This window comes from Mesoplodon densirostris, chromosome 13 (genome assembly GCF_025265405.1).
Source record: "Mesoplodon densirostris isolate mMesDen1 chromosome 13, mMesDen1 primary haplotype, whole genome shotgun sequence".
NCBI lineage: Eukaryota > Metazoa > Chordata > Mammalia > Artiodactyla > Ziphiidae > Mesoplodon > Mesoplodon densirostris.
This window is the reverse complement of record NC_082673.1, coordinates 38306938-38595295: the sequence shown is the minus strand read 5'-3', so window position 1 is coordinate 38595295 and position 288358 is coordinate 38306938.

Genomic DNA, 288358 nt, shown 5'->3' with positions numbered 1-288358 from the left:
ACTGTTGTCTCTAAGAATTTCCTCTCTGAAAACACGGCACTTTTACCCGAAGAACTCTGCTTTAGTTGCAGGTGGAACACAAGCTGCATTTGTCCCACACTTTATACAAAGGGCCCTTCCCCGAAGGAGTCTTCAATATTCAGGGTGTCCCACGTGAGGTGAACTGCCTCAACGAAGGCAGGCTCTCATAAGGACTGTTAGCATTTCCTCTCCCAATACCCGCAGTTTTACCCGAAGAATTCTGCTTTAGTTGCAGGTGGAACACAAGCAGCTTTTCTCCCACAGTGTACCCAATGAGCCTTTGACCGAAACAATATCTATACTCAAGGGGTCCCGCGTGGAGTGAAATGCCTAAAGCAAGCAGGCTCTAGTGAGGCCTCTAAGCATTTCCTCTCCAAAAACACGGCAGTTTTACCCAAGGAACTCTGTGTTAGTTGCAGGTGGAACACAAGCAGCATTACTCCTAGTGTGTAATCTTTGGGCTCTTTCACGAATGAAATTCTTTATGCAGGGATTCCCACGTGGATCGAACTGTCTCAACCGTGGCAGGCTGTAGCGAGGACTGTAAGCATATCCTATCTCAAAACACGCAGTTTTAACGGTAGAACTCTGCTTTAGTTGCAGATGTAACACAAGCAGGTTTTCTCCCACAGTGTACTCGATGGGCACTTCCCCTAATGAACTTGTTCTATAAGAATGGTTTCCCGGGCCTCCCTGGTGGCGCAGTGGTTGAGAGTCCGCCTGCCGATGCAGGGGATACGGGTTCGTGCCCCGGTCTGGGAGGATCCCATATGCCGCGGAGCGGCTGGGCCCGTGAGCCATGGCCGCTGAGCCTGCGCATCCGCAGCCTGTGCTCCGCAACGGGAGAGGCCACAACAGTGAGAGGCCCACATAACGCAAAAAGGAAAAAAAAAAAAAAAAAAAAAAAGAATGGTTTCCCGCGTGGAGCGAACTGCCTCAGCCATGGCAGGCACTACTGTTGTCTCTAAGGATTTCCTCTCTGAAAACAAGGCACTTTTACCCGAAGAACTCTGCTTTAGTTGCAGGTGGAACACAAGCTGCATTTGTCCCACACTTTATACAAAGGGCCCTTCCCCGAATGAATCTTCAATATGCAGGGTGCCCCACGTGCAGCGAACTGCCTCAATGAAGGCAGGCTCTCGTAAGGACTGTAAGCATTTCCTCTCCCATAACACGCAGTTTTACCCGAAGAACTCTGCTTTAGTTGCAGGTGGAACACAAGCAGCATTTCTCCCACTGTGTACTCTTTGGGATCTTACACGAATGAACTTCTTTATGCAGGGATTCCCACGAAGAGCGAACTGCCTCCACCATGGCAGGCTGTAGCGAGGACTGTAAGCATATCCTCTACCAAATCACGCAGGTTTACCCGAAGAACTCTGCTTTAGTTGCAGGGGGAACACAAGCATCTTTTCTCCCACAGTGTACTCGATGGGCACTTCCCTTAATGAACTTGTTCTATAAGAATGGTTTCCCGCGTGGAGCGAACTGCCTCAGCCATGGCAGACACTACTGTGGTCTCTAAGAATTTCCTCTCTGAAAACACGGCACTTTTACCTTAAGAACTCTGCTTTGGTTGCAGGTGGAACACAAGCTGCATTTGTACCACAGTTTATACAAAGGGCCATTCCCCGAATGAATGTTCAATATGCAGGTTGTCCCACGAGCAGCGAACTGCCTCAATGAAGGCAGGCTGTCGTAAGGACTGTAAGCATTTCCTCTCCCAAAACACACAGTTTTACCCGAAGAACTCTGCTTTAGTTGCAAGTGGAACACAAGCAGCATTTCTCCCACTGTGTACTCTTTGGTCTCCTCACGAATGAACTTGTATATGCAGGATTTCCCACGTGGAGCGAACTGCCTCAACCATGGCAGGCTGTAGTGAGGACTGTAAGCATATCCTCTCCCAAACCACGCAGTTTTAACGCTAGAACTCTGCTTTAGTTGCAGGGGTAACACAAGCAGCTTTTCTCCCACTGTGTACTCTTTGGGCTCTTCCATGAATGAACTTCTATATGCAGGGTTTCCGACGTGGAGCGAACTGCCTCAACCAAGGCAGGCTGTAGCGAGGACTGTAAGCATTTCCTCTTCCAAAACACGGCAGTTTTACCAAAGAATTCTGCTTTAGTTGCAGGTGGAACACAAGCAGCATTTCTCCCACTGTGTACTCTTTGGGATCTTCCACGAATGAAGTTCTTTATGCAGGGATTCCCACGTGGAGCGAACTGCCTCAACCAAGGCAGGCTGTAGCGAATACTGTAAGCATTTCCTCTCCCAAAACACGCAGTTTTACACGAAGAACTCTGCTTTAGTTGCAGGGGGAACACCATCAGCTTTCCTCCCACAGTGTACACAATGGGCACTTCCCCTAATGAACTTGTACTATAAGAATGGTTTCCGCATGGAGCAAACTGCCTCAGCCATGGCAGGCACTACTGTGGTCTCTAAGGATTTCCTCTCTGAAAACACGGCACTTTAACCCGAAGAACTCTGCTGTAGTTGCAGGTGGAACACAAAATGCATTTGTCCGACACTTTATACAAAGGGCCCTTCCCCGAATGAATCTTCAATATGCAGGGTGTCCCACGTACAGCGAACTGCCTCAATGAAGGCAGACTCTCGTATGGACTGTAAGCATTTCCTCTCCCAAAACACACAGTTTTACCCGAAGAACACTGCTTTAGTTGCAGGTGGAACACAAGCAGCATTTCTCCCACTGTGTACTCTTTGGGCTCTTACACGAATGAACTACTTTATGCAGGGATACCCACGAAGAGCGAACTGCCTCCACCATGGCAGGCTGTAGCGAGGACTGTAAGCATATCCTCTACCAAATCACGCAGGTTTACCCGAAGAACTCTGCTTTAGTTGCAGGGGGAACACAAGCATCTTTTCTCCCACAGTGTACTCGATGGGCACTTCCCTTAATGAACTTGTTCTATAAGAATGGATTCCCGCGTGGAGCGAACTGCCTCAGCCATGGCAGGCACTACTGTGGTCTCTAAGAATTTCCTCTCTGAAAACACGGCACTTTTACCTTAAGAACTCTGCTTTAGTTGCAGGTGGAACACAAGCTGCATTTGTCCCACAGTTTATACAAAGGGCCATTCCCCGAATGAATGTTCAATATGCAGGTTGTCCCACGAGCAGCGAACTGCCTCAATGAAGGCAGGCTCTCGTAAGGACTGTAAGCATTTCCTCTCTCAAAACACACAGTTTTACCCGAAGAACTCTGCTTTAGTTGCAAGTGGAACACAAGCAGCATTTTCCCACTGTGTACTCTTTGGTCTCTTAACGAATGAACTTGTATATGCAGGGTTTCCCACGTGGAGCGAACTGCCTCAACCAAGGCAGGCTGAACTGCCTCAACCATGGCAGGCTGTAGCGAGGACTGTAAGCATATCCTCTCCCAAACCACACAGTTTTAACGCTAGAACTCTGCTTTAGTTGCAGGGGTAACACAAGCAGCTTTTCTCCCACTGTGTACTCTTTGGGCTCTTCCATGAATGAACTTCTCTATGCAGGGTTTCCGACGTGGAGCGAACTGCCTCAACCAAGGCAGGCTGTAGCGAGGACTGTAAGCATTTCCTCTTCCAAAACACGGCAGTTTTACCAAAGAATTCTGCTTTAGTTGCAGGTGGAACACAAGCAGCATTTCTCCCACTGTGTACTCTTTGAGATCTTCCACGAATGAATTTCTTTATGCAGGGATTCCCACGTGGAGCGAACTGCCTCAACCAAGGCAGGCTGTTTCGAATACTGTAAGCATTTCATCTCCCAAAACACACAGTTTTACACGAAGAACTCTGCTTTAGTTGCAGGGGGAACACCATCAGCTTTCCTCCCACAGTGTACACAATGGGCACTTCCCCTAATGAACTTGTTCTATAAGAATGGTTTCCCGCGTGGAGCAAACTGCCTCAGCCATGGCTGACACTACTGTGGTCTCTAAGAATTTCCTCTCTGAAAACACGGCACTTTTACCCGAAGAACTCTGCTTTAGTTGCAGGTGGAACACAAGCTGCATTTGTCCCACAGTTTATACAAAAGGCCCTTCCCCGAAGGAGTCTTCAATATGCAGGGTGTCCCACGTGCAGTGAACTGCCTCAATGAAGGCAGGCTCTCGTAAGGACTGTAAGCATTTCCTCTCCCAATACACGCAGTTTTACCCGAAGAATTCTGCTTTAGTTGCAGGTGGAACACAAGCAGCTTTTCTCCCACAGTGTACCCAATGAGCCTTTGCCCGAAAGAATATCTATACTCAAGGGGTCCCGCGTGGAGTGAAATTCCTAAAGCAAGCAGGCTCTAGTGAGGCCTCTAAGCATTTCCTCTCCGAAAACACGGCAGTTTTACCCAAGGAACTCTGTGTTAGTTGCAGGTGGAACACAAGCAGCATTACTCCTAGTGTGTAATCTTTGGGCTCTTCCACGAATGAAATTCTTTATGCAGGGATTCCCACGTGGATCGAACTGCCTCAACCGTGGAAGGCTGTAGCGAGGACTGTAAGCATATCCTATCTCAAAACACACAGTTTTAACGGTAGAATTGTGCTTTAGTTGCAGAGGTAACACAAGCAGCTTTTCTCCCACAGTGTACACAATGGGCACTTTCCCAAATGAACTTGTTCTATAAGAATGGTTTCCCGCGTGGAGCGAACTGCCTCAGCCATGGCAGGCACTACTGTTGTCTCTAAGAATTTCCTCTCTGAAAACACGGCACTTTTACCCGAAGAACTCTGCTTTAGTTGCAGGTGGAACACAAGCTGCATTTGTCCCACACTTTATACAAAGGGCCCTTCCCCGAAGGAGTCTTCAATATTCAGGGTGTCCCACGTGAGGTGAACTGCCTCAACGAAGGCAGGCTCTCATAAGGACTGTTAGCATTTCCTCTCCCAATACCCGCAGTTTTACCCGAAGAATTCTGCTTTAGTTGCAGGTGGAACACAAGCAGCTTTTCTCCCACAGTGTACCCAATGAGCCTTTGACCGAAACAATATCTATACTCAAGGGGTCCCGCGTGGAGTGAAATGCCTAAAGCAAGCAGGCTCTAGTGAGGCCTCTAAGCATTTCCTCTCCGAAAACACGGCAGTTTTACCCAAGGAACTCTGTGTTAGTTGCAGGTGGAACACAAGCAGCATTACTCCTAGTGTGTAATCTTTGGGCTCTTTCACGAATGAAATTCTTTATGCAGGGATTCCCACGTGGATCGAACTGTCTCAACCGTGGCAGGCTGTAGCGAGGACTGTAAGCATATCCTATCTCAAAACACGCAGTTTTAACGGTAGAACTCTGCTTTAGTTGCAGATGTAACACAAGCAGGTTTTCTCCCACAGTGTACTCGATGGGCACTTCCCCTAATGAACTTGTTCTATAAGAATGGTTTCCCGGGCCTCCCTGGTGGCGCAGTGGTTGAGAGTCCGCCTGCCGATGCAGGGGATACGGGTTCGTGCCCCGGTCTGGGAGGATCCCATATGCCGCGGAGCGGCTGGGCCCGTGAGCCATGGCCGCTGAGCCTGCGCATCCGCAGCCTGTGCTCCGCAACGGGAGAGGCCACAACAGTGAGAGGCCCACATAACGCAAAAAGGAAAAAAAAAAAAAAGAATGGTTTCCCGCGTGGAGCGAACTGCCTCAGCCATGGCAGGCACTACTGTTGTCTCTAAGGATTTCCTCTCTGAAAACAAGGCACTTTTACCCGAAGAACTCTGCTTTAGTTGCAGGTGGAACACAAGCTGCATTTGTCCCACACTTTATACAAAGGGCCCTTCCCCGAATGAATCTTCAATATGCAGGGTGCCCCACGTGCAGCGAACTGCCTCAATGAAGGCAGGCTCTCGTAAGGACTGTAAGCATTTCCTCTCCCATAACACGCAGTTTTACCCGAAGAACTCTGCTTTAGTTGCAGGTGGAACACAAGCAGCATTTCTCCCACTGTGTACTCTTTGGGATCTTACACGAATGAACTTCTTTATGCAGGGATTCCCACGAGGAGCGAACTGCCTCCACCATGGCAGGCTGTAGCGAGGACTGTAAGCATATCCTCTACCAAATCACGCAGGTTTACCCGAAGAACTCTGCTTTAGTTGCAGGGGGAACACAAGCATCTTTTCTCCCACAGTGTACTCGATGGGCACTTCCCCTAATGAACTTGTTCTATAAGAATGGTTTCCAGTGTGGAGCGAACTGCCTCAGCCATGGCAGGCACTACTGTGGTCTCTAAGAATTTCCTCTCTGAAAACAGGGCACTTTTACCTGAAGAACTCTGCTTTAGTTGCAGGTGGAACACAAGCTGCATTTGTCCCACACTTTATACAAAGGACCTTTCCCCGAATGAATGTTCAATATGCAGGTTGTCCCACGAGCAGCGAACTGCCTCAATGAAGGCAGGCTCTCGTAAGGACTGTAAGCATTTCCTCTCCCAAAACACACAGTTTTACCCGAAGAACTCTGCTTTAGTTGCAAGTGGAACACAAGCAGCATTTTCCCACTGTGTACTCTTTGGTCTCTTAACGAATGAACTTGTATATGCAGGGTTTCCCACGTGGAGCGAACAGCCTCAACCATGGCAGGCTGTAGCGAGGACTGTAAGCATATCCTCTCCCAAACCACACAGTTTTAACGCTAGAAGTCTGCTTTAGTTGCAGGGGTAACACAAGCAGCTTTTCTCCCACTGTGTACTCTTTGGGCTCTTCCATGAATGAACTTCTCTATGCAGGGTTTCCGACGTGGAGCGAACTGCCTCAACCAAGGCAGGCTGTAGCGAGGACTGTAAGCATTTCCTCTTCCAAAACACGGCAGTTTTACCAAAGAATTCTGCTTTAGTTGCAGGTGGAACACAAGCAGCATTTCTCCCACTGTGTACTCTTTGGGATCTTCCACGAATGAACTTCTTTATGCAGGGATTCCCACGTAGAGCGAACTGCCTCAACCAAGGCAGGCTGTAGCGAATACTGTAAGCATTTCCTCTCCCAAAACATGCAGTTTTACACGAAGAACTCTGCTTTAGTTGCAGGGGGAACACCATCAGCTTTCCTCCCACAGTGTACACAATGGGCACTTCCCCTAATGAACTTGTTCTATAAGAATGGTTTCCCGCGTGGAGCGAACTGCCTCAGCCATGGCTGACACTACTGTGGTCTCTAAGAATTTCCTCTCTGAAAACACGGCACTTTTACCCGAAGAACTCTGCTTTAGTTGCAGATGGAACACAAGCTGCATTTGTCCCACAGTTTATACAAAGGGCCCTTCCCCGAAGGAGTCTTCAATATTCAGGGTGTCCCACGTGAGGTGAACTGCCTCAACGAAGGCAGGCTCTCGTAAGGACTGTAAGCATTTCCTCTCCCAATACACGCAGTTTTACCCGAAGAATTCTGCTTTAGTTGCAGGTGGAACACAAGCAGCTTTTCTCCCACATTGTACCCAATGAGCCTTTGCCCGAAAGAATATCTATACTCAAGGGGTCCCGCGTGGAGTGAAATGCCTAAAGCAAGCAGGCTCTAGTGAGGCCTCTAAGCATTTCCTCTCCGAAAACACGGCAGTTTTACCCAAGGAACTCTGTGTTAGTTGCAGGTGGAACACAAGCAGCATTACTCCTAGTGTGTAATCTTTGGGCTCTTCCACGAATGAAATTCTTTATGCAGGGATTCCCACGTGGATCGAACTGCCTCAACCGTGGAAGGCTGTAGCGAGGACTGTAAGCATATCCTATCTCAAAACACACAGTTTTAACGGTAGAATTGTGCTTTAGTTGCAGAGGTAACACAAGCAGCTTTTCTCCCACAGTGTACTCGATGGGCACTTTCCCAAATGAACTTGTTTTATAAGAATGGTTTCCCGCGTGGAGCGAACTGCCTCAGCCATGGCAGGCACTACTGTTGTCTCTAAGAATTTCCTCTCTGAAAACACGGCACTTTTACCCGAAGAACTCTGCTTTAGTTGCAGGTGGAACACAAGCTGCATTTGTCCCACACTTTATACAAAGGGCCCTTCCCCGAAGGAGTCTTCAATATTCAGGGTGTCCCACGTGAGGTGAACTGCCTCAACGAAGGCAGGCTCTCATAAGGACTGTTAGCATTTCCTCTCCCAATACCCGCAGTTTTACCCGAAGAATTCTGCTTTAGTTGCAGGTGGAACACAAGCAGCTTTTCTCCCACAGTGTACCCAATGAGCCTTTGACCGAAACAATATCTATACTCAAGGGGTCCCGCGTGGAGTGAAATGCCTAAAGCAAGCAGGCTCTAGTGAGGCCTCTAAGCATTTCCTCTCCGAAAACACGGCAGTTTTACCCAAGGAACTCTGTGTTAGTTGCAGGTGGAACACAAGCAGCATTACTCCTAGTGTGTAATCTTTGGGCTCTTTCACGAATGAAATTCTTTATGCAGGGATTCCCACGTGGATCGAACTGCCTCAACCGTGGCAGGCTGTAGCGAGGACTGTAAGCATATCCTATCTCAAAACACGCAGTTTTAACGGTAGAACTCTGCTTTAGTTGCAGAGGTAACACAAGCAGGTTTTCTCCCACAGTGTACTCGATGGGCACTTCCCCTAATGAACTTGTTCTATAAGAATGGTTTCCCGGGCCTCCCTGGTGGCGCAGTGGTTGAGAGTCCGCCTGCCGATGCAGGGGATACGGGTTCGTGCCCCGGTCTGGGAGGATCCCATATGCCGCGGAGCGGCTGGGCCCGTGAGCCATGGCCGCTGAGCCTGCGCATCCGCAGCCTGTGCTCCGCAACGGGAGAGGCCACAACAGTGAGAGGCCCACATAACGCAAAAAGGAAAAAAAAAAAAAAAAAAAAAGAATGGTTTCCCGCGTGGAGCGAACTGCCTCAGCCATGGCAGGCACTACTGTTGTCTCTAAGGATTTCCTCTCTGAAAACAAGGCACTTTTACCCGAAGAACTCTGCTTTAGTTGCAGGTGGAACACAAGCTGCATTTGTCCCACACTTTATACAAAGGGCCCTTCCCCGAATGAATCTTCAATATGCAGGGTGCCCCACGTGCAGCGAACTGCCTCAATGAAGGCAGGCTCTCGTAAGGACTGTAAGCATTTCCTCTCCCATAACACGCAGTTTTACCCGAAGAACTCTGCTTTAGTTGCAGGTGGAACACAAGCAGCATTTCTCCCACTGTGTACTCTTTGGGATCTTACACGAATGAACTTCTTTATGCAGGGATTCCCACGAGGAGCGAACTGCCTCCACCATGGCAGGCTGTAGCGAGGACTGTAAGCATATCCTCTACCAAATCACGCAGGTTTACCCGAAGAACTCTGCTTTAGTTGCAGGGGGAACACAAGCATCTTTTCTCCCACAGTGTACTCGATGGGCACTTCCCCTAATGAACTTGTTCTATAAGAATGGTTTCCAGTGTGGAGCGAACTGCCTCAGCCATGGCAGGCACTACTGTGGTCTCTAAGAATTTCCTCTCTGAAAACAGGGCACTTTTACCTGAAGAACTCTGCTTTAGTTGCAGGTGGAACACAAGCTGCATTTGTCCCACACTTTATACAAAGGGCCTTTCCCCGAATGAATGTTCAATATGCAGGTTGTCCCACGAGCAGCGAACTGCCTCAATGAAGGCAGGCTCTCGTAAGGACTGTAAGCATTTCCTCTCCCAAAACACACAGTTTTACCCGAAGAACTCTGCTTTAGTTGCAAGTGGAACACAAGCAGCATTTTCCCACTGTGTACTCTTTGGTCTCTTAACGAATGAACTTGTATATGCAGGGTTTCCCACGTGGAGCGAACAGCCTCAACCATGGCAGGCTGTAGCGAGGACTGTAAGCATATCCTCTCCCAAACCACACAGTTTTAACGCTAGAAGTCTGCTTTAGTTGCAGGGGTAACACAAGCAGCTTTTCTCCCACTGTGTACTCTTTGGGCTCTTCCATGAATGAACTTCTCTATGCAGGGTTTCCGACGTGGAGCGAACTGCCTCAACCAAGGCAGGCTGTAGCGAGGACTGTAAGCATTTCCTCTTCCAAAACACGGCAGTTTTACCAAAGAATTCTGCTTTAGTTGCAGGTGGAACACAAGCAGCATTTCTCCCACTGTGTACTCTTTGGGATCTTCCACGAATGAACTTCTTTATGCAGGGATTCCCACGTAGAGCGAACTGCATCAACCAAGGCAGGCTGTAGCGAATACTGTAAGCATTTCCTCTCCCAAAACATGCAGTTTTACACGAAGAACTCTGCTTTAGTTGCAGGGGGAACACCATCAGCTTTCCTCCCACAGTGTACACAATGGGCACTTCCCCTAATGAACTTGTTCTATAAGAATGGTTTCCCGCGTGGAGCGAACTGCCTCAGCCATGGCTGACACTACTGTGGTCTCTAAGAATTTCCTCTCTGAAAACACGGCACTTTTACCCGAAGAACTCTGCTTTAGTTGCAGATGGAACACAAGCTGCATTTGTCCCACAGTTTATACAAAGGGCCCTTCCCCGAAGGAGTCTTCAATATTCAGGGTGTCCAACGTGAGGTGAACTGCCTCAACGAAGGCAGGCTCTCGTAAGGACTGTAAGCATTTCCTCTCCCAATACACGCAGTTTTACCCGAAGAATTCTGCTTTAGTTGCAGGTGGAACACAAGCAGCTTTTCTCCCACATTGTACCCAATGAGCCTTTGCCCGAAAGAATATCTATACTCAAGGGGTCCCGCGTGGAGTGAAATGCCTAAAGCAAGCAGGCTCTAGTGAGGCCTCTAAGCATTTCCTCTCCGAAAACACGGCAGTTTTACCCAAGGAACTCTGTGTTAGTTGCAGGTGGAACACAAGCAGCATTACTCCTAGTGTGTAATCTTTGGGCTCTTCCACGAATGAAATTCTTTATGCAGGGATTCCCACGTGGATCGAACTGCCTCAACCGTGGCAGGCTGTAGCGAGGACTGTAAGCATATCCTATCTCAAAACACACAGTTTTAACGGTAGAATTGTGCTTTAGTTGCAGAGGTAACACAAGCAGCTTTTCTCCCACAGTGTACTCGATGGGCAATTCCCCAAATGAACTTTTTCTATAAGAATGGTTTCCCGCGTGGAGCGAACTGCCTCAGCCATGGCAGGCACTACTGTTGTCTCTAAGGATTTCCTCTCTGAAAACACGGCACTTTTACCCGAAGAACTCTGCTTTAGTTGCAGGTGGAACACAAGCTGCATTTGTCCCACACTTTATACAAAGGGCCCTTCCCCGAATGAATCTTCAATATGCAGGGTGTCTCACGTGCAGCGAACTGCGTCAATGAAGGCAGGCTCTCGTAAGGACTGTAAGCATTTCCTCTCCCATAACACGCAGTTTTACCCGAAGAACGGTGGTTTAGTTGCAGGTGGAACACAAGCAGCATTTCTCCCACTGTGTACTCTTTGGGATCTTCCACGAATGAACTTCTTTATGCAGGGATACCCACGTGGAGCGAACTGCCTCAACCAAGGCAGGCTGTAGCGAATAATGTAAGCATTTTCTCTCACAAAACACGCAGTTTTACACGAAGAACTCTGCTTTAGTTGCAGGGGGAACACCATCAGCTTTCCTCCCACAGTGTACACAATGGGCACTTCCCCTAATGAACTTGTTCTATAAGAATGGTTTCCCGCGTGGAGCGAACTGCCTCAGCCATGGCAGACACTACTGTGGTCTCTAAGAATTTCCTCTCTGAAAACACAGCACTTTTCCCTGAAGAACTCTGCTTTAGTTGCAGGTGGAACACAAGCTGCATTTGTCCCACAGTTTATACAAAGGGCCCTTCCCCGAAGGAGTCTTCAATATGCAGGGTGTCCCACGTGCAGTGAACTGCCTCAATGAAGGCAGGCTCTCGTAAGGACTGTAAGCATTTCCTCTCCCAATACACGCAGTTTTACCCGAAGAATTCTGCTTTAGTTGCAGGTGGAACACAAGCAGCTTTTCTCCCACAGTGTACCCAATGAGCCTTTGCCCGAAAGAATATCTATACTCAAGGGGTCCTGCGTGGAGTGAAATGCCTAAAGCAAGCAGGCTCTAGTGAGGCCTCTAAGCATTTCCTCTCCGAAAACACGGCAGTTTTACCCAAGGAACTCTGTGTTAGTTGCAGGTGGAACACAAGCAGCATTACTCCTAGTGTGTAATCTTTGGGCTCTTTCACGAATGAAATTCTTTATGCAGGGATTCCCACGTGGATCGAACTGCCTCAACCGTGGCAGGCTGTAGCGAGGACTGTAAGCATATCCTATTTCAAAACACGCAGTTTTAACGGTAGAACTCTGCTTTAGTTGCAGAGTTAACACAAGCAGCTTTTCTCCCACAGTGTACTCGATGGGCACTTCCCCACATGAACTTGTTCTATAAGAATGGTTTCCCGCGTGGAGCGTACTGCCTCAGCCATGGCAGGCACTACTGTTGTCTCTAAGGATTTCCTCTCTGAAAACAAGGCACTTTTACCCGAAGAACTCTGCTTTAGTTGCAGGTGGAACACAAGCTGCATTTGTCCCACACTTTATACAAAGGGCCCTTCCCCGAATGAATCTTCAATATGCAGGGTGCCCCACGTGCAGCGAACTGCCTCAATGAAGGCAGGCTCTCGTAAGGACTGTAAGCATTTCCTCTCCCATAACACGCAGTTTTACCCGAAGAACTCTGCTTTAGTTGCAGGTGGAACACAAGCAGCATTTCTCCCACTGTGTACTCTTTGGGATCTTACACGAATGAACTTCTTTATGCAGGGATTCCCACGAAGAGCGAACTGCCTCCACCATGGCAGGCTGTAGCGAGGACTGTAAGCATATCCTCTACCAAATCACGCAGGTTTACCCGAAGAACTCTGCTTTAGTTGCAGGGGGAACACAAGCATCTTTTCTCCCACAGTGTACTCGATGGGCACTTCCCTTAATGAACTTGTTCTATAAGAATGGTTTCCCGCGTGGAGCGAACTGCCTCAGCCATGGCAGACACTACTGTGGTCTCTAAGAATTTCCTCTCTGAAAACACGGCACTTTTACCTTAAGAACTCTGCTTTGGTTGCAGGTGGAACACAAGCTGCATTTGTACCACAGTTTATACAAAGGGCCATTCCCCGAATGAATGTTCAATATGCAGGTTGTCCCACGAGCAGCGAACTGCCTCAATGAAGGCAGGCTCTCGTAAGGACTGTAAGCATTTCCTCTCCCAAAACACACAGTTTTACCCGAAGAACTCTGCTTTAGTTGCAAGTGGAACACAAGCAGCATTTCTCCCACTGTGTACTCTTTGGTCTCCTCACGAATGAACTTGTATATGCAGGATTTCCCACGTGGAGCGAACTGCCTCAACCATGGCAGGCTGTAGTGAGGACTGTAAGCATATCCTCTCCCAAACCACGCAGTTTTAACGCTAGAACTCTGCTTTAGTTGCAGGGGTAACACAAGCAGCTTTTCTCCCACTGTGTACTCTTTGGGCTCTTCCATGAATGAACTTCTATATGCAGGGTTTCCGACGTGGAGCGAACTGCCTCAACCAAGGCAGGCTGTAGCGAGGACTGTAAGCATTTCCTCTTCCAAAACACGGCAGTTTTACCAAAGAATTCTGCTTTAGTTGCAGGTGGAACACAAGCAGCATTTCTCCCACTGTGTACTCTTTGGGATCTTCCACGAATGAAGTTCTTTATGCAGGGATTCCCACGTGGAGCGAACTGCCTCAACCAAGGCAGGCTGTAGCGAATACTGTAAGCATTTCCTCTCCCAAAACACGCAGTTTTACACGAAGAACTCTGCTTTAGTTGCAGGGGGAACACCATCAGCTTTCCTCCCACAGTGTACACAATGGGCACTTCCCCTAATGAACTTGTACTATAAGAATGGTTTCCGCATGGAGCAAACTGCCTCAGCCATGGCAGGCACTACTGTGGTCTCTAAGGATTTCCTCTCTGAAAACACGGCACTTTAACCCGAAGAACTCTGCTGTAGTTGCAGGTGGAACACAAAATGCATTTGTCCGACACTTTATACAAAGGGCCCTTCCCCGAATGAATCTTCAATATGCAGGGTGTCCCACGTACAGCGAACTGCCTCAATGAAGGCAGGCTCTCGTATGGACTGTAAGCATTTCCTCTCCCAAAACACACAGTTTTACCCGAAGAACACTGCTTTAGTTGCAGGTGGAACACAAGCAGCATTTCTCCCACTGTGTACTCTTTGGGCTCTTACACGAATGAACTACTTTATGCAGGGATACCCACGAAGAGCGAACTGCCTCCACCATGGCAGGCTGTAGCGAGGACTGTAAGCATATCCTCTACCAAATCATGCAGGTTTACCCGAAGAACTCTGCTTTAGTTGCAGGGGGAACACAAGCATCTTTTCTCCCACAGTGTACTCGATGGGCACTTCCCTTAATGACCTTGTTCTATAAGAATGGATTCCCGCGTGGAGCGAACTGCCTCAGCCATGGCAGGCACTACTGTGGTCTCTAAGAATTTCCTCTCTGAAAACACGGCACTTTTACCTTAAGAACTCTGCTTTAGTTGCAGGTGGAACACAAGCTGCATTTGTCCCACAGTTTATACAAAGGGCCATTCCCCGAATGAATGTTCAATATGCAGGTTGTCCCACGAGCAGCGAACTGCCTCAATGAAGGCAGGCTCTCGTAAGGACTGTAAGCATTTCCTCTCTCAAAACACACAGTTTTACCCGAAGAACTCTGCTTTAGTTGCAAGTGGAACACAAGCAGCATTTTCCCACTGTGTACTCTTTGGTCTCTTAACGAATGAACTTGTATATGCAGGGTTTCCCACGTGGAGCGAACTGCCTCAACCAAGGCAGGCTGAACTGCCTCAACCATGGCAGGCTGTAGCGAGGACTGTAAGCATATCCTCTCCCAAACCACACAGTTTTAACGCTAGAACTCTGCTTTAGTTGCAGGGGTAACACAAGCAGCTTTTCTCCCACTGTGTACTCTTTGGGCTCTTCCATGAATGAACTTCTCTATGCAGGGTTTCCGACGTGGAGCGAACTGCCTCAACCAAGGCAGGCTGTAGCGAGGACTGTAAGCATTTCCTCTTCCAAAACACGGCAGTTTTACCAAAGAATTCTGCTTTAGTTGCAGGTGGAACACAAGCAGCATTTCTCCCACTGTGTACTCTTTGGGATCTTCCACGAATGAACTTCTTTATGCAGGGATTCCCACGTGGAGCGATCTGCCTCAACCAAGGCAGGCTGTTTCGAATACTGTAAGCATTTCATCTCCCAAAACACACAGTTTTACACGAAGAACTCTGCTTTAGTTGCAGGGGGAACACCATCAGCTTTCCTCCCACAGTGTACACAATGGGCACTTCCCCTAATGAACTTGTTCTATAAGAATGGTTTCCCGCGTGGAGCAAACTGCCTCAGCCATGGCTGACACTACTGTGGTCTCTAAGAATTTCCTCTCTGAAAACACGGCACTTTTACCCGAAGAACTCTGCTTTAGTTGCAGGTGGAACACAAGCTGCATTTGTCCCACAGTTTATACAAAAGGCCCTTCCCCGAAGGAGTCTTCAATATGCAGGGTGTCCCACGTGCAGTGAACTGCCTCAATGAAGGCAGGCTCTCGTAAGGACTGTAAGCATTTCCTCTCCCAATACACGCAGTTTTACCCGAAGAATTCTGCTTTAGTTGCAGGTGGAACACAAGCAGCTTTTCTCCCACAGTGTACCCAATGAGCCTTTGCCCGAAAGAATATCTATACTCAAGCGGTCCCGCGTGGAGTGAAATTCCTAAAGCAAGCAGGCTCTAGTGAGGCCTCTAAGCATTTCCTCTCCGAAAACACGGCAGTTTTACCCAAGGAACTCTGTGTTAGTTGCAGGTGGAACACAAGCAGCATTACTCCTAGTGTGTAATCTTTGGGCTCTTCCACGAATGAAATTCTTTATGCAGGGATTCCCACGTGGATCGAACTGCCTCAACCGTGGAAGGCTGTAGCGAGGACTGTAAGCATATCCTATCTCAAAACACACAGTTTTAACGGTAGAATTGTGCTTTAGTTGCAGAGGTAACACAAGCAGCTTTTCTCCCACAGTGTACACAATGGGCACTTTCCCAAATGAACTTGTTCTATAAGAATGGTTTCCCGCGTGGAGCGAACTGCCTCAGCCATGGCAGGCACTACTGTTGTCTCTAAGAATTTCCTCTCTGAAAACACGGCACTTTTACCCGAAGAACTCTGCTTTAGTTGCAGGTGGAACACAAGCTGCATTTGTCCCACACTTTATACAAAGGGCCCTTCCCCGAAGGAGTCTTCAATATTCAGGGTGTCCCACGTGAGGTGAACTGCCTCAACGAAGGCAGGCTCTCATAAGGACTGTTAGCATTTCCTCTCCCAATACCCGCAGTTTTACCCGAAGAATTCTGCTTTAGTTGCAGGTGGAACACAAGCAGCTTTTCTCCCACAGTGTACCCAATGAGCCTTTGACCGAAACAATATCTATACTCAAGGGGTCCCGCGTGGAGTGAAATGCCTAAAGCAAGCAGGCTCTAGTGAGGCCTCTAAGCATTTCCTCTCCGAAAACACGGCAGTTTTACCCAAGGAACTCTGTGTTAGTTGCAGGTGGAACACAAGCAGCATTACTCCTAGTGTGTAATCTTTGGGCTCTTTCACGAATGAAATTCTTTATGCAGGGATTCCCACGTGGATCGAACTGTCTCAACCGTGGCAGGCTGTAGCGAGGACTGTAAGCATATCCTATCTCAAAACACGCAGTTTTAACGGTAGAACTCTGCTTTAGTTGCAGATGTAACACAAGCAGGTTTTCTCCCACAGTGTACTCGATGGGCACTTCCCCTAATGAACTTGTTCTATAAGAATGGTTTCCCGGGCCTCCCTGGTGGCGCAGTGGTTGAGAGTCCGCCTGCCGATGCAGGGGATACGGGTTCGTGCCCCGGTCTGGGAGGATCCCATATGCCGCGGAGCGGCTGGGCCCGTGAGCCATGGCCGCTGAGCCTGCGCATCCGCAGCCTGTGCTCCGCAACGGGAGAGGCCACAACAGTGAGAGGCCCACATAACGCAAAAAGGAAAAAAAAAAAAAAGAATGGTTTCCCGCGTGGAGCGAACTGCCTCAGCCATGGCAGGCACTACTGTTGTCTCTAAGGATTTCCTCTCTGAAAACAAGGCACTTTTACCCGAAGAACTCTGCTTTAGTTGCAGGTGGAACACAAGCTGCATTTGTCCCACACTTTATACAAAGGGCCCTTCCCCGAATGAATCTTCAATATGCAGGGTGCCCCACGTGCAGCGAACTGCCTCAATGAAGGCAGGCTCTCGTAAGGACTGTAAGCATTTCCTCTCCCATAACACGCAGTTTTACCCGAAGAACTCTGCTTTAGTTGCAGGTGGAACACAAGCAGCATTTCTCCCACTGTGTACTCTTTGGGATCTTACACGAATGAACTTCTTTATGCAGGGATTCCCACGAGGAGCGAACTGCCTCCACCATGGCAGGCTGTAGCGAGGACTGTAAGCATATCCTCTACCAAATCACGCAGGTTTACCCGAAGAACTCTGCTTTAGTTGCAGGGGGAACACAAGCATCTTTTCTCCCACAGTGTACTCGATGGGCACTTCCCCTAATGAACTTGTTCTATAAGAATGGTTTCCAGTGTGGAGCGAACTGCCTCAGCCATGGCAGGCACTACTGTGGTCTCTAAGAATTTCCTCTCTGAAAACAGGGCACTTTTACCTGAAGAACTCTGCTTTAGTTGCAGGTGGAACACAAGCTGCATTTGTCCCACACTTTATACAAAGGACCTTTCCCCGAATGAATGTTCAATATGCAGGTTGTCCCACGAGCAGCGAACTGCCTCAATGAAGGCAGGCTCTCGTAAGGACTGTAAGCATTTCCTCTCCCAAAACACACAGTTTTACCCGAAGAACTCTGCTTTAGTTGCAAGTGGAACACAAGCAGCATTTTCCCACTGTGTACTCTTTGGTCTCTTAACGAATGAACTTGTATATGCAGGGTTTCCCACGTGGAGCGAACAGCCTCAACCATGGCAGGCTGTAGCGAGGACTGTAAGCATATCCTCTCCCAAACCACACAGTTTTAACGCTAGAAGTCTGCTTTAGTTGCAGGGGTAACACAAGCAGCTTTTCTCCCACTGTGTACTCTTTGGGCTCTTCCATGAATGAACTTCTCTATGCAGGGTTTCCGACGTGGAGCGAACTGCCTCAACCAAGGCAGGCTGTAGCGAGGACTGTAAGCATTTCCTCTTCCAAAACACGGCAGTTTTACCAAAGAATTCTGCTTTAGTTGCAGGTGGAACACAAGCAGCATTTCTCCCACTGTGTACTCTTTGGGATCTTCCACGAATGAACTTCTTTATGCAGGGATTCCCACGTAGAGCGAACTGCCTCAACCAAGGCAGGCTGTAGCGAATACTGTAAGCATTTCCTCTCCCAAAACATGCAGTTTTACACGAAGAACTCTGCTTTAGTTGCAGGGGGAACACCATCAGCTTTCCTCCCACAGTGTACACAATGGGCACTTCCCCTAATGAACTTGTTCTATAAGAATGGTTTCCCGCGTGGAGCGAACTGCCTCAGCCATGGCTGACACTACTGTGGTCTCTAAGAATTTCCTCTCTGAAAACACGGCACTTTTACCCGAAGAACTCTGCTTTAGTTGCAGATGGAACACAAGCTGCATTTGTCCCACAGTTTATACAAAGGGCCCTTCCCCGAAGGAGTCTTCAATATTCAGGGTGTCCCACGTGAGGTGAACTGCCTCAACGAAGGCAGGCTCTCGTAAGGACTGTAAGCATTTCCTCTCCCAATACACGCAGTTTTACCCGAAGAATTCTGCTTTAGTTGCAGGTGGAACACAAGCAGCTTTTCTCCCACATTGTACCCAATGAGCCTTTGCCCGAAAGAATATCTATACTCAAGGGGTCCCGCGTGGAGTGAAATGCCTAAAGCAAGCAGGCTCTAGTGAGGCCTCTAAGCATTTCCTCTCCGAAAACACGGCAGTTTTACCCAAGGAACTCTGTGTTAGTTGCAGGTGGAACACAAGCAGCATTACTCCTAGTGTGTAATCTTTGGGCTCTTCCACGAATGAAATTCTTTATGCAGGGATTCCCACGTGGATCGAACTGCCTCAACCGTGGAAGGCTGTAGCGAGGACTGTAAGCATATCCTATCTCAAAACACACAGTTTTAACGGTAGAATTGTGCTTTAGTTGCAGAGGTAACACAAGCAGCTTTTCTCCCACAGTGTACTCGATGGGCACTTTCCCAAATGAACTTGTTTTATAAGAATGGTTTCCCGCGTGGAGCGAACTGCCTCAGCCATGGCAGGCACTACTGTTGTCTCTAAGAATTTCCTCTCTGAAAACACGGCACTTTTACCCGAAGAACTCTGCTTTAGTTGCAGGTGGAACACAAGCTGCATTTGTCCCACACTTTATACAAAGGGCCCTTCCCCGAAGGAGTCTTCAATATTCAGGGTGTCCCACGTGAGGTGAACTGCCTCAACGAAGGCAGGCTCTCATAAGGACTGTTAGCATTTCCTCTCCCAATACCCGCAGTTTTACCCGAAGAATTCTGCTTTAGTTGCAGGTGGAACACAAGCAGCTTTTCTCCCACAGTGTACCCAATGAGCCTTTGACCGAAACAATATCTATACTCAAGGGGTCCCGCGTGGAGTGAAATGCCTAAAGCAAGCAGGCTCTAGTGAGGCCTCTAAGCATTTCCTCTCCGAAAACACGGCAGTTTTACCCAAGGAACTCTGTGTTAGTTGCAGGTGGAACACAAGCAGCATTACTCCTAGTGTGTAATCTTTGGGCTCTTTCACGAATGAAATTCTTTATGCAGGGATTCCCACGTGGATCGAACTGCCTCAACCGTGGCAGGCTGTAGCGAGGACTGTAAGCATATCCTATCTCAAAACACGCAGTTTTAACGGTAGAACTCTGCTTTAGTTGCAGAGGTAACACAAGCAGGTTTTCTCCCACAGTGTACTCGATGGGCACTTCCCCTAATGAACTTGTTCTATAAGAATGGTTTCCCGGGCCTCCCTGGTGGCGCAGTGGTTGAGAGTCCGCCTGCCGATGCAGGGGATACGGGTTCGTGCCCCGGTCTGGGAGGATCCCATATGCCGCGGAGCGGCTGGGCCCGTGAGCCATGGCCGCTGAGCCTGCGCATCCGCAGCCTGTGCTCCGCAACGGGAGAGGCCACAACAGTGAGAGGCCCACATAACGCAAAAAGGAAAAAAAAAAAAAAAAAAAAAAGAATGGTTTCCCGCGTGGAGCGAACTGCCTCAGCCATGGCAGGCACTACTGTTGTCTCTAAGGATTTCCTCTCTGAAAACAAGGCACTTTTACCCGAAGAACTCTGCTTTAGTTGCAGGTGGAACACAAGCTGCATTTGTCCCACACTTTATACAAAGGGCCCTTCCCCGAATGAATCTTCAATATGCAGGGTGCCCCACGTGCAGCGAACTGCCTCAATGAAGGCAGGCTCTCGTAAGGACTGTAAGCATTTCCTCTCCCATAACACGCAGTTTTACCCGAAGAACTCTGCTTTAGTTGCAGGTGGAACACAAGCAGCATTTCTCCCACTGTGTACTCTTTGGGATCTTACACGAATGAACTTCTTTATGCAGGGATTCCCACGAGGAGCGAACTGCCTCCACCATGGCAGGCTGTAGCGAGGACTGTAAGCATATCCTCTACCAAATCACGCAGGTTTACCCGAAGAACTCTGCTTTAGTTGCAGGGGGAACACAAGCATCTTTTCTCCCACAGTGTACTCGATGGGCACTTCCCCTAATGAACTTGTTCTATAAGAATGGTTTCCAGTGTGGAGCGAACTGCCTCAGCCATGGCAGGCACTACTGTGGTCTCTAAGAATTTCCTCTCTGAAAACAGGGCACTTTTACCTGAAGAACTCTGCTTTAGTTGCAGGTGGAACACAAGCTGCATTTGTCCCACACTTTATACAAAGGGCCTTTCCCCGAATGAATGTTCAATATGCAGGTTGTCCCACGAGCAGCGAACTGCCTCAATGAAGGCAGGCTCTCGTAAGGACTGTAAGCATTTCCTCTCCCAAAACACACAGTTTTACCCGAAGAACTCTGCTTTAGTTGCAAGTGGAACACAAGCAGCATTTTCCCACTGTGTACTCTTTGGTCTCTTAACGAATGAACTTGTATATGCAGGGTTTCCCACGTGGAGCGAACAGCCTCAACCATGGCAGGCTGTAGCGAGGACTGTAAGCATATCCTCTCCCAAACCACACAGTTTTAACGCTAGAAGTCTGCTTTAGTTGCAGGGGTAACACAAGCAGCTTTTCTCCCACTGTGTACTCTTTGGGCTCTTCCATGAATGAACTTCTCTATGCAGGGTTTCCGACGTGGAGCGAACTGCCTCAACCAAGGCAGGCTGTAGCGAGGACTGTAAGCATTTCCTCTTCCAAAACACGGCAGTTTTACCAAAGAATTCTGCTTTAGTTGCAGGTGGAACACAAGCAGCATTTCTCCCACTGTGTACTCTTTGGGATCTTCCACGAATGAACTTCTTTATGCAGGGATTCCCACGTAGAGCGAACTGCATCAACCAAGGCAGGCTGTAGCGAATACTGTAAGCATTTCCTCTCCCAAAACATGCAGTTTTACACGAAGAACTCTGCTTTAGTTGCAGGGGGAACACCATCAGCTTTCCTCCCACAGTGTACACAATGGGCACTTCCCCTAATGAACTTGTTCTATAAGAATGGTTTCCCGCGTGGAGCGAACTGCCTCAGCCATGGCTGACACTACTGTGGTCTCTAAGAATTTCCTCTCTGAAAACACGGCACTTTTACCCGAAGAACTCTGCTTTAGTTGCAGATGGAACACAAGCTGCATTTGTCCCACAGTTTATACAAAGGGCCCTTCCCCGAAGGAGTCTTCAATATTCAGGATGTCCCACGTGAGGTGAACTGCCTCAACGAAGGCAGGCTCTCGTAAGGACTGTAAGCATTTCCTCTCCCAATACACGCAGTTTTACCCGAAGAATTCTGCTTTAGTTGCAGGTGGAACACAAGCAGCTTTTCTCCCACATTGTACCCAATGAGCCTTTGCCCGAAAGAATATCTATACTCAAGGGGTCCCGCGTGGAGTGAAATGCCTAAAGCAAGCAGGCTCTAGTGAGGCCTCTAAGCATTTCCTCTCCGAAAACACGGCAGTTTTACCCAAGGAACTCTGTGTTAGTTGCAGGTGGAACACAAGCAGCATTACTCCTAGTGTGTAATCTTTGGGCTCTTCCACGAATGAAATTCTTTATGCAGGGATTCCCACGTGGATCGAACTGCCTCAACCGTGGCAGGCTGTAGCGAGGACTGTAAGCATATCCTATCTCAAAACACACAGTTTTAACGGTAGAATTGTGCTTTAGTTGCAGAGGTAACACAAGCAGCTTTTCTCCCACAGTGTACTCGATGGGCAATTCCCCAAATGAACTTTTTCTATAAGAATGGTTTCCCGCGTGGAGCGAACTGCCTCAGCCATGGCAGGCACTACTGTTGTCTCTAAGGATTTCCTCTCTGAAAACACGGCACTTTTACCCGAAGAACTCTGCTTTAGTTGCAGGTGGAACACAAGCTGCATTTGTCCCACACTTTATACAAAGGGCCCTTCCCCGAATGAATCTTCAATATGCAGGGTGTCTCACGTGCAGCGAACTGCGTCAATGAAGGCAGGCTCTCGTAAGGACTGTAAGCATTTCCTCTCCCATAACACGCAGTTTTACCCGAAGAACGGTGGTTTAGTTGCAGGTGGAACACAAGCAGCATTTCTCCCACTGTGTACTCTTTGGGATCTTCCACGAATGAACTTCTTTATGCAGGGATACCCACGTGGAGCGAACTGCCTCAACCAAGGCAGGCTGTAGCGAATAATGTAAGCATTTTCTCTCACAAAACACGCAGTTTTACACGAAGAACTCTGCTTTAGTTGCAGGGGGAACACCATCAGCTTTCCTCCCACAGTGTACACAATGGGCACTTCCCCTAATGAACTTGTTCTATAAGAATGGTTTCCCGCGTGGAGCGAACTGCCTCAGCCATGGCAGACACTACTGTGGTCTCTAAGAATTTCCTCTCTGAAAACACAGCACTTTTCCCTGAAGAACTCTGCTTTAGTTGCAGGTGGAACACAAGCTGCATTTGTCCCACAGTTTATACAAAGGGCCCTTCCCCGAAGGAGTCTTCAATATGCAGGGTGTCCCACGTGCAGTGAACTGCCTCAATGAAGGCAGGCTCTCGTAAGGACTGTAAGCATTTCCTCTCCCAATACACGCAGTTTTACCCGAAGAATTCTGCTTTAGTTGCAGGTGGAACACAAGCAGCTTTTCTCCCACAGTGTACCCAATGAGCCTTTGCCCGAAAGAATATCTATACTCAAGGGGTCCTGCGTGGAGTGAAATGCCTAAAGCAAGCAGGCTCTAGTGAGGCCTCTAAGCATTTCCTCTCCGAAAACACGGCAGTTTTACCCAAGGAACTCTGTGTTAGTTGCAGGTGGAACACAAGCAGCATTACTCCTAGTGTGTAATCTTTGGGCTCTTTCACGAATGAAATTCTTTATGCAGGGATTCCCACGTGGATCGAACTGCCTCAACCGTGGCAGGCTGTAGCGAGGACTGTAAGCATATCCTATTTCAAAACACGCAGTTTTAACGGTAGAACTCTGCTTTAGTTGCAGAGTTAACACAAGCAGCTTTTCTCCCACAGTGTACTCGATGGGCACTTCCCCACATGAACTTGTTCTATAAGAATGGTTTCCCGCGTGGAGCGTACTGCCTCAGCCATGGCAGGCACTACTGTTGTCTCTAAGGATTTCCTCTCTGAAAACAAGGCACTTTTACCCGAAGAACTCTGCTTTAGTTGCAGGTGGAACACAAGCTGCATTTGTCCCACACTTTATACAAAGGGCCCTTCCCCGAATGAATCTTCAATATGCAGGGTGCCCCACGTGCAGCGAACTGCCTCAATGAAGGCAGGCTCTCGTAAGGACTGTAAGCATTTCCTCTCCCATAACACGCAGTTTTACCCGAAGAACTCTGCTTTAGTTGCAGGTGGAACACAAGCAGCATTTCTCCCACTGTGTACTCTTTGGGATCTTACACGAATGAACTTCTTTATGCAGGGATTCCCACGAAGAGCGAACTGCCTCCACCATGGCAGGCTGTAGCGAGGACTGTAAGCATATCCTCTACCAAATCACGCAGGTTTACCCGAAGAACTCTGCTTTAGTTGCAGGGGGAACACAAGCATCTTTTCTCCCACAGTGTACTCGATGGGCACTTCCCTTAATGAACTTGTTCTATAAGAATGGTTTCCCGCGTGGAGCGAACTGCCTCAGCCATGGCAGACACTACTGTGGTCTCTAAGAATTTCCTCTCTGAAAACACGGCACTTTTACCTTAAGAACTCTGCTTTGGTTGCAGGTGGAACACAAGCTGCATTTGTACCACAGTTTATACAAAGGGCCATTCCCCGAATGAATGTTCAATATGCAGGTTGTCCCACGAGCAGCGAACTGCCTCAATGAAGGCAGGCTCTCGTAAGGACTGTAAGCATTTCCTCTCCCAAAACACACAGTTTTACCCGAAGAACTCTGCTTTAGTTGCAAGTGGAACACAAGCAGCATTTCTCCCACTGTGTACTCTTTGGTCTCCTCACGAATGAACTTGTATATGCAGGGTTTCCCACGTGGAGCGAACTGCCTCAACCATGGCAGGCTGTAGTGAGGACTGTAAGCATATCCTCTCCCAAACCACGCAGTTTTAACGCTAGAACTCTGCTTTAGTTGCAGGGGTAACACAAGCAGCTTTTCTCCCACTGTGTACTCTTTGGGCTCTTCCATGAATGAACTTCTATATGCAGGGTTTCCGACGTGGAGCGAACTGCCTCAACCAAGGCAGGCTGTAGCGAGGACTGTAAGCATTTCCTCTTCCAAAACACGGCAGTTTTACCAAAGAATTCTGCTTTAGTTGCAGGTGGAACACAAGCAGCATTTCTCCCACTGTGTACTCTTTGGGATCTTCCACGAATGAAGTTCTTTATGCAGGGATTCCCACGTGGAGCGAACTGCCTCAACCAAGGCAGGCTGTAGCGAATACTGTAAGCATTTCCTCTCCCAAAACACGCAGTTTTACACGAAGAACTCTGCTTTAGTTGCAGGGGGAACACCATCAGCTTTCCTCCCACAGTGTACACAATGGGCACTTCCCCTAATGAACTTGTACTATAAGAATGGTTTCCGCATGGAGCAAACTGCCTCAGCCATGGCAGGCACTACTGTGGTCTCTAAGGATTTCCTCTCTGAAAACACGGCACTTTAACCCGAAGAACTCTGCTTTAGTTGCAGGTGGAACACAAAATGCATTTGTCCGACACTTTATACAAAGGGCCCTTCCCCGAATGAATCTTCAATATGCAGGGTGTCCCACGTACAGCGAACTGCCTCAATGAAGGCAGACTCTCGTATGGACTGTAAGCATTTCCTCTCCCAAAACACGCAGTTTTACCCGAAGAACACTGCTTTAGTTGCAGGTGGAACACAAGCAGCATTTCTCCCACTGTGTACTCTTTGGGCTCTTACACGAATGAACTACTTTATGCAGGGATACCCACGAAGAGCGAACTGCCTCCACCATGGCAGGCTGTAGCGAGGACTGTAAGCATATCCTCTACCAAATCACGCAGGTTTACCCGAAGAACTCTGCTTTAGTTGCAGGGGGAACACAAGCATCTTTTCTCCCACAGTGTACTCGATGGGCACTTCCCTTAATGAACTTGTTCTATAAGAATGGATTCCCGCGTGGAGCGAACTGCCTCAGCCATGGCAGGCACTACTGTGGTCTCTAAGAATTTCCTCTCTGAAAACACGGCACTTTTACCTTAAGAACTCTGCTTTAGTTGCAGGTGGAACACAAGCTGCATTTGTCCCACAGTTTATACAAAGGGCCATTCCCCGAATGAATGTTCAATATGCAGGTTGTCCCACGAGCAGCGAACTGCCTCAATGAAGGCAGGCTCTCGTAAGGACTGTAAGCATTTCCTCTCTCAAAACACACAGTTTTACCGGAAGAACTCTGCTTTAGTTGCAAGTGGAACACAAGCAGCATTTTCCCACTGTGTACTCTTTGGTCTCTTAACGAATGAACTTGTATATGCAGGGTTTCCCACGTGGAGCGAACTGCCTCAACCAAGGCAGGCTGAACTGCCTCAACCATGGCAGGCTGTAGCGAGGACTGTAAGCATATCCTCTCCCAAACCACACAGTTTTAACGCTAGAACTCTGCTTTAGTTGCAGGGGTAACACAAGCAGCTTTTCTCCCACTGTGTACTCTTTGGGCTCTTCCATGAATGAACTTCTATATGCAGGGTTTCCGACGTGGAGCGAACTGCCTCAACCAAGGCAGGCTGTAGCGAGGACTGTAAGCATTTCCTCTTCCAAAACACGGCAGTTTTACCAAAGAATTCTGCTTTAGTTGCAGGTGGAACACAAGCAGCATTTCTCCCACTGTGTACTCTTTGGGATCTTCCACGAATGAACTTCTTTATGCAGGGATTCCCACGTGGAGCGAACTGCCTCAACCAAGGCAGGCTGTTTCGAATACTGTAAGCATTTCCTCTCCCAAAACACACAGTTTTACACGAAGAACTCTGCTTTAGTTGCAGGGGGAACACCATCAGCTTTCCTCCCACAGTGTACACAATGGGCACTTCCCCTAATGAACTTGTTCTATAAGAATGGTTTCCCGCGTGGAGCAAACTGCCTCAGCCATGGCTGACACTACTGTGGTCTCTAAGAATTTCCTCTCTGAAAACACGGCACTTTTACCCGAAGAACTCTGCTTTAGTTGCAGGTGGAACACAAGCTGCATTTGTCCCACAGTTTATACAAAAGGCCCTTCCCCGAAGGAGTCTTCAATATGCAGGGTGTCCCACGTGCAGTGAACTGCCTCAACGAAGGCAGGCTCTCGTAAGGACTGTAAGCATTTCCTCTCCCAATACACGCAGTTTTACCCGAAGAATTCTGCTTTAGTTGCAGGTGGAACACAAGCAGCTTTTCTCCCACAGTGTACCCAATGAGCCTTTGCCCGAAAGAATATCTATACTCAAGGGGTCCCGCGTGGAGTGAAATTCCTAAAGCAAGCAGGCTCTAGTGAGGCCTCTAAGCATTTCCTCTCCGAAAACACGGCAGTTTTACCCAAGGAACTCTGTGTTAGTTGCAGGTGGAACACAAGCAGCATTACTCCTAGTGTGTAATCTTTGGGCTCTTCCACGAATGAAATTCTTTATGCAGGGATTCCCACGTGGATCGAACTGCCTCAACCGTGGAAGGCTGTAGCGAGGACTGTAAGCATATCCTATCTCAAAACACACAGTTTTAACGGTAGAATTGTGCTTTAGTTGCAGAGGTAACACAAGCAGCTTTTCTCCCACAGTGTACTCGATGGGCACTTTCCCAAATGAACTTGTTCTATAAGAATGGTTTCCCGCGTGGAGCGAACTGCCTCAGCCATGGCAGGCACTACTGTTGTCTCTAAGAATTTCCTCTCTGAAAACACGGCACTTTTACCCGAAGAACTCTGCTTTAGTTGCAGGTGGAACACAAGCTGCATTTGTCCCACACTTTATACAAAGGGCCCTTCCCCGAAGGAGTCTTCAATATTCAGGGTGTCCCACGTGAGGTGAACTGCCTCAACGAAGGCAGGCTCTCATAAGGACTGTTAGCATTTCCTCTCCCAATACCCGCAGTTTTACCCGAAGAATTCTGCTTTAGTTGCAGGTGGAACACAAGCAGCTTTTCTCCCACAGTGTACCCAATGAGCCTTTGACCGAAACAATATCTATACTCAAGGGGTCCCGCGTGGAGTGAAATGCCTAAAGCAAGCAGGCTCTAGTGAGGCCTCTAAGCATTTCCTCTCCGAAAACACGGCAGTTTTACCCAAGGAACTCTGTGTTAGTTGCAGGTGGAACACAAGCAGCATTACTCCTAGTGTGTAATCTTTGGGCTCTTTCACGAATGAAATTCTTTATGCAGGGATTCCCACGTGGATCGAACTGTCTCAACCGTGGCAGGCTGTAGCGAGGACTGTAAGCATATCCTATCTCAAAACACGCAGTTTTAACGGTAGAACTCTGCTTTAGTTGCAGATGTAACACAAGCAGGTTTTCTCCCACAGTGTACTCGATGGGCACTTCCCCTAATGAACTTGTTCTATAAGAATGGTTTCCCGGGCCTCCCTGGTGGCGCAGTGGTTGAGAGTCCGCCTGCCGATGCAGGGGATACGGGTTCGTGCCCCGGTCTGGGAGGATCCCATATGCCGCGGAGCGGCTGGGCCCGTGAGCCATGGCCGCTGAGCCTGCGCATCCGCAGCCTGTGCTCCGCAACGGGAGAGGCCACAACAGTGAGAGGCCCACATAACGCAAAAAGGAAAAAAAAAAAAAAAAAAAAAAAGAATGGTTTCCCGCGTGGAGCGAACTGCCTCAGCCATGGCAGGCACTACTGTTGTCTCTAAGGATTTCCTCTCTGAAAACAAGGCACTTTTACCCGAAGAACTCTGCTTTAGTTGCAGGTGGAACACAAGCTGCATTTGTCCCACACTTTATACAAAGGGCCCTTCCCCGAATGAATCTTCAATATGCAGGGTGCCCCACGTGCAGCGAACTGCCTCAATGAAGGCAGGCTCTCGTAAGGACTGTAAGCATTTCCTCTCCCATAACACGCAGTTTTACCCGAAGAACTCTGCTTTAGTTGCAGGTGGAACACAAGCAGCATTTCTCCCACTGTGTACTCTTTGGGATCTTACACGAATGAACTTCTTTATGCAGGGATTCCCACGAAGAGCGAACTGCCTCCACCATGGCAGGCTGTAGCGAGGACTGTAAGCATATCCTCTACCAAATCACGCAGGTTTACCCGAAGAACTCTGCTTTAGTTGCAGGGGGAACACAAGCATCTTTTCTCCCACAGTGTACTCGATGGGCACTTCCCTTAATGAACTTGTTCTATAAGAATGGTTTCCCGCGTGGAGCGAACTGCCTCAGCCATGGCAGACACTACTGTGGTCTCTAAGAATTTCCTCTCTGAAAACACGGCACTTTTACCTTAAGAACTCTGCTTTGGTTGCAGGTGGAACACAAGCTGCATTTGTACCACAGTTTATACAAAGGGCCATTCCCCGAATGAATGTTCAATATGCAGGTTGTCCCACGAGCAGCGAACTGCCTCAATGAAGGCAGGCTCTCGTAAGGACTGTAAGCATTTCCTCTCCCAAAACACACAGTTTTAACCGAAGAACTCTGCTTTAGTTGCAAGTGGAACACAAGCAGCATTTCTCCCACTGTGTACTCTTTGGTCTCCTCACGAATGAACTTGTATATGCAGGATTTCCCACGTGGAGCGAACTGCCTCAATCATGGCAGGCTGTAGTGAGGACTGTAAGCATATCCTCTCCCAAACCACGCAGTTTTAACGCTAGAACTCTGCTTTAGTTGCAGGGGTAACACAAGCAGCTTTTCTCCCACTGTGTACTCTTTGGGCTCTTCCATGAATGAACTTCTATATGCAGGGTTTCCGACGTGGAGCGAACTGCCTCAACCAAGGCAGGCTGTAGCGAGGACTGTAAGCATTTCCTCTTCCAAAACACGGCAGTTTTACCAAAGAATTCTGCTTTAGTTGCAGGTGGAACACAAGCAGCATTTCTCCCACTGTGTACTCTTTGGGATCTTCCACGAATGAAGTTCTTTATGCAGGGATTCCCACGTGGAGCGAACTGCCTCAACCAAGGCAGGCTGTAGCGAATAGTGTAAGCATTTCCTCTCCCAAAACACGCAGTTTTACACGAAGAACTCTGCTTTAGTTGCAGGGGGAACACCATCAGCTTTCCTCCCACAGTGTACACAATGGGCACTTCCCCTAATGAACTTGTACTATAAGAATGGTTTCCGCATGGAGCAAACTGCCTCAGCCATGGCAGGCACTACTGTGGTCTCTAAGGATTTCCTCTCTGAAAACACGGCACTTTAACCCGAAGAACTCTGCTTTAGTTGCAGGTGGAACACAAAATGCATTTGTCCGACACTTTATACAAAGGGCCCTTCCCCGAATGAATCTTCAATATGCAGGGTGTCCCACGTACAGCGAACTGCCTCAATGAAGGCAGACTCTCGTATGGACTGTAAGCATTTCCTCTCCCAAAACACGCAGTTTTACCCGAAGAACACTGCTTTAGTTGCAGGTGGAACACAAGCAGCATTTCTCCCACTGTGTACTCTTTGGGCTCTTACACGAATGAACTACTTTATGCAGGGATACCCACGAAGAGCGAACTGCCTCCACCATGGCAGGCTGTAGCGAGGACTGTAAGCATATCCTCTACCAAATCACGCAGGTTTACCCGAAGAACTCTGCTTTAGTTGCAGGGGGACCACAAGCATCTTTTCTCCCACAGTGTACTCGATGGGCACTTCCCTTAATGAACTTGTTCTATAAGAATGGATTCCCGCGTGGAGCGAACTGCCTCAGCCATGGCAGGCACTACTGTGGTCTCTAAGAATTTCCTCTCTGAAAACACGGCACTTTTACCTTAAGAACTCTGCTTTAGTTGCAGGTGGAACACAAGCTGCATTTGTCCCACAGTTTATACAAAGGGCCATTCCCCGAATGAATGTTCAATATGCAGGTTGTCCCACGAGCAGCGAACTGCCTCAATGAAGGCAGGCTCTCGTAAGGACTGTAAGCATTTCCTCTCTCAAAACACACAGTTTTACCCGAAGAACTCTGCTTTAGTTGCAAGTGGAACACAAGCAGCATTTTCCCACTGTGTACTCTTTGGTCTCTTAACGAATGAACTTGAATATGCAGGGTTTCCCACGTGGAGCGAACTGCCTCAACCAAGGCAGGCTGAACTGCCTCAACCATGGCAGGCTGTAGCGAGGACTGTAAGCATATCCTCTCCCAAACCACACAGTTTTAACGCTAGAACTCTGCTTTAGTTGCAGGGGTAACACAAGCAGCTTTTCTCCCACTGTGTACTCTTTGGGCTCTTCCATGAATGAACTTCTATATGCAGGGTTTCCGACGTGGAGCGAACTGCCTCAACCAAGGCAGGCTGTAGCGAGGACTGTAAGCATTTCCTCTTCCAAAACACGGCAGTTTTACCAAAGAATTCTGCTTTAGTTGCAGGTGGAACACAAGCAGCATTTCTCCCACTGTGTACTCTTTGAGATCTTCCACGAATGAACTTCTTTATGCAGGGATTCCCACGTGGAGCGAACTGCCTCAACCAAGGCAGGCTGTTTCGAATACTGTAAGCATTTCATCTCCCAAAACACACAGTTTTACACGAAGAACTCTGCTTTAGTTGCAGGGGGAACACCATCAGCTTTCCTCCCACAGTGTACACAATGGGCACTTCCCCTAATGAACTTGTTCTATAAGAATGGTTTCCCGCGTGGAGCGAACTGCCTCAGCCATGGCTGACACTACTGTGGTCTCTAAGAATTTCCTCTCTGAAAACACGGCACTTTTACCCGAAGAACTCTGCTTTAGTTGCAGGTGGAACACAAGCTGCATTTGTCCCACAGTTTATACAAAAGGCCCTTCCCCGAAGGAGTCTTCAATATGCAGGGTGTCCCACGTGCAGTGAACTGCCTCAACGAAGGCAGGCTCTCGTAAGGACTGTAAGCATTTCCTCTCCCAATACACGCAGTTTTACCCGAAGAATTCTGCTTTAGTTGCAGGTGGAACACAAGCAGCTTTTCTCCCACAGTGTACCCAATGAGCCTTTGCCCGAAAGAATATCTATACTCAAGGGGTCCCGCGTGGAGTGAAATTCCTAAAGCAAGCAGGCTCTAGTGAGGCCTCTAAGCATTTCCTCTCCGAAAACACGGCAGTTTTACCCAAGGAACTCTGTGTTAGTTGCAGGTGGAACACAAGCAGCATTACTCCTAGTGTGTAATCTTTGGGCTCTTCCACGAATGAAATTCTTTATGCAGGGATTCCCACGTGGATCGAACTGCCTCAACCGTGGAAGGCTGTAGCGAGGACTGTAAGCATATCCTATCTCAAAACACACAGTTTTAACGGTAGAATTGTGCTTTAGTTGCAGAGGTAACACAAGCAGCTTTTCTCCCACAGTGTACACAATGGGCACTTTCCCAAATGAACTTGTTCTATAAGAATGGTTTCCCGCGTGGAGCGAACTGCCTCAGCCATGGCAGGCACTACTGTTGTCTCTAAGAATTTCCTCTCTGAAAACACGGCACTTTTACCCGAAGAACTCTGCTTTAGTTGCAGGTGGAACACAAGCTGCATTTGTCCCACACTTTATACAAAGGGCCCTTCCCCGAAGGAGTCTTCAATATTCAGGGTGTCCCACGTGAGGTGAACTGCCTCAATGAAGGCAGGCTCTCATAAGGACTGTTAGCATTTCCTCTCCCAATACCCGCAGTTTTACCCGAAGAATTCTGCTTTAGTTGCAGGTGGAACACAAGCAGCTTTTCTCCCACAGTGTACCCAATGAGCCTTTGACCGAAACAATATCTATACTCAAGGGGTCCCGCGTGGAGTGAAATGCCTAAAGCAAGCAGGCTCTAGTGAGGCCTCTAAGCATTTCCTCTCCGAAAACACGGCAGTTTTACCCAAGGAACTCTGTGTTAGTTGCAGGTGGAACACAAGCAGCATTACTCCTAGTGTGTAATCTTTGGGCTCTTTCATGAATGAAATTCTTTATGCAGGGATTCCCACGTGGATCGAACTGTCTCAACCGTGGCAGGCTGTAGCGAGGACTGTAAGCATATCCTATCTCAAAACACGCAGTTTTAACGGTAGAACTCTGCTTTAGTTGCAGATGTAACACAAGCAGGTTTTCTCCCACAGTGTACTCGATGGGCACTTCCCCTAATGAACTTGTTCTATAAGAATGGTTTCCCGGGCCTCCCTGGTGGCGCAGTGGTTGAGAGTCCGCCTGCCGATGCAGGGGATACGGGTTCGTGCCCCGGTCTGGGAGGATCCCATATGCCGCGGAGCGGCTGGGCCCGTGAGCCATGGCCGCTGAGCCTGCGCATCCGCAGCCTGTGCTCCGCAACGGGAGAGGCCACAACAGTGAGAGGCCCACATAACGCAAAAAGGAAAAAAAAAAAAAAAAAAAAAAAAGAATGGTTTCCCGCGTGGAGCGAACTGCCTCAGCCATGGCAGGCACTACTGTTGTCTCTAAGGATTTCCTCTCTGAAAACAAGGCACTTTTACCCGAAGAACTCTGCTTTAGTTGCAGGTGGAACACAAGCTGCATTTGTCCCACACTTTATACAAAGGGCCCTTCCCCGAATGAATCTTCAATATGCAGGGTGCCCCACGTGCAGCGAACTGCCTCAATGAAGGCAGGCTCTCGTAAGGACTGTAAGCATTTCCTCTCCCATAACACGCAGTTTTACCCGAAGAACTCTGCTTTAGTTGCAGGTGGAACACAAGCAGCATTTCTCCCACTGTGTACTCTTTGGGATCTTACACGAATGAACTTCTTTATGCAGGGATTCCCACGAGGAGCGAACTGCCTCCACCATGGCAGGCTGTAGCGAGGACTGTAAGCATATCCTCTACCAAATCACGCAGGTTTACCCGAAGAACTCTGCTTTAGTTGCAGGGGGAACACAAGCATCTTTTCTCCCACAGTGTACTCGATGGGCACTTCCCCTAATGAACTTGTTCTATAAGAATGGTTTCCAGTGTGGAGCGAACTGCCTCAGCCATGGCAGGCACTACTGTGGTCTCTAAGAATTTCCTCTCTGAAAACAGGGCACTTTTACCTGAAGAACTCTGCTTTAGTTGCAGGTGGAACACAAGCTGCATTTGTCCCACACTTTATACAAAGGGCCTTTCCCCGAATGAATGTTCAATATGCAGGTTGTCCCACGAGCAGCGAACTGCCTCAATGAAGGCAGGCTCTCGTAAGGACTGTAAGCATTTCCTCTCCCAAAACACACAGTTTTACCCGAAGAACTCTGCTTTAGTTGCAAGTGGAACACAAGCAGCATTTTCCCACTGTGTACTCTTTGGTCTCTTAACGAATGAACTTGTATATGCAGGGTTTCCCACGTGGAGCGAACAGCCTCAACCATGGCAGGCTGTAGCGAGGACTGTAAGCATATCCTCTCCCAAACCACACAGTTTTAACGCTAGAAGTCTGCTTTAGTTGCAGGGGTAACACAAGCAGCTTTTCTCCCACTGTGTACTCTTTGGGCTCTTCCATGAATGAACTTCTCTATGCACGGTTTCCGACGTGGAGCGAACTGCCTCAACCAAGGCAGGCTGTAGCGAGGACTGTAAGCATTTCCTCTTCCAAAACACGGCAGTTTTACCAAAGAATTCTGCTTTAGTTGCAGGTGGAACACAAGCAGCATTTCTCCCACTGTGTACTCTTTGGGATCTTCCACGAATGAACTTCTTTATGCAGGGATTCCCACGTATAGCGAACTGCCTCAACCAAGGCAGGCTGTAGCGAATACTGTAAGCATTTCCTCTCCCAAAACATGCAGTTTTACACGAAGAACTCTGCTTTAGTTGCAGGGGGAACACCATCAGCTTTCCTCCCACAGTGTACACAATGGGCACTTCCCCTAATGAACTTGTTCTATAAGAATGGTTTCCCGCGTGGAGCGAACTGCCTCAGCCATGGCTGACACTACTGTGGTCTCTAAGAATTTCCTCTCTGAAAACACGGCACTTTTACCCGAAGAACTCTGCTTTAGTTGCAGATGGAACACAAGCTGCATTTGTCCCACAGTTTATACAAAGGGCCCTTCCCCGAAGGAGTCTTCAATATTCAGGGTGTCCCACGTGAGGTGAACTGCCTCAACGAAGGCAGGCTCTCGTAAGGACTGTAAGCATTTCCTCTCCCAATACACGCAGTTTTACCCGAAGAATTCTGCTTTAGTTGCAGGTGGAACACAAGCAGCTTTTCTCCCACATTGTACCCAATGAGCCTTTGCCCGAAAGAATATCTATACTCAAGGGGTCCCGCGTGGAGTGAAATGCCTAAAGCAAGCAGGCTCTAGTGAGGCCTCTAAGCATTTCCTCTCCGAAAACACGGCAGTTTTACCCAAGGAACTCTGTGTTAGTTGCAGGTGGAACACAAGCAGCATTACTCCTAGTGTGTAATCTTTGGGCTCTTCCACGAATGAAATTCTTTATGCAGGGATTCCCACGTGGATTGAACTGCCTCAACCGTGGAAGGCTGTAGCGAGGACTGTAAGCATATCCTATCTCAAAACACACAGTTTTAACGGTAGAATTGTGCTTTAGTTGCAGAGGTAACACAAGCAGCTTTTCTCCCACAGTGTACTCGATGGGCACTTTCCCAAATGAACTTGTTTTATAAGAATGGTTTCCCGCGTGGAGCGAACTGCCTCAGCCATGGCAGGCACTACTGTTGTCTCTAAGAATTTCCTCTCTGAAAACACGGCACTTTTACCCGAAGAACTCTGCTTTAGTTGCAGGTGGAACACAAGCTGCATTTGTCCCACACTTTATACAAAGGGCCCTTCCCCGAAGGAGTCTTCAATATTCAGGGTGTCCCACGTGAGGTGAACTGCCTCAACGAAGGCAGGCTCTCATAAGGACTGTTAGCATTTCCTCTCCCAATACCCGCAGTTTTACCCGAAGAATTCTGCTTTAGTTGCAGGTGGAACACAAGCAGCTTTTCTCCCACAGTGTACCCAATGAGCCTTTGACCGAAACAATATCTATACTCAAGGGGTCCCGCGTGGAGTGAAATGCCTAAAGCAAGCAGGCTCTAGTGAGGCCTCTAAGCATTTCCTCTCCGAAAACACGGCAGTTTTACCCAAGGAACTCTGTGTTAGTTGCAGGTGGAACACAAGCAGCATTACTCCTAGTGTGTAATCTTTGGGCTCTTTCATGAATGAAATTCTTTATGCAGGGATTCCCACGTGGATCGAACTGCCTCAACCGTGGCAGGCTGTAGCGAGGACTGTAAGCATATCCTATCTCAAAACACGCAGTTTTAACGGTAGAACTCTGCTTTAGTTGCAGAGGTAACACAAGCAGGTTTTCTCCCACAGTGTACTCGATGGGCACTTCCCCTAATGAACTTGTTCTATAAGAATGGTTTCCCGGGCCTCCCTGGTGGCGCAGTGGTTGAGAGTCCGCCTGCCGATGCAGGGGATACGGGTTCGTGCCCCGGTCTGGGAGGATCCCATATGCCGCGGAGCGGCTGGGCCCGTGAGCCATGGCCGCTGAGCCTGCGCATCCGCAGCCTGTGCTCCGCAACGGGAGAGGCCACAACAGTGAGAGGCCCACATAACGCAAAAAGGAAAAAAAAAAAAAAAAAAAAAAAGAATGGTTTCCCGCGTGGAGCGAACTGCCTCAGCCATGGCAGGCACTACTGTTGTCTCTAAGGATTTCCTCTCTGAAAACAAGGCACTTTTACCCGAAGAACTCTGCTTTAGTTGCAGGTGGAACACAAGCTGCATTTGTCCCACACTTTATACAAAGGGCCCTTCCCCGAATGAATCTTCAATATGCAGGGTGCCCCACGTGCAGCGAACTGCCTCAATGAAGGCAGGCTCTCGTAAGGACTGTAAGCATTTCCTCTCCCATAACACGCAGTTTTACCCGAAGAACTCTGCTTTAGTTGCAGGTGGAACACAAGCAGCATTTCTCCCACTGTGTACTCTTTGGGATCTTACACGAATGAACTTCTTTATGCAGGGATTCCCACGAGGAGCGAACTGCCTCCACCATGGCAGGCTGTAGCGAGGACTGTAAGCATATCCTCTACCAAATCACGCAGGTTTACCCGAAGAACTCTGCTTTAGTTGCAGGGGGAACACAAGCAACTTTTCTCCCACAGTGTACTCGATGGGCACTTCCCCTAATGAACTTGTTCTATAAGAATGGTTTCCAGTGTGGAGCGAACTGCCTCAGCCATGGCAGGCACTACTGTGGTCTCTAAGAATTTCCTCTCTGAAAACAGGGCACTTTTACCTGAAGAACTCTGCTTTAGTTGCAGGTGGAACACAAGCTGCATTTGTCCCACACTTTATACAAAGGGCCTTTCCCCGAATGAATGTTCAATATGCAGGTTGTCCCACGAGCAGCGAACTGCCTCAATGAAGGCAGGCTCTCGTAAGGACTGTAAGCATTTCCTCTCCCAAAACACACAGTTTTACCCGAAGAACTCTGCTTTAGTTGCAAGTGGAACACAAGCAGCATTTTCCCACTGTGTACTCTTTGGTCTCTTAACGAATGAACTTGTATATGCAGGGTTTCCCACGTGGAGCGAACAGCCTCAACCATGGCAGGCTGTAGCGAGGACTGTAAGCATATCCTCTCCCAAACCACACAGTTTTAACGCTAGAAGTCTGCTTTAGTTGCAGGGGTAACACAAGCAGCTTTTCTCCCACTGTGTACTCTTTGGGCTCTTCCATGAATGAACTTCTCTATGCAGGGTTTCCGACGTGGAGCGAACTGCCTCAACCAAGGCAGGCTGTAGCGAGGACTGTAAGCATTTCCTCTTCCAAAACACGGCAGTTTTACCAAAGAATTCTGCTTTAGTTGCAGGTGGAACACAAGCAGCATTTCTCCCACTGTGTACTCTTTGGGATCTTCCACGAATGAACTTCTTTATGCAGGGATTCCCACGTAGAGCGAACTGCATCAACCAAGGCAGGCTGTAGCGAATACTGTAAGCATTTCCTCTCCCAAAACATGCAGTTTTACACGAAGAACTCTGCTTTAGTTGCAGGGGGAACACCATCAGCTTTCCTCCCACAGTGTACACAATGGGCACTTCCCCTAATGAACTTGTTCTATAAGAATGGTTTCCCGCGTGGAGCGAACTGCCTCAGCCATGGCTGACACTACTGTGGTCTCTAAGAATTTCCTCTCTGAAAACACGGCACTTTTACCCGAAGAACTCTGCTTTAGTTGCAGATGGAACACAAGCTGCATTTGTCCCACAGTTTATACAAAGGGCCCTTCCCCGAAGGAGTCTTCAATATTCAGGGTGTCCCACGTGAGGTGAACTGCCTCAACGAAGGCAGGCTCTCGTAAGGACTGTAAGCATTTCCTCTCCCAATACACGCAGTTTTACCCGAAGAATTCTGCTTTAGTTGCAGGTGGAACACAAGCAGCTTTTCTCCCACATTGTACCCAATGAGCCTTTGCCCGAAAGAATATCTATACTCAAGGGGTCCCGCGTGGAGTGAAATGCCTAAAGCAAGCAGGCTCTAGTGAGGCCTCTAAGCATTTCCTCTCCGAAAACACGGCAGTTTTACCCAAGGAACTCTGTGTTAGTTGCAGGTGGAACACAAGCAGCATTACTCCTAGTGTGTAATCTTTGGGCTCTTCCACGAATGAAATTCTTTATGCAGGGATTCCCACGTGGATCGAACTGCCTCAACCGTGGAAGGCTGTAGCGAGGACTGTAAGCATATCCTATCTCAAAACACACAGTTTTAATGGTAGAATTGTGCTTTAGTTGCAGAGGTAACACAAGCAGCTTTTCTCCCACAGTGTACTCGATGGGCACTTTCCCAAATGAACTTGTTTTATAAGAATGGTTTCCCGCGTGGAGCGAACTGCCTCAGCCATGGCAGGCACTACTGTTGTCTCTAAGAATTTCCTCTCTGAAAACACGGCACTTTTACCCGAAGAACTCTGCTTTAGTTGCAGGTGGAACACAAGCTGCATTTGTCCCACACTTTATACAAAGGGCCCTTCCCCGAAGGAGTCTTCAATATTCAGGGTGTCCCACGTGAGGTGAACTGCCTCAACGAAGGCAGGCTCTCATAAGGACTGTTAGCATTTCCTCTCCCAATACCCGCAGTTTTACCCGAAGAATTCTGCTTTAGTTGCAGGTGGAACACAAGCAGCTTTTCTCCCACAGTGTACCCAATGAGCCTTTGACCGAAAGAATATCTATACTCAAGGGGTCCCGCGTGGAGTGAAATGCCTAAAGCAAGCAGGCTCTAGTGAGGCCTCTAAGCATTTCCTCTCCGAAAACACGGCAGTTTTACCCAAGGAACTCTGTGTTAGTTGCAGGTGGAACACAAGCAGCATTACTCCTAGTGTGTAATCTTTGGGCTCTTTCACGAATGAAATTCTTTATGCAGGGATTCCCACGTGGATCGAACTGCCTCAACCGTGGCAGGCTGTAGCGAGGACTGTAAGCATATCCTATCTCAAAACACGCAGTTTTAACGGTAGAACTCTGCTTTAGTTGCAGATGTAACACAAGCAGGTTTTCTCCCACAGTGTACTCGATGGGCACTTCCCCTAATGAACTTGTTCTATAAGAATGGTTTCCCGGGCCTCCCTGGTGGCGCAGTGGTTGAGAGTCCGCCTGCCGATGCAGGGGATACGGGTTCGTGCCCCGGTCTGGGAGGATCCCATATGCCGCAGAGCGGCTGGGCCCGTGAGCCATGGCCGCTGAGCCTGCGCATCCGCAGCCTGTGCTCCGCAACGGGAGAGGCCACAACAGTGAGAGGCCCACATAACGCAAAAAGGAAAAAAAAAAAAAAAAAAAAAAAAGAATGGTTTCCCGCGTGGAGCGAACTGCCTCAGCCATGGCAGGCACTACTGTTGTCTCTAAGGATTTCCTCTCTGAAAACAAGGCACTTTTACCCGAAGAACTCTGCTTTAGTTGCAGGTGGAACACAAGCTGCATTTGTCCCACACTTTATACAAAGGGCCCTTCCCCGAATGAATCTTCAATATGCAGGGTGCCCCACGTGCAGCGAACTGCCTCAATGAAGGCAGGCTCTCGTAAGGACTGTAAGCATTTCCTCTCCCATAACACGCAGTTTTACCCGAAGAACTCTGCTTTAGTTGCAGGTGGAACACAAGCAGCATTTCTCCCACTGTGTACTCTTTGGGATCTTACACGAATGAACTTCTTTATGCAGGGATTCCCACGAGGAGCGAACTGCCTCCACCATGGCAGGCTGTAGCGAGGACTGTAAGCATATCCTCTACCAAATCACGCAGGTTTACCCGAAGAACTCTGCTTTAGTTGCAGGGGGAACACAAGCATCTTTTCTCCCACAGTGTACTCGATGGGCACTTCCCCTAATGAACTTGTTCTATAAGAATGGTTTCCAGTGTGGAGCGAACTGCCTCAGCCATGGCAGGCACTACTGTGGTCTCTAAGAATTTCCTCTCTGAAAACAGGGCACTTTTACCTGAAGAACTCTGCTTTAGTTGCAGGTGGAACACAAGCTGCATTTGTCCCACACTTTATACAAAGGGCCTTTCCCCGAATGAATGTTCAATATGCAGGTTGTCCCACGAGCAGCGAACTGCCTCAATGAAGGCAGGCTCTCGTAAGGACTGTAAGCATTTCCTCTCCCAAAACACACAGTTTTACCCGAAGAACTCTGCTTTAGTTGCAAGTGGAACACAAGCAGCATTTTCCCACTGTGTACTCTTTGGTCTCTTAACGAATGAACTTGTATATGCAGGGTTTCCCACGTGGAGCGAACAGCCTCAACCATGGCAGGCTGTAGCGAGGACTGTAAGCATATCCTCTCCCAAACCACACAGTTTTAACGCTAGAAGTCTGCTTTAGTTGCAGGGGTAACACAAGCAGCTTTTCTCCCACTGTGTACTCTTTGGGCTCTTCCATGAATGAACTTCTCTATGCAGGGTTTCCGACGTGGAGCGAACTGCCTCAACCAAGGCAGGCTGTAGCGAGGACTGTAAGCATTTCCTCTTCCAAAACACGGCAGTTTTACCAAAGAATTCTGCTTTAGTTGCAGGTGGAACACAAGCAGCATTTCTCCCACTGTGTACTCTTTGGGATCTTCCACGAATGAACTTCTTTATGCAGGGATTCCCACGTAGAGCGAACTGCCTCAACCAAGGCAGGCTGTAGCGAATACTGTAAGCATTTCCTCTCCCAAAACATGCAGTTTTACACGAAGAACTCTGCTTTAGTTGCAGGGGGAACACCATCAGCTTTCCTCCCACAGTGTACACAATGGGCACTTCCCCTAATGAACTTGTTCTATAAGAATGGTTTCCCGCGTGGAGCGAACTGCCTCAGCCATGGCTGACACTACTGTGGTCTCTAAGAATTTCCTCTCTGAAAACACGGCACTTTTACCCGAAGAACTCTGCTTTAGTTGCAGATGGAACACAAGCTGCATTTGTCCCACAGTTTATACAAAGGGCCCTTCCCCGAAGGAGTCTTCAATATTCAGGGTGTCCCACGTGAGGTGAACTGCCTCAACGAAGGCAGGCTCTCGTAAGGACTGTAAGCATTTCCTCTCCCAATACACGCAGTTTTACCCGAAGAATTCTGCTTTAGTTGCAGGTGGAACACAAGCAGCTTTTCTCCCACATTGTACCCAATGAGCCTTTGCCCGAAAGAATATCTATACTCAAGGGGTCCCGCGTGGAGTGAAATGCCTAAAGCAAGCAGGCTCTAGTGAGGCCTCTAAGCATTTCCTCTCCGAAAACACGGCAGTTTTACCCAAGGAACTCTGTGTTAGTTGCAGGTGGAACACAAGCAGCATTACTCCTAGTGTGTAATCTTTGGGCTCTTCCACGAATGAAATTCTTTATGCAGGGATTCCCACGTGGATCGAACTGCCTCAACCGTGGAAGGCTGTAGCGAGGACTGTAAGCATATCCTATCTCAAAACACACAGTTTTAACGGTAGAATTGTGCTTTAGTTGCAGAGGTAACACAAGCAGCTTTTCTCCCACAGTGTACTCGATGGGCACTTTCCCAAATGAACTTGTTTTATAAGAATGGTTTCCCGCGTGGAGCGAACTGCCTCAGCCATGGCAGGCACTACTGTTGTCTCTAAGAATTTCCTCTCTGAAAACACGGCACTTTTACCCGAAGAACTCTGCTTTAGTTGCAGGTGGAACACAAGCTGCATTTGTCCCACACTTTATACAAAGGGCCCTTCCCCGAAGGAGTCTTCAATATTCAGGGTGTCCCACGTGAGGTGAACTGCCTCAACGAAGGCAGGCTCTCATAAGGACTGTTAGCATTTCCTCTCCCAATACCCGCAGTTTTACCCGAAGAATTCTGCTTTAGTTGCAGGTGGAACACAAGCAGCTTTTCTCCCACAGTGTACCCAATGAGCCTTTGACCGAAACAATATCTATACTCAAGGGGTCCCGCGTGGAGTGAAATGCCTAAAGCAAGCAGGCTCTAGTGAGGCCTCTAAGCATTTCCTCTCCGAAAACACGGCAGTTTTACCCAAGGAACTCTGTGTTAGTTGCAGGTGGAACACAAGCAGCATTACTCCTAGTGTGTAATCTTTGGGCTCTTTCACGAATGAAATTCTTTATGCAGGGATTCCCACGTGGATCGAACTGCCTCAACCGTGGCAGGCTGTAGCGAGGACTGTAAGCATATCCTATCTCAAAACACGCAGTTTTAACGGTAGAACTCTGCTTTAGTTGCAGAGGTAACACAAGCAGGTTTTCTCCCACAGTGTACTCGATGGGCACTTCCCCTAATGAACTTGTTCTATAAGAATGGTTTCCCGGGCCTCCCTGGTGGCGCAGTGGTTGAGAGTCCGCCTGCCGATGCAGGGGATACGGGTTCGTGCCCCGGTCTGGGAGGATCCCATATGCCGCGGAGCGGCTGGGCCCGTGAGCCATGGCCGCTGAGCCTGCGCATCCGCAGCCTGTGCTCCGCAACGGGAGAGGCCACAACAGTGAGAGGCCCACATAACGCAAAAAGGAAAAAAAAAAAAAAAAAAAAAAAAAAGAATGGATTCCCGCGTGGAGCGAACTGCCTCAGCCATGGCAGGCACTACTGTTGTCTCTAAGGATTTCCTCTCTGAAAACAAGGCACTTTTACCCGAAGAACTCTGCTTTAGTTGCAGGTGGAACACAAGCTGCATTTGTCCCACACTTTATACAAACGGCCCTTCCCCGAATGAATCTTCAATATGCAGGGTGCCCCACGTGCAGCGAACTGCCTCAATGAAGGCAGGCTCTCGTAAGGACTGTAAGCATTTCCTCTCCCATAACACGCAGTTTTACCCGAAGAACTCTGCTTTAGTTGCAGGTGGAACACAAGCAGCATTTCTCCCACTGTGTACTCTTTGGTCTCCTCACGAATGAACTTGTATATGCAGGGTTTCCCACGTGGAGCGAACTGCCTCAACCATGGCAGGCTGTAGTGAGGACTGTAAGCATATCCTCTCCCAAACCACGCAGTTTTAACGCTAGAACTCTGCTTTAGTTGCAGGGGTAACACAAGCAGCTTTTCTCCCACTGTGTACTCTTTGGGCTCTTCCATGAATGAACTTCTCTATGCAGGGTTTCCGACGTGGAGCGAACTGCCTCAACCAAGGCAGGCTGTAGCGAGGACTGTAAGCATTTCCTCTTCCAAAACACGGCAGTTTTACCAAAGAATTCTGCTTTAGTTGCAGGTGGAACACAAGCAGCATTTCTCCCACTGTGTACTCTTTGGGATCTTCCACGAATGAAGTTCTTTATGCAGGGATTCCCACGTGGAGTGAACTGCCTCAACCAAGGCAGGCTGTAGCGAATACTGTAAGCATTTCCTCTCCCAAAACACGCAGTTTTACACGAAGAACTCTGCTTTAGTTGCAGGGGGAACACCATCAGCTTTCCTCCCACAGTGTACACAATGGGCACTTCCCCTAATGAACTTGTTCTATAAGAATGGTTTCCACGTGGAGCAAACTGCCTCAGCCATGGCAGGCACTACTGTGGTCTCTAAGGATTTCCTCTCTGAAAACACGGCACTTTAACCCGAAGAACTCTGCTTTAGTTGCAGGTGGAACACAAAATGCATTTGTTCGACACTTTATACAAAGGGCCCTTCCCCGAATGAGTCTTCAATATGCAGGGTGTTCCACGTGCAGCGAACTGCCTCAATGAAGGCAGACTCTCGTATGGACTGTAAGCATTTCCTCTCCCAAAACACGCAGTTTTACCCGAAGAACACTGCTTTAGTTGCAGGTGGAACACAAGCAGCATTTCTCCCACTGTGTACTCTTTGGGCTCTTACACGAATGAACTACTTTATGCAGGGATATCCACGAAGAGCGAACTGCCTCCACCATGGCAGGCTGTAGCGAGGACTGTAAGCATATCCTCTACCAAATCACGCAGGTTTACCCGAAGAACTCTGCTTTAGTTGCAGGGGGAACACAAGCATCTTTTCTCCCACAGTGTACTCGATGGGCACTTCCCCTAATGAACTTGTTCTATAAGAATGGTTTCCAGTGTGGAGCGAACTGCCTCAGCCATGGCAGGCACTACTGTGGTCTCTAAGAATTTCCTCTCTGAAAACAGGGCACTTTTACCTGAAGAACTCTGCTTTAGTTGCAGGTGGAACACAAGCTGCATTTGTCCCACACTTTATACAAAGGGCCTTTCCCCGAATGAATGTTCAATATGCAGGTTGTCCCACGAGGAGCGAACTGCCTCAATGAAGGCAGGCTCTCGTAAGGACTGTAAGCATTTCCTCTCCCAAAACACACAGTTTTACCCGAAGAACTCTGCTTTAGTTGCAAGTGGAACACAAGCAGCATTTTCCCACTGTGTACTCTTTGGTCTCTTAACGAATGAACTTGTATATGCAGGGTTTCCCACGTGGAGCGAACAGCCTCAACCATGGCAGGCTGTAGCGAGGACTGTAAGCATATCCTCTCCCAAACCACACAGTTTTAACGCTAGAAGTCTGCTTTAGTTGCAGGGGTAACACAAGCAGCTTTTCTCCCACTGTGTACTCTTTGGGCTCTTCCATGAATGAACTTCTCTATGCAGGGTTTCCGACGTGGAGCGAACTGCCTCAACCAAGGCAGGCTGTAGCGAGGACTGTAAGCATTTCCTCTTCCAAAACACGGCAGTTTTACCAAAGAATTCTGCTTTAGTTGCAGGTGGAACACAAGCAGCATTTCTCCCACTGTGTACTCTTTGGGATCTTCCACGAATGAAATTCTTTATGCAGGGATTCCCACGTGGAGCGAACTGCCTCAACCAAGGCAGGCTGTAGCGAATACTGTAAGCATTTCCTCTCCCAAAACACGCAGTTTTACACGAAGTACTGTGCTTTAGTTGCAGGGGGAACACCATCAGCTTTCCTCCCACAGTGTACACAATGGGCACTTCCCCTAATGAACTTGTTCTATAAGAATGGTTTCCCGCGTGGAGCGAACTGCCTCAGCCATGGCAGACACTACTGTGGTCTCTAAGAATTTCCTCTCTGAAAACACGGCACTTTTACCCGAAGAACTCTGCTTTAGTTGCAGGTGGAACACAAGCTGCATTTGTCCCACAGTTTATACAAAGGGCCCTTCCCCGAAGGAGTCTTCAATATGCAGGGTGTCCCACGTGCAGTGAACTGCCTCAACGAAGGCAGGCTCTCGTAAGGACTGTAAGCATTTCCTCTCCCAATACACGCAGTTTTACCCGAAGAATTCTGCTTTAGTTGCAGGTGGAACACAAGCAGCTTTTCTCCCACAGTGTACCCAATGAGCCTTTGACCGAAAGAATATCTATACTCAAGGGGTCCCGCGTGGAGTGAAATGCCTAAAGCAAGCAGGCTCTAGTGAGGCCTCTAAGCATTTCCTCTCCGAAAACACGGCAGTTTTACCCAAGGAACTCTGTGTTAGTTGCAGGTGGAACACAAGCAGCATTACTCCTAGTGTGTAATCTTTGGGCTCTTCCACGAATGAAATTCTTTATGCAGGGATTCCCACGTGGATCGAACTGCCTCAACCGTGGAAGGCTGTAGCGAGGACTGTAAGCATATCCTATCTCAAAACATACAGTTTTAACGGTAGAATTGTGCTTTAGTTGCAGAGGTAACACAAGCAGCTTTTCTCCCACAGTGTACTCGATGGGCACTTTCCCAAATGAACTTGTTCTATAAGAATGGTTTCCCGCGTGGAGCGAACTGCCTCAGCCATGGCAGGCACTACTGTTGTCTCTAAGGATTTCCTCTCTGAAAACACGGCACTTTTACCCGAAGAACTCTGCTTTAGTTGCAGGTGGAACACAAGCTGCATTTGTCCCACAGTTTATACAAAGGGCCCTTCCCCGAAGGAGTCTTCAATATGCAGGGTGTCCCACGTGCAGTGAACTGCCTCAACGAAGGCAGGCTCTCATAAGGACTGTTAGCATTTCCTCTCCCAATACCCGCAGTTTTACCCGAAGAATTCTGCTTTAGTTGCAGGTGGAACACAAGCAGCTTTTCTCCCACAGTGTACCCAATGAGCCTTTGACCGAAACAATATCTATACTCAAGGGGTCCCGCGTGGAGTGAAATGCCTAAAGCAAGCAGGCTCTAGTGAGGCCTCTAAGCATTTTCTCTCCGAAAACACGGCAGTTTTACCCAAGGAACTCTGTGTTAGTTGCAGGTGGAACACAAGCAGCATTACTCCTAGTGTGTAATCTTTGGGCTCTTTCACGAATGAAATTCTTTATGCAGGGATTCCCACGTGGATCGAACTGCCTCAACCGTGGCAGGCTGTAGCGAGGACTGTAAGCATATCCTATCTCAAAACACGCAGTTTTAACGGTAGAACTCTGCTTTAGTTGCAGAGGTAACACAAGCAGGTTTTCTCCCACAGTGTACTCGATGGGCACTTCCCCTAATGAACTTGTTCTATAAGAATGGTTTCCCGGGCCTCCCTGGTGGCGCAGTGGTTGAGAGTCCGCCTGCCGATGCAGGGGATACGGGTTCGTGCCCCGGTCTGGGAGGATCCCATATGCCGCGGAGCGGCTGGGCCCGTGAGCCATGGCCGCTGAGCCTGTGCATCCGCAGCCTGTGCTCCGCAACGGGAGAGGCCACAACAGTGAGAGGCCCACATAACGCAAAAAGGAAAAAAAAAAAAAAAAAAAAAAGAATGGTTTCCCGCGTGGAGCGAACTGCCTCAGCCATGGCAGGCACTACTGTTGTCTCTAAGGATTTCCTCTCTGAAAACACGGCACTTTTACCCGAAGAACTCTGCTTTAGTTGCAGGTGGAACACAAGCTGCATTTGTCCCACACTTTATACAAAGGGCCCTTCCCCGAATGAATCTTCAATATGCAGGGTGCCCCACGTGCAGCGAACTGCCTCAATGAAGGCAGGCTCTCGTAAGGACTGTAAGCATTTCCTCTCCCATAACATGCAGTTTTACCCGAAGAACTCTGCTTTAGTTGCAGGTGGAACACAAGCAGCATTTCTCCCACTGTGTACTCTTTGGGATCTTACACGAATGAACTTCTTTATGCAGGGATTCCCACGAGGAGCGAACTGCCTCCACCATGGCAGGCTGTAGCGAGGACTGTAAGCATATCCTCTACCAAATCACGCAGGTTTACCCGAAGAACTCTGCTTTAGTTGCAGGGGGAACACAAGCATCTTTTCTCCCACAGTGTACTCGATGGGCACTTCCCCTAATGAACTTGTTCTATAAGAATGGATTCCCGCGTGGAGCGAACTGCCTCAGCCATGGCAGGCACTACTGTGGTCTCTAAGAATTTCCTCTCTGAAAACACGGCACTTTTACCTTAAGAACTCTGCTTTAGTTGCAGGTGGAACACAAGCTGCATTTGTCCCACAGTTTATACAAAGGGCCATTCCCCGAATGAATGTTCAATATGCAGGTTGTCCCACGAGCAGCGAACTGCCTCAATGAAGGCAGGCTCTCGTTAGGACTGTAAGCATTTCCTCTCCCATAACACGCAGTTTTACCCGAAGAACTCTGCTTTAGTTGCAGGTGGAACACAAGCAGCATTTCTCCCACTGTGTACTCTTTGGGATCTTACACGAATGAACTTCTTTATGCAGGGATTCCCACGAGGAGCGAACTGCCTCCACCATGGCAGGCTGTAGCGAGGACTGTAAGCATATCCTCTACCAAATCACGCAGGTTTACCCGAAGAACTCTGCTTTAGTTGCAGGGGGAACACAAGCATCTTTTCTCCCACAGTGTACTCGATGGGCACTTCCCTTAATGAACTTGTTCTATAAGAATGGTTTCCCGCGTGGAGCGAACTGCCTCAGCCATGGCAGACACTACTGTGGTCTCTAAGAATTTCCTCTCTGAAAACACGGCACGTTTACCTTAAGAACTCTGCTTTGGTTGCAGGTGGAACACAAGCTGCATTTGTACCACAGTTTATACAAAGGGCCATTCCCCGAATGAATGTTCAATATGCAGGTTGTCCCACGAGCAGCGAACTGCCTCAATGAAGGCAGGCTCTCGTAAGGACTGTAAGCATTTCCTCTCCCAAAACACACAGTTTTACCCGAAGAACTCTGCTTTAGTTGCAAGTGGAACACAAGCAGCATTTCTCCCACTGTGTACTCTTTGGTCTCCTCACGAATGAACTTGTATATGCAGGGTTTCCCACGTGGAGCGAACTGCCTCAACCATGGCAGGCTGTAGTGAGGACTGTAAGCATATCCTCTCCCAAACCACGCAGTTTTAACGCTAGAACTCTGCTTTAGTTGCAGGAGTAACACAAGCAGCTTTTCTCCCACTGTGTACTCTTTGGGCTCTTCCATGAATGAACTTCTATATGCAGGGTTTCCGACGTGGAGCGAACTGCCTCAACCAAGGCAGGCTGTAGCGAGGACTGTAAGCATTTCCTCTTCCAAAACACGGCAGTTTTACCAAAGAATTCTGCTTTAGTTGCAGGTGGAACACAAGCAGCATTTCTCCCACTGTGTACTCTTTGGGATCTTCCACGAATGAAGTTCTTTATGCAGGGATTCCCACGTGGAGCGAACTGCATCAACCAAGGCAGGCTGTAGCGAATACTGTAAGCATTTCCTCTCCCAAAACACGCAGTTTTACACGAAGAACTCTGCTTTAGTTGCAGGGGGAACACCATCAGCTTTCCTCCCACAGTGTACACAATGGGCACTTCCCCTAATGAACTTGTTCTATAAGAATGGTTTCCACGTGGAGCAAACTGCCTCAGCCATGGCAGGCACTACTGTGGTCTCTAAGGATTTCCTCTCTGAAAACACGGCACTTTAACCCGAAGAACTCTGCTTTAGTTGCAGGTGGAACACAAAATGCATTTGTTCGACACTTTATACAAAGGGCCCTTCCCCGAATGAGTCTTCAATATGCAGGGTGTCCCACGTGCAGCGAACTGCCTCAATGAAGGCAGACTCTCGTATGGACTGTAAGCATTTCCTCTCCCAAAACACGCAGTTTTACCCGAAGAACACTGCTTTAGTTGCAGGTGGAACACAAGCAGCATTTCTCCCACTGTGTACTCTTTGGGCTCTTACACGAATGAACTTCTTTATGCAGGGATTCCCACGAGGAGCGAACTGCCTCCACCATGGCAGGCTGTAGCGAGGACTGTAAGCATATCCTCTACCAAATCACGCAGGTTTACCCGAAGAACTCTGCTTTAGTTGCAGGGGGAACACAAGCATCTTTTCTCCCACAGTGTACTCGATGGGCACTTCCCTTAATGAACTTGTTCTATAAGAATGGTTTCCCGCGTGGAGCGAACTGCCTCAGCCATGGCAGACACTACTGTGGTCTCTAAGAATTTCCTCTCTGAAAACACGGCACGTTTACCTTAAGAACTCTGCTTTGGTTGCAGGTGGAACACAAGCTGCATTTGTACCACAGTTTATACAAAGGGCCATTCCCCGAATGAATGTTCAATATGCAGGTTGTCCCACGAGCAGCGAACTGCCTCAATGAAGGCAGGCTCTCGTAAGGACTGTAAGCATTTCCTCTCCCAAAACACACAGTTTTACCCGAAGAACTCTGCTTTAGTTGCAAGTGGAACACAAGCAGCATTTTCCCACTGTGTACTCTTTGGTCTCTTAACGAATGAACTTGTATATGCAGGGTTTCCCACGTGGAGCGAACAGCCTCAACCATGGCAGGCTGTAGCGAGGACTGTAAGCATATCCTCTCCCAAACCACACAGTTTTAACGCTAGAAGTCTGCTTTAGTTGCAGGGGTAACACAAGCAGCTTTTCTCCCACTGTGTACTCTTTGGGCTCTTCCATGAATGAACTTCTCTATGCAGGGTTTCCGACGTGGAGCGAACTGCCTCAACCAAGGCAGGCTGTAGCGAGGACTGTAAGCATTTCCTCTTCCAAAACACGGCAGTTTTACCAAAGAATTCTGCTTTAGTTGCAGGTGGAACACAAGCAGCATTTCTCCCACTGTGTACTCTTTGGGATCTTCCACGAATGAACTTCTTTATGCAGGGATTCCCACGTAGAGCGAACTGCCTCAACCAAGGCAGGCTGTAGCGAATACTGTAAGCATTTCCTCTCCCAAAACATGCAGTTTTACACGAAGAACTCTGCTTTAGTTGCAGGGGGAACACCATCAGCTTTCCTCCCACAGTGTACACAATGGGCACTTCCCCTAATGAACTTGTTCTATAAGAATGGTTTCCCGCGTGGAGCGAACTGCCTCAGCCATGGCAGACACTACTGTGGTCTCTAAGAATTTCCTCTCTGAAAACACGGCACTTTTACCCGAAGAACTCTGCTTTAGTTGCAGGTGGAACACAAGCTGCATTTGTCCCACAGTTTATACAAAGGGCCCTTCCCCGAAGGAGTCTTCAATATGCAGGGTGTCCCACGTGCAGTGAACTGCCTCAACGAAGGCAGGCTCTCATAAGGACTGTAAGCATTTCCTCTCCCAATACACGCAGTTTTACCCGAAGAATTCTGCTTTAGTTGCAGGTGGAACACAAGCAGCTTTTCTCCCACAGTGTACCCAATGAGCCTTTGACCGAAAGAATATCTATACTCAAGGGGTCCCGCGTGGAGTGAAATGCCTAAAGCAAGCAGGCTCTAGTGAGGCCTCTAAGCATTTCCTCTCCGAAAACACGGCAGTTTTACCCAAGGAACTCTGTGTTAGTTGCAGGTGGAACACAAGCAGCATTACTCCTAGTGTGTAATCTTTGGGCTCTTCCACGAATGAAATTCTTTATGCAGGGATTCCCACGTGGATAGAACTGCCTCAACCGTGGCAGGCTGTAGCGAGGACTGTAAGCATATCCTATCTCAAAACACACAGTTTTAACGGTAGAATTGTGCTTTAGTTGCAGAGGTAACACAAGCAGCTTTTCTCCCACAGTGTACTCGATGGGCACTTTCCCAAATGAACTTGTTCTATAAGAATGGTTTCCCGCGTGGAGCGAACTGCCTCAGCCATGGCAGGCACTACTGTTGTCTCTAAGGATTTCCTCTCTGAAAACACGGCACTTTTACCCGAAGAACTCTGCTTTAGTTGCAGGTGGAACACAAGCTGCATTTGTCCCACAGTTTATACAAAGGGCCCTTCCCCGAAGGAGTCTTCAATATGCAGGGTGTCCCACGTGCAGTGAACTGCCTCAACGAAAGCAGGCTCTCATAAGGACTGTTAGCATTTCCTCTCCCAATACCCGCAGTTTTACCCGAAGAATTCTGCTTTAGTTGCAGGTGGAACACAAGCAGCTTTTCTCCCACAGTGTACCCAATGAGCCTTTGACCGAAACAATATCTATACTCAAGGGGTCCCGCGTGGAGTGAAATGCCTAAAGCAAGCAGGCTCTAGTGAGGCCTCTAAGCATTTCCTCTCCGAAAACACGGCAGTTTTACCCAAGGAACTCTGTGTTAGTTGCAGGTGGAACACAAGCAGCATTACTCCTAGTGTGTAATCTTTGGGCTCTTTCACGAATGAAATTCTTTATGCAGGGATTCCCACGTGGATCGAACTGCCTCAACCGTGGCAGGCTGTAGCGAGGACTGTAAGCATATCCTATCTCAAAACACGCAGTTTTAACGGTAGAACTCTGCTTTAGTTGCAGAGGTAACACAAGCAGGTTTTCTCCCACAGTGTACTCGATGGGCACTTCCCCTAATGAACTTGTTCTATAAGAATGGTTTCCCGGGCCTCCCTGGTGGCGCAGTGGTTGAGAGTCCGCCTGCCGATGCAGGGGATACGGGTTCGTGCCCCGGTCTGGGAGGATCCCATATGCCGCGGAGCGGCTGGGCCCGTGAGCCATGGCCGCTGAGCCTGCGCATCCGCAGCCTGTGCTCCGCAACGGGAGAGGCCACAACAGTGAGAGGCCCACATAACGCAAAAAGGAAAAAAAAAAAAAAAAAAAAAGAATGGTTTCCCGCGTGGAGCGAACTGCCTCAGCCATGGCAGGCACTACTGTTGTCTCTAAGGATTTCCTCTCTGAAAACAAGGCACTTTTACCCGAAGAACTCTGCTTTAGTTGCAGGTGGAACACAAGCTGCATTTGTCCCACACTTTATACAAACGGCCCTTCCCCGAATGAATCTTCAATATGCAGGGTGCGCCACGTGCAGCGAACTGCCTCAATGAAGGCAGGCTCTCGTAAGGACTGTAAGCATTTCCTCTCCCATAACACGCAGTTTTACCCGAAGAACTCTGCTTTAGTTGCAGGTGGAACACAAGCAGCATTTCTCCCACTGTGTACTCTTTGGGATCTTACACGAATGAACTTCTTTATGCAGGGATATCCACGAAGAGCGAACTGCCTCCACCATGGCAGGCTGTAGCGAGGACTGTAAGCATATCCTCTACCAAATCACGCAGGTTTACCCGAAGAACTCTGCTTTAGTTGCAGGGGGAACACAAGCATCTTTTCTCCCACAGTGTACTCGATGGGCACTTCCCCTAATGAACTTGTTCTATAAGAATGGTTTCCAGTGTGGAGCGAACTGCCTCAGCCATGGCAGGCACTACTGTGGTCTCTAAGAATTTCCTCTCTGAAAACACGGCACTTTTACCTGAAGAACTCTGCTTTAGTTGCAGGTGGAACACAAGCTGCATTTGTCCCACACTTTATACAAAGGGCCTTTCCCCGAATGAATGTTCAATATGCAGGTTGTCCCACGAGCAGCGAACTGCCTCAATGAAGGCAGGCTCTCGTAAGGACTGTAAGCATTTCCTCTCCCAAAACACACAGTTTTACCCGAAGAACTCTGCTTTAGTTGCAAGTGGAACACAAGCAGCATTTTCCCACTGTGTACTCTTTGGTCTCTTAACGAATGAACTTGTATATGCAGGGTTTCCCACGTGGAGCGAACAGCCTCAACCATGGCAGGCTGTAGCGAGGACTGTAAGCATATCCTCTCCCAAACCACACAGTTTTAACGCTAGAAGTCTGCTTTAGTTGCAGGGGTAACACAAGCAGCTTTTCTCCCACTGTGTACTCTTTGGGCTCTTCCATGAATGAACTTCTCTATGCAGGGTTTCCGACGTGGAGCGAACTGCCTCAACCAAGGCAGGCTGTAGCGAGGACTGTAAGCATTTCCTCTTCCAAAACACGGCAGTTTTACCAAAGAATTCTGCTTTAGTTGCAGGTGGAACACAAGCAGCATTTCTCCCACTGTGTACTCTTTGGGATCTTCCACGAATGAAATTCTTTATGCAGGGATTCCCACGTGGAGCGAACTGCCTCAACCAAGGCAGGCTGTAGCGAATACTGTAAGCATTTCCTCTCCCAAAACACGCAGTTTTACACGAAGTACTGTGCTTTAGTTGCAGGGGGAACACCATCAGCTTTCCTCCCACAGTGTACACAATGGGCACTTCCCCTAATGAACTTGTTCTATAAGAATGGTTTCCCGCGTGGAGCGAACTGCCTCAGCCATGGCAGACACTACTGTGGTCTCTAAGAATTTCCTCTCTGAAAACACGGCACTTTTACCCGAAGAACTCTGCTTTAGTTGCAGGTGGAACACAAGCTGCATTTGTCCCACAGTTTATACAAAGGGCCCTTCCCCGAAGGAGTCTTCAATATGCAGGGTGTCCCACGTGCAGTGAACTGCCTCAACGAAGGCAGGCTCTCGTAAGGACTGTAAGCATTTCCTCTCCCAATACACGCAGTTTTACCCGAAGAATTCTGCTTTAGTTGCAGGTGGAACACAAGCAGCTTTTCTCCCACAGTGTACCCAATGAGCCTTTGCCCGAAAGAATATCTATACTCAAGGGGTCCCGCGTGGAGTGAAATGCCTAAAGCAAGCAGGCTCTAGTGAGGCCTCTAAGCATTTCCTCTCCGAAAACACGGCAGTTTTACCCAAGGAACTCTGTGTTAGTTGCAGGTGGAACACAAGCAGCATTACTCCTAGTGTGTAATCTTTGGGCTCTTCCACGAATGAAATTCTTTATGCAGGGATTCCCACGTGGATCGAACTGCCTCAACCGTGGAAGGCTGTAGCGAGGACTGTAAGCATATCCTATCTCAAAACATACAGTTTTAACGGTAGAATTGTGCTTTAGTTGCAGAGGTAACACAAGCAGCTTTTCTCCCACAGTGTACTCGATGGGCACTTTCCCAAATGAACTTGTTCTATAAGAATGGTTTCCCGCGTGGAGCGAACTGCCTCAGCCATGGCAGGCACTACTGTTGTCTCTAAGGATTTCCTCTCTGAAAACACGGCACTTTTACCCGAAGAACTCTGCTTTAGTTGCAGGTGGAACACAAGCTGCATTTGTCCCACAGTTTATACAAAGGGCCCTTCCCCGAAGGAGTCTTCAATATGCAGGGTGTCCCACGTGCAGTGAACTGCCTCAACGAAGGCAGGCTCTCATAAGGACTGTTAGCATTTCCTCTCCCAATACCCGCAGTTTTACCCGAAGAATTCTGCTTTAGTTGCAGGTGGAACACAAGCAGCTTTTCTCCCACAGTGTACCCAATGAGCCTTTGACCGAAACAATATCTATACTCAAGGGGTCCCGCGTGGAGTGAAATGCCTAAAGCAAGCAGGCTCTAGTGAGGCCTCTAAGCATTTCCTCTCCGAAAACACGGCAGTTTTACCCAAGGAACTCTGTGTTAGTTGCAGGTGGAACACAAGCAGCATTACTCCTAGTGTGTAATCTTTGGGCTCTTTCACGAATGAAATTCTTTATGCAGGGATTCCCACGTGGATCGAACTGCCTCAACCGTGGCAGGCTGTAGCGAGGACTGTAAGCATATCCTATCTCAAAACACGCAGTTTTAACGGTAGAACTCTGCTTTAGTTGCAGAGGTAACACAAGCAGGTTTTCTCCCACAGTGTACTCGATGGGCACTTCCCCTAATGAACTTGTTCTATAAGAATGGTTTCCCGGGCCTCCCTGGTGGCGCAGTGGTTGAGAGTCCGCCTGCCGATGCAGGGGATACGGGTTCGTGCCCCGGTCTGGGAGGATCCCATATGCCGCGGAGCGGCTGGGCCCGTGAGCCATGGCCGCTGAGCCTGTGCATCCGCAGCCTGTGCTCCGCAACGGGAGAGGCCACAACAGTGAGAGGCCCACATAACGCAAAAAGGAAAAAAAAAAAAAAAAAAAAAAGAATGGTTTCCCGCGTGGAGCGAACTGCCTCAGCCATGGCAGGCACTACTGTTGTCTCTAAGGATTTCCTCTCTGAAAACACGGCACTTTTACCCGAAGAACTCTGCTTTAGTTGCAGGTGGAACACAAGCTGCATTTGTCCCACACTTTATACAAAGGGCCCTTCCCCGAATGAATCTTCAATATGCAGGGTGCCCCACGTGCAGCGAACTGCCTCAATGAAGGCAGGCTCTCGTAAGGACTGTAAGCATTTCCTCTCCCATAACATGCAGTTTTACCCGAAGAACTCTGCTTTAGTTGCAGGTGGAACACAAGCAGCATTTCTCCCACTGTGTACTCTTTGGGATCTTACACGAATGAACTTCTTTATGCAGGGATTCCCACGAGGAGCGAACTGCCTCCACCATGGCAGGCTGTAGCGAGGACTGTAAGCATATCCTCTACCAAATCACGCAGGTTTACCCGAAGAACTCTGCTTTAGTTGCAGGGGGAACACAAGCATCTTTTCTCCCACAGTGTACTCGATGGGCACTTCCCCTAATGAACTTGTTCTATAAGAATGGATTCCCGCGTGGAGCGAACTGCCTCAGCCATGGCAGGCACTACTGTGGTCTCTAAGAATTTCCTCTCTGAAAACACGGCACTTTTACCTTAAGAACTCTGCTTTAGTTGCAGGTGGAACACAAGCTGCATTTGTCCCACAGTTTATACAAAGGGCCATTCCCCGAATGAATGTTCAATATGCAGGTTGTCCCACGAGCAGCGAACTGCCTCAATGAAGGCAGGCTCTCGTTAGGACTGTAAGCATTTCCTCTCCCATAACACGCAGTTTTACCCGAAGAACTCTGCTTTAGTTGCAGGTGGAACACAAGCAGCATTTCTCCCACTGTGTACTCTTTGGGATCTTACACGAATGAACTTCTTTATGCAGGGATTCCCACGAGGAGCGAACTGCCTCCACCATGGCAGGCTGTAGCGAGGACTGTAAGCATATCCTCTACCAAATCACGCAGGTTTACCCGAAGAACTCTGCTTTAGTTGCAGGGGGAACACAAGCATCTTTTCTCCCACAGTGTACTCGATGGGCACTTCCCTTAATGAACTTGTTCTATAAGAATGGTTTCCCGCGTGGAGCGAACTGCCTCAGCCATGGCAGACACTACTGTGGTCTCTAAGAATTTCCTCTCTGAAAACACGGCACGTTTACCTTAAGAACTCTGCTTTGGTTGCAGGTGGAACACAAGCTGCATTTGTACCACAGTTTATACAAAGGGCCATTCCCCGAATGAATGTTCAATATGCAGGTTGTCCCACGAGCAGCGAACTGCCTCAATGAAGGCAGGCTCTCGTAAGGACTGTAAGCATTTCCTCTCCCAAAACACACAGTTTTACCCGAAGAACTCTGCTTTAGTTGCAAGTGGAACACAAGCAGCATTTCTCCCACTGTGTACTCTTTGGTCTCCTCACGAATGAACTTGTATATGCAGGGTTTCCCACGTGGAGCGAACTGCCTCAACCATGGCAGGCTGTAGTGAGGACTGTAAGCATATCCTCTCCCAAACCACGCAGTTTTAACGCTAGAACTCTGCTTTAGTTGCAGGAGTAACACAAGCAGCTTTTCTCCCACTGTGTACTCTTTGGGCTCTTCCATGAATGAACTTCTATATGCAGGGTTTCCGACGTGGAGCGAACTGCCTCAACCAAGGCAGGCTGTAGCGAGGACTGTAAGCATTTCCTCTTCCAAAACACGGCAGTTTTACCAAAGAATTCTGCTTTAGTTGCAGGTGGAACACAAGCAGCATTTCTCCCACTGTGTACTCTTTGGGATCTTCCACGAATGAAGTTCTTTATGCAGGGATTCCCACGTGGAGCGAACTGCATCAACCAAGGCAGGCTGTAGCGAATACTGTAAGCATTTCCTCTCCCAAAACACGCAGTTTTACACGAAGAACTCTGCTTTAGTTGCAGGGGGAACACCATCAGCTTTCCTCCCACAGTGTACACAATGGGCACTTCCCCTAATGAACTTGTTCTATAAGAATGGTTTCCACGTGGAGCAAACTGCCTCAGCCATGGCAGGCACTACTGTGGTCTCTAAGGATTTCCTCTCTGAAAACACGGCACTTTAACCCGAAGAACTCTGCTTTAGTTGCAGGTGGAACACAAAATGCATTTGTTCGACACTTTATACAAAGGGCCCTTCCCCGAATGAGTCTTCAATATGCAGGGTGTCCCACGTGCAGCGAACTGCCTCAATGAAGGCAGACTCTCGTATGGACTGTAAGCATTTCCTCTCCCAAAACACGCAGTTTTACCCGAAGAACACTGCTTTAGTTGCAGGTGGAACACAAGCAGCATTTCTCCCACTGTGTACTCTTTGGGCTCTTACACGAATGAACTTCTTTATGCAGGGATTCCCACGAGGAGCGAACTGCCTCCACCATGGCAGGCTGTAGCGAGGACTGTAAGCATATCCTCTACCAAATCACGCAGGTTTACCCGAAGAACTCTGCTTTAGTTGCAGGGGGAACACAAGCATCTTTTCTCCCACAGTGTACTCGATGGGCACTTCCCTTAATGAACTTGTTCTATAAGAATGGTTTCCCGCGTGGAGCGAACTGCCTCAGCCATGGCAGACACTACTGTGGTCTCTAAGAATTTCCTCTCTGAAAACACGGCACGTTTACCTTAAGAACTCTGCTTTGGTTGCAGGTGGAACACAAGCTGCATTTGTACCACAGTTTATACAAAGGGCCATTCCCCGAATGAATGTTCAATATGCAGGTTGTCCCACGAGCAGCGAACTGCCTCAATGAAGGCAGGCTCTCGTAAGGACTGTAAGCATTTCCTCTCCCAAAACACACAGTTTTACCCGAAGAACTCTGCTTTAGTTGCAAGTGGAACACAAGCAGCATTTTCCCACTGTGTACTCTTTGGTCTCTTAACGAATGAACTTGTATATGCAGGGTTTCCCACGTGGAGCGAACAGCCTCAACCATGGCAGGCTGTAGCGAGGACTGTAAGCATATCCTCTCCCAAACCACACAGTTTTAACGCTAGAAGTCTGCTTTAGTTGCAGGGGTAACACAAGCAGCTTTTCTCCCACTGTGTACTCTTTGGGCTCTTCCATGAATGAACTTCTCTATGCAGGGTTTCCGACGTGGAGCGAACTGCCTCAACCAAGGCAGGCTGTAGCGAGGACTGTAAGCATTTCCTCTTCCAAAACACGGCAGTTTTACCAAAGAATTCTGCTTTAGTTGCAGGTGGAACACAAGCAGCATTTCTCCCACTGTGTACTCTTTGGGATCTTCCACGAATGAACTTCTTTATGCAGGGATTCCCACGTAGAGCGAACTGCCTCAACCAAGGCAGGCTGTAGCGAATACTGTAAGCATTTCCTCTCCCAAAACATGCAGTTTTACACGAAGAACTCTGCTTTAGTTGCAGGGGGAACACCATCAGCTTTCTTCCCACAGTGTACACAATGGGCACTTCCCCTAATGAACTTGTTCTATAAGAATGGTTTCCCGCGTGGAGCGAACTGCCTCAGCCATGGCAGACACTACTGTGGTCTCTAAGAATTTCCTCTCTGAAAACACGGCACTTTTACCCGAAGAACTCTGCTTTAGTTGCAGGTGGAACACAAGCTGCATTTGTCCCACAGTTTATACAAAGGGCCCTTCCCCGAAGGAGTCTTCAATATGCAGGGTGTCCCACGTGCAGTGAACTGCCTCAACGAAGGCAGGCTCTCATAAGGACTGTAAGCATTTCCTCTCCCAATACACGCAGTTTTACCCGAAGAATTCTGCTTTAGTTGCAGGTGGAACACAAGCAGCTTTTCTCCCACAGTGTACCCAATGAGCCTTTGACCGAAAGAATATCTATACTCAAGGGGTCCCGCGTGGAGTGAAATGCCTAAAGCAAGCAGGCTCTAGTGAGGCCTCTAAGCATTTCCTCTCCGAAAACACGGCAGTTTTACCCAAGGAACTCTGTGTTAGTTGCAGGTGGAACACAAGCAGCATTACTCCTAGTGTGTAATCTTTGGGCTCTTCCACGAATGAAATTCTTTATGCAGGGATTCCCACGTGGATAGAACTGCCTCAACCGTGGCAGGCTGTAGCGAGGACTGTAAGCATATCCTATCTCAAAACACACAGTTTTAACGGTAGAATTGTGCTTTAGTTGCAGAGGTAACACAAGCAGCTTTTCTCCCACAGTGTACTCGATGGGCACTTTCCCAAATGAACTTGTTCTATAAGAATGGTTTCCCGCGTGTAGCGAACTGCCTCAGCCATGGCAGGCACTACTGTTGTCTCTAAGGATTTCCTCTCTGAAAACACGGCACTTTTACCCGAAGAACTCTGCTTTAGTTGCAGGTGGAACACAAGCTGCATTTGTCCCACAGTTTATACAAAGGGCCCTTCCCCGAAGGAGTCTTCAATATGCAGGGTGTCCCACGTGCAGTGAACTGCCTCAACGAAAGCAGGCTCTCATAAGGACTGTTAGCATTTCCTCTCCCAATACCCGCAGTTTTACCCGAAGAATTCTGCTTTAGTTGCAGGTGGAACACAAGCAGCTTTTCTCCCACAGTGTACCCAATGAGCCTTTGACCGAAACAATATCTATACTCAAGGGGTCCCGCGTGGAGTGAAATGCCTAAAGCAAGCAGGCTCTAGTGAGGCCTCTAAGCATTTCCTCTCCGAAAACACGGCAGTTTTACCCAAGGAACTCTGTGTTAGTTGCAGGTGGAACACAAGCAGCATTACTCCTAGTGTGTAATCTTTGGGCTCTTTCACGAATGAAATTCTTTATGCAGGGATTCCCACGTGGATCGAACTGCCTCAACCGTGGCAGGCTGTAGCGAGGACTGTAAGCATATCCTATCTCAAAACACGCAGTTTTAACGGTAGAACTCTGCTTTAGTTGCAGAGGTAACACAAGCAGGTTTTCTCCCACAGTGTACTCGATGGGCACTTCCCCTAATGAACTTGTTCTATAAGAATGGTTTCCCGGGCCTCCCTGGTGGCGCAGTGGTTGAGAGTCCGCCTGCCGATGCAGGGGATACGGGTTCGTGCCCCGGTCTGGGAGGATCCCATATGCCGCGGAGCGGCTGGGCCCGTGAGCCATGGCCGCTGAGCCTGCGCATCCGCAGCCTGTGCTCCGCAACGGGAGAGGCCACAACAGTGAGAGGCCCACATAACGCAAAAAGGAAAAAAAAAAAAAAAAAAAAAGAATGGTTTCCCGCGTGGAGCGAACTGCCTCAGCCATGGCAGGCACTACTGTTGTCTCTAAGGATTTCCTCTCTGAAAACAAGGCACTTTTACCCGAAGAACTCTGCTTTAGTTGCAGGTGGAACACAAGCTGCATTTGTCCCACACTTTATACAAACGGCCCTTCCCCGAATGAATCTTCAATATGCAGGGTGCGCCACGTGCAGCGAACTGCCTCAATGAAGGCAGGCTCTCGTAAGGACTGTAAGCATTTCCTCTCCCATAACACGCAGTTTTACCCGAAGAACTCTGCTTTAGTTGCAGGTGGAACACAAGCAGCATTTCTCCCACTGTGTACTCTTTGGGATCTTACACGAATGAACTTCTTTATGCAGGGATATCCACGAAGAGCGAACTGCCTCCACCATGGCAGGCTGTAGCGAGGACTGTAAGCATATCCTCTACCAAATCACGCAGGTTTACCCGAAGAACTCTGCTTTAGTTGCAGGGGGAACACAAGCATCTTTTCTCCCACAGTGTACTCGATGGGCACTTCCCCTAATGAACTTGTTCTATAAGAATGGTTTCCAGTGTGGAGCGAACTGCCTCAGCCATGGCAGGCACTACTGTGGTCTCTAAGAATTTCCTCTCTGAAAACACGGCACTTTTACCTGAAGAACTCTGCTTTAGTTGCAGGTGGAACACAAGCTGCATTTGTCCCACACTTTATACAAAGGGCCTTTCCCCGAATGAATGTTCAATATGCAGGTTGTCCCACGAGCAGCGAACTGCCTCAATGAAGGCAGGCTCTCGTAAGGACTGTAAGCATTTCCTCTCCCAAAACACACAGTTTTACCCGAAGAACTCTGCTTTAGTTGCAAGTGGAACACAAGCAGCATTTTCCCACTGTGTACTCTTTGGTCTCTTAACGAATGAACTTGTATATGCAGGGTTTCCCACGTGGAGCGAACAGCCTCAACCATGGCAGGCTGTAGCGAGGACTGTAAGCATATCCTCTCCCAAACCACACAGTTTTAACGCTAGAAGTCTGCTTTAGTTGCAGGGGTAACACAAGCAGCTTTTCTCCCACTGTGTACTCTTTGGGCTCTTCCATGAATGAACTTCTCTATGCAGGGTTTCCGACGTGGAGCGAACTGCCTCAACCAAGGCAGGCTGTAGCGAGGACTGTAAGCATTTCCTCTTCCAAAACACGGCAGTTTTACCAAAGAATTCTGCTTTAGTTGCAGGTGGAACACAAGCAGCATTTCTCCCACTGTGTACTCTTTGGGATCTTCCACGAATGAACTTCTTTATGCAGGGATTCCCACGTAGAGCGAACTGCCTCAACCAAGGCAGGCTGTAGCGAATACTGTAAGCATTTCCTCTCCCAAAACATGCAGTTTTACACGAAGAACTCTGCTTTAGTTGCAGGGGGAACACCATCAGCTTTCCTCCCACAGTGTACACAATGGGCACTTCCCCTAATGAACTTGTTCTATAAGAATGGTTTCCCGCGTGGAGCGAACTGCCTCAGCCATGGCAGACACTACTGTGGTCTCTAAGAATTTCCTCTCTGAAAACACGGCACTTTTACCCGAAGAACTCTGCTTTAGTTGCAGGTGGAACACAAGCTGCATTTGTCCCACAGTTTATACAAAGGGCCCTTCCCCGAAGGAGTCTTCAATATGCAGGGTGTCCCACGTGCAGTGAACTGCCTCAACGAAGGCAGGCTCTCGTAAGGACTGTAAGCATTTCCTCTCCCAATACACGCAGTTTTACCCGAAGAATTCTGCTTTACTTGCAGGTGGAACACAAGCAGCTTTTCTCCCACAGTGTACCCAATGAGCCTTTGCCCGAAAGAATATCTATACTCAAGGGGTCCCGCGTGGAGTGAAATGCCTAAAGCAAGCAGGCTCTAGTGAGGCCTCTAAGCATTTCCTCTCCGAAAACACGGCAGTTTTACCCAAGGAACTCTGTGTTAGTTGCAGGTGGAACACAAGCAGCATTACTCCTAGTGTGTAATCTTTGGGCTCTTTCACGAATGAAATTCTTTATGCAGGGATTCCCACGTGGATCGAACTGCCTCAACCGTGGCAGGCTGTAGCGAGGACTGTAAGCATATCCTATCTCAAAACACGCAGTTTTAACGGTAGAACTCTGCTTTAGTTGCAGAGGTAACACAAGCAGCTTTTCTCCCACAGTGTACTCGATGGGCACTTCCCCTAATGAACTTGTTCTATAAGAATGGTTTCCCGCGTGGAGCGTACTGCCTCAGCCATGGCAGGCACTACTGTTGTCTCTAAGGATTTCCTCTCTGAAAACAAGGCACTTTTACCCGAAGAACTCTGCTTTAGTTGCAGGTGGAACACAAGCTGCATTTGTCCCACACTTTATACAAAGGGCCCTTCCCCGAATGAATCTTCAATATGCAGGGTGCCCCACGTGCAGCGAACTGCCTCAATGAAGGCAGGCTCTCGTAAGGACTGTAAGCATTTCCTCTCCCATAACATGCAGTTTTACCCGAAGAACTCTGCTTTAGTTGCAGGTGGAACACAAGCAGCATTTCTCCCACTGTGTACTCTTTGGGATCTTACACGAATGAACTTCTTTATGCAGGGATTCCCACGAGGAGCGAACTGCCTCCACCATGGCAGGCTGTAGCGAGGACTGTAAGCATATCCTCTACCAAATCACGCAGGTTTACCCGAAGAACTCTGCTTTAGTTGCAGGGGGAACACAAGCATCTTTTCTCCCACAGTGTACTCGATGGGCACTTCCCCTAATGAACTTGTTCTATAAGAATGGATTCCCGCGTGGAGCGAACTGCCTCAGCCATGGCAGGCACTACTGTGGTCTCTAAGAATTTCCTCTCTGAAAACACGGCACTTTTACCTTAAGAACTCTGCTTTAGTTGCAGGTGGAACACAAGCTGCATTTGTCCCACAGTTTATACAAAGGGCCATTCCCCGAATGAATGTTCAATATGCAGGTTGTCCCACGAGCAGCGAACTGCCTCAATGAAGGCAGGCTCTCGTAAGGACTGTAAGCATTTCCTCTCTCAAAACACACAGTTTTACCCGAAGAACTCTGCTTTAGTTGCAAGTGGAACACAAGCAGCATTTTCCCACTGTGTACTCTTTGGTCTCTTAACGAATGAACTTGTATATGCAGGGTTTCCCACGTGGAGCGAACTGCCTCAACCATGGCAGGCTGTAGCGAGGACTGTAAGCATATCCTCTCCCAAACCAAACAGTTTTAACGCTAGAACTCTGCTTTAGTTGCAGGGGTAACACAAGCAGCTTTTCTCCCACTGTGTACTCTTTGGGCTCTTCCATGAATGAACTTCTATATGCAGAGTTTCCGACGTGGAGCGAACTGCCTCAACCAAGGCAGGCTGTAGCGAGGACTGTAAGCATTTCCTCTTCCAAAACACGGCAGTTTTACCAAAGAATTCTGCTTTAGTTGCAGGTGGAACACAAGCAGCATTTCTCCCACTGTGTACTCTTTGGGATCTTCCACGAATGAACTTCTTTATGCAGGGATTCCCACGTGGAGCGAACTGCCTCAACCAAGGCAGGCTGTTTCGAATACTGTAAGCATTTCCTCTCCCAAAACACACAGTTTTACACGAAGAACTCTGCTTTAGTTGCAGGGGGAACACCATCAGCTTTCCTCCCACAGTGTACACAATGGGCACTTCCCCTAATGAACTTGTTCTATAAGAATGGTTTACCGCGTGGAGCAAACTGCCTCAGCCATGGCTGACACTACTGTGGTCTCTAAGAATTTCCTCTCTGAAAACACGGCACTTTTACCCGAAGAACTCTGCTTTAGTTGCAGGTGGAACACAAGCTGCATTTGTCCCACAGTTTATACAAAGGGCCCTTCCCCGAAGGAGTCTTCAATATGCAGGGTGTCCCACATGCAGTGAACTGCCTCAACGATGACAGGCTCTCGTAAGGACTGTAAGCATTTCCTCTCCCAATACACGCAGTTTTACCCGAAGAATTCTGCTTTAGTTGCAGGTGGAACACAAGCAGCTCTTCTCCCACAGTGTACCCAATGAGCTTTTGCCCAAAAGAATATCTATACTCAAGGGGTCCCGCGTGAAGTGAAATGCCTAAAGCAAGCAGGCTCTAGTGAGGCCTCTAAGCATTTCCTCTCCTAAAACACGGCAGTTTTACCCAAGGAACTCTGTGTTAGTTGCAGGTGGAACACAAGCAGCATTACTCCTAGTGTGTAATCTTTGGGCTCTTCCACGAATGAAATTCTTTATGCAGGGATTCCCACGTGGATCGAACTGCCTCAACCGTGGAAGGCTGTAGCGAGGACTGTAAGCATATCCTATCTCAAAACACACAGTTTTAACGGTAGAATTGTGCTTTAGTTGCAGAGGTAACACAAGCAGCTTTTCTCCCACAGTGTACTCGATGGGCACTTTCCCAAATGAACTTGTTCTATAAGAATGGTTTCCCGCGTGGAGCGAACTGCCTCAGCCATGGCAGGCACTACTGTTGTCTCTAAGAATTTCCTCTCTGAAAACACGGCACTTTTACCCGAAGAACTCTGCTTTAGTTGCAGGTGGAACACAAGCTGCATTTGTCCCACACTTTATACAAAGGGCCCTTCCCCGAAGGAGTCTTCAATATTCAGGGTGTCCCACGTGAGGTGAACTGCCTCAACGAAGGCAGGCTCTCATAAGGACTGTTAGCATTTCCTCTCCCAATACCCGCAGTTTTACCCGAAGAATTCTGCTTTAGTTGCAGGTGGAACACAAGCAGCTTTTCTCCCACAGTGTACCCAATGAGCCTTTGACCGAAAGAATATCTATACTCAAGGGGTCCCGCGTGGAGTGAAATGCCTAAAGCAAGCAGGCTCTAGTGAGGCCTCTAAGCATTTCCTCTCCGAAAACACGGCAGTTTTACCCAAGGAACTCTGTGTTAGTTGCAGGTGGAACACAAGCAGCATTACTCCTAGTGTGTAATCTTTGGGCTCTTTCACGAATGAAATTCTTTATGCAGGGATTCCCACGTGGATCGAACTGTCTCAACCGTGGCAGGCTGTAGCGAGGACTGTAAGCATATCCTATCTCAAAACACGCAGTTTTAACGGTAGAACTCTGCTTTAGTTGCAGAGGTAACACAAGCAGGTTTTCTCCCACAGTGTACTCGATGGGCACTTCCCCTAATGAACTTGTTCTATAAGAATGGTTTCCCGGGCCTCCCTGGTGGCGCAGTGGTTGAGAGTCCGCCTGCCGATGCAGGGGATACGGGTTCGTGCCCCGGTCTGGGAGGATCCCATATGCCGCGGAGCGGCTGGGCCGGTGAGCCATGGCCGCTGAGCCTGTGCATCCGCAGCCTGTGCTCCGCAACGGGAGAGGCCACAACAGTGAGAGGCCCACATAACGCAAAAAGGAAAAAAAAAAAAAAAAAAAAAAAAGAATGGTTTCCCGCGTGGAGCGAACTGCCTCAGCCATGGCAGGCACTACTGTTGTCTCTAAGGATTTCCTCTCTGAAAACAAGGCACTTTTACCCGAAGAACTCTGCTTTAGTTGCAGGTGGAACACAAGCTGCATTTGTCCCACACTTTATACAAAGGGCCCTTCCCCGAATGAATCTTCAATATGCAGGGTGCCCCACGTGCAGCGAACTGCCTCAATGAAGGCAGGCTCTCGTAAGGACTGTAAGCATTTCCTCTCCCATAACACGCAGTTTTACCCGAAGAACTCTGCTTTAGTTGCAGGTAGAACACAAGCAGCATTTCTCCCACTGTGTACTCTTTGGGATCTTACACGAATGAACTTCTTTATGCAGGGATATCCACGAAGAGCGAACTGCCTCCACCATGGCAGGCTGTAGCGAGGACTGTAAGCATATCCTCTACCAAATCACGCAGGTTTACCCGAAGAACTCTGCTTTAGTTGCAGGGGGAACACAAGCATCTTTTCTCCCACAGTGTACTCGATGGGCACTTCCCCTAATGAACTTGTTCTATAAGAATGGTTTCCAGTGTGGAGCGAACTGCCTCAGCCATGGCAGGCACTACTGTGGTCTCTAAGAATTTCCTCTCTGAAAACACGGCACTTTTACCTGAAGAACTCTGCTTTAGTTGCAGGTGGAACACAAGCTGCATTTGTCCCACACTTTATACAAAGGGCCTTTCCCCGAATGAATGTTCAATATGCAGGTTGTCCCACGAGCAGCGAACTGCCTCAATGAAGGCAGGCTCTCGTAAGGACTGTAAGCATTTCCTCTCCCAAAACACACAGTTTTACCCGAAGAACTCTGCTTTAGTTGCAAGTGGAACACAAGCAGCATTTTCCCACTGTGTACTCTTTGGTCTCTTAACGAATGAACTTGTATATGCAGGGTTTCCCACGTGGAGCGAACAGCCTCAACCATGGCAGGCTGTAGCGAGGACTGTAAGCATATCCTCTCCCAAACCACACAGTTTTAACGCTAGAAGTCTGCTTTAGTTGCAGGGGTAACACAAGCAGCTTTTCTCCCACTGTGTACTCTTTGGGCTCTTCCATGAATGAACTTCTCTATGCAGGGTTTCCGACGTGGAGCGAACTGCCTCAACCAAGGCAGGCTGTAGCGAGGACTGTAAGCATTTCCTCTTCCAAAACACGGCAGTTTTACCAAAGAATTCTGCTTTAGTTGCAGGTGGAACACAAGCAGCATTTCTCCCACTGTGTACTCTTTGGGATCTTCCACGAATGAACTTCTTTATGCAGGGATTCCCACGTAGAGCGAACTGCCTCAACCAAGGCAGGCTGTAGCGAATACTGTAAGCATTTCCTCTCCCAAAACATGCAGTTTTACACGAAGAACTCTGCTTTAGTTGCAGGGGGAACACCATCAGCTTTCCTCCCACAGTGTACACAATGGGCACTTCCCCTAATGAACTTGTTCTATAAGAATGGTTTCCCGCGTGGAGCGAACTGCCTCAGCCATGGCAGACACTACTGTGGTCTCTAAGAATTTCCTCTCTGAAAACACGGCACTTTTACCCGAAGAACTCTGCTTTAGTTGCAGGTGGAACACAAGCTGCATTTGTCCCACAGTTTATACAAAGGGCCCTTCCCCGAAGGAGTCTTCAATATGCAGGGTGTCCCACGTGCAGTGAACTGCCTCAACGAAGGCAGGCTCTCGTAAGGACTGTAAGCATTTCCTCTCCCAATACACGCAGTTTTACCCGAAGAATTCTGCTTTACTTGCAGGTGGAACACAAGCAGCTTTTCTCCCACAGTGTACCCAATGAGCCTTTGCCCGAAAGAATATCTATACTCAAGGGGTCCCGCGTGGAGTGAAATGCCTAAAGCAAGCAGGCTCTAGTGAGGCCTCTAAGCATTTCCTCTCCGAAAACACGGCAGTTTTACCCAAGGAACTCTGTGTTAGTTGCAGGTGGAACACAAGCAGCATTACTCCTAGTGTGTAATCTTTGGGCTCTTTCACGAATGAAATTCTTTATGCAGGGATTCCCACGTGGATCGAACTGCCTCAACCGTGGCAGGCTGTAGCGAGGACTGTAAGCATATCCTATCTCAAAACACGCAGTTTTAACGGTAGAACTCTGCTTTAGTTGCAGAGGTAACACAAGCAGCTTTTCTCCCACAGTGTACTCGATGGGCACTTCCCCTAATGAACTTGTTCTATAAGAATGGTTTCCCGCGTGGAGCGTACTGCCTCAGCCATGGCAGGCACTACTGTTGTCTCTAAGGATTTCCTCTCTGAAAACAAGGCACTTTTACCCGAAGAACTCTGCTTTAGTTGCAGGTGGAACACAAGCTGCATTTGTCCCACACTTTATACAAAGGGCCCTTCCCCGAATGAATCTTCAATATGCAGGGTGCCCCACGTGCAGCGAACTGCCTCAATGAAGGCAGGCTCTCGTAAGGACTGTAAGCATTTCCTCTCCCATAACATGCAGTTTTACCCGAAGAACTCTGCTTTAGTTGCAGGTGGAACACAAGCAGCATTTCTCCCACTGTGTACTCTTTGGGATCTTACACGAATGAACTTCTTTATGCAGGGATTCCCACGAGGAGCGAACTGCCTCCACCATGGCAGGCTGTAGCGAGGACTGTAAGCATATCCTCTACCAAATCACGCAGGTTTACCCGAAGAACTCTGCTTTAGTTGCAGGGGGAACACAAGCATCTTTTCTCCCACAGTGTACTCGATGGGCACTTCCCCTAATGAACTTGTTCTATAAGAATGGATTCCCGCGTGGAGCGAACTGCCTCAGCCATGGCAGGCACTACTGTGGTCTCTAAGAATTTCCTCTCTGAAAACACGGCACTTTTACCTTAAGAACTCTGCTTTAGTTGCAGGTGGAACACAAGCTGCATTTGTCCCACAGTTTATACAAAGGGCCATTCCCCGAATGAATGTTCAATATGCAGGTTGTCCCACGAGCAGCGAACTGCCTCAATGAAGGCAGGCTCTCGTAAGGACTGTAAGCATTTCCTCTCTCAAAACACACAGTTTTACCCGAAGAACTCTGCTTTAGTTGCAAGTGGAACACAAGCAGCATTTTCCCACTGTGTACTCTTTGGTCTCTTAACGAATGAACTTGTATATGCAGGGTTTCCCACGTGGAGCGAACTGCCTCCACCATGGAAGGCTGTAACGAGGACTGTAAGCATATCCTCTACCAAATCACGCAGGTTTACCCGAAGAATTCTGCTTTAGTTGCAGGTGGAACACAAGCAGCTTTTCTCCCACAGTGTACCCAATGAGCCTTTGCCCGAAAGAATATCTATACTCAAGGGGTCCCGCGTGGAGTGAAATGCCTAAAGCAAGCAGGCTCTAGTGAGGCCTCTAAGCATTTCCTCTTCGAAAACACGGCAGTTTTACCCAAGGAACTCTGTGTTAGTTGCAGGTGGAACACAAGCAGCATTACTCCTAGTGTGTAATCTTTGGGCTCTTCCACGAATGAAATTCTTTATGCAGGGATTCCCACGTGGATCGAACTGCCTCAACCGTGGAAGGCTGTAGCGAGGACTGTAAGCATATCCTATCTCAAAACACACAGTTTTAACGGTAGAATTGTGCTTTAGTTGCAGAGGTAACACAAGCAGCTTTTCTCCCACAGTGTACTCGATGGGCACTTTCCCAAATGAACTTGTTCTATAAGAATGGTTTCCCGCGTGGAGCGAACTGCCTCAGCCATGGCAGGCACTACTGTTGTCTCTAAGAATTTCCTCTCTGAAAACACGGCACTTTTACCCGAAGAACTCTGCTTTAGTTGCAGGTGGAACACAAGCTGCATTTGTCCCACACTTTATACAAAGGCCCTTCCCCAAAGGAGTCTTCAATATTCAGGGTGTCCCACGTGAGGTGAACTGCCTCAACGAAGGCAGGCTCTCATAAGGACTGTTAGCATTTCCTCTCCCAATACCCGCAGTTTTACCCGAAGAATTCTGCTTTAGTTGCAGGTGGAACACAAGCAGATTTTCTCCCACAGTGTACCCAATGAGCCTTTGACCGAAACAATATCTATACTCAAGGGGTCCCGCGTGGAGTGAAATGCCTAAAGCAAGCAGGCTCTAGTGAGGCCTCTAAGCATTTCCTCTCCGAAAACACGGCAGTTTTACCCAAGGAACTCTGTGTTAGTTGCAGGTGGAACACAAGCAGCATTACTCCTAGTGTGTAATCTTTGGGCTCTTTCACGAATGAAATTCTTTATGCAGGGATTCCCACGTGGATCGAACTGCCTCAACCGTGGCAGGCTGTAGCGAGGACTGTAAGCATATCCTATCTCAAAACACGCAGTTTTAACGGTAGAACTCTGCTTTAGTTGCAGAGGTAACACAAGCAGGTTTTCTCCCACAGTGTACTCGATGGGCACTTCCCCTAATGAACTTGTTCTATAAGAATGGTTTCCCGGGCCTCCCTGGTGGCGCAGTGGTTGAGAGTCTGCCTGCCGATGCAGGGGATACGGGTTCGTGCCCCGGTCTGGGAGGATCCCATATGCCGCAGAGCGGCTGGGCCCGTGAGCCATGGCCGCTGAGCCTGTGCATCCGCAGCCTGTGCTCCGCAACGGGAGAGGCCACAACAGTGAGAGGCCCACATAACGCAAAAAGGAAAAAAAAAAAAAAAAAAAAAAGAATGGTTTCCCGCGTGGAGCGAACTGCCTCAGCCATGGCAGGCACTACTGTTGTCTCTAAGGATTTCCTCTCTGAAAACAAGGCACTTTTACCCGAAGAACTCTGCTTTAGTTGCAGGTGGAACACAAGCTGCATTTGTCCCACACTTTATACAAACGGCCCTTCCCCGAATGAATCTTCAATATGCAGGGTGCCCCACGTGCAGCGAACTGCCTCAATGAAGGCAGGCTCTCGTAAGGACTGTAAGCATTTCCTCTCCCATAACACGCAGTTTTACCCGAAGAACTCTGCTTTAGTTGCAGGTGGAACACAAGCAGCATTTCTCCCACTGTGTACTCTTTGGGATCTTACACGAATGAACTTCTTTATGCAGGGATTCCCACGAGGAGCGAACTGCCTCCACCATGGCAGGCTGTAGCGAGGACTGTAAGCATATCCTCTACCAAATCACGCAGGTTTACCCGAAGAACTCTGCTTTAGTTGCAGGGGGAACACAAGCATCTTTTCTCCCACAGTGTACTCGATGGGCACTTCCCCTAATGAACTTGTTCTATAAGAATGGTTTCCAGTGTGGAGCGAACTGCCTCAGCCATGGCAGGCACTACTGTGGTCTCTAAGAATTTCCTCTCTGAAAACACGGCACTTTTACCTGAAGAACTCTGCTTTAGTTGCAGGTGGAACACAAGCTGCATTTGTCCCACACTTTATACAAAGGGCCTTTCCCCGAATGAATGTTCAATATGCAGGTTGTCCCACGAGCAGCGAACTGCCTCAATGAAGGCAGGCTCTCGTAAGGACTGTAAGCATTTCCTCTCCCAAAACACACAGTTTTACCCGAAGAACTCTGCTTTAGTTGCAAGTGGAACACAAGCAGCATTTTCCCACTGTGTACTCTTTGGTCTCTTAACGAATGAACTTGTATATGCAGGGTTTCCCACGTGGAGCGAACAGCCTCAACCATGGCAGGCTGTAGCGAGGACTGTAAGCATATCCTCTCCCAAACCACACAGTTTTAACGCTAGAAGTCTGCTTTAGTTGCAGGGGTAACACAAGCAGCTTTTCTCCCACTGTGTACTCTTTGGGCTCTTCCATGAATGAACTTCTCTATGCAGGGTTTCCGACGTGGAGCGAACTGCCTCAACCAAGGCAGGCTGTAGCGAGGACTGTAAGCATTTCCTCTTCCAAAACACGGCAGTTTTACCAAAGAATTCTGCTTTAGTTGCAGGTGGAACACAAGCAGCATTTCTCCCACTGTGTACTCTTTGGGATCTTCCACGAATGAACTTCTTTATGCAGGGATTCCCACGTAGAGCGAACTGCCTCAACCAAGGCAGGCTGTAGCGAATACTGTAAGCATTTCCTCTCCCAAAACATGCAGTTTTACACGAAGAACTCTGCTTTAGTTGCAGGGGGAACACCATCAGCTTTCCTCCCACAGTGTACACAATGGGCACTTCCCCTAATGAACTTGTTCTATAAGAATGGTTTCCCGCGTGGAGCGAACTGCCTCAGCCATGGCAGACACTACTGTGGTCTCTAAGAATTTCCTCTCTGAAAACACAGCACTTTTACCCGAAGAACTCTGCTTTAGTTGCAGGTGGAACACAAGCTGCATTTGTCCCACAGTTTATACAAAGGGCCCTTCCCCGAAGGAGTCTTCAATATGCAGGGTGTCCCACGTGCAGTGAACTGCCTCAACGAAGGCAGGCTCTCGTAAGGACTGTAAGCATTTCCTCTCCCAATACACGCAGTTTTACCCGAAGAATTCTGCTTTAGTTGCAGGTGGAACACAAGCAGCTTTTCTCCCACAGTGTACCCAATGAGCCTTTGCCCGAAAGAATATCTATACTCAAGGGGTCCCGCGTGGAGTGAAATGCCTAAAGCAAGCAGGCTCTAGTGAGGCCTCTAAGCATTTCCTCTCCGAAAACACGGCAGTTTTACCCAAGGAACTCTGTGTTAGTTGCAGGTGGAACACAAGCAGCATTACTCCTAGTGTGTAATCTTTGGGCTCTTCCACGAATGAAATTCTTTATGCAGGGATTCCCACGTGGATTGAACTGCCTCAACCGTGGCAGGCTGTAGCGAGGACTGTAAGCATATCCTATCTCAAAACACACAGTTTTAACGGTAGAATTGTGCTTTAGTTGCAGAGGTAACACAAGCAGCTTTTCTCCCACAGTGTACTCGATGGGCACTTCCCCAAATGAACTTTTTCTATAAGAATGGTTTCCCGCGTGGAGCGAACTGCCTCAGCCATGGCAGGCACTACTGTTGTCTCTAAGGATTTCCTCTCTGAAAACACGGCACTTTTACCCGAAGAACTCTGCTTTAGTTGCAGGTGGAACACAAGCTGCATTTGTCCCACACTTTATACAAAGGGCCCTTCCCCGAATGAATCTTCAATATGCAGGGTGTCTCACGTGCAGCGAACTGCGTCAATGAAGGCAGGCTCTCGTAAGGACTGTCAGCATTTCCTCTCCCATAACACGCAGTTTTACCCGAAGAACGGTGGTTTAGTTGCAGGTGGAACACAAGCAGCATTTCTCCCACTGTGTACTCTTTGGGATCTTCCACGAATGAACTTCTTTATGCAGGGATTCCCACGTGGAGCGAACTGCCTCAACCAAGGCAGGCTGTAGCGAATACTGTAAGCATTTCCTCTCACAAAACACGCAGTTTTACACGAAGAACTCTGCTTTAGTTGCAGGGGGAACACCATCAGCTTTCCTCCCACAGTGTACACAATGGGCACTTCCCCTAATGAACTTGTTCTATAAGAATGGTTTCCCGCGTGGAGCGAACTGCCTCAGCCATGGCAGACACTACTGTGGTCTCTAAGAATTTCCTCTCTGAAAACACAGCACTTTTCCCTGAAGAACTCTGCTTTAGTTGCAGGTGGAACACAAGCTGCATTTGTCCCACAGTTTATACAAAGGGCCCTTCCCCGAAGGAGTCTTCAATATGCAGGGTGTCCCACGTGAGGTGAACTGCCTCAACGAAGGCAGGCTCTCATAAGGACTGTTAGCATTTCCTCTCCCAATACACGCAGTTTTACCCGAAGAATTCTGCTTTAGTTGCAGGTGGAACACAAGCAGCTTTTCTCCCACAGTGTACCAAATGAGCCTTTGACCGAAACAATATCTATACTCAAGGGGTCCTGCGTGGAGTGAAATGCCTAAAGCAAGCAGGCTCTAGTGAGGCCTCTAAGCATTTCCTCTCCGAAAACACGGCAGTTTTACCCAAGGAACTCTGTGTTAGTTGCAGGTGGAACACAAACAGCATTACTCCTAGTGTGTAATCTTTGGGCTCTTTCACGAATGAAATTCTTTATGCAGGGATTCCCACGTGGATCGAACTGCCTCAACCGTGGCAGGCTGTAGCGAGGACTGTAAGCATATCCTATCTCAAAACACGCAGTTTTAACGGTAGAACTCTGCTTTAGTTGCAGAGGTAACACAAGCAGCTTTTCTCCCACAGTGTACTCGATGGGCACTTCCCCTAATGAACTTGTTCTATAAGAATGGTTTCCCGCGTGGAGCGAACTGCCTCAGCCATGGCAGGCACTACTGTTGTCTCTAAGGATTTCCTCTCTGAAAACAAGGCACTTTTACCCGAAGAACTCTGCTTTAGTTGCAGGTGGAACACAAGCTGCATTTGTCCCACACTTTATACAAAGGGCCCTTCCCCGAATGAATCTTCAATATGCAGGGTGCCCCACGTGCAGCGAACTGCCTCAATGAAGGCAGGCTCTCGTAAGGACTGTAAGCATTTCCTCTCCCATAACACGCAGTTTTACCCGAAGAACTCTGCTTTTTTTGCAGGTGGAACACAAACAGCATTTCTCCCACTGTGTACTCTTTGGGGTCTTACACGAATGAACTTCTTTATGCAGGGATTCCCACGAGGAGCGAACTGCCTCCACCATGGCAGGCTGTATCGAGGACTGTAAGCATATCCTCTACCAAATCACGCAGGTTTACCCGAAGAACTCTGCTTTAGTTGCAGGGGGAACACAAGCATCTTTTCTCCCACAGTGTACTCGATGGGCACTTCCGCTAATGAACTTGTTCTATAAGAATGGTTTCCAGTGTGGAGCGAACAGCCTCAGCCATGGCAGGCACTACTGTGGTCTCTAAGAATTTCCTCTCTGAAAACACGGCACTTTTACCTGAAGAACTCTGCTTTAGTGGCAGGTGGAACACAAGCTGCATTTGTCCCACACTTTATACAAAGGGCCTTTCCCCGAATGAATGTTCAATATGCAGGTTGTCCCACGAGCAGTGAACTGCCTCAATGAAGGCAGGCTCTCGTAAGGACTGTAAGCATTTCCTCTCCCAAAACACACAGTTTTACCCGAAGAACTCTGCTTTAGTTGCAAGTGGAACACAAGCAGCATTTTCCCACTGTGTACTCTTTGGTCTCTTAACGAATGAACTTGTATATGCAGGGTTTCCCACGTGGAGCGAACAGCCTCAACCATGGCAGGCTGTAGCGAGGACTGTAAGCATATCCTCTCCCAAACCACACAGTTTTAACGCTAGAAGTCTGCTTTAGTTGCAGGGGTAACACAAGCAGCTTTTCTCCCACTGTGTACTCTTTGGGCTCTTCCATGAATGAACTTCTCTATGCAGGGTTTCCGACGTGGAGCGAACTGCCTCAACCAAGGCAGGCTGTAGCGAGGACTGTAAGCATTTCCTCTTCCAAAACACGGCAGTTTTACCAAAGAATTCTGCTTTAGTTGCAGGTGGAACACAAGCAGCATTTCTCCCACTGTGTACTCTTTGGGATCTTCCACGAATGAAATTCTTTATGCAGGGATTCCCACGTGGAGCGAACTGCCTCAACCAAGGCAGGCTGTAGCGAATACTGTAAGCATTTCCTCTCCCAAAACACGCAGTTTTACACGAGGAACTCTGCTTTAGTTGCAGGGGGAACACCATCAGCTTTCCTCCCACAGTGTACACAATGGGCACTTCCCCTAATGAACTTGTTCTATAAGAATGGTTTCCCGCGTGGAGCGAACTGCCTCAGCCATGGCAGACACTACTGTGGTTTCTAAGAATTTCCTCTCTGAAAACACGGCACTTTTACCCGAAGAACTCTGCTTTAGTTGCAGGTGGAACACAAGCTGCATTTGTCCCACACTTTATACAAAGGGCCCTTCCCCGAAGGAGTCTTCAATATTCAGGGTGTCCCACGTGCAGTGAACTGCCTCAACGAAGGCAGGCTCTCGTAAGGGCTGTAAGCATTTCCTCTCCCAATACACGCAGTTTTACCCGAAGAATTCTGCTTTAGTTGCAGGTGGAACACAAGCAGCTTTTCTCCCACAGTGTACCTAATGAGCCTTTGCCCGAAAGAATATCTATACTCAAGGGGTCCCGCGTGGAGTGAAATGCCTAAAGCAAGCAGGCTCTAGTGAGGCCTCTAAGCATTTCCTCTCCGAAAACACGGCATTTTTACCCAAGGAACTCTGTGTTAGTTGCAGGTGGAACACAAGCAGCATTACTCCTAGTGTGTAATCTTTGGGCTCTTCCAAGAATGAAAATCTTTATGCAGGGATTCCCACGTGGATCGAACTGCCTCAACCGTGGCAGGCTGTAGCGAGGACTGTAAGCATATCCTATCTCAAAACACGCAGTTTTAACGGTAGAACTCTGCTTTAGTTGCAGAGGTAACACAAGCAGCTTTTCTCCCACAGTGTACTCGATGGGCACTTCCCCTAATGAACTTGTTCTATAAGAATGGTTTCCAGCGTGGAGCGAACTGCCTCAGCCATGGCAGGCACTACTGTGGTCTCTAAGAATTTCCTCTCTGAAAACACAGCACTTTTACCTGAAGAACTCTGCTTTAGTGGCAGGTGGAACACAAGCTGCATTTGTCCCACACTTTATACAAAGGGCCTTTCCCCGAATGAATGTTCAATATGCAGGTTGTCCCACGAGCAGCGAACTGCCTCAATGAAGGCAGGCTCTCGTAAGGAATGTAAGCATTTCCTCTCCCAAAACACACAGTTTTAACCGAAGATCTCTGCTTTAGTTGCAAGTGGAACACAAGCAGCATTTTCCCACTGTGTACTCTTTGGTCTCTTAACGAATGAATTGTATATGCAGGATTTCCCACGTGGAGCGAACTGCCTCAACCATGGCAGGTTATAGCGAGGACTGTAAGCATATCCTCTCCTAAACCACACAGTTTTAACGCTAGAACTCTGCTTTAGTTGCAGGGGTAACACAAGCAGCTTTTCTCCCACTGTGTACTCTTTGGGCTCTTCCATGAATGAACTTCTATATGCAGGGTTTCCGACGTGGAGCGAACTGCCTCAACCAAGGCAGGCTGTAGCAAGGACTGTAAGCATATCCTATCTCAAAACACACAGTTTTAACGGTAGAATTCTGCTTTAGTTGCAGAGGTAACCCAAGCAGCTTTTCTCCCACAGTGTACTCGATGGGCACTTCCCCAAATGAACTTGTTCTATAAGAATGGTTTCCCGCGTGGAGCGAACTGCCTAAGCCATGGCAGGCACTACTGTTGTCTCTAAGAATTTCCTCTCTGAAAACACGGCACTTTTACGTGAAGAACTCTGCTTTAGTTGCAGGTGGAACACAAGCTGCATTTGTCCCACACTTTATACAAAGGGCCCTTCCCCGAAGGAGTCTTCAATATGCAGGGTGTCCCACGTGAGGTGAACTGCCTCAACGAAGGCAGGCTCTCGTAAGGACTGTTAGCATTTCCTCTCCCAATACACGCAGTTTTACCCGAAGAATTCTGCTTTAGTTGCAGGTGGAACACAAGCAGCTTTTCTCCCACAGTGTACCAAATGAGCCTTTGACCGAAACATTATCTATACTCAAGGGGTCCCGCGTGGAGTGAAATGCCTAAAGCAAGCAGGCTCTAGTGAGGCCTCTAAGCATTTCCTCTCCGAAAACACGGCAGTTTTACCCAAGGAACTCTGTGTTAGTTGCAGGTGGAACACAAGCAGCATTACTCCTAGTGTGTAATCTTTGGGCTCTTCCTCGAATGAAATTCTTTATGCAGGGATTCCCACGTGGATCGAACTGCCTCAACCGTGGCAGGCTGTAGCGAGGACTGTAAGCATATCGTATCTCAAAACACGCAGTTTTAACGGTAGAACTCTGCTTTAGTTGCAGAGGTAACACAAGCAGCTTTTCTCCCACAGTGTACTCGATGGGCACTTCCCCTAATGAACTTGTTCTATAAGAATGGTTTCCCGCGTGGAGCGAACTGCCTCAGCCATGGCAGGCACTACTGTTGTCTCTAAGGATTTCCTCTCTGAAAACAAGGCACTTTTACCTGAAGAACTCTGCTTTAGTTGCAGGTGGAACACAAGCTGCATTTGTCCCACACTTTATACAAAGGGCCCTTCCCCGAATGAATCTTCAATATGCAGGGTGCCCCACGTGCAGCGAACTGCCTCAATGAAGGCAGGCTCTCGTAAGGACTGTAAGCATTTCCTCTCCCATAACACGCAGTTTTACCCGAAGAACTCTGCTTTTTTTGCAGGTGGAACACAAACAGCATTTCTCCCACTGTGTACTCTTTGGGATCTTACACGAATGAACTTCTTTATGCAGGGATTCCCACGAGGAGCGAACTGCCTCCACCATGGCAGGCTGTAGCGAGGACTGTAAGCATATCCTCTACCAAATCACGCAGGTTTACCCGAAGAACTCTGCTTTAGTTGCAGGGGGAACACAAGCATCTTTTCTCCCACAGTGTACTCGATGGGCACTTCCCCTAATGAACTTGTTCTATAAGAATGGTTTCCAGTGTGGAGCGAACGGCCTCAGCCATGGCAGGCACTACTGTGGTCTCTAAGAATTTCCTCTCTGAAAACACGGCACTTTTACCTGAAGAACTCTGCTTTAGTGGCAGGTGGAACAAAAGCTGCATTTGTCCCACACTTTATACAAAGGGCCTTTCCCCGAATGAATGTTCAATATGCAGGTTGTCCCACGAGCAGCGAACTGCCTCAATGAAGGCAGGCTCTCGTAAGGACTGTAAGCATTTCCTCTCCCAAAACACAGAGTTTTACCCGAAGAACTCTGCTTTAGTTGCAAGTGGAACACAAGCAGCATTTTCCCACTGTGTACTCTTTGGTCTCTTAACGAATGAACTTGTATATGCAGGGTTTCCCACGTGGAGCGAACTGCCTCAACCATGGCAGGCTGTAGCGAGGACTGTAAGCATATCCTCTCCCAAACCACACAGTTTTAATGCTAGAACTCTGCTTTAGTTGCAGGGGTAACACAAGCAGCTTTTTTCCCACTGTGTACTCTTTGGGCTCTTCCATGAATGAACTTCTATATGCAGGGTTTCCGACGTGGAGTGAACTGCCTCAACCAAGGCAGGCTGTAGCGAGGACTGTAAGCATTTCCTCTTCCAAAACACGGCAGTTTTACCAAAGAATTCTGCTTTAGTTGCAGGTGGAACACAAGCAGCATTTCTCCCACTGTGTACTCTTTGGGATCTTCCACGAATGAAATTCTTTATGCAGGGATTCCCACGTGGAGCGAACTGCCTCAACCAAGGCAGGCTGTAGCGAATACTGTAAGCATTTCCTCTCCCAAAACACGCAGTTTTACACGAGGAACTCTGCTTTAGTTGCAGGGGGAACACCATCAGCTTTCCTCCCACAGTGTACACAATGGGCACTTCCCCTAATGAACTTGTTCTATAAGAATGGTTTCCCGCGTGGAGCGAACTGCCTCAGCCATGGCAGACACTACTGTGGTCTCTAAGAATTTCCTCTCTGAAAACACGGCACTTTTACCCGAAGAACTCTGCTTTAGTTGCAGGTGGAACACAAGCTGCATTTGTCCCACAGTTTATACAAAGGGCCCTTCCCCGAAGGAGTCTTCAATATGCAGGGTGTCCCACGTGCAGTGAACTGCCTCAACGAAGGCAGGCTCTCGTAAGGACTGTAAGCATTTCCTCTCCCAATACACGCAGTTTTACCCGAAGAATTCTGCTTTAGTTGCAGGTGGAACACAAGCAGTTTTTCTCCCACAGTGTACCTAATGAGCCTTTGACCGAAAGAATATCTATACTCAAGGGGTCCCGCGTGGAGTGAAATGCCTAAAGCAAGCAGGCTCTAGTGAGGCCTCTAAGCATTTCCTCTCCGAAAACACGGCAGTTTTACCCAAGGAACTCTGTGTTAGTTGCAGGTGGAACACAAGCAGCATTACTCCTACTGTGTAATCTTTGGGCTCTTCCACGAATGAAATTCTTTATGCAGGGATTCCCACGTGGATAGAACTGCCTCAACCGTGGCAGGCTGTAGCGAGGACTGTAAGCATATCCTATCTCAAAACACACAGTTTTAACGGTAGAATTGTGCTTTAGTTGCAGAGGTAAAACAAGCAGCTTTTCTCTCACAGTGTACTCGATGGGCACTTCCCCAAATGAACTTGTTCTATAAGAATGGTTTCCCGCGTGGAGCGAACTGCCTCAGCCATGGCAGGCACTACTGTTGTCTCTAAGGATTTCCTCTCTGAAAACACGGCACTTTTACCCGAAGAACTCTGCTTTAGTTGCAGGTGGAACACAAGCTGCATTTGTCCAACACTTTATACAAAGGGCCCTTCCCCGAATGAATCTTCAATATGCAGGGTGTCCCACGTGCAGCGAACTGCCTCAATGAAGGCAGGCTGTAGCGAGGACTGTAAGCATTTCCTCTCCCATAACACGCAGTTTTACCCGAAGAACGGTGGTTTAGTTGCAGGTGGAACACAAGCAGCATTTCTCCCACTGTGTACTCTTTGGGATCTTCCACGAATGAACTTCTTTATGCAGGGATTCCCACGTGGAGCGAACTGCCTCAACCAAGGCAGGCTGTAGCGAATACTGTAAGCATTTCCTCTCCCAAAACACGCAGTTTTACACGAAGAACTCTGCTTTAGTTGCAGGGGGAACACCATCAGCTTTCCTCCCACAGTGTACACAATGGGCACTTCCCCTAATGAACTTGTTCTATAAGAATGGTTTCCCGCGTGGAGCGAACTGCCTCAGCCATGGCAGACACTACTGTGGTCTCTAAGAATTTCCTCTCTGAAAACACAGCACTTTTACCCGAAGAACTCTGCTTTAGTTGCAGGTGGAACACAAGCTGCATTTGTCCCACACTTTATACAAAGGGCCCTTCCCCGAAGGAGTCTTCAATATGCAGGGTGTCCCACATGCAGTGAACTGCCTCAACGAAGGCAGTCTCTCGTAAGGACTGTAAGCATTTCCTCTCCCAATACACGCAGTTTTACCCGAAGAATTCTGCTTTAGTTGCAGGTGGAACACAAGCAGCTTTTCTCCCACAGTGTACCCAATGAGCCTTTGCCCGAAAGAATATCTATACTCAAGGGGTCCCGCGTGGAGTGAAATGCCTAAAGCAAGCAGGCTCTAGTGAGGCCTCTAAGCATTTCCTCTCCGAAAACACGGCAGTTTTACCCAAGGAATTCTGTGTTAGTTGCAGGTGGAACACAAGCAGCATTACTCCTAGTGTGTAATCTTTGGGCTCTTCCACGAATGAAATTCTTATGCAGGGATTCCCACGTGGATCGATCTGCCTCAACCGTGGCAGGCTGTAGCAAGGACTTTAAGCATATCCTATCTCAAAACACACAGTTTTAACGGTAGAATTGTGCTTTAGTTGCAGAGGTAACACAAGCAGCTTTTCTCCCACAGTGTACTCGATGGGCACTTCCCCAAATGAACTTGTTCTATAAGAATGGTTTCCCGCGTGAAGCGAACTGCCTCAGCCATGGCAGGCACTACTGTTGTCTCTAAGGATTTCCTCTCTGAAAACACGGCACTTTTACCCGAAGAACTCTGCTTTAGTTGCAGGTGGAACACAAGCTGCATTTGTCCCACACTTTATACAAAGGGCCCTTCCCCGAATGAATCTTCAATATGCAGGGTGTCCCACGTGCAGCGAACTGCCTCAATGAAGGCAGGCTCTCGTAAAGAGTGTAAGCCTTTCCTCTCCCATAACACGCAGTTTTACCCGAAGAACGGTGGTTTAGTTGCAGGTGGAACACAAGCAGCATTTCTCCCACTGTGTACTCTTTGGGATCGTACACGAATGAACTTCTTTATGCAGGGATTCCCACGAGGAGCGAACTGCCTCCACCATGGCAGGCTGTAGCGAGGACTGTAAGCATATCCTCTACCAAATCACGCATGTTTACCCGAAGAATTCTGCTTTAGTTGCAGGGGGAACACAAGCATCTTTTCTCCCACAGTGTACTCGATGGGCACTTCCCTTAATGAACTTGTTCTATAAGAATGGTTTCCCTCGTGGAGCGAACTGCCTCAGCCATGGCAGGCACTACTGTGGTCTCTAAGAATTTCCTCTCTGAAAACATGGCACTTTTACCTGAAGAACTCTGCTTTAGTGGCAGGTGGAACACAAGCTGCATTTGTCCCACACTTTATACAAAGGGCCTTTCCCCGAATGAATGTTCAATATGCAGGTTGTCCCACGAGCAGTGAACTGGCTCAATGAAGGCAGGCTCTCGTAAGGACTGTAAGCATTTCCTCTCCCAAAACACACAGTTTTACCCCAAGAACTCTGCTTTAGTTGCAAGTGGAACACAAGCAGCATTTCTCCCACTGTGTACTCTTTGGTCTCCTCACGAATGAACTTGTATATGCAGGGTTTCCCACGTGGAGCGAACTGCCTCAACCATGGCAGGCTGTAGCGAGGACTCTAAGCATATCCTCTCCCAAACCACGCAGTTTTAACGCTAGAACTCTGCTTTAGTTGCAGGGGTAACACAAGCAGCTTTTCTCCCACTGTGTACTCTTTGGGCTCTTCCATGAATGAACTTCTATATGCAGGGTTTCCGACGTGGAGCGAACTGCCTCAACCAAGGCAGGCTGTAGCGGGGAATGTAAGCATTTCCTCTTCCAAAACACGGCAGTTTTACCAAAGAATTCTGCTTTAGTTGCAGGTGGAACACAAGCAGCATTTCTCCCACTGTGTACTCTTTGGGATTTTCCACGAATGAACTTCTTTATGCAGGGATTCCCACGTGGAGCGAACTGCCTCAACCAAGGCAGGCTGTAGCGAATACTGTAAGCATTTCCTCTCCCAAAACACGCAGTTTTACACGAAGAACTCTGCTTTAGTTGCAGGGGGAACACCATCAGCTTTCCTCCCACAGTGTACACAATGGGCACTTCCCCTAATGAACTTGTACTATAAGAATGATTTCCGCATGGAGCAAACTGCCTCAGCCATGGCAGGCACTACTGTGGTCTCTAAGGATTTCCTCTCTGAAAACACGGCACTTTAACCCGAAGAACTCTGCTTTAGTTGCAGGTGGAACACAAAATGCATTTGTCCGACACTTTATACAAAGGGCCCTTCCCCGAATGAATCTTCAATATGCAGGGTGTCACACGTGCAGCGAACTGCCTCAATGAAGGCAGACTCTCGTATGGACTGTAAGCATTTCCTCTCCCAAAACACGCAGTTTTACCCGAAGAACACTGCTTTAGTTGCAGGTGGAACACAAGCAGCATTTCTCCCACTGTGTACTCTTTGGGCTCTTACACGAATGAACTACTTTATGCAGGGATACCCACGAAGAGCGAACTGCCTCCACCATGGCAGGCTGTAGCGAGGACTGTAAGCATATCCTCTACCAAATCACGCAGGTTTACCCGAAGAACTCTGCTTTAGTTGCATGGGGAACACAAGCATCTTTTCTCCCACAGTGTACTAGATGGGCACTTCCCTTAATGAACTTGTTCTATAAGAATGGTTTCCCGCGTGGAGCGAACTGCCTCAGCCATGGCAGGCAGTACTGTGGTCTCTAAGAATTTCCTCTCTGAAAACACGGCACTTTTACCTTAAGAACTCTGCTTTAGTGGCAGGTGGAACACAAGCTGCATTTGTCCCACAGTTTATACAAAGGGCCATTCCCTGAATGAATGTTCAATATGCAGGTTGTCCCACGAGCAGCGAACTGCCTCAATGAAGGCAGGCTCTCGTAAGGACTGTAAGCATTTCCTCTCTCAAAACACACAGTTTTACCCGAAGAATTCTGCTTTAGTTGCAAGTGGAACACAAGCAGCATTTTCCCACTGTGTACTCTTTGGTCTCTTAACGAATGAACTTGTATATGCAGGGTTTCCCACGTGGAGCGAACTGCCTCAACCATGGCAGGCTGTAGCGAGGACTGTAAGCATATCCTCTCCCAAACCAAACAGTTTTAACGCTAGAACTCTGCTTTAGTTGCAGGGGTAACACAAGCAGCTTTTCTCCCACTGTGTACTCTTTGGGCTCTTCCATGAATGAACTTCTATATGCAGGGTTTCCGACGTGGAGCGAACTGCCTCAACCAAGGCAGGCTGTAGCGAGGACTGTAAGCATTTCCTCTTCCAAAACACGGCAGTTTTACCAAAGAATTCTGCTTTAGTTGCAGGTGGAACACAAGCAGCATTTCTCCCACTGTGTACTCTTTGGGATCTTCCACGAATGAACTTCTTTATGCAGGGATTCCCACGTGGAGCGAACTGCCTCAACCAAGGCAGGCTGTTTCGAATACTGTAAGCATTTCCTCTCCCAAAACACGCAGTTTTACACGAAGAACTCTGCTTTAGTTGCAGGGGGAACACCATCAGCTTTCCTCCCACAGTGTACACAATGGGCACTTCCCCTAATGAACTTGTTCTATAAGAATGGTTTCCCGCGTGGAGCAAACTGCCTCAGCCATGGCTGACACTACTGTGGTCTCTAAGAATTTCCTCTCTGAAAACACGGCACTTTTACCCGAAGAACTCTGCTTTAGTTGCAGGTGGAACACAAGCTGCATTTGTCCCACACTTTATACAAAGGGCCCTTCCCCGAAGGAGTCTTCAATATGCAGGGTGTCCCACGTGCAGTGAACTGCCTCAACGAAGGCAGGCTCTCGTAAGGACTGTAAGCATTTCCTCTCCCAATACACGCAGTTTTACCCGAAGAATTCTGCTTTAGTTGCAGGTGGAACACAAGCAGCTTTTCTCCCACAGTGTACCCAATGAGCCTTTGCCCGAAAGAATATCTATACTCAAGGGGTCCCGCGTGGAGTGAAATGCCTAAAGCAAGCAGGCTCTAGTGAGGCCTCTAAGCATTTCCTCTCCGAAAACACGGCAGTTTTACCCAAGGAACTCTGTGTTAGTTGCAGGTGGAACACAAGCAGCATTACTCCTAGTGTGTAATCTTTGGGCTCTTCCACGAATGAAATTCTTTATGCAGGGATTCCCACGTGGACCGAACTGCCTCAACCGTGGCAGGCTGTAGCGAGGACTGTAAGCATATCCTATCTCAAAACACGCAGTTTTAACGGTAGAACTCTGCTTTAGTTGCAGAGGTAACACAAGCAGCTTTTCTCCCACAGTGTACTCGATGGGCACTTCCCCTAATGAACTTGTTCTATAAGAATGGTTTCCAGCGTGGGGCGAACTGCCTCAGCCATGGCAGGCACTACTGTGGTCTCTAAGAATTTCCTCTCTGAAAACACGGCACTTTTACCTGAAGAACTCTGCTTTAGTGGCAGGTGGAACACAAGCTGCATTTGTCCCACACTTTATACAAAGGGCCTTTCCCCGAATGAATGTTCAATATGCAGGTTGTCCCACGAGCAGCGAACTGCCTCAATGAAGGCAGGCTCTCGTAAGGAATGTAAGCATTTCCTCTCCCAAAACACACAGTTTTAACCGAAGATCTCTGCTTTAGTTGCAAGTGGAACACAAGCAGCATTTTCCCACTGTGTACTCTTTGGTCTCTTAACGAATGAATTGTATATGCAGGATTTCCCACGTGGAGCGAACTGCCTCAACCATGGCAGGTTATAGCGAGGACTGTAAGCATATCCTCTCCTAAACCACACAGTTTTAACGCTAGAACTCTGCTTTAGTTGCAGGGGTAACACAAGCAGCTTTTCTCCCACTGTGTACACTTTGGGCTCTTCCATGAATGAACTTCTATATGCAGGGTTTCCGACGTGGAGCGAACTGCCTCAACCAAGGCAGGCTGTAGCAAAGACTGTAAGCATATCCTATCTCAAAACACACAGTTTTAACGGTAGAATTCTGCTTTAGTTGCAGAGGTAACCCAAGCAGCTTTTCTCCCACAGTGTACTCGATGGGCACTTCCCCAAATGAACTTGTTCTATAAGAATGGTTTCCCGCGTGGAGCGAACTGCCTAAGCCATGGCAGGCACTACTGTTGTCTCTAAGAATTTCCTCTCTGAAAACACGGCACTTTTACGTGAAGAACTCTGCTTTAGTTGCAGGTGGAACACAAGCTGCATTTGTCCCACACTTTATACAAAGGGCCCTTCCCCGAAGGAGTCTTCAATATGCAGGGTGTCCCACGTGAGGTGAACTGCCTCAACGAAGGCAGGCTCTCATAAGGACTGTTAGCATTTCCTCTCCCAATACACGCAGTTTTACCTGAAGAATTCTGCTTTAGTTGCAGGTGGAACACAAGCAGCTTTTCTCCCACAGTGTACCAAATGAGCCTTTGACCGAAACAATATCTATACTCAAGGGGTCCCGCGTGGAGTGAAATGCCTAAAGCAAGCAGGCTCTAGTGAGGCCTCTAAGCATTTCCTCTCCGAAAACACGGCTGTTTTACCCAAGGAACTCTGTGTTAGTTGCAGGTGGAACACAAGCAGCGTTACTCCTAGTGTGTAATCTTTGGGCTCTTCCACGAATGAAATTCTTTATGCAGGGATTCCCACGTGGATCGAACTGCCTCAACCGTGGCAGGCTGTAGCGAGGACTGTAAGCATATCGTATCTCAAAACACGCAGTTTTAACGGTAGAACTCTGCTTTAGTTGCAGAGGTAACACAAGCAGCTTTTCTCCCACAGTGTACTCGATGGGCACTTCCCCTAATGAACTTGTTCTATAAGAATGGTTTCCCGCGTGGAGCGAACTGCCTCAGCCATGGCAGGCACTACTGTTGTCTCTAAGGATTTCCTCTCTGAAAACAAGGCACTTTTACCCGAAGAACTCTGCTTTAGTTGCAGGTGGAACACAAGCTGCATTTGTCCCACACTTTATACAAAGGGCCCTTCCCCGAATGAATCTTCAATATGCAGGGTGCCCCACGTGCAGCGAACTGCCTCAATGAAGGCAGGCTCTCGTAAGGACTGTAAGCATTTCCTCTCCCATAACACGCAGTTTTACCCGAAGAACTCTGCTTTTTTTGCAGGTGGAACACAAACAGCATTTCTCCCACTGTGTACTCTTTGGGATCTTACACGAATGAACTTCTTTATGCAGGGATTCCCACGAGGAGCGAACTGCCTCCACCATGGCAGGCTGTAGCGAGGACTGTAAGCATATCCTCTACCAAATCACGCAGGTTTACCCGAAGAACTCTGCTTTATTTGCAGGGGGAACACAAGCATCTTTTCTCCCACAGTGTACTCGATGGGCACTTCCCCTAATGAACTTGTTCTATAAGAATGGTTTCCAGTGTGGAGCGAACGGCCTCAGCCATGGCAGGCACTACTGTGGTCTCTAAGAATTTCCTCTCTGAAAACACGGCACTTTTACCTGAAGAACTCTGCTTTAGTGGCAGGTGGAACACAAGCTGCATTTGTCCCACACTTTATACAAAGGGCCTTTCCCCGAATGAATGTTCAATATGCAGGTTGTCCCACGAGCAGCGAACTGCCTCAATGAAGGCAGGCTCTCGTAAGGACTGTAAGCATTTCCTCTCCCAAAACACAGAGTTTTACCCGAAGAACTCTGCTTTAGTTGCAAGTGGAAAACAAGCAGCATTTTCCCACTGTGTACTCTTTGGTCTCTTAACGAATGAACTTGTATATGCAGGGTTTCCCACGTGGAGCGAACTGCCTCAACCATGGCAGGCTGTAGCGAGGACTGTAAGCATATCCTCTCCCAAACCACACAGTTTTAACGCTAGAACTCTGCTTTAGTTGCAGGGGTAACACAAGCAGCTTTTTTCCCACTGTGTACTCTTTGGGCTCATCCATGAATGAACTTCTATATGCAGGGTTTCCGACGTGGAGTGAACTGCGTCAACCAAGGCAGGCTGTAGCGAGGACTGTAAGCATTTCCTCTTCCAAAACACGGCAGTTTTACCAAAGAATTCTGCTTTAGTTGCAGGTGGAACACAAGCAGCATTTCTCCCACTGTGTACTCTTTGGGATCTTCCACGAATGAAATTCTTTATGCAGGGATTCCCACGTGGAGCGAACTGCCTCAACCAAGGCAGGCTGTAGCGAATACTGTAAGCATTTCCTCTCCCAAAACACGCAGTTTTACACGAGGAACTCTGCTTTAGTTGCAGGGGGAACACCATCAGCTTTCCTCCCACAGTGTACACAATGGGCACTTCCCCTAATGAACTTGTTCTATAAGAATGGTTTCCCACGTGGAGCGAACTGCCTCAGCCATGGCAGACACTACTGTGGTCTCTAAGAATTTCCTCTCTGAAAACACGGCACTTTTACCCGAAGAACTCTGCTTTAGTTGCAGGTGGAACACAAGCTGCATTTGTCCCACAGTTTATACAAAGGGCCCTTCCCAGAAGGAGTCTTCAATATGCAGGGTGTCCCACGTGCAGTGAACTGCCTCAACGAAGGCAGGCTCTCGTAAGGACTGTAAGCATTTCCTCTCCCAATTCACGCAGTTTTACCCGAAGAATTCTGCTTTAGTTGCAGGTGGAACACAAGCAGCTTTTCTCCCACAGTGTACCTAATGAGCCTTTGCCCGAAAGAATATCTATACTCAAGGGGTCCCGCGTGGAGTGAAATGCCTAAAGCAAGCAGGCTCTAGTGAGGCCTCTAAGCATTTCCTCTCCGAAAACACGGCAGTTTTACCCAAGGAACTCTGTGTTAGTTGCAGGTGGAACACAAGCAGCATTACTCCTACTGTGTAATCTTTGGGCTCTTCCACGAATGAAATTCTTTATGCAGGGATTCCCACGTGGATAGAACTGCCTCAACCGTGGAAGGCTGTAGCGAGGACTGTAAGCATATCCTATCTCAAAACACACAGTTTTAACGGTAGAATTGTGCTTTAGTTGCAGAGGTAAAACAAGCAGCTTTTCTCCCACAGTGTACTCGATGGGCACTTCCCCAAATGAACTTGTTCTATAAGAATGGTTTCCCGCGTGGAGCGAACTGCCTCAGCCATGGCAGGCACTACTGTTGTCTCTAAGGATTTCCTCTCTGAAAACACGGCACTTTTACCCGAAGAACTCTGCTTTAGTTGCAGGTGGAACACAAGCTGCATTTGTCCCACACTTTATACAAAGGGCCCTTCCCCGAATGAATCTTCAATATGCAGGGTGTCCCACGTGCAGCGAACTGCCTCAATGAAGGCAGGCTGTAGCGAGGACTGTAAGCATTTCCTCTCCCATAACACGCAGTTTTACCCGAAGAACGGTGGTTTAGTTGCAGGTGGAACACAAGCAGCATTTCTCCCACTGTGTACTCTTTGGGATCTTCCACGAATGAACTTCTTTATGCAGGGATTCCCACGTGGAGCGAACTGCCTCAACCAAGACAGGCTGTAGCGAATACTGTAAGCATTTCCTCTCCCAAAACACGCAGTTTTACACGAAGAACTCTGCTTTAGTTGCAGGGGGAACACCATCAGCTTTCCTCCCACAGTGTACACAATGGGCACTTCCCCTAATGAACTTGTTCTATAAGAATTGTTTCCCGCGTGGAGCGAACTGCCTCAGCCATGGCAGACACTACTGTGGTCTCTAAGAATTTCCTCTCTGAAAACACAGCACTTTTACCCGAAGAACTCTGCTTTAGTTGCAGGTGGAACACAAGCTGCATTTGTCCCACACTTTATACAAAGGGCCCTTCCCCGAAGGAGTCTTCAATATGCAGGGTGTCCCACATGCAGTGAACTGCCTCAACGAAGGCAGTCTCTCGTAAGGACTGTAAGCATTTCCTCTCCCAATACACGCAGTTTTACCCGAAGAATTCTGCTTTAGTTGCAGGTGGAACACAAGCAGCTTTTCTCCCACAGTGTACCCAATGAGCCTTTGCCCGAAAGAATATCTATACTCAAGGGGTCCCGCGTGGAGTGAAATGCCTAAAGCAAGCAGGCTCTAGTGAGGCCTCTAAGCATTTCCTCTCCGAAAACACGGCAGTTTTACCCAAGGAATTCTGTGTTAGTTGCAGGTGGAACACAAGCAGCATTACTCCTAGTGTGTAATCTTTGGGCTCTTCCACGAATGAAATTCTTTATGCAGGGATTCCCACGTGGATCGAACTGCCTCAACCGTGGCAGGCTGTAGCGAGGACTGTAAGCATATCCTATCTCAAAACACACAGTTTTAACGGTAGAATTGTGCTTTAGTTGCAGAGGTAACACAAGCAGCTTTTCTCCCACAGTGTACTCGATGGGCACTTCCCCAAATGAACTTGTTCTATAAGAATGGTTTCCCGCGTGGAGCGAACTGCCTCAGCCATGGCAGGCACTACTGTTGTCTCTAAGGATTTCCTCTCTGAAAACACGGCACTTTTACCCGAAGAACTCTGCTTTAGTTGCAGGTGGAACACAAGCTGCATTTGTCCCACACTTTATACAAAGGGCCCTTCCCCGAATGAATCTTCAATATGCAGGGTGTCCCACGTGCAGCGAACTGCCTCAATGAAGGCAGGCTCTCGTAAAGAGTGTAAGCCTTTCCTCTCCCATAACACGCAGTTTTACCCGAAGAACGGTGGTTTAGTTGCAGGTGGAACACAAGCAGCATTTCTCCCACTGTGTACTCTTTGGGATCGTACACGAATGAACTTCTTTATGCAGGGATTCCCACGAGGAGCGAACTGCCTCCACCATGGCAGGCTGTAGCGAGGACTGTAAGCATATCCTCTACCAAATCACGCATGTTTACCCGAAGAACTCTGCTTTAGTTGCAGGGGGAACACAAGCATCTTTTCTCCCACAGTGTACTCGATGGGCACTTCCCTTAATGAACTTGTTCTATAAGAATGGTTTCCCTCGTGGAACGAACTGCCTCAGCCATGGCAGGCACTACTGTGGTCTCTAAGAATTTCCTCTCTGAAAACACGGCACTTTTACCCGAAGAACTCTGCTTTAGTTGCAGGTGGAACACAAGCTGCATTTGTCCCACACTTTATACAAAGGGCCCTTCCCCGAATGAATCTTCAATATGCAGGGTGCCCCACGTGCAGCGAACTGCCTCAATGAAGGCAGGCTCTCGTAAGGACTGTAAGCATTTCCTCTCCCATAACACGCAGTTTTACCCGAAGAACTCTGCTTTAGTTGCAGGTGGAACACAAGCAGCATTTCTCCCACTGTGTACTCTTTGGGATCTTACACGAATGAACTTCTTTATGCAGGGATTCCCACGAGGAGCGAACTGCCTCCACCATGGCAGGCTGTAGCGAGGACTGTAAGCATATCCTCTACCAAATCACGCAGGTTTACCCGAAGAACTCTGCTTTAGGTGCAGGGGGAACACAAGCATCTTTTCTCCCACAGTGTACTCGATGGGCACTTCCCCTAATGAACTTGTTCTATAAGAATGGTTTCCAGTGTGGAGCGAAATGCCTCAGCCATGGCAGGCACTACTGTGGTCTCTAAGAATTTCCTCTCTGAAAACACGGCACTTTTACCTGAAGAACTCTGCTTTACTTGCAGGTGGAACACAAGCTGCATTTGTCCCACACTTTATACAAAGGGCCTTTCCCCGAATGAATGTTCAATATGCAGGTTGTCCCACGAGCAGCGAACTGCCTCAATGAAGGCAGGCTCTCGTAAGGACTGTAAGCATTTCCTCTCCCAAAACACACAGTTTTACCCGAAGAACTCTGCTTTAGTTGCAAGTGGAACACAAGCAGCATTTTCCCACTGTGTACTCTTTGGTCTCTTAACGAATGAACTTGTATATGCAGGGTTTCCCACGTGGAGCGAACAGCCTCAACCATGGCAGGCTGTAGCGACGATTGTAAGCATATCCTCTCCCAAACCACACAGTTTTAACGCTAGAACTCTGCTTTAGTTGCAGGGGTAACACAAGCAGCTTTTCTCCCACTGTGTACTCTTTGGGCTCTTCCATGAATGAACTTCTCTATGCAGGGTTTCCGACGTGGAGCGAACTGCCTCAACCAAGGCAGGCTGTAGCGAGGATTGTAAGCATTTCCTCTTCCAAAACACGGCAGTTTTACCAAAGAATTCTGCTTTAGTTGCAGGTGGAACACAAGCAGCATTTCTCCCACTGTGTACTCTTTGGGATCTTCCACGAATGAACTTCTTTATGCAGGGATTCCCACGTAGAGCGAACTGCCTCAACCAAGGCAGGCTGTAGCGAATACTGTAAGCATTTCCTCTCCCAAAACACGCAGTTTTACACGAAGAACTCTGCTTTAGTTGCAGGGGGAACACCATCAGCTTTCCTCCCACAGTGTACCCAATGAGCCTTTGACCGAAACAATATCTATACTCAAGGGGTCCCGCGTGGAGTGAAATGCCTAAAGCAAGCAGGCTCTAGTGAGGCCTCTAAGCATTTCCTCTCCGAAAACACGGCAGTTTTACCCAAGGAACTCTGTGTTAGTTGCAGGTGGAACACAAGCAGCATTACTCCTAGTGTGTAATCTTTGGGCTCTTTCACGAATGAAATTCTTTATGCAGGGATTCCCACGTGGATCGAACTGCCTCAACCGTGGCAGGCTGTAGCGAGGACTGTAAGCATATCCTATCTCAAAACACGCAGTTTTAACGGTAGAACTCTGCTTTAGTTGCAGAGGTAACACAAGCAGCTTTTCTCCCACAGTGTACTCGATGGGCACTTCCCCTAATGAACTTGTTCTATAAGAATGGTTTCCCGGGCCTCCCTGGTGGCGCAGTGGTTGAGAGTCCGCCTGCCGATGCAGGGGATACGGGTTCGTGCCCCGGTCTGGGAGGATCCCATATGCCGCGGAGCGGCTGGCCCAGTGATCCATGGCCGCTGGGCCTGCGCATCTGGAGCCTGTGCTCCGCAATGGGAGAGGCCACAACAGTGAGAGGCCCACATAACGCAAAAAGGAAAAAAAAAAAAAAAAAAAAAGAATGGTTTCCCGCGTGGAGCGAACTGCCTCATCCATGGCAGGCACTACTGTTGTCTCTAAGGATTTCCTCTCTGAAAACAAGGCACTTTTACCCGAAGAACTCTGCTTTAGTTGCAGGTGGAACAGAAGCTGCATTTGTCCCACACTTTATACAAAGGGCCCTTCCCCGAATGAATCTTCAATATGCAGGGTGCCCCACGTGCAGCGAACTGCCTCAATGAAGGCAGGCTCTCGTAAGGACTGTAAGCATTTCCTCTCCCATAACACGCAGTTTTACCCGAAGAACTCTGCTTTAGTTGCAGGTGGAACACAAGCAGCATTTCTCCCACTGTGTACTCTTTGGGATCTTACACGAATGAACTTCTTTATGCAGGGATTCCCACGAGGAGCGAACTGCCTCCACCATGGCAGGCTGTAGCGAGGACTGTAAGCATATCCTCTACCAAATCACGCAGGTTTACCCGAAGAACTCTGCTTTAGTTGCAGGGGGAACACAAGCATCTTTTCTCCCACAGTGTACTCGATGGGCACTTCCCCTAATGAACTTGTTCTATAAGAATGGTTTCCAGTGTGGAGCGAAATGCCTCAGCCATGGCAGGCACTACTGTGGTCTCTAAGAATTTCCTCTCTGAAAACACGGCACTTTTACCTGAAGAACTCTGCTTTAGTTGCAGGTGGAACACAAGCTGCATTTGTCCCACACTTTATACAAAAGGCCTTTCCCCGAATGAATGTTCAATATGCAGGTTGTCCCACGAGCAGCGAACTGCCTCAATGAAGGCAGGCTCTCGTAAGGACTGTAAGCATTTCCTCTCCCAAAACACACAGTTTTACCCGAAGAACTCTGCTTTAGTTGCAAGTGGAACACAAGCAGCATTTTCCCACTGTGTACTCTTTGGTCTCTTAACGAATGAACTTGTATATGGAGGGTTTCCCACGTGGAGCGAACAGCCTCAAACATGGCAGGCTGTAGCGAGGACTGTAAGCATATCCTCTCCCAAACCACACAGTTTTAACGCTAGAACTCTGCTTTAGTTGCAGGGGTAACACAAGCAGCTTTTCTCCCACTGTGTACTCTTTGGGCTCTTCCATGAATGAACTTCTCTATGCAGGGTTTCCGACGTGGAGCTAACTGCCTCAACCAAGGCAGGCTGTAGCGAGGACTGTAAGCATTTCCTCTTCCAAAACACGGCAGTTTTACCAAAGAATTCTGCTTTAGTTGCAGGTGGAACACAAGCAGCATTTCTCCCACTGTGTACTCTTTGGGATCTTCCACGAATGAACTTCTTTATGCAGGGATTCCCACGTAGAGCGAACTGCCTCAACCAAGGCAGGCTGTAGCGAATACTGTAAGCATTTCCTCTCCCAAAACACGCAGTTTTACACGAAGAACTCTGCTTTAGTTGCAGGGGGAACACCATCAGCTTTCCTCCCACAGTGTACACAATGGGCACTTCCCCTAATGAACTTGTTCTATAAGAATGGTTTCCCGCGTGGAGCGAACTGCCTCAGCCATGGCAGACACTACTGTGGTCTCTAAGAATTTCCTCTCTGAAAACACAGCACTTTTACCCGAAGAACTCTGCTTTAGTTGCAGGTGGAACACAAGCTGCATTTGTCCCACAGTTTATACAAAGGGCCCTTCCCCGAAGGAGTCTTCAATATGCAGGGTGTCCCACGTGCAGTGAACTGCCTCAACGAAGGCAGGCTCTCATAAGGACTGTAAGCATTTCCTCTCCCAATACACGCAGTTTTACCCGAAGAATTCTGCTTTAGTTGCAGGTGGAACACAAGCAGCTTTTCTCCCACAGTGTACCCAATGAGCCTTTGCCCGAAAGAATATCTATACTCAAGGGGTCCCGCGTGGAGTGAAATGCCTAAAGCAAGCAGGCTCTAGTGAGGCCTCTAAGCATTTCCTCTCCGAAAACACGGCAGTTTTACCCAAGGAACTCTGTGTTAGTTGCAGGTGGAACACAAGCAGCATTACTCCTAGTGTGTAATCTTTGGGCTCTTCCACGAATGAAATTCTTTATGCAGGGATTCCCACGTGGATAGAACTGCCTCAACCGTGGCAGGCTGTAGCGAGGACTGTAAGCATATCCTATCTCAAAACACACAGTTTTAACGGTAGAATTGTGCTTTAGTTGCAGAGGTAACACAAGCAGCTTTTCTCCCACAGTGTACTCGATGGGCACTTCCCCAAATGAACTTTTTCTATAAGAATGGTTTCCCGCGTGGAGCGAACTGCCTCAGCCATGGCAGGCACTACTGTTGTCTCTAAGGATTTCCTCTCTGAAAACACGGCACTTTTACCCGAAGAACTCTGCTTTAGTTGCAGGTGGAACACAAGCTGCATTTGTCCCACACTTTATACAAAGGGCCCTTCCCCGAATGAATCTTCAATATGCAGGGTGTCTCATGTGCAGCGAACTGCGTCAATGAAGGCAGGCTCTCGTAAGGACTGTAAGCATTTCCTCTCCCATAACACGCAGTTTTACCCGAAGAACGGTGGTTTAGTTGCAGGTGGAACACAAGCAGCATTTCTCCCACTGTGTACTCTTTGGGATCTTCCACGAATGAACTTCTTTATGCAGGGATTCCCACGTGGAGCGAACTGCCTCAACCAAGGCAGGCTGTAGCGAATACTGTAAGCATTTCCTCTCCCAAAACCCGCAGTTTTACACGAAGAACTCTGCTTTAGTTGCAGGGGGAACACCATCAGCTTTCCTCCCACAGTGTACACAATGGGCACTTCCCCTAATGAACTTGTTCTATAAGAATGGTTTCCCGCGTGGAGCGAACTGCCTCAGCCATGGCAGACACTACTGTGGTCTCTAAGAATTTCCTCTCTGAAAACACAGCACTTTTACCCGAAGAACTCTGCTTTAGTTGCAGGTGGAACACAAGCTGCATTTGTCCCACACTTTATACAAAGGGCCCTTCCCCGAAGGAGTCTTCAATATGCAGGGTGTCCCACGTGCAGTGAACTGCCTCAACGAAGGCAGTCTCTCGTAAGGACTGTAAGCATTTCCTCTCCCAATACACGCAGTTTTACCCGAAGAATTCTGCTTTAGTTGCAGGTGGAACACAAGCAGCTTTTCTCCCACAGTGTACCCAATGAGCCTTTGCCCGAAAGAATGTCTATACTCAAGGGGTCCCGCGTGGAGTGAAATGCCTAAAGCAAGCAGGCTCTAGTGAGGCCTCTAAGCATTTCCTCTCCGAAAACACGGCAGTTTTACCCAAGGAACTCTGTTTTAGTTGCAGGTGGAACACAAGCAGCATTACTCCTAGTGTGTAATCTTTGGGCTCTTCCACGAATGAAATTCTTTATGCAGGGATTCCCACGTGGATCGAACTGCCTCAACCGTGGCAGGCTGTAGCGAGGACTGTAAGCATATCCTATCTCAAAACACACAGTTTTAACGGTAGAATTGTGCTTTAGTTGCAGAGGTAACACAAGCAGCTTTTCTCCCACAGTGTACTCGATGGGCACTTCCCCAAATGAACTTGTTCTATAAGAATGGTTTCCCGCGTGGAGCGAACTGCCTCAGCCATGGCAGGCACTACTGTTGTCTCTAAGGATTTCCTCTCTGAAAACACGGCACTTTTACCCGAAGAACTCTGCTTTAGTTGCAGGTGGAACACAAGCTGCATTTGTCCCACACTTTATACAAAGGGCCCTTCCCCGAATGAATCTTCAATATGCAGGGTGTCCCACGTGCAGCGAACTGCCTCAATGAAGGCAGGCTCTCGTAAAGAGTGTAAGCCTTTCCTCTCCCATAACACGCAGTTTTACCCGAAGAACGGTGGTTTAGTTGCAGGTGGAACACAAGCAGCATTTCTCCCACTGTGTACTCTTTGGGATCGTACACGAATGAACTTCTTTATGCAGGGATTCCCACGAGGAGCGAACTGCCTCCACCATGGCAGGCTGTAGCGAGGACTGTAAGCATATCCTCTACCAAATCACGCATGTTTACCCGAAGAACTCTGCTTTAGTTGCAGGGGGAACACAAGCATCTTTTCTCCCACAGTGTACTCGATGGGCACTTCCCTTAATGAACTTGTTCTATAAGAATGGTTTCCCTCGTGGAGCGAACTGCCTCAGCCATGGCAGGCACTACTGTGGTCTCTAAGAATTTCCTCTCTGAAAACACGGCACTTTTACCTGAAGAACTCTGCTTTAGTGGCAGGTGGAACACAAGCTGCATTTGTCCCACACTTTATACAAAGGGCCTTTCCCCGAATGAATGTTCAATATGCAGGTTGTCCCACGAGCAGTGAACTGCCTCAATGAAGGCAGGCTCTCGTAAGGACTGTAAGCATTTCCTCTCCCAAAACACACAGTTTTACCCGAAGAACTCTGCTATAGTTGCAAGTGGAACACAAGCAGCATTTCTCCCACTGTGTACTCTTTGGTCTCCTCACGAATGAACTTGTATATGCAGGGTTTCCCACGTGGAGCGAACTGCCTCAACCATGGCAGGCTGTAGTGAGGACTGTAAGCATATCCTCTCCCAAACCACGCAGTTTTAACGCTAGAACTCTGCTTTAGTTGCAGGGGTAACACAAGCAGCTTTTCTCCCACTGTGTACTCTTTGGGCTCTTCCATGAATGAACTTCTATATGCAGGGTTTCCGACGTGGAGCGAACTGCCTCAACCAAGGCAGGCTGTAGCGGGGAATGTAAGCATTTCCTCTTCCAAAACACGGCAGTTTTACCAAAGAATTCTGCTTTAGTTGCAGGTGGAACACAAGCAGCATTTCTCCCACTGTGTACTCTTTGGGATTTTCCACGAATGAACTTCTTTGTGCAGGGATTCCCACGTGGAGCGAACTGCCTCAACCAAGGCAGGCTGTAGCGAATACTGTAAGCATTTCCTCTCCCAAAACACGCAGTTTTACACGAAGAACTCTGCTTTAGTTGCAGGGGGAACACCATCAGCTTTCCTCCCACAGTGTACACAATGGCCACTTCCATTAATGAACTTGTACTATAAGAATGGTTTCCACATGGAGCAAACTGCCTCAGCCATGGCAGGCACTACTGTGGTCTCTAAGGATTTCCTCTCTGAAAACACGGCACTTTAACCCGAAGAACTCTGCTTTAGTTGCAGGTGGAACACAAAATGCATTTGTCCGACACTTTATACAAAGGGCCCTTCCCCGAATGAATCTTCAATATGCAGGGTGTCCCACGTGCAGCGAACTGCCTCAATGAAGGCAGACTCTCGTATGGACTGTAAGCATTTCCTCTCCCAAAACACGCAGTTTTACCCGAAGAACACTGCTTTAGTTGCAGGTGGAACACAAGCAGCATTTCTCCCACTGTGTACTCTTTGGGCTCTTACACGAATGAACTACTTTATGCAGGGATACCCACGAAGAGCGAACTGCCTCCACCATGGCAGGCTGTAGCGAGGACTGTAAGCATATCCTCTACCAAATCACGCAGGTTTACCCGAAGAACTCTGCTTTAGTTGCATGGGGAACACAAGCATCTTTTCTCCCACAGTGTACTCGATGGGCACTTCCCTTAATGAACTTGTTCTATAAGAATGGTTTCCCGCGTGGAGCGAACTGCCTCAGCCATGGCAGGCAGTACTGTGGTCTCTAAGAATTTCCTCTCTGAAAACACGGCACTTTTACCTTAAGAACTCTGCTTTAGTGGCAGGTGGAACACAAGCTGCATTTGTCCCACAGTTTATACAAAGGGCCATTCCCCGAATGAATGTTCAATATGCAGGTTGTCCCACGAGCAGCGAACTGCCTCAATGAAGGCAGGCTCTCGTAAGGACTGTAAGCATTTCCTCTCTCAAAACACACAGTTTTACCCGAAGAACTCTGCTTTAGTTGCAAGTGGAACACAAGCAGCATTTTCCCACTGTGTACTCTTTGGTCTCTTAACGAATGAACTTGTATATGCAGGGTTTCCCACGTGGAGCGAACTGCCTCAACCATGGCAGGCTGTAGCGAGGACTGTAAGCATATCCTCTCCCAAACCAAACAGTTTTAACGCTAGAACTCTGCTTTAGTTGCAGGGGTAACACAAGCAGCTTTTCTCCCACTGTGTACTCTTTGGGCTCTTCCATGAATGAACTTCTATATGCAGGGTTTCCAACGTGGAGCGAACTGCCTCAACCAAGGCAGGCTGTAGCGAGGACTGTAAGCATTTCCTCTTCCAAAACACGGCAGTTTTACCAAAGAATTCTGCTTTAGTTGCAGGTGGAACACAAGCAGCATTTCTCCCACTGTGTACTCTTTGGGATCTTCCACGAATGAACTTCTTTATGCAGGGATTCCCACGTGGAGCGAACTGCCTCAACCAAGGCAGGCTGTTTCGAATACTGTAAGCATTTCCTCTCCCAAAACACGCAGTTTTACACGAAGAACTCTGCTTTAGTTGCAGGGGGAACACCATCAGCTTTCCTCCCACAGTGTACACAATGGGCACTTCCCCTAATGAACTTGTTCTATAAGAATGGTTTCCCGCGTGGAGCAAACTGCCTCAGCCATGGCTGACACTACTGTGGTCTCTAAGAATTTCCTCTCTGAAAACACGGCACTTTTACCCGAAGAACTCTGCTTTAGTTGCAGGTGGAACACAAGCTGCATTTGTCCCACACTTTATACAAAGGGCCCTTCCCCGAAGGAGTCTTCAATATGCAGGGTGTCCCACGTGCAGTGAACTGCCTCAACGAAGGCAGGCTCTCGTAAGGACTGTAAGCATTTCCTCTCCCAATACACGCAGTTTTACCCGAAGAATTCTGCTTTAGTTGCAGGTGGAACACAAGCAGCTTTTCTCCCACAGTGTACCCAATGAGCCTTTGCCCGAAAGAATATCTATACTCAAGGGGTCCCGCGTGGAGTTAAATGCCTAAAGCAAGCAGGCTCTAGTGAGGCCTCTAAGCATTTCCTCTCCGAAAACACGGCAGTTTTACCCAAGGAACTCTGTGTTAGTTGCAGGTGGAACACAAGCAGCATTACTCCTAGTGTGTAATCTTTGGGCTCTTCCACGAATGAAATTCTTTATGCAGGGATTCCCACGTGGATCGAACTGCCTCAACCGTGGAAGGCTGTAGCGAGGACTGTAAGCATATCCTATCTCAAAACACACAGTTTTAACGGTAGAATTGTGCTTTAGTTGCAGAGGTAACACAAGCAGCATTTCTCCCACAGTGTACTCGATGGGCTCTTTCCCAAATGAACTTGTTCTATAAGAATGGTTTCCCGCGTGGAGCGAACTGCCTCAGCCATGGCAGGCACTACTGTTGTCTCTAAGAATTTCCTCTCTGAAAACACGGCACTTTTCCCCGAAGAACTCTGCTTTAGTTGCAGGTGGAACACAAGCTGCATTTGTCCCACACTTTATACAAAGGGCCCTTCCCCGAAGGAGTCTTCAATATGCAGGGTGTCCCACGTGAGGTGAACTGCCTCAACGAAGGCAGGCTCTCATAAGGACTGTTAGCATTTCCTCTCCCAATACCCGCAGTTTTACCCGAAGAATTCTGCTTTAGTTGCAGGTGGAACACAAGCAGCTTTTCTCCCACAGTGTACCCAATGAGCCTTTGACCGAAACAATATCTATACTCAAGGGGTCCCACGTGGAGTGAAATGCCTAAAGCAAGCAGGCTCTAGTGAGGCCTCTAAGCATTTCCTCTCCGAAAACACGGCAGTTTTACCCAAGGAACTTTGTGTTAGTTGCAGGTGGAACACAAGCAACATTACTCCTAGTGTGTAATCTTTGGGCTCTTTCACGAATGAAATTCTTTATGCAGGGATTCCCACGTGGATCGAACTGCCTGAACCGTGGCAGGCTGTAGCGAGGACTGTAAGCATATCCTATCTCAAAACACGCAGTTTTAACGGTAGAACTCTGCTTTAGTTGCAGAGGTAACACAAGCAGCTTTTCTCCCACAGTGTACTCGATGGGCACTTCCCCTAATGAACTTGTTCTATAAGAATGGTTTCCCGGGCCTCCCTGGTGGCGCAGTGGTTGAGAGTCCGCCTGCCGATGCAGGGGATACGGGTTCGTGCCCCGGTCTGGGAGGATCCCATATGCCGTGGAGCGGCTGGGCCCGTGAGCCATGGCCGCTGGGCCTGCGCATCTGGAGCCTGTGCTCCGCAACGGGAGAGGCCACAACAGTGAGAGGCCCACATAACGCAAAAAGGAAAAAAAAAAAAAAAAAAAAAAGAATGGTTTCCCGCGTGGAGCGAACTGCCTCAGCCATGGCAGGCACTACTGTTGTCTCTAAGGATTTCCTCTCTGAAAACAAGGCACTTTTACCCGAAGAACTCTGCTTTAGTTGCAGGTGGAACACAAGCTGCATTTGTCCCACACTTTATACAAAGGGCCCTTCCCCGAATGAATCTTCAATATGCAGGGTGCCCCACGTGCAGCGAACTGCCTCAATGAAGGCAGGCTCTCGTAAGGACTGTAAGCATTTCCTCTCCCATAACACGCAGTTTTACCCGAAGAACTCTGCTTTAGTTGCAGGTGGAACACAAGCAGCATTTCTCCCACTGTGTACTCTTTGGGATCTTACACGAATGAACTTCTTTATGCAGGGATTCCCACGAGGAGCGAACTGCCTCCACCATGGCAGGCTGTAGCGAGGACTGTAAGCATATCCTCTACCAAATCACGCAGGTTTACCCGAAGAACTCTGCTTTAGTTGCAGGGGGAACACAAGCATCTTTTCTCCCACAGTGTACTCGATGGGCACTTCCCCTAATGAACTTGTTCTATAAGAATGGTTTCCAGTGTGGAGCGAAATGCCTCAGCCATGGCAGGCACTACTGTGGTCTCTAAGAATTTCCTCTCTGAAAACACGGCACTTTTACCTGAAGAACTCTGCTTTAGTGGCAGGTGGAACACAAGCTGCATTTGTCCCACACTTTATACAAAGGGCCTTTCCCCGAATGAATGTTCAATATGCAGGTTGTCCCACGAGCAGCGAACTGCCTCAATGAAGGCAGGCTCTCGTAAGGACTGTAAGCATTTCCTCTCCCAAAACACACAGTTTTACCCGAAGAACTCTGCTTTAGTTGCAAGTGGAACACAAGCAGCATTTTCCCACTGTGTACTCTTTGGTCTCTTAACGAATGAACTTGTATATGCAGGGTTTCCCACGTGGAGCGAACAGCCTCAAACATGGCAGGCTGTAGCGAGGACTGTAAGCATATCCTCTCCCAAACCACACAGTTTTAACGCTAGAACTCTGCTTTAGTTGCAGGGGTAACACAAGCAGCTTTTCTCCCACTGTGTACTCTTTGGGCTCTTCCATGAATGAACTTCTCTATGCAGGGTTTCCGACGTGGAGCGAACTGCCTCAACCAAGGCAGGCTGTAGCGAGGACTGTAAGCATTTCCTCTTCCAAAACACGGCAGTTTTACCAAAGAATTCTGCTTTAGTTGCAGGTGGAACACAAGCAGCATTTCTCCCACTGTGTACTCTTTGGGATCTTCCACGAATGAACTTCTTTATGCAGGGATTCCCACGTAGAGCGAACTGCCTCAACCAAGGCAGGCTGTAGCGAATACTGTAAGCATTTCCTCTCCCAAAACACGCAGTTTTACACGAAGAACTCTGCTTTAGTTGCAGGGGGAACACCATCAGCTTTCCTCCCACAGTGTACACAATGGGCACTTCCCCTAATGAACTTGTTCTATAAGAATGGTTTCCCGCGTGGAGCGAACTGCCTCAGCCATGGCAGACACTACTGTGGTCTCTAAGAATTTCCTCTCTGAAAACACAGCACTTTTACCTGAAGAACTCTGCTTTAGTTGCAGGTGGAACACAAGCTGCATTTGTCCCACAGTTTATACAAAGGGCCCTTCCCCGAAGGAGTCTTCAATATGCAGGGTGTCCCACGTGCAGTGAACTGCCTCAACGAAGGCATGCTCTCGTAAGGACTGTAAGCATTTCCTCTCCCAATACACGCAGTTTTACCCGAAGAATTCTGCTTTAGTTGCAGGTGGAACACAAGCAGCTTTTCTCCCACAGTGTACCCAATGAGCCTTTGCCCGAAAGAATATCTATACTCAAGGGGTCCCGCGTGGAGTGAAATGCCTAAAGCAAGCAGGCTCTAGTGAGGCCTCTAAGCATTTCCTCTCCGAAAACACGGCAGTTTTACCCAAGGAACTCTGTGTTAGTTGCAGGTGGAACACAAGCAGCATTACTCCTAGTGTGTAATCTTTGGGCTCTTCCACGAATGAAATTCTTTATGCAGGGATTCCCACGTGGATCGAACTGCCTCAACCGTGGCAGGCTGTAGCGAGGACTGTAAGCATATCCTATCTCAAAACACACAGTTTTAACGGTAGAATTGTGCTTTAGTTGCAGAGGTAACACAAGCAGCTTTTCTCCCACAGTGTACTCGATGGGCAGTTCCCCAAATGAACTTTTTCTATAAGAATGGTTTCCCGCGTGGAGCGAACTGCCTCAGCCATGGCAGGCACTACTGTTGTCTCTAAGGATTTCCTCTCTGAAAACACGGCACTTTTACCCGAAGAACTCTGCTTTAGTTGCAGGTGGAACACAAGCTGCATTTGTCCCACACTTTATACAAAGGGCCCTTCCCCGAAGGAGTCTTCAATATGCAGGGTGTCCCACGTGAGGTGAACTGCCTCAATGAAGGCAGGCTCTCATAAGGACTGTTAGCATTTCCTCTGCCAATACCCGCAGTTTTGCCCGAAGAATTCTGCTTTAGTTGCAGGTGGAACACAAGCAGCTTTTCTCCCACAGTGTACCCAATGAGCCTTTGAACGAAACAATATCTATACTCAATGGGTCCCGCGTGGAATGAAATGCCTAAAGCAAGCAGGCTGTAGTGAGGCCTCTAAGCATTTCCTCTCCGAAAACACGGCAGTTTTACCCAAGGAACTCTGTGTTAGTTGCAGGTGGAACACAAGCAGCATTACTCCTAGTGTGTAATCTTTGGGCTCTTCCACGAATGAAATTCTTTATGCAGGGATTCCCACGTGGATCGAACTGCCTCAACCGTGGCAGGTTGTAGCGAGGACTGTAAGCATATCCTATCTCAAAACACACAGTTTTAACGGTAGAATTGTGCTTTAGTTGCAGAGGTAACACAAGCAGCTTTTCTCCCACAGTGTACTCGATGGGCACTTCCCATAATGAACTTGTTCTATAAGAATGGTTTCCCGCGTGGTGCGAACTGCCTCAGCCATGGCAGGCACTACTGTTGTCTCTAAGGATTTCCTCTCTGAAAACAAGGCACTTTTACCCGAAGAACTCTGCTTTAGTTGCAGGTGGAACACAAGCTGCATTTGTCCCACACTTTATAAAAAGGGCCCTTCCCCGAATGAATCTTCAATATGCAGGGTGCCCCACGTGCAGCGAGCTGCCTCAATGAAGGCAGGCTCTCGTAAGGACTGTAAGCATTTCCTCTCCCATAACACGCAGTTTTACCCGAAGAACTCTGCTTTAGTTGCAGGTGGAACACAAGCAGCATTTCTCCCACTGTGTACTCTTTGGGATTTTCCACGAATGAACTTCTTTGTGCAGGGATTCCCACGTGGAGCGAACTGCCTCAACCAAGGCAGGCTGTAGCGAATACTGTAAGCATTTCCTCTCCCAAAACACGCAGTTTTACACGACGAACTCTGCTTTAGTTGCAGGGGGAACACCATCAGCTTTCCTCCCACAGTGTACACAATGGCCACTTCCCCTAATGAACTTGTACTATAAGAATGGTTTCCGCATGGAGCAAACTGCCTCAGCCATGGCAGGCACTACTGTGGTCTCTAAGGATTTCCTCTCTGAAAACACGGCACTTTAACCCGAAGAACTCTGCTTTAGTTGCAGGTGGAACACAAAATGCATTTGTCCGACACTTTATACAAAGGGCCCTTCCCCGAATGAATCTTCAATATGCAGGGTGTCCCACGTGCAGCGAACTGCCTCAATGAAGGCAGACTCTCGTATGGACTGTAAGCATTTCCTCTCCCAAAACACGCAGTTTTACCCGAAGAACACTGCTTTAGTTGCAGGTGGAACACAAGCAGCATTTCTCCCACTGTGTACTCTTTGGGCTCTTACACGAATGAACTACTTTATGCAGGGATACCCACGAAGAGCGAACTGCCTCCACCATGGCAGGCTGTAGCGAGGACTGTAAGCATATCCTCTACCAAATCACGCAGGTTTACCCGAAGAACTCTGCTTTAGTTGCATGGGGAACACAAGCATCTTTTCTCCCACAGTGTACTCGATGGGCACTTCCCTTAATGAACTTGTTCTATAAGAATGGTTTCCCGCGTGGAGCGAACTGCCTCAGCCATGGCAGGCAGTACTGTGGTCTCTAAGAATTTCCTCTCTGAAAACACGGCACTTTTACCTTAAGAACTCTGCTTTAGTGGAAGGTGGAACACAAGCTGCATTTGTCCCACAGTTTATACAAAGGGCCATTCCCCGAATGAATGTTCAATATGCAGGTTGTCCCACGAGCAGCGAACTGCCTCAATGAAGGCAGGCTCTCGTAAGGACTGTAAGCATTTCCTCTCTCAAAACACACAGTTTTACCCGAAGAACTCTGCTTTAGTTGCAAGTGGAACACAAGCAGCATTTTCCCACTGTGTACTCTTTGGTCTCTTAACGAATGAACTTGTATATGCAGGGTTTCCCACGTGGAGCGAACTGCCTCAACCATGGCAGGCTGTAGCGAGGACTGTAAGCATATCCTCTCCCAAACCAAACAGTTTTAACGCTAGAACTCTGCTTTAGTTGCAGGGGTAACACAAGCAGCTTTTCTCCCACTGTGTACTCTTTGGGCTCTTCCATGAATGAACTTCTATATGCAGGGTTTCCAACGTGGAGCGAACTGCCTCAACCAAGGCAGGCTGTAGCGAGGACTGTAAGCATTTCCTCTTCCAAAACACGGCAGTTTTACCAAAGAATTCTGCTTTAGTTGCAGGTGGAACACAAGCAGCATTTCTCCCACTGTGTACTCTTTGGGATCTTCCACGAATGAACTTCTTTATGCAGGGATTCCCACGTGGAGCGAACTGCCTCAACCAAGGCAGGCTGTTTCGAATACTGTAAGCATTTCCTCTCCCAAAACACGCAGTTTTACACGAAGAACTCTGCTTTAGTTGCAGGGGGAACACCATCAGCTTTCCTCCCACAGTGTACACAATGGGCACTTCCCCTAATGAACTTGTTCTATAAGAATGGTTTCCCGCGTGGAGCAAACTGCCTCAGCCATGGCTGACACTACTGTGGTCTCTAAGAATTTCCTCTCTGAAAACACGGCACTTTTACCCGAAGAACTCTGCTTTAGTTGCAGGTGGAACACAAGCTGCATTTGTCCCACACTTTATACAAAGGGCCCTTCCCCGAAGGAGTCTTCAATATGCAGGGTGTCCCACGTGCAGTGAACTGCCTCAACGAAGGCAGGCTCTCGTAAGGACTGTAAGCATTTCCTCTCCCAATACACGCAGTTTTACCCGAAGAATTCTGCTTTAGTTGCAGGTGGAACACAAGCAGCTTTTCTCCCACAGTGTACCCAATGAGCCTTTGCCCGAAAGAATATCTATACTCAAGGGGTCCCGCGTGGAGTGAAATGCCTAAAGCAAGCAGGCTCTAGTGAGGCCTCTAAGCATTTCCTCTCCGAAAACACGGCAGTTTTACCCAAGGAACTCTGTGTTAGTTGCAGGTGGAACACAAGCAGCATTACTCCTAGTGTGTAATCTTTGGGCTCTTCCACGAATGAAATTCTTTATGCAGGGATTCCCACGTGGATCGAACTGCCTCAACCGTGGAAGGCTGTAGCGAGGACTGTAAGCATATCCTATCTCAAAACACACAGTTTTAACGGTAGAATTGTGCTTTAGTTGCAGAGGTAACACAAGCAGCATTTCTCCCACAGTGTACTCGATGGGCTCTTTCCCAAATGAACTTGTTCTATAAGAATGGTTTCCCGCGTGGAGCGAACTGCCTCAGCCATGGCAGGCACTACTGTTGTCTCTAAGAATTTCCTCTCTGAAAACACGGCACTTTTCACCGAAGAACTCTGCTTTAGTTGCAGGTGGAACACAAGCTGCATTTGTCCCACACTTTATACAAAGGGCCCTTCCCCGAAGGAGTCTTCAATATGCAGGGTGTCCCACGTGCAGTGAACTGCCTCAACGAAGGCAGTCTCTCGTAAGGACTGTAAGCATTTCCTCTCCCAATACACGCAGTTTTACCCGAAGAATTCTGCTTTAGTTGCAGGTGGAACACAAGCAGCTTTTCTCCCACAGTGTACCCAATGAGCCTTTGCCCGAAAGAATGTCTATACTCAAGGGGTCCCGCGTGGAGTGAAATGCCTAAAGCAAGCAGGCTCTAGTGAGGCCTCTAAGCATTTCCTCTCCGAAAACACGGCAGTTTTACCCAAGGAACTCTGTTTTAGTTGCAGGTGGAACACAAGCAGCATTACTCCTAGTGTGTAATCTTTGGGCTCTTCCACGAATGAAATTCTTTATGCAGGGATTCCCACGTGGATCGAACTGCCTCAACCGTGGCAGGCTGTAGCGAGGACTGTAAGCATATCCTATCTCAAAACACACAGTTTTAACGGTAGAATTGTGCTTTAGTTGCAGAGGTAACACAAGCAGCTTTTCTCCCACAGTGTACTCGATGGGCACTTCCCCAAATGAACTTGTTCTATAAGAATGGTTTCCCGCGTGGAGCGAACTGCCTCAGCCATGGCAGGCACTACTGTTGTCTCTAAGGATTTCCTCTCTGAAAACACGGCACTTTTACCCGAAGAACTCTGCTTTAGTTGCAGGTGGAACACAAGCTGCATTTGTCCCACACTTTATACAAAGGGCCCTTCCCCGAATGAATCTTCAATATGCAGGGTGTCCCACGTGCAGCGAACTGCCTCAATGAAGGCAGGCTCTCGTAAAGAGTGTAAGCCTTTCCTCTCCCATAACACGCAGTTTTACCCGAAGAACGGTGGTTTAGTTGCAGGTGGAACACAAGCAGCATTTCTCCCACTGTGTACTCTTTGGGATCGTACACGAATGAACTTCTTTATGCAGGGATTCCCACGAGGAGCGAACTGCCTCCACCATGGCAGGCTGTAGCGAGGACTGTAAGCATATCCTCTACCAAATCACGCATGTTTACCCGAAGAACTCTGCTTTAGTTGCAGGGGGAACACAAGCATCTTTTCTCCCACAGTGTACTCGATGGGCACTTCCCTTAATGAACTTGTTCTATAAGAATGGTTTCCCTCGTGGAGCGAACTGCCTCAGCCATGGCAGGCACTACTGTGGTCTCTAAGAATTTCCTCTCTGAAAACACGGCACTTTTACCTGAAGAACTCTGCTTTAGTGGCAGGTGGAACACAAGCTGCATTTGTCCCACACTTTATACAAAGGGCCTTTCCCCGAATGAATGTTCAATATGCAGGTTGTCCCACGAGCAGTGAACTGCCTCAATGAAGGCAGGCTCTCGTAAGGACTGTAAGCATTTCCTCTCCCAAAACACACAGTTTTACCCGAAGAACTCTGCTTTAGTTGCAAGTGGAACACAAGCAGCATTTCTCCCACTGTGTACTCTTTGGTCTCCTCCCGAATGAACTTGTATATGCAGGGTTTCCCACGTGGAGCGAACTGCCTCAACCATGGCAGGCTGTAGTGAGGACTGTAAGCATATCCTCTCCCAAACCACGCAGTTTTAACGCTAGAACTCTGCTTTAGTTGCAGGGGTAACACAAGCAGCTTTTCTCCCACTGTGTACTCTTTGGGCTCTTCCATGAATGAACTTCTATATGCAGGGTTTCCGACGTGGAGCGAACTGCCTCAACCAAGGCAGGCTGTAGCGGGGAATGTAAGCATTTCCTCTTCCAAAACACGGCAGTTTTACCAAAGAATTCTGCTTTAGTTGCAGGTGGAACACAAGCAGCATTTCTCCCACTGTGTACTCTTTGGGATTTTCCACGAATGAACTTCTTTGTGCAGGGATTCCCACGTGGAGCGAACTGCCTCAACCAAGGCAGGCTGTAGCGAATACTGTAAGCATTTCCTCTCCCAAAACACGCAGTTTTACACGAAGAACTCTGCTTTAGTTGCAGGGGGAACACCATCAGCTTTCCTCCCACAGTGTACACAATGGCCACTTCCATTAATGAACTTGTACTATAAGAATGGTTTCCGCATGGAGCAAACTGCCTCAGCCATGGCAGGCACTACTGTGGTCTCTAAGGATTTCCTCTCTGAAAACACGGCACTTTAACCCGAAGAACTCTGCTTTAGTTGCAGGTGGAACACAAAATGCATTTGTCCGACACTTTATACAAAGGGCCCTTCCCCGAATGAATCTTCAATATGCAGGGTGTCCCACGTGCAGCGAACTGCCTCAATGAAGGCAGACTCTCGTATGGACTGTAAGCATTTCCTCTCCCAAAACACGCAGTTTTACCCGAAGAACACTGCTTTAGTTGCAGGTGGAACACAAGCAGCATTTCTCCCACTGTGTACTCTTTGGGCTCTTACACGAATGAACTACTTTATGCAGGGATACCCACGAAGAGCGAACTGCCTCCACCATGGCAGGCTGTAGCGAGGACTGTAAGCATATCCTCTACCAAATCACGCAGGTTTACCCGAAGAACTCTGCTTTAGTTGCATGGGGAACACAAGCATCTTTTCTCCCACAGTGTACTCGATGGGCACTTCCCTTAATGAACTTGTTCTATAAGAATGGTTTCCCGCGTGGAGCGAACTGCCTCAGCCATGGCAGGCAGTACTGTGGTCTCTAAGAATTTCCTCTCTGAAAACACGGCACTTTTACCTTAAGAACTCTGCTTTAGTGGCAGGTGGAACACAAGCTGCATTTGTCCCACAGTTTATACAAAGGGCCATTCCCCGAATGAATGTTCAATATGCAGGTTGTCCCACGAGCAGCGAACTGCCTCAATGAAGGCAGGCTCTCGTAAGGACTGTAAGCATTTCCTCTCTCAAAACACACAGTTTTACCCGAAGAACTCTGCTTTAGTTGCAAGTGGAACACAAGCAGCATTTTCCCACTGTGTACTCTTTGGTCTCTTAACGAATGAACTTGTATATGCAGGGTTTCCCACGTGGAGCGAACTGCCTCAACCATGGCAGGCTGTAGCGAGGACTGTAAGCATGTCCTCTCCCAAACCAAACAGTTTTAACGCTAGAACTCTGCTTTAGTTGCAGGGGTAACACAAGCAGCTTTTCTCCCACTGTGTACTCTTTGGGCTCTTCCATGAATGAACTTCTATATGCAGGGTTTCCAACGTGGAGCGAACTGCCTCAACCAAGGCAGGCTGTAGCGAGGACTGTAAGCATTTCCTCTTCCAAAACACGGCAGTTTTACCAAAGAATTCTGCTTTAGTTGCAGGTGGAACACAAGCAGCATTTCTCCCACTGTGTACTCTTTGGGATCTTCCACGAATGAACTTCTTTATGCAGGGATTCCCACGTGGAGCGAACTGCCTCAACCAAGGCAGGCTGTTTCGAATACTGTAAGCATTTCCTCTCCCAAAACACGCAGTTTTACACGAAGAACTCTGCTTTAGTTGCAGGGGGAACACCATCAGCTTTCCTCCCACAGTGTACACAATGGGCACTTCCCCTAATGAACTTGTTCTATAAGAATGGTTTCCCGCGTGGAGCAAACTGCCTCAGCCATGGCTGACACTACTGTGGTCTCTAAGAATTTCCTCTCTGAAAACACGGCACTTTTACCCGAAGAACTCTGCTTTAGTTGCAGGTGGAACACAAGCTGCATTTGTCCCACACTTTATACAAAGGGCCCTTCCCCGAAGGAGTCTTCAATATGCAGGGTGTCCCACGTGCAGTGAACTGCCTCAACGAAGGCAGGCTCTCGTAAGGACTGTAAGCATTTCCTCTCCCAATACACGCAGTTTTACCCGAAGAATTCTGCTTTAGTTGCAGGTGGAACACAAGCAGCTTTTCTCCCACAGTGTACCCAATGAGCCTTTGCCCGAAAGAATATCTATACTCAAGGGGTCCCGCGTGGAGTTAAATGCCTAAAGCAAGCAGGCTCTAGTGAGGCCTCTAAGCATTTCCTCTCCGAAAACACGGCAGTTTTACCCAAGGAACTCTGTGTTAGTTGCAGGTGGAACACAAGCAGCATTACTCCTAGTGTGTAATCTTTGGGCTCTTCCACGAATGAAATTCTTTATGCAGGGATTCCCACGTGGATCGAACTGCCTCAACCGTGGAAGGCTGTAGCGAGGACTGTAAGCATATCCTATCTCAAAACACACAGTTTTAACGGTAGAATTGTGCTTTAGTTGCAGAGGTAACACAAGCAGCATTTCTCCCACAGTGTACTCGATGGGCTCTTTCCCAAATGAACTTGTTCTATAAGAATGGTTTCCCGCGTGGAGCGAACTGCCTCAGCCATGGCAGGCACTACTGTTGTCTCTAAGAATTTCCTCTCTGAAAACACGGCACTTTTCCCCGAAGAACTCTGCTTTAGTTGCAGGTGGAACACAAGCTGCATTTGTCCCACACTTTATACAAAGGGCCCTTCCCCGAAGGAGTCTTCAATATGCAGGGTGTCCCACGTGAGGTGAACTGCCTCAACGAAGGCAGGCTCTCATAAGGACTGTTAGCATTTCCTCTCCCAATACCCGCAGTTTTACCCGAAGAATTCTGCTTTAGTTGCAGGTGGAACACAAGCAGCTTTTCTCCCACAGTGTACCCAATGAGCCTTTGACCGAAACAATATCTATACTCAAGGGGTCCCACGTGGAGTGAAATGCCTAAAGCAAGCAGGCTCTAGTGAGGCCTCTAAGCATTTCCTCTCCGAAAACACGGCAGTTTTACCCAAGGAACTTTGTGTTAGTTGCAGGTGGAACACAAGCAACATTACTCCTAGTGTGTAATCTTTGGGCTCTTTCACGAATGAAATTCTTTATGCAGGGATTCCCACGTGGATCGAACTGCCTGAACCGTGGCAGGCTGTACCGAGGACTGTAAGCATATCCTATCTCAAAACACGCAGTTTTAACGGTAGAACTCTGCTTTAGTTGCAGAGGTAACACAAGCAGCTTTTCTCCCACAGTGTACTCGATGGGCACTTCCCCTAATGAACTTGTTCTATAAGAATGGTTTCCCGGGCCTCCCTGGTGGCGCAGTGGTTGAGAGTCCGCCTGCCGATGCAGGGGATACGGGTTCGTGCCCCGGTCTGGGAGGATCCCATATGCCGTGGAGCGGCTGGGCCCGTGAGCCATGGCCGCTGGGCCTGCGCATCTGGAGCCTGTGCTCCGCAACGGGAGAGGCCACAACAGTGAGAGGCCCACATAACGCAAAAAGGAAAAAAAAAAAAAAAAAAAAGAATGGTTTCCCGCGTGGAGCGAACTGCCTCAGCCATGGCAGGCACTACTGTTGTCTCTAAGGATTTCCTCTCTGAAAACAAGGCACTTTTACCCGAAGAACTCTGCTTTAGTTGCAGGTGGAACACAAGCTGCATTTGTCCCACACTTTATACAAAGGGCCCTTCCCCGAATGAATCTTCAATATGCAGGGTGCCCCACGTGCAGCGAACTGCCTCAATGAAGGCAGGCTCTCGTAAGGACTGTAAGCATTTCCTCTCCCATAACACGCAGTTTTACCCGAAGAACTCTGCTTTAGTTGCAGGTGGAACACAAGCAGCATTTCTCCCACTGTGTACTCTTTGGGATCTTACACGAATGAACTTCTTTATGCAGGGATTCCCACGAGGAGCGAACTGCCTCCACCATGGCAGGCTGTAGCGAGGACTGTAAGCATATCCTCTACCAAATCACGCAGGTTTACCCGAAGAACTCTGCTTTAGTTGCAGGGGGAACACAAGCATCTTTTCTCCCACAGTGTACTCGATGGGCACTTCCCCTAATGAACTTGTTCTATAAGAATGGTTTCCAGTGTGGAGCGAAATGCCTCAGCCATGGCAGGCACTACTGTGGTCTCTAAGAATTTCCTCTCTGAAAACACGGCACTTTTACCTGAAGAACTCTGCTTTAGTGGCAGGTGGAACACAAGCTGCATTTGTCCCACACTTTATACAAAGGGCCTTTCCCCGAATGAATGTTCAATATGCAGGTTGTCCCACGAGCAGCGAACTGCCTCAATGAAGGCAGGCTCTCGTAAGGACTGTAAGCATTTCCTCTCCCAAAACACACAGTTTTACCCGAAGAACTCTGCTTTAGTTGCAAGTGGAACACAAGCAGCATTTTCCCACTGTGTACTCTTTGGTCTCTTAACGAATGAACTTGTATATGCAGGGTTTCCCACGTGGAGCGAACAGCCTCAACCATGGCAGGCTGTAGCGAGGACTGTAAGCATATCCTCTCCCAAACCACACAGTTTTAACGCTAGAACTCTGCTTTAGTTGCAGGGGTAACACAAGCAGCTTTTCTCCCACTGTGTACTCTTTGGGCTCTTCCATGAATGAACTTCTCTATGCAGGGTTTCCGACGTGGAGCGAACTGCCTCAACCAAGGCAGGCTGTAGCGAGGACTGTAAGCATTTCCTCTTCCAAAACACGGCAGTTTTACCAAAGAATTCTGCTTTAGTTGCAGGTGGAACACAAGCAGCATTTCTCCCACTGTGTACTCTTTGGGATCTTCCACGAATGAACTTCTTTATGCAGGGATTCCCACGTAGAGCGAACTGCCTCAACCAAGGCAGGCTGTAGCGAATACTGTAAGCATTTCCTCTCCCAAAACACGCAGTTTTACACGAAGAACTCTGCTTTAGTTGCAGTGGGAACACCATCAGCTTTCCTCCCACAGTGTACACAATGGGCACTTCCCCTAATGAACTTGTTCTATAAGAATGGTTTCCCGCGTGGAGCGAACTGCCTCAGCCATGGCAGACACTACTGTGGTCTCTAAGAATTTCCTCTCTGAAAACACAGCACTTTTACCCGAAGAACTCTGCTTTAGTTGCAGGTGGAACACAAGCTGCATTTGTCCCACAGTTTATACAAAGGGCCCTTCCCCGAAGGAGTCTTCAATATGCAGGGTGTCCCACGTGCAGTGAACTGCCTCAACGAAGGCAGGCTCTCGTAAGGACTGTAAGCATTTCCTCTCCCAATACACGCAGTTTTACCCGAAGAATTCTGCTTTAGTTGCAGGTGGAACACAAGCAGCTTTTCTCCCACAGTGTACCCAATGAGCCTTTGCCCGAAAGCATATCTATACTCAAGGGGTCCCGCGTGGAGTGAAATGCCTAAAGCAAGCAGGCTCTAGTGAGGCCTCTAAGCATTTCCTCTCCGAAAACACGGCAGTTTTACCCAAGGAACTCTGTGTTAGTTGCAGGTGGAACACAAGCAGCATTACTCCTAGTGTGTAATCTTTGGGCTCTTCCACGAATGAAATTCTTTATGCAGGGATTCCCACGTGGATCGAACTGCCTCAACCGTGGCAGGCTGTAGCGAGGACTGTAAGCATATCCTATCTCAAAACACACAGTTTTAACGGTAGAATTGTGCTTTAGTTGCAGAGGTAACACAAGCAGCTTTTCTCCCACAGTGTACTCGATGGGCACTTCCCCAAATGAACTTTTTCTATAAGAATGGTTTCCCGCGTGGAGCGAACTGCCTCAGCCATGGCAGGCACTACTGTTGTCTCTAAGGATTTCCTCTCTGAAAACACGGCACTTTTACCCGAAGAACTCTGCTTTAGTTGCAGGTGGAACACAAGCTGCATTTGTCCCACACTTTATACAAAGGGCCCTTCCCCGAAGGAGTCTTCAATATGCAGGGTGTCCCACGTGAGGTGAACTGCCTCAATGAAGGCAGGCTCTCATAAGGACTGTTAGCATTTCCTCTGCCAATACACGCAGTTTTGCCCGAAGAATTCTGCTTTAGTTGCAGGTGGAACACAAGCAGCTTTTCTCCCACAGTGTACCCAATGAGCCTTTGAACGAAACAATATCTATACTCAATGGGTCCCGCGTGGAATGAAATGCCTAAAGCAAGCAGGCTGTAGTGAGGCCTCTAAGCATTTCCTCTCCGAAAACACGGCAGTTTTACCCAAGGAACTCTGTGTTAGTTGCAGGTGGAACACAAGCAGCATTACTCCTAGTGTGTAATCTTTGGGCTCTTCCACGAATGAAATTCTTTATGCAGGGATTCCCACGTGGATCGAACTGCCTCAACCGTGGCAGGTTGTAGCGAGGACTGTAAGCATATCCTATCTCAAAACACACAGTTTTAACGGTAGAATTGTGCTTTAGTTGCAGAGGTAACACAAGCAGCTATTCTCCCACAGTGTACTCGATGGGCACTTCCCATAATGAACTTGTTCTATAAGAATGGTTTCCCGCGTGGTGCGAACTGCCTCAGCCATGGCAGGCACTACTGTTGTCTCTAAGGATTTCCTCTCTGAAAACAAGGCACTTTTACCCGAAGAACTCTGCTTTAGTTGCAGGTGGAACACAAGCTGCATTTGTCCCACACTTTATACAAAGGGCCCTTCCCCGAATGAATCTTCAATATGCAGGGTGCCCCACGTGCAGCGAGCTGCCTCAATGAAGGCAGGCTCTCGTAAGGACTGTAAGCATTTCCTCTCCCATAACACGCAGTTTTACCCGAAGAACTCTGCTTTAGTTGCAGGTGGAACACAAGCAGCATTTCTCCCACTGTGTACTCTTTGGGATTTTCCACGAATGAACTTCTTTGTGCAGGGATTCCCACGTGGAGCGAACTGCCTCAACCAAGGCAGGCTGTAGCGAATACTGTAAGCATTTCCTCTCCCAAAACACGCAGTTTTACACGAAGAACTCTGCTTTAGTTGCAGGGGGAACACCATCAGCTTTCCTCCCACAGTGTACACAATGGCCACTTCCCCTAATGAACTTGTACTATAAGAATGGTTTCCGCATGGAGCAAACTGCCTCAGCCATGGCAGGCACTACTGTGGTCTCTAAGGATTTCCTCTCTGAAAACACGGCACTTTAACCCGAAGAACTCTGCTTTAGTTGCAGGTGGAACACAAAATGCATTTGTCCGACACTTTATACAAAGGGCCCTTCCCCGAATGAATCTTCAATATGCAGGGTGTCCCACGTGCAGCGAACTGCCTCAATGAAGGCAGACTCTCGTATGGACTGTAAGCATTTCCTCTCCCAAAACACGCAGTTTTACCCGAAGAACACTGCTTTAGTTGCAGGTGGAACACAAGCAGCATTTCTCCCACTGTGTACTCTTTGGGCTCTTACACGAATGAACTACTTTATGCAGGGATACCCACGAAGAGCGAACTGCCTCCACCATGGCAGGCTGTAGCGAGGACTGTAAGCATATCCTCTACCAAATCACGCAGGTTTACCCGAAGAACTCTGCTTTAGTTGCATGGGGAACACAAGCATCTTTTCTCCCACAGTGTACTCGATGGGCACTTCCCTTAATGAACTTGTTCTATAAGAATGGTTTCCCGCGTGGAGCGAACTGCCTCAGCCATGGCAGGCAGTACTGTGGTCTCTAAGAATTTCCTCTCTGAAAACACGGCACTTTTACCTTAAGAACTCTGCTTTAGTGGCAGGTGGAACACAAGCTGCATTTGTCCCACAGTTTATACAAAGGGCCATTCCCCGAATGAATGTTCAATATGCAGGTTGTCCCACGAGCAGCGAACTGCCTCAATGAAGGCAGGCTCTCGTAAGGACTGTAAGCATTTCCTCTCTCAAAACACACAGTTTTACCCGAAGAACTCTGCTTTAGTTGCAAGTGGAACACAAGCAGCATTTTCCCACTGTGTACTCTTTGGTCTCTTAACGAATGAACTTGTATATGCAGGGTTTCCCACGTGGAGCGAACTGCCTCAACCATGGCAGGCTGTAGCGAGGACTGTAAGCATATCCTCTCCCAAACCAAACAGTTTTAACGCTAGAACTCTGCTTTAGTTGCAGGGGTAACACAAGCAGCTTTTCTCCCACTGTGTACTCTTTGGGCTCTTCCATGAATGAACTTCTATATGCAGGGTTTCCAACGTGGAGCGAACTGCCTCAACCAAGGCAGGCTGTAGCGAGGACTGTAAGCATTTCCTCTTCCAAAACACGGCAGTTTTACCAAAGAATTCTGCTTTAGTTGCAGGTGGAACACAAGCAGCATTTCTCCCACTGTGTACTCTTTGGGATCTTCCACGAATGAACTTCTTTATGCAGGGATTCCCACGTGGAGCGAACTGCCTCAACCAAGGCAGGCTGTTTCGAATAATGTAAGCATTTCCTCTCCCAAAACACGCAGTTTTACACGAAGAACTCTGCTTTAGTTGCAGGGGGAACACCATCAGCTTTCCTCCCACAGTGTACACAATGGGCACTTCCCCTAATGAACTTGTTCTATAAGAATGGTTTCCCGCGTGGAGCAAACTGCCTCAGCCATGGCTGACACTACTGTGGTCTCTAAGAATTTCCTCTCTGAAAACACGGCAGTTTTACCCGAAGAACTCTGCTTTAGTTGCAGGTGGAACACAAGCTGCATTTGTCCCACACTTTATACAAAGGGCCCTTCCCCGAAGGAGTCTTCAATATGCAGGGTGTCCCACGTGCAGTGAACTGCCTCAACGAAGGCAGGCTCTCGTAAGGACTGTAAGCATTTCCTCTCCCAATACACGCAGTTTTACCCGAAGAATTCTGCTTTAGTTGCAGGTGGAACACAAGCAGCTTTTCTCCCACAGTGTACCCAATGAGCCTTTGCCCGAAAGAATATCTATACTCAAGGGGTCCCGCGTGGAGTTAAATGCCTAAAGCAAGCAGGCTCTAGTGAGGCCTCTAAGCATTTCCTCTCCGAAAACACGGCAGTTTTACCCAAGGAACTCTGTGTTAGTTGCAGGTGGAACACAAGCAGCATTACTCCTAGTGTGTAATCTTTGGGCTCTTCCACGAATGAAATTCTTTATGCAGGGATTCCCACGTGGATCGAACTGCCTCAACCGTGGAAGGCTGTAGCGAGGACTGTAAGCATATCCTATCTCAAAACACACAGTTTTAACGGTAGAATTGTGCTTTAGTTGCAGAGGTAACACAAGCAGAATTTCTCCCACAGTGTACTCGATGGGCTCTTTCCCAAATGAACTTGTTCTATAAGAATGGTTTCCCGCGTGGAGCGAACTGCCTCAGCCATGGCAGGCACTACTGTTGTCTCTAAGAATTTCCTCTCTGAAAACACGGCACTTTTCCCCGAAGAACTCTGCTTTAGTTGCAGGTGGAACACAAGCTGCATTTGTCCCACACTTTATACAAAGGGCCCTTCCCCGAAGGAGTCTTCAATATGCAGGGTGTCCCACGTGAGGTGAACTGCCTCAACGAAGGCAGGCTCTCATAAGGACTGTTAGCATTTCCTCTCCCAATACCCGCAGTTTTACCCGAAGAATTCTGCTTTAGTTGCAGGTGGAACACAAGCAGCTTTTCTCCCACAGTGTACCCAATGAGCCTTTGACCGAAACAATATCTATACTCAAGGGGTCCCACGTGGAGTGAAATGCCTAAAGCAAGCAGGCTCTAGTGAGGCCTCTAAGCATTTCCTCTCCGAAAACACGGCAGTTTTACCCAAGGAACTCTGTGTTAGTTGCAGGTGGAACACAAGCAACATTACTCCTAGTGTGTAATCTTTGGGCTCTTTCACGAATGAAATTCTTTATGCAGGGATTCCCACGTGGATCGAACTGCCTGAACCGTGGCAGGCTGTAGCGAGGACTGTAAGCATATCCTATCTCAAAACACGCAGTTTTAACGGTAGAACTCTGCTTTAGTTGCAGAGGTAACACAAGCAGCTTTTCTCCCACAGTGTACTCGATGGGCACTTCCCCTAATGAACTTGTTCTATAAGAATGGTTTCCCGGGCCTCCCTGGTGGCGCAGTGGTTGAGAGTCCGCCTGCCGATGCAGGGGATACGGGTTCGTGCCCCGGTCTGGGAGGATCCCATATGCCGTGGAGCGGCTGGGCCCGTGAGCCATGGCCGCTGGGCCTGCGCATCTGGAGCCTGTGCTCCGCAACGGGAGAGGCCACAACAGTGAGAGGCCCACATAACGCAAAAAGGAAAAAAAAAAAAAAAAAAAAAAGAATGGTTTCCCGCGTGGAGCGAACTGCCTCAGCCATGGCAGGCACTACTGTTGTCTCTAAGGATTTCCTCTCTGAAAACAAGGCACTTTTACCCGAAGAACTCTGCTTTAGTTGCAGGTGGAACACAAGCTGCATTTGTCCCACACTTTATACAAAGGGCCCTTCCCCGAATGAATCTTCAATATGCAGGGTGCCCCACGTGCAGCGAACTGCCTCAATGAAGGCAGGCTCTCGTAAGGACTGTAAGCATTTCCTCTCCCATAACACGCAGTTTTACCCGAAGAACTCTGCTTTAGTTGCAGGTGGAACACAAGCAGCATTTCTCCCACTGTGTACTCTTTGGGATCTTACACGAATGAACTTCTTTATGCAGGGATTCCCACGAGGAGCGAACTGCCTCCACCATGGCAGGCTGTAGCGAGGACTGTAAGCATATCCTCTACCAAATCACGCAGGTTTACCCGAAGAACTCTGCTTTAGTTGCAGGGGGAACACAAGCATCTTTTCTCCCACAGTGTACTCGATGGGCACTTCCCTTAATGAACTTGTTCTATAAGAATGGTTTCCAGTGTGGAGCGAAATGCCTCAGCCATGGCAGGCACTACTGTGGTCTCTAAGAATTTCCTCTCTGAAAACACGGCACTTTTACCTGAAGAACTCTGCTTTAGTGGCAGGTGGAACACAAGCTGAATTTGTCCCACACTTTATACAAAGGGCCTTTCCCCGAATGAATGTTCAATATGCAGGTTGTCCCACGAGCAGCGAACTGCCTCAATGAAGGCAGGCTCTCGTAAGGACTGTAAGCATTTCCTCTCCCAAAACACACAGTTTTACCCGAAGAACTCTGCTTTAGTTGCAAGTGGAACACAAGCAGCATTTTCCCACTGTGTACTCTTTGGTCTCTTAACGAATGAACTTGTATATGCAGGGTTTCCCACGTGGAGCGAACAGCCTCAACCATGGCAGGCTGTAGCGAGGACTGTAAGCATATCCTCTCCCAAACCACACAGTTTTAACGCTAGAACTCTGCTTTAGTTGCAGGGGTAACACAAGCAGCTTTTCTCCCACTGTGTACTCTTTGGGCTCTTCCATGAATGAACTTCTCTATGCAGGGTTTCCGACGTGGAGCGAACTGCCTCAACCAAGGCAGGCTGTAGCGAGGACTGTAAGCATTTCCTCTTCCAAAACACGGCAGTTTTACCAAAGAATTCTGCTTTAGTTGCAGGTGGAACACAGGCAGCATTTCTCCCACTGTGTACTCTTTGGGATCTTCCACGAATGAACTTCTTTATGCAGGGATTCCCACGTAGAGCGAACTGCCTCAACCAAGGCAGGCTGTAGCGAATACTGTAAGCATTTCCTCTCCCAAAACACGCAGTTTTACACGAAGAACTCTGCTTTAGTTGCAGGGGGAACACCATCAGCTTTCCTCCCACAGTGTACACAATGGGCACTTCCCCTAATGAACTTGTTCTATAAGAATGGTTTCCCGCGTGGAGCGAACTGCCTCAGCCATGGCAGACACTACTGTGGTCTCTAAGAATTTCCTCTCTGAAAACACAGCACTTTTACCCGAAGAACTCTGCTTTAGTTGCAGGTGGAACACAAGCTGCATTTGTCCCACAGTTTATACAAAGGGCCCTTCCCCGAAGGAGTCTTCAATATGCAGGGTGTCCCACGTGCAGTGAACTGCCTCAACGAAGGCAGGCTCTCGTAAGGACTGTAAGCATTTCCTCTCCCAATACACGCAGTTTTACCCGAAGAATTCTGCTTTAGTTGCAGGTGGAACACAAGCAGCTTTTCTCCCACAGTGTACCCAATGAGCCTTTGCCCGAAAGAATATCTATACTCAAGGGGTCCCGCGTGGAGTGAAATGCCTAAAGCAAGCAGGCTCTAGTGAGGCCTCTAAGCATTTCCTCTCCGAAAACACGGCAGTTTTACCCAAGGAACTCTGTGTTAGTTGCAGGTGGAACACAAGCAGCATTACTCCTAGTGTGTAATCTTTGGGCTCTTCCACGAATGAAATTCTTTATGCAGGGATTCCCACGTGGATCGAACTGCCTCAACCGTGGCAGGCTGTAGCGAGGACTGTAAGCATATCCTATCTCAAAACACACAGTTTTAACGGTAGAATTGTGCTTTAGTTGCAGAGGTAACACAAGCAGCTTTTCTCCCACAGTGTACTCGATGGGCACTTCCCCAAATGAACTTTTTCTATAAGAATGGTTTCCCGCGTGGAGCGAACTGCCTCAGCCATGGCAGGCACTACTGTTGTCTCTAAGGATTTCCTCTCTGAAAACACGGCACTTTTACCCGAAGAACTCTGCTTTAGTTGCAGGTGGAACACAAGCTGCATTTGTCCCACACTTTATACAAAGGGCCCTTCCCCGAAGGAGTCTTCAATATGCAGGGTGTCCCACGTGAGGTGAACTGCCTCAATGAAGGCAGGCTCTCATAAGGACTGTTAGCATTTCCTCTGCCAATACACGCAGTTTTGCCCGAAGAATTCTGCTTTAGTTGCAGGTGGAACACAAGCAGCTTTTCTCCCACAGTGTACCCAATGAGCCTTTGAACGAAACAATATCTATACTCAATGGGTCCCGCGTGGAATGAAATGCCTAAAGCAAGCAGGCTGTAGTGAGGCCTCTAAGCATTTCCTCTCCGAAAACACGGCAGTTTTACCCAAGGAACTCTGTGTTAGTTGCAGGTGGAACACAAGCAGCATTACTCCTAGTGTGTAATCTTTGGGCTCTTCCACGAATGAAATTCTTTATGCAGGGATTCCCACGTGGATCGAACTGCCTCAACCGTGGCAGGTTGTAGCGAGGACTGTAAGCATATCCTATCTCAAAACACACAGTTTTAACGGTAGAATTGTGCTTTAGTTGCAGAGGTAACACAAGCAGCTTTTCTCCCACAGTGTACTCGATGGGCACTTCCCATAATGAACTTGTTCTATAAGAATGGTTTCCCGCGTGGAGCGAACTGCCTCAGCCATGGCAGGCACTACTGTTGTCTCTAAGGATTTCCTCTCTGAAAACAAGGCACTTTTACCCGAAGAACTCTGCTTTAGTTGCAGGTGGAACACAAGCTGCATTTGTCCCACACTTTATACAAAGGGCCCTTCCCCGAATGAATCTTCAATATGCAGGGTGCCCCACGTGCAGCGAGCTGCCTCAATGAAGGCAGGCTCTCGTAAGGACTGTAAGCATTTCCTCTCCCATAACACGCAGTTTTACCCGAAGAACTCTGCTTTAGTTGCAGGTGGAACACAAGCAGCATTTCTCCCACTGTGTACTCTTTGGGATCTTACACGAATGAACTTCTTTATGCAGGGATTCCCACAAGGAGCGAACTGCCTCCACCATGGCAGGCTGTAGCGAGGACTGTAAGCATATCCTCTACCAAATCACGCAGGTATACCCGAAGAACTCTGCTTTAGTTGCAGGGGGAACACAAGCATCTTTTCTCCCACAGTGTACTCGATGGGCACTTCCCCTAATGAACTTGTTCTATAAGAATGGTTTCCAGTGTGGAGCGAACTGCCTCAGCCATGGCAGGCACTACTGTGGTCTCTAAGAATTTCCTCTCTGAAAACACGGCACTTTTACCTGAAGAACTCTGCTTTAGTGGCAGGTGGAACACAGCTGCATTTGTCCCACACTTTATACAAAGGGCCTTTCCCCGAATGAATGTTCAATATGCAGGTTGTCCCACGAGCAGCGAACTGCCTCAATGAAGGCAGGCTCTCGTAAGGACTGTAAGCATTTCCTCTCCCAAAACACACAGTTTTACCCGAAGAACTCTGCTTTAGTTGCAAGTGGAACACAAGCAGCATTTTCCCACTGTGTACTCTTTGGTCTCTTAACGAATGAACTTGTATATGCAGGGTTTCCCACGTGGAGCGAACTGCCTCAACCATGGCAGGCTGTAGCGAGGACTGTAAGCATATCCTCTCCCAAACCACACAGTTTTAACGCTAGAACTCTGCTTTAGTTGCAGGGGTAACACAAGCAGCTTTTCTCCCACTGTGTACTCTTTGGGCTCTTCCATGAATGAACTTCTATATGCAGGGTTTCCGACGTGGAGCGAACTGCCTCAACCAAGGCAGGCTGTAGCGAGGACTGTAAGCATTTCCTCTTCCAAAACACGGCAGTTTTACCAAAGAATTCTGCTTTAGTTGCAGGTGGAACACAAGCAGCATTTCTCCCACTGTGTACTCTTAGGGATCTTCCACGAATGAACTTCTTTATGCAGGGATTCCCACGTGGAGCGAACTGCCTCAACCAAGGCAGGCTGTAGCGAATACTGTAAGCATTTCCTCTCCCAAAACACGCAGTTTTACACGAAGAACTCTGCTTTAGTTGCAGGGGGAACACCATCAGCTTTCCTCCCACAGTGTACACAATGGGCACTTCCCCTAATGAACTTGTTCTATAAGAATGGTTTCCCGCGTGGAGCGAACTGCCTCAGCCATGGCAGACACTACTGTGGTCTCTAAGAATTTCCTCTCTGAAAACACAGCACTTTTACCCGAAGAACTCTGCTTTAGTTGCAGGTGGAACACAAGCTGCATTTGTCCCACAGTTTATACAAAGGGCCCTTCCCCGAAGGAGTCTTCAATATGCAGGGTGTCCCACGTGCAGTGAACTGCCTCAACGAAGGCAGGCTCTCGTAAGGACTGTAAGCATTTCCTCTCCCAATACACGCAGTTTTACCCGAAGAATTCTGCTTTAGTTGCAGGTGGAACACAAGCAGCATTTCTCCCACAGTGTACCCAATGAGCCTTTGCCCAAAAGAATATCTATACTCAAGGGGTCCCGCGTGGAGTGAAATGCCTAAAGCAAGCCGGCTCTAGTGAGGCCTCTAAGCATTTCCTCTCCGAAAACACGGCAGTTTTACCCAAGGAACTCTGTGTTAGTGGCAGGTGGAACACAAGCAGCATTACTCCTAGTGTGTAATCTTTGGGCTCTTCCACGAATGAAATTCTTTATGCAGGGATTCCCACGTGGATGCAACTGCCTCAACCGTGGCAGGCTGTAGCGAGGACTGTAAGCATATCCTATCTCAAAACACACAGTTTTAACGGTAGAATTGTGCTTTAGTTGCAGAGGTAACACAAGCAGCTTTTCTCCCACAGTGTACTCGATGGGCACTTCCCCAAATGAACTTGTTCTATAAGAATGGTTTCCCGCGTGGAGCGAACTGCCTCAGCCATGGCAGGCACTACTGTTGTCTCTAAGGATTTCCTCTCTGAAAACACGGCACTTTTACCTGAAGAAATCTGTTTTAGTTGCAGGTGGAACACAAGCTGCATTTGTCCCACACTTTATACAAAGGGCCCTTCCCCGAAGGAGTCTTCAATATGCAGGGTGTCCCACGTGAGGTGAACTGCCTCAACGAAGGCAGGCTCTCATAAGGACTGTTAGCATTTCCTCTCCCAATACACGCAGTTTACCCGAATAATTCTGCTTTAGTTGCAGGTGGAACACAAGCAGCTTTTCTCCCACAGTGTACCCAATGAGCCTTTGCCCGAAAGAATATCTGTACTCAAGGGGTCCCGCGTGGAGTGAAATGCCTAAAGCAAGCAGGCTCTAGTTAGGCCTCTAAGCATTTCCTCTCCGAAAACACGGCAGTTTTACCCAAGGAACTCTGTGTTAGTTGCAGGTGGAACACAAGCAGCATTACTCCTAGTGTGTAATCTTTGGGCTCTTTCACGAATGAAATTCTTTATGCAGGGATTCCCACGTGGATCGAACTGCCTCAACCGTGGCAGGCTGTAGCGAGGACTGTAAGCATATCCTATCTCAAAACACGCAGTTTTAACGGTAGAACTCTGCTTTAGTTGCAGAGGTAACACAAGCAGCTTTTCCCCCACAGTGTACTCGATGGGCACTTCCCCTAATGAACGTGTTCTATAAGAATGGTTTCCCGCGTGGAGCGAACTGCCTCAGCCATGGCAGGCACTACTGTTGTCTCTAAGGATTTCCTCTCTGAAAACAAGGCACTTTTACCCGAAGAACTCTGCTTTAGTTGCAGGTGGAACACAAGCTGCATTTGTCCCACACTTTATACAAAGGGCCCTTCCCCGAATGAATCTTCAATATGCAGGGTGCCCCACGTGCAGCGAACTGCCTCAATGAAGGCAGGCTCTCGTAAGGACTGTAAGCATTTCCTCTCCCATAACACGCAGTTTTACCCGAAGAACGGTGCTTTAGTTGCAGGTGGAACACAAGCAGCATTTCTCCCACTGTGTACTCTTTGGGATCTTACACGAATGAACTTCTTTATGCAGGGATTCCCACGAGGAGCGAACTGCCTCCACGATGGCAGGCTGTAGCGAGGACTGTAAGCATATCCTCTACCAAATCACGCAGGTTTACCCGAAGAACTCTGCTTTAGTTGCAGGGGGAACACAAGCATCTTTTCTCCCACAGTGTACTCGATGGGCACTTCCCCTAATGAACTTGTTCTATAAGAATGGTTTCCAGTGTGGAGCGAACTGCCTCAGCCATGGCAGGCACTACTGTGGTCTCTAAGAATTTCCTCTCTGAAAACACGGCACTTTTACCTGAAGAACTCTGCTTTAGTGGCAGGTGGACACAAGCTGCATTTGTCCCACACTTTATACAAAGGGCCTTTCCCCGAATGAATGTTCAATATGCAGGTTGTCCCACGAGCAGCGAACTGCCTCAATGAAGGCAGGCTCTCGTAAGGACTGTAAGCATTTCCTCTCCCAAAACACACAGTTTTACCCGAAGAACTCTGCTTTAGTTGCAAGTGGAACACAAGCAGCATTTTCCCACTGTGTACTCTTTGGTCTCTTAACGAATGAACTTGTATATGCAGGGTTTCCCACGTGGAGCGAACTGCCTCAACCATGGCAGGCTGTAGCGAGGACTGTAAGCATATCCTCTCCCAAACCACACAGTTTTAACGCTAGAACTCTGCTTTAGTTGCAGGGGTAACACAAGCAGCTTTTCTCCCACTGTGTACTCTTTGGGCTCTTCCATGAATGAACTTCTCTATGCAGGGTTTCCGACGTGGAGCGAACTGCCTCAACCAAGGCAGGCTGTAGCGAGGACTGTAAGCATTTCCTCTTCCAAAACACAGCAGTTTTACCAAAGAATTCTGCTTTAGTTGCAGGTGGAACACAAGCAGCATTTCTCCCACTGTGTACTCTTAGGGATCTTCCACGAATGAACTTCTTTATGCAGGGATTCCCACGTGGAGCGAACTGCCTCAACCAAGGCAGGCTGTAGCGAATACTGTAAGCATTTCCTCTCCCAAAACACGCAGTTTTACACGAAGAACTCTGCTTTAGTTGCAGGGGGAACACCATCAGCTTTCCTCCCACAGTGTACACAATGGGCACTTCCCCTAATGAACTTGTTCTATAAGAATGGTTTCCCGCGTGGAGCGAACTGCCTCAGCCATGGCAGACACTACTGTGGTCTCTAAGAATTTCCTCTCTGAAAACACGGCACTTTTACCCGAAGAACTCTGCTTTAGTTGCAGGTGGAACACAAGCTGCATTTGTCCCACAGTTTATACAAAGGGCCCTTCCCCGAAGGAGTCTTCAATATGCAGGGTGTCCCACGTGCAGTGAACTGCCTCAACGAAGGCAGGCTCTCGTAAGGACTGTAAGCATTTCCTCTCCCAATACACGCAGTTTTACCCGAAGAATTCTGCTTTAGTTGCAGGTGGAACACAAGCAGATTTTCTCCCACAGTGTACCCAATGAGCCTTTGCCCGAAAGCATATCTATACTCAAGGGGTCCCGTGTGGAGTGAAATGCCTAAAGCAAGCAGGCTCTAGTGAGGCCTCTAAGCATTTCCTCTCCGAAAACACGGCAGTTTTACCCAAGGAACTCTGTGTTAGTTGCAGTTGGAACACAAGCAGCATTACTCCTAGTGTGTAATCTTTGGGCTCTTCCACGAATGAAATTCTTTATGCAGGGATTCCCACGTGGATCGAACTGCCTCAACCGTGGCAGGCTGTAGCGAGGACTGTAAGCATATCGTATCTCAAAACACACAGTTTTAACGGTAGAATTGTGCTTTAGTTGCAGAGGTAACACAAGCAGCTTTTCTCCCACAGTGTACTCGATGGGCACTTCCCCAAATGAACTTGTTCTATAAGAATGGTTTCCCGCGTGGAGCGAACTGCCTCAGCCATGGCAGGCACTACTGTTGTCTCTAAGGATTTCCTCTCTGAAAACACGGCACTTTTACCTGAAGAAATCTGTTTTAGTTGCAGGTGGAACACAAGCTGCATTTGTCCCACACTTTATACAAAGGGCCCTTCCCCGAAGGAGTCTTCAATATGCAGGGTGTCCCACGTGAGGTGAACTGCCTCAACGAAGGCAGGCTCTCATAAGGACTGTTAGCATTTCCTCTCCCAATACACGCAGTTTTACCCGAATAATTCTGCTTTAGTTGCAGGTGGAACACAAGCAGCTTTTCTCCCTCAGTGTACCCAGTGAGCGTTTGCCCGAAAGAATATCTGTACTCAAGGGGTCCCGCGTGGAGTGAAATGCCTAAAGCAAGCAGGCTCTAGTTAGGCCTCTAAGCATTTCCTCTCCGAAAACACGGCAGTTTTATCCAAGGAACTCTGTGTTAGTTGCAGGTGGAACACAAGCAGCATTACTCCTAGTGTGTAATCTTTGGGCTCTTTCACGAATGAAATTCTTTATGCAGGGATTCCCACGTTGATCAAACTGCCTCAACCGTGGCAGGCTGTAGCGAGGACTGTAAGCATATCCTATCTCAAAACACACAGTTTTAACGGTAGAATTGTGCTTTAGTTGCAGAGGTAACACAAGCAGCTTTTCTACCACAGTGTACTCGATGGGCACTTCCCCTAATGAACTTGTTCTATAAGAATGGTTTCCCGCGTGGAGCGAACTGCCTCAGCCATGGCAGGCACTACTGTTGTCTCTAAGGATTTCCTCTCTGAAAACACGGCACTTTTACCTGAAGAAATCTGTTTTAGTTGCAGGTGGAACACAAGCTGCATTTGTCCCACACTTTATACAAAGGGCCCTTCCCCGAAGGAGTCTTCAATATGCAGGGTGTCCCACGTGAGGTGAACTGCCTCAACGAAGGCAGGCTCTCATAAGGACTGTTAGCATTTCCTCTCCCAATACACGCAGTTTTACCCGAATAATTCTGCTTTAGTTGCAGGTGGAACACAAGCAGCTTTTCTCCCACAGTGTACCCATTGAGCCTTTGCCCGAAAGAATATCTGTACTCAAGGGGTCCCGCGTGGAGTGAAATGCCTAAAGCAAGCAGGCTCTAGTTAGGCCTCTAAGCATTTCCTCTCCGAAAACACGGCAGTTTTACCCAAGGAACTCTGTGTTAGTTGCAGGTGGAACACAAGCAGCATTACTCCTATTGTGTAATCTTTGGGCTCTTTCACGAATGAAATTCTTTATGCAGGGATTCCCACGTGGATCGAACTGCCTCAACCGTGGCAGGCTGTAGCGAGGACTGTAAGCATATCCTATCTCAAAACACGCAGTTTTAACGGTAGAACTCTGCTTTAGTTGCAGAGGTAACACAAGCAGCTTTTCTCCCACAGTGTACTCGATGGGCACTTCCCCTAATGAACTTGTTCTATAAGAATGGTTTCCCGCGTGGAGCGAACTGCCTCAGCCATGGCAGGCACTACTGTTGTCTCTAAGGATTTCCTCTCTGAAAACAAGGCACTTTTACCCGAAGAACTCTGCTTTAGTTGCAGGTGGAACACAAGCAGCATTACTCCTATTGTGTAATCTTTGGGCTCTTTCACGAATGAAATTCTTTATGCAGGGATTCCCACGTGGATCGAACTGCCTCAACCGTGGCAGGCTGTAGCGAGGACTGTAAGCATATCCTATCTCAAAACACGGAGTTTTAACGGTAGAACTCTGCTTTAGTTGCAGAGGTAACACAAGCAGCTTTTCTCCCACAGTGTACTCGATGGGCACTTCCCCTAATGAACTTGTTCTATAAGAATGGTTTCCCGCGTGGAGCGAACTGCCTCAGCCATGGCAGGCACTACTGTTGTCTCTAAGGATTTCCTCTCTGAAAACAAGGCACTTTTACCCGAAGAACTCTGCTTTAGTTGCAGGTGGAACTCAAGCTCCATTTGTCCCACACTTTATACAAAGGGCCCTTCCCCGAATGAATCTTCAATATGCAGGGTGCCCCACGTGCAGCGAACTGCCTCAATGAAGGCAGGCTCTCGTAAGGACTGTAAGCATTTCCTCTCCCATAACACGCAGTTTTACCCGAAGAACGGTGCTTTAGTTGCAGGTGGAACACAAGCAGCATTTCTCCCACTGTGTACTCTTTGGGATCTTACACGAATGAACTTCTTTATGCAGGGATTCCCACGAGGAGCGAACTGCCTCCACCATGGCAGGCTGTAGCGAGGACTGTAAGCATATCCTCTACCAAATCACGCAGGTTTACCCGAAGAACTCTGCTTTAGTTGCAGGGGGAACACAAGCATCTTTTCTCCCACAGTGTACTCGATGGGCACTTCCCCTAATGAACTTGTTCTATAAGAATGGTTTCCAGTGTGGAGCGAACTGCCTCAGCCATGGCAGGCACTACTGTGGTCTCTAAGAATTTCCTCTCTGAAAACACGGCACTTTTACCTGAAGAACTCTGCTTTAGTGGCAGGTGGAACACAAGCTGCATTTGTCCCACACTTTATACAAAGGGCCTTTCCCCGAATGAATGTTCAATATGCAGGTTGTCCCACGAGCAGCGAACTGCCTCAATGAAGGCAGGCTCTCGTAAGGACTGTAAGCATTTCCTCTCCCAAAACACACAGTTTTACCCGAAGAACTCTGCTTTAGTTGCAAGTGGAACACAAGCAGCATTTTCCCACTGTGTACTCTTTGGTCTCTTAACGAATGAACTTGTATATGCAGGGTTTCCCACGTGGAGCGAACTGCCTCAACCATGGCAGGCTGTAGCGAGGACTGTAAGCATATCCTCTCCCAAACCACACAGTTTTAACGCTAGAACTCTGCTTTAGTTGCAGGGGTAACACAAGCAGCTTTTCTCCCACTGTGTACTCTTTGGGCTCTTCCATGAATGAACTTCTCTATGCAGGGTTTCTGACGTGGAGCGAACTGCCTCAACCAAGGCAGGCTGTAGCGAGGACTGTAAGCATTTCCTCTTCCAAAACACAGCAGTTTTACCAAAGAATTCTGCTTTAGTTGCAGGTGGAACACAAGCAGCATTTCTCCCACTGTGTACTCTTAGGGATCTTCCACGAATGAACTTCTTTATGCAGGGATTCCCACTGGAGCGAACTGCCTCAACCAAGGCAGGCTGTAGCGAATACTGTAAGCATTTCCTCTCCCAAAACACGCAGTTTTACACGAAGAACTCTGCTTTAGTTGCAGGGGGAACACCATCAGCTTTCCTCCCACAGTGTACACAATGGGCACTTTCCCTAATGAACTTGTTCTATAAGAATGGTTTCCCGCGTGGAGCGAACTGCCTCAGCCATGGCAGACACTACTGTGGTCTCTAAGAATTTCCTCTCTGAAAACACAGCACTTTTACCCGAAAAACTCTGCTTTAGTTGCAGGTGGAACAAAAGCTGCATTTGTCCCACAGTTTATACAAAGGGCCCTTCCCCGAAGGAGTCTTCAATATGCAGGGTGTCCCACGTGCAGTGAACTGCCTCAACGAAGGCAGGCTCTTGTAAGGACTGTAAGCATTTCCTCTCCCAATACACGCAGTTTTACCCGAAGAATTCTGCTTTAGTTGCAGGTGGAACACAAGCAGCTTTTCTCCCACAGTGTACCCAATGAGCCTTTGCCCGAAAGCATATCTATACTCAAGAGGTCCCGCGTGGAGTGAAATGCCTAAAGCAAGCAGGCTCTAGTGAGGCCTCTAAGCATTTCCTCACCGAAAACACGGCAGTTTTTCCCAAGGAACTCTGTGTTAGTTGCAGGTGGAACACAAGCAGCTTTACTCCTAGTGTGTAATCTTTGGGCTCTTCCACGAATGAAATTCTTTATGCAGGGATTCCCACGTGGATCGAACTGCCTCAACCGTGGCAGGCTGTAGCGAGGACTGTAAGCATATCCTATCTCAAAACACACAGTTTTAACGGTAGAATGGTGCTTTAGTTGCAGAGGTAACACAAGCAGCTTTTCTCCCACAGTGTACTCGATGGGCACTTCCCCAAATGAACTTGTTCTATAAGAATGGTTTCCCGCGTGGAGCGAACTGCCTCAGCCATGGCAGGCACTACTGTTGTCTCTAAGGATTTCCTCTCTGAAAACACGGCACTTTTACCTGAAGAAATCTGTTTTAGTTGCAGGTGGAACACAAGCTGCATTTGTCCCACACTTTATACAAAGGGCCCTTCCCCGAAGGAGTCTTCAATATGCAGGGTGTCCCACGTGAGGTGAACTGCCTCAATGAAGGCAGGCTCTCATAAGGACTGTTAGCATTTCCTCTCCCAATACACGCAGTTTTACCCGAATAATTCTGCTTTAGTTGCAGGTGGAACACAAGCAGCTTTTCTCCCACAGTGTACCCAATGAGCCTTTGCCCGAAAGAATATCTGTACTCAAGGGGTCCCGCGTGGAGTGAAATGCCTAAAGCAAGCAGGCTCTAGTTAGGCCTCTAAGCATTTCCTCTCCGAAAACACGGCAGTTTTACCCAAGGAACTCTGTGTTAGTTGCAGGTGGAACACAAGCAGCATTACTCCTAGTGTGTAATCTTTGGGCTCTTTCACGAATGAAATTCTTTATGCAGGGATTCCCACGTGGATCGAACTGCCTCAACCGTGGCAGGCTGTAGCGAGGACTGTAAGCATATCCTATCTCAAAACACGCAGTTTTAACGGTAGAACTCTGCTTTAGTTGCAGAGGTAACACAAGCAGCTTTTCCCCCACAGTGTACTCGATGGGCACTTCCCCTAATGAACTTGTTCTATAAGAATGGTTTCCCGCGTGGAGCGAACTGCCTCAGCCATGGCAGGCACTACTGTTGTCTCTAAGGATTTCCTCTCTGAAAACAAGGCACTTTTACCCGAAGAACTCTGCTTTAGTTGCAGGTGGAACACAAGCTGCATTTGTCCCACACTTTATACAAAGGGCCCTTCCCCGAATGAATCTTCAATATGCAGGGTGCCCCACGTGCAGCGAACTGCCTCAATGAAGGCAGGCTCTCGTAAGGTCTGTAAGCATTTCCTCTCCCATAACACGCAGTTTTACCCGAAGAACTCTGCTTTAGTTGCAGGTGGAACACAAGCAGCATTTCTCCCACTGTGTACTCTTTGGCATCTTACACGAATGAACTTCTTTATGCAGGGATTCCCACGAGGAGCGAACTGCCTCCACCATGGCAGGCTGTAGCGAGGACTGTAAGCATATCCTCTACCAAATCACGCAGGTTTACCCGAAGAACTCTGCTTTAGTTGCAGGGGGAACACAAGCATCTTTTCTCCCACAGTGTACTCGATGGGCACTTCCCCTAATGAACTTGTTCTCTAAGAATGGTTTCCAGTGTGGAGCGAACTGCCTCAGCCATGGCAGGCACTACTGTGGTCTCTAAGAATTTCCTCTCTGAAAACACGGCACTTTTACCTGAAGAACTCTGCTTTAGAGGCAGGTGGAACACAAGCTGCATTTGTCCCACACTTTATACAAAGGGCCTTTCCCCGAATGAATGTTCAATATGCAGGTTGTCCCACGAGCAGCGAACTGCCTCAATGAAGGCAGGCTCTCGTAAGGACTGTAAGCATTTCCTCTCCCAAAACACACAGTTTTACCCGAAGAACTCTGCTTTAGTTGCAAGTGGAACACAAGCAGCATTTTCCCACTGTGTACTCTTTGGTCTCTTAACGAATGAACTTGTATATGCAGGGTTTCCCACGTGGAGCGAACTGCCTCAACCATGGCAGGCTGTAGCGAGGACTGTAAGCATATCCTCTCCCAAACCACACAGTTTTAACGCTAGAACTCTGCTTTAGTTGCAGGGGTAACACAAGCAGCTTTTCTCCCACTGTGTACTCTTTGGGCTCTTCCATGAATGAACTTCTCTATGCAGGGTTTCCGACGTGGAGCGAACTGCCTCAACCAAGGCAGGCTGTAGCGAGGACTGTAAGCATTTCCTCTTCCAAAACACAGCAGTTTTACCAAAGAATTCTGCTTTAGTTGCAGGTGGAACACAAGCATTTCTCCCACTGTGTACTCTTAGGGATCTTCCACGAATGAACTTCTTTATGCAGGGATTCCCACGTGGAGCGAACTGCCTCAACCAAGGCAGGCTGTAGCGAATACTGTAAGCATTTCCTCTCCCAAAACACGCAGTTTTACACGAAGAACTCTGCTTTAGTTGCAGGGGGAACACCATCAGCTTTCCTCCCACAGTGTACACAATGGGCACTTCCCCTAATGAACTTGTTCTATAAGAATGGTTTCCCGCGTGGAGCGAACTGCCTCAGCCATGGCAGACACTACTGTGGTCTCTAAGAATTTCCTCTCTGAAAACACAGCACTTTTACCCGAAGAACTCTGCTTTAGTTGCAGGTGGAACACAAGCTGCATTTGTCCCACAGTTTATACAAAGGGCCCTTCCCCGAAGGAGTCTTCAATACGCAGGGTGTCCCACGTGCAGTGAACTGCCTCAACGAAGGCAGGCTCTCGTAAGTACTGTAAGCATTTCCTCTCCCAATACACGCAGTTTTACCCGAAGAATTCTGCTTTAGTTGCAGGTGGAACACAAGCAGCTTTTCTCCCACAGTGTACCCAAAGAGCCTTTGCCCGAAAGAATATCTGTACTCAAGGGGTCCCGCGTGGAGTGAAATGCCTAAAGCAAGCAGGCTCTAGTTAGGCCTCTAAGCATTTCCTCTCCGAAAACACGGCAGTTTTACCCAAGGAACTCTGTGTTAGTTGCAGGTGGAACACAAGCAGCATTACTCCTAGTGTGTAATCTTTGGGCTCTTTCACGAATGAAATTCTTTATGCAGGGATTCCCACGTGGATCGAACTGCCTCAACCGTGGCAGGCTGTAGCGAGGACTGTAAGCATATCCTATCTCAAAACACGCAGTTTTAACGGTAGAACTCTGCTCTAGTTGCAGAGGTAACACAAGCAGCTTTTCTCCCACAGTGTACTCGATGGGCACTTCCCCTAATGAACTTGTTCTATAAGAATGGTTTCCCGCGTGGAGCGAACTGCCTCAGCCATGGCAGGCACTACTGTTGTCTCTAAGGATTTCCTCTCTGAAAACAAGGCACTTTTACCCGAAGAACTCTGCTTTAGTTGCAGGTGGAACACAAGCTGCATTTGTCCCACACTTTATACAAAGGGCCCTTCCCCGAATGAATCTTCAATATGCAAGGTGCCCCACGTGCAGCGAACTGCCTCAATGAAGGCAGGCTCTCGTAAGGACTGTAAGCATTTCCTCTCCCATAACACGCAGTTTTACCCGAAGAACTCTGCTTTAGTTGCAGGTGGAACACAAGCAGCATTTCTCCCACTGTGTACTCTTTGGGATCTTACACGAATGAACTTCTTTATGCAGGGATTCCCACGAGGAGCGAACTGCCTCAACCGTGGCAGGCTGTAGCGAGGACTGTAAGCATATCCTATCTCAAAACACGCAGTTTTAACGGTAGAACTCTGCTTTAGTTGCAGAGGTAACACAAGCAGCTTTTCCCCCACAGTGTACTCGATGGGCACTTCCCCTAATGAACTTGTTCTATAAGAATGGTTTCCCGCGTGGAGCGAACTGCCTCAGCCATGGCAGGCACTACTGTTGTCTCTAAGGATTTCCTCTCTGAAAACAAGGCACTTTTACCCGAAGAACTCTGCTTTAGTTGCAGGTGGAACACAAGCTGCATTTGTCCCACACTTTATACAAAGGGCCCTTCCCCGAATGAATCTTCAATATGCAGGGTGCCCCACGTGCAGCGAACTGCCTCAATGAAGGCAGGCTCTCGTAAGGTCTGTAAGCATTTCCTCTCCCATAACACGCAGTTTTACCCGAAGAACTCTGCTTTAGTTGCAGGTGGAACACAAGCAGCATTTCTCCCACTGTGTACTCTTTGGCATCTTACACGAATGAACTTCTTTATGCAGGGATTCCCACGAGGAGCGAACTGCCTCCACCATGGCAGGCTGTAGCGAGGACTGTAAGCATATCCTCTACCAAATCACGCAGGTTTACCCGAAGAACTCTGCTTTAGTTGCAGGGGGAACACAAGCATCTTTTCTCCCACAGTGTACTCGATGGGCACTTCCCCTAATGAACTTGTTCTATAAGAATGGTTTCCAGTGTGGAGCGAACTGCCTCAGCCATGGCAGGCACTACTGTGGTCTCTAAGAATTTCCTCTCTGAAAACACGGCACTTTTACCTGAAGAACTCTGCTTTAGTGGCAGGTGGAACACAAGCTGCATTTGTCCCACACTTTATACAAAGGGCCTTTCCCCGAATGAATGTTCAATATGCAGGTTGTCCCACGAGCAGCGAACTGCCTCAATGAAGGCAGGCTCTCGTAAGGACTGTAAGCATTTCCTCTCCCAAAACACACAGTTTTACCCGAAGAACTCTGCTTTAGTTGCAAGTGGAACACAAGCAGCATTTTCCCACTGTGTACTCTTTGGTCTCTTAACGAATGAACTTGTATATGCAGGGTTTCCCACGTGGAGCGAACTGCCTCAACCATGGCAGGCTGTAGCGAGGACTGTAAGCATATCCTCTCCCAAACCACACAGTTTTAACGCTAGAACTCTGCTTTAGTTGCAGGTGTAACACAAGCAGCTTTTCTCCCACTGTGTACTCTTTGGGCTCTTCCATGAATGAACTTCTCTATGCAGGGTTTCCGACGTGGAGCGAACTGCCTCACCCAAGGCAGGCTGTAGCGAGGACTGTAAGCATTTCCTCTTCCAAAACACAGCAGTTTTACCAAAGAATTCTGCTTTAGTTGCAGGTGGAACACAAGCAGCATTTCTCCCACTGTGTACTCTTTGGGATCTTCCACGAATGAACTTCTTTATGCAGGGATTCCCACGTGGAGCGAACTGCCTCAACCAAGGCAGGCTGTAGCGAATACTGTAAGCATTTCCTCTCCCAAAACACGCAGTTTTACACGAAGAACTCTGCTTTAGTTGCAGGGCGAACACCATCAGCTTTCCTCCCACAGTGTACACAATGGGCACTTCCCCTAATGAACTTGTTCTATAAGAATGGTTTCCCGCGTGGAGCGAACTGCCTCAGCCATGGCAGACACTACTGTGGTCTCTAAGAATTTCCTCTCTGAAAACACGGCACTTTTACCCGAAGAACTCTGCTTTAGTTGCAGGTGGAACACAAGCTGCATTTGTCCCACAGTTTATACAAAGGGCCCTTCCCCGAAGGAGTCTTCAATATGCAGGGTGTCCCACGTGCAGTGAACTGCCTCAACGAAGGCAGGCTCTCGTAAGGACTGTAAGCATTTCCTCTCCCAATACACGCAGTTTTACCCGAAGAATTCTGCTTTAGTTGCAGGTGGAACACAAGCAGCTTTTCTCCCACAGTGTACCCAATGAGCCTTTGACCGAAAGCATATCTATACTCAAGGGGTCCCGCGTGGAGTGAAATGCCTAAAGCAAGCAGGCTCTAGTGAGGCCTCTAAGCATTTCCTCTCCGAAAACACGGCAGTTTTACCCAAGGAACTCTGTGTTAGTTGCAGGTGGAACACAAGCAGCATTACTCCTAGTGTGTAATCTTTGGGCTCTTCCACGAATGAAATTCTTTATGCAGGGATTCCCACGTGGATCGAACTGCCTCAACCGTGGCAGGCTGTAGCGAGGACTGTAAGCATATCCTATCTCAAAACACACAGTTTTAACGGTAGAATTGTGCTTTAGTTGCAGAGGTAACACAAGCAGCTTTTCTCCCACAGTGTACTCGATGGGCACTTCCCCAAATGAACTTGTTCTATAAGAATGGTTTCCCGCGTGGAGCGAACTGCCTCAGCCATGGCAGGCACTACTGTTGTCTCTAAGGATTTCCTCTCTGAAAACACGGCACTTTTACCTGAAGAAATCTGTTTTAGTTGCAGGTGGAACACAAGCTGCATTTGTCCCACACTTTATACAAAGGGCCCTTCCCCGAAGGAGTCTTCAATATGCAGGGTGTCCCACGTGAGGTGAACTGCCTCAACGAAGGCAGGCTCTCATAAGGACTGTTAGCATTTCCTCTCCCAATACACGCAGTTTTACCCGAATAATTCTGCTTTAGTTGCAGGTGGAACACAAGCAGCTTTTCTCCCTCAGTGTACCCAATGAGCCTTTGCCCGAAAGAACATCTGTACTCAAGGGGTCCCGCGTGGAGTGAAATGCCTAAAGCAAGCAGGCTCTAGTTAGGCCTCTAAGCATTTCCTCTCCGAAAACACGGCAGTTTTACCCAAGGAACTCTGTGTTAGTTGCAGGTGGAACACAAGCAGCATTACTCCTAGTGTGTAATCTTTGGGCTCTTTCACGAATGAAATTCTTTATGCAGGGATTCCCACGTGGATCGAACTGCCTCAACCGTGGCAGGCTGTAGCGAGGACTGTAAGCATATCCTATCTCAAAACACGCAGTTTTAACGGTAGAACTCTGCTCTAGTTGCAGAGGTAACACAAGCAGCTTTTCTCCCACAGTGTACTCGATGGGCACTTCCCCTAATGAACTTGTTCTATAAGAATGGTTTCCCGCGTGGAGCGAACTGCCTCAGCCATGGCAGGCACTACTGTTGTCTCTAAGGATTTCCTCTCTGAAAACAAGGCACTTTTACCCGAAGAACTCTGCTTTAGTTGCAGGTGGAACACAAGCTGCATTTGTCCCACACTTTATACAAAGGGCCCTTCCCCGAATGAATCTTCAATATGCAAGGTGCCCCACGTGCAGCGAACTGCCTCAATGAAGGCAGGCTCTCGTAAGGACTGTAAGCATTTCCTCTCCCATAACACGCAGTTTTACCCGAAGAACTCTGCTTTAGTTGCAGGTGGAACACAAGCAGCATTTCTCCCACTGTGTACTCTTTGGGATCTTACACGAATGAACTTCTTTATGCAGGGATTCCCACGAGGAGCGAACTGCCTCCACCATGGCAGGCTGTAGCGAGGACTGTAAGCATATCCTCTACCAAATCACGCAGGTTTACCCGAAGAACTCTGCTTTAGTTGCAGGGGGAACACAAGCATCTTTTCTCCCACAGTGTACTCGATGGGCACTTCCCCTAATGAACTTGTTCTATAAGAATGGTTTCCAGTGTGGAGCGAACTGCCTCAGCCATGGCAGGCACTACTGTGGTCTCTAAGAATTTCCTCTCTGAAAACACGGCACTTTTACCTGAAGAACTCTGCTTTAGTGGCAGGTGGAACACAAGCTGCATTTGTCCCACACTTTATACAAAGGGCCTTTCCCCGAATGAATGTTCAATATGCAGGTTGTCCCACGAGCAGCGAACTGCCTCAATGAAGGCAGGCTCTCGTAAGGACTGTAAGCATTTCCTCTCCCAAAACACACAGTTTTACCCGAAGAACTCTGCTTTAGTTGCAAGTGGAACACAAGCAGCATTTTCCCACTGTGTACTCTTTGGTCTCTTAACGAATGAACTTGTATATGCAGGGTTTCCCACGTGGAGCGAACTGCCTCAACCATGGCAGGCTGTAGCGAGGACTGTAAGCATATCCTCTCCCAAACCACACAGTTTTAACGCTAGAACTCTGCTTTAGTTGCAGGGGTAACACAAGCAGCTTTTCTCCCACTGTGTACTCTTTGGGCTCTTCCATGAATGAACTTCTCTATGCAGGGTTTCCGACGTGGAGCGAACTGCCTCACCCAAGGCAGGCTGTAGCGAGGACTGTAAGCATTTCCTCTTCCAAAACACAGCAGTTTTACCAAAGAATTCTGCTTTAGTTGCAGGTGGAACACAAGCAGCATTTCTCCCACTGTGTACTCTTTGGGATCTTCCACGAATGAACTTCTTTATGCAGGGATTCCCACGTGGAGCGAACTGCCTCAACCAAGGCAGGCTGTAGCGAATACTGTAAGCATTTCCTCTCCCAAAACACGCAGTTTTACACGAAGAACTCTGCTTTAGTTGCAGGGCGAACACCATCAGCTTTCCTCCCACAGTGTACACAATGGGCACTTCCCCTAATGAACTTGTTCTATAAGAATGGTTTCCCGCGTGGAGCGAACTGCCTCAGCCATGGCAGACACTACTGTGGTCTCTAAGAATTTCCTCTCTGAAAACACGGCACTTTTACCCGAAGAACTCTGCTTTAGTTGCAGGTGGAACACAAGCTGCATTTGTCCCACAGTTTATACAAAGGGCCCTTCCCCGAAGGAGTCTTCAATATGCAGGGTGTCCCACGTGCAGTGAACTGCCTCAACGAAGGCAGGCTCTCGTAAGGACTGTAAGCATTTCCTCTCCCAATACACGCAGTTTTACCCGAAGAATTCTGCTTTAGTTGCAGGTGGAACACAAGCAGCTTTTCTCCCACAGTGTACCCAATGAGCCTTTGACCGAAAGCATATCTATACTCAAGGGGTCCCGCGTGGAGTGAAATGCCTAAAGCAAGCAGGCTCTAGTGAGGCCTCTAAGCATTTCCTCTCCGAAAACACGGCAGTTTTACCCAAGGAACTCTGTGTTAGTTGCAGGTGGAACACAAGCAGCATTACTCCTAGTGTGTAATCTTTGGGCTCTTCCACGAATGAAATTCTTTATGCAGGGATTCCCACGTGGATCGAACTGCCTCAACCGTGGCAGGCTGTAGCGAGGACTGTAAGCATATCCTATCTCAAAACACACAGTTTTAACGGTAGAATTGTGCTTTAGTTGCAGAGGTAACACAAGCAGCTTTTCTCCCACAGTGTACTCGATGGGCACTTCCCCAAATGAACTTGTTCTATAAGAATGGTTTCCCGCGTGGAGCGAACTGCCTCAGCCATGGCAGGCACTACTGTTGTCTCTAAGGATTTCCTCTCTGAAAACACGGCACTTTTACCTGAAGAAATCTGTTTTAGTTGCAGGTGGAACACAAGCTGCATTTGTCCCACACTTTATACAAAGGGCCCTTCCCCGAAGGAGTCTTCAATATGCAGGGTGTCCCACGTGAGGTGAACTGCCTCAACGAAGGCAGGCTCTCATAAGGACTGTTAGCATTTCCTCTCCCAATACACGCAGTTTTACCCGAATAATTCTGCTTTAGTTGCAGGTGGAACACAAGCAGCTTTTCTCCCTCAGTGTACCCAATGAGCCTTTGCCCGAAAGAACATCTGTACTCAAGGGGTCCCGCGTGGAGTGAAATGCCTAAAGCAAGCAGGCTCTAGTTAGGCCTCTAAGCATTTCCTCTCCGAAAACACGGCAGTTTTATCCAAGGAACTCTGTGTTAGTTGCAGGTGGAACACAAGCAGCATTACTCCTAGTGTGTAATCTTTGGGCTCTTTCACGAATGAAATTCTTTATGCAGGGATTCCCACGTGGATCGAACTGCCTCAACCATGGCAGGCTGTAGCGAGGACTGTAAGCATATCCTATCTCAAAACACACAGTTTTAACGGTAGAATTGTGCTTTACTTGCAGAGGTAACACAAGCAGCTTTTCTACCACAGTGTACTCGATGGGCACTTCCCCTAATGAACTTGTTCTATAAGAATGGTTTCCAGCGTGGAGCGAACTGCCTCAGCCATGGCAGGCACTACTGTTGTCTCTAAGGATTTCCTCTCTGAAAACACGGCACTTTTACCTGAAGAAATCTGTTTTAGTTGCAGGTGGAACACAAGCTGCATTTGTCCCACACTTTATACAAAGGGCCCTTCCCCGAAGGAGTCTTCAATATGCAGGGTGCCCCACGTGCAGCGAACTGCCTCAATGAAGGCAGGCTCTCGTAAGGACTGTAAGCATTTCCTCTCCCATAACACGCAGTTTTACCCGAAGAACTCTGCTTTAGTTGCAGGTGGAACACAAGCAGCATTTCTCCCACTGTGTACTCTTTGGGATCTTACACGAATGAACTTCTTTATGCAGGGATTCCCACGAGGAGCGAACTGCCTCCACCATGGCAGGCTGTAGCGAGGACTGTAAGCATATCCTCTACCAATTCACGCAGGTTTACCCGAAGAACTCTGCTTTAGTTGCAGGGGGAACACAAGCATCTTTTCTCCCACAGTGTACTCGATGGGCACTTCCCCTAATGAACTTGTTCTATAAGAATGGTTTCCAGTGTGGAGCGAACTGCCTCAGCCATGGCAGGCACTACTGTGGTCTCTAAGAATTTCCTCTCTGAAAACACGGCACTTTTACCTGAAGAACTCTGCTTTAGTGGCAGGTGGAACACAAGCTGCATTTGTCCCACACTTTATACAAAGGGCCTTTCCCCGAATGAATGTTCAATATGCAGGTTGTCCCACGAGCAGCGAACTGCCTCAATGAAGGCAGGCTCTCGTAAGGACTGTAAGCATTTCCTCTCCCAAAACACACAGTTTTACCCGAAGAACTCTGCTTTAGTTGCAAGTGGAACACAAGCAGCATTTTCCCACTGTGTACTCTTTGGTCTCTTAACGAATGAACTTGTATATGCAGGGTTTCCCACGTGGAGCGAACTGCCTCAACCATGGCAGGCTGTAGCGAGGACTGTAAGCATATCCTCTCCCAAACCACACAGTTTTAACGCTAGAACTCTGCTTTAGTTGCAGGGGTAACACAAGCAGCTTTTCTCCCACTGTGTACTCTTTGGGCTCTTCCATGAATGAACTTCTCTATTCAGGGTTTCCGACGTGGAGCGAACTGCCTCAACCAAGGCAGGCTGTAGCGAGGACTGTAAGCATTTCCTCTTCCAAAACACAGCAGTTTTACCAAAGAATTCTGCTTTAGTTGCAGGTGGAACACAAGCAGCATTTCTCCCACTGTGTACTCTTAGGGATCTTCCACGAATGAACTTCTTTATGCAGGGATTCCCACGTGGAGCGAACTGCCTCAACCAAGGCAGGCTGTAGCGAATACTGTAAGCATTTCCTCTCCCAAAACACGCAGTTTTACACGAAGAACTCTGCTTTAGTTGCAGGGGGAACACCATCAGCTTTCCTCCCACAGTGTACACAATGGGCACTTCCCCTAATGAACTTGTTCTATAAGAATGGTTTCCCGCGTGGAGCGAACTGCCTCAGCCATGGCAGACACTACTGTGGTCTCTAAGAATTTCCTCTCTGAAAACACAGCACTTTTACCCGAAGAACTCTGCTTTAGTTGCAGGTGGAACACAAGCTGCATTTGTCCCACAGTTTATACAAAGGGCCCTTCCCCGAAGGAGTCTTCAATATGCAGGGTGTCCCACGTGCAGTGAACTGCCTCAACGAAGGCAGGCTCTCGTAAGGACTGTAAGCATTTCCTCTCCCAATACACGCAGTTTTACCCGAAGAATTCTGCTTTAGTTGCAGGTGGAACACAAGCAGCTTTTCTCCCACAGTGTACCCAATGAGCCTTTGCCCGAAAGAATATCTGTACTCAAGGGGTCCTGCGTGGAGTGAAATGCCTAAAGCAAGCAGGCTCTAGTTAGGCCTCTAAGCATTTCCTCTCCGAAAACACGGCAGTTTTACCCAAGGAACTCTGTGTTAGGTGCAGGTGGAACACAAGCAGCATTACTCCTAGTGTGTAATCTTTGGGCTCTTTCACGAATGAAATTCTTTATGCAGGGATTCCCACGTGGATCGAACTGCCTCAACCGTGGCAGGCTGTAGCGAGGACTGTAAGCATATCCTATCTCAAAACACGCAGTTTTAACGGTAGAACTCTGCTCTAGTTGCAGAGGTAACACAAGCAGCTTTTCTCCCACAGTGTACTCGATGGGCACTTCCCCTAATGAACTTGTTCTATAAGAATGGTTTCCCGCGTGGAGCGAACTGCCTCAGCCATGGCAGGCACTACTGTTGTCTCTAAGGATTTCCTCTCTGAAAACAAGGCACTTTTACCCGAAGAACTCTGCTTTAGTTGCAGGTGGAACACAAGCTGCATTTGTCCCACACTTTATACAAAGGGCCCTTCCCCGAATGAATCTTCAATATGCAGGGTGCCCCACGTGCAGCGAACTGCCTCAATGAAGGCAGGCTCTCGTAAGGACTGTAAGCATTTCCTCTCCCATAACACGCAGTTGTACCCGAAGAACTCTGCTTTAGTTGCAGGTGGAACACAAGCAGCATTTCTCCCACTGTGTACTCTTTGGGATCTTACACGAATGAACTTCTTTATGCAGGGATTCCCACGAGGATCGAACTGCCTCCACCATGGCAGGCTGTAGCGAGGACTGTAAGCATATCCTCTACCAAATCACGCAGGTTTACCCGAAGAACTCTGCTTTAGTTGCAGGGGGAACACAAGCATCTTTTCTCCCACAGTGTACTCGATGGGCACTTCCCCTAATGAACTTGTTCTATAAGAATGGTTTCCAGTGTGGAGCGAACTGCCTCAGCCATGGCAGGCACTACTGTGGTCTCTAAGAATTTCCTCTCTGAAAACACGGCACTTTTACCTGAAGAACTCTGCTTTAGTGGCAGGTGGAACACAAGCTGCATTTGTCCCACACTTTATACAAAGGGCCTTTCCCCGAATGAATGTTCAATATGCAGGTTGTCCCACGAGCAGCGAACTGCCTCAATGAAGGCAGGCTCTCGTAAGGACTGTAAGCATTTCCTCTCCCAAAACACACAGTTTTACCCGAAGAACTCTGCTTTAGTTGCAAGTGGAACACAAGCAGCATTTTCCCACTGTGTACTCTTTGGTCTCTTAACGAATGAACTTGTATATGCAGGGTTTCCCACGTGGAGCGAACTGCCTCAACCATGGCAGGCTGTAGCGAGGACTGTAAGCATATCCTCTCCCAAACCACACAGTTTTAACGCTAGAACTCTGCTTTAGTTGCAGGGGTAACACAAGCAGCTTTTCTCCCACTGTGTACTCTTTGGGCTCTTCCATGAATGAACTTCTCTATGCAGGGTTTCCGACGTGGAGCGAACTGCCTCAACCAAGGCAGGCTGTAGCGAGGACTGTAAGCATTTCCTCTTCCAAAACACAGCAGTTTTACCAAAGAATTCTGCTTTAGTTGCAGGTGGAACACAAGCAGCATTTCTCCCACTGTGTACTCTTAGGGATCTTCCACGAATGAACTTCTTTATGCAGGGATTCCCACGTGGAGCGAACTGCCTCAACCAAGGCAGGCTGTAGCGAATACTGTAAGCATTTCCTCTCCCAAAACACGCAGTTTTACACGAAGAACTCTGCTTTAGTTGCAGGGGGAACACCATCAGCTTTCCTCCCACAGTGTACACAATGGGCACTTCCCCTAATGAACTTGTTCTATAAGAATGGTTTCCCGCGTGGAGCGAACTGCCTCAGCCATGGCAGGCACTACTGTTGTCTCTAAGGATTTCCTCTCTGAAAACACGGCACTTTTACCTGAAGAAATCTGTTTTAGTTGCAGGTGGAACACAAGCTGCATTTGTCCCACACTTTATACAAAGGGCCCTTCCCCGAAGGAGTCTTCAATATGCAGGGTGTCCCACGTGAGGTGAACTGCCTCAACGAAGGCAGACTCTCATAAGGACTGTTAGCATTTCCTCTCCCAATACACGCAGTTTTACCCGAATAATTCTGCTTTAGTTGCAGGTGGAACACAAGCAGCTTTTCTCCCACAGTGTACCCAATGAGCCTTTGCCCCAAAGAATATCTGTACTCAAGGGGTCCCGCGTGGAGTGAAATGCCTAAAGCAAGCAGGCTCTAGTGAGGCCTCTAAGCATTTCCTCTCCGAAAACACGGCAGTTTTACCCAAGGAACTCTGTGTTAGTTGCAGGTGGAACACAAGCAGCATTACTCCTAGTGTGTAATCTTTGGGCTCTTTCACGAATGAAATTCTTTATGCAGGGATTCCCACGTGGATCGAACTGCCTCAACCGTGGCAGGCTGTAGCGAGGACTGTAAGCATATCCTATCTCAAAACACGCAGTTTTAACGGTAGAACTCTGCTCTAGTTGCAGAGGTAACACAAGCAGCTTTTCTCCCACAGTGTACTCGATGGGCACTTCCCCTAATGAACTTGTTCTATAAGAATGGTTTCCCGCGTGGAGCGAACTGCCTCAGCCATGGCAGGCACTACTGTTGTCTCTAAGGATTTCCTCTCTGAAAACAAGGCACTTTTACCCGAAGAACTCTGCTTTAGTTGCAGGTGGAACACAAGCTCCATTTGTCCCACACTTTATACAAAGGGCCCTTCCCCGAATGAATCTTCAATATGCAGGGTGCCCCACGTGCAGCGAACTGCCTCAATGAAGGCAGGCTCTCGTAAGGACTGTAAGCATTTCCTCTCCCATAACACGCAGTTTTACCCGAAGAACTCTGCTTTAGTTGCAGGTGGAACACAAGCAGCATTTCTCCCACTGTGTACTCTTTGGGATCTTACACGAATGAACTTCTTTATGCAGGGATTCCCACGAGGAGCGAACTGCCTCCACCATGGCAGGCTGTAGCGAGGACTGTAAGCATATCCTCTACCAAATCACGCAGGTTTACCCGAAGAACTCTGCTTTAGTTGCAGGGGGAACACAAGCATCTTTTCTCCCACAGTGTACTCGATGGGCACTTCCCCTAATGAACTTGTTCTATAAGAATGGTTTCCAGTGTGGAGCGAACTGCCTCAGCCATGGCAGGCACTACTGTGGTCTCTAAGAATTTCCTCTCTGAAAACACGGCACTTTTACCTGAAGAACTCTGCTTTAGTGGCAGGTGGAACACAAGCTGCATTTGTCCCACACTTTATACAAAGGGCCTTTCCCCGAATGAATGTTCAATATGCAGGTTGTCCCACGAGCAGCGAACTGCCTCAATGAAGGCAGGCTCTCGTAAGGACTGTAAGCATTTCCTCTCCCAAAACACACAGTTTTACCCGAAGAACTCTGCTTTAGTTGCAAGTGGAACACAAGCAGCATTTTCCCACTGTGTACTCTTTGGTCTCTTAACGAATGAACTTGTATATGCAGGGTTTCCCACGTGGAGCGAACTGCCTCAACCATGGCAGGCTGTAGCGAGGACGGTAAGCATATCCTCTCCCAAACCACACAGTTTTAACGCTAGAACTCTGCTTTAGTTGCAGGGGTAACACAAGCAGCTTTTCTCCCACTGTGTACTCTTTGGGCTCTTCCATGAATGAACTTCTCTATGCAGGGTTTCCGACGTGGAGCGAACTGCCTCAACCAAGGCAGGCTGTAGCGAGGACTGTAAGCATTTCCTCTTCCAAAACACAGCCGTTTTACCAAAGAATTCTGCTTTAGTTGCAGGTGGAACACAAGCAGCATTTCTCCCACTGTGTACTCTTAGGGATCTTCCATGAATGAACTTCTTTATGCAGGGATTCCCACGTGGAGCGAACTGCCTCAACCAAGGCAGGCTGTAGCGAATACTGTAAGCATTTCCTCTCCCAAAACACGCAGTTTTACACGAAGAACTCTGCTTTAGTTGCAGGGGGAACACCATCAGCTTTCCTCCCACAGTGTACACAATGGGCACTTCCCCTAATGAACTTGTTCTATAAGAATGGTTTCCCGCGTGGAGCGAACTGCCTCAGCCATGGCAGGCACTACTGTGGTCTCTAAGGATTTCCTCTCTGAAAACACGGCACTTTTACTTGAAGAAATCTGTTTTAGTTGCAGGTGGAACACAAGCTGCATTTGTCCCACACTTTATACAAAGGGCCCTTCCCCGAAGGAGTCTTCAATATGCAGGGTGTCCCACGTGAGGTGAACTGCCTCAACGAAGGCAGACTCTCATAAGGACTGTTAGCATTTCCTCTCCCAATACACGCAGTTTTACCCGAATAATTCTGCTTTAGTTGCAGGTGGAACACAAGCAGCTTTTCTCCCACAGTGTACCCAATGAGCCTTTGCCCGAAAGAATATCTATACTCAAGGGGTCCCGCGTGGAGTGAAATGCCTAAAGCAAGCAGGCTCTAGTGAGGCCTCTAAGCATTTCCTCTCCGAAAACACGGCAGTTTTACCCAAGGAACGCTGTGTTAGTTGCAGGTGGAACACAAGCAGCATTACTCCTAGTGTGTAATCTTTGGGCTCTTCCACGAATGAAATTCTTTATGCAGGGATTCCCACGTGGATCGAACTGCCTCAACCGTGGCAGGCTGTAGCGAGGACTGTAAGCATATCCTATCTCAAAACACACAGTTTTAACAGTAGAATTGTGCTTTAGTTGCAGAGGTAACACAAGCAGCTTTTCTCCCACAGTGTACTCGATGGGCACTTCCCCAAATGACCTTGTTCTATAAGAATGGTTTCCCGCGTGGAGCGAACTGCCTCAGCCATGGCAGGCACTACTGTTGTCTCTAAGGATGTCCTCTCTGAAAACACGGCACTTTTACCCGAAGAACTCTGCTTTAGTTGCAGGTGGAACACAAGCTGCATTTGTCCCACACTTTATACAAAGGGCCCTTCCCCGAAGGAGTCTTCAATATGCAGGGTGTCCCACGTGAGGTGAACTGCCTCAACGAAGGCAGGCTCTCATAAGGACTGTTAGCATTTCCTCTCCCAATACACGCAGTTTTACCCGAATAATTCTGCTTCAGTTGCAGGTGGAACACAAGCAGCTTATCTCCCACAGTGTACCCAATGAGCCTTTGCCCGAAAGAATATCTGTACTCAAGGGGTCCCACGTGGAGTGAAATGCCTAAAGCAAGCAGGCTCTAGTTAGGCCTCTAAGCATTTCCTCTCCGAAAACACGGCAGTTTTACCCAAGGAACTCTGTGTTAGTTGCAGGTGGAACACAAGCAGCATTACTCCTAGTGTGTAATCTTTGGGCTCTTTCACGAATGAAATTCTTTATGCAGGGATTCCCACGTGGATCGAACTGCCTCAACCGTGGCAGGCTGTAGCGAGGACTGTAAGCATATCCTATCTCAAAACACGCAGTTTTAACGGTAGAACTCTGCTCTAGTTGCAGAGGTAACACAAGCAGCTTTTCTCCCACAGTGTACTCGATGGGCACTTCCCCTAATGAACTTGTTCTATAAGAATGGTTTCCCGCGTGGAGCGAACTGCCTCAGCCATGGCAGGCACTACTGTTGTCTCTAAGGATTTCCTCTCTGAAAACAAGGCACTTTTACCCGATGAACTCTGCTTTAGTTGCAGGTGGAACACAAGCTGCATTTGTCCCACACTTTATACAAAGGGCCCTTCCCCGAATGAATCTTCAATATGCAGGGTGCCCCACGTGCAGCGAACTGCCTCAATGAAGGCAGGCTCTCGTAAGGACTGTAAGCATTTCCTCTCCCATAACACGCAGTTTTACCCGAAGAACTCTGCTTTAGTTGCAGGTGGAACACAAGCAGCATTTCTCCCACTGTGTACTCTTTGGGATCTTACACGAATGAACTTCTTTATGCAGGGATTCCCACGAGGAGCGAACTGCCTCCACCATGGCAGGCTGTAGCGAGGACTCTAAGCATATCCTCTACCAAATCACGCAGGTTTACCCGAAGAACTCTGCTTTAGTTGCAGGGGGAACACAAGCATCTTTTCTCCCACAGTGTACTCGATGGGCACTTCCCCTAATGAACTTGTTCTATAAGAATGGTTTCCAGTGTGGAGCGAACCGCCTCAGCCATGGCAGGCACTACTGTGGTCTCTAAGAAATTCCTCTCTGAAAACACGGCACTTTTACCTGAAGAACTCTGCTTTAGTGGCAGGTGGAACACAAGCTGCATTTGTCCCACACTTTATACAAAGGGCCTTTCCCCGAATGAATGTTCAATATGCAGGTTGTCCCACGAGCAGCGAACTGCCTCAATGAAGGCAGGCTCTCGTAAGGACTGTAAGCATTTCCTCTCCCAAAACACACAGTTTTACCCGAAGAACTCTGCTTTAGTTGCAAGTGGAACACAAGCAGCATTTTCCCACTGTGTACTCTTTGGTCTCTTAACGAATGAACTTGTATATGCAGGGTTTCCCACGTGGAGCGAACTGCCTCAACCATGGCAGGCTGTAGCGAGGACTGTAAGCATATCCTCTCCCAAACCACACAGTTTTAACGCTAGAACTCTGCTTTAGTTTCAGGGGTAACACAAGCAGCTTTTCTCCCACTGTGTACTCTTTGGGCTCTTCCATGAATGAACTTCTCTATGCATGGTTTCCGACAGGGAACGAACTGCCTCAACCAAGGCAGGCTGTAGTGAGGACTGTAAGCATTTCCTCTTCCAAAACACAGCCGTTTTACCAAAGAATTCTGCTTTAGTTGCAGGTGGAACACAAGCAGCATTTCTCCCACTGTGTACTCTTAGGGATCTTCCACGAATGAACTTCTTTATGCAGGGATTCCCACGTGGAGCGAACTGCCTCAACCAAGGCAGGCTGTAGCGAATACTGTAAGCATTTCCTCTCCCAAAACACGCAGTTTTACACGAAGAACTCTGCTTTAGTTGCAGGGGGAACACCATCAGCTTTCCTCCCACAGTGTACACAATGGGCACTTCCCCTAATGAACTTGTTCTATAAGAATGGTTTCCCGCGTGGAGCGAACTGCCTCAGCCATGGCAGACACTACTGTGGTCTCTAAGAATTTCCTCTCTGAAAACACAGCACTTTTACCCGAAGAACTCTGCTTTAGTTGCAGGTGGAACACAAGCTGCATTTGTCCCACAGTTTATACAAAGGGCCCTTCCCCGAAGGAGTCTTCAATATGCAGGGTGTCCCACGTGCAGTGAACTGCCTCAACGAAGGCAGGCTCTCGTAAGGACTGTAAGCATTTCCTCTCCCAATACACGCAGTTTTACCCGAAGAATTCTGCTTTAGTTGCAGGTGGAACACAAGCAGCTTTTCTCCCACAGTGTACCCAATGAGCCTTTGCCCGAAAGCATATCTATACTCAAGGGGTCCCGCGTGGAGTGAAATGCCTAAAGCAAGCAGGCTCTAGTGAGGCCTCTAAGCATTTCCTCTCCGAAAACACGGCAGTTTTACCCAAGGAACTCTGTGTTAGTTGCAGGTGGAACACAAGCAGCATTACTCCTAGTGTGTAATCTTTGGGCTCTTCCACGAATGAAATTCTTTATGCAGGGATTCCCACGTGGATCGAACTGCCTCAACCGTGGCAGGCTGTAGCGAGGACTGTAAGCATATCCTATCTCAAAACACACAGTTTTAACGGTAGAATTGTGCTTTAGTTGCAGAGGTAACACAAGCAGCTTTTCTCCCACAGTGTACTCGATGGGCACTTCCCCAAATGAACTTGTTCTATAAGAATGGTTTCCCGCGTGGAGCGAACTGCCTCATCCATGGCAGGCACTACTGTTGTCTCTAAGGATTTCCTCTCTGAAAACACGGCACTTTTACCTGAAGAAATCTGTTTTAGTTGCAGGTGGAACACAAGCTGCATTTGTCCCACACTTTATACAAAGGGCCCTTCCCCGAAGGAGTCTTCAATATGCAGGGTGTCCCACGTGAGGTGAACTGCCTCAACGAAGGCAGGCTCTCATAAGGACTGTTAGCATTTCCTCTCCCAATACACGCAGTTTTACCCGAATAATTCTGCTTTAGTTGCAGGTGGAACACAAGCAGCTTTTCTCCCACAGTGTACCCAATGAGCCTTTGCCCGAAAGAATATCTGTACTCAAGGGGTCCCGCGTGGAGTGAAATGCCTAAAGCAAGCAGGCTCTAGTTAGGCCTCTAAGCATTTCCTCTCCGAAAACACGGCAGTTTTACCCAAGGAACTCTGTGTTAGTTGCAGGTGGAACACAAGCAGCATTACTCCTAGTGTGTAATCTTTGGGCTCTTTCATGAATGAAATTCTTTATGCAGGGATTCCCACGTGGATCGAACTGCCTCAACCGTGGCAGGCTGTAGCGAGGACTGTAAGCATATCCTATCTCAAAACACGCAGTTTTAATGGTAGAACTCTGCTCTAGTTGCAGAGGTAACACAAGCAGCTTTTCTCCCACAGTGTACTAGATGGGCACTTCCCCTAATGAACTTGTTCTATAAGAATGGTTTCCCGCGTGGAGCGAACTGCCTCAGCCATGGCAGGCACTACTGTTGTCTCTAAGGATTTCCTCTCTGAAAACAAGGCACTTTTACCCGAAGAACTCTGCTTTAGTTGCAGGTGGAACACAAGCTGCATTTGTCCCACACTTTATACAAAGGGCCCTTCCCCGAATGAATCTTCAATATGCAGGGTGCCCCACGTGCAGCGAACTGCCTCAATGAAGGCAGGCTCTCGTAAGGACTGTAAGCATTTCCTCTCCCATAACACGCAGTTTTACCCGAAGAACTCTGCTTTAGTTGCAGGTGGAACACAAGCAGCATTTCTCCCACTGTGTACTCTTTGGGATCTTACACGAATGAACTTCTTTATGCAGGGATTCCCACGAGGACGAACTGCCTCCACCATGGCAGGCTGTAGCGAGGACTGTAAGCATATCCTCTACCAAATCACGCAGGTTTACCCGAAGAACTCTGCTTTAGTTGCAGGGGGAACACAAGCATCTTTTCTCCCACAGTGTACTCGATGGGCACTTCCCCTAATGAACTTGTTCTATAAGAATGGTTTCCAGTGTGGAGCGAACTGCCTCAGCCATGGCAGGCACTACTGTGGTCTCTAAGAATTTCCTCTCTGAAAACACGGCACTTTTACCTGAAGAACTCTGCTTTAGTGGCAGGTGGAACACAAGCTGCATTTGTCCCACACTTTATACAAAGGGCCTTTCCCCGAATGAATGTTCAATATGCAGGTTGTCCCACGAGCAGCGAACTGCCTCAATGAAGGCAGGCTCTCGTAAGGACTGTAAGCATTTCCTCTCCCAAAACACAGAGTTTTACCCGAAGAACTCTGCTTTAGTTGCAAGTGGAACACAAGCAGCATTTTCCCACTGTGTACTCTTTGGTCTCTTAACGAATGAACTTGTATATGCAGGGTTTCCCACGTGGAGCGAACTGCCTCAACCATGGCAGGCTGTAGCGAGGACTGTAAGCATATCCTCTCCCAAACCACACAGTTTTAACGCTAGAACTCTGCTTTAGTTGCAGGGGTAACACAAGCAGCTTTTCTCCCACTGTGTACTCTTTGGGCTCTTCCATGAATGAACTTCTCTATGCAGGGTTTCCGACGTGGAGCGAACTGCCTCAACCAAGGCAGGCTGTAGCGAGGACTGTAAGCATTTCCTCTTCCAAAACACAGCAGTTTTACCAAAGAATTCTGCTTTAGTTGCAGGTGGAACACAAGCAGCATTTCTCCCACTGTGTACTCTTAGGGATCTTCCACGAATGAACTTCTTTATGCAGGGATTCCCACGTGGAGCGAACTGCCTCAACCAAGGCAGGCTGTAGCGAATACTGTAAGCATTTCCTCTCCCAAAACACGCAGTTTTACACGAAGAACTCTGCTTTAGTTGCAGGGGGAACACCATCAGCTTTCCTCCCACAGTGTACACAATGGGCACTTCCCCTAATGAACTTGTTCTATAAGAATGGTTTCCCGCGTGGAGCGAACTGCCTCAGCCATGGCAGGCACTACTGTGGTCTCTAAGGATTTCCTCTCTGAAAACACGGCACTTTTACCCGAAGAACTCTGCTTTAGTTGCAGGTGGAACACAAGCTGCATTTGTCCCACAGTTTATACAAAGGGCCCTTCCCCGAAGGAGTCTTCAATATGCAGGGTGTCCCACGTGCAGTGAACTGCCTCAACGAAGGCAGGCTCTCGTAAGGACTGTAAGCATTTCCTCTCCCAATACACGCAGTTTTACCCGAAGAATTCTGCTTTAGTTGCAGGTGGAACACAAGCAGCTTTTCTCCCACAGTGTACCCAATGAGCCTTTGCCCGAAAGAATATCTATACTCAAGGGGTCCCGCGTGGAGTGAAATGCCTAAAGCAAGCAGGCTCTAGTGAGGCCTCTAAGCATTTCCTCTCCGAAAACACGGCAGTTTTACCCAAGGAACTCTGTGTTAGTTGCAGGTGGAACACAAGCAGCATTACTCCTAGTGTGTAATCTTTGGGCTCTTTCACGAATGAAATTCTTTATGCAGGGATTCCCACGTGGATCGAACTGCCTCAACCGTGGCAGGCTGTAGCGAGGACTGTAAGCATATCCTATCTCAAAACACGCAGTTTTAACGGTAGAACTCTGCTCTAGTTGCAGAGGTAACACAAGCAGCTTTTCTCCCACAGTGTACTCGATGGGCACTTCCCCTAATGAACTTGTTCTATAAGAATGGTTTCCCGCGTGGAGCGAACTGCCTCAGCCATGGCAGGCACTACTGTTGTCTCTAAGGATTTCCTCTCTGAAAACAAGGCACTTTTACCCGAAGAACTCTGCTTTAGTTGCAGGTGGAACACAAGCTGCATTTGTCCCACACTTTATACAAAGGGCCCTTCCCCGAATGAATCTTCAATATGCAGGGTGCCCCACGTGCAGCGAACTGCCTCAATGAAGGCAGGCTCTCGTAAGGACTGTAAGCATTTCCTCTCCCATAACACGCAGTTGTACCCGAAGAACTCTGCTTTAGTTGCAGGTGGAACACAAGCAGCATTTCTCCCACTGTGTACTCTTTGGGATCTTACACGAATGAACTTCTTTATGCAGGGATTCCCACGAGGAGCGAACTGCCTCCACCATGGCAGGCTGTAGCGAGGACTGTAAGCATATCCTCTACCAAATCACGCAGGTTTACCCGAAGAACTCTGCTTTAGTTGCAGGGGGAACACAAGCATCTTTTCTCCCACAGTGTACTCGATGGGCACTTCCCCTAATGAACTTGTTCTATAAGAATGGTTTCCAGTGTGGAGCGAACTGCCTCAGCCATGGCAGGCACTACTGTGGTCTCTAAGAATTTCCTCTCTGAAAACACGGCACTTTTACCTGAAGAACTCTGCTTTAGTGGCAGGTGGAACACAAGCTGCATTTGTCCCACACTTTATACAAAGGGCCTTTCCCCGAATGAATGTTCAATATGCAGGTTGTCCCACGAGCAGCGAACTGCCTCAATGAAGGCAGGCTCTCGTAAGGACTGTAAGCATTTCCTCTCCCAAAACACACAGTTTTACCCGAAGAACTCTGCTTTAGTTGCAAGTGGAACACAAGCAGCATTTTCCCACTGTGTACTCTTTGGTCTCTTAACGAATGAACTTGTATATGCAGGGTTTCCCACGTGGAGCGAACTGCCTCAACCATGGCAGGCTGTAGCGAGGACTGTAAGCATATCCTCTCCTAAACCACACAGTTTTAACGCTAGAACTCTGCTTTAGTTGCAGGGGTAACACAAGCAGCTTTTCTCCCACTGTGTACTCTTTGGGCTCTTCCATGAATGAACTTCTCTATGCAGGGTTTCCGACGTGGAGCGAACTGCCTCAACCAAGGCAGGCTGTAGCGAGGACTGTAAGCATTTCCTCTTCCAAAACACAGCAGTTTTACCAAAGAATTCTGCTTTAGTTGCAGGTGGAACACAAGCAGCATTTCTCCCACTGTGTACTCTTAGGGATCTTCCACGAATGAACTTCTTTATGCAGGGATTCCCACGTGGAGCGAACTGCCTCAACCAAGGCAGGCTGTAGCGAATACTGTAAGCATTTCCTCTCCCAAAACACGCAGTTTTACACGAAGAACTCTCCTTTAGTTGCAGGGGGAACACCATCAGCTTTCCTCCCACAGTGTACACAATGGGCACTTCCCCTAATGAACTTGTTCTATAAGAATGGTTTCCCGCGTGGAGCGAACTGCCTCAGCCATGGCAGGCACTACTGTTGTCTCTAAGGATTTCCTCTCTGAAAACACGGCACTTTTTCCTGAAGAAATCTGTTTTAGTTGCAGGTGGAACACAAGCTGCATTTGTCCCACACTTTATACAAAGGGCCCTTCCCCGAAGGAGTCTTCAATATGCAGGGTGTCCCACGTGAGGTGAACTGCCTCAACGAAGGCAGACTCTCATAAGGACTGTTAGCATTTCCTCTCCCAATACACGCAGTTTTACCCGAATAATTCTGCTTTAGTTGCAGGTGGAACACAAGCAGCTTTTCTCCCACAGTGTACCCAATGAGCCTTTGCCCGAAAGAATATCTGTACTCAAGGGGTCCCGCGTGGAGTGAAATGCCTAAAGCAAGCAGGCTCTAGTTAGGCCTCTAAGCATTTCCTCTCCGAAAACACGGCAGTTTTACCCAAGGAACTCTGTGTTAGTTGCAGGTGGAACACAAGCAGCATTACTCCTAGTGTGTAATCTTTGGGCTCTTTCACGAATGAAATTCTTTATGCAGGGATTCCCACGTGGATCGAACTGCCTCAACCGTGGCAGGCTGTAGCGAGGACTGTAAGCATATCCTATCTCAAAACACGCAGTTTTAACGGTAGAACTCTGCTCTAGTTGCAGAGGTAACACAAGCAGCTTTTCTCCCACAGTGTACTCGATGGGCACTTCCCCTAATGAACTTGTTCTATAAGAATGGTTTCCCGCGTGGAGCGAACTGCCTCAGCCATGGCAGGCACTACTGTTGTCTCTAAGGATTTCCTCTCTGAAAACAAGGCACTTTTACCCGAAGAACTCTGCTTTAGTTGCAGGTGGAACACAAGCTCCATTTGTCCCACACTTTATACAAAGGGCCCTTCCCCGAATGAATCTTCAATATGCAGGGTGCCCCACGTGCAGCGAACTGCCTCAATGAAGGCAGGCTCTCGTAAGGACTGTAAGCATTTCCTCTCCCATAACACGCAGTTTTACCCGAAGAACTCTGCTTTAGTTGCAGGTGGAACACAAGCAGCATTTCTCCCACTGTGTACTCTTTGGGATCTTACACGAATGAACTTCTTTATGCAGGGATTCCCACGAGGAGCGAACTGCCTCCACCATGGCAGGCTGTAGCGAGGACTGTAAGCATATCCTCTACCAAATCACGCAGGTTTACCCGAAGAACTCTGCTTTAGTTGCAGGGGGAACACAAGCATCTTTTCTCCCACAGTGTACTCGATGGGCACTTCCCCTAATGAACTTGTTCTATAAGAATGGTTTCCAGTGTGGAGCGAACTGCCTCAGCCATGGCAGGCACTACTGTGGTCTCTAAGAATTTCCTCTCTGAAAACACGGCACTTTTACCTGAAGAACTCTGCTTTAGTGGCAGGTGGAACACAAGCTGCATTTGTCCCACACTTTATACAAAGGGCCTTTCCCCGAATGAATGTTCAATATGCAGGTTGTCCCACGAGCAGCGAACTGCCTCAATGAAGGCAGGCTCTCGTAAGGACTGTAAGCATTTCCTCTCCCAAAACACACAGTTTTACCCGAAGAACTCTGCTTTAGTTGCAAGTGGAACACAAGCAGCATTTTCCCACTGTGTACTCTTTGGTCTCTTAACGAATGAACTTGTATATGCAGGGTTTCCCACGTGGAGCGAACTGCCTCAACCATGGCAGGCTGTAGCGAGGACGGTAAGCATATCCTCTCCCAAACCACACAGTTTTAACGCTAGAACTCTGCTTTAGTTGCAGGGGTAACACAAGCAGCTTTTCTCCCACTGTGTACTCTTTGGGCTCTTCCATGAATGAACTTCTCTATGCAGGGTTTCCGACGTGGAGCGAACTGCCTCAACCAAGGCAGGCTGTAGCGAGGACTGTAAGCATTTCCTCTTCCAAAACACAGCAGTTTTACCAAAGAATTCTGCTTTAGTTGCAGGTGGAACCCAAGCAGCATTTCTCCCACTGTGTACTCTTAGGGATCTTCCATGAATGAACTTCTTTATGCAGGGATTCCCACGTGGAGCGAACTGCCTCAACCAAGGCAGGCTGTAGCGAATACTGTAAGCATTTCCTCTCCCAAAACACGCAGTTTTACACGAAGAACTCTGCTTTAGTTGCAGGGGGAACACCATCAGCTTTCCTCCCACAGTGTACACAATGGGCACTTCCCCTAATGAACTTGTTCTATAAGAATGGTTTCCCGCGTGGAGCGAACTGCCTCAGCCATGGCAGGCACTACTGTGGTCTCTAAGGATTTCCTCTCTGAAAACACGGCACTTTTACCTGAAGAAATCTGTTTTAGTTGCAGGTGGAACACAAGCTGCATTTGTCCCACACTTTATACAAAGGGCCCTTCCCCGAAGGAGTCTTCAATATGCAGGGTGTCCCACGTGAGGTGAACTGCCTCAACGAAGGCAGACTCTCATAAGGACTGTTAGCATTTCCTCTCCCAATACACGCAGTTTTACCCGAATAATTCTGCTTTAGTTGCAGGTGGAACACAAGCAGCTTTTCTCCCACAGTGTACCCAATGAGCCTTTGCCCGAAAGAATATCTATACTCAAGGGGTCCCGCGTGGAGTGAAATGCCTAAAGCAAGCAGGCTCTAGTGAGGCCTCTAAGCATTTCCTCTCCGAAAACACGGCAGTTTTACCCAAGGAACGCTGTGTTAGTTGCAGGTGGAACACAAGCAGCATTACTCCTAGTGTGTAATCTTTGGGCTCTTCCACGAATGAAATTCTTTATGCAGGGATTCCCACGTGGATCGAACTGCCTCAACCGTGGCAGGCTGTAGCGAGGACTGTAAGCATATCCTATCTCAAAACACACAGTTTTAACAGTAGAATTGTGCTTTAGTTGCAGAGGTAACACAAGCAGCTTTTCTCCCACAGTGTACTCGATGGGCACTTCCCCAAATGACCTTGTTCTATAAGAATGGTTTCCCGCGTGGAGCGAACTGCCTCAGCCATGGCAGGCACTACTGTTGTCTCTAAGGATGTCCTCTCTGAAAACACGGCACTTTTACCCGAAGAACTCTGCTTTAGTTGCAGGTGGAACACAAGCTGCATTTGTCCCACACTTTATACAAAGGGCCCTTCCCCGAAGGAGTCTTCAATATGCAGGGTGTCCCACGTGAGGTGAACTGCCTCAACGAAGGCAGGCTCTCATAAGGACTGTTAGCATTTCCTCTCCCAATACACGCAGTTTTACCCGAATAATTCTGCTTCAGTTGCAGGTGGAACACAAGCAGCTTATCTCCCACAGTGTACCCAATGAGCCTTTGCCCGAAAGAATATCTGTACTCAAGGGGTCCCACGTGGAGTGAAATGCCTAAAGCAAGCAGGCTCTAGTTAGGCCTCTAAGCATTTCCTCTCCGAAAACACGGCAGTTTTACCCAAGGAACTCTGTGTTAGTTGCAGGTGGAACACAAGCAGCATTACTCCTAGTGTGTAATCTTTGGGCTCTTTCACGAATGAAATTCTTTATGCAGGGATTCCCACGTGGATCGAACTGCCTCAACCGTGGCAGGCTGTAGCGAGGACTGTAAGCATATCCTATCTCAAAACACGCAGTTTTAACGGTAGAACTCTGCTCTAGTTGCAGAGGTAACACAAGCAGCTTTTCTCCCACAGTGTACTCGATGGGCACTTCCCCTAATGAACTTGTTCTATAAGAATGGTTTCCCGCGTGGAGCGAACTGCCTCAGCCATGGCAGGCACTACTGTTGTCTCTAAGGATTTCCTCTCTGAAAACAAGGCACTTTTACCCGATGAACTCTGCTTTAGTTGCAGGTGGAACACAAGCTGCATTTGTCCCACACTTTATACAAAGGGCCCTTCCCCGAATGAATCTTCAATATGCAGGGTGCCCCACGTGCAGCGAACTGCCTCAATGAAGGCAGGCTCTCGTAAGGACTGTAAGCATTTCCTCTCCCATAACACGCAGTTTTACCCGAAGAACTCTGCTTTAGTTGCAGGTGGAACACAAGCAGCATTTCTCCCACTGTGTACTCTTTGGGATCTTACACGAATGAACTTCTTTATGCAGGGATTCCCACGAGGAGCGAACTGCCTCCACCATGGCAGGCTGTAGCGAGGACTCTAAGCATATCCTCTACCAAATCACGCAGGTTTACCCGAAGAACTCTGCTTTAGTTGCAGGGGGAACACAAGCATCTTTTCTCCCACAGTGTACTCGATGGGCACTTCCCCTAATGAACTTGTTCTATAAGAATGGTTTCCAGTGTGGAGCGAACCGCCTCAGCCATGGCAGGCACTACTGTGGTCTCTAAGAAATTCCTCTCTGAAAACACGGCACTTTTACCTGAAGAACTCTGCTTTAGTGGCAGGTGGAACACAAGCTGCATTTGTCCCACACTTTATACAAAGGGCCTTTCCCCGAATGAATGTTCAATATGCAGGTTGTCCCACGAGCAGCGAACTGCCTCAATGAAGGCAGGCTCTCGTAAGGACTGTAAGCATTTCCTCTCCCAAAACACACAGTTTTACCCGAAGAACTCTGCTTTAGTTGCAAGTGGAACACAAGCAGCATTTTCCCACTGTGTACTCTTTGGTCTCTTAACGAATGAACTTGTATATGCAGGGTTTCCCACGTGGAGCGAACTGCCTCAACCATGGCAGGCTGTAGCGAGGACTGTAAGCATATCCTCTCCCAAACCACACAGTTTTAACGCTAGAACTCTGCTTTAGTTTCAGGGGTAACACAAGCAGCTTTTCTCCCACTGTGTACTCTTTGGGCTCTTCCATGAATGAACTTCTCTATGCATGGTTTCCGACGTGGAGCGAACTGCCTCAACCAAGGCAGGCTGTAGTGAGGACTGTAAGCATTTCCTCTTCCAAAACACAGCAGTTTTACCAAAGAATTCTGCTTTAGTTGCAGGTGGAACACAAGCAGCATTTCTCCCACTGTGTACTCTTAGGGATCTTCCACGAATGAACTTCTTTATGCAGGGATTCCCACGTGGAGCGAACTGCCTCAACCAAGGCAGGCTGTAGCGAATACTGTAAGCATTTCCTCTCCCAAAACACGCAGTTTTACACGAAGAACTCTGCTTTAGTTGCAGGGGGAACACCATCAGCTTTCCTCCCACAGTGTACACAATGGGCACTTCCCCTAATGAACTTGTTCTATAAGAATGGTTTCCCGCGTGGAGCGAACTGCCTCAGCCATGGCAGACACTACTGTGGTCTCTAAGAATTTCCTCTCTGAAAACACAGCACTTTTACCCGAAGAACTCTGCTTTAGTTGCAGGTGGAACACAAGCTGCATTTGTCCCACAGTTTATACAAAGGGCCCTTCCCCGAAGGAGTCTTCAATATGCAGGGTGTCCCACGTGCAGTGAACTGCCTCAACGAAGGCAGGCTCTCGTAAGGACTGTAAGCATTTCCTCTCCCAATACACGCAGTTTTACCCGAAGAATTCTGCTTTAGTTGCAGGTGGAACACAAGCAGCTTTTCTCCCACAGTGTACCCAATGAGCCTTTGCCCGAAAGCATATCTATACTCAAGGGGTCCCGCGTGGAGTGAAATGCCTAAAGCAAGCAGGCTCTAGTGAGGCCTCTAAGCATTTCCTCTCCGAAAACACGGCAGTTTTACCCAAGGAACTCTGTGTTAGTTGCAGGTGGAACACAAGCAGCATTACTCCTAGTGTGTAATCTTTGGGCTCTTCCACGAATGAAATTCTTTATGCAGGGATTCCCACGTGGATCGAACTGCCTCAACCGTGGCAGGCTGTAGCGAGGACTGTAAGCATATCCTATCTCAAAACACACAGTTTTAACGGTAGAATTGTGCTTTAGTTGCAGAGGTAACACAAGCAGCTTTTCTCCCACAGTGTACTCGATGGGCACTTCCCCAAATGAACTTGTTCTATAAGAATGGTTTCCCGCGTGGAGCGAACTGCCTCATCCATGGCAGGCACTACTGTTGTCTCTAAGGATTTCCTCTCTGAAAACACGGCACTTTTACCTGAAGAAATCTGTTTTAGTTGCAGGTGGAACACAAGCTGCATTTGTCCCACACTTTATACAAAGGGCCCTTCCCCGAAGGAGTCTTCAATATGCAGGGTGTCCCACGTGAGGTGAACTGCCTCAACGAAGGCAGGCTCTCATAAGGACTGTTAGCATTTCCTCTCCCAATACACGCAGTTTTACCCGAATAATTCTGCTTTAGTTGCAGGTGGAACACAAGCAGCTTTTCTCCCACAGTGTACCCAATGAGCCTTTGCCCGAAAGAATATCTGTACTCAAGGGGTCCCGCGTGGAGTGAAATGCCTAAAGCAAGCAGGCTCTAGTTAGGCCTCTAAGCATTTCCTCTCCGAAAACACGGCAGTTTTACCCAAGGAACTCTGTGTTAGTTGCAGGTGGAACACAAGCAGCATTACTCCTAGTGTGTAATCTTTGGGCTCTTTCACGAATGAAATTCTTTATGCAGGGATTCCCACGTGGATCGAACTGCCTCAACAGTGGCAGGCTGTAGCGAGGACTGTAAGCATATCCTATCTCAAAACACGCAGTTTTAACGTAGAACTCTGCTTTAGTTGCAGAGGTAACACAAGCAGCTATTCTCCCACAGTGTACTCGATGGGCACTTCCCCTAATGAACTTGTTCTATAAGAATGGTTTCCCGCGTGGAGCGAACTGCCTCAGCCATGGCAGACACTATTGTGGTCTCTAAGAATTTCCTCTCTGAAAACACAGCACTTTTACCCGAAGAACTCTGCTTTAGTTGCAGGTGGAACACAAGCTGCATTTGTCCCACACTTTATACAAAGGGCCCTTCCCCGAATGAATCTTCAATATGCAGGGTGCCCCACGTGCAGCGAACTGCCTCAATGAAGGCAGGCTCTCGTAAGGACTGTAAGCATTTCCTCTCCCATAACACGCAGTTTTACCCGAAGAACTCTGCTTTAGTTGCAGGTGGAACACAAGCAGCATTTCTCCCACTGTGTACTCTTTGGGATCTTACACGAATGAACTTCTTTATGCAGGGATTCCCACGAGGACGAACTGCCTCCACCATGGCAGGCTGTAGCGAGGACTGTAAGCATATCCTCTACCAAATCACGCAGGTTTACCCGAAGAACTCTGCTTTAGTTGCAGGGGGAACACAAGCATCTTTTCTCCCACAGTGTACTCGATGGGCACTTCCCCTAATGAACTTGTTCTATAAGAATGGTTTCCAGTGTGGAGCGAACTGCCTCAGCCATGGCAGGCACTACTGTGGTCTCTAAGAATTTCCTCTCTGAAAACACGGCACTTTTACCTGAAGAACTCTGCTTTAGTGGCAGGTGGAACACAAGCTGCATTTGTCCCACACTTTATACAAAGGGCCTTTCCCCGAATGAATGTTCAATATGCAGGTTGTCCCACGAGCAGCGAACTGCCTCAATGAAGGCAGGCTCTCGTAAGGACTGTAAGCATTTCCTCTCCCAAAACACAGAGTTTTACCCGAAGAACTCTGCTTTAGTTGCAAGTGGAACACAAGCAGCATTTTCCCACTGTGTACTCTTTGGTCTCTTAACGAATGAACTTGTATATGCAGGGTTTCCCACGTGGAGCGAACTGCCTCAACCATGGCAGGCTGTAGCGAGGACTGTAAGCATATCCTCTCCCAAACCACACAGTTTTAACGCTAGAACTCTGCTTTAGTTGCAGGGGTAACACAAGCAGCTTTTCTCCCACTGTGTACTCTTTGGGCTCTTCCATGAATGAACTTCTCTATGCAGGGTTTCCGACGTGGAGCGAACTGCCTCAACCAAGGCAGGCTGTAGCGAGGACTGTAAGCATTTCCTCTTCCAAAACACAGCAGTTTTACCAAAGAATTCTGCTTTAGTTGCAGGTGGAACACAAGCAGCATTTCTCCCACTGTGTACTCTTAGGGATCTTCCACGAATGAACTTCTTTATGCAGGGATTCCCACGTGGAGCGAACTGCCTCAACCAAGGCAGGCTGTAGCGAATACTGTAAGCATTTCCTCTCCCAAAACACGCAGTTTTACACGAAGAACTCTGCTTTAGTTGCAGGGGGAACACCATCAGCTTTCCTCCCACAGTGTACACAATGGGCACTTCCCCTAATGAACTTGTTCTATAAGAATGGTTTCCCGCGTGGAGCGAACTGCCTCAGCCATGGCAGGCACTACTGTGGTCTCTAAGGATTTCCTCTCTGAAAACACGGCACTTTTACCCGAAGAACTCTGCTTTAGTTGCAGGTGGAACACAAGCTGCATTTGTCCCACAGTTTATACAAAGGGCCCTTCCCCGAAGGAGTCTTCAATATGCAGGGTGTCCCACGTGCAGTGAACTGCCTCAACGAAGGCAGGCTCTCGTAAGGACTGTAAGCATTTCCTCTCCCAATACACGCAGTTTTACCCGAAGAATTCTGCTTTAGTTGCAGGTGGAACACAAGCAGCTTTTCTCCCACAGTGTACCCAATGAGCCTTTGCCCGAAAGCATATCTATACTCAAGGGGTCCCGCGTGGAGTGAAATGCCTAAAGCAAGCAGGCTCTAGTGAGGCCTCTAAGCATTTCCTCTCCGAAAACACGGCAGTTTTACCCAAGGAACTCTGTGTTAGTTGCAGGTGGAACACAAGCAGCATTACTCCTAGTGTGTAATCTTTGGGCTCTTCCACGAATGAAATTCTTTATGCAGGGATTCCCACGTGGATCGAACTGCCTCAACCGTGGCAGGCTGTAGCGAGGACTGTAAGCATATCCTATCTCAAAACACACAGTTTTAACGGTAGAATTGTGCTTTAGTTGCAGAGGTAACACAAGCAGCTTTTCTCCCACAGTGTACTCGATGGGCACTTCCCCAAATGAACTTGTTCTATAAGAATGGTTTCCCGCGTGGAGCGAACTGCCTCAGCCATGGCAGGCACTACTGTTGTCTCTAAGGATGTCCTCTCTGAAAACACGGCACTTTTACCCGAAGAACTCTGCTTTAGTTGCAGGTGGAACACAAGCTGCATTTGTCCCACACTTTATACAAAGGGCCCTTCCCCGAAGGAGTCTTCAATATGCAGGGTGTCCCACGTGAGGTGAACTGCCTCAACGAAGGCAGGCTCTCATAAGGACTGTTAGCATTTCCTCTCCCAATACACGCAGTTTTACCCGAATAATTCTGCTTTAGTTGCAGGTGGAACACAAGCAGCTTTTCTCCCACAGTGTACCCAATGAGCCTTTGCCCGAAAGAATATCTGTACTCAAGGGGTCCCGCGTGGAGTGAAATGCCTAAAGCAAGCAGGCTCTAGTTAGGCCTCTAAGCATTTCCTCTCCGAAAACACGGCAGTTTTACCCAAGGAACTCTGTGTTAGTTGCAGGTGGAACACAAGCAGCATTACTCCTAGTGTGTAATCTTTGGGCTCTTTCACGAATGAAATTCTTTATGCAGGGATTCCCACGTGGATCGAACTGCCTCAACCGTGGCAGGCTGTAGCGAGGACTGTAAGCATATCCTATCTCAAAACACGCAGTTTTAACGGTGGAACTCTGCTCTAGTTGCAGAGGTAACACAAGCAGCTTTTCTCCCACAGTGTACTCGATGGGCACTTCCCCTAATGAACTTGTTCTATAAGAATGGTTTCCAGTGTGGAGCGAACGGCCTCAGCCATGGCAGGCACTACTGTGGTCTCTAAGAATTTCCTCTCTGAAAACACGGCACTTTTACCTGAAGAACTCTGCTTTAGTGGCAGGTGGAACACAAGCTGCATTTGTCCCACACTTTATACAAAGGGCCTTTCCCCGAATGAATGTTCAATATGCAGGTTGTCCCACGAGCAGCGAACTGCCTCAATGAAGGCAGGCTCTCGTAAGGACTGTAAGCATTTCCTCTCCCAAAACACAGAGTTTTACCCGAAGAACTCTGCTTTAGTTGCAAGTGGAACACAAGCAGCATTTTCCCACTGTGTACTCTTTGGTCTCTTAACGAATGAACTTGTATATGCAGGGTTCCCCACGTGGAGCGAACTGCCTCAACCATGGCAGGCTGTAGCGAGGACTGTAAGCATATCCTCTCCCAAACCACACAGTTTTAACGCTAGAACTCTGCTTTATTTGCTGGGGTAACACAAGCAGCTTTTCTCCCACTGTGTACTCTTTGGGCTCTTCCATGAATGAACTTCTCTATGCAGGGTTTCCGACGTGGAGCGAACTGCCTCAACCAAGGCAGGCTGTAGCGAGGACTGTAAGCATTTCCTCTTCCAAAACACAGCAGTTTTACCAAAGAATTCTGCTTTAGTTGCAGGTGGAACACAAGCAGCATTTCTCCCACTGTGTACTCTTAGGGATCTTCCATGAATGAACTTCTTTATGCAGGGATTCCCACGTGGATCGAACTGCCTCAACCAAGGCAGGCTGTAGCGAATACTGTAAGCATTTCCTCTCCCAAAACACGCAGTTTTACACGAAGAACTCTGCTTTAGTTGCAGGGGGAACACCATCAGCTTTCCTCCCACAGTGTACACAATGGGCACTTCCCCTAATGAACTTGTTCTATAAGAATGGTTTCCCGCGTGGAGCGAACTGCCTCAGCCATGGCAGACACTACTGTGGTCTCTAAGAATTTCCTCTCTGAAAACACAGCACTTTTACCCGAAGAACTCTGCTTTAGTTGCAGGTGGAACACAAGCTGCATTTGTCCCACAGTTTATACAAAGGGCCCTTCCCCGAAGGAGTCTTCAATATGCAGGGTGTCCCACGTGCAGTGAACTGCCTCAACGAAGGCAGGCTCTCGTAAGGACTGTAAGCATTTCCTCTCCCAATACACGCAGTTTTACCCGAAGAATTCTGCTTTAGTTGCAGGTGGAACACAAGCAGCTTTTCTCCCACAGTGTACCCAATGAGCCTTTGCCCGAAAGAATATCTATACTCAAGGGGTCCCGCGTGGAGTGAAATGCCTAAAGCAAGCAGGCTCTAGTGAGGCCTCTAAGCATTTCCTCTCCGAAAACACGGCAGTTTTACCCAAGGAACTCTGTGTTAGTTGCAGGTGGAACACAAGCAGCATTACTCCTAGTGTGTAATCTTTGGGCTCTTCCACGAATGAAATTCTTTATGCAGGGATTCCCACGTGGATCAAACTGCCTCAACCGTGGCAGGCTGTAGTGAGGACTGTAAGCATATCCTATCTCAAAACACACAGTTTTAACGGTAGAATTGTGCTTTAGTTGCAGAGGTAACACAAGCAGCTTTTCTCCCACAGTGTACTCGATGGGCACTTCCCCAAATGAACTTGTTCTATAAGAATGGTTTCCCGCGTGGAGCGAACTGCCTCAGCCATGGCAGGCACTACTGTTGTCTCTAAGGATGTCCTCTCTGAAAACACGGCACTTTTACCCGAAGAACTCTGCTTTAGTTGCAGGTGGAACACAAGCTGCATTTGTCCCACACTTTATACAAAGGGCCCTTCCCCGAAGGAGTCTTCAATATGCAGGGTGTCCCACGTGAGGTGAACTGCCTCAATGAAGGCAGGCTCTCATAAGGACTGTTAGCATTTCCTCTCCCAATACACGCAGTTTTACCCGAATAATTCTGCTTTAGTTGCAGGTGGAACACAAGCAGCTTTTCTCCCACAGTGTACCCAATGAGCCTTTGTCCGAAAGAATATCTGTACTCAAGGGGTCCCGCGTGGAGTGAAATGCCTAAAGCAAGCAGGCTCTAGTTAGGCCTCTAAGCATTTCCTCTCCGAAAACACGGCAGTTTTACCCAAGGAACTCTGTGTTAGTTGCAGGTGGAACACAAGCAGCATTACTCCTAGTGTGTAATCTTTGGGCTCTTTCACGAATGAAATTCTTTATGCAGGGATTCCCACGTGGATCGAACTGCCTCAACCGTGGCAGGCTGTAGCGAGGACTGTAAGCATTTCCTCTCCCATAACACGCAGTTTTACCCGAAGAACTCTGCTTTAGTTGCAGGTGGAACACAAGCAGCATTTCTCCCACTGTGTACTCTTTGGGATCTTACACGAATGAACTTCTTTATGCAGGGATTCCCACGAGGAGCGAACTGCCTCCACCATGGCAGGCTGTAGCGAGGACTGTAAGCATATCCTCTACCAAATCACGCAGGTTTACCCGAAGAACTCTGCTTTAGTTGCAGGGGGAACACAAGCATCTTTTCTCCCACAGTGTACTCGATGGGCACTTCCCCTAATGAACTTGTTCTATAAGAATGGTTTCCAGTGTGGAGCGAACTGCCTCAGCCATGGCAGGCACTACTGTGGTCTCTAAGAATTTCCTCTCTGAAAACACGGCACTTTTACCTGAAGAACTCTGCTTTAGTGGCAGGTGGAACACAAGCTGCATTTGTCCCACACTTTATACAAAGGGCCTTTCCCCGAATGAATGTTCAATATGCAGGTTGTCCCACGAGCAGCGAACTGCCTCAATGAAGGCAGGCTCTCGTAAGGACTGTAAGCATTTCCTCTCCCAAAACACACAGTTTTACCCGAAGAACTCTGCTTTAGTTGCAAGTGGAACACAAGCAGCATTTTCCCACTGTGTACTCTTTGGTCTCTTAACGAATGAACTTGTATATGCAGGGTTTCCCACGTGGAGCGAACTGCCTCAACCATGGCAGGCTGTAGCGAGGACTGTAAGCATATCCTCTCCCAAACCACACAGTTTTAACGCTAGAACTCTGCTTTAGTTGCAGGGGTAACACAAGCAGCTTTTCTCCCACTGTGTACTCTTTGGGCTCTTCCATGAATGAACTTCTCTATGCAGGGTTTCCGACGTGGAGCGAACTGCCTCAACCAAGGCAGGCTGTAGCGAGGACTGTAAGCATTTCCTCTTCCAAAACACAGCAGTTTTACCAAAGAATTCTGCTTTAGTTGCAGGTGGAACACAAGCAGCATTTCTCCCACTGTGTACTCTTAGGGATCTTCCACGAATGAACTTCTTTATGCAGGGATTCCCACGTGGAGCGAACTGCCTCAACCAAGGCAGGCTGTAGCGAATACTGTAAGCATTTCCTCTCCCAAAACACGCAGTTTTACACGAAGAACTCTGCTTTAGTTGCAGGGGGAACACCATCAGCTTTCCTCCCACAGTGTACACAATGGGCACTTCCCCTAATGAACTTGTTCTATAAGAATGGTTTCCCGCGTGGAGCGAACTGCCTCAGCCATGGCAGGCACTACTGTGGTCTCTAAGGATTTCCTCTCTGAAAACACGGCACTTTTACCCGAAGAACTCTGCTTTAGTTGCAGGTGGAACACAAGCTGCATTTGTCCCACAGTTTATACAAAGGGCCCTTCCCCGAAGGAGTCTTCAATATGCAGGGTGTCCCACGTGCAGTGAACTGCCTCAACGAAGGAAGGCTCTCGTAAGGACTGTAAGCATTTCCTCTCCCAATACACGCAGTTTTACCCGAAGAATTCTGCTTTAGTTGCAGGTGGAACACAAGCAGCTTTTCTCCCACAGTGTACCCAATGAGCCTTTGCCCGAAAGCATATCTATACTCAAGGGGTCCCGCGTGGAGTGAAATGCCTAAAGCAAGCAGGCTCTAGTGAGGCCTCTAAGCATTTCCTCTCCGAAAACACGGCAGTTTTACCCAAGGAACTCTGTGTTAGTTGCAGGTGGAACACAAGCAGCATTACTCCTAGTGTGTAATCTTTGGGCTCTTCCACGAATGAAATTCTTTATGCAGGGATTCCCACGTGGATCGAACTGCCTCAACCGTGGCAGGCTGTAGCGAGGACTGTAAGCATATCCTATCTCAAAACACACAGTTTTAACGGTAGAATTGTGCTTTAGTTGCAGAGGTAACACAAGCAGCTTTTCTCCCACAGTGTACTCGATGGGCACTTCCCCAAATGAACTTGTTCTATAAGAATGGTTTCCCGCGTGGAGCGAACTGCCTCAGCCATGGCAGGCACTACTGTTGTCTCTAAGGATGTCCTCTCTGAAAACACGGCACTTTTACCCGAAGAACTCTGCTTTAGTTGCAGGTGGAACACAAGCTGCATTTGTCCCACACTTTATACAAAGGGCCCTTCCCCGAAGGAGTCTTCAATATGCAGGGTGTCCCACGTGAGGTGAACTGCCTCAACGAAGGCAGGCTCTCATAAGGACTGTTAGCATTTCCTCTCCCAATACACGCAGTTTTACCCGAATAATTCTGCTTTAGTTGCAGGTGGAACACAAGCAGCTTTTCTCCCACAGTGTACCCAATGAGCCTTTGCCCGAAAGAATATCTGTACTCAAGGGGTCCCGCGTGGAGTGAAATGCCTAAAGCAAGCAGGCTCTAGTTAGGCCTCTAAGCATTTCCTCTCCGAAAACACGGCAGTTTTACCCAAGGAACTCTGTGTTAGTTGCAGGTGGAACACAAGCAGCATTACTCCTAGTGTGTAATCTTTGGGCTCTTTCACGAATGAAATTCTTTATGCAGGGATTCCCACGTGGATCGAACTGCCTCAACCGTGGCAGGCTGTAGCGAGGACTGTAAGCATATCCTATCTCAAAACACGCAGTTTTAACGGTGGAACTCTGCTCTAGTTGCAGAGGTAACACAAGCAGCTTTTCTCCCACAGTGTACTCGATGGGCACTTCCCCTAATGAACTTGTTCTATAAGAATGGTTTCCAGTGTGGAGCGAACGGCCTCAGCCATGGCAGGCACTACTGTGGTCTCTAAGAATTTCCTCTCTGAAAACACGGCACTTTTACCTGAAGAACTCTGCTTTAGTGGCAGGTGGAACACAAGCTGCATTTGTCCCACACTTTATACAAAGGGCCTTTCCCCGAATGAATGTTCAATATGCAGGTTTTCCCACGAGCAGCGAACTGCCTCAATGAAGGCAGGCTCTCGTAAGGACTGTAAGCATTTCCTCTCCCAAAACACAGAGTTTTACCCGAAGAACTCTGCTTTAGTTGCAAGTGGAACACAAGCAGCATTTTCCCACTGTGTACTCTTTGGTCTCTTAACGAATGAACTTGTATATGCAGGGTTCCCCACGTGGAGCGAACTGCCTCAACCATGGCAGGCTGTAGCGAGGACTGTAAGCATATCCTCTCCCAAACCACACAGTTTTAACGCTAGAACTCTGCTTTAGTTGCTGGGGTAACACAAGCAGCTTTTCTCCCACTGTGTACTCTTTGGGCTCTTCCATGAATGAACTTCTCTATGCAGGGTTTCCGACGTGGAGCGAACTGCCTCAACCAAGGCAGGCTGTAGCGAGGACTGTAAGCATTTCCTCTTCCAAAACACAGCAGTTTTACCAAAGAATTCTGCTTTAGTTGCAGGTGGAACACAAGCAGCATTTCTCCCACTGTGTACTCTTAGGGATCTTCCATGAATGAACTTCTTTATGCAGGGATTCCCACGTGGATCGAACTGCCTCAACCAAGGCAGGCTGTAGCGAATACTGTAAGCATTTCCTCTCCCAAAACACGCAGTTTTACACGAAGAACTCTGCTTTAGTTGCAGGGGGAACACCATCAGCTTTCCTCCCACAGTGTACACAATGGGCACTTCCCCTAATGAACTTGTTCTATAAGAATGGTTTCCCGCGTGGAGCGAACTGCCTCAGCCATGGCAGACACTACTGTGGTCTCTAAGAATTTCCTCTCTGAAAACACAGCACTTTTACCCGAAGAACTCTGCTTTAGTTGCAGGTGGAACACAAGCTGCATTTGTCCCACACTTTATACAAAGGGCCCTTCCCCGAAGGAGTCTTCAATATGCAGGGTGTCCCACGTGCAGTGAACTGCCTCAACGAAGGCAGGCTCTCGTAAGGACTGTAAGCATTTCCTCTCCCAATACACGCAGTTTTACCCGAAGAATTCTGCTTTAGTTGCAGGTGGAACACAAGCAGCTTTTCTCCCACAGTGTACCCAATGAGCCTTTGCCCGAAAGAATATCTATACTCAAGGGGTCCCGCGTGGAGTGAAATGCCTAAAGCAAGCAGGCTCTAGTGAGGCCTCTAAGCATTTCCTCTCCGAAAACACGGCAGTTTTACCCAAGGAACTCTGTGTTAGTTGCAGGTGGAACACAAGCAGCATTACTCCTAGTGTGTAATCTTTGGGCTCTTCCACGAATGAAATTCTTTATGCAGGGATTCCCACGTGGATCAAACTGCCTCAACCGTGGCAGGCTGTAGTGAGGACTGTAAGCATATCCTATCTCAAAACACACAGTTTTAACGGTAGAATTGTGCTTTAGTTGCAGAGGTAACACAAGCAGCTTTTCTCCCACAGTGTACTCGATGGGCACTTCCCCAAATGAACTTGTTCTATAAGAATGGTTTCCCGCGTGGAGCGAACTGCCTCAGCCATGGCAGGCACTACTGTTGTCTCTAAGGATGTCCTCTCTGAAAACACGGCACTTTTACCCGAAGAACTCTGCTTTAGTTGCAGGTGGAACACAAGCTGCATTTGTCCCACACTTTATACAAAGGGCCCTTCCCCGAAGGAGTCTTCAATATGCAGGGTGTCCCACGTGAGGTGAACTGCCTCAATGAAGGCAGGCTCTCATAAGGACTGTTAGCATTTCCTCTCCCAATACACGCAGTTTTACCCGAATAATTCTGCTTTAGTTGCAGGTGGAACACAAGCAGCTTTTCTCCCACAGTGTACCCAATGAGCCTTTGCCCGAAAGAATATCTGTACTCAAGGGGTCCCGCGTGGAGTGAAATGCCTAAAGCAAGCAGGCTCTAGTTAGGCCTCTAAGCATTTCCTCTCCAAAAACACGGCAGTTTTACCCAAGGAACTCTGTGTTAGTTGCAGGTGGAACACAAGCAGCATTACTCCTAGTGTGTAATCTTTGGGCTCTTTCACGAATGAAATTCTTTATGCAGGGATTCCCACGTGGATCGAACTGCCTCAACCGTGGCAGGCTGTAGCGAGGACTGTAAGCATTTCCTCTCCCATAACACGCAGTTTTACCCGAAGAACTCTGCTTTAGTTGCAGGTGGAACACAAGCAGCATTTCTCCCACTGTGTACTCTTTGGGATCTTACACGAATGAACTTCTTTATGCAGGGATTCCCACGAGGAGCGAACTGCCTCCACCATGGCAGGCTGTAGCGAGGACTGTAAGCATATCCTCTACCAAATCACGCAGGTTTACCCGAAGAACTCTGCTTTAGTTGCAGGGGGAACACAAGCATCTTTTCTCCCACAGTGTACTCGATGGGCACTTCCCCTAATGAACTTGTTCTATAAGAATGGTTTCCAGTGTGGAGCGAACTGCCTCAGCCATGGCAGGCACTACTGTGGTCTCTAAGAATTTCCTCTCTGAAAACACGGCACTTTTACCTGAAGAACTCTGCTTTAGTGGCAGGTGGAACACAAGCTGCATTTGTCCCACACTTTATACAAAGGGCCTTTCCCCGAATGAATGTTCAATATGCAGGTTGTCCCACGAGCAGCGAACTGCCTCAATGAAGGCAGGCTCTCGTAAGGACTGTAAGCATTTCCTCTCCCAAAACACACAGTTTTACCCGAAGAACTCTGCTTTAGTTGCAAGTGGAACACAAGCAGCATTTTCCCACTGTGTACTCTTTGGTCTCTTAACGAATGAACTGGTATATGCAGGGTTTCCCACGTGGAGCGAACTGCCTCAACCATGGCAGGCTGTAGCGAGGACTGTAAGCATATCCTCTCCCAAACCACACAGTTTTAACGCTAGAACTCTGCTTTAGTTGCAGGGGTAACACAAGCAGCTTTTCTCCCACTGTGTACTCTTTGGGCTCTTCCATGAATGAACTTCTCTATGCAGGGTTTCCGACGTGGAGCGAACTGCCTCAACCAAGGCAGGCTGTAGCGAGGACTGTAAGCATTTCCTCTTCCAAAACACAGCAGTTTTACCAAAGAATTCTGCTTTAGTTGCAGGTGGAACACAAGCAGCATTTCTCCCACTGTGTACTCTTAGGGATCTGCCACGAATGAACTTCTTTATGCAGGGATTCCCACGTGGAGCGAACTGCCTCAACCAAGGCAGGCTGTAGCGAATACTGTAAGCATTTCCTCTCCCAAAACACGCAGTTTTACATGAAGAACTCTGCTTTAGTTGCAGGGGGAACACCATCAGCTTTCCTCCCACAGTGTACACAATGGGCACTTCCCCTAATGAACTTGTTCTATAAGAATGGTTTCCCGCGTGGAGCGAACTGCCTCAGCCATGGCAGACACTACTGTGGTCTCTAAGAATTTCCTCTCTGAAAACACAGCACTTTTACCCGAAGAACTCTGCTTTAGTTGCAGGTGGAACACAAGCTGCATTTGTCCCACACTTTATACAAAGGGCCCTTCCCCGAAGGAGTCTTCAATATGCAGGGTGTCCCACGTGCAGTGAACTGCCTCAACGAAGGCAGGCTCTTGTAAGGACTGTAAGCATTTCCTCTCCCAATACACGCAGTTTTACCCGAAGAATTCTGCTTTAGTTGCAGGTGGAACACAAGCAGCTTTTCTCCCACAGTGTACCCAATGAGCCTTTGCCCGAAAGAATATCTATACTCAAGGGGTCCCGCATGGAGTGAAATGCCTAAAGCAAGCAGGCTCTAGTGAGGCCTCTAAGCATTTCCTCTCCGAAAACACGGCAGTTTTACCCAAGGAACTCTGTGTTAGTTGCAGGTGGAACACAAGCAGCATTACTCCTAGTGTGTAATCTTTGGGCTCTTCCACGAATGAAATTCTTTATGCAGGGATTCCCACGTGGATCAAACTGCCTCATCCGTGGCAGGCTGTAGCGAGGACTGTAAGCATATCCTATCTCAAAACACACAGTTTTAACGGTAGAATTGTGCTTTAGTTGCAGAGGTAACACAAGCAGCTTTTCTCCCACAGTGTACTCGATGGGCACTTCCCCAAATGAACTTGTTCTATAAGAATGGTTTCCCGCGTGGAGCGAACTGCCTCAGCCATGGCAGGCACTACTGTTGTCTCTAAGGATTTCCTCTCTGAAAACACGGCACTTTTACCCGAAGAACTCTGCTTTAGTTGCAGGTGGAACACAAGCTGCATTTGTCCCATACTTTATACAAAGGGCCCTTCCCCGAATGAATCTTCAATATGCAGGGTGTCCCACGTGCAGCGAACTGCCTCAATGAAGGCAGGCTCTCGTAAGGACTGTAAGCATTTCCTCTCCCATAGCACGCAGTTTTACCCGAAGAACGGTGGTTTAGTTGCAGGTGGAACACAAGCAGCATTTCTCCCACTGTGTACTCTTTGGGATCTTCCACGAATGAACTTCTTTATGCACGGATTCCCACGTGGAGCGTACTGCCTCAACCAAGGCAGGCTGTAGCGAATACTGTAAGCATTTCCTCTCCCTAAACACGCAGTTTTACACGAAGAACTCTGCTTTAAATGCAGGGGGAACACCATCAGCTTTCCTCCCGCAGTATACACAATGGGCACTTCCCCTAATGAACTTGTTCTATAAGAATGGTTTCCAGTGTGGAGCGAACTGCCTCAGCCATGGCAGACACTACTGTGGTCTCTAAGAATTTCCTCTCTGAAAACACAGCACTTTTACCCAAAGAACTCTGCTTTAGTTGCAGGTGGAACACAAGCTGCATTTGTCCCACAGTTTATACAAAGGGCCCTTCCCCGAAGGAGTCTTCAATATGCAGGGTGTCCCACGTGCAGTGAACTGCCTCAACGAAGGCAGGCTCTCATAAGGACTGTTAGCATTTCCTCTCCCAATACACGCAGTTTTACCCGAAGAATTCTGCTTTAGTTGCAGGTGGAACACAAGCAGCTTTTCTCCCACAGTGTACCCAATGAGCCTTTGACCGAAACAATATCTATACTCAAGGGGTCCCGCGTGGAGTGAAATGCCTAAAGCAAGCAGGCTCTAGTGAGGCCTCTAAGCATTTCCTCTCCGAAAACACGGCAGTTTTACCCAAGGAACTCTGTGTTAGATGCAGGTGGAACACAAGCAGCATTACTCCTAGTGTGTAATCTTTGGGCTCATTCACGAATGAAATTCTTTATGCAGGGATTCCCACGTGGATCGAACTGCCTCAACCGTGGCAGGCTGTAGCGAGGACTCTAAGCATATCCTATCTCAAAACACGCAGTTTTAACGGTAGAACTCTGCTTTAGTTGCAGAGGTAACACAAGCAGCTTTTCTCCCCCAGTGTACTCGATGGGCACTTCCCCTAATGAACTTGTTCTATAAGAATGGTTTCCAGTGTGGAGCGAACTGCCTCAGCCATGGCAGGCACTACTGTGGTCTCTAAGAATTTCCTCTCTGAAAACACGGCACTTTTACCTGAAGAACTCTGCTTTAGTGGCAGGTGGAACACAAGCTGCATTTGTCCCACACTTTATACAAAGGGCCTTTCCCCGAATGAATGTTCAATATGCAGGTTGTCCCACGAGCAGCGAACTGCCTCAATGAAGGCAGGCTCTCGTAAGGACTGTAAGCATTTCCTCTCCCAAAACACACAGTTTTACCCGAAGAACTCTGCTTTAGTTGCAATTGGAACACAAGCAGCATTTTCCCACTGTGTACTCTTTGGTCTCTTAACGAATGAACTTGTATATGCAGGGTTTCCCACGTGGAGCGAACTGCCTCAACCATGGCAGGCTGTAGCGAGGACTGTAAGCATATCCTCTCCCAAACCACACAGTTTTAACGCTAGAACTCTGCTTTAGTTGCAGGGGTAACACAAGCAGCTTTTCTCCCACTGTGTACTCTTTGGGCTCTTCCATGAATGAACTTCTCTATGCAGGGTTTCCGACGTGGAGCGAACTGCCTCAACCAAGGCAGGCTGTAGCGAGGACTGTAAGCATTTCCTCTTCCAAAACACGGCAGTTTTACCAAAGAATTCTGCTTTAGTTGCAGGTGAAACACAAGCAGCATTTCTCCCACTGTGTACTCTTTGGGATCTTCCACGAATGAACTTCTTTATGCAGGGATTCCCACGTGGAGCGAACTGCCTCAACCAAGGCAGGCTGTAGCGAATACTGTAAGCATTTCCTCTCCCAAAACACGCAGTTTTACACGAAGAACTCTGCTTTAGTTGCAGGGGGAACACCATCAGCTTTCCTCCCACAGTGTACACAATGGGCACTTCCCCTAATGAACTTGTTTTATAAGAATGGTTTCCCGCGTGGAGCGAACTGCCTCAGCCATGGCAGACACTACTGTGGTCTCTAAGAATTTCCTCTCTGAAAACACAGCACTTTTACCCGAAGAACTCTGCTTTAGTTGCAGGTGGAACACAAGCTGCATTTGTCCCACAGTTTATACAAAGGGCCCTTCCCCGAAGGAGTCTTCAATATGCAGGGTATCCCACGTGCAGTGAACTGCCTCAACGAAGGCAGGCTCTCGTAAGGACTGTAAGCATTTCCTCTCCCAATACACGCAGTTTTACCCGAAGAATTCTGCTTTAGTTGCAGGTGGAACACAAGCAGCTTTTCTCCCACAGTGTACCCAATGAGCCTTTGCCCGAAAGAATATCTATACTCAAGGGGTCCCGCGTGGAGTGAAATGCCTAAAGCAAGCAGGCTCTAGTGAGGCCTCTAAGCATTTCCTCTCCGATAACACGGCAGTTTTACCCAAGGAACTCTGTGTTAGTTGCAGGTGGAACACAAGCAGCATTACTCCTAGTGTGTAATCTTTGGGCTCTTCCACGAATGAAATTCTTTATGCAGGGATTCCCACGTGGATCGAACTGCCTCAACCGTGGCAGGCTGTAGCGAGGACTGTAAGCCTATCCTATCTCAAAACACGCAGTTTTAACTGTAGAACTCTGCTTTAGTTGAAGAGGTAACACAAGCAGCTTTTCTCCCACAGTGTACTCGATGGGCAATTCCCCAAATGAACTTGTTCTATAAGAATTGTTTCCCGCGTGGAGCGAACTGCCTCAGCCATGGCAGGCACTACTGTTGTCTCTAAGGATTTCCTCTCTGAAAACACGGCACTTTTACCCGAAGAACTCTGCTTTAGTTGCAGGTGGAACACAAGCTGCGTTTGTCCCACACATTATACAAAGGGCCCTTCCCCGAATGAATCTTCAATATGCAGGGTGTCCCACGTGCAGCGAACTGCCTCAATGAAGGCAGGCCCTCGTAAGGACTGTAAGCATTTCCTCTCCCATAACACGCAGTTTTACCCGAAGAACGGTGGTTTAGTTGCAGGTGGAACACAAGCAGCATTTCTCCCACTGTGTACTCTTTGGGATCTTCCACGAATGAACTTCTTTATGCAGGGATTCCCACGTGGAGCGAACTGCCTCAACCAAGGCAGGCTGTAGCGAATACTGTAAGCATTTCCTCTCCAAAAACACGCAGTTTTACACGAAGAACTCTGCTTTAGTTGCAGGGGGAACCCAAGTTGCATTTGTCCCACACTTTATACAAAGGGCCCTTCCCCGAAGGAGTCTTCAATATGCAGGGTGTCCCACGTGAGGTGAACTGCCTCAACGAAGGCAGGCTCTCATAAGGACTGTTAGCATTTCCTCTCCCAATACACGCAGTTTTACCCGAAGAATTCTGCTTTAGTTGCAGGTGGAACACAAGCAGCTTTTCTCCCACAGTGTACCCAATGAGCCTTTGCCCGAAAGAATATCTATACTCAAGGGGTCCCGCGTGGAGTGAAATGCCTAAAGCAAGCAGGCTCTAGTGAGGCCTCTAAGCATTTCCTCTCTGAAAACACGGCAGTTTTACCCAAGGAACTCTGTGTTAGTTTCAGGTGGAACACAAGCAGCATTACTCCTAGTGTGTAATCTTTGGGCTCTTCCACGAATGAAATTCTTTATGCAGGGATTTCCACGTGGATCGAACTGCCTCAACCGTGGCAGGCTGTAGCGAGGACTGTAAGCATATCCTATCTCAAAACACACAGTTTTAACGGTAGAATTGTGCTTTAGTTGCAGAGGTAACACAAGCAGCTTTTCTCCCACAGTGTACTCGATGGGCACTTCCCTAAATGAACTTGTTCTATAAGAATGGTTTCCCGCGTGGAGCGAACTGCCTCAGCCATGGCAGGCACTACTGTTGTCTCTAAGGATTTCCTCTCTGAAAACACGGCACTTTTACCCGAAGAACTCTGCTTTAGTTGCAGGTGGAACACAAGCTGCATTTGTCCAACACTTTATACAAAGGGCCCTTCCCCGAATGAATCTTCAATATGCAGGGTGTCCCGCGTGCAGCGAACTGCCTCAATGAAGGCAGGCTCTCGTAAGGACTGTAAGCATTTCCTCTCCCATAACACGCAGTTTTACCCGAAGAACGGTGGTTTAGTTGCAGGTGGAACACAAGCAGCATTTCTCCCACTGTGTAGTCTTTGGGATCTTCCATGAATGAACTTCTTTATGCAGGGATTCCCACGTGGAGCGAACTGCCTCAACCAAGGCAGGCTGTAGCAAATACTGTAATCATTTCCTCTCCCAAAACACGCAGTTTTACACTAAGAACTCTGCTTTAGTTGCAGGGGGAACACCATCAGCTTTCCTCCCACAGTGTACACAATGGGCACTTCCCCTAATGAACTTGTTCTATAAGAATGGTTTCCCGCGTGGAGCGAACTGCCTCAGCCATGGCTGACACTACTGTGGTCTCTAAGAATTTCCTCTCTGAAAACACGGCACTTTTACCCGAAGAACTCTGCTTTAGTTGCAGGTGGAACACAAGCTGCATTTGTCCCACACTTTATACAAAGGGCCCTTCCCCGAAGGAGTCTTCAATATGCAGGGTGTCCCACGTGCAGTGAACTGCCTCAACGAAGGCAGGCTCTCGTAAGGACTGTTAGCATTTCCTCTCCCAATACACGCAGTTTTACCTGAAGAATTCTGCTTTAGTTGCAGGTGGAACACAAGCAGCTTTTCTCCCACAGTGTACCAAATGAGCCTTTGACCGAAACAATATCTATACTCAAGGGGTCCCGCGTGGAGTGAAATGCCTAAAGCAAGCAGGCTCTAGTGAGGCCTCTAAGCATTTCCTCTCCGAAAACACGGCAGTTTTACCCAAGGAACTCTGTGTTTGATGCAGGTGGAACACAAGCAGCATTACTCCTAGTGTGTAATCTTTGGGCTCTTTCACGAATGAAATTCTTTATGCAGGGATTCCCACGTGGATCGAACTGCCTCAACCGTGGCAGGCTGTAGCGAGGACTGTAAGCATATCCTATCTCAAAACACGCAGTTTTAACGGTAGAACTCTGCTTTAGTTGCAGAGGTAACACAAGCAGCTTTTCTCCCACAGTGTACTCGATGGGCACTTCCCCTAATGAACTTGTTCTATAAGAATGGTTTCCAGTGTGGAGCGAACTGCCTCAGCCATGGCAGGCACTACTGTGGTCTCTAAGAATTTCCTCTCTGAAAACACGGAACTTTTTCCTGAAGAACTCTGCTTTAGTGGCAGGTGGAACACAAGCTGCATTTGTCCCACACTTTATACAAAGGGCCTTTCCCCGAATGAATGTTCAATATGCAGGTTGTCCCACGAGCAGCGAACTGCCTCAATGAAGGCAGGCTCTCGTAAGGACTGTAAGCATTTCCTCTCCCAAAACACACAGTTTTACCCGAAGAACTCTGCTTTAGTTGCAATTGGAACAGAAGCAGCATTTTCCCACTGTGTACTCTTTGGTCTCTTAACGAATGAACTTGTATATGCAGGGTTTCCCACGTGGAGCGAACTGCCTCAACCATGGCAGGTTGTAGCGAGGACTGTAAGCATATCCTCTCCCAAACCACACAGTTTTAACGCTAGAACTCTGCTTTAGTTGCAGGGGTAACACAAGCAGCTTTTCTCCCACTGTGTACTCTTTGGGCTCTTCCATGAATGAACTTCTCTATGCAGGGTTTCCGACGTGGAGCGAACTGCCTCAACCAAGGCAGGCTGTAGCGAGGACTGTAAGCATTTCCTCTTCCAAAACACGGCAGTTTTACCAAAGAATTCTGCTTTAGTTGCAGGTGGAACACAAGCAGCATTTCTCCCACTGTGTACTCTTTGGGATCTTCCACGAATGAACTTCTTTATGCAGGGATTCCCACGTGGAAAGAACTGCCTCAACCAAGGCAGGCTGTAGCGAATACTGTAAGCATTTCCTCTCCCAAAACACGCAGTTTTACACGAAGAACTCTGCTTTAGTTGCAGGGGGAACACCATCAGCTTTCCTCCCACAGTGTACACAATGGGCACTTCCCCTAATGAACTTGTTCTATAAGAATGGTTTCCCGTGTGGAGCGAACTGCCTCAGCCATGGCAGACACTACTGTGGTCTCTAAGAATTTCCTCTCTGAAAACACGGCACTTTTACCCGAAGAACTCTGCTTTAGTTGCAGGTGGAACACAAGCTGCATTTGTCCCACAGTTTATACAAAGGGCCCTTCCCCGAAGGAGTCTTCAATATGTAGGGTGTCCCACGTGCAGTGAACTGCCTCAACGAAGGCAGGCTCTCGTAAGGACTGTAAGCATTTCCTCTCCCAATACACGCAGTCTTACCCGAAGAATTCTGCTTTAGTTACAGGTGGAACACAAGCAGCTTTTCTCCCACAGTGTACACAATGAGCCTTTGCCCGAAAGAATATCTATACTCAAGGGGTCCCGCGTGGAGTGAAATGCCTAAAGCAAGCAGGCTCTAGTGAGGCCTCTAAGCATTTCCTCTCCAAAAACACGGCAGTTTTACCCAAGGAACTCTGTGTTAGTTGCAGGTGGAACACAAGCAGCATTACTCCTAGTGTGTAATCTTTGGGCTCTTCCACGAATGAAATTCTTTATGCAGGGATTCCCACGTGGATCGAACTGCCTCAACCGTGGCAGGCTGTAGCGAGGACTGTAAGCATATCCTATCTCAAAACACACAGTTTTAACGGTAGAATTGTGCTTTAGTTGCAGAGGTAACACAAGCAGCTTTTCTCCCACATTGTACTCGATGGGCACTTCCCCAAATGAACTTGTTCTATAAGAATGGTTTCTCGCGTGGAGCGAACTACCTCAGCCATGGCAGGCACTACTGTTGTCTCTAAGGACTTCCTCTCTGAAAACACGGCACTTTTACCCGAAGAACTCTGTTTTAGTTGCAGGTGGAACACAAGCTGCATTTGTCCCACACTTTATACAAAGGGCCCTTACCCGAATGAATCTTCAATATGCAGGGTGTCCCACGTGCAGCGAACTGCCTCAATGAAGGCAGGCTCTCCTAAGGACTGTAAGCATTTCCTCTCCCATAACACGCAGTTTTACCCGAAGAACGGTGGTTTAGTTGCAGGTGGAACACAAGCAGCATTTCTCCCACTGTGTACTCTTTGGGATCTTACACGAATGAACTTCTTTATGCAGGGATTCCCACGAGGAGCGAACTGCCTCCACCATGGCAGGCTGTAGCGAGGACTGTAAGCATATCCTCTACCAAATCACGCAGGTTTACCTGAAGAACTCTGCTTTAGTTGCAGGGGGAACACAAGCATCTTTTCTCCCACAGTGTACTCGATGGGCACTTCCCCTAATGAACTTGTTCTATAAGAATGGTTTCCAGTGTGGAGCGAACTGCCTCAGCCATGGCAGACACTACTGTGGTCTCTAAGAATTTCCTCTCTGAAAACACGGCACTTTTTCCTGAAGAACTCTGCTTTAGTGGCAGGTGGAACACAAGCTGCATTTGTCCCACACTTTACACAAAGGGCCTTTCCCCGAATGAATGTTCAATATGCAGGTTGTCCCACGAGCAGCGAACTGCCTCAATGAAGGCAGGCTCTCGTAAGGACTGTAAGCATTTCCTCTCCCAAAACACACAGTTTTACCCGAAGAACTCTGCTTTAGTTGCAAGTGGAACACAAGCAGCATTTTTCACTGTGTACTCTTTGGTCTCTTAACGAATGAACTTGTATATGCAGGGTTTCCCACGTGGAGCGAACTGCCTCAACCATGGCAGGCTGTAGCGAGGACTGTAAGCATATCCTCTCCCAAACCACACAGTTTGAACGCTAGAACTCTGCTTTAGTTGCTGGGGTAACACAAGCAGCTTTTCTCCCACTGTGTACTCTTTGGGCTCTTCCATGAATGAACTTCTATATGCAGGGTTTCCGACGTGGAGCGAACTGCCTCAACCAAGGCAGGCTGTAGCGAGGACTGTAAGCATTTCCTCTTCCAAAACACGGCAGTTTTAACAAAGAATTCTGCTTTAGTTGCAGGTGGAACACAAGCAGCATTTCTCCCACTGTGTACTCTTTGGGATCTTCCACGAATGAACTTCTTTATGCAGGGATTCCCACGTGGAGCGAACTGCCTCAACCAAGGCAGGCTGTAGCGAATACTGTAAGCATTTCCTCTCCCAAAACACGCAGTTTTACACGAAGAACTCTGCTTTAGTTGCAGGGGGAACACCATCAGCTTTCCTCCCACAGTGTACACAATGGGCACTTCCCCTAATGAACTTGTTCTATAAGAATGGTTTCCCGCGTGGAGCGAACTGCCTCAGCCATGGCAGACACTACTGTGGTCTCTAAGAATTTCCTCTCTGAAAACACGGCACTTTTACCCGAAGAACTCTGCTTTAGTTGCAGGTGGAACACAAGCTGCATTTGTCCCACAGTTTATACAAAGGGCCCTTCCCCGAAGGAGTCTTCAATATGCAGGGTGTCCCACGTGCAGTGAACTGCCTCAACGAAGGCAGGCTCTTGTAAGGACTGTAAGCATTTCCTCTCCCAATACACGCAGTTTTACCCGAAGAATTCTGCTTTAGTTGCAGGTGGAACACAAGCAGCTTTTCTCCCACAGTGTACCCAATGAGCCTTTGCCCGAAAGAATATCTATACTCAAGGGGTCCCGCGTGGAGTGAAATGCCTAAAGCAAGCAGGCTCTAGTGAGGCCTCTAAGCATTTCCTCTCCGAAAACACGGCAGTTTTACCCAAGGAACTCTGTGTTAGTTGCAGGTGGAACACAAGCAGCATTACTCCTACTGTGTAATCTTTGGGCTCTTCCACGAATGAAATTCTTTATGCAGGGATTCCCACGTGGATAGAACTGCCTCAATGGTGGCAGGCTGTAGCGAGGACTGTAAGCATATCCTATCTCAAAACACGCAGTTTTAACGGTAGAACTCTGCTTTAGTTGCAGAGGTAACACAAGCAGCTTTTCTCCCACAGTGTACTCGATGGGCACTTCCCCAAATGAACTTGTTCTATAAGAATGGTTTCCCGCGTGGAGCGAACTGCCTCAGCCATGGCAGGCACTACTGTTGTCTCTAAGGATTTCCTCTCTGAAAACACGGCACTTTTACCCGAAGAACTCTGCTTTAGTTGCAGGTGGAACACAAGCTGCATTTGTCCCACACTTTATAGAAAGGGCCTTTCCCCGAATGAATCTTCAATATGCAGGGTGTCCCACGTGCAGCGAACTGACTCAATGAAGGCAGGCTCTCGTAAGGACTGTAAGCATTTCCTCTCCCATAACACGCAGTTTTACCCGAAGAACGGTGCTTTAGTTGCAGGTGGAACACAAGCAGCATTTCTCCCACTGTGTACTCTTTGGGATCTTACACGAATGAACTTCTTTATGCAGGGATTCCCACGAGGAATGAACTGCCTCCACCATGGCAGGCTGTAGCGAGGACTGTAAGCATATCCTCTACCAAATCATGCAGGTTTACCCGAAGAACTCTGCTTTAGTTGCAGGGGGAACACAAGCATCTTTTCTCCCACAGTGTACTCGATGGGCACTTCCCTTAATGAACTTGTTCTATAAGAATGGTTTCCCTCGTGGAGCGAACTGCCTCAGCCATGGCAGGCACTACTGTGGTCTCTAAGAATTTCCTCTCTGAAAACACGGCACTTTTACCTGAAGAACTCTGCTTTAGTGGCAGGTGGAACACAAGCTGCAATTGTCCCACACTTTATACAAAGTGCCTTTCCCCGAATGAATGTTCAATATGCAGGATGTCCCACGAGCAGTGAACTGCCTCAATGAAGGCAGGCTCTCGTAAGGACTGTAAGCATTTCCTCTCCCAAAACACAGAGTTTTAACCGAAGAACTCTGCTTTAGTTGCAAGTGGAACACAAGCAGCATTTCTCCCACTGTGTACACTTTGTTCTCCTCACGAATGAACCTGTATATGCAGGGTTTCCCACGTGGAGCGAACTGCCTCAACCATGGCAGGCTGTAGCGAGGACTGTAAGCATATCCTCTCCCAAACCACGCAGTTTTAACGGTAGAACTCTGCTTTAGTTGCAGGGGTAACACAAGCAGCTTTTCTCCCACTGTGTACTCTTTGGGCTCTTCCATGAATGAACTTCTATATGCAGGGTTTCCGACGTGGCGCGAACTGCCTCAATCAAGGCAGGCTGTAGCGAGGACTGTAAGCATTTCCTCTTCCAAAACACGGCAGTTTTACCAAAGAATTCTGCTTTAGTTGCAGGTGGAACACAAGCAGCATTTCTCCCACTGTGTACTCTTTGGGATCTTCCACGAATGAACTTCTTTATGCAGGGATTCCCACGTGGAGCGAACTGCCTCAACCAAGGCAGGCTGTAGCGAATACTGTAAGCATTTCCTCTCCCAAAACACGCAGTTTTACACGAAGAAATCTGCTTTAGTTGCAGGGGGAACACCATCACCTTTCCTCCCACAGTGTAAACAATGGGCACATCCCCAATGAACTTGTTCTATAAGAATGGATTCCCGCGTGGAGCGAACTGCCTCAGCCATGGCAGACACTACTGTGGTCTCTAAGAATTTCCTCTCTGAAAACACGGCACTTTTACCCGAAGAACTCTGCTTTAGTTGCAGGTGGAACACAAGCTGCATTTGTCCCACACTTTATACAAAGGGCCCTTCCCTGAAGGAGTCTTCAATATGCAGGTTGTCCCAGGTGCAGTGAACTGCCTCAACGAAGGCAGGCTCTCGTAAGGATTGTAAGCATTTCCTCTCCCAATACACGCAGTTTTACCCGAAGAATTCTGCTTTAGTTGCAGGTGCAACACAAGCAGCTTTTCTCCCACAGTGTACACAATGAGCCTTTGCCCGAAAGAATATCTGTACTCAAGGGGTCCAGCGTGGAGTGAAATGCCTAAAGCAAGCAGGCTCTAGTTAGGCCTCTAAGCATTTCCTCTCCAAAAACACGGCAGTTTTACCCAAGGAACTCTGTGTTAGTTGCAGGTGGAACACAAGCAGCATTACTCCTAGTGTGTAATCTTTGGGCTCTTCCACGAATGAAATTCTTTATGCAGGGATTCCCACGTGGATCGAACTGCCTCAACCGTGGCAGGCTGTAGCGAGGACTGTAAGCATATCCTATCTCAAAACACGCAGTTTTAACGTAGAACTCTGCTTTAGTTGCAGAGGTAACACAAGCAGCTATTCTCCCACAGTGTACTCGATGGGCACTTCCCCTAATGAACTTGTTCTATAAGAATGGTTTCCCGCGTGGAGCGAACTGCCTCAGCCATGGCAGACACTATTGTGGTCTCTAAGAATTTCCTCTCTGAAAACACAGCACTTTTACCCGAAGAACTCTGCTTTAGTTGCAGGTGGAACACAAGCTGCATTTGTCCCACAGTTTTTACAAAGGGCCCTTCCCCGAAGGAGTCTTCAGTATGCAGGGTGTCCCACGAGCAGTGAACTGCCTCAATGAAGGCAGGCTCTCGTAAGGACTGTAAGCATTTCCTCTCCAAAAACACACAGTTTTACCCGAAGAACTCTGCTTTAGTTGCAAGTGGAACACAAGCAGCATTTTCCCACTGTGTACTCTTGGTCTCTTAACGAATGAACTTGTATATGCAGGGTTTCCCACGTGGAGCGAACTGCCTCAACCATGGCAGGCTGTAGCGAGGACTGTAAGCATATCCTCTCCCAAACCACACAGTTTTAACGCTAGAACTCTGCTTTAGTTGCAGGGGTAACACAAGCAGCTTTTCTCCCACTGTGTACTCTTTGGGCTCTTCCATGAATGAACTTCTATATGCAGGGTTTCCGACGTGGAGCTAACTGCCTCAACCAAGGCAGGCTGTAGCGAGGACTGTAAGCATTTCCTCTTCCAAAACACGGCAGTTTTACCAAAGAATTCTGCTTTAGTTGCAGGTGGAACACAAGCAGCATTTCTCCCACTGTGTACTCTTTGGGATCTTCCACGAATGAACTTCTTTATGCAGGGATTCCCACGTGGAGCGAACTGCCTCAAACAAGGCAGGCTGTAGCGAATACTGTAAGCATTTCCTCTCCCAAAACACGCAGTTTTACACGAAGAACTCTGCTTTAGTTGCAGGGGGAACACCATCAGCTTTCCTCCCACAGTGTACACAATGGGCACTTCCCCTAATGAACTTGTTCTATAAGAATGGTTTCCCGCGTGGAGCGAACTGAATCAGCCATGGCAGACACTACTGTGGTCTCTAAGAATTTCCTCTCTGAAAACACAGCACTTTTACCCGAAGAACTCTGCTTTAGTTGCAGGTGGAACACAAGCTGCATTTGTCCCAGTTTATACAAAGGGCCCTTCCCCGAAGGAGTCTTCAATATGCAGGGTGTCCCACGTGCAGTGAACTGCCTCAATGAAGGCAGGCTCTCGTAAGGACTGTAAGCATTTCCTCTCCCAATACACGCAGTTTTACCCGAAGAATTCTGCTTTAGTTGCAGGTGGAACACAAGCAGCTTTTCTCCCACAGTGTACCCAATGAGCCTTTGCCCGAAAGAATATCTATACTCAAGGGGTCCCGCGTGGATTGAAATGCCTAAAGCAAGCAGGCTCTAATGAGGCCTCTAAAAATTTCCTCTCCGAAAACACGGCAATTTTACCCAAGGAACTCTGTGTTAGTTGCTGGTGGAACACAAGCAGCATTACTCCTAGTGTGTAATCTTTGGGCTCTTTCACGAATGAAATTCTTTATGCAGGGATTCCCACGTGGATCGAACTGCCTCAACCGTGGCAGGCTGTAGCGAGGACTGTAAGCATATCCTGTGTCAAAACACGCAGTTTTAACGGTAGAACTCTGCTTTAGTTGCAGAGGTAACACAAGCAGCTTTTCTCCCACAGTGTACTCGATGGGCACTTCCCCTAATGAACTTGTTCTATAAGAATGGTTTCCCGCGTGGAGCGAACTGCCTCAGCCATGGCAGGCACTACTGTTGTCTCTAAGGATTTCCTCTCTGAAAACAAGGCACTTTTACCCGAAGAACTCTGCTTTAGTTGCAGGTGGAACACAAGCTGCATTTGTCCCACACTTTAAACAAAGGGCCCTTCCACGAATGAATCTTCAATATGCAGGGTGCCCCACGTGCAGCGAACTGCCTCAATGAAGGCAGGCTCTCGTAAGGACTGTAAGCATTTCCTCTCCCATAACACGCAGTTTTACCCGAAGAACTCCTCTTTATTTGCAGGTGGAACACAAGCAGCATTTCTCCCACTGTGTACTCTTTGGGATCTTACACGAATGAACTTCTTTATGCAGGGATTCCCCCGAGGAGCGAACTGCCTCCACCATGGCAGGCTGTAGCGAGGACTGTAAGCATATCCTCTACCAAATCACGCAGGTTTACCCGAAGAACTCTGCTTTAGTTGCAGGGGGAACACAAGCATCTTTTCTCCCACAGTGTACTCGATGGGCATTTCCCCTAATGAACTTGTTCTATAAGAATGGTTTCCAGTGTGGAGCGAACTGCCTCAGCCATGGCAGGCACTACTGTGGTCTCTAAGAATTTCCTCTCTGAAAACACGGCACTTTTACCTGAAGAACTCTGCTTTAGTGGCAGGTGGAACACAAGCTGCATTTGTCCCACACTTTATACAAAGGGCCTTTCCCCGAATGAATGTTCAATATGCAGGTTGTCCCACGAGCAGCGAACTGCCTCAATGAAGGCAGGCTCTCGTAAGGACTGTAAGCATTTCCTCTCCCAAAACACACAGTTTTACCCGAAGAACTCTGCTTTAGTTGCAAGTGGAACACAAGCAGCATTTTCCCACTGTGTACTCTTTGGTCTCTTAACGAATGAACTTGTATATGCAGGGTTTCCCACGTGGAGCGAACTGCCTCAACCATGGCAGGCTGTAGCGAAGACTGTACGCATATCCTCTCCCAAACCACACAGTTTTAACGCTAGAACTCTGCTTTAGTTGCAGGGGTAACACAAGCAGCTTTTCTCCCACTGTGTACTCTTTGGGCTCTTCCATGAATGAACTTCTATATGCAGGGTTTCCGACGTGGAGCGAACTGCCTCAACCAAGGCAGGCTGTAGCGAGGACTGTAAGCATTTCCTCTTCCAAAACACGGCAGTTTTACCAAAGAATTCTGCTTTAGTTGCAGGTGGAACACAAGCAGCATTTCTCCCACTGTGTACTCTTTGGGATCTTCCACGAATGAACTTCTTTATGCAGGGATTCCCACGTGGAGCGAACTGCCTCAACCAAGGCAGGCTGTAGCGAATACTGTAAGCATTTCCTCTCCCAAAACACGCAGTTTTACACGAAGAACTCTGCTTTAGTTGCAGGGGGAACACCATCAGCTTTCCTCCCACAGTGTACACAATGGGCACTTCCCCTAATGAACTTGTTCTATAAGAATGGTTTCCCGCGTGGAGCGAACTGCCTCAACCATGGCAGACACTACTCTGGTCTCTAAGAATTTCCTCTCTGAAAACACGGCACTTTTACCCGAAGAACTCTGCTTTTGTTGCAGGTGGAACACAAGATGCATTTGTCCCACAGTTTATACAAAGGGCCCTTCCCCGAAGGAGTCTTTAATATGCAGGGTGTCCCACGTGCAGTGAACTGCCTCAACGAAGGCAGGCTCTCGTAAGGACTGTTAGCATTTCCTCTCCCAATACACGCAGTTTTACCCGAAGAATTCTGCTTTAGTTGCAGGTGGAACACAAGCAGCTTTTCTCCCACAGTGTACCCACTGAGCCTTTGCCCGAAACAATATCTATACTCAAGGGGTCCCGGGTGGAGTGAAATGCCTAAAGCAAGCAGGCTCTAGTGAGGCCTCTAAGCATTTCCTCTCCGAAAACACGGCAGTTTTACCCAAGGAACTCTGTGTTAGTTGCAGGTGGAACACAAGCAGCATTACTCCTAGTGTGTAATCTTTGGGCTCTTCCACGAATGAAATTCTTTATGCAGGGATTCCCACGTGGATCGAACTGCCTCAACTGTGGCAGGCTGTAGCGAGGACTGTAAGCATAATCTATCCCCAAAAACGCAGTTTTAACGGTAGAACTCTGCTTTAGTTGCAGAGGTAACACAAGCAGCTTTTCTCCCACAGTGTACTCGATGGGCACTTCCCCTAATGAACTTGTTCTATAAGAATGGTTTCCCGTGTGGAGCGAACTGCCTCAGCCATGGCAGGCACTACTGTTGTCTCTAAGGATTTCCTCTCTGAAAACAAGGCACTTTTACCTGAAGAACTCTGCTTTAGTTGCAGGTGGAACACAAGCTGCATTTGTCCCACACTTTATACAAAGGGCCCTTCCCCGAATGAATCTTCAATATGCAGGGTGTCCCACGTGCAGCGAACTACCTCAATGAAGGCAGGCTCTCGTAAGGACTGTAAGCATTTCCTCTCCCATAACACGCAGTTTTACCCGAAGAACTCTGCTTTAGTTGCAGGTGGAACACAAGCAGCATTTCTCCCACTGTGTACTCTTTGGGATCTTACACGAATGAACTTCTTTATGCAGGGATTCCCCCGAGGAGCGAACTGCCTCCACCATGGCAGGCTGTAGCGAGGACTGTAAGCATATCCTCTACCAAATCACGCAGGTTTACCTGAAGAACTCTGCTTTAGTTGCAGGGGGAACACAAGCATCTTTTCTCCCACAGTGTACTCGATGGGCACTTCCCCTAATGAACTTGTTTTATAAGAATGGTTTCCAGTGTGGAGCGAACTGCCTCAGCCATGGCAGACACTACTGTGGTCTGTAAGAATTTCCTCTCTGAAGACACGGCACTTTTTCCTGAAGAACTCTGCTTTAGTGGCAGGTGGAACACAAGCTGCATTTGTCCCACACTTTACACAAAGGGCCTTTCCCCGAATGAATGTTCAATATGCAGGTTGTCCCACGAGCAGCGAACTGCCTCAATGAAGGCAGGCTCTCGTAAGGACTGTAAGCATTTCCTCTCCCAAAACACACAGTTTTACCCGAAGAACTCTGCTTTAGTTGCAAGTGGAACACAAGCAGCATTTTCCCCCTGTGTACTCTTTGGTCTCTTAACGAATGAACTTGTATATGCAGGGTTTCCCACGTGGAGCGAACTGCCTCAACCATGGCAGGCTGTAGCGAGGACTGTAAGCATATCCTCTCCCAAACCACACAGTTTTAACGCTAGAACTCTGCTTTAGTTGCAGGGGTAACACAAGCAGCTTTTCTCCCACTGTGTACTCTTTGGGCTCTTCCATGAATGAACTTCTATATGCAGGGTTTCCGACGTGGAGCGAACTGCCTCAACCATGGCAGGCTGTAGCGAGGACTGTAAGCATTTCCTCTTCCAAAACACGGCAGTTTTACCAAAGAATTCTGCTTTAGTTGCAGGTGGAACACAAGCAGCATTTCTCCCACTGTGTACTCTTTGGGATCTTCCACGAATGAACTTCTTTATGCAGGGATTCCCACGTGGAGCGAACTGCCTCAACCAAGGCAGGCTGCAGCGAATACTGTAAGCATTTCCTCTCCCAAAACACGCAGTTTTACACGAAGAACTCTGCTTTAGTTGCAATTGGAACACAAGCAGCATTTTCCCACTGTGTACTCTTTGGTCTCTTAACGAATGAACTTGTATATGCAGGGTTTCCCACGTGGAGCGAACTGCCTCAACCATGGCAGGCTGTAGCGAGGACTGTAAGCATATCCTCTCCCAAACCACACAGTTTTAACGCTAGAACTCTGCTTTAGTTGCAGGGGTAACACAAGCAGCTTTTCTCCCACTGTGTACTCTTTGGGCTCTTCCATGAATGAACTTCTCTATGCAGGGTTTCCGACGTGGAGCGAACTGCCTCAACCAAGGCAGGCTGTAGCGAGGACTGTAAGCATTTCCTCTTCCAAAACACGGCAGTTTTACCAAAGAATTCTGCTTTAGTTGCAGGTGGAACACAAGCAGCATTTCTCCCACTGTGTACTCTTTGGGATCTTCCACGAATGAACTTCTTTATGCAGGGATTCCCACGTGGAGAGAACTGCCTCAACCAAGGCAGGCTGTAGCGAATACTGTAAGCATTTCCTCTCCAAAAACACGCAGTTTTACACGAAGAACTCTGCTTTAGTTGCAGGGGGAACACCATCAGCTTTCCTCCCACAGTGTACACAATGGGCACTTCCCCTAATGAACTTGTTCTATAAGAATGGTTTCCCGCGTGGAGCGAACTGCCTCAGCCATGGCAGACACTACTGTGGTCTCTAAGAATTTCCTCTCTGAAAACACGGCACTTTTACCCGAAGAACTCTGCTTTAGTTGCAGGTGGAACACAAGCTGCATTTGTCCCACATTTTATACAAAGGGCCCTTCCCCGAAGGAGTCTTCAATATGTAGGGTGTCCCACGTGCAGTGAACTGCCTCAACGAAGGCAGGCTCTCGTAAGGACTGTAAGCATTTCCTCTCCCAATACACGCAGTCTTACCCGAAGAATTCTGCTTTAGTTACAGGTGGAACACAAGCAGCTTTTCTCCCACAGTGTACACAATGAGCCTTTGCCCGAAAGAATATCTATACTCAAGGGGTCCCGCGTGGAGTGAAATGCCTAAAGCAAGCAGGCTCTAGTGAGGCCACTAAGCATTTCCTCTCCGAAAACACGGCAGTTTTACCCAAGGAACTCTGTGTTAGTTGCAGGTGGAACACAAGCAGCATTACTCCTAGTGTGTAATCTTTGGGCTCTTCCACGAATGAAATTCTTTATGCAGGGATTCCCACGTGGATCGAACTGCCTCAACCGTGGCAGGCTGTAGCGAGGACTGTAAGCATATCCTATCTCAAAACACACAGTTTTAACGGTAGAATTGTGCTTTAGTTGCAGAGGTAACACAAGCAGCTTTTCTCCCACATTGTACTCGATGGGCACTTCCCCAAATGAACTTGTTCTATAAGAATGGTTTCCCGCGTGGAGCGAACTACCTCAGCCATGGCAGGCACTACTGTTGTCTCTAAGGACTTCCTCTCTGAAAACACGGCACTTTTACCCGAAGAACTCTGTTTTAGTTGCAGGTGGAACACAAGCTGCATTTGTCCCACACTTTATACAAAGGGCCCTTCCCCGAATGAATCTTCAATATGCAGGGTGTCCCACGTGCAGCGAACTGCCTCAATGAAGGCAGGCTCTCGTAAGGACTGTAAGCATTTCCTCTCCCATAACACGCAGTTTTACCCGAAGAACGGTGGTTTAGTTGCAGGTGGAACACAAGCAGCATTTCTCCCACTGTGTACTCTTTGGGATCTTACACGAATGAACTTCTTTATGCAGGGATTCCCACGAGGAGCGAACTGCCTCCACCATGGCAGGCTGTAGCGAGGACTGTAAGCATATCCTCTACCAATACACGCAGGTTTACCCGAAGAAATCTGCTTTAGTTGCAAGGGGAACACAAGCATCTTTTCTCCCACAGTGTACTCAATGGGCACTTCCCTTAATGAACTTGTTCTATAAGAATTATTTCCCTCGTGGAGCGAACTGCCTCAGCCATGGCAGGCACTACTGTGGTCTCTAAGAATTTCCTCTCTGAAAACATGGCACTTTTACCTTAAGAACTCTGCATTAGTTGCAGGTGGAACACAAGCTGCATTTGTCCCACAGTTTATACAAATGGCCATTCCCCGAATGAATGTTCAATATGCAGGTTGTCCCACGAGCAGTGAACTGCCTCAATGAAGGCAGGCTCTCGTAAGGACTGTAAGCATTTCCTCTCCCAAAACACACAGTTTTACCCGAAGAACTCTGCTTTAGTTGCAAGTGGAACACAAGCAGCATTTTCCCACTGTGTACTCTTTGGTCTCTTAACGAATGAACATGTATATGCAGGGTTTCCCACGTGGAGCGAACTGCCTCAACCATGGCAGGCTGTAGCGAGGACTGTAAGCATATCCTCTCCCAAACCACACAGTTTTAACGCTAGAACTCTGCTTTAGTTGCTGGGGTAACACAAGCAGCTTTTCTCCCACTGTGTACTCTTTGGGCTCTTCCATGAATGAACTTCTCTATGCAGGGTTTCCGACGTGGAGCGAACTGCCTCAACCAAGGCAGGCTGTAGCGAGGACTGTAAGCATTTCCTCTTCCAAAACACGGCAGTTTTACCAAAGAATTCTGCTTTAGTTGCAGGTGGAACACAAGCAGCATTTCTCCCACTGTGTACTCTTTGGGATCTTCCACGAATGAAATTCTTTATGCAGGGATTCCCACGTGGAGCGAACTGCCTCAACCAAGGCAGGCTGTAGCGAATACTGTAAGCATTTCCTCTCCCAAAACACGCAGTTTTACACGAAGAACTCTGCTTTAGTTGCAGGGGGAACACCATCAGCTTTCCTCCCACAGTGTACACAATGGGCACTTCCCCTAATGAACTTGTTCTATAAGAATGGTTTCCCGCGTGGAGCGAACTGCCTCAGCCATGGCAGACACTACTGTGGTCTCTAAGAATTTCCTCTCTGAAAACACAGCACTTTTACCCGAAGAACTCTGCTTTAGTTGCAGGTGGAACACAAGCTGCATTTGTCCCACAGTTTATACAAAGGGCCCTTCCCCGAAGGAGTCTTCAATATGCAGGGTGACCCACGTGCAGTGAACTGCCTCAACGAAGGCAGGCTCTCGTAAGGACTGTAAGCATTTCCTCTCCCAATACACGCAGTTTTACCCGAAGAATTCTGCTTTAGTTGCAGGTGGAACACAAGCAGCTTTTCTCCCACAGTGTACCCAATGAGCCTTTGCCCGAAAGAATATCTATACTCAAGGGGTCCCGCGTGGAGTGAAATGCCTAAAGCAAGCAGGCTCTAGTGAGGCCTCTAAGCATTTCCTCTCCGAAAACACGGCAGTTTTACCCAAGGAACTCTGTGTTAGTTGCTGGTGGAACACAAGCAGCATTACTCCTAGTGTGTAATCTTTGGGCTCTTTCACGAATGAAATTCTTTATGCAGGGATTCCCACGTGGATCGAACTGCCTCAACCGTGGCAGGCTGTAGCGAGGACTGTAAGCATATCCTATCTCAAAACACGCAGTTTTAACGGTAGAACTCTGCTTTAGTTGCAGAGGTAACACAAGCAGCTTTTCTCCCACAGTGTACTCGATGGGCACTTCCCCTAATGAACTTGTTCTATAAGAATGGTTTCCCGCGTTGAGCGAACTGCCTCAGCCATGGCAGGCACTACTGTTGTCTCTAAGGATTTCCTCTCTGAAAACAAGGCACTTTTACCCGAAGAACTCTGCTTTAGTTGCAGGTGGAACACAAGCTGCATTTGTCCCACACTTTATACAAAGGGCCCTTCCCCGAATGAATCTTCAATATGCAGGGTGTCCCACGTGCAGCGAACTGCCTCAATGAAGGCAGGCTCTCGTAAGGACTGTAAGCATTTCCTCTCCCATAACACGCAGTTTTACCCGAAGAACTCTGCTTTAGTTGCAGGTGGAACACAAGCAGCATTTCTCCCACTGTGTACTCTTTGGGATCTTACACGAATGAACTTCTTTATGCAGGGATTCCCCCGAGGAGCGAACTGCCTCCACCATGGCAGGCTGTAGCGAGGACTGTAAGCATATCCTCTACCAAATCACGCAGGTTTACCTGAAGAACTCTGCTTTAGTTGCAGGGGGAACACAAGCATCTTTTCTCCCTCAGTGTACTCGATGGGCACTTCCCCTAATGAACTTGTTCTATAAGAATGGTTTCCAGTGTGGAGCGAACTGCCTCAGCCATGGCAGACACTACTGTGGTCTCTAAGAATTTCCTCTCTGAAAACACGGCACTTTTTCCTGAAGAACTCTGCTTTAGTGGCAGGTGGAACACAAGCTGCATTTGTCCCACACTTTACACAAAGGGCCTTTCCCCGAATGAATGTTCAATATGCAGGTTGTCCCACGAGCAGCGAACTGCCTCAATGAAGGCAGGCTCTCGTAAGGACTGTAAGCATTTCCTCTCCCAAAACACACAGTTTTACCCGAAGAACTCTGCTTTAGTTGCAAGTGGAACACAAGCAGCATTTTCCCACTGTGTACTCTTTGGTCTCTTAACGAATGAACTTGTATATGCAGGGTTTCCCACGTGGAGCGAACTGCCTCAACCATGGCAGGCTGTAGCGAGGACTGTAAGCATATCCTCTCCCAAACCACACAGTTTTAACGCTAGAACTCTGCTTTAGTTGCTGGGGTAACACAAGCAGCTTTTCTCCCACTGTGTACTCTTTGGGCTCTTCCATGAATGAACTTCTCTATGCAGGGTTTCCGACGTGGAGCGAACTGCCTCAACCAAGGCAGGCTGTAGCGAGGACTGTAAGCATTTCCTCTTCCAAAACACGGCAGTTTTACCAAAGAATTCTGCTTTAGTTGCAGGTGGAACACAAGCAGCATTTCTCCCACTGTGTACTCTTTGGGATCTTCCACGAATGAACTTCTTTATGCAGGGATTCCCACGTGGAGCGAACTGCCTCAACCAAGGCAGGCTGTAGCGAATACTGTAAGCATTTCCTCTCCCAAAACACGCAGTTTTACACGAAGAACTCTGCTTTAGTTGCAGGGGGAACACCATCAGCTTTCCTCCCACAGTGTACACAATGGGCACTTCCCCTAATGAACTTGTTCTATAAGAATGGTTTCCCGCGTGGAGCGAACTGCCTCAGCCATGGCAGACACTACTGTGGTCTCTAAGAATTTCCTCTCTGAAAACACGGCACTTTTACCCGAAGAACTCTGCTTTAGTTGCAGGTGGAACACAAGCTGCATTTGTCCCACAGTTTATACAAAGGGCCCTTCCCCGAAGGAGTCTTCAATATGCAGGGTGTCCCACGTGCAGTGAACTGCCTCAACGAAGGCAGGCTCTTGTAAGGACTGTAAGCATTTCCTCTCCCAATACACGCAGTTTTACCCGAAGAATTCTGCTTTAGTTGCAGGTGGAACACAAGCAGCTTTTCTCCCACAGTGTACCCAATGAGCCTTTGCCCGAAAGAATATCTATACTCAAGGGGTCCCGCGTGGAGTGAAATGCCTAAAGCAAGCAGGCTCTAGTGAGGCCTCTAAGCATTTCCTCTCCGAAAACACGGCAGTTTTACCCAAGGAACTCTGTGTTAGTTGCAGGTGGAACACAAGCAGCATTACTCCTACTGTGTAATCTTTGGGCTCTTCCACGAATGAAATTCTTTATGCAGGGATTCCCACGTGGATAGAACTGCCTCAATGGTGGCAGGCTGTAGCGAGGACTGTAAGCATATCCTATCTCAAAACACGCAGTTTTAACGGTAGAATTGTGCTTTAGTTGCAGAGGTAACACAAGCAGCTTTTCTCCCACAGTGTACTCGATGGGCACTTCCCCAAATGAACTTGTTCTATAAGAATGGTTTCCCGCGTTGAGCGAACTGCCTCAGCCATGGCAGGCACTACTGTTGTCTCTAAGGATGTCCTCTCTGAAAACACGGCACTTTTACCCGAAGAACTCTGCTTTAGTTGCAGGTGGAACACAAGCTGCATTTGTCCCACAGTTTATACAAAGGGCCCTTCCCCGAAGGAGTCTTCAATATGCAGGGTGTCCCACGTGCAGTGAACTGCCTCAACGAAGGCAGGCTCTTGTAAGGACTGTAAGCATTTCCTCTCCCAATACACGCAGTTTTACCCGAAGAATTCTGCTTTAGTTGCAGGTGGAACACAAGCAGCTTTTCTCCCACAGTGTACCCAATGAGCCTTTGCCCGAAAGAATATCTATACTCAAGGGGTCCCGCGTGGAGTGAAATGCCTAAAGCAAGCAGGCTCTAGTGAGGCCTCTAAGCATTTCCTCTCCGAAAACACGGCAGTTTTACCCAAGGAACTCTGTGTTAGTTGCAGGTGGAACACAAGCAGCATTACTCCTACTGTGTAATCTTTGGGCTCTTCCACGAATGAAATTCTTTATGCAGGGATTCCCACGTGGATAGAACTGCCTCAATGGTGGCAGGCTGTAGCGAGGACTGTAAGCATATCCTATCTCAAAACACGCAGTTTTAACGGTAGAATTGTGCTTTAGTTGCAGAGGTAACACAAGCAGCTTTTCTCCCACATTGTACTCGATGGGCACTTCCCCAAATGAACTTGTTCTATAAGAATGGTTTCCCGCGTGGAGCGAACTACCTCAGCCATGGCAGGCACTACTGTTGTCTCTAAGGACTTCCTCTCTGAAAACACGGCACTTTTACCCGAAGAACTCTGTTTTAGTTGCAGGTGGAACACAAGCTGCATTTGTCCCACACTTTATACAAAGGGCCCTTCCCCGAATGAATCTTCAATATGCAGGGTGTCCCACGTGCAGCGAACTGCCTCAATGAAGGCAGGCTCTCGTAAGGACTGTAAGCATTTCCTCTCCCATAACACGCAGTTTTACCCGAAGAACGGTGCTTTAGTTGCAGGTGGAACACAAGCAGCATTTCTCCCACTGTGTACTCTTTGGGATCTTACACGAATGAACTTCTTTATGCAGGGATTCCCACGAGGAATGAACTGCCTCCACCATGGCAGGCTGTAGCGAGGACTGTAAGCATATCCTCTACCAAATCACGCAGGTTTACCCGAAGAACTCTGCTTTAGTTGCAGGGGGAACACAAGCATCTTTTCTCCCACAGTGTACTCGATGGGCACTTCCCTTAATGAACTTGTTCTATAAGAATGGTTTCCCTCGTGGAGCGAACTGCCTCAGCCATGGCAGGCACTACTGTGGTCTCTAAGAATTTCCTCTCTGAAAACACGGCACTTTTACCTGTAGAACTCTGCTTTAGTGGCAGGTGGAACACAAGCTGCAATTGTCCCACACTTTATACAAAGGGCCTTTCCCCGAATGAATGTTCAATATGCAGGATGTCCCACGAGCAGTGAACTGCCTCAATGAAGGCAGGCTCTCGTAAGGACTGTAAGCATTTCCTCTCCCAAAACACACAGTTTTACCCGAAGAACTCTGCTTTAGTTGCAAGTGGAACACAAGCAGCATTTCTCCCACTGTGTACTCTTTGTTCTCCTCACGAATGAACCTGTATATGCAGGGTTTCCCACGTGGAGCGAACTGCCTCAACCATGGCAGGCTGTAGCGAGGACTGTAAGCATATCCTCTCCCAAACCACGCAGTTTTAACGGTAGAACTCTGCTTTAGTTGCAGGGGTAACACAAGCAGCTTTTCTCCCACTGTGTACTCTTTGGGCTCTTCCATGAATGAACTTCTATATGCAGGGTTTCCGACGTGGAGCGAACTGCCTCAACCAAGGCAGGCTGTAGCGAGGACTGTAAGCATTTCCTCTTCCAAAACAGGGCAGTTTTACCAAAGAATTCTGCTTTAGTTGCAGGTGGAACACAAGCAGCATTTCTCCCACTGTGTACTCTTTGGGATCTTCCACGAATGAACTTCTTTATGCAGGGATTCCCACGTGGAGCGAACTGCCTCAACCAAGGCAGGCTGTAGCAAATACTGTAAGCATTTCCTCTCCCAAAACACGCAGTTTTAAACGAAGAACTCTGCTTTAGTTGCAGGGGGAACACCATCAGCTTTCCTCCCACAGTGTAAACAATGGGCACATCCCCAATGAACTTGTTCTATAAGAATGGTTTCCCGCGTGGAGCGAACTGCCTCAGCCATGGCAGACACTACTGTGGTCTCTAAGAATTTCCTCTCTGAAAACACGGCACTTTTACCCGAAGAACTCTGCTTTAGTTGCAGGTGGAACACAAGCTGCATTTGTCCCACACTTTATACAAAGGGCCCTTCCCTGAAGGAGTCTTCAATATGCAGGTTGTCCCAGGTGCAGTGAACTGCCTCAACGAAGGCAGGCTCTCGTAAGGATTGTAAGCATTTCCTCTCCCAATACACGCAGTTTTACCCGAAGAATTCTGCTTTAGTTGCAGGTGCAACACAAGCAGCTTTTCTCCCACAGTGTACCCAATGAGCCTTTGCCCGAAAGAATATCTGTACTCAAGGGGTCCAGCGTGGAGTGAAATGCCTAAAGCAAGCAGGCTCTAGTTAGGCCTCTAAGCATTTCCTCTCCGAAAACACGGCAGTTTTACCCAAGGAACTCTGTGTTAGTTGCAGGTGGAACACAAGCAGCATTACTCCTAGTGTGTAATCTTTGGGCTCTTTCACGAATGAAATTCTTTATGCAGGGATTCCCACGTGGATCGAACTGCCTCAACAGTGGCAGGCTGTAGCGAGGACTGTAAGCATATCCTATCTCAAAACACGCAGTTTTAACGTAGAACTCTGCTTTAGTTGCAGAGGTAACACAAGCAGCTATTCTCCCACAGTGTACTCGATGGGCACTTCCCCTAATGAACTTGTTCTATAAGAATGGTTTCCCGCGTGGAGCGAACTGCCTCAGCCATGGCAGACACTATTGTGGTCTCTAAGAATTTCCTCTCTGAAAACACAGCACTTTTACCCGAAGAACTCTGCTTTAGTTGCAGGTGGAACACAAGCTGCATTTGTCCCACAGTTTATACAAAGGGCCCTTCCCCGAAGGAGTCTTCAGTATGCAGGGTGTCCCACGAGCAGTGAACTGCCTCAATGAAGGCAGGCTCTCGTAAGGACTGTAAGCATTTCCTCTCCAAAAACACACAGTTTTACCCGAAGAACTCTGCTTTAGTTGCAAGTGGAACACAAGCAGCATTTTCCCACTGTGTACGCTTGGTCTCTTAACGAATGAACTTGTATATGCAGGGTTTCCCACGTGGAGCGAACTGCCTCAACCATGGCAGGCTGTAGCGAGGACTGTAAGCATATCCTCTCCCAAACCACACAGTTTTAACCCTAGAACTCTGCTTTAGTTGCAGGGGTAACACAAGCAGCTTTTCTCCCACTGTGTACTCTTTGGGCTCTTCCATGAATGAACTTCTATATGCAGGGTTTCCGACGTGGAGCGAACTGCCTCAACCAAGGCAGGCTGTAGCGAGGACTGTAAGCATTTCCTCTTCCAAAACAGGGCAGTTTTACCAAAGAATTCTGCTTTAGTTGCAGGTGGAACACAAGCAGCATTTCTCCCACTGTGTACTCTTTGGGATCTTCCACGAATGAACTTCTTTATGCAGGGATTCCCACGTGGAGCGAACTGCCTCAACCAAGGCAGGCTGTAGCAAATACTGTAAGCATTTCCTCTCCCAAAACACGCAGTTTTACACGAAGAACTCTGCTTTAGTTGCAGGGGGAACACCATCAGCTTTCCTCCCACAGTGTAAACAATGGGCACATCCCCAATGAACTTGTTCTATAAGAATGGTTTCCCGCGTGGAGCGAACTGCCTCAGCCATGGCAGACACTACTGTGGTCTCTAAGAATTTCCTCTCTGAAAACACGGCACTTTTACCCGAAGAACTCTGCTTTAGTTGCAGGTGGAACACAAGCTGCATTTGTCCCACACTTTATACAAAGGGCCCTTCCCTGAAGGAGTCTTCAATATGCAGGTTGTCCCAGGTGCAGTGAACTGCCTCAACGAAGGCAGGCTCTCGTAAGGATTGTAAGCATTTCCTCTCCCAATACACGCAGTTTTACCCGAAGAATTCTGCTTTAGTTGCAGGTGCAACACAAGCAGCTTTTCTCCCACAGTGTACCCAATGAGCCTTTGCCCGAAAGAATATCTGTACTCAAGGGGTCCAGCGTGGAGTGAAATGCCTAAAGCAAGCAGGCTCTAGTTAGGCCTCTAAGTATTTCCTCTCCGAAAACACGGCAGTTTTACCCAAGGAACTCTGTGTTAGTTGCAGGTGGAACACAAGCAGCATTACTCCTAGTGTGTAATCTTTGGGCTCTTTCACGAATGAAATTCTTTATGCAGGGATTCCCACGTGGATCGAACTGCCTCAACAGTGGCAGGCTGTAGCGAGGACTGTAAGCATATCCTATCTCAAAACACGCAGTTTTAACGTAGAACTCTGCTTTAGTTGCAGAGGTAACACAAGCAGCTATTCTCCCACAGTGTACTCGATGGGCACTTCCCCTAATGAACTTGTTCTATAAGAATGGTTTCCCGCGTGGAGCGAACTGCCTCAGCCATGGCAGACACTATTGTGGTCTCTAAGAATTTCCTCTCTGAAAACACAGCACTTTTACCCGAAGAACTCTGCTTTAGTTGCAGGTGGAACACAAGCTGCATTTGTCCCACAGTTTATACAAAGGGCCCTTCCCCGAAGGAGTCTTCAGTATGCAGGGTGTCCCACGAGCAGTGAACTGCCTCAATGAAGGCAGGCTCTCGTAAGGACTGTAAGCATTTCCTCTCCAAAAACACACAGTTTTACCCGAAGAACTCTGCTTTAGTTGCAAGTGGAACACAAGCAGCATTTTCCCACTGTGTACGCTTGGTCTCTTAACGAATGAACTTGTATATGCAGGGTTTCCCACGTGGAGCGAACTGCCTCAACCATGGCAGGCTGTAGCGAGGACTGTAAGCATATCCTCTCCCAAACCACACAGTTTTAACCCTAGAACTCTGCTTTAGTTGCAGGGGTAACACAAGCAGCTTTTCTCCCACTGTGTACTCTTTGGGCTCTTCCATGAATGAACTTCTATATGCAGGGTTTCCGACGTGGAGCTAACTGCCTCAACCAAGGCAGGCTGTAGCGAGGACTGTAAGCATTTCCTCTTCCAAAACACGGCAGTTTTACCAAAGAATTCTGCTTTAGTTGCAGGTGGAACACAAGCAGCATTTCTCCCACTGTGTACTCTTTGGGATCTTCCACGAATGAACTTCTTTATGCAGGGATTCCCACGTGGAGCGAACTGCCTCAAACAAGGCAGGCTGTAGCGAATACTGTAAGCATTTCCTCTCCCAAAACACGCAGTTTTACACGAAGAACTCTGCTTTAGTTGCAGGGGGAACACCATCAGCTTTCCTCCCACAGTGTACACAATGGGCACTTCCCCTAATGAACTTGTTCTATAAGAATGGTTTCCCGCGTGGAGCGAACTGAATCAGCCATGGCAGACACTACTGTGGTCTCTAAGAATTTCCTCTCTGAAAACACAGCACTTTTACCCGAAGAACTCTGCTTTAGTTGCAGGTGGAACACAAGCTGCATTTGTCCCACAGTTTATACAAAGGGCCCTTCCCCGAAGGAGTCTTCAATATGCAGGGTGTCCCACGTGCAGTGAACTGCCTCAATGAAGGCAGGCTCTCGTAAGGACTGTAAGCATTTCCTCTCCCAATACACGCAGTTTTACCCGAAGAATTCTGCTTTAGTTGCAGGTGGAACACAAGCAGCTTTTCTCCCACAGTGTACCCAATGAGCCTTTGCCCGAAAGAATATCTATACTCAAGGGGTCCCGCGTGGAGTGAAATGCCTAAAGCAAGCAGGCTCTAGTGAGGCCTCTAAAAATTTCCTCTCCGAAAACACGGCAGTTTTACCCAAGGAAATCTGTGTTAGTTGCTGGTGGAACACAAGCAGCGTTACTCCTAGTGTGTAATCTTTGGGCTCTTTCACGAATGAAATTCTTTATGCAGGGATTCCCACGTGGATCGAACTGCCTCAACCGTGGCAGGCTGTAGCGAGGACTGTAAGCATATCCTATGTCAAAACACGCAGTTTTAACGGTAGAACTCTGCTTTAGTTGCAGAGGTAACACAAGCAGCTTTTCTCCCACAGTGTACTCGATGGGCACTTCCCCTAATGAACTTGTTCTATAAGAATGGTTTCCCGCGTGGAGCGAACTGCCTCAGCCATGGCAGGCACTACTGTTGTCTCTAAGGATTTCCTCTCTGAAAACAAGGCACTTTTACCCGAAGAACTCTGCTTTAGTTGCAGGTGGAACACAAGCTGCATTTGTCCCACACTTTATACAAAGGGCCCTTCCACGAATGAATCTTCAATATGCAGGGTGCCCCACGTGCAGCGAACTGCCTCAATGAAGGCAGGCTCTCGTAAGGACTGTAAGCATTTCCTCTCCCATAACACGCAGTTTTACCCGAAGAACTCCGCTTTAGTTGCAGGTGGAACACAAGCAGCATTTCTCTCACTGTGTACTCTTTGGGATCTTACACGAATGAACTTCTTTATGCAGGGATTCCCCCGAGGAGCGAACTGCCTCCACCATGGCAGGCTGTAGCGAGGACTGTAAGCATATCCTCTACCAAATCACGCAGGTTTACCCGAAGAACTCTGCTTTAGTTGCAGGGGGAACACAAGCATCTTTTCTCCCACAGTGTACTCGATGGGCATTTCCCCTAATGAACTTGTTCTATAAGAATGGTTTCCAGTGTGGAGCGAACTGCCTCAGCCATGGCAGGCACTACTGTGGTCTCTAAGAATTTCCTCTCTGAAAACACGGCACTTTTACCTGAAGAACTCTGCTTTAGTGGCAGGTGGAACACAAGCTGCATTTGTCCCACACTTTATACAAAGGGCCTTTCCCCGAATGAATGTTCAATATGCAGGTTGTCCCACGAGCAGCGAACTGCCTCAATGAAGGCAGGCTCTCGTAAGGACTGTAAGCATTTCCTCTCCCAAAACACACAGTTTTACCCGAAGAACTCTGCTTTAGTTGCAAGTGGAACACAAGCAGCATTTTCCCCCTGTGTACTCTTTGGTCTCTTAACGAATGAACTTGTATATGCAGGGTTTCCCACGTGGAGCGAACTGCCTCAACCATGGCAGGCTGTAGCGAGGACTGTAAGGATATCCTCTCCCAAACCACACAGTTTTAACGCTAGAACTCTGCTTTAGTTGCAGAGGTAACACAAGCAGCTTTTCTCCCACTGTGTACACTTTGGGCTCTTCCATGAATGAACTTCTCTATGCAGGGTTTCCGACGTGGAGCGAACTGCCTCAACCAAGGCAGGCTGTAGCGAGGACTGTAAGCATTTCCTCTTCCAAAACACGGCAGTTTTACCAAAGAATTCTGCTTTAGTTGCAGGTGGAACACAAGCAGCATTTCTCCCACTGTGTACTCTTTGGGATCTTCCACGAATGAACTTCTTTATGCAGGGATTCCCACGTGGAGCGAACTGCCTCAACCAAGGCAGGCTGTAGCGAATACTGTAAGCATTTCCTCTCCCAAAACACGCAGTTTTACACGAAGAACTCTGCTTTAGTTGCAGGGGGAACACCATCAGCTTTCCTCCCACAGTGTACACAATGGGCACTTCCCCTAATGAACTTGTTCTATAAGAATGGTTTCCCGCGTGGAGCGAACTGCCTCAACCATGGCAGACACTACTCTGGTCTCTAAGAATTTCCTCTCTGAAAACACGGCACTTTTACCCGAAGAACTCTGCTTTTGTTGCAGGTGGAACACAAGATGCATTTGTCCCACAGTTTATACAAAGGGCCCTTCCCCGAAGGAGTCTTTAATATGCAGGGTGTCCCACGTGCAGTGAACTGCCTCAACGAAGGCAGGCTCTCGTAAGGACTGTTAGCATTTCCTCTCCCAATACACGCAGTTTTACCCGAAGAATTCTGCTTTAGTTGCAGGTGGAACACAAGCAGCTTTTCTCCCACAGTGTACCCACTGAGCCTTTGCCCGAAACAATATCTATACTCAAGGGGTCCCGGGTGGAGTGAAATGCCTAAAGCAAGCAGGCTCTAGTGAGGCCTCTAAGCATTTCCTCTCCGAAAACACGGCAGTTTTACCCAAGGAACTCTGTGTTAGTTGCAGGTGGAACACAAGCAGCATTACTCCTAGTGTGTAATCTTTGGGCTCTTCCACGAATGAAATTCTTTATGCAGGGATTCCCACGTGGATCGAACTGCCTCAACTGTGGCAGGCTGTAGCGAGGACTGTAAGCATAATCTATCCCCAAAAACGCAGTTTTAACGGTAGAACTCTGCTTTAGTTGCAGAGGTAACACAAGCAGCTTTTCTCCCACAGTGTACTCGATGGGCACTTCCCCTAATGAACTTGTTCTATAAGAATGGTTTCCCGTGTGGAGCGAACTGCCTCAGCCATGGCAGGCACTACTGTTGTCTCTAAGGATTTCCTCTCTGAAAACAAGGCACTTTTACCTGAAGAACTCTGCTTTAGTTGCAGGTGGAACACAAGCTGCATTTGTCCCACACTTTATACAAAGGGCCCTTCCCCGAATGAATCTTCAATATGCAGGGTGTCCCACGTGCAGCGAACTACCTCAATGAAGGCAGGCTCTCGTAAGGACTGTAAGCATTTCCTCTCCCATAACACGCAGTTTTACCCGAAGAACTCTGCTTTAGTTGCAGGTGGAACACAAGCAGCATTTCTCCCACTGTGTACTCTTTGGGATCTTACACGAATGAACTTCTTTATGCAGGGATTCCCCCGAGGAGCGAACTGCCTCCACCATGGCAGGCTGTAGCGAGGACTGTAAGCATATCCTCTACCAAATCACGCAGGTTTACCTGAAGAACTCTGCTTTAGTTGCAGGGGGAACACAAGCATCTTTTCTCCCACAGTGTACTCGATGGGCACTTCCCCTAATGAACTTGTTTTATAAGAATGGTTTCCAGTGTGGAGCGAACTGCCTCAGCCATGGCAGACACTACTGTGGTCTGTAAGAATTTCCTCTCTGAAGACACGGCACTTTTTCCTGAAGAACTCTGCTTTAGTGGCAGGTGGAACACAAGCTGCATTTGTCCCACACTTTACACAAAGGGCCTTTCCCCGAATGAATGTTCAATATGCAGGTTGTCCCACGAGCAGCGAACTGCCTCAATGAAGGCAGGCTCTCGTAAGGACTGTAAGCATTTCCTCTCCCAAAACACACAGTTTTACCCGAAGAACTCTGCTTTAGTTGCAAGTGGAACACAAGCAGCATTTTCCCCCTGTGTACTCTTTGGTCTCTTAACGAATGAACTTGTATATGCAGGGTTTCCCACGTGGAGCGAACTGCCTCAACCATGGCAGGCTGTAGCGAGGACTGTAAGCATATCCTCTCCCAAACCACACAGTTTTAACGCTAGAACTCTGCTTTAGTTGCAGGGGTAACACAAGCAGCTTTTCTCCCACTGTGTACTCTTTGGGCTCTTCCATGAATGAACTTCTATATGCAGGTTTTCCGACGTGGAGCGAACTGCCTCAACCATGGCAGGCTGTAGCGAGGACTGTAAGCATTTCCTCTTCCAAAACACGGCAGTTTTACCAAAGAATTCTGCTTTAGTTGCAGGTGGAACACAAGCAGCATTTCTCCCACTGTGTACTCTTTGGGATCTTCCACGAATGAACTTCTTTATGCAGGGATTCCCACGTGGAGCGAACTGCCTCAACCAAGGCAGGCTGCAGCGAATACTGTAAGCATTTCCTCTCCCAAAACACGCAGTTTTACACGAAGAACTCTGCTTTAGTTAAAATTGGAACACAAGCAGCATTTTCCCACTGTGTACTCTTTGGTCTCTTAACGAATGAACTTGTATATGCAGGGTTTCCCACGTGGAGCGAACTGCCTCAACCATGGCAGGCTGTAGCGAGGACTGTAAGCATATCCTCTCCCAAACCACACAGTTTTAACGCTAGAACTCTGCTTTAGTTGCAGGGGTAACACAAGCAGCTTTTCTCCCACTGTGTACTCTTTGGGCTCTTCCATGAATGAACTTCTCTATGCAGGGTTTCCGACGTGTAGCGAACTGCCTCAACCAAGGCAGGCTGTAGCGAGGACTGTAAGCATTTCCTCTTCCAAAACACGGCAGTTTTACCAAAGAATTCTGCTTTAGTTGCAGGTGGAACACAAGCAGCATTTCTCCCACTGTGTACTCTTTGGGATCTTCCACGAATGAACTTCTTTATGCAGGGATTCCCACGTGGAGAGAACTGCCTCAACCAAGGCAGGCTGTAGCGAATACTGTAAGCATTTCCTCTCCAAAAACACGCAGTTTTACACGAAGAACTCTGCTTTAGTTGCAGGGGGAACACCATCAGCTTTCCTCCCACAGTGTACACAATGGGCACTTCCCCTAATGAACTTGTTCTATAAGAATGGTTTCCCGCGTGGAGCGAACTGCCTCAGCCATGGCAGACACTACTGTGGTCTCTAAGAATTTCCTCTCTGAAAACACGGCACTTTTACCCGAAGAACTCTGCTTTAGTTGCAGGTGGAACACAAGCTGCATTTGTCCCACATTTTATACAAAGGGCCCTTCCCCGAAGGAGTCTTCAATATGTAGGGTGTCCCACGTGCAGTGAACTGCCTCAACGAAGGCAGGCTCTCGTAAGGACTGTAAGCATTTCCTCTCCCAATACACGCAGTCTTACCCGAAGAATTCTGCTTTAGTTACAGGTGGAACACAAGCAGCTTTTCTCCCACAGTGTACACAATGAGCCTTTGCCCGAAAGAATATCTATACTCAAGGGGTCCCGCGTGGAGTGAAATGCCTAAAGCAAGCAGGCTCTAGTGAGGCCACTAAGCATTTCCTCTCCGAAAACACGGCAGTTTTACCCAAGGAACTCTGTGTTAGTTGCAGGTGGAACACAAGCAGCATTACTCCTAGTGTGTAATCTTTGGGCTCTTCCACGAATGAAATTCTTTATGCAGGGATTCCCACGTGGATCGAACTGCCTCAACCGTGGCAGGCTGTAGCGAGGACTGTAAGCATATCCTATCTCAAAACACACAGTTTTAACGGTAGAATTGTGCTTTAGTTGCAGAGGTAACACAAGCAGCTTTTCTCCCACATTGTACTCGATGGGCACTTCCCCAAATGAACTTGTTCTATAAGAATGGTTTCCCGCGTGGAGCGAACTACCTCAGCCATGGCAGGCACTACTGTTGTCTCTAAGGACTTCCTCTCTGAAAACACGGCACTTTTACCCGAAGAACTCTGTTTTAGTTGCAGGTGGAACACAAGCTGCATTTGTCCCACACTTTATACAAAGGGCCCTTCCCCGAATGAATCTTCAATATGCAGGGTGTCCCACGTGCAGCGAACTGCCTCAATGAAGGCAGGCTCTCGTAAGGACTGTAAGCATTTCCTCTCCCATAACACGCAGTTTTACCCGAAGAACGGTGGTTTAGTTGCAGGTGGAACACAAGCAGCATTTCTCCCACTGTGTACTCTTTGGGATCTTACACGAATGAACTTCTTTATGCAGGGATTCCCACGAGGAGCGAACTGCCTCCACCATGGCAGGCTGTAGCGAGGACTGTAAGCATATCCTCTACCAATACACGCAGGTTTACCCGAAGAAATCTGCTTTAGTTGCAAGGGGAACACAAGCATCTTTTCTCCCACAGTGTACTCAATGGGCACTTCCCTTAATGAACTGGTTCTATAAGAATTATTTCCCTCGTGGAGCGAACTGCCTCAGCCATGGCAGGCACTACTGTGGTCTCTAAGAATTTCCTCTCTGAAAACATGGCACTTTTACCTTAAGAACTCTGCATTAGTTGCAGGTGGAACACAAGCTGCATTTGTCCCACAGTTTATACAAATGGCCATTCCCCGAATGAATGTTCAATATGCAGGTTGTCCCACGAGCAGTGAACTGCCTCAATGAAGGCAGGCTCTCGTAAGGACTGTAAGCATTTCCTCTCCCAAAACACACAGTTTTACCCGAAGAACTCTGCTTTAGTTGCAAGTGGAACACAAGCAGCATTTTCCCACTGTGTACTCTTTGGTCTCTTAACGAATGAACATGTATATGCAGGGTTTCCCACGTGGAGCGAACTGCCTCAACCATGGCAGGCTGTAGCGAGGACTGTAAGCATATCCTCTCCCAAACCACACAGTTTTAACGCTAGAACTCTGCTTTAGTTGCTGGGGTAACACAAGCAGCTTTTCTCCCACTGTGTACTCTTTGGGCTCTTCCATGAATGAACTTCTCTATGCAGGGTTTCCGACGTGGAGCGAACTGCCTCAATCAAGGCAGGCTGTAGCGAGGACTGTAAGCATTTCCTCTTCCAAAACACGGCAGTTTTACCAAAGAATTCTGCTTTAGTTGCAGGTGGAACACAAGCAGCATTTCTCCCACTGTGTACTCTTTGGGATCTTCCACGAATGAACTTCTTTATGCAGGGATTCCCACGTGGAGCGAACTGCCTCAACCAAGGCAGGCTGTAGCGAATACTGTAAGCATTTCCTCTCCCAAAACACGCAGTTTTACACGAAGAACTCTGCTTTAGTTGCAGGGGGAACACCATCAGCTTTCCTCCCACAGTGTACACAATGGGCACTTCCCCTAATGAACTTGTTCTATAAGAATGGTTTCCCGCGTGGAGCGAACTGCCTCAGCCATGGCAGACACTACTGTGGTCTCTAAGAATTTCCTCTCTGAAAACACAGCACTTTTACCCGAAGAACTCTGCTTTAGTTGCAGGTGGAACACAAGCTGCATTTGTCCCACAGTTTATACAAAGGGCCCTTCCCCGAAGGAGTCTTCAATATGCAGGGTGACCCACGTGCAGTGAACTGCCTCAACGAAGGCAGGCTCTCGTAAGGACTGTAAGCATTTCCTCTCCCAATACACGCAGTTTTACCCGAAGAATTCTGCTTTAGTTGCAGGTGGAACACAAGCAGCTTTTCTCCCACAGTGTACCCAATGAGCCTTTGCCCGAAAGAATATCTATACTCAAGGGGTCCCGCGTGGAGTGAAATGCCTAAAGCAAGCAGGCTCTAGTGAGGCCTCTAAGCATTTCCTCTCCGAAAACACGGCAGTTTTACCCAAGGAACTCTGTGTTAGTTGCTGGTGGAACACAAGCAGCATTACTCCTAGTGTGTAATCTTTGGGCTCTTTCACGAATGAAATTCTTTATGCAGGGATTCCCACGTGGATCGAACTGCCTCAACCGTGGCAGGCTGTAGCGAGGACTGTAAGCATATCCTATCTCAAAACACGCAGTTTTAACGGTAGAACTCTGCTTTAGTTGCAGAGGTAACACAAGCAGCTTTTCTCCCACAGTGTACTCGATGGGCACTTCCCCTAATGAACTTGTTCTATAAGAATGGTTTCCCGCGTTGAGCGAACTGCCTCAGCCATGGCAGGCACTACTGTTGTCTCTAAGGATTTCCTCTCTGAAAACAAGGCACTTTTACCCGAAGAACTCTGCTTTAGTTGCAGGTGGAACACAAGCTGCATTTGTCCCACACTTTATACAAAGGGCCCTTCCCCGAATGAATCTTCAATATGCAGGGTGTCCCACGTGCAGCGAACTGCCTCAATGAAGGCAGGCTCTCGTAAGGACTGTAAGCATTTCCTCTCCCATAACACGCAGTTTTACCCGAAGAACTCTGCTTTAGTTGCAAGTGGAACACAAGCAGCATTTCTCCCACTGTGTACTCTTTGGGATCTTACACGAATGAACTTCTTTATGCAGGGATTCCCCCGAGGAGCGAACTGCCTCCACCATGGCAGGCTGTAGCGAGGACTGTAAGCATATCCTCTACCAAATCACGCAGGTTTACCCGAAGAACTCTGCTTTAGTTGCAGGGGGAACACAAGCATCTTTTCTCCCTCAGTGTACTCGATGGGCACTTCCCCTAATGAACTTGTTCTATAAGAATGGTTTCCAGTGTGGAGCGAACTGCCTCAGCCATGGCAGACACTACTGTGGTCTCTAAGAATTTCCTCTCTGAAAACACGGCACTTTTTCCTGAAGAACTCTGCTTTAGTGGCAGGTGGAACACAAGCTGCATTTGTCCCACACTTTACACAAAGGGCCTTTCCCCGAATGAATGTTCAATATGCAGGTTGTCCCACGAGCAGCGAACTGCCTCAATGAAGGCAGGCTCTCGTAAGGACTGTAAGCATTTCCTCTCCCAAAACACACAGTTTTACCCGAAGAACTCTGCTTTAGTTGCAAGTGGAACACAAGCAGCATTTTCCCACTGTGTACTCTTTGGTCTCTTAACGAATGAACTTGTATATGCAGGGTTTCCCACGTGGAGCGAACTGCCTCAACCATGGCAGGCTGTAGCGAGGACTGTAAGCATATCCTCTCCCAAACCACACAGTTTTAACGCTAGAACTCTGCTTTAGTTGCTGGGGTAACACAAGCAGCTTTTCTCCCACTGTGTACTCTTTGGGCTCTTCCATGAATGAACTTCTCTATGCAGGGTTTCCGACGTGGAGCGAACTGCCTCAACCAAGGCAGGCTGTAGCGAGGACTGTAAGCATTTCCTCTTCCAAAACACGGCAGTTTTACCAAAGAATTCTGCTTTAGTTGCAGGTGGAACACAAGCAGCATTTCTCCCACTGTGTACTCTTTGGGATCTTCCACGAATGAACTTCTTTATGCAGGGATTCCCACGTGGAGCGAACTGCCTCAACCAAGGCAGGCTGTAGCGAATACTGTAAGCATTTCCTCTCCCAAAACACGCAGTTTTACACGAAGAACTCTGCTTTAGTTGCAGGGGGAACACCATCAGCTTTCCTCCCACAGTGTACACAATGGGCACTTCCCCTAATGAACTTGTTCTATAAGAATGGTTTCCCGCGTGGAGCGAACTGCCTCAGCCATGGCAGACACTACTGTGGTCTCTAAGAATTTCCTCTCTGAAAACACGGCACTTTTACCCGAAGAACTCTGCTTTAGTTGCAGGTGGAACACAAGCTGCATTTGTCCCACAGTTTATACAAAGGGCCCTTCCCCGAAGGAGTCTTCAATATGCAGGGTGTCCCACGTGCAGTGAACTGCCTCAACGAAGGCAGGCTCTTGTAAGGACTGTAAGCATTTCCTCTCCCAATACACGCAGTTTTACCCGAAGAATTCTGCTTTAGTTGCAGGTGGAACACAAGCAGCTTTTCTCCCACAGTGTACCCAATGAGCCTTTGCCCGAAAGAATATCTATACTCAAGGGGTCCCGCGTGGAGTGAAATGCCTAAAGCAAGCAGGCTCTAGTGAGGCCTCTAAGCATTTCCTCTCCGAAAACACGGCAGTTTTACCCAAGGAACTCTGTGTTAGTTGCAGGTGGAACACAAGCAGCATTACTCCTACTGTGTAATCTTTGGGCTCTTCCACGAATGAAATTCTTTATGCAGGGATTCCCACGTGGATAGAACTGCCTCAATGGTGGCAGGCTGTAGCGAGGACTGTAAGCATATCCTCTCCCAAACCACACAGTTTTAACCCTAGAACTCTGCTTTAGTTGCAGGGGTAACACAAGCAGCTTTTCTCCCACTGTGTACTCTTTGGGCTCTTCCATGAATGAACTTCTATATGCAGGGTTTCCGACGTGGAGCGAACTGCCTCAACCAAGGCAGGCTGTAGCGAGGACTGTAAGCATTTCCTCTTCCAAAACAGGGCAGTTTTACCAAAGAATTCTGCTTTAGTTGCAGGTGGAACACAAGCAGCATTTCTCCCACTGTGTACTCTTTGGGATCTTCCACGAATGAACTTCTTTATGCAGGGATTCCCACGTGGAGCGAACTGCCTCAACCAAGGCAGGCTGTAGCAAATACTGTAAGCATTTCCTCTCCCAAAACACGCAGTTTTACACGAAGAACTCTGCTTTAGTTGCAGGGGGAACACCATCAGCTTTCCTCCCACAGTGTAAACAATGGGCACATCCCCAATGAACTTGTTCTATAAGAATGGTTTCCCGCGTGGAGCGAACTGCCTCAGCCATGGCAGACACTACTGTGGTCTCTAAGAATTTCCTCTCTGAAAACACGGCACTTTTACCCGAAGAACTCTGCTTTAGTTGCAGGTGGAACACAAGCTGCATTTGTCCCACACTTTATACAAAGGGCCCTTCCCTGAATGAGTCTTCAATATGCAGGTTGTCCCAGGTGCAGTGAACTGCCTCAACGAAGGCAGGCTCTCGTAAGGATTGTAAGCATTTCCTCTCCCAATACACGCAGTTTTACCCGAAGAATTCTGCTTTAGTTGCAGGTGCAACACAAGCAGCTTTTCTCCCACAGTGTACCCAATGAGCCTTTGCCCGAAAGAATATCTGTACTCAAGGGGTCCAGCGTGGAGTGAAATGCCTAAAGCAAGCAGGCTCTAGTTAGGCCTCTAAGTATTTCCTCTCCGAAAACACGGCAGTTTTACCCAAGGAACTCTGTGTTAGTTGCAGGTGGAACACAAGCAGCATTACTCCTAGTGTGTAATCTTTGGGCTCTTTCACGAATGAAATTCTTTATGCAGGGATTCCCACGTGGATCGAACTGCCTCAACAGTGGCAGGCTGTAACGAGGACTGTAAGCATATCCTATCTCAAAACACGCAGTTTTAACGTAGAACTCTGCTTTAGTTGCAGAGGTAACACAAGCAGCTATTCTCCCACAGTGTACTCGATGGGCACTTCCCCTAATGAACTTGTTCTATAAGAATGGTTTCCCGCGTGGAGCGAACTGCCTCAGCCATGGCAGACACTATTGTGGTCTCTAAGAATTTCCTCTCTGAAAACACAGCACTTTTACCCGAAGAACTCTGCTTTAGTTGCAGGTGGAACACAAGCTGCATTTGTCCCACAGTTTATACAAAGGGCCCTTCCCCGAAGGAGTCTTCAGTATGCAGGGTGTCCCACGAGCAGTGAACTGCCTCAATGAAGGCAGGCTCTCGTAAGGACTGTAAGCATTTCCTCTCCAAAAACACACAGTTTTACCCGAAGAACTCTGCTTTAGTTGCAAGTGGAACACAAGCAGCATTTTCCCACTGTGTACGCTTGGTCTCTTAACGAATGAACTTGTATATGCAGGGTTTCCCACGTGGAGCGAACTGCCTCAACCATGGCAGGCTGTAGCGAGGACTGTAAGCATATCCTCTCCCAAACCACACAGTTTTAACCCTAGAACTCTGCTTTAGTTGCAGGGGTAACACAAGCAGCTTTTCTCCCACTGTGTACTCTTTGGGCTCTTCCATGAATGAACTTCTATATGCAGGGTTTCCGACGTGGAGCTAACTGCCTCAACCAAGGCAGGCTGTAGCGAGGACTGTAAGCATTTCCTCTTCCAAAACACGGCAGTTTTACCAAAGAATTCTGCTTTAGTTGCAGGTGGAACACAAGCAGCATTTCTCCCACTGTGTACTCTTTGGGATCTTCCACGAATGAACTTCTTTATGCAGGGATTCCCACGTGGAGCGAACTGCCTCAAACAAGGCAGGCTGTAGCGAATACTGTAAGCATTTCCTCTCCCAAAACACGCAGTTTTACACGAAGATCTCTGCTTTAGTTGCAGGGGGAACACCATCAGCTTTCCTCCCACAGTGTACACAATGGGCACTTCCCCTAATGAACTTGTTCTATAAGAATGGTTTCCCGCGTGGAGCGAACTGAATCAGCCATGGCAGACACTACTGTGGTCTCTAAGAATTTCCTCTCTGAAAACACAGCACTTTTACCCGAAGAACTCTGCTTTAGTTGCAGGTGGAACACAAGCTGCATTTGTCCCACAGTTTATACAAAGGGCCCTTCCCCGAAGGAGTCTTCAATATGCAGGGTGTCCCACGTGCAGTGAACTGCCTCAATGAAGGCAGGCTCTCGTAAGGACTGTAAGCATTTCCTCTCCCAATACACGCAGTTTTACCCGAAGAATTCTGCTTTAGTTGCAGGTGGAACACAAGCAGCTTTTCTCCCACAGTGTACCCAATGAGCCTTTGCCCGAAAGAATATCTATACTCAAGGGGTCCCGCGTGGAGTGAAATGCCTAAAGCAAGCAGGCTCTAGTGAGGCCTCTAAAAATTTCCTCTCCGAAAACACGGCAGTTTTACCCAAGGAAATCTGTGTTAGTTGCTGGTGGAACACAAGCAGCATTACTCCTAGTGTGTAATCTTTGGGCTCTTTCACGAATGAAATTCTTTATGCAGGGATTCCCACGTGGATCGAACTGCCTCAACCGTGGCAGGCTGTAGCGAGGACTGTAAGCATATCCTATGTCAAAACACGCAGTTTTAACGGTAGAACTCTGCTTTAGTTGCAGAGGTAACACAAGCAGCTTTTCTCCCACAGTGTACTCGATGGGCACTTCCCCTAATGAACTTGTTCTATAAGAATGGTTTCCCGCGTGGAGCGAACTGCCTCAGCCATGGCAGGCACTACTGTTGTCTCTAAGGATTTCCTCTCTGAAAACAAGGCACTTTTACCCGAAGAACTCTGCTTTAGTTGCAGGTGGAACACAAGCTGCATTTGTCCCACACTTTATACAAAGGGCCCTTCCACGAATGAATCTTCAATATGCAGGGTGCCCCACGTGCAGCGAACTGCCTCAATGAAGGCAGGCTCTCGTAAGGACTGTAAGCATTTCCTCTCCCATAACACGCAGTTTTACCCGAAGAACTCCGCTTTAGTTGCAGGTGGAACACAAGCAGCATTTCTCCCACTGTGTACTCTTTGGGATCTTACACGAATGAACTTCTTTATGCAGGGATTCCCCCGAGGAGCGAACTGCCTCCACCATGGCAGGCTGTAGCGAGGACTGTAAGCATATCCTCTACCAAATCACGCAGGTTTACCCGAAGAACTCTGCTTTAGTTGCAGGGGGAACACAAGCATCTTTTCTCCCACAGTGTACTCGATGGGCATTTCCCCTAATGAACTTGTTCTCTAAGAATGGTTTCCAGTGTGGAGCGAACTGCCTCAGCCATGGCAGGCACTACTGTGGTCTCTAAGAATTTCCTCTCTGAAAACACGGCACTTTTACCTGAAGAACTCTGCTTTAGTGGCAGGTGGAACACAAGCTGCATTTGTCCCACACTTTATACAAAGGGCCTTTCCCCGAATGAATGTTCAATATGCAGGTTGTCCCACGAGCAGCGAACTGCCTCAATGAAGGCAGGCTCTCGTAAGGACTGTAAGCATTTCCTCTCCCAAAACACACAGTTTTACCCGAAGAACTCTGCTTTAGTTGCAAGTGGAACACAAGCAGCATTTTCCCCCTGTGTACTCTTTGGTCTCTTAACGAATGAACTTGTATATGCAGGGTTTCCCACGTGGAGCGAACTGCCTCAACCATGGCAGGCTGTAGCGAGGACTGTAAGGATATCCTCTCCCAAACCACACAGTTTTAACGCTAGAACTCTGCTTTAGTTGCAGGGGTAACACAAGCAGCTTTTCTCCCACTGTGTACTCTTTGGGCTCTTCCATGAATGAACTTCTCTATGCAGGGTTTCCGACGTGGAGCGAACTGCCTCAACCAAGGCAGGCTGTAGCGAGGACTGTAAGCATTTCCTCTTCCGAAACACGGCAGTTTTACCAAAGAATTCTGCTTTAGTTGCAGGTGGAACACAAGCAGCATTTCTCCCACTGTGTACTCTTTGGGATCTTCCACGAATGAACTTCTTTATGCAGGGATTCCCACGTGGAGCGAACTGCCTCAACCAAGGCAGGCTGTAGCGAATACTGTAAGCATTTCCTCTCCCAAAACACGCAGTTTTACACGAAGAACTCTGCTTTAGTTGCAGGGGGAACACCATCAGCTTTCCTCCCACAGTGTACACAATGGGCACTTCCCCTAATGAACTTGTTCTATAAGAATGGTTTCCCGCGTGGAGCGAACTGCCTCAACCATGGCAGACACTACTCTGGTCTCTAAGAATTTCCTCTCTGAAAACACGGCACTTTTACCCGAAGAACTCTGCTTTTGTTGCAGGTGGAACACAAGATGCATTTGTCCCACAGTTTATACAAAGGGCCCTTCCCCGAAGGAGTCTTTAATATGCAGGGTGTCCCACGTGCAGTGAACTGCCTCAACGAAGGCAGGCTCTCGTAAGGACTGTTAGCATTTCCTCTCCCAATACACGCAGTTTTACCCGAAGAATTCTGCTTTAGTTGCAGGTGGAACACAAGCAGCTTTTCTCCCACAGTGTACCCAATGAGCCTTTGCCCGAAACAATATCTATATTCAAGGGGTCCTGGGTGGAGTGAAATGCCTAAAGCAAGCAGGCTCTAGTGAGGCCTCTAAGCATTTCCTCTCCGAAAACACGGCAGTTTTACCCAAGGAACTCTGTGTTAGTTGCAGGTGGAACACAAGCAGCATTACTCCTAGTGTGTAATCTTTGGGCTCTTCCACGAATGAAATTCTTTATGCAGGGATTCCCACGTGGATCGAACTGCCTCAACTGTGGCAGGCTGTAGCGAGGACTGTAAGCATATCCTATCCCCAAAAACGCAGTTTTAACGGTAGAACTCTGCTTTAGTTGCAGAGGTAACACAAGCAGCTTTTCTCCCACAGTGTACTCGATGGGCACTTCCCCTAATGAACTTGTTCTATAAGAATGGTTTCCCGTGTGGAGCGAACTGCCTCAGCCATGGCAGGCACTACTGTTGTCTCTAAGGATTTCCTCTCTGAAAACAAGGCACTTTTACCTGAAGAACTCTGCTTTAGTTGCAGGTGGAACACAAGCTGCATTTGTCCCACACTTTATACAAAGGGCCCTTCCCCGAATGAATCTTCAATATGCAGGGTGTCCCACGTGCAGCGAACTACCTCAATGAAGGCAGGCTCTCGTAAGGACTGTAAGCATTTCCTCTCCCATAACACGCAGTTTTACCCGAAGAACTCTGCTTTAGTTGCAGGTGGAACACAAGCAGCATTTCTCCCACTGTGTACTCTTTGGGATCTTACACGAATGAACTTCTTTATGCAGGGATTCCACCGAGGAGCGAACTGCCTCCACCATGGCAGGCTGTAGCGAGGACTGTAAGCATATCCTCTACCAATACACGCAGGATTACCTGAAGAACTCTGCTTTAGTTGCAGGGGGAACACAAGCATCTTTTCTCCCACAGTGTACTCGATGGGCACTTCCCCTAATGAACTTGTTCTATAAGAATGGTTTCCAGTGTGGAGCAAACTGCCTCAGCCATGGCAGACACTACTGTGGTCTGTAAGAATTTCCTCTCTGAAAACACGGCACTTTTTCCTGAAGAACTCTGCTTTAGTGGCAGGTGGAACACAAGCTGCATTTGTCACACACTTTAAACAAAGGGCCTTTCCCCGAATGAATGTTCAATATGCAGGTTGTCCCACGAGCAGCGAACTGCCTCAATGAAGGCAGGCTCTCGTAAGGACTGTAAGCATTTCCTCTCCCAAAACACACAGTTTTACCCGAAGAACTCTGCTTTAGTTGCAAGTGGAACACAAGCAGCATTTCTCCCACTGTGTACTCTTTGGTCTCCTCACGAATGAACCTGTATATGCAGGGTTTCCCACGTGGAGCGAACTGCCTCAACCATGGCAGGCTGTAGCGAGGACTGTAAGCATATCCTCTCCCAAACCACACAGTTTTAACGCTAGAACTCTGCTTTAGTTGCAGGGGTAACACAAGCAGCTTTTCTCCCACTGTGTACTCTTTGGGCTCTTCCATGAATGAACTTCTATATGCAGGGTTTCCGACGTGGAGCGAACTGCCTCAACCATGGCAGGCTGTAGCGAGGACTGTAAGCATTTCCTCTTCCAAAACACGGCAGTTTTACCAAAGAATTCTGCTTTAGTTGCAGGTGGAACACAAGCAGCATTTCTCCCACTGTGTACTCTTTGGGATCTTCCACGAATGAACTTCTTTATGCAGGGATTCCCACGTGGAGCTAACTGCCTCAACCAAGGCAGGCTGTAGCGAATACTGTAAGCATTTCCTCTCCCAAAACACGCAGTTTTACACGAAGAACTCTGCTTTAGTTGCAGGGGGAACACCATCAGCTTTCCTCCCACAGTGTACACAATGGGCACTTCCCCTAATGAACTTGTTCTATAAGAATGGTTTCCCGCGTGGAGCGAACTGCCTCAGCCATGGCAGACACTACTGTGGTCTGTAAGAATTTCCTCTCTCAAAACACGGCACTTTTTCCTGAAGAACTCTGCTTTAGTGGCAGGTGGAACACAAGCTGCATTTGTCCCACACTTTACACAAAGGGCCTTTCCCCGAATGAATGTTCAATATGCAGGTTGTCCCACGAGCAGCGAACTGCCTCAATGAAGGCAGGCTCTCGTAAGGACTGTAAGCATTTCCTCTCCCAAAACACACAGTTTTACCCGAAGAACTCTGCTTTAGTTGCAAGTGGAACACAAGCAGCATTTTCCCCCTGTGTACTCTTTGGTCTCTTAAAGAATGAACTTGTATATGCAGGGTTTCCCACGTGGAGCGAACTGCCTCAACCATGGCAGGCTGTAGCGAGGACTGTAAGCATATCCTCTCCCAAACCACACAGTTTTAACGCTAGAACTCTGCTTTAGTTGCAGGGGTAACACAAGCAGCTTTTATCCCACTGTGTACTCTTTGGGCTCTTCCATGAATGAACTTCTATATGCAGGTTTTCCGACGTGGAGCGAACTGCCTCAACCATTGCAGGCTGTAGCGAGGACTGTAAGCATTTCCTCTTCCAAAACACGGCAGTTTTACCAAAGAATTCTGCTTTAGTTGCAGGTGGAACACAAGCAGCATTTCTCCCACTGTGTACTCTTTGGGATCTTCCACGAATGAACTTCTTTATGCAGGGATTCCCACGTGGAGCGAACTGCCTCAACCAAGGCAGGCTGCAGCGAATACTGTAAGCATTTCCTCTCCCAAAACACGCAGTTTTACACGAAGAACTCTGCTTTAGTTGCAATTGGAACACAAGCAGCATTTTCCCACTGTGTACTCTTTGGTCTCTTAACGAATGAACTTGTATATGCAGGGTTTCCCACGTGGAGCGAACTGCCTCAACCATGGCAGGCTGTAGCGAGGACTGTAAGCATATCCTCTCCCAAACCACACAGTTTTAACGCTAGAACTCTGCTTTAGTTGCAGGGGTAACACAAGCAGCTTTTCTCCCACTGTGTACTCTTTGGGCTCTTCCATGAATGAACTTCTCTATGCAGGGTTTCCGACGTGGAGCGAACTGCCTCAACCAAGGCAGGCTGTAGCGAGGACTGTAAGCATTTCCTCTTCCAAAACACGGCAGTTTTACCAAAGAATTCTGCTTTAGTTGCAGGTGGAACACAAGCAGCATTTCTCCCACTGTGTACTCTTTGGGATCTTCCACGAATGAACTTCTTTATGCAGGGATTCCCACGTGGAGAGAACTGCCTCAACCAAGGCAGGCTGTAGCGAATACTGTAAGCATTTCCTCTCCCAAAACACGCAGTTTTACACGAAGAACTCTGCTTTAGTTGCAGGGGGAACACCATCAGCTTTCCTCCCACAGTGTACACAATGGGCACTTCCCCTAATGAACTTGTTCTATAAGAATGGTTTCCCGCGTGGAGCGAACTGCCTCAGCCATGGCAGACACTACTGTGGTCTCTAAGAATTTCCTCTCTGAAAACACGGCACTTTTACCCGAAGAACTCTGCTTTAGTTGCAGGTGGAACACAAGCTGCATTTGTCCCACATTTTATACAAAGGGCCCTTCCCCGAAGGAGTCTTCAATATGTAGGGTGTCCCACGTGCAGTGAACTGCCTCAACGAAGGCAGGCTCTCGTAAGGACTGTAAGCATTTCCTCTCCCAATACACGCAGTCTTACCCGAAGAATTCTGCTTTAGTTACAGGTGGAACACAAGCAGCTTTTCTCCCACAGTGTACACAATGAGCCTTTGCCCGAAAGAATATCTATACTCAAGGGGTCCCGCGTGGAGTGAAATGCCTAAAGCAAGCAGGCTCTAGTGAGGCCTCTAAGCATTTCCTCTCCGAAAACACGGCAGTTTTACCCAAGGAACTCTGTGTTAGTTGCAGGTGGAACACAAGCAGCATTACTCCTAGTGTGTAATCTTTGGGCTCTTCCACGAATGAAATTCTTTATGCAGGGATTCCCACGTGGATCGAACTGCCTCAACCGTGGCAGGCTGTAGCGAGGACTGTAAGCATATCCTATCTCAAAACACACAGTTTTAACGGTAGAATTGTGCTTTAGTTGCAGAGGTAACACAAGCAGCTTTTCTCCCACATTGTACTCGATGGGCACTTCCCCAAATGAACTTGTTCTATAAGAATGGTTTCCCGCGTGGAGCGAACTGCCTCAGCCATGGCAGGCACTACTGTTGTCTCTAAGGACTTCCTCTCTGAAAACACGGCACTTTTACCCGAAGAACTCTGCTTTAGTTGCAGGTGGAACACAAGCTGCATTTGTCCCACACTTTATACAAAGGGCCCTTCCCCGAATGAATCTTCAATATGCAGGGTGTCCCACGTGCAGCGAACTGCCTCAATGAAGGCAGGCTCTCGTAAGGACTGTAAGCATTTCCTCTCCCATAACACGCAGTTTTACCCGAAGAACGGTGGTTTAGTTGCAGGTGGAACACAAGCAGCATTTCTCCCACTGTGTACTCTTTGGGATCTTACACGAATGAACTTCTTTATGCAGGGATTCCCCCGAGGAGCGAACTGCCTCCACCATGGCAGGCTGTAGCAAGGACTGTAAGCATATCCTCTACCAATACACGCAGGTTTACCTGAAGAACTCTGCTTTAGTTGCAGGGGGAACACAAGCATCTTTTCTCCCACAGTGTACACAATGGGCACTTCCCCTAATGAACTTGTTCTATAAGAATGGTTTCCCGCGTGGAGCGAACTGCCTCAGCCATGGCAGACACTACTGTGGTCTGTAAGAATTTCCTCTCTGAAAACACGGCACTTTTTCCTGAAGAACTCTGCTTTAGTGGCAGGTGGAACACAAGCTGCATTTGTCCCACACTTTACACAAAGGGCCTTTCCCCGAATGAATGTTCAATATGCAGGTTGTCCCACGAGCAGCGAACTGCCTCAATGAAGGCAGGCTCTCGTAAGGACTGTAAGCATTTCCTCTCCCAAAACACACAGTTTTACCCGAAGAACTCTGCTTTAGTTGCAAGTGGAACACAAGCAGCATTTTCCCCCTGTGTACTCTTTGGTCTCTTAACGAATGAACTTGTATATGCAGGGTTTCCCACGTGGAGCGAACTGCCTCAACCATGGCAGGCTGTAGCGAGGACTGTAAGCATATCCTCTCCCAAACCACACAGTTTTAACGCTAGAACTCTGCTTTAGTTGCAGGGGTAACACAAGCAGCTTTTCTCCCACTGTGTACTCTTTGGGCTCTTCCATGAATGAACTTCTATATGCAGGGTTTCCGACGTGGAGCGAACTGCCTCAACCATGGCAGGCTGTAGCGAGGACTGTAAGCATTTCCTCTTCCAAAACACGGCAGTTTTACCAAAGAATTCTGCTTTAGTTGCAGGTGGAACACAAGCAGCATTTCTCCCACTGTGTACTCTTTGGGATCTTCCACGAATGAACTTCTTTATGCAGGGATTCCCACGTGGAGCGAACTGCCTCAACCAAGGCAGGCTGCAGCGAATACTGTAAGCATTTCCTCTCCCAAAACACGCAGTTTTACACGAAGAACTCTGCTTTAGTTGCAATTGGAACACAAGCAGCATTTTCCCACTGTGTACTCTTTGGTCTCTTAACGAATGAACTTGTATATGCAGGGTTTCCCACGTGGAGCGAACTGCCTCAACCATGGCAGGCTGTAGCGAGGACTGTAAGCATATCCTCTCCCAAACCACACAGTTTTAACGCTAGAACTCTGCTTTAGTTGCAGGGGTAACACAAGCAGCTTTTCTCCCACTGTGTACTCTTTGGGCTCTTCCATGAATGAACTTCTCTATGCAGGGTTTCCGACGTGGAGCGAACTGCCTCAACCAAGGCAGGCTGTAGCGAGGACTGTAAGCATTTCCTCTTCAAAACACGGCAGTTTTACCAAAGAATTCTGCTTTACTTGCAGGTGGAACACAAGCAGCATTTCTCCCACTGTGTACTCTTTGGGATCTTCCACGAATGAACTTCTTTATGCAGGGATTCCCACGTGGAGAGAACTGCCTCAACCAAGGCAGGCTGTAGCGAATACTGTAAGCATTTCCTCTCCAAAAACACGCAGTTTTACACGAAGAACTCTGCTTTAGTTGCAGGGGGAACACCATCAGCTTTCCTCCCACAGTGTACACAATGGGCACTTCCCCTAATGAACTTGTTCTATAAGAATGGTTTCCCGCGTGGAGCGAACTGCCTCAGCCATGGCAGACACTACTGTGGTCTCTAAGAATTTCCTCTCTGAAAACACGGCACTTTTACCCGAAGAACTCTGCTTTAGTTGCAGGTGGAACACAAGCTGCATTTGTCCCACACTTTATACAAAGGGCCCTTCCCCGAATGAATCTTCAATATGCAGGGTGTCCCACGTGCAGCGAACTGCCTCAATGAAGGCAGGCTCTCGTAAGGACTGTAAGCATTTCCTCTCCCATAACACGCAGTTTTACCCGAAGAACGGTGGTTTAGTTGCAGGTGGAACACAAGCAGCATTTCTCCCACTGTGTACTCTTTGGGATCTTACACGAATGAACTTCTTTATGCAGGGATTCCCACGAGGAGCGAACTGCCTCCACCATGGCAGGCTGTAGCGAGGACTGTAAGCATATCCTCTACCAATACACGCAGGTTTACCCGAAGAAATCTGCTTTAGTTGCAAGGGGAACACAAGCATCTTTTCTCCCACAGTGTACTCAATGGGCACTTCCCTTAATGAACTTGTTCTATAAGAATTATTTCCCTCGTGGAGCGAACTGCCTCAGCCATGGCAGGCACTACTGTGGTCTCTAAGAATTTCCTCTCTGAAAACATGGCACTTTTACCTTAAGAACTCTGCATTAGTTGCAGGTGGAACACAAGCTGCATTTGTCCCACAGTTTATACAAATGGCCATTCCCCGAATGAATGTTCAATATGCAGGTTGTCCCACGAGCAGTGAACTGCCTCAATGAAGGCAGGCTCTCGTAAGGACTGTAAGCATTTCCTCTCCCAAAACACACAGTTTTACCCGAAGAACTCTGCTTTAGTTGCAAGTGGAACACAAGCAGCATTTTCCCACTGTGTACTCTTTGGTCTCTTAACGAATGAACATGTATATGCAGGGTTTCCCACGTGGAGCGAACTGCCTCAACCATGGCAGGCTGTAGCGAGGACTGTAAGCATATCCTCTCCCAAACCACACAGTTTTAACGCTAGAACTCTGCTTTAGTTGCAGGGGTAACACAAGCAGCTTTTCTCCCACTGTGTACTCTTTGGGCTCTTCCATGAATGAACTTCTCTATGCAGGGTTTCCGACGTGGAGCGAACTGCCTCAATCAAGGCAGGCTGTAGCGAGGACTGTAAGCATTTCCTCTTCCAAAACACGGCAGTTTTACCAAAGAATTCTGCTTTAGTTGCAGGTGGAACACAAGCAGCATTTCTCCCACTGTGTACTCTTTGGGATCTTCCACGAATGAACTTCTTTATGCAGGGATTCCCACGTGGAGCGAACTGCCTCAACCAAGGCAGGCTGTAGCGAATACTGTAAGCATTTCCTCTCCCAAAACACGCAGTTTTACACGAAGAACTCTGCTTTAGTTGCAGGGGGAACACCATCAGCTTTCCTCCCACAGTGTACACAATGGGCACTTCCCCTAATGAACTTGTTCTATAAGAATGGTTTCCCGCGTGGAGCGAACTGCCTCAGCCATGGCAGACACTACTGTGGTCTCTAAGAATTTCCTCTCTGAAAACACAGCACTTTTACCCGAAGAACTCTGCTTTAGTTGCAGGTGGAACACAAGCTGCATTTGTCCCACAGTTTATACAAAGGGCCCTTCCCCGAAGGAGTCTTCAATATGCAGGGTGTCCCACGTGCAGTGAAATGCCTCAACGAAGGCAGGCTCTCGTAAGGACTGTAAGCATTTCCTCTCCCAATACACGCAGTTTTACCCGAAGAATTCTGCTTTAGTTGCAGGTGGAACACAAGCAGCTTTTCTCCCACAGTGTACCCAATGAGCCTTTGCCCGAAAGAATATCTATACTCAAGGGGTCCCGCGTGGAGTGAAATGCCTAAAGCAAGCAGGCTCTAGTGAGGCCTCTAAGCATTTCCTCTCCGAAAACACGGCAGTTTTACCCAAGGAACTCTGTGTTAGTTGCTGGTGGAACACAAGCAGCATTACTCCTAGTGTGTAATCTTTGGGCTCTTTCACGAATGAAATTCTTTATGCAGGGATTCCCACGTGGATCGAACTGCCTCAACCGTGGCAGGCTGTAGCGAGGACTGTAAGCATATCCTATCTCAAAACACGCAGTTTTAACGGTAGAACTCTGCTTTAGTTGCAGAGGTAACACAAGCAGCTTTTCTCCCACAGTGTACTCGATGGGCACTTCCCCTAATGAACTTGTTCTATAAGAATGGTTTCCCGCGTTGAGCGAACTGCCTCAGCCATGGCAGGCACTACTGTTGTCTCTAAGGATTTCCTCTCTGAAAACAAGGCACTTTTACCCGAAGAACTCTGCTTTAGTTGCAGGTGGAACACAAGCTGCATTTGTCCCACACTTTATACAAAGGGCCCTTCCCCGAATGAATCTTCAATATGCAGGGTGTCCCACGTGCAGCGAACTGCCTCAATGAAGGCAGGCTCTCGTAAGGACTGTAAGCATTTCCTCTCCCATAACACGCAGTTTTACCCGAAGAACTCTGCTTTAGTTGCAGGTGGAACACAAGCAGCATTTCTCCCACTGTGTACTCTTTGGGATCTTACACGAATGAACTTCTTTATGCAGGGATTCCCCCGAGGAGCGAACTGCCTCCACCATGGCAGGCTGTAGCGAGGACTGTAAGCATATCCTCTACCAAATCACGCAGGTTTACCTGAAGAACTCTGCTTTAGTTGCAGGGGGAACACAAGCATCTTTTCTCCCTCAGTGTACTCGATGGGCACTTCCCCTAATGAACTTGTTCTATAAGAATGGTTTCCAGTGTGGAGCGAACTGCCTCAGCCATGGCAGACACTACTGTGGTCTCTAAGAATTTCCTCTCTGAAAACACGGCACTTTTTCCTGAAGAACTCTGCTTTAGTGGCAGGTGGAACACAAGCTGCATTTGTCCCACACTTTACACAAAGGGCCTTTCCCCGAATGAATGTTCAATATGCAGGTTGTCCCACGAGCAGCGAACTGCCTCAATGAAGGCAGGCTCTCGTAAGGACTGTAAGCATTTCCTCTCCCAAAACACACAGTTTTACCCGAAGAACTCTGCTTTAGTTGCAAGTGGAACACAAGCAGCATTTTCCCACTGTGTACTCTTTGGTCTCTTAACGAATGAACTTGTATATGCAGGGTTTCCCACGTGGAGCGAACTGCCTCAACCATGGCAGGCTGTAGCGAGGACTGTAAGCATATCCTCTCCCAAACCACACAGTTTTAACGCTAGAACTCTGCTTTAGTTGCTGGGGTAACACAAGCAGCTTTTCTCCCACTGTGTACTCTTTGGGCTCTTCCATGAATGAACTTCTCTATGCAGGGTTTCCGACGTGGAGCGAACTGCCTCAACCAAGGCAGGCTGTAGCGAGGACTGTAAGCATTTCCTCTTCCAAAACACGGCAGTTTTACCAAAGAATTCTGCTTTAGTTGCAGGTGGAACACAAGCAGCATTTCTCCCACTGTGTACTCTTTGGGATCTTCCACGAATGAACTTCTTTATGCAGGGATTCCCACGTGGAGCGAACTGCCTCAACCAAGGCAGGCTGTAGCGAATACTGTAAGCATTTCCTCTCCCAAAACACGCAGTTTTACACGAAGAACTCTGCTTTAGTTGCAGGGGGAACACCATCAGCTTTCCTCCCACAGTGTACACAATGGGCACTTCCCCTAATGAACTTGTTCTATAAGAATGGTTTCCCGCGTGGAGCGAACTGCCTCAGCCATGGCAGACACTACTGTGGTCTCTAAGAATTTCCTCTCTGAAAACACGGCACTTTTACCCGAAGAACTCTGCTTTAGTTGCAGGTGGAACACAAGCTGCATTTGTCCCACAGTTTATACAAAGGGCCCTTCCCCGAAGGAGTCTTCAATATGCAGGGTGTCCCACGTGCAGTGAACTGCCTCAACGAAGGCAGGCTCTTGTAAGGACTGTAAGCATTTCCTCTCCCAATACACGCAGTTTTACCCGAAGAATTCTGCTTTAGTTGCAGGTGGAACACAAGCAGCTTTTCTCCCACAGTGTACCCAATGAGCCTTTGCCCGAAAGAATATCTATACTCAAGGGGTCCCGCGTGGAGTGAAATGCCTAAAGCAAGCAGGCTCTAGTGAGGCCTCTAAGCATTTCCTCTCCGAAAACACGGCAGTTTTACCCAAGGAACTCTGTGTTAGTTGCAGGTGGAACACAAGCAGCATTACTCCTACTGTGTAATCTTTGGGCTCTTCCACGAATGAAATTCTTTATGCAGGGATTCCCACGTGGATAGAACTGCCTCAATGGTGGCAGGCTGTAGCGAGGACTGTAAGCATATCCTATCTCAAAACACGCAGTTTTAACGGTAGAATTGTGCTTTAGTTGCAGAGGTAACACAAGCAGCTTTTCTCCCACAGTGTACTCGATGGGCACTTCCCCAAATGAACTTGTTCTATAAGAATGGTTTCCCGCGTTGAGCGAACTGCCTCAGCCATGGCAGGCACTACTGTTGTCTCTAAGGATTTCCTCTCTGAAAACACGGCACTTTTACCCGAAGAACTCTGCTTTAGTTGCAGGTGGAACACAAGCTGCATTTGTCCCACAGTTTATACAAAGGGCCCTTCCCCGAAGGAGTCTTCAATATGCAGGGTGTCCCACGTGCAGTGAACTGCCTCAACGAAGGCAGGCTCTTGTAAGGACTGTAAGCATTTCCTCTCCCAATACACGCAGTTTTACCCGAAGAATTCTGCTTTAGTTGCAGGTGGAACACAAGCAGCTTTTCTCCCACAGTGTACCCAATGAGCCTTTGCCCGAAAGAATATCTATACTCAAGGGGTCCCGCGTGGAGTGAAATGCCTAAAGCAAGCAGGCTCTAGTGAGGCCTCTAAGCATTTCCTCTCCGAAAACACGGCAGTTTTACCCAAGGAACTCTGTGTTAGTTGCAGGTGGAACACAAGCAGCATTACTCCTACTGTGTAATCTTTGGGCTCTTCCACGAATGAAATTCTTTATGCAGGGATTCCCACGTGGATAGAACTGCCTCAATGGTGGCAGGCTGTAGCGAGGACTGTAAGCATATCCTATCTCAAAACACGCAGTTTTAACGGTAGAATTGTGCTTTAGTTGCAGAGGTAACACAAGCAGCTTTTCTCCCACAGTGTACTCGATGGACACTTCCCCAAATGAACTTGTTCTATAAGAATGGTTTCCCGCGTGGAGCGAACTGCCTCAGCCATGGCAGGCACTACTGTTGTCTCTAAGGATTTCCTCTCTGAAAACACGGCACTTTTACCCGAAGAACTCTGCTTTAGTTGCAGGTGGAACACAAGCTGCATTTGTCCCACACTTTATACAAAGGGCCTTTCCCCGAATGAATCTTCAATATGCAGGGTGTCCCACGTGCAGCGAACTGACTCAATGAAGGCAGGCTCTCGTAAGGACTGTAAGCATTTCCTCTCCCATAACACGCAGTTTTACCCGAAGAACGGTGCTTTAGTTGCAGGTGGAACACAAGCAGCATTTCTCCCACTGTGTACTCTTTGGGATCTTACACGAATGAACTTCTTTATGCAGGGATGCCCACGAGGAATGAACTGCCTCCACCATGGCAGGCTGTAGCGAGGACTGTAAGCATATCCTCTACCAAATCACGCAGGTTTACCCGAAGAACTCTGCTTTAGTTGCAGGGGGAACACAAGCATCTTTTCTCCCACAGTGTACTCGATGGGCACTTCCCTTAATGAACTTGTTCTATAAGAATGGTTTCCCTCGTGGAGCGAACTGCCTCAGCCATGGCAGGCACTACTGTGGTCTCTAAGAATTTCCTCTCTGAAAACACGGCACTTTTACCTGTAGAACTCTGCTTTAGTGGCAGGTGGAACACAAGCTGCAATTGTCCCACACTTTATACAAAGGGCCTTTCCCCGAATGAATGTTCAATATGCAGGATGTCCCACGAGCAGTGAACTGCCTCAATGAAGGCAGGCTCTCGTAAGGACTGTAAGCATTTCCTCTCCCAAAACACACAGTTTTACCCGAAGAACTCTGCTTTAGTTGCAAGTGGAACACAAGCAGCATTTCTCCCACTGTGTACTCTTTGTTCTCCTCACGAATGAACCTGTATATGCAGGGTTTCCCACGTGGAGCGAACTGCCTCAACCATGGCAGGCTGTAGCGAGGACTGTAAGCATATCCTCTCCCAAACCACGCAGTTTTAACGGTAGAACTCTGCTTTAGTTGCAGGGGTAACACAAGCAGCTTTTCTCCCACTGTGTACTCTTTGGGCTCTTCCATGAATGAACTTCTATATGCAGGGTTTCCGACGTGGAGCGAACTGCCTCAACCAAGGCAGGCTGTAGCGAGGACTGTAAGCATTTCCTCTTCCAAAACAGGGCAGTTTTACCAAAGAATTCTGCTTTAGTTGCAGGTGGAACACAAGCAGCATTTCTCCCACTGTGTACTCTTTGGGATCTTCCACGAATGAACTTCTTTATGCAGGGATTCCCACGTGGAGCGAACTGCCTCAAGCAAGGCAGGCTGTAGCAAATACTGTAAGCATTTCCTCTCCCAAAACACGCAGTTTTACACGAAGAACTCTGCTTTAGTTGCAGGGGGAACACCATCAGCTTTCCTCCCACAGTGTAAACAATGGGCACATCCCCAATGAACTTGTTCTATAAGAATGGTTTCCCGCGTGGAGCGAACTGCCTCAGCCATGGCAGACACTACTGTGGTCTCTAAGAATTTCCTCTCTGAAAACACGGCACTTTTACCCGAAGAACTCTGCTTTAGTTGCAGGTGGAACACAAGCTGCATTTGTCCCACACTTTATACAAAGGGCCCTTCCCTGAAGGAGTCTTCAATATGCAGGTTGTCCCAGGTGCAGTGAACTGCCTCAACGAAGGCAGGCTCTCGTAAGGATTGTAAGCATTTCCTCTCCCAATACACGCAGTTTTACCCGAAGAATTCTGCTTTAGTTGCAGGTGCAACACAAGCAGCTTTTCTCCCACAGTGTACCCAATGAGCCTTTGCCCGAAAGAATATCTGTACTCAAGGGGTCCAGCGTGGAGTGAAATGCCTAAAGCAAGCAGGCTCTAGTTAGGCCTCTAAGCATTTCCTCTCCGAAAACACGGCAGTTTTACCCAAGGAACTCTGTGTTAGTTGCAGGTGGAACACAAGCAGCATTACTCCTAGTGTGTAATCTTTGGGCTCTTTCACGAATGAAATTCTTTATGCAGGGATTCCCACGTGGATCGAACTGCCTCAACAGTGGCAGGCTGTAGCGAGGACTGTAAGCATATCCTATCTCAAAACACGCAGTTTTAACGTAGAACTCTGCTTTAGTTGCAGAGGTAACACAAGCAGCTATTCTCCCACAGTGTACTCGATGGGCACTTCCCCTAATGAACTTGTTCTATAAGAATGGTTTCCCGCGTGGAGCGAACTGCCTCAGCCATGGCAGACACTATTGTGGTCTCTAAGAATTTCCTCTCTGAAAACACAGCACTTTTACCCGAAGAACTCTGCTTTAGTTGCAGGTGGAACACAAGCTGCATTTGTCCCACAGTTTATACAAAGGGCCCTTCCCCGAAGGAGTCTTCAGTATGCAGGGTGTCCCACGAGCAGTGAACTGCCTCAATGAAGGCAGGCTCTCGTAAGGACTGTAAGCATTTCCTCTCCAAAAACACACAGTTTTACCCGAAGAACTCTGCTTTAGTTGCAAGTGGAACACAAGCAGCATTTTCCCACTGTGTACGCTTGGTCTCTTAACGAATGAACTTGTATATGCAGGGTTTCCCACGTGGAGCGAACTGCCTCAACCATGGCAGGCTGTAGCGAGGACTGTAAGCATATCCTCTCCCAAACCACACAGTTTTAACCCTAGAACTCTGCTTTAGTTGCAGGGGTAACAAAAGCAGCTTTTCTCCCACTGTGTACTCTTTGGGCTCTTCCATGAATGAACTTCTATATGCAGGGTTTCTGACGTGGAGCGAACTGCCTCAACCAAGGCAGGCTGTAGCGAGGACTGTAAGCATTTCCTCTTCCAAAACAGGGCAGTTTTACCAAAGAATTCTGCTTTAGTTGCAGGTGGAACACAAGCAGCATTTCTCCCACTGTGTACTCTTTGGGATCTTCCACGAATGAACTTCTTTATGCAGGGATTCCCACGTGGAGCGAACTGCCTCAACCAAGGCAGGCTGTAGCAAATACTGTAAGCATTTCCTCTCCCAAAACACGCAGTTTTACACGAAGAACTCTGCTTTAGTTGCAGGGGGAACACCATCAGCTTTCCTCCCACAGTGTAAACAATGGGCACATCCCCAATGAACTTGTTCTATAAGAATGGTTTCCCGCGTGGAGCGAACTGCCTCAGCCATGGCAGACACTACTGTGGTCTCTAAGAATTTCCTCTCTGAAAACACGGCACTTTTACCCGAAGAACTCTGTTTTAGTTGCAGGTGGAACACAAGCTGCATTTGTCCCACACTTTATACAAAGGGCCCTTCCCTGAAGGAGTCTTCAATATGCAGGTTGTCCCAGGTGCAGTGAACTGCCTCAACGAAGGCAGGCTCTCGTAAGGATTGTAAGCATTTCCTCTCCCAATACACGCAGTTTTACCCGAAGAATTCTGCTTTAGTTGCAGGTGCAACACAAGCAGCTTTTCTCCCACAGTGTACCCAATGAGCCTTTGCCCGAAAGAATATCTGTACTCAAGGGGTCCAGCGTGGAGTGAAATGCCTAAAGCAAGCAGGCTCTAGTTAGGCCTCTAAGTATTTCCTCTCCGAAAACACGGCAGTTTTACCCAAGGAACTCTGTGTTAGTTGCAGGTGGAACACAAGCAGCATTACTCCTAGTGTGTAATCTTTGGGCTCTTTCACGAATGAAATTCTTTATGCAGGGATTCCCACGTGGATCGATCTGCCTCAACAGTGGCAGGCTGTAGCGAGGACTGTAAGCATATCCTATCTCAAAACACGCAGTTTTAACGTAGAACTCTGCTTTAGTTGCAGAGGTAACACAAGCAGCTATTCTCCCACAGTGTACTCGATGGGCACTTCCCCTAATGAACTTGTTCTATAAGAATGGTTTCCCGCGTGGAGCGAACTGCCTCAGCCATGGCAGACACTATTGTGGTCTCTAAGAATTTCCTCTCTGAAAACACAGCACTTTTACCCGAAGAACTCTGCTTTAGTTGCAGGTGGAACACAAGCTGCATTTGTCCCACAGTTTATACAAAGGGCCCTTCCCCGAAGGAGTCTTCAGTATGCAGGGTGTCCCACGAGCAGTGAACTGCCTCAATGAAGGCAGGCTCTCGTAAGGACTGTAAGCATTTCCTCTCCAAAAACACACAGTTTTACCCGAAGAACTCTGCTTTAGTTGCAAGTGGAACACAAGCAGCATTTTCCCACTGTGTACGCTTGGTCTCTTAACGAATGAACTTGTATATGCAGGGTTTCCCACGTGGAGCGAACTGCCTCAACCATGGCAGGCTGTAGCGAGGACTGTAAGCATATCCTCTCCCAAACCACACAGTTTTAACCCTAGAACTCTGCTTTAGTTGCAGGGGTAACACAAGCAGCTTTTCTCCCACTGTGTACTCTTTGGGCTCTTCCATGAATGAACTTCTATATGCAGGGTTTCCGACGTGGAGCTAACTGCCTCAACCAAGGCAGGCTGTAGCGAGGACTGTAAGCATTTCCTCTTCCAAAACATGGCAGTTTTACCAAAGAATTCTGCTTTAGTTGCAGGTGGAACACAAGCAGCATTTCTCCCACTGTGTACTCTTTGGGATCTTCCACGAATGAACTTCTTTATGCAGGGATTCCCACGTGGAGCGAACTGCCTCAAACAAGGCAGGCTGTAGCGAATACTGTAAGCATTTCCTCTCCCAAAACACGCAGTTTTACACGAAGAACTCTGCTTTAGTTGCAGGGGGAACACCATCAGCTTTCCTCCCACAGTGTACACAATGGGCACTTCCCCTAATGAACTTGTTCTATAAGAATGGTTTCCCGCGTGGAGCGAACTGAATCAGCCATGGCAGACACTACTGTGGTCTCTAAGAATTTCCTCTCTGAAAACACAGCACTTTTACCCGAAGAACTCTGCTTTAGTTGCAGGTGGAACACAAGCTGCATTTGTCCCACAGTTTATACAAAGGGCCCTTCCCCGAAGGAGTCTTCAATATGCAGGGTGTCCCACGTGCAGTGAACTGCCTCAATGAAGGCAGGCTCTCGTAAGGACTGTAAGCATTTCCTCTCCCAATACACGCAGTTTTACCCGAAGAATTCTGCTTTAGTTGCAGGTGGAACACAAGCAGCTTTTCTCCCACAGTGTACCCAATGAGCCTTTGCCCGAAAGAATATCTATACTCAAGGGGTCCCGCGTGGAGTGAAATGCCTAAAGCAAGCAGGCTCTAGTGAGGCCTCTAAAAATTTCCTCTCCGAAAACACGGCAGTTTTACCCAAGGAAATCTGTGTTAGTTGCTGGTGGAACACAAGCAGCGTTACTCCTAGTGTGTAATCTTTGGGCTCTTTCACGAATGAAATTCTTTATGCAGGGATTCCCACGTGGATCGAACTGCCTCAACCGTGGCAGGCTGTAGCGAGGACTGTAAGCATATCCTATGTCAAAACACGCAGTTTTAACGGTAGAACTCTGCTTTAGTTGCAGAGGTAACACAAGCAGCTTTTCTCCCACAGTGTACTCGATGGGCACTTCCCCTAATGAACTTGTTCTATAAGAATGGTTTCCCGCGTGGAGCGAACTGCCTCAGCCATGGCAGGCACTACTGTTGTCTCTAAGGATTTCCTCTCTGAAAACAAGGCACTTTTACCCGAAGAACTCTGCTTTAGTTGCAGGTGGAACACAAGCTGCATTTGTCCCACACTTTATACAAAGGGCCCTTCCACGAATGAATCTTCAATATGCAGGGTGCCCCACGTGCAGCGAACTGCCTCAATGAAGGCAGGCTCTCGTAAGGACTGTAAGCATTTCCTCTCCCATAACACGCAGTTTTACCCGAAGAACTCCGCTTTAGTTGCAGGTGGAACACAAGCAGCATTTCTCCCACTGTGTACTCTTTGGGATCTTACACGAATGAACTTCTTTATGCAGGGATTCCCCCGAGGAGCGAACTGCCTCCACCATGGCAGGCTGTAGCGAGGACTGTAAGCATATCCTCTACCAAATCACGCAGGTTTACGCGAAGAACTCTGCTTTAGTTGCAGGGGGAACACAAGCATCTTTTCTCCCACAGTGTACTCGATGGGCATTTCCCCTAATGAACTTGTTCTATAAGAATGGTTTCCAGTGTGGAGCGAACTGCCTCAGCCATGGAAGGCACTACTGTGGTCTCTAAGAATTTCCTCTCTGAAAACACGGCACTTTTACCTGAAGAACTCTGCTTTAGTGGCAGGTGGAACACAAGCTGCATTTGTCCCACACTTTATACAAAGGGCCTTTCCCCGAATGAATGTTCAATATGCAGGTTGTCCCACGAGCAGCGAACTGCCTCAATGAAGGCAGGCTCTCGTAAGGACTGTAAGCATTTCCTCTCCCAAAACACACAGTTTTACCCGAAGAACTCTGCTTTAGTTGCAAGTGGAACACAAGCAGCATTTTCCCCCTGTGTACTCTTTGGTCTCTTAACGAATGAACTTGTATATGCAGGGTTTCCCACGTGGAGCGAACTGCCTCAACCATGGCAGGCTGTAGCGAGGACTGTAAGGATATCCTCTCCCAAACCACACAGTTTTAACGCTAGAACTCTGCTTTAGTTGCAGGGGTAACACAAGCAGCTTTTCTCCCACTGTGTACTCTTTGGGCTCTTCCATGAATGAACTTCTCTATGCAGGGTTTCCGACGTGGAGCGAACTGCCTCAACCAAGGCAGGCTGTAGCGAGGACTGTAAGCATTTCCTCTTCCAAAACACGGCAGTTTTACCAAAGAATTCTGCTTTAGTTGCAGGTGGAACACAAGCAGCATTTCTCCCACTGTGTACTCTTTGGGATCTTCCACGAATGAACTTCTTTATGCAGGGATTCCCACGTGGAGCGAACTGCCTCAACCAAGGCAGGCTGTAGCGAATACTGTAAGCATTTCCTCTCCCAAAACACGCAGTTTTACACGAAGAACTCTGCTTTAGTTGCAGGGGGAACACCATCAGCTTTCCTCCCACAGTGTACACAATGGGCACTTCCCCTAATGAACTTGTTCTATAAGAATGGTTTCCCGCGTGGAGCGAACTGCCTCAACCATGGCAGACACTACTCTGGTCTCTAAGAATTTCCTCTCTGAAAACACGGCACTTTTACCCGAAGAACTCTGCTTTTGTTGCAGGTGGAACACAAGATGCATTTGTCCCACAGTTTATACAAAGGGCCCTTCCCCGAAGGAGTCTTTAATATGCAGGGTGTCCCACGTGCAGTGAACTGCCTCAACGAAGGCAGGCTCTCGTAAGGACTGTTAGCATTTCCTCTCCCAATACACGCAGTTTTACCCGAAGAATTCTGCTTTAGTTGCAGGTGGAACACAAGCAGCTTTTCTCCCACAGTGTACCCAATGAGCCTTTGCCCGAAACAATATCTATATTCAAGGGGTCCTGGGTGGAGTGAAATGCCTAAAGCAAGCAGGCTCTAGTGAGGCCTCTAAGCATTTCCTCTCCGAAAACACGGCAGTTTTACCCAAGGAACTCTGTGTTAGTTGCAGGTGGAACACAAGCAGCATTACTCCTAGTGTGTAATCTTTGGGCTCTTCCACGAATGAAATTCTTTATGCAGGGATTCCCACGTGGATCGAACTGCCTCAACTGTGGCAGGCTGTAGCGAGGACTGTAAGCATATCCTATCCCCAAAAACGCAGTTTTAACGGTAGAACTCTGCTTTAGTTGCAGAGGTAACACAAGCAGCTTTTCTCCCACAGTGTACTCGATGGGCACTTCCCCTAATGAACTTGTTCTATAAGAATGGTTTCCCGTGTGGAGCGAACTGCCTCAGCCATGGCAGGCACTACTGTTGTCTCTAAGGATTTCCTCTCTGAAAACAAGGCACTTTTACCTGAAGAACTCTGCTTTAGTTGCAGGTGGAACACAAGCTGCATTTGTCCCACACTTTATACAAAGGGCCCTTCCCCGAATGAATCTTCAATATGCAGGGTGTCCCACGTGCAGCGAACTACCTCAATGAAGGCAGGCTCTCGTAAGGACTGTAAGCATTTCCTCTCCCATAACACGCAGTTTTACCCGAAGAACTCTGCTTTAGTTGCAGGTGGAACACAAGCAGCATTTCTCCCACTGTGTACTCTTTGGGATCTTACACGAATGAACTTCTTTATGCAGGGATTCCACCGAGGAGCGAACTGCCTCCACCATGGCAGGCTGTAGCGAGGACTGTAAGCATATCCTCTACCAATACACGCAGGATTACCTGAAGAACTCTGCTTTAGTTGCAGGGGGAACACAAGCATCTTTTCTCCCACAGTGTACTCGATGGGCACTTCCCCTAATGAACTTGTTCTATAAGAATGGTTTCCAGTGTGGAGCAAACTGCCTCAGCCATGGCAGACACTACTGTGGTCTGTAAGAATTTCCTCTCTGAAAACACGGCACTTTTTCCTGAAGAACTCTGCTTTAGTGGCAGGTGGAACACAAGCTGCATTTGTCCCACACTTTAAACAAAGGGCCTTTCCCCGAATGAATGTTCAATATGCAGGTTGTCCCACGAGCAGCGAACTGCCTCAATGAAGGCAGGCTCTCGTAAGGACTGTAAGCATTTCCTCTCCCAAAACACACAGTTTTACCCGAAGAACTCTGCTTTAGTTGCAAGTGGAACACAAGCAGCATTTTCCCACTGTGTACTCTTTGGTATCTTATCGAATGAACTTGTATATGCAGGGTTTCCCACGTGGAGCGAACTGCCTCAACCATGGCAGGCTGTAGCGAGGACTGTAAGCATATCCTCTCCCAAACCACACAGTTTTAACGCTAGAACTCTGCTTTAGTTGCAGGGGTAACACAAGCAGCTTTTCTCCCACTGTGTACTCTTTGGGCTCTTCCATGAATGAACTTCTATATGCAGGGTTTCCGACGTGGAGCGAACTGCCTCAACCATGGCAGGCTGTAGCGAGGACTGTAAGAATTTCCTCTTCCAAAACACGGCAGTTTTACCAAAGAATTCTGCTTTAGTTGCAGGTGGAACACAAGCAGGATTTCTCCCACTGTGTACTCTTTGGGATCTTCCACGAATGAACTTCTTTATGCAGGGATTCCCACGTGGAGCTAACTGCCTCAACCAAGGCAGGCTGTAGCGAATACTGTAAGCATTTCCTCTCCCAAAACACGCAGTTTTACACGAAGAACTCTGCTTTAGTTGCAGGGGGAACACCATCAGCTTTCCTCCCACAGTGTACACAATGGGCACTTCCCCTAATGAACTTGTTCTATAAGAATGGTTTCCCGCGTGGAGCGAACTGCCTCAGCCATGGCAGACACTACTGTGGTCTGTAAGAATTTCCTCTCTGAAAACACGGCACTTTTTCCTGAAGAACTCTGCTTTAGTGGAAGGTGGAACACAAGCTGCATTTGTCCCACACTTTACACAAAGGGCCTTTCCCCGAATGAATGTTCAATATGCAGGTTGTCCCACGAGCAGCGAACTGCCTCAATGAAGGCAGGCTCTCGTAAGGACTGTAAGCATTTCCTCTCCCAAAACACACAGTTTTACCCGAAGAACTCTGCTTTAGTTGCAAGTGGAACACAAGCAGCATTTTCCCCCTGTGTACTCTTTGGTCTCTTAACGAATGAACTTGTATATGCAGGGTTTCCCACGTGGAGCGAACTGCCTCAACCATGGCAGGCTGTAGCGAGGACTGTAAGCATATCCTCTCCCAAACCACACAGTTTTAACGCTAGAACTCTGCTTTAGTTGCAGGGGTAACACAAGCAGCTTTTCTCCCACTGTGTACTCTTTGGGCTCTTCCATGAATGAACTTCTATATGCAGGGTTTCCGACGTGGAGCGAACTGCCTCAACCATGGCAGGCTGTAGCGAGGACTGTAAGCATTTCCTCTTCCAAAACACGGCAGTTTTACCAAAGAATTCTGCTTTAGTTGCAGGTGGAACACAAGCAGCATTTCTCCCACTGTGTACTCTTTGGGATCTTCCACGAATGAACTTCTTTATGCAGGGATTCCCACGTGGAGCGAACTGCCTCAACCAAGGCAGGCTGCAGCGAATACTGTAAGCATTTCCTCTCCCAAAACACGCAGTTTTACACGAAGAACTCTGCTTTAGTTGCAATTGGAACACAAGCAGCATTTTCCCACTGTGTACTCTTTGGTCTCTTAACGAATGAACTTGTATATGCAGGGTTTCCCACGTGGAGCGAACTGCCTCAACCATGGCAGGCTGTAGCGAGGACTGTAAGCATATCCTCTCCCAAACCACACAGTTTTAACGCTAGAACTCTGCTTTAGTTGCAGGGGTAACACAAGCAGCTTTTCTCCCACTGTGTACTCTTTGGGCTCTTCCATGAATGAACTTCTCTATGCAGGGTTTCCGACGTGGAGCGAACTGCCTCAACCAAGGCAGGCTGTAGCGAGGACTGTAAGCATTTCCTCTTCCAAAACACGGCAGTTTTACCAAAGAATTCTGCTTTAGTTGCAGGTGGAACACAAGCAGCATTTCTCCCACTGTGTACTCTTTGGGATCTTCCACGAATGAACTTCTTTATGCAGGGATTCCCACGTGGAGAGAACTGCCTCAACCAAGGCAGGCTGTAGCGAATACTGTAAGCATTTCCTCTCCAAAAACACGCAGTTTTACACGAAGAACTCTGCTTTAGTTGCAGGGGGAACACCATCAGCTTTCCTCCCACAGTGTACACAATGGGCACTTCCCCTAATGAACTTGTTCTATAAGAATGGTTTCCCGCGTGGAGCGAACTGCCTCAGCCATGGCAGACACTACTGTGGTCTCTAAGAATTTCCTCTCTGAAAACACGGCACTTTTACCCGAAGAACTCTGCTTTAGTTGCAGGTGGAACACAAGCTGCATTTGTCCCACATTTTATACAAAGGGCCCTTCCCCGAAGGAGTCTTCAATATGTAGGGTGTCCCACGTGCAGTGAACTGCCTCAACGAAGGCAGGCTCTCGTAAGGACTGTAAGCATTTCCTCTCCCAATACACGCAGTCTTACCCGAAGAATTCTGCTTTAGTTACAGGTGGAACACAAGCAGCTTTTCTCCCACAGTGTACCCAATGAGCCTTTGCCCGAAAGAATATCTATACTCAAGGGGTCCCGCGTGGAGTGAAATGCCTAAAGCAAGCAGGCTCTAGTGAGGCCTCTAAGCATTTCCTCTCCGAAAACACGGCAGTTTTACCCAAGGAACTCTGTGTTAGTTGCAGGTGGAACACAAGCAGCATTACTCCTAGTGTGTAATCTTTGGGCTCTTCCACGAATGAAATTCTTTATGCAGGGATTCCCACGTGGATCGAACTGCCTCAACCGTGGCAGGCTGTAGCGAGGACTGTAAGCATATCCTATCTCAAAACACACAGTTTTAACGGTAGAATTGTGCTTTAGTTGCAGAGGTAACACAAGCAGCTTTTCTCCCACATTGTACTCGATGGGCACTTCCCCAAATGAACTTGTTCTATAAGAATGGTTTCCCGCGTGGAGCGAACTGCCTCAGCCATGGCAGGCACTACTGTTGTCTCTAAGGACTTCCTCTCTGAAAACACGGCACTTTTACCCGAAGAACTCTGCTTTAGTTGCAGGTGGAACACAAGCTGCATTTGTCCCACACTTTATACAAAGGGCCCTTCCCCGAATGAATCTTCAATATGCAGGGTGTCCCACGTGCAGCGAACTGCCTCAATGAAGGCAGGCTCTCGTAAGGACTGTAAGCATTTCCTCTCCCATAACACGCAGTTTTACCCGAAGAACGGTGGTTTAGTTGCAGGTGGAACACAAGCAGCATTTCTCCCACTGTGTACTCTTTGGGATCTTACACGAATGAAATTCTTTATGCAGGGATTCCCCCGAGGAGCGAACTGCCTCCACCATGGCAGGCTGTAGCGAGGACTGTAAGCATATCCTCTACCAATACACGCAGGTTTACCTGAAGAACTCTGCTTTAGTTGCAGGGGGAACACAAGCATCTTTTCTCCCACAGTGTACACAATGGGCACTTCCCCTAATGAACTTGTTCTATAAGAATGGTTTCCCGCGTGGAGCGAACTGCCTCAGCCATGGCAGACACTACTGTGGTCTGTAAGAATTTCCTCTCTGAAAACACGGCACTTTTTCCTGAAGAACTCTGCTTTAGTGGCAGGTGGAACACAAGCTGCATTTGTCCCACACTTTACACAAAGGGCCTTTCCCCGAATGAATGTTCAATATGCAGGTTGTCCCACAAGCAGCGAACTGCCTCAATGAAGGCAGGCTCTCGTAAGGACTGTAAGCATTTCCTCTCCCAAAACACACAGTTTTACCCGAAGAACTCTGCTTTAGTTGCAAGTGGAACACAAGCAGCATTTTCCCCCTGTGTACTCTTTGGTCTCTTAATGAATGAACTTGTATATGCAGGGTTTCCCACGTGGAGCGAACTGCCCCAACCATGGCAGGCTGTAGCGAGGACTGTAAGCATATCCTCTCCCAAACCACACAGTTTTAACGCTAGAACTCTGCTTTAGTTGCAGGGGTAACACAAGCAGCTTTTCTCCCACTGTGTACTCTTTGGGCTCTTCCATGAATGAACTTCTATATGCAGGGTTTCCGACGTGGAGCGAACTGCCTCAACCATGGCAGGCTGTAGCGAGGACTGTAAGCATTTCCTCTTCCAAAACACGGCAGTTTTACCAAAGAATTCTGCTTTAGTTGCTGGTGGAACACAAGCAGCATTTCTCCCACTGTGTACTCTTTGGGATCTTCCACGAATGAACTTCTTTATGCAGGGATTCCCACGTGGAGCGAACTGCCTCAACCAAGGCAGGCTGCAGCGAATACTGTAAGCATTTCCTCTCCCAAAACACGCAGTTTTACACGAAGAACTCTGCTTTAGTTGCAATTGGAACACAAGCAGCATTTTCCCACTGTGTACTCTTTGGTCTCTTAACGAATGAACTTGTATATGCAGGGTTTCCCACGTGGAGCGAACTGCCTCAACCATGGCAGGCTGTAGCGAGGACTGTAAGCATATCCTCTCCCAAACCACACAGTTTTAACGCTAGAACTCTGCTTTAGTTGCAGGGGTAACACAAGCAGCTTTTCTCCCACTGTGTACTCTTTGGGCTCTTCCATGAATGAACTTCTCTATGCAGGGTTTCCGACGTGGAGCGAACTGCCTCAACCAAGGCAGGCTGTAGCGAGGACTGTAAGCATTTCCTCTTCCAAAACACGGCAGTTTTACCAAAGAATTCTGCTTTAGTTGCAGGTGGAACACAAGCAGCATTTCTCCCACTGTGTACTCTTTGGGATCTTCCACGAATGAACTTCTTTATGCAGGGATTCCCACGTGGAGCGAACTGCCTCAACCAAGGCAGGCTGTAGCGAATACTGTAAGCATTTCATCTCCCAAAACACGCAGTTTTACACGAAGAACTCTGCTTTAGTTGCAGGGGGAACACCATCAGCTTTCCTCCCACAGTGTACACAATGGGCACTTCCCCTAATGAACTTGTTCTATAAGAATGGTTTCCCGCGTGGAGCGAACTGCCTCAGCCATGGCAGACACTACTGTGGTCTCTAAGAATTTCCTCTCTGAAAACACGGCACTTTTACCCGAAGAACTCTGCTTTAGTTGCAGGTGGAACACAAGCTGCATTTGTCCCACAGTTTATACAAAGGGCCCTTCACCGAAGGAGTCTTCAATATGCAGGGTGTCCCACGTGCAGTGAACTGCCTCAATGAAGGCAGGCTCTTGTAAGGACTGTAAGCATTTCCTCTCCCAATACACGCAGTTTTACCCGAAGAATTCTGCTTTAGTTGCAGGTGGAACACAAGCAGCTTTTCTCCCACAGTGTACCCAATGAGCCTTTGCCCGAAAGAATATCTATACTCAAGGGGTCCCGCGTGGAGTGAAATGCCTAAAGCAAGCAGGCTCTAGTGAGGCCTCTAAGCATTTCCTCTCCGAAAACACGGCAGTTTTACCCAAGGAACTCTGTGTTAGTTGCAGGTGGAACACAAGCAGCATTACTCCTACTGTGTAATCTTTGGGCTCTTCCACGAATGAAATTCTTTATGCAGGGATTCCCACGTGGATAGAACTGCCTCAATGGTGGCAGGCTGTAGCGAGGACTGTAAGCATATCCTATCTCAAAACACGCAGTTTTAACGGTAGAATTGTGCTTTAGTTGCAGAGGTAACACAAGCAGCTTTTCTCCCACAGTGTACTCGATGGGCACTTCCCCAAATGAACTTGTTCTATAAGAATGGTTTCCCGCGTTGAGCGAACTGCCTCAGCCATGGCAGGCACTACTGTTGTCTCTAAGGATTTCCTCTCTGAAAACACGGCACTTTTACCCGAAGAACTCTGCTTTAGTTGCAGGTGGAACACAAGCTGCATTTGTCCCACAGTTTATACAAAGGGCCCTTCCCCGAAGGAGTCTTCAATATGCAGGGTGTCCCACGTGCAGTGAACTGCCTCAACGAAGGCAGGCTCTTGTAAGGACTGTAAGCATTTCCTCTCCCAATACACGCAGTTTTACCCGAAGAATTCTGCTTTAGTTGCAGGTGGAACACAAGCAGCTTTTCTCCCACAGTGTACCCAATGAGCCTTTGCCCGAAAGAATATCTATACTCAAGGGGTCCCGCGTGGAGTGAAATGCCTAAAGCAAGCAGGCTCTAGTGAGGCCTCTAAGCATTTCCTCTCCGAAAACACGGCAGTTTTACCCAAGGAACTCTGTGTTAGTTGCAGGTGGAACACAAGCAGCATTACTCCTACTGTGTAATCTTTGGGCTCTTCCACGAATGAAATTCTTTATGCAGGGATTCCCACGTGGATAGAACTGCCTCAATGGTGGCAGGCTGTAGCGAGGACTGTAAGCATATCCTATCTCAAAACACACAGTTTTAACGGTAGAATTGTGCTTTAGTTGCAGAGGTAACACAAGCAGCTTTTCTCCCACAGTGTACTCGATGGGCACTTCCCCAAATGAACTTGTTCTATAAGAATGGTTTCCCGCGTGGAGCGAACTGCCTCAGCCATGGCAGGCACTACTGTTGTCTCTAAGGATTTCCTCTCTGAAAACACGGCACTTTTACCCGAAGAACTCTGCTTTAGTTGCAGGTGGAACACAAGCTGCATTTGTCCCACACTTTATACAAAGGGCCTTTCCCCGAATGAATCTTCAATATGCAGGGTGTCCCACGTGCAGCGAACTGACTCAATGAAGGCAGGCTCTCGTAAGGACTGTAAGCATTTCCTCTCCCATAACACGCAGTTTTACCCGAAGAACGGTGCTTTAGTTGCAGGTGGAACACAAGCAGCATTTCTCCCACTGTGTACTCTTTGGGATCTTACACGAATGAACTTCTTTATGCAGGGATTCCCACGAGGAATGAACTGCCTCCACCATGGCAGGCTGTAGCGAGGACTGTAAGCATATCCTCTACCAAATCACGCAGGTTTACCCGAAGAACTCTGCTTTAGTTGCAGGGGGAACACAAGCATCTTTTCTCCCACAGTGTACTCGATGGGCACTTCCCTTAATGAACTTGTTCTATAAGAATGGTTTCCCTCGTGGAGCGAACTGCCTCAGCCATGGCAGGCACTACTGTGGTCTCTAAGAATTTCCTCTCTGAAAACACGGCACTTTTACCTGTAGAACTCTGCTTTAGTGGCAGGTGGAACACAAGCTGCAATTGTCCCACACTTTATACAAAGGGCCTTTCCCCGAATGAATGTTCAATATGCAGGATGTCCCACGAGCAGTGAACTGCCTCAATGAAGGCAGGCTCTCGTAAGGACTGTAAGCATTTCCTCTCCCAAAACACACAGTTTTACCCGAAGAACTCTGCTTTAGTTGCAAGTGGAACACAAGCAGCATTTCTCCCACTGTGTACTCTTTGTTCTCCTCACGAATGAACCTGTATATGCAGGGTTTCCCACGTGGAGCGAACTGCCTCAACCATGGCAGGCTGTAGCGAGGACTGTAAGCATATCCTCTCCCAAACCACGCAGTTTTAACGGTAGAACTCTGCTTTAGTTGCAGGGGTAACACAAGCAGCTTTTCTCCCACTGTGTACTCTTTGGGCTCTTCCATGAATGAACTTCTATATGCAGGGTTTCCGACGTGGAGCGAACTGCCTCAACCAAGGCAGGCTGTAGCGAGGACTGTAAGCATTTCCTCTTCCAAAACAGGGCAGTTTTACCAAAGAATTCTGCTTTAGTTGCAGGTGGAACACAAGCAGCATTTCTCCCACTGTGTACTCTTTGGGATCTTCCACGAATGAACTTCTTTATGCAGGGATTCCCACGTGGAGCGAACTGCCTCAACCAAGGCAGGCTGTAGCAAATACTGTAAGCATTTCCTCTCCCAAAACACGCAGTTTTACACGAAGAACTCTGCTTTAGTTGCAGGGGGAACACCATCAGCTTTCCTCCCACAGTGTAAACAATGGGCACATCCCCAATGAACTTGTTCTATAAGAATGGTTTCCCGCGTGGAGCGAACTGCCTCAGCCATGGCAGACACTACTGTGGTCTCTAAGAATTTCCTCTCTGAAAACACGGCACTTTTACCCGAAGAACTCTGCTTTAGTTGCAGGTGGAACACAAGCTGCATTTGTCCCACACTTTATACAAAGGGCCCTTCCCTGAAGGAGTCTTCAATATGCAGGTTGTCCCAGGTGCAGTGAACTGCCTCAACGAAGGCAGGCTCTCGTAAGGATTGTAAGCATTTCCTCTCCCAATACACGCAGTTTTACCCGAAGAATTCTGCTTTAGTTGCAGGTGCAACACAAGCAGCTTTTCTCCCACAGTGTACCCAATGAGCCTTTGCCCGAAAGAATATCTGTACTCAAGGGGTCCAGCGTGGAGTGAAATGCCTAAAGCAAGCAGGCTCTAGTTAGGCCTCTAAGCATTTCCTCTCCGAAAACACGGCAGTTTTACCCAAGGAACTCTGTGTTAGTTGCAGGTGGAACACAAGCAGCATTACTCCTAGTGTGTAATCTTTGGGCTCTTTCACGAATGAAATTCTTTATGCAGGGATTCCCACGTGGATCGAACTGCCTCAACAGTGGCAGGCTGTAGCGAGGACTGTAAGCATATCCTATCTCAAAACACGCAGTTTTAACGTAGAACTCTGCTTTAGTTGCAGAGGTAACACAAGCAGCTATTCTCCCACAGTGTACTCGATGGGCACTTCCCCTAATGAACTTGTTCTATAAGAATGGTTTCCCGCGTGGAGCGAACTGCCTCAGCCATGGCAGACACTATTGTGGTCTCTAAGAATTTCCTCTCTGAAAACACAGCACTTTTACCCGAAGAACTCTGCTTTAGTTGCAGGTGGAACACAAGCTGCATTTGTCCCACAGTTTATACAAAGGGCCCTTCCCCGAAGGAGTCTTCAGTATGCAGGGTGTCCCACGAGCAGTGAACTGCCTCAATGAAGGCAGGCTCTCGTAAGGACTGTAAGCATTTCCTCTCCAAAAACACACAGTTTTACCCGAAGAACTCTGCTTTAGTTGCAAGTGGAACACAAGCAGCATTTTCCCACTGTGTACGCTTGGTCTCTTAACGAATGAACTTGTATATGCAGGGTTTCCCACGTGGAGCGAACTGCCTCAACCATGGCAGGCTGTAGCGAGGACTGTAAGCATATCCTCTCCCAAACCACACAGTTTTAACCCTAGAACTCTGCTTTAGTTGCAGGGGTAACACAAGCAGCTTTTCTCCCACTGTGTACTCTTTGGGCTCTTCCATGAATGAACTTCTATATGCAGGGTTTCCGACGTGGAGCGAACTGCCTCAACCAAGGCAGGCTGTAGCGAGGACTGTAAGCATTTCCTCTTCCAAAACAGGGCAGTTTTACCAAAGAATTCTGCTTTAGTTGCAGGTGGAACACAAGCAGCATTTCTCCCACTGTGTACTCTTTGGGATCTTCCACGAATGAACTTCTTTATGCAGGGATTCCCACGTGGAGCGAACTGCCTCAACCAAGGCAGGCTGTAGCAAATACTGTAAGCATTTCCTCTCCCAAAACACGCAGTTTTACACGAAGAACTCTGCTTTAGTTGCAGGGGGAACACCATCAGCTTTCCTCCCACAGTGTAAACAATGGGCACATCCCCAATGAACTTGTTCTATAAGAATGGTTTCCCGCGTGGAGCGAACTGCCTCAGCCATGGCAGACACTACTGTGGTCTCTAAGAATTTCCTCTCTGAAAACACGGCACTTTTACCCGAAGAACTCTGCTTTAGTTGCAGGTGGAACACAAGCTGCATTTGTCCCACACTTTATACAAAGGGCCCTTCCCTGAAGGAGTCTTCAATATGCAGGTTGTCCCAGGTGCAGTGAACTGCCTCAACGAAGGCAGGCTCTCGTAAGGATTGTAAGCATTTCCTCTCCCAATACACGCAGTTTTACCCGAAGAATTCTGCTTTAGTTGCAGGTGCAACACAAGCAGCTTTTCTCCCACAGTGTACCCAATGAGCCTTTGCCCGAAAGAATATCTGTACTCAAGGGGTCCAGCGTGGAGTGAAATGCCTAAAGCAAGCAGGCTCTAGTTAGGCCTCTAAGCATTTCCTCTCCGAAAACACGGCAGTTTTACCCAAGGAACTCTGTGTTAGTTGCAGGTGGAACACAAGCAGCATTACTCCTAGTGTGTAATCTTTGGGCTCTTTCACGAATGAAATTCTTTATGCAGGGATTCCCACGTGGATCGAACTGCCTCAACAGTGGCAGGCTGTAGCGAGGACTGTAAGCATATCCTATCTCAAAACACGCAGTTTTAACGTAGAACTCTGCTTTAGTTGCAGAGGTAACACAAGCAGCTATTCTCCCACAGTGTACTCGATGGGCACTTCCCCTAATGAACTTGTTCTATAAGAATGGTTTCCCGCGTGGAGCGAACTGCCTCAGCCATGGCAGACACTATTGTGGTCTCTAAGAATTTCCTCTCTGAAAACACAGCACTTTTACCCGAAGAACTCTGCTTTAGTTGCAGGTGGAACACAAGCTGCATTTGTCCCACAGTTTATACAAAGGGCCCTTCCCCGAAGGAGTCTTCAGTATGCAGGGTGTCCCACGAGCAGTGAACTGCCTCAATGAAGGCAGGCTCTCGTAAGGACTGTAAGCATTTCCTCTCCAAAAACACACAGTTTTACCCGAGGAACTCTGCTTTAGTTGCAAGTGGAACACAAGCAGCATTTTCCCACTGTGTACGCTTGGTCTCTTAACGAATGAACTTGTATATGCAGGGTTTCCCACGTGGAGCGAACTGCCTCAACCATGGCAGGCTGTAGCGAGGACTGTAAGCATATCCTCTCCCAAACCACACAGTTTTAACCCTAGAACTCTGCTTTAGTTGCAGGGGTAACACAAGCAGCTTTTCTCCCACTGTGTACTCTTTGGGCTCTTCCATGAATGAACTTCTATATGCAGGGTTTCCGACGTGGAGCTAACTGCCTCAACCAAGGCAGGCTGTAGCGAGGACTGTAAGCATTTCCTCTTCCAAAACACGGCAGTTTTACCAAAGAATTCTGCTTTAGTTGCAGGTGGAACACAAGCAGCATTTCTCCCACTGTGTACTCTTTGGGATCTTCCACGAATGAACTTCTTTATGCAGGGATTCCCACGTGGAGCGAACTGCCTCAAACAAGGCAGGCTGTAGCGAATACTGTAAGCATTTCCTCTCCCAAAACACGCAGTTTTACACGAAGAACTCTGCTTTAGTTGCAGGGGGAACACCATCAGCTTTCCTCCCACAGTGTACACAATGGGCACTTCCCCTAATGAACTTGTTCTATAAGAATGGTTTCCCGCGTGGAGCGAACTGAATCAGCCATGGCAGACACTACTGTGGTCTCTAAGAATTTCCTCTCTGAAAACACAGCACTTTTACCCGAAGAACTCTGCTTTAGTTGCAGGTGGAACACAAGCTGCATTTGTCCCACAGTTTATACAAAGGGCCCTTCCCCGAAGGAGTCTTCAATATGCAGGGTGTCCCACGTGCAGTGAACTGCCTCAATGAAGGCAGGCTCTCGTAAGGACTGTAAGCATTTCCTCTCCCAATACACGCAGTTTTACCCGAAGAATTCTGCTTTAGTTGCAGGTGGAACACAAGCAGCTTTTCTCCCACAGTGTACCCAATGAGCCTTTGCCCGAAAGAATATCTATACTCAAGGGGTCCCGCGTGGAGTGAAATGCCTAAAGCAAGCAGGCTCTAGTGAGGCCTCTAAAAATTTCCTCTCCGAAAACACGGCAGTTTTACCCAAGGAAATCTGTGTTAGTTGCTGGTGGAACACAAGCAGCGTTACTCCTAGTGTGTAATCTTTGGGCTCTTTCACGAATGAAATTCTTTATGCAGGGATTCCCACGTGGATCGAACTGCCTCAACCGTGGCAGGCTGTAGCGAGGACTGTAAGCATATCCTATGTCAAAACACGCAGTTTTAACGGTAGAACTCTGCTTTAGTTGCAGAGGTAACACAAGCAGCTTTTCTCCCACAGTGTACTCGATGGGCACTTCCCCTAATGAACTTGTTCTATAAGAATGGTTTCCCGCGTGGAGCGAACTGCCTCAGCCATGGCAGGCACTACTGTTGTCTCTAAGGATTTCCTCTCTGAAAACAAGGCACTTTTACCCGAAGAACTCTGCTTTAGTTGCAGGTGGAACACAAGCTGCATTTGTCCCACACTTTATACAAAGGGCCCTTCCACGAATGAATCTTCAATATGCAGGGTGCCCCACGTGCAGCGAACTGCCTCAATGAAGGCAGGCTCTCGTAAGGACTGTAAGCATTTCCTCTCCCATAACACGCAGTTTTACCCGAAGAACTCCGCTTTAGTTGCAGGTGGAACACAAGCAGCATTTCTCCCACTGTGTACTCTTTGGGATCTTACACGAATGAACTTCTTTATGCAGGGATTCCCCCGAGGAGCGAACTGCCTCCACCATGGCAGGCTGTAGCGAGGACTGTAAGCATATCCTCTACCAAATCACGCAGGTTTACCCGAAGAACTCTGCTTTAGTTGCAGGGGGAACACAAGCATCTTTTCTCCCACAGTGTACTCGATGGGCATTTCCCCTAATGAACTTGTTCTATAAGAATGGTTTCCAGTGTGGAGCGAACTGCCTCAGCCATGGCAGGCACTACTGTGGTCTCTAAGAATTTCCTCTCTGAAAACACGGCACTTTTACCTGAAGAACTCTGCTTTAGTGGCAGGTGGAACACAAGCTGCATTTGTCCCACACTTTATACAAAGGGCCTTTCCCCGAATGAATGTTCAATATGCAGGTTGTCCCACGAGCAGCGAACTGCCTCAATGAAGGCAGGCTCTCGTAAGGACTGTAAGCATTTCCTCTCCCAAAACACACAGTTTTACCCGAAGAACTCTGCTTTAGTTGCAAGTGGAACACAAGCAGCATTTTCCCCCTGTGTACTCTTTGGTCTCTTAACGAATGAACTTGTATATGCAGGGTTTCCCACGTGGAGCGAACTGCCTCAACCATGGCAGGCTGTAGCGAGGACTGTAAGGATATCCTCTCCCAAACCACACAGTTTTAACGCTAGAACTCTGCTTTAGTTGCAGGGGTAACACAAGCAGCTTTTCTCCCACTGTGTACTCTTTGGGCTCTTCCATGAATGAACTTCTCTATGCAGGGTTTCCGACGTGGAGCGAACTGCCTCAACCAAGGCAGGCTGTAGCGAGGACTGTAAGCATTTCCTCTTCCAAAACACGGCAGTTTTACCAAAGAATTCTGCTTTAGTTGCAGGTGGAACACAAGCAGCATTTCTCCCACTGTGTACTCTTTGGGATCTTCCACGAATGAACTTCTTTATGCAGGGATTCCCACGTGGAGCGAACTGCCTCAACCAAGGCAGGCTGTAGCGAATACTGTAAGCATTTCCTCTCCCAAAACACGCAGTTTTACACGAAGAACTCTGCTTTAGTTGCAGGGGGAACACCATCAGCTTTCCTCCCACAGTGTACACAATGGGCACTTCCCCTAATGAACTTGTTCTATAAGAATGGTTTCCCGCGTGGAGCGAACTGCCTCAACCATGGCAGACACTACTCTGGTCTCTAAGAATTTCCTCTCTGAAAACACGGCACTTTTACCCGAAGAACTCTGCTTTTGTTGCAGGTGGAACACAAGATGCATTTGTCCCACAGTTTATACAAAGGGCCCTTCCCCGAAGGAGTCTTTAATATGCAGGGTGTCCCACATGCAGTGAACTGCCTCAACGAAGGCAGGCTCTCGTAAGGACTGTTAGCATTTCCTCTCCCAATACACGCAGTTTTACCCGAAGAATTCTGCTTTAGTTGCAGGTGGAACACAAGCAGCTTTTCTCCCACAGTGTACCCAATGAGCCTTTGCCCGAAACAATATCTATACTCAAGGGGTCCTGGGTGGAGTGAAATGCCTAAAGCAAGCAGGCTCTAGTGAGGCCTCTAAGCATTTCCTCTCCGAAAACACGGCAGTTTTACCCAAGGAACTCTGTGTTAGTTGCAGGTGGAACACAAGCAGCATTACTCCTAGTGTGTAATCTTTGGGCTCTTCCACGAATGAAATTCTTTATGCAGGGATTCCCACGTGGATCGAACTGCCTCAACTGTGGCAGGCTGTAGCGAGGACTGTAAGCATATCCTATCCCCAAAAACGCAGTTTTAACGGTAGAACTCTGCTTTAGTTGCAGAGGTAACACAAGCAGCTTTTCTCCCACAGTGTACTCGATGGGCACTTCCCCTAATGAACTTGTTCTATAAGAATGGTTTCCCGTGTGGAGCGAACTGCCTCAGCCATGGCAGGCACTACTGTTGTCTCTAAGGATTTCCTCTCTGAAAACAAGGCACTTTTACCTGAAGAACTCTGCTTTAGTTGCAGGTGGAACACAAGCTGCATTTGTCCCACACTTTATACAAAGGGCCCTTCCCCGAATGAATCTTCAATATGCAGGGTGTCCCACGTGCAGCGAACTACCTCAATGAAGGCAGGCTCTCGTAAGGACTGTAAGCATTTCCTCTCCCATAACACGCAGTTTTACCCGAAGAACTCTGCTTTAGTTGCAGGTGGAACACAAGCAGCATTTCTCCCACTGTGTACTCTTTGGGATCTTACACGAATGAACTTCTTTATGCAGGGATTCCACCGAGGAGCGAACTGCCTCCACCATGGCAGGCTGTAGCGAGGACTGTAAGCATATCCTCTACCAATACACGCAGGATTACCTGAAGAACTCTGCTTTAGTTGCAGGGGGAACACAAGCATCTTTTCTCCCACAGTGTACTCGATGGGCACTTCCCCTAATGAACTTGTTCTATAAGAATGGTTTCCAGTGTGGAGCAAACTGCCTCAGCCATGGCAGACACTACTGTGGTCTGTAAGAATTTCCTCTCTGAAAACACGGCACTTTTTCCTGAAGAACTCTGCTTTAGTGGCAGGTGGAACACAAGCTGCATTTGTCCCACACTTTAAACAAAGGGCCTTTCCCCGAATGAATGTTCAATATGCAGGTTGTCCCACGAGCAGCGAACTGCCTCAATGAAGGCAGGCTCTCGTAAGGACTGTAAGCATTTCCTCTCCCAAAACACACAGTTTTACCCGAAGAACTCTGCTTTAGTTGCAAGTGGAACACAAGCAGCATTTTCCCGCTGTGTACTCTTTGGTATCTTATCGAATGAACTTGTATATGCAGGGTTTCCCACGTGGAGCGAACTGCCTCAACCATGGCAGGCTGTAGCGAGGACTGTAAGCATATCCTATCCCAAACCACACAGTTTTAACGCTAGAACTCTGCTTTAGTTGCAGGGGTAACACAAGCAGCTTTTCTCCCACTGTGTACTCTTTGGGCTCTTCCATGAATGAACTTCTATATGCAGGGTTTCCGACGTGGAGCGAACTGCCTCAACCATGGCAGGCTGTAGCGAGGACTGTAAGCATTTCCTCTTCCAAAACACGGCAGTTTTACCAAAGAATTCTGCTTTAGTTGCAGGTGGAACACAAGCAGCATTTCTCCCACTGTGTACTCTTTGGGATCTTCCACGAATGAACTTCTTTATGCAGGGATTCCCACGTGGAGCGAACTGCCTCAACCAAGGCAGGCTGTAGCGAATACTGTAAGCATTTCCTCTCCCAAAACACGCAGTTTTACACGAAGAACTCTGCTTTAGTTGCAGGGGGAACACCATCAGCTTTCCTCCCACAGTGTACACAATGGGCACTTCCCCTAATGAACTTGTTCTATAAGAATGGTTTCCCGCGTGGAGCGAACTGCCTCAGCCATGGCAGACACTACTGTGGTCTCTAAGAATTTCCTCTCTGAAAACACGGCACTTTTACCCGAAGAACTCTGCTTTAGTTGCAGGTGGAACACAAGCTGCATTTGTCCCACAGTTTATACAAAGGGCCCTTCCCCGAAGGAGTCTTCAATATGCAGGGTGTCCCACGTGCAGTGAACTGCCTCAATGAAGGCAGGCTCTCGTAAGGACTGTAAGCATTTCCTCTCCCAATACACGCAGTTTTACCCGAAGAATTCTGCTTTAGTTGCAGGTGGAACACAAGCAGGTTTTCTCCCACAGTGTACCCAATGAGCCTTTGCCCGAAAGAATATCTATACTCAAGGGGTCCCGCATGGAGTGAAATGCCTAAAGCAAGCAGGCTCTAGTGAGGCCTCTAAGCATTTCCTCTCCGAAAACACGGCAGTTTTACCCAAGGAACTCTGTGTTAGTTGCAGGTGGAACACAAGCAGCATTACTCCTACTGTGTAATCTTTGGGCTCTTCCACGAATGAAATTCTTTATGCAGGGATTCCCACGTGGATAGAACTGCCTCAATGGTGGCAGGCTGTAGCGAGGACTGTAAGCATATCCTATCTCAAAACACGCAGTTTTAACGGTAGAATTGTGCTTTAGTTGCAGAGGTAACACAAGCAGCTTTTCTCCCACAGTGTACTCGATGGGCACTTCCCCAAATGAACTTGTTCTATAAGAATGGTTTCCCACGTGGAGCGAACTGCCTCAGCCATGGCAGGCACTACTGTTGTCTCTAAGGATTTCCTCTCTGAAAACACGGCACTTTTACCCGAAGAACTCTGCTTTAGTTGCAGGTGGAACACAAGCTGCATTTGTCCCACACTTTATACAAAGGGCCTTTCCCCGAATGAATCTTCAATATGCAGGGTGTCCCACGTGCAGCGAACTGACTCAATGAAGGCAGGCTCTCGTAAGGACTGTAAGCATTTCCTCTCCCATAACACGCAGTTTTACCCGAAGAACGGTACTTTAGTTGCAGGTGGAACACAAGCAGCATTTCTCCCACTGTGTACTCTTTGGGATCTTACACGAATGAACTTCTTTATGCAGGGATTCCCACGAGGAATGAACTGCCTCCACCATGGCAGGCTGTAGCGAGGACTGTAAGCATATCCTCTACCAAATCACGCAGGTTTACCCGAAGAACTCTGCTTTAGTTGCAGGGGGAAAACAAGCATCTTTTCTCCCACAGTGTACTCGATGGGCACTTCCATTAATGAACTTGTTCTATAAGAATGGTTTCCCTCATGGAGCGAACTGCCTCAGCCATGGCAGGCACTACTGTGGTCTCTAAGAATTTCCTCTCTGAAAACACGGCACTTTTACCTGAAGAACTCTGCTTTAGTGGCAGGTGGAACACAAGCTGCAATTGTCCCACACTTTATACAAAGGGCCTTTCCCCGAATGAATGTTCAATATGCAGGTTGTCCCACGAGCAGCGAACTGCCTCAATGAAGGCAGGCTCTCGTAAGGACTGTAAGCATTTCCTCTCCCAAAACACACAGTTTTACCCGAAGAACTCTGCTTTAGTTGCAAGTGGAACACAAGCAGCATTTCTCCCACTGTGTACTCTTTGGTCTCCTCACGAATGAACCTGTATATGCAGGGTTTCCCACGTGGAGCGAACTGCCTCAACCATGGCAGGCTGTAGCGAGGACTGTAAGCATATCCTCTCCCAAACCACGCAGTTTTAACGGTAGAACTCTGCTTTAGTTGCAGGTGGAACACAAGCAGCTTTTCTCCCACTGTGTACTCTTTGGGCTCTTCCATGAATGAACTTCTATATGCAGGGTTTCCGACGTGGAGCGAACTGCCTCAACCAAGGCAGGCTGTAGCGAGGACTGTAAGCATTTCCTCTTACAAAACACGGCAGTTTTACCAAAGAATTCTGCTTTAGTTGCAGGTGGAACACAAGCAGCATTTCTCCCACTGTGTACTCTTTGGGATCTTCCACGAATGAACTTCTTTATGCAGGGATTCCCACGTGGAGCGAACTGCCTCAACCAAGGCAGGCTGTAGCGAATACTGTAAGCATTTCCTCTCCCAAAACACGCAGTTTTACACGAAGAAATCTGCTTTAGTTGCAGGGGGAACACCATCAGCTTTCCTCTCACAGTGTAAACAATGGGCACATCCCCAATGAACTTGTTCTATAAGAATGGTTTCCCGCGTGGAGCGAACTGCCTCAGCCATGGCAGACACTACTGTGGTCTCTAAGAATTTCCTCTCTGAAAACACGGCACTTTTACCCGAAGAACTCTGCTTTTGTTGCAGGTGGAACACAAGATGCATTTGTCCCACAGTTTATACAAAGGGCCCTTCCTCGAAGGAGTCTCTAATATGCAGGGTGTCCCACGTGCAGTGAACTGCCTCAACGAAGGCAGGCTCTCGTAAGGATTGTAAGCATTTCCTCTCCCAATACACGCAGTTTTACCCGAATAATTCTGCTTTAGTTGCAGGTGGAACACAAGCAGCTTTTCTCCCACAGTGTACCCAATGAGCCTTTGCCCGAAACAATATCTATACTCAAGGGGTCCCGCGTGGAGTGAAATGCCTAAAGCAAGCAGGCTCTAGTGAGGCCTCTAAGCATTTCCTCTCCGAAAACACGGCAGTTTTACCCAAGGAACTCTGTGTTAGTTGCAGGTGGAACACAAGCAGCATTACTCCTAGTGTGTAATCTTTGGGCTCTTCCACGAATGAAATTCTTTATGCAGGGATTCCCACGTGGATCGAACTGCCTCAACTGTGGCAGGCTGTAGCGAGGACTGTAAGCATATCCTATCCCAAAACACGCAGTTTTAACGTTAGAACTCTGCTTTAGTTGCAGAGGTAACACAAGCAGCTTTTCTCCCACAGTGTACTCGATGGGCACTTCCCCTAATGAACTTGTTCTATAAGAATGGTTTCCCGTGTGGAGCGAAATGCCTCAGCCATGGCAGGCACTACTGTGGTCTCTAAGGATTTCCTCTCTGAAAACACGGCACTTTTACCCGAAGAACTCTGCTTTAGTTGCAGGTGGAACACAAAATGCATTTGTCCGACACTTTATACAAAGGGCCCTTCCCCGAATGAATCTTCAATATGCAGGGTGTCCCACGTGCAGCGAACTGCCTCAATGAAGGCAGACTCTCGTATGGACTGTAAGCATTTCCTCTCCCAAAACACGCAGTTTTACCCGAAGAACTCTGCTTTAGTTGCAGGTGGAACACAAGCAGCATTTCTCCCACTGTGTACTCTTTGGGCTCTTACATGAATGAACTTCTTTATGCAGGGATACCCACGGGGAGCGAACTGCCTCCACCATGGCAGGCTGTAGCGAGGACTGTAAGCATATCCTCTACCAAATCACGCAGGTTTACCCGAAGAACTCTGCTTTAGTTGCAGGGGGAACACAAGCATCTTTTCTCCCACAGTGTACTCGATGGGCACTTCCCCTAATGAACTTGTTCTATAAGAATGGTTTCCCTCGTGGAGCGAACTGCCTCAGCCATGGCAGGCACTACTGTGGTCTCTAAGAATTTCCTCTCTGAAAACACGGCACTTTTACCTGAAGAACTCTGCTTTAGTGGCAGGTGGAACACAAGCTGCATTTGTCCCACACTTTATACAAAGGGCCTTTCCCCGAATGAATGTTCAATATGCATGTTGTCCCACGAGCAGCGAACTGCCTCTATGAAGGCAGGCTCTCGTAAGGACTGTAAGCATTTCCTCTCCCAAAACACACAGTTTTACCCGAAGAACTCTGCTTTAGTTGCAAGTGGAACACAAGCAGCATTTCTCCCACTGTGTACTCTTTGCTCTCTTCACGAATGAACTTGTATATGCAGGATTTCCCTCGTGGAGCGAACTGCCTCAACCATGGCAGGCTCTAGCGAGGACTGTAAGCATATCCTCTCCCAAACCACGCAGTTTTAATGCTAGAACTCTGCTTTAGTTGCAGGGGTAACACAAGCAGCTTTTCTCCCACTGTGTACTCTTTGGGCTCTTCCACGAATGAACTTCTATATGCAGGGTTTCCGACGTGGAGCGAACTGCCTCAACCAATGCAGGCTGTAGCGAGGACTGTACGCATTTCCTCTTCCAAAACACGGCAGTTTTACAAAAGAATTCTGCTTTAGTTGCAGGTGGAACACAAGCAGCATTTCTCCCACTGTGTATTCTTTGGGCTCTTCCACGAATGAACTACTTTATGCAGGGATTCCCACTTGGAGCGAACTGCCTCAACCAAGGCAGGCTGTAGTGAATACTCTAAGCATTTCCTCTCCCAAAACACGCAGTTTTACACGAAGAACTCTGCTTTAGTTGCAGGGGGAACACCATCAGCTTTCCTCCCACAGTGTACACAATGGGCACTTCCCCTAATGAACTTGTTCTATAAGAATGGTTTCCCGCGTGGAGCGAACTGCCTCAGCCATGGCAGACACTACTGTGGTCTCTAAGAATTTCCTCTCTGAAAACACGGCACTTTTACCCAAAGAACTCTGCTTTAGTTGCAGGTGGAACACAAGCTGCATTTGTCCCACACATTATACAAAGGGCCCTTCCCCGAAGTAGTCTTCAATATGCAGGGTGTCCCACGTGAGGTGAACTGCCTCAACGAAGGCAGGCTCTCGTAAGGACTGTTAGCATTTCCTCTCCCAATACACGCAGTTTTACCCGAAGAATTCTGCTTTAGTTGCAGGTGGAACAAAAGCAGCTTTTCTCCCACAGTGTACCCAATGAGCCTTTGCCCGAAAGAATATCTATACTCAAGGTGTCCCACGTGGAGTGAAATGCCTAAAGCAAGCCTTCTCTAGTGAGGCCTCTAAGCATTTCCTCTCTGAAAACACGGCAGTTTTACCCAAGGAACTCTGTGTTAGTTGCACGTGGAACACAAGCAGCATTACTCCTAGTGTGTAATCTTTGGGATCTTCCACGAATGAAATTCTTTATGCAGGGATTCCCACGTGGATCGAACTGCCGCAACCGTGGCAGGCTGTAGCGAGGACTGTAAGCATATCCTATCTCAAAACACGCAGTTTTAACGGTAGAACTCTGCTTTAGTTGCAGAGGTAACACAAGCAGCTTTTCTCCCACAGTGTACTCGATGGGCACTTCCCCTAATGAACTTGTTCTATAAGAATGGTTTCCCGTGTGGAGCGAACTGCCTCAGCCATGGCAGGCACTACTGTGGTCTCTAAGGATTTCCTCTCTGAAAACACGGCACTTTTACCCGAAGAACTCTGCTTTAGTTGCAGGTGGAACACAAAATGCATTTGTCCGACACTTTATACAAAGGGCACTTCCCCGAATGAATCTTCAATATGCAGGGTGTCCCACGTGCAGCGAACTGCCTCAATGAAGGCAGACTCTCGTATGGACTGTAAGCATTTCCTCTCCCAAAACACGCAGTTTTACCCGAAGAACTCTGCTTTAGTTGCAGGTGGAAGACAAGCAGCATTTCTCCCACTGTGTACTCTTTGTGCTCTTACACGAATGAACTTCTTTATGCAGGGATACCCACGAGGAGCGAACTGCCTCCACCATGGCAGGCTGTATCGAGGACTGTAAGCATATCCTCTACCAAATCACGCAGGTTTACCCGAAGAACTCTGCTTTAGTTGCAGGGGGAACACAAGCATCTTTTCTCCCACAGTGTACTCGATGGGCACTTCCCCTAATGAACTTGTTCTATAAGAATGGTTTCCCGTGTGGAGCGAACTGCCTCAGCCATGGCAGGCACTACTGTGGTCTCTAAGAATTTCCTCTCTGAAAACACGGCACTTTTACCTGAAGAACTCTGCATTAGTTGCAGGTGGAACACAAGCTGCATTTGTCCCACACTTTATACAAAGGGCCTTTCCCCGAATGAATGTTCAATATGCAGGTTGTCCCACGAGCAGCGAACTGCCTCAATGAAGGCAGGATCTCGTAAGGACTGTAAGCATTTCCTCTCCCAAAACACACAGTTTTACCCGAAGAACTCTGCTTTAGTTGCAAGTGGAACACAAGCAGCATTTCTCCCACTGTGTACTCTTTGGTCTCTTAACGAATGAACTTGTATATGCAGGGTTTCCCACGTGGAGCGAACTGCCTCAACCATGGCAGGCTGTAGCGAGGACTGTAAGCATATCCTCTCCCAAACCACACAGTTTTAACGCTAGAACTCTGCTTTAGTTGCAGGGGTAACACAAGCAGCTTTTCTCCCACTGTGTACTCTTTGGGCTCTTCCACGAATGAACTACTATATGCAGGGTTTCTGACGTGGAGCGAACTGCCTCAACCATGGCAGGCTGTAGCGAGGACTGTAAGCATTTCCTCTTCCAAAACACGGCAGTTTTACCAAAGAATTCTGCTTTAGTTGCAGGTTGAACACAAGCAGCATTTCTCCCACTGTGTACTCTTTGGGATCTTCCACGAATGAACTACATTATGCAGGGATTCCCACTTGGAGCGAACTGCCTCAACCAAGGGAGGCTGTAGCGAATACTGTAAGCATTTCCTCTCCCAAAACACACAGTTTTACACGAAGAACTCTGCTTTAGTTGCAGGGGGAACACCATCAGCTTTCCTCCCACAGTGTACACAATGGGCACTTCCCCTAATGAACTTGTTCTATAAGAATGGTTTCCCGCGTGGAGCGAACTGCCTCAGCCATGGCAGACACTACTGTGGTCTCTAAGAATTTCCTCTCTGAAAACACGGCACTTTTACCCGAAGAACTCTGCTTTTGTTGCAGGTGGAACACAAGATGCATTTGTCCCACAGTTAATACAAAGGGCCCTTCCCCGAAAGAGTCTTTAATATGCAGGGTATCCCACGTGCAGTGAACTGCCTCAACGAAGGCAGGCTCTCGTAAGGACTGTAAGCATTTCCTCTCCTAATACACGCAGTTTTACCCGAATAATTCTGCTTTAGTTGCAGGTGGAACACAAGCAGCTTTTCTCCCACAGTGTACCCAATGAGCCTTTGCCCGAAACAATATCTATACTCAAGGGGTCCCGCGTGGAGTGAAATGCCTAAAGCAAGCAGGCTCTAGTGAGGCCTCTAAGCATTTCCTCTCTGAAAACACGGCAGTTTTACCCAAGGAACTCTGTGTTAGTTGCAGGTGGAACACAAGCAGCATTACTCCTAGTGTGTAATCTTTGGGCTCTTCCACGAATGAAATTCTTTATGCAGGGATTCCCACGTGGATCGAACTGCCTCAACTGTGGCAGGCTGTAGCGAGGACTGTAAGCATATCCTATCCCAAAACACGCAGTTTTAACGGTAGAACTCTGCTTTAGTTGCAGAGGTAACACAAGCAGCTTTTCTCCCACAGTGTACTCGATGGGCACTTCCCCTAATGAACTTGTTCTATAAGAATGGTTTCCCGTGTGGAGCGAACTGCCTCAGCCATGGCAGGCACTACTGTGGTCTCTAAGGATTTCCTCTCTGAAAACACGGCACTTTTACCCGAAGAACTCTGCTATAGTTGCAGGTGGAACACAAAATGCATTTGTCCGACACTTTATACAAAGGGCGCTTCCCCGAATGAATCTTCAATATGCAGGGTGTCCCACGTGCAGCGAACTGCCTCAATGAAGGCAGACTCTCGTATGGACTGTAAGCATTTCCTCTCCCAAAACACGCAGTTTTACCCGAAGAACTCTGCTTTAGTTGCAGGTGGAAGACAAGCAGCATTTCTCCCACTGTGTACTCTTTGGGCTCTTACACGAATGAACTTCTTTATGCAGGGATACCCACGAGGAGCGAACTGCCTCCAACATGGCAGGCTGTAGCGAGGACTGTAAGCATATCCTCTACCAAATCACGCAGGTTTACCAGAAGAACTCTGCTTTAGTTGCAGGGGGAACACAAGCATCTTTTCTCCCACGGTGTACTCGATGGGCACTTCCCCTAATGAACTTGTTCTATAAGAATGGTTTCCCACGTGGAGCGAACTGCCTCAGCCATGGCAGGCACTACTGTGGTCTCTAAGAATTTCCTCTCTGAAAACACGGCACTTTTACCTGAAGAACTCTGCTTTAATTGCAGGTGGAACACAAGCTGCATTTGTCCCACACTTTATACAAAGGGCCCTTCCCCGAATGAATCTTCAATATGCAGGGTGTCCCACGTGCAGCGAACTACCTCAATGAAGGCAGGCTCTCGTAAGGACTGTAAGCATTTCCTCTCCCATAACACGCAGTTTTACCCGAAGAACTCTGCTTTAGTTGCAGGTGGAACACAAGCAGCATTTCTCCCACTGTGTACTCTTTGGGATCTTACACGAATGAACTTCTTTATGCAGGGATTCCACCGAGGAGCGAACTGCCTCCACCATGGCAGGCTGTAGCGAGGACTGTAAGCATATCCTCTACCAATACACGCAGGATTACCTGAAGAACTCTGCTTTAGTTGCAGGGGGAACACAAGCATCTTTTCTCCCACAGTGTACTCGATGGGCACTTCCCCTAATGAACTTGTTCTATAAGAATGGTTTCCAGTGTGGAGCAAACTGCCTCAGCCATGGCAGACACTACTGTGGTCTGTAAGAATTTCCTCTCTGAAAACACGGCACTTTTTCCTGAAGAACTCTGCTTTAGTGGCAGGTGGAACACAAGCTGCATTTGTCCCACACTTTAAACAAAGGGCCTTTCCCCGAATGAATGTTCAATATGCAGGTTGTCCCACGAGCAGCGAACTGCCTCAATGAAGGCAGGCTCTCGTAAGGACTGTAAGCATTTCCTCTCCCAAAACACACAGTTTTACCCGAAGAACTCTGCTTTAGTTGCAAGTGGAACACAAGCAGCATTTTCCCGCTGTGTACTCTTTGGTATCCTATCGAATGAACTTGTATATGCAGGGTTTCCCACGTGGAGCGAACTGCCTCAACCATGGCAGGCTGTAGCGAGGACTGTAAGCATATCCTCTCCCAAACCACACAGTTTTAACGCTAGAACTCTGCTTTAGTTGCAGGGGTAACACAAGCAGCTTTTCTCCCACTGTGTACTCTTTGGGCTCTTCCATGAATGAACTTCTATATGCAGGGTTTCCGACGTGGAGCGAACTGCCTCAACCATGGCAGGCTGTAGCGAGGACTGTAAGCATTTCCTCTTCCAAAACACGGCAGTTTTACCAAAGAATTCTGCTTTAGTTGCAGGTGGAACACAAGCAGCATTTCTCCCACTGTGTACTCTTTGGGATCTTCCACGAATGAACTTCTTTATGCAGGGATTCCCACGTGGAGCGAACTGCCTCAACCAAGGCAGGCTGTAGCGAATACTGTAAGCATTTCCTCTCCCAAAACACGCAGTTTTACACGAAGAACTCTGCTTTAGTTGCAGGGGGAACACCATCAGCTTTCCTCCCACAGTGTACACAATGGGCACTTCCCCTAATGAACTTGTTCTATAAGAATGGTTTCCCGCGTGGAGCGAACTGCCTCAGCCATGGCAGACACTACTGTGGTCTCTAAGAATTTCCTCTCTGAAAACACGGCACTTTTACCCGAAGAACTCTGCTTTAGTTGCAGGTGGAACACAAGCTGCATTTGTCCCACAGTTTATACAAAGGGCCCTTCCCCGAAGGAGTCTTCAATATGCAGGGTGTCCCACGTGCAGTGAACTGCCTCAATGAAGGCAGGCTCTCGTAAGGACTGTAAGCATTTCCTCTCCCAATACACGCAGTTTTACCCGAAGAATTCTGCTTTAGTTGCAGGTGGAACACAAGCAGGTTTTCTCCCACAGTGTACCCAATGAGCCTTTGCCCGAAAGAATATCTATACTCAAGGGGTCCCGCATGGAGTGAAATGCCTAAAGCAAGCAGGCTCTAGTGAGGCCTCTAAGCATTTCCTCTCCGAAAACACGGCAGTTTTACCCAAGGAACTCTGTGTTAGTTGCAGGTGGAACACAAGCAGCATTACTCCTACTGTGTAATCTTTGGGCTCTTCCACGAATGAAATTCTTTATGCAGGGATTCCCACGTGGATAGAACTGCCTCAATGGTGGCAGGCTGTAGCGAGGACTGTAAGCATATCCTATCTCAAAACACGCAGTTTTAACGGTAGAATTGTGCTTTAGTTGCAGAGGTAACACAAGCAGCTTTTCTCCCACAGTGTACTCGATGGGCACTTCCCCAAATGAACTTGTTCTATAAGAATGGTTTCCCACGTGGAGCGAACTGCCTCAGCCATGGCAGGCACTACTGTTGTCTCTAAGGATTTCCTCTCTGAAAACACGGCACTTTTACCCGAAGAACTCTGCTTTAGTTGCAGGTGGAACACAAGCTGCATTTGTCCCACACTTTATACAAAGGGCCTTTCCCCGAATGAATCTTCAATATGCAGGGTGTCCCACGTGCAGCGAACTGACTCAATGAAGGCAGGCTCTCGTAAGGACTGTAAGCATTTCCTCTCCCATAACACGCAGTTTTACCCGAAGAACGGTACTTTAGTTGCAGGTGGAACACAAGCAGCATTTCTCCCACTGTGTACTCTTTGGGATCTTACACGAATGAACTTCTTTATGCAGGGATTCCCACGAGGAATGAACTGCCTCCACCATGGCAGGCTGTAGCGAGGACTGTAAGCATATCCTCTACCAAATCACGCAGGTTTACCCGAAGAACTCTGCTTTAGTTGCAGGGGGAAAACAAGCATCTTTTCTCCCACAGTGTACTCGATGGGCACTTCCATTAATGAACTTGTTCTATAAGAATGGTTTCCCTCATGGAGCGAACTGCCTCAGCCATGGCAGGCACTACTGTGGTCTCTAAGAATTTCCTCTCTGAAAACACGGCACTTTTACCTGAAGAACTCTGCTTTAGTGGCAGGTGGAACACAAGCTGCAATTGTCCCACACTTTATACAAAGGGCCTTTCCCCGAATGAATGTTCAATATGCAGGTTGTCCCACGAGCAGCGAACTGCCTCAATGAAGGCAGGCTCTCGTAAGGACTGTAAGCATTTCCTCTCCCAAAACACACAGTTTTACCCGAAGAACTCTGCTTTAGTTGCAAGTGGAACACAAGCAGCATTTCTCCCACTGTGTACTCTTTGGTCTCCTCACGAATGAACCTGTATATGCAGGGTTTCCCACGTGGAGCGAACTGCCTCAACCATGGCAGGCTGTAGCGAGGACTGTAAGCATATCCTCTCCCAAACCACGCAGTTTTAACGGTAGAACTCTGCTTTAGTTGCAGGTGGAACACAAGCAGCTTTTCTCCCACTGTGTACTCTTTGGGCTCTTCCATGAATGAACTTCTATATGCAGGGTTTCCGACGTGGAGCGAACTGCCTCAACCAAGGCAGGCTGTAGCGAGGACTGTAAGCATTTCCTCTTACAAAACACGGCAGTTTTACCAAAGAATTCTGCTTTAGTTGCAGGTGGAACACAAGCAGCATTTCTCCCACTGTGTACTCTTTGGGATCTTCCACGAATGAACTTCTTTATGCAGGGATTCCCACGTGGAGCGAACTGCCTCAACCAAGGCAGGCTGTAGCGAATACTGTAAGCATTTCCTCTCCCAAAACACGCAGTTTTACACGAAGAAATCTGCTTTAGTTGCAGGGGGAACACCATCAGCTTTCCTCTCACAGTGTAAACAATGGGCACATCCCCAATGAACTTGTTCTATAAGAATGGTTTCCCGCGTGGAGCGAACTGCCTCAGCCATGGCAGACACTACTGTGGTCTCTAAGAATTTCCTCTCTGAAAACACGGCACTTTTACCCGAAGAACTCTGCTTTTGTTGCAGGTGGAACACAAGATGCATTTGTCCCACAGTTTATACAAAGGGCCCTTCCTCGAAGGAGTCTCTAATATGCAGGGTGTCCCACGTGCAGTGAACTGCATCAACGAAGGCAGGCTCTCGTAAGGATTGTAAGCATTTCCTCTCCCAATACACGCAGTTTTACCCGAATAATTCTGCTTTAGTTGCAGGTGGAACACAAGCAGCTTTTCTCCCACAGTGTACCCAATGAGCCTTTGCCCGAAACAATATCTATACTCAAGGGGTCCCGCGTGGAGTGAAATGCCTAAAGCAAGCAGGCTCTAGTGAGGCCTCTAAGCATTTCCTCTCCGAAAACACGGCAGTTTTACCCAAGGAACTCTGTGTTAGTTGCAGGTGGAACACAAGCAGCATTACTCCTAGTGTGTAATCTTTGGGCTCTTCCACGAATGAAATTCTTTATGCAGGGATTCCCACGTGGATCGAACTGCCTCAACTGTGGCAGGCTGTAGCGAGGACTGTAAGCATATCCTATCCCAAAACACGCAGTTTTAACGTTAGAACTCTGCTTTAGTTGCAGAGGTAACACAAGCAGCTTTTCTCCCACAGTGTACTCGATGGGCACTTCCCCTAATGAACTTGTTCTATAAGAATGGTTTCCCGTGTGGAGCGAAATGCCTCAGCCATGGCAGGCACTACTGTGGTCTCTAAGGATTTCCTCTCTGAAAACACGGCACTTTTACCCGAAGAACTCTGCTTTAGTTGCAGGTGGAACACAAAATGCTTTTGTCCGACACTTTATACAAAGGGCCCTTCCCCGAATGAATCTTCAATATGCAGGGTGTCCCACGTGCAGCGAACTGCCTCAATGAAGGCAGACTCTCGTATGGACTGTAAGCATTTCCTCTCCCAAAACACGCAGTTTTACCCGAAGAACTCTGCTTTAGTTGCAGGTGGAACACAAGCAGCATTTCTCCCACTGTGTACTCTTTGGGCTCTTACATGAATGAACTTCTTTATGCAGGGATACCCACGGGGAGCGAACTGCCTCCACCATGGCAGGCTGTAGCGAGGACTGTAAGCATATCCTCTACCAAATCACGCAGGTTTACCCGAAGAACTCTGCTTTAGTTGCAGGGGGAACACAAGCATCTTTTCTCCCACAGTGTACTCGATGGGCACTTCCCCTAATGAACTTGTTCTATAAGAATGGTTTCCCTCGTGGAGCGAACTGCCTCAGCCATGGCAGGCACTACTGTGGTCTCTAAGAATTTCCTCTCTGAAAACACGGCACTTTTACCTGAAGAACTCTGCTTTAGTGGCAGGTGGAACACAAGCTGCATTTGTCCCACACTTTATACAAAGGGCCTTTCCCCGAATGAATGTTCAATATGCATGTTGTCCCACGAGCAGCGAACTGCCTCAATGAAGGCAGGCTCTCGTAAGGACTGTAAGCATTTCCTCTCCCAAAACACACAGTTTTACCCGAAGAACTCTGCTTTAGTTGCAAGTGGAACACAAGCAGCATTTCTCCCACTGTGTACTCTTTGCTCTCTTCACGAATGAACTTGTATATGCAGGATTTCCCTCGTGGAGCGAACTGCCTCAACCATGGCAGGCTCTAGCGAGGACTGTAAGCATATCCTCTCCCAAACCACGCAGTTTTAATGCTAGAACTCTGCTTTAGTTGCAGGGGTAACACAAGCAGCTTTTCTCCCACTGTGTACTCTTTGGGCTCTTCCACGAATGAACTTCTATATGCAGGGTTTCCGACGTGGAGCGAACTGCCTCAACCAATGCAGGCTGTAGCGAGGACTGTACGCATTTCCTCTTCCAAAACACGGCAGTTTTACAAAAGAATTCTGCTTTAGTTGCAGGTGGAACACAAGCAGCATTTCTCCCACTGTGTATTCTTTGGGCTCTTCCACGAATGAACTACTTTATGCAGGGATTCCCACTTGGAGCGAACTGCCTCAACCAAGGCAGGCTGTAGCGAATACTCTAAGCATTTCCTCTCCCAAAACACGCAGTTTTACACGAAGAACTCTGCTTTAGTTGCAGGGGGAACACCATCAGCTTTCCTCCCACAGTGTACACAATGGGCACTTCCCCTAATGAACTTGTTCTATAAGAATGGTTTCCCGCGTGGAGCGAACTGCCTCAGCCATGGCAGACACTACTGTGGTCTCTAAGAATTTCCTCTCTGAAAACACGGCACTTTTACCCAAAGAACTCTGCTTTAGTTGCAGGTGGAACACAAGCTGCATTTGTCCCACACATTATACAAAGGGCCCTTCCCCGAAGTAGTCTTCAATATGCAGGGTGTCCCACGTGAGGTGAACTGCCTCAACGAAGGCAGGCTCTCGTAAGGACTGTTAGCATTTCCTCTCCCAATACACGCAGTTTTACCCGAAGAATTCTGCTTTAGTTGCAGGTGGAACAAAAGCAGCTTTTCTCCCACAGTGTACCCAATGAGCCTTTGCCCGAAAGAATATCTATACTCAAGGTGTCCCACGTGGAGTGAAATGCCTAAAGCAAGCCTTCTCTAGTGAGGCCTCTAAGCATTTCCTCTCTGAAAACACGGCAGTTTTACCCAAGGAACTCTGTGTTAGTTGCACGTGGAACACAAGCAGCATTACTCCTAGTGTGTAATCTTTGGGATCTTCCACGAATGAAATTCTTTATGCAGGGATTCCCACGTGGATCGAACTGCCGCAACCGTGGCAGGCTGTAGCGAGGACTGTAAGCATATCCTATCTCAAAACACGCAGTTTTAACGGTAGAACTCTGCTTTAGTTGCAGAGGTAACACAAGCAGCTTTTCTCCCACAGTGTACTCGATGGGCACTTCCCCTAATGAACTTGTTCTATAAGAATGGTTTCCCGTGTGGAGCGAACTGCCTCAGCCATGGCAGGCACTACTGTGGTCTCTAAGGATTTCCTCTCTGAAAACACGGCACTTTTACCCGAAGAACTCTGCTTTAGTTGCAGGTGGAACACAAAATGCATTTGTCCGACACTTTATACAAAGGGCACTTCCCCGAATGAATCTTCAATATGCAGGGTGTCCCACGTGCAGCGAACTGCCTCAATGAAGGCAGACTCTCGTATGGACTGTAAGCATTTCCTCTCCCAAAACACGCAGTTTTACCCGAAGAACTCTGCTTTAGTTGCAGGTGGAAGACAAGCAGCATTTCTCCCACTGTGTACTCTTTGTGCTCTTACACGAATGAACTTCTTTATGCAGGGATACCCACGAGGAGCGAACTGCCTCCACCATGGCAGGCTGTATCGAGGACTGTAAGCATATCCTCTACCAAATCACGCAGGTTTACCCGAAGAACTCTGCTTTAGTTGCAGGGGGAACACAAGCATCTTTTCTCCCACAGTGTACTCGATGGGCACTTCCCCTAATGAACTTGTTCTATAAGAATGGTTTCCCGTGTGGAGCGAACTGCCTCAGCCATGGCAGGCACTACTGTGGTCTCTAAGAATTTCCTCTCTGAAAACACGGCACTTTTACCTGAAGAACTCTGCATTAGTTGCAGGTGGAACACAAGCTGCATTTGTCCCACACTTTATACAAAGGGCCTTTCCCCGAATGAATGTTCAATATGCAGGTTGTCCCACGAGCAGCGAACTGCCTCAATGAAGGCAGGATCTCGTAAGGACTGTAAGCATTTCCTCTCCCAAAACACACAGTTTTACCCGAAGAACTCTGCTTTAGTTGCAAGTGGAACACAAGCAGCATTTCTCCCACTGTGTACTCTTTGGTCTCTTAACGAATGAACTTGTATATGCAGGGTTTCCCACGTGGAGCGAACTGCCTCAACCATGGCAGGCTGTAGCGAGGACTGTAAGCATATCCTCTCCCAAACCACACAGTTTTAACGCTAGAACTCTGCTTTAGTTGCAGGGGTAACACAAGCAGGTTTTCTCCCACTGTGTACTCTTTGGGCTCTTCCACGAATGAACTACTATATGCAGGGTTTCTGACGTGGAGCGAACTGCCTCAACCATGGCAGGCTGTAGCGAGGACTGTAAGCATTTCCTCTTCCAAAACACGGCAGTTTTACCAAAGAATTCTGCTTTAGTTGCAGGTGGAACACAAGCAGCATTTCTCCCACTGTGTACTCTTTGGGATCTTCCACGAATGAACTACATTATGCAGGGATTCCCACTTGGAGCGAACTGCCTCAACCAAGGGAGGCTGTAGCGAATACTGTAAGCATTTCCTCTCCCAAAACACACAGTTTTACACGAAGAACTCTGCTTTAGTTGCAGGGGGAACACCATCAGCTTTCCTCCCACAGTGTACACAATGGGCACTTCCCCTAATGAACTTGTTCTATAAGAATGGTTTCCCGCGTGGAGCGAACTGCCTCAGCCATGGCAGACACTACTGTGGTCTCTAAGAATTTCCTCTCTGAAAACACGGCACTTTTACCCGAAGAACTCTGCTTTTGTTGCAGGTGGAACACAAGATGCATTTGTCCCACAGTTAATACAAAGGGCCCTTCCCCGAAAGAGTCTTTAATATGCAGGGTATCCCACGTGCAGTGAACTGCCTCAACGAAGGCAGGCTCTCGTAAGGACTGTAAGCATTTCCTCTCCTAATACACGCAGTTTTACCCGAATAATTCTGCTTTAGTTGCAGGTGGAACACAAGCAGCTTTTCTCCCACAGTGTACCCAATGAGCCTTTGCCCGAAACAATATCTATACTCAAGGGGTCCCGCGTGGAGTGAAATGCCTAAAGCAAGCAGGCTCTAGTGAGGCCTCTAAGCATTTCCTCTCTGAAAACACGGCAGTTTTACCCAAGGAACTCTGTGTTAGTTGCAGGTGGAACACAAGCAGCATTACTCCTAGTGTGTAATCTTTGGGCTCTTCCACGAATGAAATTCTTTATGCAGGGATTCCCACGTGGATCGAACTGCCTCAACTGTGGCAGGCTGTAGCGAGGACTGTAAGCATATCCTATCCCAAAACACGCAGTTTTAACGGTAGAACTCTGCTTTAGTTGCAGAGGTAACACAAGCAGCTTTTCTCCCACAGTGTACTCGATGGGCACTTCCCCTAATGAACTTGTTCTATAAGAATGGTTTCCCGTGTGGAGCGAACTGCCTCAGCCATGGCAGGCACTACTGTGGTCTCTAAGGATTTCCTCTCTGAAAACACGGCACTTTTACCCGAAGAACTCTGCTATAGTTGCAGGTGGAACACAAAATGCATTTGTCCGACACTTTATACAAAGGGCGCTTCCCCGAATGAATCTTCAATATGCAGGGTGTCCCACGTGCAGCGAACTGCCTCAATGAAGGCAGACTCTCGTATGGACTGTAAGCATTTCCTCTCCCAAAACACGCAGTTTTACCCGAAGAACTCTGCTTTAGTTGCAGGTGGAAGACAAGCAGCATTTCTCCCACTGTGTACTCTTTGGGCTCTTACACGAATGAACTTCTTTATGCAGGGATACCCACGAGGAGCGAACTGCCTCCACCATGGCAGGCTGTAGCGAGGACTGTAAGCATATCCTCTACCAAATCACGCAGGTTTACCAGAAGAACTCTGCTTTAGTTGCAGGGGGAACACAAGCATCTTTTCTCCCACGGTGTACTCGATGGGCACTTCCCCTAATGAACTTGTTCTATAAGAATGGTTTCCCACGTGGAGCGAACTGCCTCAGCCATCGCAGGCACTACTGTGGTCTCTAAGAATTTCCTCTCTGAAAACACGGCACTTTTACCTGAAGAACTCTGCTTTAATTGCAGGTGGAACACAAGCTGCATTTGTCCCACACTTTATACAAAGGGCCTTTCCCCGAATGAATGTTCAATATGCAGGTTGTCCCACGAGCAGCGAACTGCCTCAATGAAGGCAGGCTCTCGTAAGTTATGTAAGAATTTCCTCTCCCAAAACACACAGTTTTACCCGAAGAACTCTGCTTTAGTTGCAAGTGGAACACAAGCAGCATTTCTCCCACTGTGTACTCTTTGCTCTCTTCACGAATGAACATGTATATGCAGGATTTCCCACGTGGAGCGAACTGCCTCAACCATGGCAGGCTGTAGCGGGGACTGTAAGCATATCCTCTCCCAAACCACGCAGTTTTAACGCTAGAACTCTGCTTTAGTTGCAGGGGTAACACAAGCAGCTTTTCTCCCATTGTGTACTCTTTGGGCTCTTCCACGAATGAACTTCTATATGCAGGGTTTCCGACGTGGAGCGAACTGCCTCAACCAAGGCAGGCTGTAGGGAATACTGTAAGCATTTCCTCTCCCAAAACACGCAGTTTTACACGAAGAACTCTGCTTTAGTTGCAGGGGGAACACCATCAGCTTTTCTCCCACAGTGTACACAATGGGCACTTCCCCTAATGAACTTGTTCTATAAGAATGGTTTCCCGCGTGGAGCGAACTGCCTCAGCCATGGCAGACACTACTGTGGTCTCTAAGAATTTCCTCTCTGAAAACACGGCACTTTTACCCGAAGAACTCTGCTTTAGTTGCAGGTGGAACACAAGCTGCATTTGTCCCACACTTTATACAAAGGGCCCTTCCCCGAAGGAGTCTCCAATATGCAGGGTGTCCCACGTGAGGTGAACTGCCTCAACGAAGGCAGGCTCTCGTAAGGACTGTTAGCATTTCCTCTCCCAATACACGCAGTTTTACCCGAATAATTCTGCTTTAGTTGCAGGTGGAACACAAGCAGCTTTTCTCCCACAGTGTACCCAATGTGCCTTTGACCGAAACAATATCTATACTCAAGGGGTCCCGCGTGGAGTGAAATGCCTAAAGCAAGCAGGCTCTAGTGAGGCCTCTAAGCATTTCCTCTCTGAAAACACGGCAGTTTTACCCAAGGAACTCTGTGTTAGTTGCAGGTGGAACACAAGCAGCATTTCTCCCACTGTGTACTCTTTGGGCTCTTACACGAATGAACTTCTTTATGCAGGGATACCCACGAGGAGCGAACTGCCTCAACCATGGCAGGCTGTAGCGAGGACTGTAAGCATATCCTCTACCAAATCACGCAGGTTTACCAGAAGAACTCTGCTTTAGTTGCAGGGGGAACACAAGCATCTTTTCTCCCACAGTGTACTCGATGGGCACTTCCACTAATGAACATGTTCTATAAGAATGGTTTCCCTCATGGAGCGAACTGCCTCAGCCATGGCAGGCACTACTGTGGTCTCTAAGAATTTCCTCTCTGAAAACATGGCACTTTTACCCGAAGAACTCTGCTTTAGTTGCAGGTGGAACACAAGCTGCATTTGTCCCACACTTTATACAAAGGGCCCTTCCCTGAAGGAGTCTTCAATATGCAGGTTGTCCCAGGTGCAGTGAACTGCCTCAACGAAGGCAGGCTCTCGTAAGGATTGTAAGCATTTCCTCTCCCAATACACGCAGTTTTACCCGAAGAATTCTGCTTTAGTTGCAGGTGCAACACAAGCAGCTTTTCTCCCACAGTGTACCCAATGAGCCTTTGCCCGAAAGAATATCTGTACTCAAGGGGTCCAGCGTGGAGTGAAATGCCTAAAGCAAGCAGGCTCTAGTTAGGCCTCTAAGCATTTCCTCTCCGAAAACACGGCAGTTTTACCCAAGGAACTCTGTGTTAGTTGCAGGTGGAACACAAGCAGCATTACTCCTAGTGTGTAATCTTTGGGCTCTTTCACGAATGAAATTCTTTATGCAGGGATTCCCACGTGGATCGAACTGCCTCAACAGTGGCAGGCTGTAGCGAGGACTGTAAGCATATCCTATCTCAAAACACGCAGTTTTAACGTAGAACTCTGCTTTAGTTGCAGAGGTAACACAAGCAGCTATTCTCCCACAGTGTACTCGATGGGCACTTCCCCTAATGAACTTGTTCTATAAGAATGGTTTCCCGCGTGGAGCGAACTGCCTCAGCCATGGCAGACACTATTGTGGTCTCTAAGAATTTCCTCTCTGAAAACACAGCACTTTTACCCGAAGAACTCTGCTTTAGTTGCAGGTGGAACACAAGCTGCATTTGTCCCACAGTTTATACAAAGGGCCCTTCCCCGAAGGAGTCTTCAGTATGCAGGGTGTCCCACGAGCAGTGAACTGCCTCAATGAAGGCAGGCTCTCGTAAGGACTGTAAGCATTTCCTCTCCAAAAACACACAGTTTTACCCTAAGAACTCTGCTTTAGTTGCAAGTGGAAAACAAGCAGCATTTTCCCACTGTGTACGCTTGGTCTCTTAACGAATGAACTTGTATATGCAGGGTTTCCCACGTGGAGCGAACTGCCTCAACCATGGCAGGCTGTAGCGAGGACTGTAAGCATATCCTCTCCCAAACCACACAGTTTTAACCCTAGAACTCTGCTTTAGTTGCAGGGGTAACACAAGCAGCTTTTCTCCCACTGTGTACTCTTTGGGCTCTTCCATGAATGAACTTCTATATGCAGGGTTTCCGACGTGGAGCGAACTGCCTCAACCAAGGCAGGCTGTAGCGAGGACTGTAAGCATTTCCTCTTCCAAAACAGGGCAGTTTTACCAAAGAATTCTGCTTTAGTTGCAGGTGGAACACAAGCAGCATTTCTCCCACTGTGTACTCTTTGGGATCTTCCACGAATGAACTTCTTTATGCAGGGATTCCCACGTGGAGCGAACTGCCTCAACCAAGGCAGGCTGTAGCAAATACTGTAAGCATTTCCTCTCCCAGAACACGCAGTTTTACACGAAGAACTCTGCTTTAGTTGCAGGGGGAACACCATCAGCTTTCCTCCCACAGTGTAAACAATGGGCACATCCCCAATGAACTTGTTCTATAAGAATGGTTTCCCGCGTGGAGCGAACTGCCTCAGCCATGGCAGACACTACTGTGGTCTCTAAGAATTTCCTCTCTGAAAACACGGCACTTTTACCCGAAGAACTCTGCTTTAGTTGCAGGTGGAACACAAGCTGCATTTGTCCCACACTTTATACAAAGGGCCCTTCCCTGAAGGAGTCTTCAATATGCAGGTTGTCCCAGGTGCAGTGAACTGCCTCAACGAAGGCAGGCTCTCGTAAGGATTGTAAGCATTTCCTCTCCCAATACACGCAGTTTTACCCGAAGAATTCTGCTTTAGTTGCAGGTGCAACACAAGCAGCTTTTCTCCCACAGTGTACCCAATGAGCCTTTGCCCGAAAGAATATCTGTACTCAAGGGGTCCAGCGTGGAGTGAAATGCCTAAAGCAAGCAGGCTCTAGTTAGGCCTCTAAGCATTTCCTCTCCGAAAACACGGCAGTTTTACCCAAGGAACTCTGTGTTAGTTGCAGGTGGAACACAAGCAGCATTACTCCTAGTGTGTAATCTTTGGGCTCTTTCACGAATGAAATTCTTTATGCAGGGATTCCCACGTGGAGCGAACTGCCTCAAACAAGGCAGGCTGTAGCGAATACTGTAAGCATTTCCTCTCCCAAAACACGCAGTTTTACACGAAGAACTCTGCTTTAGTTGCAGGGGGAACACCATCAGCTTTCCTCCCACAGTGTACACAATGGGCACTTCCCCTAATGAACTTGTTCTATAAGAATGGTTTCCCGCGTGGAGCGAACTGAATCAGCCATGGCAGACACTACTGTGGTCTCTAAGAATTTCCTCTCTGAAAACACAGCACTTTTACCCGAAGAACTCTGCTTTAGTTGCAGGTGGAACACAAGCTGCATTTGTCCCACAGTTTATACAAAGGGCCCTTCCCCGAAGGAGTCTTCAATATGCAGGGTGTCCCACGTGCAGTGAACTGCCTCAATGAAGGCAGGCTCTCGTAAGGACTGTAAGCATTTCCTCTCCCAATACACGCAGTTTTACCCGAAGAATTCTGCTTTAGTTGCAGGTGGAACACAAGCAGCTTTTCTCCCACAGTGTACCCAATGAGCCTTTGCCCGAAAGAATATCTATACTCAAGGGGTCCCGCGTGGAGTGAAATGCCTAAAGCAAGCAGGCTCTAGTGAGGCCTCTAAAAATTTCCTCTCCGAAAACACGGCAGTTTTACCCAAGGAAATCTGTGTTAGTTGCTGGTGGAACACAAGCAGCGTTACTCCTAGTGTGTAATCTTTGGGCTCTTTCACGAATGAAATTCTTTATGCAGGGATTCCCACGTGGATCGAACTGCCTCAACCGTGGCAGGCTGTAGCGAGGACTGTAAGCATATCCTATGTCAAAACACGCAGTTTTAACGGTAGAACTCTGCTTTAGTTGCAGAGGTAACACAAGCAGCTTTTCTCCCACAGTGTACTCGATGGGCACTTCCCCTAATGAACTTGTTCTATAAGAATGGTTTCCCGCGTGGAGCGAACTGCCTCAGCCATGGCAGGCACTACTGTTGTCTCTAAGGATTTCCTCTCTGAAAACAAGGCACTTTTACCCGAAGAACTCTGCTTTAGTTGCAGGTGGAACACAAGCTGCATTTGTCCCACACTTTATACAAAGGGCCCTTCCACGAATGAATCTTCAATATGCAGGGTGCCCCACGTGCAGCGAACTGCCTCAATGAAGGCAGGCTCTCGTAAGGACTGTAAGCATTTCCTCTCCCATAACACGCAGTTTTACCCGAAGAACTCCGCTTTAGTTGCAGGTGGAACACAAGCAGCATTTCTCCCACTGTGTACTCTTTGGGATCTTACACGAATGAACTTCTTTATGCAGGGATTCCCCCGAGGAGCGAACTGCCTCCACCATGGCAGGCTGTAGCGAGGACTGTAAGCATATCCTCTACCAAATCACGCAGGTTTACCCGAAGAACTCTGCTTTAGTTGCAGGGGGAACACAAGCATCTTTTCTCCCACAGTGTACTCGATGGGCATTTCCCCTAATGAACTTGTTCTATAAGAATGGTTTCCAGTGTGGAGCGAACTGCCTCAGCCATGGCAGGCACTACTGTGGTCTCTAAGAATTTCCTCTCTGAAAACACGGCACTTTTACCTGAAGAACTCTGCTTTAGTGGCAGGTGGAACACAAGCTGCATTTGTCCCACACTTTATACAAAGGGCCTTTCCCCGAATGAATGTTCAATATGCAGGTTGTCCCACGAGCAGCGAACTGCCTCAATGAAGGCAGGCTCTCGTAAGGACTGTAAGCATTTCCTCTCCCAAAACACACAGTTTTACCCGAAGAACTCTGCTTTAGTTGCAAGTGGAACACAAGCAGCATTTTCCCCCTGTGTACTCTTTGGTCTCTTAACGAATGAACTTGTATATGCAGGGTTTCCCACGTGGAGCGAACTGCCTCAACCATGGCAGGCTGTAGCGAGGACTGTAAGGATATCCTCTCCCAAACCACACAGTTTTAACGCTAGAACTCTGCTTTAGTTGCAGGGGTAACACAAGCAGCTTTTCTCCCACTGTGTACTCTTTGGGCTCTTCCATGAATGAACTTCTCTATGCAGGGTTTCCGACGTGGAGCGAACTGCCTCAACCAAGGCAGGCTGTAGCGAGGACTGTAAGCATTTCCTCTTCCGAAACACGGCAGTTTTACCAAAGAATTCTGCTTTAGTTGCAGGTGGAACACAAGCAGCATTTCTCCCACTGTGTACTCTTTGGGATCTTCCACGAATGAACTTCTTTATGCAGGGATTCCCACGTGGAGCGAACTGCCTCAACCAAGGCAGGCTGTAGCGAATACTGTAAGCATTTCCTCTCCCAAAACACGCAGTTTTACACGAAGAACTCTGCTTTAGTTGCAGGGGGAACACCATCAGCTTTCCTCCCACAGTGTACACAATGGGCACTTCCCCTAATGAACTTGTTCTATAAGAATGGTTTCCCGCGTGGAGCGAACTGCCTCAACCATGGCAGACACTACTCTGGTCTCTAAGAATTTCCTCTCTGAAAACACGGCACTTTTACCCGAAGAACTCTGCTTTTGTTGCAGGTGGAACACAAGATGCATTTGTCCCACAGTTTATACAAAGGGCCCTTCCCCGAAGGAGTCTTTAATATGCAGGGTGTCCCACGTGCAGTGAACTGCCTCAACGAAGGCAGGCTCTCGTAAGGACTGTTAGCATTTCCTCTCCCAATACACGCAGTTTTACCCGAAGAATTCTGCTTTAGTTGCAGGTGGAACACAAGCAGCTTTTCTCCCACAGTGTACCCAATGAGCCTTTGCCCGAAACAATATCTATACTCAAGGGGTCCTGGGTGGAGTGAAATGCCTAAAGCAAGCAGGCTCTAGTGAGGCCTCTAAGCATTTCCTCTCCGAAAACACGGCAGTTTTACCCAAGGAACTCTGTGTTAGTTGCAGGTGGAACACAAGCAGCATTACTCCTAGTGTGTAATCTTTGGGCTCTTCCACGAATGAAATTCTTTATGCAGGGATTCCCACGTGGATCGAACTGCCTCAACTGTGGCAGGCTGTAGCGAGGACTGTAAGCATATCCTATCCCCAAAAACGCAGTTTTAACGGTAGAACTCTGCTTTAGTTGCAGAGGTAACACAAGCAGCTTTTCTCCCACAGTGTACTCGATGGGCACTTCCCCTAATGAACTTGTTCTATAAGAATGGTTTCCCGTGTGGAGCGAACTGCCTCAGCCATGGCAGGCACTACTGTGGTCTCTAAGGATTTCCTCTCTGAAAACACGGCACTTTTACCCGAAGAACTCTGCTTTAGTTGCAGGTGGAACACAAAATGCATTTGTCCGACACTTTATACAAAGGGCACTTCCCCGAATGAATCTTCAATATGCAGGGTGTCCCACGTGCAGCGAACTGCCTCAATGAAGGCAGACTCTCGTATGGACTGTAAGCATTTCCTCTCCCAAAACACGCAGTTTTACCCGAAGAACTCTGCTTTAGTTGCAGGTGGAAGACAAGCAGCATTTCTCCCACTGTGTACTCTTTGTGCTCTTACACGAATGAACTTCTTTATGCAGGGATACCCACGAGGAGCGAACTGCCTCCACCATGGCAGGCTGTATCGAGGACTGTAAGCATATCCTCTACCAAATCACGCAGGTTTACCCGAAGAACTCTGCTTTAGTTGCAGGGGGAACACAAGCATCTTTTCTCCCACAGTGTACTCGATGGGCACTTCCCCTAATGAACTTGTTCTATAAGAATGGTTTCCCGTGTGGAGCGAACTGCCTCAGCCATGGCAGGCACTACTGTGGTCTCTAAGAATTTCCTCTCTGAAAACACGGCACTTTTACCTGAAGAACTCTGCATTAGTTGCAGGTGGAACACAAGCTGCATTTGTCCCACACTTTATACAAAGGGCCTTTCCCCGAATGAATGTTCAATATGCAGGTTGTCCCACGAGCAGCGAACTGCCTCAATGAAGGCAGGATCTCGTAAGGACTGTAAGCATTTCCTCTCCCAAAACACACAGTTTTACCCGAAGAACTCTGCTTTAGTTGCAAGTGGAACACAAGCAGCATTTCTCCCACTGTGTACTCTTTGGTCTCTTAACGAATGAACTTGTATATGCAGGGTTTCCCACGTGGAGCGAACTGCCTCAACCATGGCAGGCTGTAGCGAGGACTGTAAGCATATCCTCTCCCAAACCACACAGTTTTAACGCTAGAACTCTGCTTTAGTTGCAGGGGTAACACAAGCAGGTTTTCTCCCACTGTGTACTCTTTGGGCTCTTCCACGAATGAACTACTATATGCAGGGTTTCTGACGTGGAGCGAACTGCCTCAACCATGGCAGGCTGTAGCGAGGACTGTAAGCATTTCCTCTTCCAAAACACGGCAGTTTTACCAAAGAATTCTGCTTTAGTTGCAGGTGGAACACAAGCAGCATTTCTCCCACTGTGTACTCTTTGGGATCTTCCACGAATGAACTACATTATGCAGGGATTCCCACTTGGAGCGAACTGCCTCAACCAAGGGAGGCTGTAGCGAATACTGTAAGCATTTCCTCTCCCAAAACACACAGTTTTACACGAAGAACTCTGCTTTAGTTGCAGGGGGAACACCATCAGCTTTCCTCCCACAGTGTACACAATGGGCACTTCCCCTAATGAACTTGTTCTATAAGAATGGTTTCCCGCGTGGAGCGAACTGCCTCAGCCATGGCAGACACTACTGTGGTCTCTAAGAATTTCCTCTCTGAAAACACGGCACTTTTACCCGAAGAACTCTGCTTTTGTTGCAGGTGGAACACAAGATGCATTTGTCCCACAGTTAATACAAAGGGCCCTTCCCCGAAAGAGTCTTTAATATGCAGGGTATCCCACGTGCAGTGAACTGCCTCAACGAAGGCAGGCTCTCGTAAGGACTGTAAGCATTTCCTCTCCTAATACACGCAGTTTTACCCGAATAATTCTGCTTTAGTTGCAGGTGGAACACAAGCAGCTTTTCTCCCACAGTGTACCCAATGAGCCTTTGCCCGAAACAATATCTATACTCAAGGGGTCCCGCGTGGAGTGAAATGCCTAAAGCAAGCAGGCTCTAGTGAGGCCTCTAAGCATTTCCTCTCTGAAAACACGGCAGTTTTACCCAAGGAACTCTGTGTTAGTTGCAGGTGGAACACAAGCAGCATTACTCCTAGTGTGTAATCTTTGGGCTCTTCCACGAATGAAATTCTTTATGCAGGGATTCCCACGTGGATCGAACTGCCTCAACTGTGGCAGGCTGTAGCGAGGACTGTAAGCATATCCTATCCCAAAACACGCAGTTTTAACGGTAGAACTCTGCTTTAGTTGCAGAGGTAACACAAGCAGCTTTTCTCCCACAGTGTACTCGATGGGCACTTCCCCTAATGAACTTGTTCTATAAGAATGGTTTCCCGTGTGGAGCGAACTGCCTCAGCCATGGCAGGCACTACTGTGGTCTCTAAGGATTTCCTCTCTGAAAACACGGCACTTTTACCCGAAGAACTCTGCTATAGTTGCAGGTGGAACACAAAATGCATTTGTCCGACACTTTATACAAAGGGCGCTTCCCCGAATGAATCTTCAATATGCAGGGTGTCCCACGTGCAGCGAACTGCCTCAATGAAGGCAGACTCTCGTATGGACTGTAAGCATTTCCTCTCCCAAAACACGCAGTTTTACCCGAAGAACTCTGCTTTAGTTGCAGGTGGAAGACAAGCAGCATTTCTCCCACTGTGTACTCTTTGGGCTCTTACACGAATGAACTTCTTTATGCAGGGATACCCACGAGGAGCGAACTGCCTCCACCATGGCAGGCTGTAGCGAGGACTGTAAGCATATCCTCTACCAAATCACGCAGGTTTACCAGAAGAACTCTGCTTTAGTTGCAGGGGGAACACAAGCATCTTTTCTCCCACGGTGTACTCGATGGGCACTTCCCCTAATGAACTTGTTCTATAAGAATGGTTTCCCACGTGGAGCGAACTGCCTCAGCCATGGCAGGCACTACTGTGGTCTCTAAGAATTTCCTCTCTGAAAACACGGCACTTTTACCTGAAGAACTCTGCTTTAATTGCAGGTGGAACACAAGCTGCATTTGTCCCACACTTTATACAAAGGGCCCTTCCCCGAATGAATCTTCAATATGCAGGGTGTCCCACGTGCAGCGAACTACCTCAATGAAGGCAGGCTCTCGTAAGGACTGTAAGCATTTCCTCTCCCATAACACGCAGTTTTACCCGAAGAACTCTGCTTTAGTTGCAGGTGGAACACAAGCAGCATTTCTCCCACTGTGTACTCTTTGGGATCTTACACGAATGAACTTCTTTATGCAGGGATTCCACCGAGGAGCGAACTGCCTCCACCATGGCAGGCTGTAGCGAGGACTGTAAGCATATCCTCTACCAATACACGCAGGATTACCTGAAGAACTCTGCTTTAGTTGCAGGGGGAACACAAGCATCTTTTCTCCCACAGTGTACTCGATGGGCACTTCCCCTAATGAACTTGTTCTATAAGAATGGTTTCCAGTGTGGAGCAAACTGCCTCAGCCATGGCAGACACTACTGTGGTCTGTAAGAATTTCCTGTCTGAAAACACGGCACTTTTTCCTGAAGAACTCTGCTTTAGTGGCAGGTGGAACACAAGCTGCATTTGTCCCACACTTTAAACAAAGGGCCTTTCCCCGAATGAATGTTCAATATGCAGGTTGTCCCACGAGCAGCGAACTGCCTCAATGAAGGCAGGCTCTCGTAAGGACTGTAAGCATTTCCTCTCCCAAAACACACAGTTTTACCCGAAGAACTCTGCTTTAGTTGCAAGTGGAACACAAGCAGCATTTTCCCGCTGTGTACTCTTTGGTATCTTATCGAATGAACTTGTATATGCAGGGTTTCCCACGTGGAGCGAACTGCCTCAACCATGGCAGGCTGTAGCGAGGACTGTAAGCATATCCTCTCCCAAACCACACAGTTTTAACGCTAGAACTCTGCTTTAGTTGCAGGGGTAACACAAGCAGCTTTTCTCCCACTGTGTACTCTTTGGGCTCTTCCATGAATGAACTTCTATATGCAGGGTTTCCGACGTGGAGCGAACTGCCTCAACCATGGCAGGCTGTAGCGAGGACTGTAAGCATTTCCTCTTCCAAAACACGGCAGTTTTACCAAAGAATTCTGCTTTAGTTGCAGGTGGAACACAAGCAGCATTTCTCCCACTGTGTACTCTTTGGGATCTTCCACGAATGAACTTCTTTATGCAGGGATTCCCACGTGGAGCGAACTGCCTCAACCAAGGCAGGCTGTAGCGAATACTGTAAGCATTTCCTCTCCCAAAACACGCAGTTTTACACGAAGAACTCTGCTTTAGTTGCAGGGGGAACACCATCAGCTTTCCTCCCACAGTGTACACAATGGGCACTTCCCCTAATGAACTTGTTCTATAAGAATGGTTTCCCGCGTGGAGCGAACTGCCTCAGCCATGGCAGACACTACTGTGGTCTCTAAGAATTTCCTCTCTGAAAACACGGCACTTTTACCCGAAGAACTCTGCTTTAGTTGCAGGTGGAACACAAGCTGCATTTGTCCCACAGTTTATACAAAGGGCCCTTCCCCGAAGGAGTCTTCAATATGCAGGGTGTCCCACGTGCAGTGAACTGCCTCAATGAAGGCAGGCTCTCGTAAGGACTGTAAGCATTTCCTCTCCCAATACACGCAGTTTTACCCGAAGAATTCTGCTTTAGTTGCAGGTGGAACACAAGCAGGTTTTCTCCCACAGTGTACCCAATGAGCCTTTGCCCGAAAGAATATCTATACTCAAGGGGTCCCGCATGGAGTGAAATGCCTAAAGCAAGCAGGCTCTAGTGAGGCCTCTAAGCATTTCCTCTCCGAAAACACGGCAGTTTTACCCAAGGAACTCTGTGTTAGTTGCAGGTGGAACACAAGCAGCATTACTCCTACTGTGTAATCTTTGGGCTCTTCCACGAATGAAATTCTTTATGCAGGGATTCCCACGTGGATAGAACTGCCTCAATGGTGGCAGGCTGTAGCGAGGACTGTAAGCATATCCTATCTCAAAACACGCAGTTTTAACGGTAGAATTGTGCTTTAGTTGCAGAGGTAACACAAGCAGCTTTTCTCCCACAGTGTACTCGATGGGCACTTCCCCAAATGAACTTGTTCTATAAGAATGGTTTCCCACGTGGAGCGAACTGCCTCAGCCATGGCAGGCACTACTGTTGTCTCTAAGGATTTCCTCTCTGAAAACACGGCACTTTTACCCGAAGAACTCTGCTTTAGTTGCAGGTGGAACACAAGCTGCATTTGTCCCACACTTTATACAAAGGGCCTTTCCCCGAATGAATCTTCAATATGCAGGGTGTCCCACGTGCAGCGAACTGACTCAATGAAGGCAGGCTCTCGTAAGGACTGTAAGCATTTCCTCTCCCATAACACGCAGTTTTACCCGAAGAACGGTACTTTAGTTGCAGGTGGAACACAAGCAGCATTTCTCCCACTGTGTACTCTTTGGGATCTTACACGAATGAACTTCTTTATGCAGGGATTCCCACGAGGAATGAACTGCCTCCACCATGGCAGGCTGTAGCGAGGACTGTAAGCATATCCTCTACCAAATCACGCAGGTTTACCCGAAGAACTCTGCTTTAGTTGCAGGGGGAAAACAAGCATCTTTTCTCCCACAGTGTACTCGATGGGCACTTCCATTAATGAACTTGTTCTATAAGAATGGTTTCCCTCATGGAGCGAACTGCCTCAGCCATGGCAGGCACTACTGTGGTCTCTAAGAATTTCCTCTCTGAAAACACGGCACTTTTACCTGAAGAACTCTGCTTTAGTGGCAGGTGGAACACAAGCTGCAATTGTCCCACACTTTATACAAAGGGCCTTTCCCCGAATGAATGTTCAATATGCAGGTTGTCCCACGAGCAGCGAACTGCCTCAATGAAGGCAGGCTCTCGTAAGGACTGTAAGCATTTCCTCTCCCAAAACACACAGTTTTACCCGAAGAACTCTGCTTTAGTTGCAAGTGGAACACAAGCAGCATTTCTCCCACTGTGTACTCTTTGGTCTCCTCACGAATGAACCTGTATATGCAGGGTTTCCCACGTGGAGCGAACTGCCTCAACCATGGCAGGCTGTAGCGAGGACTGTAAGCATATCCTCTCCCAAACCACGCAGTTTTAACGGTAGAACTCTGCTTTAGTTGCAGGTGGAACACAAGCAGCTTTTCTCCCACTGTGTACTCTTTGGGCTCTTCCATGAATGAACTTCTCTATGCAGGGTTTCCGACGTGGAGCGAACTGCCTCAACCAAGGCAGGCTGTAGCGAGGACTGTAAGCATTTCCTCTTACAAAACACGGCAGTTTTACCAAAGAATTCTGCTTTAGTTGCAGGTGGAACACAAGCAGCATTTCTCCCACTGTGTACTCTTTGGGATCTTCCACGAATGAACTTCTTTATGCAGGGATTCCCACGTGGAGCGAACTGCCTCAACCAAGGCAGGCTGTAGCGAATACTGTAAGCATTTCCTCTCCCAAAACACGCAGTTTTACACGAAGAAATCTGCTTTAGTTGCAGGGGGAACACCATCAGCTTTCCTCTCACAGTGTAAACAATGGGCACATCCCCAATGAACTTGTTCTATAAGAATGGTTTCCCGCGTGGAGCGAACTGCCTCAGCCATGGCAGACACTACTGTGGTCTCTAAGAATTTCCTCTCTGAAAACACGGCACTTTTACCCGAAGAACTCTGCTTTTGTTGCAGGTGGAACACAAGATGCATTTGTCCCACAGTTTATACAAAGGGCCCTTCCTCGAAGGAGTCTCTAATATGCAGGGTGTCCCACGTGCAGTGAACTGCATCAACGAAGGCAGGCTCTCGTAAGGATTGTAAGCATTTCCTCTCCCAATACACGCAGTTTTACCCGAATAATTCTGCTTTAGTTGCAGGTGGAACACAAGCAGCTTTTCTCCCACAGTGTACCCAATGAGCCTTTGCCCGAAACAATATCTATACTCAAGGGGTCCCGCGTGGAGTGAAATGCCTAAAGCAAGCAGGCTCTAGTGAGGCCTCTAAGCATTTCCTCTCCGAAAACACGGCAGTTTTACCCAAGGAACTCTGTGTTAGTTGCAGGTGGAACACAAGCAGCATTACTCCTAGTGTGTAATCTTTGGGCTCTTCCACGAATGAAATTCTTTATGCAGGGATTCCCACGTGGATCGAACTGCCTCAACTGTGGCAGGCTGTAGCGAGGACTGTAAGCATATCCTATCCCAAAACACGCAGTTTTAACGTTAGAACTCTGCTTTAGTTGCAGAGGTAACACAAGCAGCTTTTCTCCCACAGTGTACTCGATGGGCACTTCCCCTAATGAACTTGTTCTATAAGAATGGTTTCCCGTGTGGAGCGAAATGCCTCAGCCATGGCAGGCACTACTGTGGTCTCTAAGGATTTCCTCTCTGAAAACACGGCACTTTTACCCGAAGAACTCTGCTTTAGTTGCAGGTGGAACACAAAATGCATTTGTCCGACACTTTATACAAAGGGCCCTTCCCCGAATGAATCTTCAATATGCAGGGTGTCCCACGTGCAGCGAACTGCCTCAATGAAGGCAGACTCTCGTATGGACTGTAAGCATTTCCTCTCCCAAAACACGCAGTTTTACCCGAAGAACTCTGCTTTAGTTGCAGGTGGAACACAAGCAGCATTTCTCCCACTGTGTACTCTTTGGGCTCTTACATGAATGAACTTCTTTATGCAGGGATACCCACGGGGAGCGAACTGCCTCCACCATGGCAGGCTGTAGCGAGGACTGTAAGCATATCCTCTACCAAATCACGCAGGTTTACCCGAAGAACTCTGCTTTAGTTGCAGGGGGAACACAAGCATCTTTTCTCCCACAGTGTACTCGATGGGCACTTCCCCTAATGAACTTGTTCTATAAGAATGGTTTCCCTCGTGGAGCGAACTGCCTCAGCCATGGCAGGCACTACTGTGGTCTCTAAGAATTTCCTCTCTGAAAACACGGCACTTTTACCTGAAGAACTCTGCTTTAGTGGCAGGTGGAACACAAGCTGCATTTGTCCCACACTTTATACAAAGGGCCTTTCCCCGAATGAATGTTCAATATGCATGTTGTCCCACGAGCAGCGAACTGCCTCAATGAAGGCAGGCTCTCGTAAGGACTGTAAGCATTTCCTCTCCCAAAACACACAGTTTTACCCGAAGAACTCTGCTTTAGTTGCAAGTGGAACACAAGCAGCATTTCTCCCACTGTGTACTCTTTGCTCTCTTCACGAATGAACTTGTATATGCAGGATTTCCCTCGTGGAGCGAACTGCCTCAACCATGGCAGGCTCTAGCGAGGACTGTAAGCATATCCTCTCCCAAACCACGCAGTTTTAATGCTAGAACTCTGCTTTAGTTGCAGGGGTAACACAAGCAGCTTTTCTCCCACTGTGTACTCTTTGGGCTCTTCCACGAATGAACTTCTATATGCAGGGTTTCCGACGTGGAGCGAACTGCCTCAACCAATGCAGGCTGTAGCGAGGACTGTACGCATTTCCTCTTCCAAAACACGGCAGTTTTACAAAAGAATTCTGCTTTAGTTGCAGGTGGAACACAAGCAGCATTTCTCCCACTGTGTATTCTTTGGGCTCTTCCACAAATGAACTACTTTATGCAGGGATTCCCACTTGGAGCGAACTGCCTCAACCAAGGCAGGCTGTAGCGAATACTCTAAGCATTTCCTCTCCCAAAACACGCAGTTTTACACGAAGAACTCTGCTTTAGTTGCAGGGGGAACACCATCAGCTTTCCTCCCACAGTGTACACAATGGGCACTTCCCCTAATGAACTTGTTCTATAAGAATGGTTTCCCGCGTGGAGCGAACTGCCTCAGCCATGGCAGACACTACTGTGGTCTCTAAGAATTTCCTCTCTGAAAACACGGCACTTTTACCCAAAGAACTCTGCTTTAGTTGCAGGTGGAACACAAGCTGCATTTGTCCCACACATTATACAAAGGGCCCTTCCCCGAAGTAGTCTTCAATATGCAGGGTGTCCCACGTGAGGTGAACTGCCTCAACGAAGGCAGGCTCTCGTAAGGACTGTTAGCATTTCCTCTCCCAATACACGCAGTTTTACCCGAAGAATTCTGCTTTAGTTGCAGGTGGAACAAAAGCAGCTTTTCTCCCACAGTGTACCCAATGAGCCTTTGCCCGAAAGAATATCTATACTCAAGGTGTCCCACGTGGAGTGAAATGCCTAAAGCAAGCCTTCTCTAGTGAGGCCTCTAAGCATTTCCTCTCTGAAAACACGGCAGTTTTACCCAAGGAACTCTGTGTTAGTTGCACGTGGAACACAAGCAGCATTACTCCTAGTGTGTAATCTTTGGGATCTTCCACGAATGAAATTCTTTATGCAGGGATTCCCACGTGGATCGAACTGCCGCAACCGTGGCAGGCTGTAGCGAGGACTGTAAGCATATCCTATCTCAAAACACGCAGTTTTAACGGTAGAACTCTGCTTTAGTTGCAGAGGTAACACAAGCAGCTTTTCTCCCACAGTGTACTCGATGGGCACTTCCCCTAATGAACTTGTTCTATAAGAATGGTTTCCCGTGTGGAGCGAACTGCCTCAGCCATGGCAGGCACTACTGTGGTCTCTAAGGATTTCCTCTCTGAAAACACGGCACTTTTACCCGAAGAACTCTGCTTTAGTTGCAGGTGGAACACAAAATGCATTTGTCCGACACTTTATACAAAGGGCACTTCCCCGAATGAATCTTCAATATGCAGGGTGTCCCACGTGCAGCGAACTGCCTCAATGAAGGCAGACTCTCGTATGGACTGTAAGCATTTCCTCTCCCAAAACACGCAGTTTTACCCGAAGAACTCTGCTTTAGTTGCAGGTGGAAGACAAGCAGCATTTCTCCCACTGTGTACTCTTTGTGCTCTTACACGAATGAACTTCTTTATGCAGGGATACCCACGAGGAGCGAACTGCCTCCACCATGGCAGGCTGTATCGAGGACTGTAAGCATATCCTCTACCAAATCACGCAGGTTTACCCGAAGAACTCTGCTTTAGTTGCAGGGGGAACACAAGCATCTTTTCTCCCACAGTGTACTCGATGGGCACTTCCCCTAATGAACTTGTTCTATAAGAATGGTTTCCCGTGTGGAGCGAACTGCCTCAGCCATGGCAGGCACTACTGTGGTCTCTAAGAATTTCCTCTCTGAAAACACGGCACTTTTACCTGAAGAACTCTGCATTAGTTGCAGGTGGAACACAAGCTGCATTTGTCCCACACTTTATACAAAGGGCCTTTCCCCGAATGAATGTTCAATATGCAGGTTGTCCCACGAGCAGCGAACTGCCTCAATGAAGGCAGGATCTCGTAAGGACTGTAAGCATTTCCTCTCCCAAAACACACAGTTTTACCCGAAGAACTCTGCTTTAGTTGCAAGTGGAACACAAGCAGCATTTCTCCCACTGTGTACTCTTTGGTCTCTTAACGAATGAACTTGTATATGCAGGGTTTCCCACGTGGAGCGAACTGCCTCAACCATGGCAGGCTGTAGCGAGGACTGTAAGCATATCCTCTCCCAAACCACACAGTTTTAACGCTAGAACTCTGCTTTAGTTGCAGGGGTAACACAAGCAGGTTTTCTCCCACTGTGTACTCTTTGGGCTCTTCCACGAATGAACTACTATATGCAGGGTTTCTGACGTGGAGCGAACTGCCTCAACCATGGCAGGCTGTAGCGAGGACTGTAAGCATTTCCTCTTCCAAAACACGGCAGTTTTACCAAAGAATTCTGCTTTAGTTGCAGGTGGAACACAAGCAGCATTTCTCCCACTGTGTACTCTTTGGGATCTTCCACGAATGAACTACATTATGCAGGGATTCCCACTTGGAGCGAACTGCCTCAACCAAGGGAGGCTGTAGCGAATACTGTAAGCATTTCCTCTCCCAAAACACACAGTTTTACACGAAGAACTCTGCTTTAGTTGCAGGGGGAACACCATCAGCTTTCCTCCCACAGTGTACACAATGGGCACTTCCCCTAATGAACTTGTTCTATAAGAATGGTTTCCCGCGTGGAGCGAACTGCCTCAGCCATGGCAGACACTACTGTGGTCTCTAAGAATTTCCTCTCTGAAAACACGGCACTTTTACCCGAAGAACTCTGCTTTTGTTGCAGGTGGAACACAAGATGCATTTGTCCCACAGTTAATACAAAGGGCCCTTCCCCGAAAGAGTCTTTAATATGCAGGGTATCCCACGTGCAGTGAACTGCCTCAACGAAGGCAGGCTCTCGTAAGGACTGTAAGCATTTCCTCTCCTAATACACGCAGTTTTACCCGAATAATTCTGCTTTAGTTGCAGGTGGAACACAAGCAGCTTTTCTCCCACAGTGTACCCAATGAGCCTTTGCCCGAAACAATATCTATACTCAAGGGGTCCCGCGTGGAGTGAAATGCCTAAAGCAAGCAGGCTCTAGTGAGGCCTCTAAGCATTTCCTCTCTGAAAACACGGCAGTTTTACCCAAGGAACTCTGTGTTAGTTGCAGGTGGAACACAAGCAGCATTACTCCTAGTGTGTAATCTTTGGGCTCTTCCACGAATGAAATTCTTTATGCAGGGATTCCCACGTGGATCGAACTGCCTCAACTGTGGCAGGCTGTAGCGAGGACTGTAAGCATATCCTATCCCAAAACACGCAGTTTTAACGGTAGAACTCTGCTTTAGTTGCAGAGGTAACACAAGCAGCTTTTCTCCCACAGTGTACTCGATGGGCACTTCCCCTAATGAACTTGTTCTATAAGAATGGTTTCCCGTGTGGAGCGAACTGCCTCAGCCATGGCAGGCACTACTGTGGTCTCTAAGGATTTCCTCTCTGAAAACACGGCACTTTTACCCGAAGAACTCTGCTATAGTTGCAGGTGGAACACAAAATGCATTTGTCCGACACTTTATACAAAGGGCGCTTCCCCGAATGAATCTTCAATATGCAGGGTGTCCCACGTGCAGCGAACTGCCTCAATGAAGGCAGACTCTCGTATGGACTGTAAGCATTTCCTCTCCCAAAACACGCAGTTTTACCCGAAGAACTCTGCTTTAGTTGCAGGTGGAAGACAAGCAGCATTTCTCCCACTGTGTACTCTTTGGGCTCTTACACGAATGAACTTCTTTATGCAGGGATACCCACGAGGAGCGAACTGCCTCCACCATGGCAGGCTGTAGCGAGGACTGTAAGCATATCCTCTACCAAATCACGCAGGTTTACCAGAAGAACTCTGCTTTAGTTGCAGGGGGAACACAAGCATCTTTTCTCCCACGGTGTACTCGATGGGCACTTCCCCTAATGAACTTGTTCTATAAGAATGGTTTCCCACGTGGAGCGAACTGCCTCAGCCATGGCAGGCACTACTGTGGTCTCTAAGAATTTCCTCTCTGAAAACACGGCACTTTTACCTGAAGAACTCTGCTTTAATTGCAGGTGGAACACAAGCTGCATTTGTCCCACACTTTATACAAAGG